The sequence below is a fragment of the Podarcis tiliguerta genome (genome assembly GCF_965153285.1).
Source record: "Podarcis tiliguerta genome assembly, chromosome: 5".
NCBI classification, from domain to species: Eukaryota; Metazoa; Chordata; class Lepidosauria; order Squamata; family Lacertidae; genus Podarcis; species Podarcis tiliguerta.
Genome location: NC_139538.1, coordinates 63,403,434 through 63,667,371, shown reverse-complemented (window position 1 = coordinate 63,667,371; position 263,938 = coordinate 63,403,434). Strand labels below are relative to the sequence as shown.

The 263,938-nt window shown below is 42.8% G+C and overlaps 9 protein-coding genes and 1 pseudogene across 19 annotated transcripts; 9 read left to right on the top strand and 1 right to left on the bottom strand.

Moving 5' to 3' along the window:
* Window positions 1-19,210: 19,210 nt before the first annotated feature.
* LOC310679024 (lipase member M-like) lies at window positions 19,211-30,336 on the top strand. Its single transcript, XM_083443734.1, has 10 exons — window positions 19,211-19,274; window positions 20,735-20,843; window positions 21,230-21,347; window positions 21,767-21,965; window positions 24,018-24,127; window positions 24,602-24,738; window positions 25,155-25,301; window positions 27,196-27,267; window positions 28,171-28,236; window positions 29,725-30,336. Exons 1-10 carry the CDS (start codon window positions 19,246-19,248, stop codon window positions 29,956-29,958), a joined length of 1,221 nt encoding a protein of 406 aa, XP_083299860.1. The 5' UTR covers window positions 19,211-19,245; the 3' UTR covers window positions 29,959-30,336.
* Window positions 30,337-33,927: 3,591 nt separating this feature from the next.
* LOC310679013 (lipase member M-like) lies at window positions 33,928-59,770 on the top strand. Of its 4 annotated transcripts, XM_083443700.1 has the most exons (11): window positions 47,430-47,539; window positions 48,005-48,178; window positions 49,847-49,955; window positions 50,348-50,465; window positions 51,109-51,307; window positions 53,206-53,315; window positions 53,767-53,903; window positions 54,680-54,826; window positions 57,056-57,127; window positions 58,221-58,286; window positions 59,521-59,770. In XM_083443700.1, exons 3-11 carry the CDS (start codon window positions 49,854-49,856, stop codon window positions 59,752-59,754), a joined length of 1,185 nt encoding a protein of 394 aa, XP_083299826.1. In that variant the 5' UTR covers window positions 47,430-47,539; window positions 48,005-48,178; window positions 49,847-49,853; the 3' UTR covers window positions 59,755-59,770. The 4 variants fall into 4 exon arrangements, with proteins under 4 accessions (XP_083299825.1, XP_083299823.1, XP_083299824.1 ...); XM_083443699.1 differs by lacking the exons at window positions 47,430-47,539; window positions 48,005-48,178 and adding an exon at window positions 33,928-34,000; XM_083443697.1 differs by lacking the exons at window positions 47,430-47,539; window positions 48,005-48,178 and adding an exon at window positions 46,866-47,008.
* Window positions 34,563-41,748, top strand: LOC310679030 (lipase member M-like; annotated as a pseudogene). The gene is made up of 9 exons (XR_014515484.1): window positions 34,563-34,813; window positions 35,208-35,325; window positions 36,519-36,717; window positions 37,343-37,452; window positions 37,930-38,066; window positions 38,472-38,618; window positions 39,542-39,613; window positions 40,847-40,912; window positions 41,206-41,748. The product of XR_014515484.1 is annotated as a lipase member M-like (transcript).
* Window positions 59,771-61,245: 1,475 nt separating the features above from the next.
* On the top strand, window positions 61,246-74,055 carry LOC310679017 (lipase member N-like). Of its 3 annotated transcripts, none has more exons than XM_083443717.1 (10): window positions 61,246-61,516; window positions 62,820-62,928; window positions 63,961-64,078; window positions 64,908-65,106; window positions 68,534-68,643; window positions 69,147-69,283; window positions 70,225-70,371; window positions 71,420-71,491; window positions 72,697-72,762; window positions 73,529-74,055. In XM_083443717.1, exons 1-10 carry the CDS (start codon window positions 61,503-61,505, stop codon window positions 73,760-73,762), a joined length of 1,206 nt encoding a protein of 401 aa, XP_083299843.1. In that variant the 5' UTR covers window positions 61,246-61,502; the 3' UTR covers window positions 73,763-74,055. The 3 variants fall into 3 exon arrangements, with proteins under 3 accessions (XP_083299843.1, XP_083299842.1, XP_083299844.1); XM_083443716.1 differs by lacking the exon at window positions 61,246-61,516 and adding an exon at window positions 62,177-62,246; XM_083443718.1 differs by lacking the exons at window positions 61,246-61,516; window positions 70,225-70,371 and adding an exon at window positions 62,177-62,246.
* Window positions 74,056-85,103: 11,048 nt separating this feature from the next.
* Window positions 85,104-95,856, top strand: LOC310677840 (lipase member N-like). Its single transcript, XM_083441027.1, has 8 exons — window positions 85,104-86,107; window positions 88,316-88,424; window positions 88,812-88,929; window positions 89,770-89,777; window positions 92,660-92,788; window positions 93,020-93,091; window positions 94,147-94,212; window positions 95,465-95,856. The coding sequence occupies exons 1-8, from the start codon at window positions 85,893-85,895 to the stop codon at window positions 95,696-95,698; spliced, it is 951 nt and encodes a 316-aa protein (XP_083297153.1). The 5' UTR covers window positions 85,104-85,892; the 3' UTR covers window positions 95,699-95,856.
* A 1,645-nt stretch (window positions 95,857-97,501) lies between these two features.
* Window positions 97,502-107,870, top strand: LOC310679028 (lysosomal acid lipase/cholesteryl ester hydrolase-like). Of its 2 annotated transcripts, XM_083443740.1 has the most exons (11): window positions 97,510-97,758; window positions 97,893-97,989; window positions 98,758-98,866; window positions 99,914-100,031; window positions 100,883-101,081; window positions 102,727-102,836; window positions 103,333-103,469; window positions 104,414-104,560; window positions 105,240-105,311; window positions 106,515-106,580; window positions 107,351-107,870. In XM_083443740.1, the coding sequence occupies exons 2-11, from the start codon at window positions 97,976-97,978 to the stop codon at window positions 107,582-107,584; spliced, it is 1,206 nt and encodes a 401-aa protein (XP_083299866.1). In that variant the 5' UTR covers window positions 97,510-97,758; window positions 97,893-97,975; the 3' UTR covers window positions 107,585-107,870. The 2 variants fall into 2 exon arrangements, with proteins under 2 accessions (XP_083299867.1, XP_083299866.1); XM_083443741.1 differs by lacking the exon at window positions 104,414-104,560 and having other exon boundaries at window positions 97,502-97,758.
* A 20,258-nt stretch (window positions 107,871-128,128) lies between these two features.
* On the top strand, window positions 128,129-173,571 carry LOC310677872 (uncharacterized protein). The gene is made up of 20 exons (XM_083441053.1): window positions 128,129-128,274; window positions 136,266-136,396; window positions 137,540-137,657; window positions 138,527-138,725; window positions 140,943-141,052; window positions 142,422-142,561; window positions 143,539-143,685; window positions 146,853-146,924; window positions 148,230-148,295; window positions 149,838-150,068; window positions 155,454-155,489; window positions 156,585-156,692; window positions 162,210-162,327; window positions 162,843-163,041; window positions 164,561-164,670; window positions 165,899-166,038; window positions 168,977-169,123; window positions 171,264-171,335; window positions 171,770-171,835; window positions 173,314-173,571. Exons 1-20 carry the CDS (start codon window positions 128,154-128,156, stop codon window positions 173,545-173,547), a joined length of 2,565 nt encoding a protein of 854 aa, XP_083297179.1. The 5' UTR covers window positions 128,129-128,153; the 3' UTR covers window positions 173,548-173,571.
* Window positions 173,572-182,093: 8,522 nt separating this feature from the next.
* Window positions 182,094-201,940, top strand: LOC310679018 (lipase member M-like). Of its 2 annotated transcripts, none has more exons than XM_083443719.1 (10): window positions 182,094-182,342; window positions 183,632-183,740; window positions 186,191-186,308; window positions 187,350-187,548; window positions 189,673-189,782; window positions 190,414-190,553; window positions 196,523-196,669; window positions 197,944-198,015; window positions 198,809-198,874; window positions 200,762-201,940. In XM_083443719.1, the coding sequence occupies exons 1-10, from the start codon at window positions 182,308-182,310 to the stop codon at window positions 200,993-200,995; spliced, it is 1,230 nt and encodes a 409-aa protein (XP_083299845.1). In that variant the 5' UTR covers window positions 182,094-182,307; the 3' UTR covers window positions 200,996-201,940. The 2 variants fall into 2 exon arrangements, with proteins under 2 accessions (XP_083299845.1, XP_083299846.1); XM_083443720.1 differs by lacking the exon at window positions 182,094-182,342 and adding an exon at window positions 182,849-183,068.
* Window positions 201,941-217,386: 15,446 nt separating this feature from the next.
* LOC310679014 (lysosomal acid lipase/cholesteryl ester hydrolase-like) lies at window positions 217,387-239,594 on the top strand. Of its 3 annotated transcripts, none has more exons than XM_083443701.1 (10): window positions 217,387-217,622; window positions 218,544-218,756; window positions 227,526-227,643; window positions 229,376-229,574; window positions 229,730-229,839; window positions 231,044-231,180; window positions 232,773-232,913; window positions 234,381-234,452; window positions 236,989-237,060; window positions 238,038-239,594. In XM_083443701.1, exons 2-10 carry the CDS (start codon window positions 218,553-218,555, stop codon window positions 238,269-238,271), a joined length of 1,287 nt encoding a protein of 428 aa, XP_083299827.1. In that variant the 5' UTR covers window positions 217,387-217,622; window positions 218,544-218,552; the 3' UTR covers window positions 238,272-239,594. The 3 variants fall into 3 exon arrangements, with proteins under 3 accessions (XP_083299827.1, XP_083299829.1, XP_083299828.1); XM_083443703.1 differs by having other exon boundaries at window positions 217,388-217,622; window positions 218,630-218,756; XM_083443702.1 differs by having other exon boundaries at window positions 217,388-217,622; window positions 218,615-218,756.
* ANKRD22 (ankyrin repeat domain 22) lies at window positions 239,568-253,906 on the bottom strand. The gene is made up of 6 exons (XM_083443766.1): window positions 253,686-253,906; window positions 244,975-245,170; window positions 243,635-243,738; window positions 242,401-242,478; window positions 241,587-241,685; window positions 239,568-240,000 (listed from the first exon to the last, which is right to left on the bottom strand). The coding sequence occupies exons 1-6, from the start codon at window positions 253,704-253,706 to the stop codon at window positions 239,923-239,925; spliced, it is 576 nt and encodes a 191-aa protein (XP_083299892.1). The 5' UTR covers window positions 253,707-253,906; the 3' UTR covers window positions 239,568-239,922.
* Window positions 253,907-263,938: the final 10,032 nt, after the last annotated feature.

Genomic DNA, 263,938 nt, shown 5'->3' with positions numbered 1-263,938 from the left:
ACATTCTAATCTTACTTCCCTGTTCCCAAAACGTGTCAAGGAGCTTCAAGGAGAGATGCTAGATTAAGATGCTGGTGCTAACTCAGTACAGCAGCCAAGTGACATGGTGTCTCTGGAGAGTATGCTAGAGCGCCCTCCTTCCCCCAGGTCTCAGAGCAGAAAGCTAAACAGGCACAAAGGGATTTCCTTAGAAGCCACCGTAGGTGGCAGGAGGAGTCTGAGAACTACGAAGTAACAGCCAGGGGGAAGGCAGGAGCATCATTCTGAGCAATTTCAGTTCAAGTGTTGAGGTTTACATTCCATGTCTCCATGTGTGTTCATTGGTTGAAATAAAGCACTGAAAGAAGATCTCTGAGTCTCAGATTTCGCTAGGTCACTAGCCAGTGAGCTGTTGAAGGCAAGCTCCTGTCAGCCACTGGCATCTAGCAGGTTTTTATTATGTTCTTATTAAATACAGGAATCTCTGTCCCATTTAGAGGTAACACTAGGAGGCAGGATTTTGGCTATGTGCCTATGGCTCCACGGGGCACCATCATGAGCATAAACAAGTACTGTGGGTTCTCTCCTCAAGACTGGAGTTCTGCAGCTGACTCTTGGCTTTCTACCAAGGCTTTCAACATGACCACAGTCCATTTCAAACAGGGTTTTGGCCTGGTTTTGGCACAGAAACTGCTTTGGTTGCCCTGTATGATGACCTCTGTTGAGAGAGAGACAAGGGAAACATGTCCCTGTTAATTCTTCTCGACCTCTCAGCAGCTTTCGATCAACCATCAAACAACATCAACCACCAAACTAAGGGTGCATGGCACCCCTTTGTGGTGGTTCCAGTCCTACTTGGTCGTTCCCAGAGGGTGTTGCTTGGGGAATGCTTTTCAGCCCCGTGGAACCTTCAATGTGGGGTTCTACAAGACTCAGTCCTATCCCCTACGTTGTTTAACAACTACATGAAACTGCTGGGTGGGGTTATCTGGAGGTTTGAAGTATGTTGTCAGCAGTATGCTGATGACAGTCAGCTCTATTTCCCCTTTACATCTGCAGGTGAGGCAGTGGAAGTGCTGGACCAGTGTCTTGCCTCGGTAATGGACTGAATGAGAGCCAACAAACTGAAACTAAATCCAGGTAAGACTGAGACACTGTTAGTGGGTGTGAGAAGATGGGTGGGAGATTGCCTGCTCTTGATGGGGTTACACTTCCTTTGAAGGAGCAGGTTTGTAGCTTGGGGGTACTCCTAGATCCTTTGTTGTCACTCGAGGCTCAGGTACAACTTAAGTGGATACAAAATAATGACGACAACACACACAGGACAAAAAAAAACGTAGACATAAAATTTATATACCACTTAATATAAGCATAAATCTCCAGGTGAGTTATATTTTTAAAAATATGCAAGGAAGCGTAATGTACATTTCAATGCTTTGAACTGATTTTATAATGAAATGATTTTAGAATGTTGTATCATTTTACTGTTGTTAGCCGCTCTGAGCCCGGCTTCGGCTGGGGAGGGCGGGATATAAATATTTTTTTTAAAATTTCTTCTTCTTCTTCTTCTTCTTCTTCTTCTTCTTCTTCTTCTTCTTCTTCTTCTTCTTCGTACTGCCTTGCCTTGCCACATGGCACGTGATAGTATGTGATAATTCTTTTCTCATAACTGTTTTGCTTACTCTGCATCTGTTTCATAATTAATAAACAAAGACATGTTTTGCATAATTATATAGTAGCTGATGGAAGTGATATTATTCTCTTCAGTTTATTACAAACTAAGTCTTCTTCAGTGTGCATTAGAGATGTGGTTGCTATTGCTGAACAGGAACAGGTAAGCAAAAATCTTTTCTTCCCTGTATCTTTTTCATTTGTTTTCTGGCAACATACCTTGGTCTTACATTTTAATAGCTTGCATTTAACAAAGTTAGACATTGCTATCATAAAGTACAACCCAATCATCCAGTAGAAATGAAGGCTACTTGGCTACAAAATGTACAAAGTCTGCTGGCACAGAACTGATTCAGCTGTGGGGGAACCACAAATTGCATAAATGAGTACAGAATTATTTATACCTTACTTTCTGAATTGCATTTGTAGTCTGCCCTTCCTCCATAAGGAAAATACAATATTTAAAAATGCTTAAAACATTAAAAAACAGTAAAAAACATCTAAAAAGCAAAAAACCAAAAAATATCTTTTAAAGCAAATTTAAAAACAGGTATAACAAACACAAATGTCATATGTTTTGGAATACCGTACTTGCTTATTCTTTCCCACCAGTGTATGGTTTCATTGTGGGTTAGAATTGAGCCTGCTTAGCCTTATTTCCAAGATAGTCACGACTTTTCCTCATGGGACAGATCTTTTTTCAGTATTTCCCCATAAACTATCCATCTCAGTGACTAATATTTTCAGAAGAGATACATTATTTCTTCCCTGCACAGCATCACCCGAACTAAAATTGCGCTCCCTGCCCAGGGCAGTTCCCATCTTTGCTAAGGCGTTTGAAACAACAGATATTGTTTTACAGAGGTCAGCGATGTGGCTGTTTTGGGCAGTGGTCTTCTTATTCCAACAGACAACAGAGTCAGAAGAATTCCTAAGGATACAGCACTTGAATCCCCAAGAATTTATGACTATTGTGAGTTGCTTGTTCGGATGCATTTGGAAACAACAGGCTATTGCTAGGACAAAATAATTTGTACAAATTTCTTTTAACTGATATTCCAAAGCATTTGCTTTTCACAGAAGTATTTCCAGGCCTGCCTTAGTTACCCCAAAGAGGCTTGATGTATTATAATGGACGGTGCGATCGCCATGTCCTTTGGCAGCTTTCCCATGACACCAGACTCCACTTGTGCAATTTATCAAGGATAATATGGGGACAATTATCCCTGGTGACCCCCCCAGGGCAGGGGGGATTTCTCACCTGCGGGTTGTCCGATATCTGCTGCTTGCTACAATGGAATGTGGGGGCAGGGACGCTGGGCGCTTAACATTGCTTGAATTGGAAGCTCTCAGTTGCCAGAGCCATGAGCTGGAGTATTCCTGTTCCTTAAAAAATATTTCGATTCAGACTTTGAAACAGGTGTGTTCTGGAAAGAAGGAGACAAAAAGGACCTGCTAAATAAAACAGTCACTGAGTGCTAAGGTTTGATCTGGAAAGGGCTTTTGTTGTTTTGCCGCGGTATACATGAGGTGAGCATCTGTTTCTTTTCTATACTTGCTACTTCATGACTTGATAAGCCTCACAAAGAAAGATTTAATTAACTAAATGGAATGCAAGAGGAACTGTACAAAAACTTGAGAATTTGAAGATTTATGGCGCGGATCTCTACAGAGATGTCTAACTGGAACTGGCAAGATATGAAGGGACTTTGTACAAAAACATGATTAGATATACTCTCGGCTTGGGATGATAAAATGGCACAAATTATGGTGCAATAGAAAAAGAAATGGCCTCTCTAGGGGGGTTAAAAACAACCGATGGATTACAACCAGGGAATATTTCACACAAGAAATTACCGTACATTTGCTTGCATGGATTTCTGTTGTATATGAATTAATATTAAAGTGAAGGTGAATCTTTGATCTTTGCAAGCTTCCCCTAGGGCCTGGGGGGAGCAAAGCTTGGATTTAGAGGAACCAAACAACTACTAACAGTGAAATATCCCTTGTGGCAATGCCTCCTACTGAAGATCCTTATCTGGATTTGCAAAACATCAGTTCATTAAAAGACTGGAAGGATTGCTATGTTTTAAATGTTATCAAACAAAGGAAAGCTGGAAGACAGCCCAGAGTCCTGGAAGATAAGATCGTGGAATGAAAAGGGGACCTCTGAGGGGGACTGCATTGAAAAACAATTGATGAGCAAACAACAGGAAGAACAAAATTCCTTTTGCATGCTAACACACGTATGGATTTGTTAAATATGACTGAAAGTTGCATACCAGTGACTGTTATGATAAGATAAAGGATTAAGATTGGAATTATCTCAGGGTCTTGTGAAAGAACAATGTTAAACAACAATTGATGTCCTCCTACTACTGGACATCAGACTCCTTAGAAATCTCTCCTCAGCTATCCAGAGCCAGGCTTACATCAGGACCTGGAAGCAAAATTGCCTAGAAAGCCCCGGCATATCATCTTGAGTGTGCTTGAAGAAAAGTGGTATATAAGTGTAACATAAAGGAGATCTATTCCTAACAGGAACCTTAATGTTTACTTCCAAGAAAGGATGGTTATTTAGTAATGCTTCAGATTTTTTATTTTATTTTTTACAGCTTATATGGGGCCTTTTCAATAACAAACTAAAAGCCATCAATGCCAAGATCTGCAGTTATCCAGGGATTGATAGACTTTGTCTTGAAGGCATTTTCTTACTTTATGGACGCTGTGAGAAAAACCTAAATGTGGTAGGTAGTTTTATTCTCTATCATTTATTTCTTTTTGAAATAACTTGCTGTGTACATATGCAAAAGAACAAAAGAAAACCAATCAAACAAAATATAGTATTTGGCGTAATTTTGAGTTCCTTTACACTTCTCTTCCATGGTGAAATTCTAGCAGCCTATTCCAATAAATGCTAATCTTTCTTTTAAATTTTATTTTCAAAATTAACTTCACGCCTAGTAGGTAGTTGGTCACTTACTCGTCGCCATAGAGGAGGAAATGCACCACACTCCAAATATCAAAGAAGTCTCAGAGTGGCTTATTTTAATTGCTTATGCTAAACTCCAGATGCAAAGACAGGAAGAATTCCTATAGTGGTGCAGACTGTGATGAGGTGAACTTTCTGCCTGCTCCATGTGCTGTTCAGGTGCTCACTGTTGAGAGGCAACTTCAAGGCCCCTGTTCTTCCTTCTTATGGCTCTTTATCAGCTGGATTCACTATGGGTGGGGGATACACATCTAGGTACCCAGACACCTCTTCATCAGAAACCTGCTTCCTTGTGCTAGATGAAAGTGTCTGTATGCTGCACTACCTTGATTGCCATGACCTATTGCTTTGTAAATAAATGTGTTCCGTGAAACCTCTTCAAGAATGGGAATATAAAAAAGCATTTTCTTTCCTATCAGTCTTCCAGAGTCAAGCAGATGTGTATCTTGGAATTTACCCTGATTTTACTTCTGTAAAAACTATCATACACTGGAGTCAGGTATGTTCTAACAAATATCTTCTGAGCATTTGAAAACATGGGAGTCAAAAGTCTGACGTTTCGACTTGCCTGTTTAGTTTCTTATGTTTGTGTTTTGGTTCTAAGGTTTCCATTTCATTTTATAAAAGTGTAGTTTTCAAGATTACTGGACCACTCAAAAGTTATATTCTAGCTTTGTGCCTAGTGCCCCCATCCCCACAAATTCAGGGGTGGTATAGGGCACAGCAGGCAAGGGCAGTCCCCCCCGCCATCCTGGGGGTGGGTAGGGAGGCTAATTACTCCCATCATAGCCTCCAAATTACCTTGTGTGGGTCGGAGAGATGTTATTGTCAGCCATCTGCTGATGCGCCCCCTAGTGGCCCCCCTGATTGGCAACATTTTGATTTTACCTGGGGTCTTGATGCACCAGACCAGTTGTTTAAGGATGTACTTTGCCTGATGCAAAAGTTCAAATAAAGTCTTAATATAAGGGGCAGAACATATATATGATATTAATGCCTTTTAATAAAGTCTTAGATTGATTGTTTTCTGTACTTATGTTCTTCCTTTCTGTCACAAATAATATTAAAGGTGTTGATGTGGCACCGGGGTGCAAATATCCGCCCAGAACTCCCAAATTACCATGGATAGTGTTGGCTGGTGCACTGCCAGCCATGGGAAGGGGGGGGCGCAACTCTCCCCCATGCTGCTGCAGGAGAGCGGTCCCTGTAGAGGTATGGGAGGGAAGTTGCGCCCCTTTCAAGCCTCTGTGGGAGGAGAGCAATCCCCACAGAGGCTTGGGAGGGAAGCTGCACGCCCGCCATCCTTATGGTTGGCAGGGTGCAGCTGGTGGGTGTGCAGGGAAAGGGAATGCCACTGGCAAAGCCGCGCAGCTCCCCCACTTGCTGGGGGTGCCCCTAAGAGGCCGGAGCCCTGGCGCAACATACCCTTAAGCCCTATGGGAAAGACGGCTCTGGGTTAACCCTTTCTTGGTGGTCAAACACCTTCATTTACCTCAAGGACCGCCTCTTCCCATATGAACTGACCTGAATCACATCACTTGACACCTTTCTTTGTGTGCTTCCGCGGTGAGAGATCCAGAGGGCGGCAGCACGAAAACAGGCCTTTCCTGTGGTGGCTCCTCCTTGTGGAATGCTCTCTCCAGGGAGGCTTGCCTGGTGCCTTCATTAAATCTCTTTAGGTACCAGGCAAAAACAATGGTCTTCTCTCAGGCCTTTGGCTAATTAAATAATCTATGGACTTCTAAATTCTTTGTGTGTGGTGGGGTATTCCTTTTGTATGTTACCACAATATGTATGTTTGTGTTTTCGTATTATAAACCACCCTGTGATTCTTGGATCAAGGGTGGTATAAACATTGAATTAATTATCATCATCACCATCCTGTTAGCTTCAGTAACAAAATGGATAACATTCAAAACCCTTGCCTTCGAATCAGCTATTCTGTAACTAGGCATGTTGTTATATGTTTGTTTATATCCCACCTTTTTCCCTGACAGGGACTCTCCTGGTTTTCTTTTAATGTCATGAAAGGCTTTTTGGCTTTGCTCTGCAGTCAGACCAAAGCACACTTTCACTCTTTCTTTAAATATGAGATAATCAGAGGTTTCATCTTCTCTTAAATCTGAGTATATCTCACTCAAAATTCCACATATTTGTGGGCATAAGTACAGCATCCCGTTTTCCTCAGGGATATTTAAGTCTTTACAGGTCCATTTAAAACTAAACAGGAATGCCTGTACATCATCACCTTTGACATACTTTGAAAATCTCTTTATATTAGCTGAGGTAAAATTTCCACACACACACAGACACACCCAACAATGGTTGCGGCAGTTCTGCTCTCAGTTTAATTTCCTCCATTTTTAAAATAAACATGTCTTTTTCATGGGCCATCTTGGCCTCCCTTTCTCTCCCCCCCCCCATGAGCTACTTTGCTCTCTCTCTCTCTCTGCCATAGCTCTCTCAGCCTGTATCTGTGCTAACTGAATGTCAACTTGATTCTGACTTGTCTTGTTCAGCTGCTAATCTTGCCTTTTCTCTTTCTGCTTCAACTTTATGTTTTTCTTTCCCTGCTTCAGCTTTGGCCAATTCAAATCTTAGCCTCATCATTTCTAATTCAGTATTAGGATTCTCCTCAGATTCAGCAGCTCCCTGCACTGGGTCCTCCCAAGTCTCTTTTGCTTGGCTCTTGCTGGCCATTTTCTGGCAGAAAGTTTTCCCTCTTTTAATAAAATAACCTCAATACTGTATTAAACTGGATGTTCTGTATCTGTGGGCATGTTTCTGTGTGGGTTTTAACTTCGTATCATGGCGCTGCCACCAATTAATATGTGACGGTGCGACGGCCCTTTTCCCCCTGGCGCCATTGGGCCCACCCTCACTTAAATATAGTGCACCCAACTCACAGAACCCCAATTCCATGAATTCCCACAAACTACCCCAGATTATCTTGTGGGGGACTTGTGTTAGGGAAAACTTAATAATTTGGAGTCTCAGGTATGATTTGATCAAATAAACAATAGAGATTTTATTTAACAAATGAAGTTTATGACAGAAGTGGGTAAAACATAGTGGTGTTAAGCCAAGGTTTATCGGCGAACAGGTGCCACCACCTGTCGCAATATTAAATTGTAAATCCATCTCCTCTAATTTGTGAGTTATAGTTCTCTTGGCAGAAATTAAATCCAATTTTAATAGTTCAGATGGAGATAGTCCTAGGGACACAAGTTTCCCATGTATTGTTTTTGCCCAGGGGCTGGGGAAGTCATCTCTCCAGAGACACTGTATCAAGTGGAGATTTGGAAGTTTATGCCATAATGCCAACCAGTAACAGAGGATGCATTTCCATAATGTAGTTTCTAGAGATGTAACATTTAGTTCCAGTCGTATAGCAGTATTGCTTACACACCTGGGTAATTTTAGCAACCTTCTTAGAAGCTGGTTTTGGATTACCTCCAAATGGGTTAGATTAACAAAAGACCCCCATAATGGGATTGCATATGCTATTGTTGCAATCACCTTTGCCTTGAAAACTTTTAATACTAATGGAATGTGGAAAACCCCATCTGAAAAGAAAAAACGCAGTAGTGCAAAGGAAAGGGCTCTAGCTCTGTTTAATACATATGCAAGATGGACCTTCCAGCCCATGTTGTGTTGGAGAAGGACTCCCAAGTACTGAAATTTAAAGACTTGGTCAATAGCTTTTCCATCTATTCTCCAATTATAGGTTTTTCGACTCTTGGTGAAAATTAGGACTTTCGACTTAACATGGTTAATTTTAAGAAAATTTGATTTGCAGTAAAAAATTTTAATGCCCTCCTAAGGCCGACTCTCGAGAAGGATAGGATCACTGCGTCGTCTGCATAGAGTAGAAGGGGGCAACGATATTGGGCAAGACGGGGGGCGTGGATCGTTTCTTGATAATCTATCAGAGGCGCCCTCATATCACTTATAAATAGATTAAAAAGGGTCGGAGCAAGGATACATCCTTGACGAACACCTCTATTGATAGTTACTGAATTTGAGAGGTCGCCGGCCGGAGTGATTCTCACCCTCGCGGCCGATCCGTCATGCAATTTAGTTATTAGCCACAGAAGTCTTTTGTCTATTCCCCATCGGGCCAACTTTCCCCAAAGTAATCCTCTGGGGATGCTGTCAAAAGCGGCCTTTAAATAAATAAAGGCTGCACAAAGTTGGCCTCTATTTGGGGAGGAATATTTCCAGGCAAGGTGGTATAAAACTAAGACATGATCAACCACTGACTGATTCAGTCTAAAACCAGCCTGTTCAAGCCCAATCAGGTTGTTCTCTTCGGCCCACTTAATAAGTTTAGTTAACAAGAACCGTGCATATATTTTCCCAATTACTGACAATAAACTGATATTCCTGTAATTTCCCGGATCTTCTGTCGAGCCCTTTTTATGAATTGGAACAATAATCGCATCCTTCCATATTCTTGGTACCTTCCCACTGTTGTTTACAGCATCAAAAGTAGCGGCCAGGATTTTCGCCCACCAGTCTGCATGAAGTTTTATAGCTTCCGCCGGGACTAGGTCAGGACCGGGGGCTTTTCCGATTTTAAGATTAGAAATGAGTCCGTGGATTTCTTCCGGGTCAGTGGGTGGCCAAAGAGGGAGCTGCTCATAGAATCCATCGCTTGTATTAATATTAAGGTCTGGTAAGGCAAAATAGTTCCTTAGAAAGGATTCCCAAACTGGGGCAGCAATAACTGTTAAGGGGTATTGTCAGGGGTTCAGGAGCAGAGGCACAGGAAAGGGAGGAAATGGAGAGTGAGGGGGAGGAGTCCGAAGGAAATGTCAGCGATGACAGCGGTCCGAGGTCTCTGAGTCTTTCCAGCGAATCGGAAGATTCACAGAAAGGGGCTCCCATGGTCAGGGCAAGGGGGGTGCCTAGGGGGACACCCCAGGAAGAAGGGGCCAGAGGGGACTCAGAGAGCAGCAGTTGGAAATCAGGACCAGCGTCCACACCAGAGTGCAGTAGGGGGGAGGAGTCCCAGGCATCGGGATCAGGCGGCGCACTGCCAGCGGGAGGACATGAGGCAGGATTGGCCACGCCTCCATCGGGGAGCGAGGAAACGGTCGAGAGGAAGGTTGAAGGCTGGGCGCGCGCGCCAAGTTCAAATGTACAGGAGGGCGGCACAGTTGACAGCCCGGATAGGGAGCCAGGTGCCAAAGCCCGCCGAAAAGAGTGGGAGGAGTCAGGGGGGTCAACGTCTGCGTCGGAAGAATCCAGGAAGGAAGGGACCCCGGGGGGTAGCAGGACCCAGAGGAGAAAGGAGAGACGGAAGAGGTGGAGTAAGGCTAGAATCTTGAACTGGTGTACAGGGGGCGGAGATTCAGATGGAGCTTCACCGATCTAAACCCTAGACGTAGAGCTGGGGCGCTCCGGCTTGAAAATGGAAACTGTACTTCAATAAAGACTTTTGTACATTACTACCGGCTAGCGTTGGTCCTCTGTGAGCTGGGACCTGGAGCCAGCTCTGACAGGTATCTTTTAGATTTTCTGTTAACCAACAGCCAGAATTTTCGGGAATTATGGGTACTTGAGGCAGCTATAAGTGCTTGCCAGCGGTTCAGTTGCCATTCCTGTTTGGCCTTTTTTTGCACATATTTGTAAGCTGATTTTGCCTGATAGTACTCCTTGGGAAGCGTAATCGCCCCTGAGGATTTGTAATCATTATAAATAGCACAAAGATGTTGTTTGGCTTGTTTGCAATTATGGTTAAACCACGGTGCACCTATCTTGGAGTGGGCCCAATTTGCCTGATGGGTTGGGACAGTAAAGAATGACGTGAGGTCATTCAACAGATTGGCAAATAGATTAATAGTTTGATCGTGTTCATATGAGGTTATGCCAAGGGCTGAATAAGTTTGTATGATCTCCTGCTGAAAGAATTAAGAATATTTTTGAGCCTGCGTTACAGACCACTTTATACCCTTCACTCGTAATGCCGTATTAATACCCTCTACCGGGTTTTCTGTGTTAGTATCTAATTGAGTTGGATGACTGTGCTCATCCCCATGCCAGTCCAGGTCAAACATAGCAGCAAGTGGAAGGTGGTCACTGAACTGAATATTGTCAATCTTAAAAGAGAGAGCTTTCAAAATCAGGTCACTCGAGGCTAAAAGGTAGTCTACTGTTTGATTTTATGCCTAGGTGGGTATACTCCCCCAGTATATCAGGAGGGCAGCAACCATTCAGGGGTACTAGGTTTAAGCGAATAGCCATTTGGTAAAGAAGTACTCCAGCCTCGTTTACTTTAGAGTCTTTTGAGGCTCTCCCTAAGGCATGTCTCAAATCATAGTTGTCGAGGCATGGGGCAGTCCACCATTTAGCTTTAATTAAATCGGCCCAATTTGCTGCTATACGTGCGTTGAAATCACCACCAATTAAGGATTGGCTATTGGAATATTTGACTCGGCATGATACTAAATGATCTTCTAATATTTCCCATCTAGCATGCAGTTCAAGGGACGAACCCCCTGGCGGGAGGTAGACATTGGAGATTAGCAGTGATACTTTCCCCCCCGACATCAACCCGGATAAAGCATAAGGGGGAGCAGTCAAAACTAATGAAAATTTGAAATGCAGCTTCAGTGAGATACCAATTACTAGGCCACCTTTCGGCCGTCCTCCTTTCTGGGAGGAGCAAGCTGGAAGGGATAGTAGGTCGAAACCGTTTATGGCAATTTCACCCTCCTCCCAAGTTTCTTGCAATAGAATGATATGAAACGAGTTGATATACGACTGGAATTCTGGGTCACATTTTTTCTTACGCCAGCCAGCGATGTTCCAACAGAGGATCGATATTGGTGGTTTTCTGGATTGTCCGGCTAACCGTCATTTAAATTCTTGTGGTGGGTTCTCATGCGGCGAGGACGCTCCCTTGAAGAAGTCTGTTATTTTCCTTTGCTGAAAGTTGTCGTCCTGGTGTGGTGAGTCTTTTGCTCTGGTGAGAGCCAGTTGTGACACGATCAAATCACGAGGGCCAAAATTTTTTTTTTGGGGGGGGCAGAAGAGAGTTAGCATCCTGGTGAGTAGAGATAATATTTGGCGTTTTTAGCTGTCGGGCCCAGCTAGGCTCTGAAGAGGATCCTGCCAAGTCCGCTGGAGCCATCCTCTTTGGGGATCTAACCGATACACTTGTGATCATTTGATTTATATGTCCTTCTGGGTCTTCAGACCACTCTGTGGTGACTCTCGACACTGTAGTGTCTTCCTCACATAATTGTTGGCTTTTTGATGGACAGGAATGCGCTGGAGAAGCCTGACTTGGAGTGGCCACTACAGTCTCAGGTCGTGGATGATCTTCGATGTATGTTGATTCCAAGTCAGGCATGGAGGGGTGAAGGGGCGACGATTTATCTAGGGGGGTGTTATCTTGAGTTCCATTCTTTGATTGGTTAATCACGGAGGGAACAGATAAGTCTATTAGAAGCAGGGATGAGTTACCAGCGTGAAGGGGAGGAGAAGAGTCTGCCTCCAGCAGTGAGACCTTCCCATCCGATGCAGGAGGCACCTTATATGCTGGGTATTGGGGAGTTGTTGTTTCCAGCTCCCTAGGGCATGGCACCGCTAAATTAGAGTGGGTATTATTCGTAGGAACTCCGTTGCAGGTGATACTTAGGAGCTGAAGTTTAAGTAAGTCCAGCCTATTTATAATTTCTTGTTGTTCCATCGCTGGTAACTCTCCAAAGGAGGCGATAAGCTCTCTTTCCTCCTGGGGTGTCAAAGAGTTACTGGCACAATCGTAATGTTTAGTTGTAGGAGTGGAGGTACTATGGGACTGGCCCAGGCATGGGGTGTACAGCTCAGCCCTCTTTTGTGGTTCAGGACGGGGAGGTTGTACCGTCTCCTTGGTTAATCCCTCCGATAGGAGGGGTCTAATTATGGAATCCATGAAAACTCTCGTTGGAAAAATGCCAAGACTATTCAAAAACACTTTTTGCTTAATAATAAGAGAGGGGATTTTTGCAGAGTGGAAAGCCAGCATCATTCTCTGATATCTGTTCTGGCGGGTTAAGGGAAGCACAGCACAAAGATCTATTTGTGATGTCTCAAGTTTTAGAAGCCATCTGAGGTGCTCTTTAGTCCCATGTAGCGTTTCCCAACTTGGGTCCCTTTCCCGGAAGGTTAGGGAAATCTTCCTTGGATGTAGGGTCAGGGATTGGCGATTCAGTGAAGGGTTGAGATTGTATTTGCATTTCTTCATACGATCAGTGTTTGGTGGCGCTTTCTGCCGGCACAATGGAACATCTACTGCCCCATCTTGGGCTGTCTGTACCAGCTGGTCATCCAGTTTTTGCTGAAGGCTATAGAGCTGAGGATAGGCCGTCAATTTTCTTGAATATACAGTTTAGAGTTCTAATTATTAGATGGAGTTGCTCGCATCCTGTGCAGTCCACAGATTCGGCTACCAACACCTCCTTCGGATAGGAACCATCCCCATTTGTGTTACCATTAGCGTTTCCAATTTGTAGCGTCTCAGGGGCATCATCTTTTGATGTTGTTTCAAGGGCAGTTAGAGGATCGAAACGATTTTGAATTGCTATTGAGTAAGTACATTCCTCGGGGCCTCTCCCTCCTTTAAGTGAACCTGAACCCTTCCTTGATTGCTTAGGCTTCGGAGATGATAATGCCTCGTCAGAGTCTCTTGGGCGTTTTCCATGGCCCATAAATCAATTTTGCAGGGGAACCGTCGTGGGCACAGTGCTAAAAACTAAAAGGAAAGAGCTGGTCGACAGGGCAGAGGATTTATGCCCAGGAGAACCTTTCACTTATCTCTCCCACTTAGGGAGGAGTCCAGGGCGTCGGAGCAACCCAGATAAAACAAAAATAACACAAGTGGAGAGATATTAAAAGACAGCCAGCACAGCCAGCAGATCATTAAAACTCTCGGATAAAAACAAGGGAGGATAAAAACAGCTTAAAACCACTTAAAACTTTGATAAGGATAAGCGAAATTACTTAGTAACTACCTTCGTCGCCATATTGGACTCCGCCCGTCGCTGATATCTCTAGCTTGTGGTATATTCTTCAAAGTGATGTTTCTACCCAGAACCAACTCTCTCTCATCTCACTGCCTATCTCCCTACCTATCTCCAAACCTGTTCTCCCAACCTCAATCCCAAAACCTAACTCACTGTCTTTCCAAATCCTATCCTTTTCAACTCCCTCTCCTGGAACCCGGGCAATCAGAAGCTGCCATTCATTAACAGTTTGCTGGCAGGGAAAAAGGAAAAATAAGACACTTGGGGACCCAACCTGCCTAACAAAAAGAAACTTTTCTGTCACAGATGGCACCTTCTCTTTTGTGTCTTCACAGCTACTGAAAACATGTTTATTTGCTCAGACATTGGTAGGTTGCTAGCTGTAAGCAGGTAGTAGGAAGTAATGGTTCTGCAGTTTTAGCAGTCTGCTTTACCTATGTGTTTATCTGCTTTCATTTTATGTTATTGTACTCCTACTTGTGTGATTTTTAAATTCAGTTACTACATGTAGCCCATAGATCACTAAAATAATTTGGAACAAATAAAAACAATAACTTCCCGCAAATGGAATCAAACAGTTCTACTGAAATGGTGACATTATTTGTTATGCATTACTCATTTGTTGTTGTTTAGTTGTTTAGTTGTTTAGTCGTGTCTGACTCTTCGTGACCCCATGGACCAGAGCACACCAGGCACTCCTGTCTTCCACTGCCTCCTGCAGTTTGGTCAAACTCATGCTGGTAGCTTCAAGAACACTGTCCAAGCATCTCGTCCTCTGTCGTCCCCTTCTCCCAACATCAGGGTCTTTTCCAGGGAGTCTTCTCTTCTCATGAGGTGGCCAAAGTATTGGAGCCTCAGCTTCATGATCTGTCGTTCCAGTGAGCACTCAGTACTGATTTCCTTCAGAATTGATAGGTTTGATCTTCTTGCAGTCAATGGGACTGTCAAGAGTCTCCTCCGGCACCATAATTCAAAAGCATCAATTCTTCAGCGATCAGCCTTCTTTTTTTTTTCCATATAAATTTTTATTAATTTTCCAGCACAATTGTACAATTTTATCCAAATTTTAACAAATTACTCTTTTTGGACTTCCTTCAGTTTCTCTGGTAATCATCCGTAATTACTCTTCAATACGCATTCCCTTCATTGTATTGCCATTTAACTTCCCTCCCTTTTAGCGATCAGCCTTCTTTGTGGTCCAGCTCTCACTTCCATACATCACTACTGGGAAAACCATAGCTTTAACTATATGGACCTTTGCTGGCAAGGTGATGTCTCTGCTTTTTAATATATTTTAATATATTTTGCAATCTTACGCTGTAATTACAAAGGAACACCCTTGCTCTGAATGACATGAACTAACTTGATCTGATTAGCTATGCAGCATTGTGACATTGTTCCACTCACTGTGGCATAGGTGCCAACTTGAATAAAATATTGTGGGGGCCCAAGGAAGCCCCGCCGCACACAACTGATCACATGATGCAGTGCACACACATCATTTTAATGGGAATGCCCATCAACTTTGTGGGGGCCCAGCACCCTCAAACATTTTATTGCAGGAATCAAAGCCCCCGTGGCCCCTAGGAGTTGGCTCCTATGCACTGTGGGAATCTCTGATGAGAGGACTTATAAGTGTGTTTCATCTAGTGCTTTTCTTCTCCTCACCATGAAGTTGTTACAGTAAGTGCCACACTTTTAACCAGTGCTTCTCTTCTAGTAAAAGGGTTCCAGTGCTGCGTACGCCCATGGCTACCCCCAGAAAATCAGTGGTTTCATCTGATGGCTCATTCACAGTTACTTTTGTCCTGAGCGTTCTAGCCACAAGCCTGCACTTCCAGGTCTGTGCCCTGCTTTCCTCTTGAAAAAAACACTCTTTAATGCTGAACTGGAACAAATGGCAAGTCAGGTTTTCTGTGGATTGCCGTGTGCTCCAATTCACAGGAAAAGAACAAAAGCAAAGCTGGTGGTGACTCCTTGCCCCCCTGCAGCCACCAAGAGGTTCATAATATACAAAGAAAAACACATTTGCAAACTCCACAAAACAGGGAGGTTCTCTAATAAAATGTGGAAAATGCATCTAAGCTAAGAACAGTAATACACAACTGTCAGATAATTGGATGACTGATTCTGGGTATGGGTTTACGAATTACTGTTTCATTAGTCTTTCACAAAGACTGCAATTGTGTAATGCCTTGCAGCTCTTTCAAATTACATGACAAGTGGATAAGTTTATTAAATATTTTAAGAGATGTGTGTTCTAGCAGCAATAACTTTGTTAGATGTTCATAATTTACATGGTTGTCACTACCAGTTGCTTTTCCTCTGACACCCAGCCAGGAATGGTGGACTTTGTTGTGGCTCCTTTCATTGTGCATACAGTAATAACCACTAACATGAAGTCTGGCCTGGGAAAGAAAATGTGAGGAGGAATGTACTCTTCTGATCTTTCCAACAGCACAAGCTTTTCTGATTGCCAGACAGAGCAATTCTTCCTGCCTCCCTCTCCATGTGCTGTTCCCTCGCATGCTGTTCTTGAGGTTCTCCACAGCTGATTTTCAGGAGGCACAGAGTGTTTGTGTGGGGAAAACCCCATTTGCTAATTGGATGCCTTGAGCTGGCTTACACAAGCACGCTGGGTTAGTTGAATCCAGCCCGAATGCTCTATCTGCGATTGTGAGCAGGAAGAGAGCCAGATGGCTAGAATGTGTAGCATGCCTCCTTCCGTGAACACTCAATATTTTGCAGTTCAGTGACTGGAATTTGACATTTAATGTTATTTTGTTGTTCAAAGCATGCTCACCCTTGCCTACCTTATTATGCATTGAATAGACTTGATGAATGATTCTATATGTGTGCCAAATGGTTTTTAGTAGTTATCCAGACCATAGAATTCTTTACTACAAACTGTTTAGTCCATTTGTGGAAAAGATGGGAAGATTTCATGTTCCTCACTTCTGAAAGATAATGATAGATATGAAAATGTAGTGTAAATATAAAAGATTTCCTACTGATGGTCAACTTATATTTAGCATTTATATGTGTGCAAAGCACTCTACATTATTTTATTTTATTTTACACAATCGCAAACAGATATCATAAAACATGCATCATGCATTTTAATTTTTACAACACCCTTGTAAGGTAAGTCAGGATTATTTTTGGCATATTGCAATTACAGGGACTGAGGCTTTGAGAGAGTAGTTTGCCTAAGGCCCCAGCGGCAGAGGCAATATTTTAACCAGGAACCAGATCAGTCTCTTTGTCATTGTGCTATATCATCTCTCTATCACAAGAACTTCAGTTAACCCCCACTAAAAATTCACTTAAAATAAAAGGCTGCCAAGCAAGCTTGATTAATCACTGCATTTGAGACTGATTTGACTGCCCTACCCTGCTGCCAATCCACGCTGCCTTAGATTTCCTTGAAGAAAGGTGGGATATATAGAATTGTACAGTTGGAAGGAAGGGACCCTGAGGATCGTCTAGTCCAACTTTCTACAGTGCTGGAATATGCAGCTGTGTCATCGAACCTGCAACTTTGGTGTTATCATTCAGAGCCCAGGATACTTCCAAGTGGGGCAAAGGCTATATTCCAGGGGTGAGCAGCCTGTGGCCCAACTCTGACTGTTGGACATCAGCCCCAATCAGCATGGCCAATGGTCAGGGATCACAGGAAATGTAGTCCAGCAACAATTAGCACAAGTTGCAGACCTTCTCTGACCGAGATTCAGAAACCAAGGAATAAGACTGTCTATATGATAACATTAAAAAGTGTAAAGAATATAGTCCTTAGGATGTTTCAGGAGCAGGAGCAGCTGCAGAACTCTTACTTCCTTCATGCTGCATTTATCTAAAAAAATCAAACCCAAACCTCTTGAACAACTGGAAATGATTGTTATCACCCAGTCTTGTTCTTTAAAATCGCCCACGATGTTTTCATATACCATAATCAAAATGATGCAAGGAATTAACAAACTAAATAAGAAGGTGACTTCATGTAACTAGTTGGTTCATTGCTGGGCAATATCATTTAATTGTTGAAAAAGTTATAAAAGTATTCATAAAAGTACGTCAAGGTGGCATACAATATACAAAACATAATTAAATCAGTATAATCATGCCTAAAGGAGAATTAGCAATATCAATAAAACACCAGTAAATACTGCTTGGTTAAAAGGGCAAAATCATATTGTGAATGACTGTGTAAACAAGGTCATTATTCATCCTGTGGTAAGAATTGACTTCTACACCATTTGTTTGTTACCCAGGTTTGTTATGTTTTTAAATAAAAACGTGGAACAAAAGAATAACAGCAAACCCAACAGATCCAGCAGGAACCCAGTTTATTAAAGCTATTGCAATAGGACACCTTTGCTAAATAGTTGTTCAGCAGAAGTGCTGGTTAGGAAAGACGGGCACAAGGCACATTAGAACAAAACTTATATAGCAGCTTCAAACACAGCACACAAAAGTCATAAAACTTGAAAACATCCTTCTACATACAAGAAAGGTTACAGGTCATAGTATGTAAAGATACACAACTCCCCACTGGTATCAATTTCCCTGGGGTGCTGCAAAACATTCGAACTATCACACTGTAACTCTGGTTACCTTGGCAACCAACATTCAGTAGGGGCTATTGACAATCTAATCTTACTCCCCCCCCCCCCCGGGACCAGCACATTGGGACAGTTAGAACAAAATCAAAATCTATGTCTAATATTCAATCAAATATCACAATTTTTACATCCATCTGAACTAGATGAGCCACTCCAAGTGGTTTACAGAGAGGGAGAATAGGAAGAGAGTAAGGAACCAGGACCATGGTGATTTGAAACTGAACACACACCAGAAGAAGAAAGGAGCTGGGAAATAATGGGTGATGAAGATTAGGAGTGAGATAGCAGGTGCTCCAGCTTGCCGCTGTCCTCCTCTCTGCTCTGACCATCCTCCCCGACCCCCACCCCCACTTCCCAAATAAATGCAGTCAATAAAATAATAATTGAACTGCAGCTGCACACACACACACATTGGAGGTCTGAGCTGGAATGAAAAGTAGCTCATTTGGTGCCGGCATGTCACTCAGTCACTCTTGGAGCACAAAAAATAGCAGCAGCAACAACAACAACAAGAAGTTATTATTTATAGACTGAATCCATGTTAGTTGTACTCAGAGTAGGCATGAATAATTTAGCCCTGTTCATTTCCATGGGTTAATCTGTGTACAACTTACATGGATACAAAATAATGATGATGACGATGCACACAGGACGAAAAAATAAAATAAAAATGTAGAAATATAATTTATATACCAGGCGAATTTAAATCTCCAGGAAGGTTATATATATATATTTTTAAATGCATGGAAGTGTAATCTACATTTAAATGTTTTTTATAAACTTGCCTTGGCACTAGGCGTATGATGGGTACGTCATGATAATTTTATCTTAACCATTTTGCTTGCTTCTGTTCCATAATTAACAATGCACCCAGAAAGACACGTTTTGCATCATTATACAGTAGCTGATGAAAGTGATCTTATTCTCTTCAGTTTATTACAACCTAAGTCTTCTTCAGTGTGTATTAGAGATGTGGTTGCTATTGATGAACAGGAACAGGTAAGCAAAAATCTTTTCTTCCCCATATCTTTTTCATTTATTTTCTGGTGACATACCTTGGTCTTACATTTTAATAGCTTGCATTTAACAAAGTTAGACATTGCTATCATAAAGTACAGCCTACAGCCCAGTAGAAATTAAGGCTGCTGGCACAGAACTGATTCAGCTGTGGGGGAATCACAAACTGCTTAAATGTGTACAGAATTATTTATACATTACTTTCTGAATGGCATTTGTAGCCTGCCCTTCCTCCATAAGGAGAATATGATTTTAAAAAATGTTTAAAACATTTAAAACTGTTTAAAACATCTAAAGAATTTTTTTTAAACTAATTTAAAAACAGGTATAACCAACAAGAATGTCTTATGTTTTAAAATTCTAGCTTGGTTTCATTCTGGGGCAGCGGGTGTGGGAAAGGAGCTCGGTGTTGAGAGGTATGTGTGTATGTTTCAATGTTGGACTGTTTGTTCATGATGGGGGCTCTGAGTGAGCTCAGGTTTGTGCAGGGGGGTTCGCTGTGAGGTGGGTTGCATAAGTGCTGTTCCTCGTATTAGTGAAGAAAGCTGGAAACAGTTGCAGGCTAATAACAAATGTTTAATTTTGCTTTTAAAAATACCGTCAACATGATCCAGCTTCTACAGTTTCTCATTCTGCTCTGGCCACAACTTTTCAGTCCTTGTTCCTTGCAGCCCAGCTCTAAATAAACAAATAAATAAATAAATAAATAAATAAATAAAATTAAATATTATTATTTTACAAGTTCATACACAAAAACAATATTCTTGCAATTATTAAAATTTTACACAGGATTCTTTCAAATTTTATTTATACTTCATGGAGTCTTTCTGGAAGTGTAGTTGTTCCTTCCGCGTCCAGTAAGTTGGGCAACCTTGTTCAAGTAATCCTTGCACCAGACAATAGCTCAGCAAGAGATTTTTCATGTTCAATGGGAGATGCCCTATAATTTACCACAGCCACTACCTTAATCTTGCACTTTTTTTGTGCTCCATCTTACATGAAGCCACTTAATTGAAGCTATTTGGGCCTTGAAGTGATGTGAAGAAACTCACATACTATGGGAAAGTTCTTACGCATGAGGTGCAGACTGAGGCCGTTATCTCTCCAAATCACCTCAAGAATGCCATGTCTAGCAAAAATGGATATTATTTTTTCAGTGACCAGGAGGCTTCTTCCCTCAGAATACAGCATGCTTACCCTTATTTCAGAGATAGCCCTAACTTTTCCTCGTGAGGCAGATCTTTTTTCAGTGGTTCCCCACAAAGCATCCATCTCAGTGACTAATATTTTCAGAAGAGAGATAATAATCCATTATTTCTTCCCTGCACACCACCATCAGAACTAAAATTGCACTCACTGCCCTCAGCACATCTAGAATCATTCTAAAACAGACTTCCCATCTTTGCTAAGGAGTTTGAAACAACAGATATTGTTTTACACAGGTCAGCGATGTGGCTGTTTTGGGCAGTGGTGTGCTTAAACCAACAGACAACAGAGTCAGAAGAATTCCTAAGGAAACGACACTTGAATCCCCAAGAATTTATGACTATTGTGAGTTGCTTGTTCAGATGCATTTGAAAACAACAGGTTATTATGATTTGTACATATTTCTTTTAAGTGATACTCCAAAGCATTTGCTTTTCACAGAAGGATTTCCAGGCCTGCCTGAGATACCCCAAAGAGGGCTTGATGGATTATAATGGATGGATTTAGCTAGCCCCAAGGCCAAACGACATGTTCTGTTTAATGCTTAATACATTGTCTGCCGATAGCTCCTCCTGGTTGCTTTTGTTCATTACAGCAGTGGGGGGGAGGGGGAGGCAGGATTCAGGACTTTTTTCTCCTCTCCTCAGCACCATAGTAACTAAAATCTCCTGTAGCAACTCTAGATTTAGAATAAAGGTCTCAATTTGCTGAGAATTTCTTTGTGCTTGCAGAATGAAATAATTCAATATTGGGGATACCCAAGTGAAGAGCATGAAATCCTGACAGAGGATGGCTACTACTTGCAAGCAAACAGAATTCCTTATGGAATGCAGAGTTCTGGGAAGACAGGTAATTTTGGAATGTAACTGGGCTTTATAGGGGTTTTTTTTTCTTAAAGAAAAGTACTGGCAGGATTCCACACAGCCCAGAGAAAACAAATGCGTGCATATAAATGCTCAGAATTACCATAGTTTCTGGGTTTGGAATTGTTGAAGACAATAAGTCACATCACACTGTGTGTGTTTTGATGTGATCTTAGTCTTCTTAACTATATTTTTTATATCAGCACACCAGCTTCTAACCTTCTGAAAGCTAAGAAAAAATGCCAAGGATAATGTGAATTGAACTCTTAACCAAACATGAACCGAACTATTGTGTGTGCATAAATGGTGATTTAATTGTACTATGTTGATGAAGTGAACAGAAACTTCCTCAAAAATAGATTGACTACAATATTTTCTAATGCCCTTTTTCTTGTTTCCCCCCAGATCCTAGGCCAGTTGTTTTACTGGTACATGGTATTTTGAGTGAAGGTAGGACCTGGATTGCAAATCCTCCCAACAATAGCCTGGGATTTGCTCTAGCAGATGCTGGCTATGATGTTTGGATAATAAATACTAGAGGGACCAGCTGGTCTAGAAGACACAAGACCCTGTCAATTGACCAAGAAGCATTTTGGAATTTCAGGTATAAAGGGACAACTTGTAGCTTGGATAGTTGAGACAATTGCAATGATTACTGTCTCTGAAGTACAACTGCTGCCAATATATCTCCCCCCCCCCCCTAGTTTTGTGTCAGAAGTGCTTCACTCCTAGAAAGACTTCCCAAAGATGGGACATGGTGGATTGTGGTTCCCTTTCTTATTATTTTTAGAGCCAACATCAACATGTCAAAATGCATGACTTTCTCTATATTCATGAAGACTGAATTTGTGGGGCTTTGAGATCATAACTAGGTCTGTGCATTCTCTCTGGATAAATCTTAGGTCCTGAACTGAATCAAGCCAATCTGGAATTTTCTGGGAATGTGTAGATAAAGCCCTAGATTGCCTGGGGCTGGGCCCACCTGAAACAATACAAAGATGTCAAAGGGGAGCTGGGTGGGTGGACAACAATGTGTTTAATTAAACCAAGGAGGCACTGGGAGTCGGTGGTTTCCTAGACTGCTCTTGATGGGGTTATACCCATTCTGAAGAAGTGGGCACATAGCATGGCGGTACTTTTGAATCCTTTGCAGTTGCTTGAGGTTCAGGTAGCCATGGTGATACAGAGTGCCTTTCACCAGGTGGCCCAGCTGTGCCTCTATCTGGTCAGTCAAAGCCTAGTTTCTGTTGTCTATTCCCTGGGAACATCTAGTTTGGCTTTTTTGTTGTTTAGTCATTTAGTCATGTCCGATTCTTCATGACCCCATGGACCAGAGCACACCAGGCACTCTTGTCTTCCGCTGCCTCCCGCAGTTTGGTCAAACTCATGTTGGTAGCTTTGAGAACACTGTCCAGCCATTTCGTCCTCTGTTGTCCCCTTCTCCTTGTGCCCTCAATCTTTCCCAACATCAGGGTCTTTTCCAGGGAGTCTTCTCTTCTCATGAGGTGGCCAAATTATTGGAGTCTCAGCTTCAGGTGAGGTCCTTCCAGTGAGTTTCTGGGTGGGAGTTGATCACAGTGAGGGTTTCCCGAATGTGCCTTCCTCTTAGCTGGTTTCTCCTTTTTGCCATGAGTTTGTGCTTCTTTGAAGTCCATGATACCTTTCGTAAAGGCTTTTCTGCAATTGGAGCACTCACAGGCCAGAGTTTCCCAGTTATCGGTGGTTATACTACATTTTTTTAGATTTGCCTTGAGATCATTTTTAAACCTCTTTTGTTGTCCACCAGTATTTCGCTTTCCATTCTTAAGTTTGGAAGAGAGTAGTTGCTTTGGAAGATGATAATCAGGCATCTGAACAAGATGACCAGTCCAACAAAGCTGATGTTGAGGAATCATTGCTTTAACACGTGATCTTTGCTTCTTCCAGTACACTGACATTAATTTGCCTGTTTTCCCACCTGATGTGGAATGACCGCTCCCCACTTAAAACGGGGGGCGCCCTTTGCATGGACGCGTGCAGCCCTAGATCTGGAGCGGCCCCATCAGCATAGGCTTGGCTTTGCCTTCCCTCAGGTGGGATACCTGGAGGTCTCCGCCTACCTCAGTCAGTTGTCCAATCCCACCTAGGAGAAGCGTTGCCAAGGAGACCTGGCCAGGTAGGGGAGGGATTACCTGCCCACACAATAGAGGGAGGATCTTACCTGGGAATCCTCACTTGGCTCCAGAGTTTCTCTCACCCTACCCACCCTCAGTTAATGTCTTCTTTTGCAGGTTAACTTTTCTTCATAGGTTTTGCAGGTTAACTTTTCTTCATAGGTATGCGGGCGCTGCTACATTTGTGGACACCAGTGGACTTGCGGCACTATTTTTCAATCTTCCTGATGGATTTATCAGAGTCGGTATTTCTCATAGGTTTTTATTGTGTGTATAATTTGATTACAATAATCACTAAGTGGTGCAGGTCGGGGACTCTGTTAACATGTTTTCAAAGGCACAATCCCTCTTAGGAATGGGAGATCACAGCTCAAATCACCCTAGTTCACCTCATTATTTGGGGCATGAGTCCATGCACATTTCTAATACTGTGATCTCTTAATGCAACATGAGAGTAAGTGGAAAAAATATCACCTGCATTTTGTTTGTGTAATGTCTTACAGCTTCCATGAAATTGCGATATATGATATTCCAGCAACAATAACTTTTATCCTGCAGAAAACAAAGCAAGAAGGGTTGTATTTTATCGGTCAGTCTCAGGGTGGGACGCTTGGTAAGTAATGTGAAATGAATGGAATTTATTTACTGCCCATGTCCCTTTTTAAAAGCCTTCTTACTATCAAAAATTCAAAATACAGATATAGTTGAAATCTAATAATTCAGATTGAAGCAACAACAAGCAAGGGATTTAAGAGCACTTTTTTTTTTAATCGGCTTTGAGACTTTTTGCCAGCTGGTTCCAGATAAGTATGTAGGACTACAGAGATCTGTAGTACCAAGTCAGACCATTGGTTCATGTAGTTCAGCATTGTCAACACTGACTGGCAGCAGCTTTCCTGAGTATCCGACAGTAGTCTTTCTCAGCCTTAACTTCAGTCACCTGTACTGAGGCTCTGATCATATGAATGTACTCTTTTATTATGATAAGGCAATTCCCCAGAACGAGGGACCAAAAGACTCAGTGTGCATATCGGCTCTGGTGTGTCTGGAACAGCTGCTGAATTCTCGAATTCTTTCTCTTTGGCAGGTTTAATTGGCTTTTCACTCAGGCCACAGGTTGCTCAGAAAGTCAAGCTCTTCATGGCTTTGGCTCCTACCTACACATTTGTGGACACCAGTGGACCTGCGGCGCTATTTTTCAATCTTCCAGATGGATTTATCAGAGTCGGTATTTCTCATAGGTTTTTATTGTGTGTATAATCAGTTCAGTGATATGGGCACTTCATTCCTCAAGCTTTGGGAGGGGGGTGGTCATGGAAAATTTTATGTATGTTCCTTGGTGTCTCCTTCTCAGAGCTTGAGTCCGCATCACCATGCAGGCCAGACATTTGAGGTCTGCATTGTGATTCGCTGCCTGGCACAAAGCAGCCAATCACGCACTAGGCGGCTATTGCGGGGTGTGTGTGTGAAGTATATATAAATCAGACCCATTTCCATGTTTTCCCCAGTCTGTTGCCGAAGCCTCAATAAAACCTTTAAGTTGAGTCAATGCCTTGGGTCTTGCTTGAATACCTGGTACTTCCTTGGGAAATTAATCCTAAATAGACTCACCAAGATCTCTCTGTGTGTTTATTTTACAGCTCATATGGGGGAAGAAAGAATTTGTCGTTCTTAATAATAAACAGAAAAGACTGATTGCCAAGCTGTGCAGTTATCCTGTAATAGATGAGATTTGTATCCAAGGTATTTTCCTAATCGCTGGACGCAATCCAAATAACTTAAACGTGGTATGATGACTCTTTATTTTGCTAAATATATTGACAAAACAGCATACTCCAGTCCACCCAACAGCAATATATTTTATTCTAATAGGTAAAGATAAATTAACCATGCAATCCAAAGCATGACTATTGAGTTCAATAGTACATGATTCAAATTATGCATGTATAGCATTGGAGACCTAAATGTGCAATTGAGTGACCAAGTCCGTACATGTTGCAGCTAGAATTGAGAGGAAATTAGAAGAATCTTTGTGGAAGAGACCCTGGTATATTACAGAATGTATAAACTATATGGTTTTTGTTGTTTTCTCTGGGTTTTGTTGTTTTGAGTTCAGTAAAATAGCAAGACTATACAATGATGATGGGATAAAATCAAGCCAAAGTTTTATTGACAGCAGCAGAAAGGGTAAGGGTTGGAAAGGCCTTGGGTCCCAGTATCAGTTCATCATTGCACAAGCCCCATATTGATGGAATGGGTCTGCTGGGTTTGAACCACCCCAAACCTGTTCCATGTGTTTAACTTTTCTGGGGTGAAAGCCAAACAAACAAGGCCGCACTGGGCAACTATGGTACAGATTCCTACGGGACTGATACCTAACACTGAGCTTGCAGGTGGCTGTGGCTAATTCTTCCCTCAGGCCACTTATGGGGCACCCCCTATACTATGTTGACCTTGCCCAATGCCATTTCTGCCCTCAGACAAACAACCATGCTCCAAATGAACAGAAATTGATCATATATCTATCTATCTATCTATCATCTATCTATCTATCATCTATCTATCTATCATCTATCTATCTATCTATCTATATCTATCTATCATCTATCTATCTATCTATCTATCTATCTATCATCTATCTATCTATCTATCTATCTATCTATCTATCTATCTATCATCTATCTATCTATCTATATCTATCTATCTATCATCTATCTATCATCTATCTATCATCTATCTATCTATCTATCATCTATCTATCTATCTATCTATCATCTATCTATCTATCTATCTATCTATCTATCTATCATCTATCTATCATCTATCTATATCATCTATCTATCATCTATCTATCTATCTATCATCTATCTATCATCTATCTATCTATCTATCTATCTATCTATCTAGAGGAAAGTCTGTTTGAATTATATGAATCTTATTGACACAAAAGTGGAGAATGAGTATGGTACTCACCAAGGAAGAGTGGCAGTTTAAAATGCTTGAATACGCTGAATTGGCAGCAGTGATGAACAGGATAAGAGAAAAAGATGATACAGAATATAAGGAGGATTGGAAAGTGTTTACTGAATATTTTAAGAACCAGTATAAAAAGTAAATAATCAAGCAGGTCTTGAGTAAATCCAGCAGAATAGAAGTTAATACAATTTAACAGAGGTAGACATCCTAAGATTAAAAATGGGGAATACGGGATTTAATAGAAAATTAGGAAATCAGGAAAAAGGTGGAAGGGAAGTCACCAGATATTTAGTTGTATATTGAGATTGAGATGAAAGTTGTACAACTGGGATGTGGAGGAGAGGAGATGTGGGTTTTTCTTTTCTGCCTTTGTATTAAAAATGCAAATAAAAATGATGGGGGGGGGTCCTTTTAGGCACTGTCAAGCAGATACTGGGCAAAGGTGTCCCATATTTATTTGTCACAGATGCTTAAAATTGTATAAAAATAAAAAATGCAAATTGGCACGAAACTCACAACCACATCTTACCTGAGAAGGATGTTTTCCTATGTAATAACCCTTTACCTTTCTCAAGATATATGCATGTTGTATTGCTCTGATGCTGGTGATGTTTTTGCTAGTGCAATTCATCCATTTCCTTCCTCAGAATATTCAGAGATGCTTTTAAAAGATATTTACATTCTTATTGTTTCTCTCCAATCCAGAGTCGAGCAGATGTATATACTGGAATTCTTCCAGATTTTGCTTCTGTAAAAAACATGATCCATTTGGGCCAGGTGGGGTTCAATGCATATTTTTCCTTATTTCAAAATTCAGAGTTCATTTGATGTACAAATGAATGCTTAATGTGTGTGAATATTTAGGGGTTTTCTTTTTTTAATTTTCAGAAGGTGACAGGAAAGTTACATAAAATCAAAAACAATATAGCAGTAAATAGTAACTACAAGCTGCCACTCACAGGAGCTTTGTTGCTCTGAGTTATTGCTGGTGTAGTTGTCCAGTTACTTGTGATATATGATATATATACTTAGTAATTTGCAAAGTGTGCAAAATATTGGAAAAACAGATAGTATTATTAAAAACAGATAAATATAAAAAGGTTGTTTCAAGATAAAACAATAATATATTCTTACGAAACCACACCTAAATTAATCAGACTGCCTTGACTGGTTGTGCTCATTATTTGTACAAAGAAATTCACGACAAAATAGTTAAAATATTTTGATTGCTTGAAATTTATAGCAAGATCTTTGTTTACTATAATCATATTATACCATATTTGCCAGTGCAAGTAGATAAATAGCAGCAGGAAGGTAAACAGCATTTTTGTGCGCTCTGGCACTCGTCACGGTCCTCTGTGCTCCAGTAGCGGTTTAGTCATGATGACCACATGACCCGGCCTGAAAGCAAGATGAGCACTACAACCCCATAGTCACCTTTGACTGGACTTAACCGTCCAGGGGTCCTTTAACTTTTTTACCTTTACCATACCATATTACATATTATTATTATTACATTATACATTAATAATAATAATAATAATAATAATAATAATAATAATAATAATAATATTGTGTAGGGATTGGGGATAGGGTTCTGACAATTCATATTGCCAATTTTTAATCTATGTGTAATTTATAAATATGTCAACATTCAGTACTTTCCCCCTTCTTTTATAGGTTTTTAAATCAAAAGAACTGAAATATTTTGACTATGGCAGTAAGAACAAAGCTATATACAATACGGTAATTATAAGGCTTGTGATTGGGATTTGTCATGGATTTCAATGTGCTAAAGTTGCATATTTATTTGGGACTAACTCTCATTGAACTTAGTGGGTCACCCCAAAAAGAAAAGAAAAGGTTTAGGAGTAAACTCTGCACAAATCCGGTGATGGTTGGGTGGGGCCTTGTATGCCTCCTTCCAGCAACTTCTGCAGTCAAGCTGGTGTCAAATGCATTGCTCTGCTTCCTTTGGACCACATCAGTGAGGACGAGAGGATGATTTTGTTGTCTGGGCAGCCCAGGATCCCCATACCCACCGCCCAGGCCTGTACCCCAGGGAGGTCACTTTGGCACTGCTAATGCAGTGGTTGGACTCCATTGTCTCTCAAGACAGATGGATACCAACATTGTAAACCTAGATCCCACCCCTCTCCTGGCAAATCCTTTATGCTTCCCACCAGTCCTTGTGCAGCCATGCCTGGACACATGGCTGAGGTCCCGGATTCCATAGCCCAAATGATCACCTAAAGAGCACCAGATAGCACTGGCAGTGACAAACCAGCCTGACTCCTCAGCCAGCATGGGAAGTAAATAGGTTTAGCCCTAGATCAGCAGAAGCAAACTCAATTTTTTCTTTTAGTCTAGATGGTTCTATTTTTCAAGTGCTTTTTTTGAATGGAAAGCTGCTCATGCTCAGAATGTATGTGTTTGTGTGTGTCCATATGTGTATATAGATGTGTAGGACGTGGGTGGCGCTGTGGTCTAAACCACTGAGCCTCTTGGCCTTGCTGATCAGAAGGTTGGCGGTTCGAATCCGTGTAATGGGGTGAGCTCCCGTTGCTCTGTTCCAGCTCTTGTCAACCTAACAGTTCGAAAGCACTCCAGTGCAAGCAGATAAATAGGTACCACTGCGGCGGGAAGGTAAATGGGTGTTTCTGTGCACTCTGGTTCCTGTTGTGATGTTCTGTTGCACCAGAAGCTATTTAGTCATGCTGACCACATGACCCAGAAAGCTGTCTGTGGCAAACGCCAGCTCCCTCGACCTGAAAGCAAGATGAGTGCCGCAACCCATACTTGCCTTTGACTGAATTTGACCGTCTGTGTGTGTGTGTGTATGGCATTTGGGAGGCCATGCAATTGCAGTGGGAAAGAAATATTCTGCGAGCTTTTAAGCTGAAGTCATATGTTCAGCTTTCAAAACCCTGCTCACACCTTGCATGCAAGACAATTAAATCCAGGGCCAAAAAGTACCAGGCTAAACCATTGCCCACTTTAGCAGACATGCACATCAATCCTGATATAGATCCTCAATGATACATTCCACAATTTTGGTATAGCCTATACTCAAGCCAGTCAACCTTCACACATAAGTCAAACTAATGCTCAGGGAACCATTTCCCCATAATTTTGATTCTACTGCATTTGAACCATCGGGAGGTCAAGAAAATGTAAAAATCTAAGATTGGTAGGTGAAACTCATTTTAATCATTCTGATATTTTCATCCACAGACCACTCCTCCATTCTATCAAATTGAAGACATGGTTGTGCCAAGTGCTGTGTGGTATGCCGGACATGATATTATGTCAAATAGAAAGGACATTCAGCGGTTGCTTCCTCGAATCACTAATTTGGTTTTCCACAAGTATATTCCTGAATGGCAACATGCTGATTTTTTATGGGGTCTGGATGCTTCAAAGAAACTATACCCTGATATATTTCATCTGATGCTGAAGTACAAATAAAATGTTACAAAAGTCATATATACTGCATATATTCCATTGGGGTTGCCATATGTCTGGAATTTGCTGGACCTATCCGGAATACTGCTGTCAGAAGTAGTGTCCAGGCAGAAATTGCTAAAATGTCCAGGAAAATCCAGATGTATGGCAACCCATGTCGGACTTGTCATTTTTGGTGATTCTCCTTAAAAATTCTTTCGTGAATTTGCCAAAAAAATCACAACAACCTTTCTGTCTGGATTTTAACTGTTACAAATATGCCAACCCAATTCCATGTGACTGTAGATGCTGCAATAGGTCTGTACAATGTGTATATTTGATCAATTTGTTAATTACTTGTTTCTCACCATCAAATTAAATCTACCTGTTTGAAGTGACACAACTGATAGTAGAATTTCTTGATTATGCATTGCAAAAGCATAATTCTTTCTGCAAACGCCTCATCTTTTAGGCACAATTTAGATATTACCTGTTGTTCTCATCTGACGGAGATCTTTGTACATTAGAGGTTCTTAACCTTTGAGCAGAGGCGGTCAACACTAAAAGAAGCTCTCTGGGTCTCTGATTTCGCTAGATCGCTAGCCAGTGAGCTGTTGAAGGCAAGCTCCTGACAGCCATTGGCCTAATCCAGCAGGCTTTTATTATGTTCTTATTAAATACAGGCATCCCTGTCCCATTTCGAGGTTATACTAGGAGGCAGGATTTTGGCTATGTGGCCATGGCTCAATGGGGAATTGTGAGCATAAACAAGTACTGTGGGTTCTTTCCTCAAGACTGGAGTGGGTGCAGTTGACTCTTACATTTCTACCAAGGCTTCCAACATAACCACAGTCCATTTCAATCAGGGGTTAGGCCCAATTTTGGCACAGAAATTCATTTGGTTGCCCTGTATGATGACCTCTGTTGAGAGAGAGACAAGGCAAACATGTCCCTGTTAATTTTTTTCGACCTCTCAGCAGCTTTTGATACCATCAGCCATGATATCCTTCTGAAGCGCTTTGCAGTGGTTCCAGTCCTAATTGGATGGCCATTCCCAGAGGGTGTTGCCTGGGGAATGTTTTTCAGCCCCATGAAACCTTCAATGTTTGGTCCCACAGGGCTCAATCCTATCTCCCACATTGTGTAACATCTACATGAAACTGCTGGGTGGGGTTATCTGGAGGTTTGAAGTATGTTGTCAGCAGTATGCTGATGACACTCAGCTCTATTTCCCCTTTACATCTGCAGGTGAGGCAGTGGAAGTGCTCGACCAGTGTCTTGCCTCAGTAATGGACTGAATGAGAGCCAACAAACTGAAACTCAAACCAGATAAGACTGAGGCACTGTTAGTGGGTGGTTCCCTAGACAAGATGGGTCTGAAGATGGTTCGGAAACTTCAGCTAGTGCCGAATTCAGTGGCCTTGTTGCTCATCAGAGCAAGACGGTTTGAACATATTACACCAATCCTGGTCTGACTGCACTGGCTACCAATTAGTTTCTGGGCCCAATTCAAAGTGCTTGTTTTGACCTATAAAACCTTAAACAGTTCAGGACTGCAATACCTCAAGGACCATCTCTTTCTATATGAACCTACCAGGTCCCTGATGTCATCTTCTGAGGCCCTCCTTCGTGTGCCTCCTCCCTGAGAGGTCCGGAGGGTGGCAACACGAGAATGGACCGTCTTTGCAGTGGACTCAGACAGTGGCATAGCTAGGGCTTTTGTTGCCCAGGGGCAGTCACAGAGTTTGCCACTCTTCTCGCTGTTCCTCATCTGGGAGCCCTGATGGCTTGCCACTGTCCTCCTCTCTGCTCCGACCATCCTCCCCCCTCGCTTCCCAAGGGGCAGGAAAGAAGGTTCAAATGCCCACTGGGCCATGAAGCTCACTGGGTGACCATGACCACTTCCTCTCTCAGCCTAACCTTCCTCACAGGGTTGTTGTGGGGATTTAATGGGGAAAGGGAGAACATGTGTGCCATCTGGAGTTCCCTAGAAGAAAGCATGGGCATATAAATGCAGTAAATAAAATAATAATTAACTGCAATTGCACATACATATACACAGTGTAGATGTGAGCTGGAATGAAAAGTAACTCATTTGGTGCCGGCATGTTGCCCAATTGCTCTGTGAGACTTGCTTCCGTTTGTCAGTCGATCCCTGCTCCAAGGAGTCAGAGTCATTTTTCTCTGACTCCTTTCTTCTTGGAGCAGGGATCGACTGACAAACGAAAGCAAGTCTCACAGCACAAAACAACAAAGAGCTGTGATGCAACATCCTGGCTGACTTCCCGTGGAAGCACTTCCCTCAGACGTGAGACACAGAAAGGTTAACCCTTTAACCACCACACTCTACACTCTTGCACCGAGAAGATTAGCAAGAAGAAGAAGAAGTTATTTATAGATTGAATCCATGTTAGTTATGTTAGATTTCTGTGTGTTCCCACTGTGCAGTGCTTTGAGTCACAAAACTCTGTTTACATTCCAGAGACCTTCCAGACTGTTGGAAGTCTCACAGGAGACGGGAGGCAGATGTGATGTTACTGGTTTCCTGTTCCTTTGTTTGTTTCAGTTGCTTTCTGCCTTTCACAGAGAGAGCATGTATATTGCTTTTCTGTCTGTGTAGTTAGTAATAAATCTCTTTAGCCATGTAGCTCATACTATCTCATCCTTCCACATGCTGCTGTATACTCTGCGTAATGGGGAATGTGCCTGGAGCCTTATCAAAGGCTCAGGTCGTTAATCATCAGAGGAGGAGATTTGGAAGGCTCATACAGAGGAGTTGTTCGGTTGAACGCAAATCCGACAAGTTATACTCAGAGTAGACCCACTAAGGGGTACGAATAACGTAGCCCTGTTCATTTCAATGGGTTTAGTGTGTGTACAACTTACGTGGATACAAAATAATGATGCCGATGCACAAAGGACACAAAAAAATGTAGACATAAAATTATATACCACTTAATATAAAGATCACCAGGTGGGTTACATTTTTTAAAAAAATGCAAGGAAGTATTTGTTGGCTATTTGCATATTAGTTGCACTGCAGAGAGCTTGCTGGGGAGGCCACACATTACAAGGAACGCAAAATAACTTTAGCTAGGTTTTACAGTGGTACCTCGGGTTAAGTACTTAATTCGTTCCGGAGGTCTGTTCTTAACCTGAAGCACCACTTTAGCTAATGGGGCCTCCTGCTGCCGCCGCGCCGCCAGAGCACGATTTCAGGTGTGTAACCTGAAGCGTATATAACCCGAGGTACCACTGTAATAACAAAAGCAAACTCCTTTTACAATAAACATATCAATAAGCATGATCCATCCACCAACCCAACCCTCAGGGTACTGAGAGAGCAAGGTGCTGCTCTTTATATACTATACTCAATTGCTGAAACAGCTTAATTAACACAACTTAACAGCACCTGCTATACTGCTTCACAGCTGTAAAACTAGGTCATGTTATGTGCTCTGTCCCTTAAAGACATACACATCTTGTGGAACAATAATGAACCTTCAAATTTAAAGAGACCATTCAACAGTATTGTGTACATTTCAATGCTTTGTAGAGACTTGCCATGATGGGTATGTGATAATCCTTCTGTCTTAACCATTTTGTTTGCTCTGCATCTCAGAGTAGACCCACTAAGGGGTACGGATAACTTTCATTTCATTTCAATGGGTTTAGTTTGAGTACAACTTACAGGTGTACATGGATACAAAATAATGATGGCGACGCACACAGGACAAAAATAAATAAATGTAGATATACAAATTATATATCACTAATTTAAAAATAAATCTTCAGGTGCGTTACATTTTTTTAAAAAAAATGCAAGGAAGTACAATGTACATTTCAATGTTTTGTACAGACTTGCCATGATGGTTGTGTGATAATCCTTTTGCCATAACCCTTTTGTTTGCTCTGTGTCTGTTTCATAATTAACAATGCAGAAAGACACGTGTTGCATAATTATATAGTAGCTGATGAAAGTGATCATATTCTCTGCAGTTTATTACAAACTAGGTCTTCTTCAGTGTGTATTAGAGATGTGGTTGCTATTGATGAACAGGAGCAGGTAAGCAAAAATCTTTTCTTCCATTTATCTTTTTCATTTCTTTTTTGGTGACATACTTTGGTCTTACATTTTAATAGCTTGCATTTAACAGAGTTACACATCCAGAAATTAAGGCTACTTGCACAAAATCTGTGGGCAAAGAACTGATGCAACCATGGGGGAATCACAAACTGAATACATGTATACTTATATACAAGCCTTATACTGGTTCATTGTAACTACACTTCTCCCAGCAATGGCTGAATCTGTTTAGGGCTTTAAAGATCAGCATGAACACTTTGAATTGTACTCAGAAATGTACTGGGAGTCAGGGTAGATTCTGTAGGACTGGTTTTATATGGTCGTGGTGGCTTTTCCTAATTACCAATCTGGCTGCTGGATTCTGGATTAGTTATCATTTCTGAGTCATCTTCAAAAGTACCACACGTAGAGCCATACAGGTAGTCCAATTGGGAGACAAGCCGAGCATTTACCACTCTGGAGAGACAGTGCACAGCCAGGTTGTGTTTCTGCTGGTGTAGCAAACAGAGCTGGTATACAGCAGCCCGGGACGCAGAGTTCTTACTGTTACCTGAGAGGTGCCAAAACCACCTCCATTGTGTTCCTGGCTGGAAGAAAATCACAGATCTTTTAAAAGAAATATTTTAAAAAAGCTTCCCATCTTTGCTAAGGAGTTTGAAGCAACAGATATTGTTTTACACAGGTCAGCGATGTGGCTGTTTTTCGGTAGTGCTGTGCTTAAACCAACAGACAACAGAGTCAGAAGAATTCCTAAGGAAACAACACTTGAATCCCCAAGAATTTATGACTATTGTGAGTTGCTTGTTCAGATGCATTTGAAAACAACAGGCTAATGATAGGACAAAATAATTTGTACATATTTCTTTTAAGTGATATTCCAAAGCATTTGCTTTTCACAGAAGGATTTCCAGGCCTGCCTTAGTTACCCCAAAGAGGGCTTGATGGATTATAATGGATGAATTTAGCAGACCCCAAGGCCAAATGACTGTTTCTGTTTAATGCTTAAAACATTGTTTGCCGATAGCTCCTCCTGGTTGCTTCTGTTCATTACAGCCAGCAGGGGAGGAAGGCAGGATCCAGAACTTTTTTCTCTTCTCCTCATCACCATTGTACCTAAAATCCCATGTAGCACATCTAGATTTAGAATAAAGGTCTCAATTTGCTGAGAATTTCTTTGTTCTTGCAGAATGAAATAATCCAATATTGGGGATACCCCAGTGAAGAGCATGAAATCCTGACAGAGGATGGCTACTACTTGCAAGCAAACAGAATTCCTTATGGAATGCACAGTTCTGGGAAGACAGGTAATTTTTATAGGAATGCACATAGCTCGGAGAAAACAAATGTTTGCTTAGAAATGCTCAGAATTAACTAGCTCAGTTAAGTGAAGTTCACTAAATTAGTTCAAAAATATTTTAACTACACCTGACAGTAGCTGCCATAATTGCTGGATGAACTGAATGTGAATTAACTTCATTTGGGGGGTAATATTTTTCAAAAAATTCTAATTCATATTCAAGTCCATTCTCTTTTATGCTTTAGACTCTTTGGACTTTAAGGTTCGGAATGATTGAAGACAATAAGACATATCCTACTGTGTGTGTTTTGATGTGATCTTAAGTCTTCTTACCTATATTTTATATGGCAGCACAGCAGCTTATAACATCTGAAAGCTAAGTGAAATTGCCAAGGATAATTTGAATTGAACTGTGAACCAAATATTAACTAAACTACTTCATTTTGCAATTGGACAAACGTTTCTTTCTGGTAATGTTGAACTTTAACTAGAATTAGTTCATTTTCCAGAAAGACATTTGAAGCTCTTTTGTCTATGTCTCTGTGTGATGTTGAGTAAGAATGAAGTGCTTGGATTAAGCTTTTGTGGGTGCATAAATGGTGATTTAATTCAGAAAAGGGGTACCATCTTCTGCCCATTTTCTCCTATCTGAGCTCACAGCTAAACACCTTTGTCTTTCCCTACCTTATTTCTGAGCCATTCACAATAAGGTGGCATGGACTAAATGATTTATTTACGCCATTGAGTCAGGCCCTGCTCAAGACATTTCGCTGCTTGATGAGAAGGCCAACAGCCCTCTCCAATCCATTCCATGTACAGAAGCCATTCAGATAAGCCAAGGGACAACATCATTCATTTATCTTAGGATATAAGGGTTGGAAACAGCAGGGCATGTAACATGGTAATTACGAAGCTCCATCTTCCGACTTCCCACTCCAAATCCTCTGCTACCTGAAGCAACTGCCTCATTCTGCATATCAATAGGGCCAGCCAAACTATTGTTAAATAGTGCCGAAAGGTGGGACAGCCATGGCACATCACCTAGTTAGAAGCAATAATCTCTGTCATATACATAATTGTATCTATTCTGGACTAGAGAAGATCATCACAACGCACAATGTTAATGAAGTGAACAGAAATTATTTAAAACGTAGATTGTCTACAATATTATCTAATGCCCTTTTTCTTGTTTCCCCCCAGGTCCTAGGCCAGTTGTTTTACTGGTACATGGTGTTTTGAGTGAAGGTAGGATCTGGATTGCAAATCTTCCCAACAATAGCCTGGGATTTGCTCTAGCAGATGCTGGCTATGATGTTTGGATAATAAATACTAGAGGGACCAGCTGGTCTAGAAGACACAAGACCCTGTCAATTGACCAAGAAGAATTTTGGAATTTCAGGTATAAAGCACAACTTGTATCTTGGATAGTTGAGATAATTGTAATAATTACTGTCTCTGAATTATAACTGATACCAACATATCTTTTTTCCTTCTGTTGAGTCAGAAGTGTTTCAGTCCTGGAAAGACTTCCAAAAGATGGGACATGGTGGATTATGGTTCCTTTTCTTATTATTTTTAGAGCCTACATCAACATGACAAAATGCATGACTTTATATTCATGCAGGCTGAATTTGTGGAGCTCTGAGATGTAGCTAAGGATAATAGCTAGGACTGTGCATTCACTCTGGATGAATCCTAGATCCTGAACTGAATCAGGCCAATCTGGGATTTGCTGGGAATGTGTAGATGAAGCTCTAGATTGCCTGGGTCTGGGTTCACCTGGAGCAATACAAAGATGTCAATGGGGCAGCGGTGGGAGGACAGCCACACATTTAAATCACTTAACATTCTCTTTAAAGGCACAAACTCTTTTAGGAATGGGAGATCACAGCCCAAATCACCCCAATTCACCTCATTATTTGGGGCAGAGTCCATACACACCTCTAATAGTGTGCGCTACTAATGCAACATGAGGCTAAGGGGAGAAAACTTCACCTGCATTTTGTTTCTGAAATGTTCTATAGCTTCCATTAAATTGCGATATATGATATTCCAGCAACAATAAATTTCATCCTGCAGGAAACCAAGCAAGAAGGGTTGTATTTTCTCAGCGTGTCTCAGGGTGGGACACTTGGTAAGTAATATGAAATGAATGGAATCCATTTACTGCCTGAGCCCTTAAGTTTAAAACCTTCTTACAATCCAAAATTCACATCACAGATATAGTTCCGATCTAATAATTCAGACTGAAAGAACAAGCAGCGACTGAAGTGCTGTTTTTTGGTGTTGGTTTTGGGGTCTCTGGTTTTGAGGCCTCTTCAAACTAATGGCAGACAAGTATATAGGAAGATAGAGAGCTGTAGTACCAAGTCAGACGGTTGGTCCCTCCAGCTCAGCATTGTCAACACTTACTGGCAACAGCTTTCCTGGGTATCCGATGGGAGTCTTTCTCAGCCCTACCTTGAGACACCTGGACTGAGCACACATGAATGTGCTCTTCCACTAGGATAAGACCATTCCACAGTATGAGAGACCCAAAGATTCAGTGTGCATATTGGCTCTGGTATGTCTGGAATAGCTGCTGAATTCTGGAATTCTTTCTCTTTGGCAGGTTTAATTGGCTTTTCACTCAGGCCACAGGTTGCTCAGAAAGTCAAGCTCTTCATGGCTTTGGCTCCTTCCTACACATTTGTGGACACCAGTGGACCTGTTGTGCTATTTTTCATTCTTCCTGATGGATTTATCAGAGTAGGTATTTCTCATAGGTTTTCCTTGTGTGTATAATCAGCTCAGTGATATGGGCAGTTCATTCCTCAAGCTTGGGGGGGGGGGTCGTGCAAGATGTTATGTATGTTCCTTGGTGTCTCCTTCTCAGAGCTTGAGTCCGCATCACCATGCAGGCCAGACTTTTGAGGTCTGCATTGTGATTCACTGCCTGGCACGAAACAGCCAATCATGCACTAGGGGGCGGGGGGAGCAGAAGTGTATATAAATCAGACCCATTTCCATGTTTTCCCCATTCTCAATAATAAAGCCTCAATAAAATCTTTAAGTTGAATCACTGTCTTGGGTCTTGCATGAATAACTTGTACTTCCTTAGGAAATTAATCCTAAAGAGACTCACCAAGATCTCTTTGTGTGTTTATTTTACAGCTCATATGGGGGAAGAAAGAATTTGTCATTCTTAATAATAAACTGAAAAAACTGAGTGCCAAGCTGTGCAGTTATCCTGTAATAGATCAATTTTGTATCCAAGGTATTTTCCTAATCGCTGGATGCAATCTAAATAACTTAAACATGGTATGTTGCTAAATATATTGACAAAACAGCAATATATTTTATTCTAATAGATAAAGATAAATTAACCATGCAATCCAAAGCATGACTATTGAGTAACTAATATGATGGAGTTCAATAGTACATGCTTCAAGGTTATGCATGTATAGGATTGGAGCCTTAAATGTGCAATTGAGTGACCTGGTCTGTACATGTTGCAGCTAGAATTGAGAGGAATTGAGAAGAATCTTTGTAAAAGAGACCCTAGTACATTACCTAATTGATAAACTATATGGTTTTTGTTGTTCTTTCTGGTTTTTCTTGTTTTGAGTGCAGTAAAATAACAAGACTGTACAATGGTGATGGTATAAAATCAAGCCAAATTTTTATTGACAGCAGCAGACAGGGTAAGAGTTGGAATGGCCTTGGGTCCCAGTATCAGTTCATCATTGCACAAGCCCCATATTGATGGAATGGGCCTGCTGGCTTTGGACCACCCCAAACCTGTTTGGTTGGAGTCAGCCCATGTTTAACTTTGCTGGGGTGAAAGCCCAACAAACAAGGCCTCACTGGGCAACCATGGTGCAGATTCCTACCAGGCTAATACCTAACACTGAGCTTGCAGGTGGCTGTGGATAATTATTTCCTCAGGACACCCCCTATATTGTGCTGACCCTGCCGAGTTCCATTTCTACCCTCATACAAACAGAAGTAGAACAGAACTGTGAAGAGTAGGAGGATTAGGAGGAGGAAACTCACAACCACATTTTTCCTGAGATGGATGTTTTCCTTTGTAATATCCCTTTCCCTTTCTCAAGGTATATGTATGTTGTATTGCTCTGATGCTGGTGATGTTTTTATAGTGCAATTCATCTCTCTCCTTCCTCAGCATAATCAGAGATGATTCTAAAAGATATTTACATTCTTATTATTTTCCTCTAATCCAGAGTCGAGCAGATGTGTATACTGGAATTCTTCCAGATTTTACTTCTGTAAAAAACATGATCCATTTGGCCCAGGTGGGGTTCAATGCATATTTTTCCTTATTTCAAAATTCAGAGCTCATTTGATGTACAAATGAATGCTTGTTGTGTGTGAATATATAAGGGTTTTCTTTTTTTAATTTACAGAAGGTGACAGGAAAGTTACAGTAAATGAAAAACAATATAGCAATAAATGGTATATGACAAGCTACCACTCACAGGAGCTTTTTTGCCCTGAGTTATTGCTGGTGTAGTTGCCCGGTTACATGTGATATATGATATATAAGTGTCTACAGACGTAGAAATTGGCAATAATAACATGCAAATGAAAGCAAAAATAAATATCCTTAAATAGGGTCATGCAAAAGAAGAAGAAAAGTGAAACTTTTCTATTTCGTTGTCTAAAGAGTAGTTCTTAAACTTGAAACCTAAAGTGATTTTTTATTCATTATATTTGAAGTGATCATTAATTTGAATTTTCACACTGCAATTTCTCATTACCTTACACAGTTTGGCTATTACTAGGATAGTGAACATTAAGGATTGATTTTTGAAATGATTTTATACAAGTTGCAATATCATTTTCTTATTCATTTGTGATGTATGCAAAATATTGGTAAAAACAGATTGTATTTTTTTAAAAACCAGATAAATATGAAAATGTTTCCAGATAAAACAATAATACATTCTTATGAAACCACACACAAATTTGTGAAAACAATCTAGTAATCCATCATAGACTGCCTTGATTGGGTGTGCTCTTTATGTGTACAAAGAAATTCACGACAAAATAGTTAACTTATATTTTGATTGCTTGAAATTTATGGCAGGATCTTTGTTGACTATATAAACATATTATACCATATTTGCCAATGCAAGTAGATAAATAGGTACCTCAGTGGCAGGAAGGTAAATGGCGTTTTCATGCACTCTGGCACTCGTCACGGTCCTCAGTGCATCAGTAGCAGTTTAGTCATCCTGGCCACATGACCTGGAAAACTGTCTGTGGACAAACACCGGCTCCCTCGACCTGAAAGCGAGATGAGTGCCGCAACCCCATAGTCACCTTTGACTGGACTTAACCATCCAGGGGTCCTTTACCTTTTCTACCTTTACCATACCACATTATTATTACTATGATGATGATGATGTAGGCATCGGGGACAGGGTTCTGACAATTCATATTGCCAATTTTTAATCTATGTGTACTTTATAAATATATCAGCATAAAAAATTTGAAAATTCAGTACTTTCTCCCTTCTTTTATAGGTTTTTAAATCAAAAGAACTGAAATATTTTGACTATGGCAGTAAGAACAAAGCTATATACAACATGGTAATTATAAGGGTTGTTGTGATTGGGATTTGTCATAGATTTCAATGTGTTAAAGCTGCATATTTATTTAGGATTAATTCTCATTGAACTTAATGGGTCACAAAAAAAGATGAATAAAAGGTTTAGGAATAAACCCTGCACAAATTTATGACAGATTCGTTAATACGTTAGGAAAGAAAATTTGAAACAAATGCTCAAGGAACCATTTCCCCATAATTTTGATGACACTGCATATGAACCATCGTATTGGTTGATGAAACCCATTTTAATCATTCTGATATTTTCATCCACAGACCACTCCTCCAATCTATCAAATCGAAGACATGGTTGTGCCAACTGCTGTGTGGTATGGTGGACATGATATTATTGAAAACAGAAAGGACATTCAGCTGTTGCTTCCTCAAATCTCTAATTTGGTTTTCCATAAGTATATTCCTGAATGGCAGCATGCCGATTTTCCATGGGGTTTGGATGCTCCAAAGAAACTATTCCCTGATATATTTAAGCTGATGCTGAAGTACAAATAAAATGTTACAAAAGTCATATATACTGCATATATTCCATTAGGACTTATGACAACCCATGTTGGAGGTGTCATTTTTGGCGATTTTCCTTAAAAATACCTTAGCTATCTATGTGAATTTGCAAAAAAAATCTCAACAACTTTTCTGTCTGGATTTTCACTGTTGGAAATATGCCAGTCCTAATTCCATGTGACTGTAGATGCTGCAATACGTCTGTATAACATGTATATATGATCAATTTGTTAACTGAGTTTTGTTTCTATTACTTATTGCTTGCCATCAAATTAAATCTACCTGTTTGCACTGACACAATTGATGGTAGAATTGCTTGATCATGCATTGCAAAAGCACATTTCTCTCTGCAAAGGCCTCATCTTTTAGGCACAAAATAGATATTACCTGTTCTCATTTGACAGAGATCCCTGTAGATTAGAGGTCTTAACCTTTGAGCGAAGGGGATCATAGGCCCTTTTGAGAATCTGATGGAAGAAATGACCCCCCCTTGCAGAATTCTTCTCACAAAGACAATTTTCTACGGCACAGGAAGGAAATAAGATAAGATTTTTACATGCATCCCACAGGCATCTGTTTGGCCACTGTCAGAACAGGATGATGAACTAGATGGGCCACTGCCAGGGACTTGGCAGATGAGGAGGAGTGGTGGGAACTGCCAGTGTAAGTGGCTTACAGAGAGGGAGAAGAGGAAAGGAGTATGAAACCAAGACTATGGTGATCTGAAACTGAACACACCCCAGAAGAAGAAAGGAGCTTGGAAATAATGGGTGATGAAGAACAGGAGTGAGATAGCAGGTGCTCCAGCCCTGAACAGAGACAGGGGTCAGATGTATTAGAAACCGTACAGCAGGCAAGTGGCATGGTGTCTCTGGAGAGTATACTAGAGTCCCCTCCTTCCCCCAGGCGGGGCCTTTGGGTCTCAAAGCAGAAAGCTAAACAGACAAAAAGGGATTTCCTTAGAACCCATTGTAGACGGCAGGAGGAGTCTGAGGACTATGAGGTAGAAGGAAGGAGCATCATTCTGAGCAACGTTGGTTTCATTGGTTGAAATAATTTTTGGTGCCTGGTTTATGGGCCCCCTGAAGTTCACACATGGAAGCCTAGGGGTCAATGGACCCCAGATCAAGAACCCTGCTGTGGATCATTGTCCTGACAAAGAGATCATGATGCGAGAGGTAGTAGAATGTACACCATTTCTTCCAGCAACTCCTGAGCTTTGCACCCATGGAAGCGCCAGAAGTAGGGTGCTTTTTTCCAACTTTGTGCTCATACTAATCTCACCAATCCACCAGGCCATTGTCGGGCAGCTCAAAGGTAGCCAGGGAAGTGTTCTCTTCCAAGTCGCACTCACAGCTGGAAAGTGGTTCACGTTTGGGTTCTGGTTTCAGGCACAGCCCAGGACACGTCCAGGGATGAGCAACCTGGTCCCCACCACTTGTTGGACATCAGCCCCAGCCAGCATAGCCAACTGTCAGGGATCACAGGAAATGTAGTCTAGCAACAATTAGCACAGGTTGCAGACCTTCTCTGATTAAGATTCAGAAACCAAGGCATAGGACTGTCCATGTTATAACATAGAAAGTATTAAGTATCTGTTTCTTATGATGTTTCAGAAGAAGAATCAGCTGCAGCACTCTTATTACCTGTATACGGCATTTACCTTAAAACCCCCCAAAAGCTCTTGAACAATTGGAACAATTGGAAATAATTGTTACCACCAACAGCAAGCTCAACAGATCCAGCAGGAACCCAGTTTATTAAAGCTAATGCAACAGGACAACCTCACTAACCAGCAGAAGTGCTGGTTAGAAAAGACTGCCACAAGTCACATTAGAACAAAGCTTATACAGCAAACACAGCACACAAAGAGACATAAAACTTAAAAACATCCTTCTACATACAGCAAGAAAGGTTATAGGTCATAGTATATAAAGATGCATGACTCCCCACTGGTATCAATTTCCTTGGGGTGCCCCAAGACATTTGGTCTCAACTATCCCACTTTAACCCCAGCTACCTGGGCAACCAAGCCTTCAGTAGGGGCCATCTTACTTCCCTGTTCCCAAAGCATGTCAAGAAGCTTCATAGCTCAAAACACCAAAAGAAGCTTCATAGCTCAAAACTTCTCCTTACGCTATGATTCAGAAAATACCTTGTCATACCATAGGTAAGCACGCCACCCAAAACTATTCCCTTATCCTTCTAAATCAAACACTCTTGTATTCTTTAGTAATAGCCATTTCTTTAATCAACTAATACACACTGTTTCATAGTATATTTTAGATCTGGCAGTGAGAATCCGCCTCTTTCTTTTACATCTATTAAAATTTTATATTTAATCCTTGGCTTTTCCCTTGCCGGATAAATGTAACTATCTCTCTTTGCCATTGTTTAAAGCAGCTCACCGGAATTGTCTGAAATATTCATCTATACCACTGCCCAGAAAGGAGAGTCTCATCCTATTCCATCTTTCTTTGTCTCGCTTAATCTTACTCTACACAAGCCCATAATTGTTCTGGATCAGATTCATTTATAATCCTTCTAAAGTCCGTTTCTCATATAACTGTGTGGTTCCTTTGTGTCTCACTGTTATTCCTCCAACTCGTCTTGTTGTTATACTTCTGTTACCTCCACTTTTTTTCCCCTCCCAGAAATCTTGTGCTCTTTGCAGATCTGTACATCTATGACTTTCAACTTTGTAAGTGGAACTCAGTCCCTCTGGGTATTCCCATCTAAATGGCATCTTCTGTTTCTTTAATGCCTCAACCAAAAATCTGTATTCTTTTATTTTATTTGGGATTTCCTTAGGAATTATAATCCTTTGATCTTCTATGCTTAGATTGTTTTGAAAATGAGTTTGCAATTTTTTATCTCTCATTGCTCTTGAAGAAAATTGCACCAAAAAGTCCCCTGGGAGTTTCTTAGCTTTCACATATGATGATTTAATTATATAATCTCTGTCTATTGAATTCTCCATTATCTCTGGTTGCAGTTGTGAAAAAGATGCCAATTCCTTTGCCAATCTTTTTAAAAAATCTTCCTCCCAAAGCTCCAGTATACCTCTAAATCTCATATATATATGAGATATATATATATATCCAAGACTGCAATCCTCTAAGGTTTATTTCTCAGCTTGCAGAGCTGACACCTGACCTTGAACTTCTACTATACACTTCTTCCTTTTTTGGTATCTTGGCTCCCTTCAGAAAGTTTTTAAACTGACCCTTCCAATGGTGTTGTCCTTTTAGCCAAATCTTTAATGTCACTGGTACAATCCTTAATGTTCTTCAATAACTCAGCCAATCTAAAGAATTTTGTTCTACAGATAAATGAATTCACATCAAAATCTCACTGAAATCACCTTCATCTGGCAGCGACGCTTTTCTGCCACGAGCCGTCACCATCTGTCATATCCCTTTTCCTCCAACAGTTGGTAGTATACCTTCAAAAATATCTTTATTGCTTTCCACACCTATCTTCTCTTGTCATGACCTTATTTTGCCACAAGATGGTATTTTCTTAAAGTGTATACCTCTTTACATTCCAAGGTGCTCTTTTCCCATAGTCCCAATCCTCAAACCTTTGGAACTCAGCAAAGGATCCCTGGGGGTTCATTGCACCAAATTCAAGTATTTACCGTATATTGTACCCAACAGAGTCCATTGGCTACAACTATAAATGGAAAATAATTGTGGTAGAAACAGTCCTTTATTGAATTACTGTATTAATTTATGTCCTCCTATTTCGCATTTCTCTATCCACTCCTTTCTTCAGCAAACCAAAGTCCCCCCCCCCTGCAAAAAAAAATCCTCTTAAATCAGCATACAATCCATTTTAATAGTCAAGTACCTTTCGGTATAATTTTAATCCACAAAGGAAATTAGGGTTGAGATTGTCTTACCAGTTATTCTTGGAGTAAACCTTCCTGCGTCATTCGCCATCCCCTTTTTACTCAACGCAGCAAGACGTTACTTGGCAAAGTAAATTAAAGCCAGCACACAGATTTATTTTGCTGCTTGTTGTTTACCATTTTAAATGGGTTGCCCTCCTCACGGTGTTTCTGTGGTTTTATCATCCAAATTTAATGGGATAGAAGAGGAAAGACAGCCGCTTTTCAAGCAGCCTGGCACGGCTACTCCTGAGGAATCAGAAATGGAGTCCCTACATGGCTCCTTCTACCCATCTTGAATGTCGCCCTACGCTGGTACCACTCACAATAGGGAGAGGCTCTCTTTCTGGCTTGGGCTCTCTACACAGCCCTGGTACCCACTGAGGAGATTGGGGACACGGTGCTGTCACAGCCCCCTTTAAATTCCTCATGGAGTTGCCCTTTAAAAAATGTGCTTTAAAAAGGACAACAAATTCTAAATCACATAGTCTACAGCAGGCATCCCCAAACTTGGCCATCCAGATGTTTGGGGACTACAACTCCCATCATCCGTAGCTAACAGGACCAGTGGTCAGGGATGATGGGAATTGTAGTCCCAAAACATCTGGAGGGTGCCTGGTCTATAGGAAAACACAAACAGTATCTATAACTGCATTTTGTTTTCTCTAAAGGTCAACTTGAGTCAAGTAGGATTAAAAGCGTGTGTAATGGTTCTAGGGGTTGCTCGTGCGTAAGCTTGTCCCAACGTCTGGCTGGGTTGCCTGACTGAACCTTTTCTATCCGGGCAGCCACTCGCCCGTGACCGTCTCAATCGCTGGCAGAATCCGTCAGTGGGAGTTTCTTAAACTTCTTCCAGCAAAGAAGTTCTTTGACACCAAGTCTTCGCCTACTTTCCCTGCGCGGAAGCCTTCTGCGCAAGGAGGGCGTGGGCAGCGGAGGACCCCTTCTCTCCCCGCTGGTCCCCGGCAAGGAGTCATGGGACCGCCTCACCGCTTCCCCCATCTGCCCCCCTTCTCCACTGGAGCTACGTTGATTCTCTTCCCCAGAAGATGGGCTGCCTCTCCCACTCCCGGGACGCTCTCTGGGATCCCTTCGGAGCTTGCTCTCTCCCTCGGACACTGATGGCAGTTCCCTGACAGCGTGTTTCATGGGGGCCAGGAGATTGAGTCACTGGGGAAGAATTCATGAAAGCTGGAAGGGAGAATTTCCTCTCACACTTTGAATTATTGGGGGAAATGCTCTGCTTGGTCTAGCCAAGTGGATACTCATGTTGTGTAGAATCTACAATTCATCAAAACTTTCTAATTTACAAGGCCTTTGTACCTCTAGGTCTCATTTAATTTGAATCTAGAAAGGAACAAGAGTGAATTAAAGCACACACACACAGAGAAATCATATGAATGCCAACCCCAAAGTAAGATCAAGTGGATTAGGGTGGCTTATTACCAGGTAAATGTGTGTAGGATTACACCCGCAATCAATCGCTTACAAAATCCACATAGGCCTCATAGTTCAGGTGCTTAACCTACATATTTCAGAGGTTGAATGTGTAATGGTGTCCAGGGTACTGCATGCCACCATAATTATTCACAAAACATATGCAGCTAAATTCCCTTCAATACTTCTGCAGCATCCAGCTGAAATTCAGACTCTGTTGAAGAGGAGCAGGTAAGCCAAAACCTTCAGTCTGCTTTCGGTGGTGTATGTTTTCCTGTTGCAGCAACTTTTAAAAAACTGTATTTAAGCATAGCTTGTATTTTGAGCAGAGCTCTCTATTAATGCCCCATACAAGTGAATCATAGTTAAACTTGCACTATTTCCTAAACTGAACAATAAGAATATGAGATCAAGTTTATATCCTTCTAACCACTCCTTTCTTCGGCAACCCAAATTTATTGCAATTCCTCTACAATATAAATATAAATATAAATATGACTTAATCTAAAAATAAGTAAGTGGACTACATTTTTTTTAATAAAACAAGGAATTGCAATATGCATTTCAGTGCTTTGTACAGTCCTGCCTTATCACTAGGCCAATGCTCAGTGTGCGATGATATTTTTTTGAAACCCTTTCTGTTGCTCTGGATCTGCTCCAATAGTGTATGATGAAACAGATATTGTTCTCTGTTGCTGATTACAACCTAGGTCTTCTGCAGTGTCTGATTGAGACCTGGTTGCTACTGATGAACAGGAACAGGTAAGCAAAAATACTTTCTTCCATGTCTCTTTTAAATTTATATTTTGCTGACATAACTTTTGTCTTGCATTTTATTGGCTTGCAGTCTTAAGTTGTACATTTAACAGTGTTTTGCATTACTGTATTGAAGTAAAATCAAGTAAAAAATGAACAGACTTGCATCCCATTGTATATAATAGTAGGTTTTACACACTACCAATGCAAGTTTAAAGTGTATTGTACCATTTTAAAATAAGTTGCAAACATGTTAGCCAGGCCCACACAGTTTAATTGATTGAGTCATGGAGTGCTGCAGACCCCATTTCCCAGTATCCCAGCAGCAACAGACTCGTCTGTGATAATGGTCCAGGGAACAGGAATTCCCAGCATCTTCAGACTCCAATGAGAACTCTATTTTTTGTTAAGTTGTGGGTGAACGTATAAGACGACACAGCGATTCTTCAAACAGCTCTTGTTTATTCACAGGCCAGAACAGAACTGAACTGAAGGGTTCAGCCAGCCTGCTTATATAGAGCTCCACTACAACGCAACTGTAACACTTTCTGCAACTATCCAATCACTGAATGTCACTTTCAATCCCTTATTTGCATATGTGGACCTGAGTGAAAACTATCTGCAGTATCCCCCTGCTGGCCCAGGGTCAGAACTTCAGTACATAACAATTTCCCAGCATGCTATTTGGTGTCATTAATTCCTCATCTGATTGATTGTCTGCTTCCATGCCTGCTTATTCAAAGAAAGTCCCAACAAGTTCTGTGGGGCATATTTCCAATAAATCCCCATTATCTTTGGTTCAGGTGTCCAGTTGATCTCATACAGTCCAAATTTTCATTTTCTTCATAACCATCTCATTTTCCATCTGAGCTGGTTTGCTGTGACATTGCTTCATTTGCACAATTGCTGCTCTCCTTCCTTTCTGGAAGTGTTGTTCAGACTGTGTTGCTCCTTCAGCCTCCAGTAAGTTGGGCAACTTTGTTTAAGTAATCCTTCCACCAAACAAAAGCTCAGCAAGAGATTCTCCATGTTCAGTGGGAGATTCTCTATAATTTACAGCCAGGTATGAGCCAATACCTTAATCATGCTCTGAAGCAACTTAGAGCTTGAAGTGATATGAAGAAACTCACATACGGTGGGAAAATTCTTACTCATGAGGCGCAAACTGGGGCCATTACCTCTCCGAACCACCTCAAGAATGCTATGTTCAGCAAAAATGGATACTATTTTCCCAGTGACTAGGAAGCTGCTTCCCTCAGAATCCAGCATGCTTACCCTTATTTCAGAGATAGTCATGACTTTTCCTCATGGGACAGATCTTTTTTCAGTGTTTCCCCATAATGACCGCTCCCCGCATAAAACAGGGGGCGACCTTTGCGTGGACGCACGCAGCCCCTGCATCTGGAGCGGCTCCATCAGCATAGGCTTGGCTTCGCCTTCCCTCAGGTGGGATACCTGGAGGTCTCTGCCTACCCCAGTCAGCTGTCCAATCCCACCTGGGGGAAGCGTTGCCAAGGAGTTCAGGCCAGGTAGGGGAGGGATTACCTGCCAACTCAATAGAGGGAGAATCTTACCTGGGAAGCCTCACTTGGCTCCAGAGCTTCTCCCACCCTACCCACCCTCAGTTAATGTATTATTTTGCAGGTTAACTTTTCTTCACAGGTATACGGGCACTGCTACATTAAGGTCGTTGTCAAAGGGCCGGAAAGGAATTTCCCTGCATTGGCAGGTTGCGGCTTTCCCATAGCAAAACATCACAACTTTGGGGGTATCAGGCCTTGGGTGGAATCCTTTTGTCCATCTTCCTCTTTGCAGCGGTGATACCAGGGTTCCCCATTAAAGGGGTTTCTGAAGGGAGGCTTTGACCGTACGCCGAAAGGTCGTCATTGTTCTCCCCTGCGGCGGCAGCGTAACGGGGGCGGCTATCTCTGCTTGAACATATGTTCTCCAGAGCCGGCCCATCCCCCACACAAACACTGGATAACCCTGATGCTGCCTAGGTCCCCGGCTGGGGACTGGGGAGGGGGAACGCCCAATGCCTGAGCCAAGGTCTACCCACATTTGAAATTTAATAAAGTTGTGGCCAATTTAATCCCATAGCACGCCGCTCGGAATCTGTGGACTCTGCCTGTCCACGCAAAGCATCCATCTCAGTGACTAATATTTTCGGATGAGAGATACATTATTTCTTCCCTGCACAGAACCGCTGGAACTGTAATCACGCTCCCTGCCCTCAACATGTCTAGAACCATTCTAAAAAACGCTTCCCATCTTTGCTAAGGAATTTGAAACAACAGATATTGTTTTTCACAGGCCAGCGATGTGGCTGTTTTTGGCAGTGGCGTGTTTAATCCAACAGACAATCGAGTCAGAAGAATTCCTAAGGAAACGGCACTTGAATCCCCAAGAATTCATGACTATTGTGAGTTGCTTGTTCAGATGCATTTGAAAACAACAGGCTATTGCTAGGACAAAATAATTTGTACATATTTCTTTTAAGTGATATTCCAAAGCATTTGCTTTTCACAGAAGCATTTCAGAGCCTGCCTGAGTTACTACAGAGAGGGCTTGATAGATTGCAATGGATGGATTTAGCTGACTCCAAGGCCAAATGACGTATTTTGTTTAATGATTAATACATAGTGTATTGATTGCTCCTCCTCTGCTTTTGTTCATTACAGCCAGCAGGGGACAAAGGCAGAATCCAGAACTTTTTTCTCTTCTCCTCAGCACCATTGCAACTAAAATCCCCTGCAGCACATCTAGATTTAGAATAGAAGTCTTATTCTGCCGAGCCTTTCTTTATTCTTGCAGAATGAAATCATTCAATATTGGGGATACCCCAGTGAAGAGCATGAGATTTTGACAGAGGATGGCTACTACTTGCAAGCAAACAGAATTCCTTATGGAATGCACTGTTCTGGGAAGAGAGGTAATTTTGGAATGTAACAGGTTGGTGTTTTTTTTTTAAGGAAGTGTACTTAAAGGATTCAGCATAGCCTAGAACTTCTTAAGCTTAAAGTTCCTAATTGTTGCAGAAAATAAGTCACATGCAACTGCGTGTGTTTTAATGTTTATTTGCCTATATTTTATACATCAGCACAGCAGCTTGTAACATTCTGAATGCTGATAAAAAATTGTTGGGGATAATTTGAACTAAAATCTGAACTGAACATGAAACAGTTCATTTTGTAAGTGGACAAATGTGAACTGGAATTAGTTCCTTTTTGGTCATGTTCAACTTGATCTAGAATTAGTTCCTTTTCTAACAGCCCTTTGCAAGCTATGGAATCTTTCTTGAAAAGCAAAGGAATGACTTGTCTACACAGGCATTACTGTGAGTTCTTGATCTGAGTTTCCTATTTTACTTGCTGCATTATTTTAATGAATTGTTTTGCTGGATATTTTAATGATGGATGCTTATATGTGTATTGGGTTTTTGTATTTTGTAAACTACTTAGAGACCTATCTAGCATTAAGCAGTACATGTATTATTGTATTAAGTGGCTAACAACAACTCCTACTGAGAACAATATTATCTAATGCCCATTTTGTTTCTGTTCCCCTCCCACCAGGTCCTAGGCCAGTTGTTTTACTGGTACATGGTGTTTTGGGTGAAGGTAGGACCTGGATTATAAATCTTCCCAACAATAGCCCGGGATTTGCTCTAGCAGATGCTGGCTATGATGTTTGGATAATAAATACTAGAGGGAACAGCTGGTCTAGAAGACACAAGACTCTGTCAATTGATCAAGAAGCATTTTGGAATTTCAGGTATAAAGCACAACTTGTAGCTTGGATAGTTGAGATAATTGTAATAATTACTGTCTCTGAAGTATAACTGATACCAACACATCTTTTTTCCTTCTGTTGTGTCAGAAGTGCTTCAGTCCTGGAAAGACTTCCAAAAAATGGGAAATGGTGGACTATGGTTCCCTTTCTTGTTATTTTTAGAGCCTACATCAACATGACAAAATGCATGACTTTCTCTATATTCATGCAGGCTGAATTTGTGGAGTTCTGAGATATAGATGTGCATTCACTCTGGATGAATCCTAGATCCTGAACTGAATCAGGCCAATCTGGGATTTGCTGGGAATGTGAAGCTCTGGATTGCCTGGGTCTGGGTTCACCTAGAGCAGGGGTCGGCAATCTGCGGCTCCGGAGCCACATTTTACACCTTTGCCGCGGCTCCGCAGATCCTCGGGGACCCTGAGCAGAAAAGCAGAAGCGCCAGAAAGAGGAGGGGGATGGAGCTGGGCAGCCGAGCCGGGCAAAGCAAGGCGGCGGCGGCAGCGGAGCTCGAGAGGCGGCGGCTGCTGGGATGGAGGAGGAGGCGGTGGCGGCCGGAGAAGGGCTGCTGCTTCTGCCGCCGGAGGGAAGTTCTGCCAGGCGGCTTCATGGCTCATAGCTTCCCCCAGGGTAGGACGGGCGGCGGTGGTGGTGGTGAGGGGGAACGCTCTCCCAGGCCACGCTCTCCTCAGCCCCGCGCGCGAGGCACCTGAGGCGAGGGAGAGAGAGCGCGCGCTCGCAAGAAATAGTGGGGCGGGTGTTTTGTGTGTGTGAGGGGTGGCGGTGGTGCTTCGGGATCCTTTTCCGTGCCTTGCTTCTGAGTGGCCGCTGAGTTGAGGGAGAGCACCTGAGGTGAACCACAAAATGGGCCCATCCTCCCTGTCAGGGAGGAAGGGATGAATTACATCAGCGACGAGGAGGGGGTCCAGAGGTAGCCAGCAGGAGAGGCGGGGGAGCACGAGAGAAATTGCAGAGGGGGGGGGGGCTGTTAGGCACCAAAATCCTGCGTGTGGGATTTCCCCCGTTCTCTCGTGCCTATGCAATTCCTGCCCTTCTCCCTTCCCCCTCAAGATTTGCTGCGGAGACAAGCAAATGAAGAAGAAAGGGAAGAGTATTAGCTGACATGTCCCCGGATTCCATGGAAAGCACTACAGATTCCTTTGCTTACCAGCTCTTTTTATTTTAAGTTGGCTTCAAACCTGTAATTGTGTAGGTGTATGTATGTATACATATACACACATAAATATTCATATCTCTTCCCTCTCACTTTCCTTTCACCCAGTTTCTCTGGCACTGGTTTATGAATGCTGCTATGTAGAAATGATGAGAAAGTTGCACCAGCATAAGGAATGGATATGTGCTGTTAGTAAACTGCAGGGAGGGACAGACACTTTTCTATGTATTAATTTGTATAATGCCCTCTATGCACATGGTGCTTTGCAAAAAATGGATATGAGAGGTACCATACCCCTCTTTGCTATCTGAAATAGACTCAGGGAAAAGAGAGAGAATGGGGGAAGGGGAAGAATGTGTGGTTATTTATATTTGGCTTGTTTTGCGGCTCCCAGTTTTGTTTTTTTCTTCGGAAACGGGTCCAAGTGGCTCTTTTTGTCTTAAAGGTTGCAGACCCCTGGCCTAGAGCAATACAAAGATGTCAATAGGGCAGCGGCGGGTGGACAGCCACACGTTTAACTCTCTTAACATTCTTTTTAAAGGCACAATCCCATTTAGGAATGGGAGATCACAGCCCAAATAATCCCAATTCACCTCATTATTTGGGGCAGAGTCCATACGCACCTCTAATAGTGTGCCCTACTAATGCAACATGAGGCTAAGGGGAGAAAACTTCACCTGCATTTTGTTTCTGTAATGTTCTATAGCTTCCATGAAATTGCGATATATGATATTCCAGCAACAATAAATTTTATCCTGCGGAAAACTAAGCAAGAAGGATTGTATTTTATCGGCTACTCTCAGGGTGGGACACTTGGTAAGTAATATGAAATGAATGGAATCCATTTACTGCCTGAGCCCTTAATTTTAAAACCTTCTTACAATCCAAAATTCGCATCACAGGTATAGTTCCAATCTAATAATTCAGATTGAAGGAACAACAAGCAGGGACAGAAATGCTGTTTTTGGTATTGGTTTTGAGGACTCTGCAAACTGGTTGCAGATAAGCATATAGGAACATAGAGAGCTGTGGTACCAAGTCAGACCGTTGGTTCCTGTATCTCAACATTGTCAACACTGACTGGCATCAGCTTTCCTGGGTCTTTCCCAGCTCCACCTTGAGACACCTGGGTTGAACACATATGAATGCGCTCTTCCACTTGGATAAGACCATTCCCCAGTATGAGAGACCCAAAGACTGAGTGTGCATATTGACTCTGGTTTATCTGGAATAGCTGCTGAATTCTGGAATTCTTTCTCTTTGGCAGGTTTAATTGCCTTTTCACTCAGGCCACAGCTTGCTCAGAAAGTCAAGCTCTTCATGACTTTGGCTCCTACCTACACATTTGTGGACACCAGTGGACCTGCGGCGCTATTTTTCAATCTTCCTGATGGATTTATCAGAGTAGGTATTTCTCACAGGTTTTTCTTGTGTGTATAATCAGCTCAGTGATATGGCACTTCATTCCTTCATTCCACACCAGTGGACCTGCAGTGCTATTTTGCAATCTTCCTGATGGATTAATGAAAGTAGGTATTTCTCATAGGTTTTTGTAGTGTCTTCATAGGCGCCAAACCCATGGGACCCTGGGGTCCTCACTGCCACCCACTCCCTCTGAGACCACCTCTGCCCGCTGTGGTGGTTAGCCACCTCTGCGTGCTGCCTGCTTGGCCTGCAGCAGTGGAATGGCATGAAGCAGTCCGACACAGTTGTAGCAGGCACCACAGGGCTCCTGGGAGACCCATGCACTCTCTCAAAGGCCCCACAGGGCCTGCTGCAGTTGTGACTGGCTCCATTGTCCCACCCACTGCCTTTCCTCTGGAGTTCAGGCCTGGTACAGTCGTGGGTGAAGTGCGGAGCCAACAAGATGTGGCTCATGGAGACTGTGGAAGCGGCCGTATTGGGTGGTGCCCAGAGGGGGCTGGGGTGATGCATGGTGACAGGGGGCAGAGGCATCATTAGTGTAGTGTGTGCCGAAGTTGGGCACTCCTGAGTGTGTTAATGCAGTCTTCTAGCATAATCAATTTAGTGATATGGGCAGTTCAACCCTCAAGCTTATACATTGGTGGGGGTGCGTGTCATGCAATACCTGGTTTAATTAAGAGGATTTAATTTCTAAATGCTTGGAAATTAATTCTAAAGAGAATCACCAAGATCTCTCTGTGTGTTTAATTTTACAGCTGATATGGGGGAAGAAAGAATTTGTCTTTATAAGTAACAAATTGAAAAGACTGATTGCCAAGTTTTGTAGCTATCCAGTAATGGACGAGATTTGCATCCAATTTATGTTCCTTGGCTCCGGACGCAATCCAAATAACTTAAACGTGGTATGTTGACTCTTTATTTTGCTAAACATATTGGCAAAATACCATACTCCAGTCCCCACAACAGCAATATATTTTATTCTAATATTTAAAGATAAATTAACCATGCTTTGGATTGCATATTGAGTAACTAACATGATGGAGTTCAATAGTACATGCTTCAAGTTATGTCTGTATAGCATTGGAGACCTAAATGTGTAATTGAATGACCATGTCTGTACATGTTTGAGCCAGAATGGAGAAGAATCTTTGTGGAAGAGACCCTGGTATATTACAGAAGGGATAAACTATATGGCTTTTGTTGTTTTCTTTATCTGTTGATATCTCACGGGGTAGAAAACTGGTGGCTCTTCAGATGGTTTCAGATTCCAACTCCCATTCATCTCAGTTTGCCTGTCGAAGGGTCAGGGATGAGGGCAGTTAAGAGCATAAGAAGAACCTGCTGGATCAGGTCAATGGCCCAGCTAGTCCAGTGTCCTGTTCTCACAGTAGCCAGTCAGATGGCCAAACCCCCAAGCAGGACCTGAGCTCAAGAGCAACTTGTGTTCAGAAGCTTTATTGCCTCTGTCCATGGAGGCAGAACATGGCGGCAAGTTGCTCTTGTAGTCTAGAGTCAGGGAATGGTCTGAAGATGAGGACTGTGGGATGCATTCTATGGCAGACCAGCTTTTCTCTGATGGAGAGCTGGAGGGGGAAGAGTCACTCCCCTTGTCCACATGTTCAGAAGCAGAGATAGAGAGACAGAAGCTGAACAGCTTAGGGAGGAGTTACCCAGTTGTGAAATAATGACAAGGGAACCAGAAGGAAGGGGACAGCTAGTCAAGATGTCAATTGAGAGTGTGGGGGACCCCTCCCCCCCATGGACTCGGGAGGTCTGAATGTATCAGAGAGCAAAGGAGGCAGAGAGGGGGAGGAACTTCCCGTTGGTGCCTTGAATGCTGTGGAAGTTGGAAGGAGGATTCAGAGTAGTCAACTGCCCTCCTTGCGGAGAGGTGTATATTTGTGCTTGTAAAATGATGTTGTAATCAAAGGACTATAAACCTATCAACTGCTCATTAATTCTTATCTGTGAAGTTCCCGAGGGGAGGGGAGGACATTCTGTGCCTGACATCTAGCAGTGTTTGGAGCTGTACAAAGCAGCCACTCCCTATACATCAGAACACAGTGATCTTGTAGCTTTAATTGAAACAGATGAAAAATAGGACATTACAACTTAACTTGTTATTTATTTGTAATCTTTATAGCCCATCTTTTAATTTCAAGAAATTCACAAGATGGGTCTCAAGCAACAAAAAAATAATGATGTCGGAACTATGTGACCCATAGATAGCAGCAAAATAACAAGATTGTACAATGGTGATGGGATAAAATCAGACAGCAGCAGACAGGGTAAGGGTTGGCATGGCATTGGATCCCAGGATATTCCACAAGCCCCATGTTGATAGAATGGATCTGCTGCGTTTGGACCGCCCCAAACCTGTTACATGAGAGTCAGCCAGTGTGGTTCAGATTCTTCCTGACGTGCATGCTAGGCAAGTAAGGTCTCACTGGGTGACCAGGGGGCAGATTCCTACTGGGCAGATACCCCAACACTAAGCTTGTGGGTGCCATGATCAATCATCACCTCAGGTCCCCCCCCTATACTGTGTTGATTCTGCCCAGTGACATTCATGCCCTCATACAAACAACATTCTTCACCTAACAAAGGAAGGTCATAATTTCACAGAGGTAAAGCAAGTGCCAATCAGGTTGAGTTATTTAAGATGATTTGCTTGCCCTCTCAACCAATGACCCAAATTGCTCAGTGAGTGCTCTTACCCTAGTGTGGGTGGGTAGGAAGCTTTCATGGCAAATTGGCCTTGAGTATCATAGGCAGCAGCCTTATATAGCCTTTCCACTCTTCTTTGCAAGGGCTCATGGGACAGTTTTTCCCCACTACACAAACAAGATACTGGGCAAAGTTTTTCCGCATTCTGTGGGCCACAGAGCTGCCGGGCAAAGGTGTCCTGTGCTTATTGATCACGGAATGATGCTTAAAATAGTATATATATATTTTTTAAAAATGCAAATCGGCATGAAACTCACGACCACATCAATCCTGAGATGTATGTTTTCCTATGCAATATCCCTTTAAATTTCTCAAGGTATTTGGATATTGTATTGCTCTAATGCTTGTGATCTTTTTGCTAGTTCAATTCTTAAAAACATTTCCATACTTATTTCTCCCCACAGACCCGAATAGATGCGTATTTTGGAATTGTTCCTGATTATGGTTCTGTAAAAAACATAATCCACTTGGCCCAGGTGAGCTTTAATGCATATTTTTCCTTATTTCAAAATTTAGAGGCCATTTGATGTTCAAATGAATGTTTAATGTGTGTGGATATTTTTTAAATTTTCAGAAGGTGGCAGGAAAGTTACAGTAAATGAAAAACAATATAGCAATAAATGGTATATGACAAGCTGCCACTCACAGGATCTTTGTTGCTTTGAGTTACTGCTGGTGTAGTTGCCCGGTTACATGCAATATGCGTCTACAGGTGTAGAAACTGAGAATCATAATATGCCAATGAAACCAAAAGAAAATATTCTTAAATAAAGGTAAAGGTACCCCTGCCCGTACGGACCAGTCTTGACAGACTCTAGGGTTGTGCGCCCATCTCACTCAAGAGGCCGGGGGCCAGCGCTGTCCGAAGACACTTCCGGGTCACGTGGCCAGCGTGACATCGCTGCTCTGGCGAGCCAGAGCCGCACACGGAAACGCCGTTTACCTTCCCACTAGTAAGCGGTCCCTATTTATCTACTTGCACCCGGGAGTGCTTTCGAGCTGCTAGGTTGGCAGGCGCTGGGACCGAACAGCGGGAGCGCACCCCGCCGCGGGGATTCAAACCGCCAACCTTTCAATCGGCAAGCCCTAGGCGCTGAGGCTTTTACCCACAGCGCCACCCGCGTCCCCTTATTCTTAAATAGGGTCATGCAAAAGAAGAAATAAAGAGAAACTTTTCAATTTCGTTGCCTAAAGAGTAGTTCTTAAACTTCAAACATCAAGTGATTTTTTATTGATTATATCTGAAGTGATAGTTAAGTTTTAATTTGCAGATTGCAGTTTCTCATTAGCTTACACAGTTTGGCCATTGCTAGGATAGCGAACATTAAGGATTGATTTTTGACATGATTGTATAAGGGTTCCAATATCATTTACTTATTAATTTGCAAAGTATGCAAAATATTGCTAAAAACAGATTGTATTTGAAAAAAACAGATCTATTAAAACTATCTATTTAAAGAAAAGTTTTCACAATTTTTGCAGGGATTACGGACAGGTTTCTTTCTGTATGTTATAAAGATGCCTGCATTAAAAATTTGAAAATTCTGTACTTTCCCCTTTATTTTATAGGTTTTTAAATCAAGAGAACTGAAATATTTTGACTATGGCAGTAAGAACAAAGCTATATACAATACGGTAAAGAGTTAAAGAAAAGAAATGTTTCACGAGTAAACCAGGCACAAATTCGGAGACAGTTGGGTGGGGCCTTGTATGCCTCCTTCCAGCACCTTCTGCAGCTAAGCTGGTGCCAAATGCATTGCTCTACTTCCTTTGGACCACATCAGTGCAGCCGAGATGGTGGTCTTATTGTCTGGGTAGCCCAGGTCACTTTGGTGCTGCTAGTGCAGTGGTTGGACTTCACCCCTGGAAACGCACTCCATTCTCTCCCAAGACAGATGGATACCAACATTGTAAACCTAGATCCCATCCCTCTCCTGGTAAACCCTTGATGCTTCCCACTATTCCTTGTGCAGCCATGCCTGGACCACATGGCTGAGGTCCCAGATTCCACAGCCCAAATGAACACCTAAAGAGCACCAGATAGCACTGGCAGTGACAAACCATCCTGACTCCAGCATCATGGCCAGCATGCAGTATTCCAACGAAGATTTTATAGTCAGGGGTGACCACCCTGGCATTTATGTGGTTAGAAATCTTCTTTTCTTTTCTTTTACTTTGAAATCATATTATCCTTTTCTTACATCAGAATGTTGCTTATTCCCAAGGAGATGTGTTTAACCTCAGAGCAGCAGAAGCAAACTCAGTTTTATTCCTATAGTCATGGTGGTGCTGTTTTTGAAATGCTTTAAATATATAAAGCTGCACATGTTCAGCATGTGTGTGTTTGTGTATGTATATATATAGCTTCAAAACAGTTATCTTGTTTGTAGAAGCAGCTGTGAAGCCATGCAATGGCAGTAGAAAAGAAATATTCTGAGAACTTCAAAACTGAAGTCATATGGGCAGCTTTCTAAAGCCTGCTCACTGCTACCTGAAAAACGATTAAGCCCAGAGCCTAAATGTGCCAAGCTGAACTTTAGCAGGCATGCACATTAATCCTGATACACATCCTCAATGTCATTGTACATCCCACAATGTTGGTATATCCTATGCTCAATCCAGTCAAGTAGTTGTCCTGCACATAAATCAAGAATGCACAGTAAACAATTAATACGTGACAGATTCATTAATACAATGGAGAAGGAAATCTGATACTAATGCTCAAGGAAGCATTTTCCAGAAACATAGGTCACACATCCCAGAGTTTTGATGGTTCTGCATATGAACCATCAGACAGCTAAGAAAACAGTTAAAATCTAAGATTGGCAGATGAAGACCATTTTAATCATTCTGATATTTTCATCCACAGACCACTCCTCCATTCTATGAAATCGAAGACATGGTTGTGCCAACTGCTGTGTGGTATGGTGGACATGATATTGTAGTAAACAGAAAGGACATGCAGCTGTTGCTTCCTCGAATCTCTAATTTAGTTTTCCATAAGTATATTCCTGAATGGCAGCATGCCGATTTTTTATGGGGTCTGGATCCTCCAAAGAAACTATACACTGATATATTCTATCTTATGCAGAAGTACAAGTAAAATGTTATGAAAGTCACTATCTGCTTATATTCCCTGCGATTGTAGACACTGCATTGGTCTGTATGACTTGTATTTATGGTCAATTTGTTAACTGATTCTTGTTTCTATTACCTATTGCTCGTCTTCTAATAAAATCTACCTTTTGGCATTGACACAATTGGTAGTGAAATTCATTGACCTTGCACTGCAAAAGTATACTTCTCTCTGCAAAGGCCTCATCTTTTAGCCACAGCGTAGATGTTTCTTGTTGCTCCTTGTAGATCAGCGGTTCTTAACCTTTGAGCACAGGTGCTCAAAGGCCCTTTTTAGAATCTGATGAAAGCAGTGGAGCCCGTTTGCACAATTTTTTTCACAAAGACAATTTTCTAAGGCACGAGAAGGAAAGGGAGGGAGAATAATTTTTGGTGCCTGGTTCATGAGGCCCCTAAAGTCCACGCATGGAAGCCTAGGAGGCCATAGCCTAGGGGTCCATGGTCAAGAACCCCTGCTGTGAATCCTTGTCCTGACAAGGAGATAATGCGGCTAGGGGTGGGAGGTGGCACACAATTTCCTCCAGCAACTCTGAGATTACATCCAAAAACTTATTGTGTGCCCTTGGATGCAGTTCATCAGGCCCTGGAGATTTGAGAAAATGAAAACAATCCTTCCCCTTGGCAAGGATTCTCTCAACCTGTGGTCTGTGAGCTTTATTTAGGTGGTCTGCAGCAGACTAGAACACTTTATCAATTGATTTCTACAAAATTCTATGGCATGCATCTGTAATACATGAAAATGTAATATAAGGAGTAAACGAAGCCATCAAAATATAACAAACAACTATCACAGCACAGTACAATTGCAGTCAAAAGCGGGGAAAATATAATTAAATGGTCCACCAGAAACCTCAGCAATTTACAAGCAGCCCATGGTTGGTAATTTTGAGGAACCACTGTGCTGGGGTTTATGCAGATTTTGAGGGGTTTTACATTTCTGGTACCAAAGCTGGGGAGGATAAACTATCTATGGTCTTTGTACGAATACCTCCCTCTCTCCCTGCATTTCATAGAAAATAAGTTTTAAGTTTGAGAGGTCCATTTGACCTCCTAGGCAGGCGGTTTTGCAGATGGACTCTGAGCCGCTCTTGGTAACCAGTGAATGGCAGGCCAGATCATCTGCCATACATTATAATGCTTTGTACAGACTTATCATTAGGCAAATGTTGGGTGTGTGATGATGCTTTCTTTCTCAACTGTTTTCATAGTTTCCAGAAGCTCCTGGCTGGTTGCCCGGGAAAGTATAAAGACAAGGAAAAGTTTCTTACAGTCCTTTTTCATTTCGAACACAGAGAGGCTCTAGACCCCAGCCTCTTGGATAATGGTGTTGTCCTCTGTTAATCTGCATCCCCCTTCTCTCCCACTTCCTCATTCGTCGTCATCATCACCTGCTGTACAGCGGCAGCTAAGTGCACTATGTCTTTGAGTTCTTTCTCTCCTACTTTTAAGGCTCAGTGGGTTCTGGGAAATGGAAGGTCTGGAATGTTTTCTAAGAACAGGTTAGCAAGGTGTTGCTCCTCCTCTCCCATTATTTCCCAACTTTCCCCCTCACCTGCCTCTGAGCTGCTACCTCCCTCAAACCCCTGTTGTAAATCGATACTATCTTCCACTTCCTCCGCCCTGGAAAGGTCAGAAGGTGCAGTCTCCACCACTCCTCTGCTCACTCCCTGACACAAAGGTCTTCTGCTGTGTCTATTTGAGATCAGGTCGCTACTGATGCACAACAACAAGTAAGCAAAATTACTTTCTTCCATGTCTCTTTTTAAATTTATTTTTCAGTGACATAGCTTTGGTCTTGCATTTTAATAGCTTGCATTCTTAAGTTGTTCCTTTAACAGTGTTATACACTGCTGAAGTACAATCAATAATTTTTTAGCAGACTTGCATCCCATTGTAAATAATGGTCTGTTCTACAGATTACCAAAGCAAACGTGTTAGCTAAGTTTAATGGATTGAGTTTAATGGATTGAGGTGTTGCAGACCCCCATTTCCCAGTATCCCAGTCAGCAACAGAACCTTCTGAGCCAGTGGTCCTGGGAAGAGGAATTCCCAGCACCTCCAGACTCAATATTTTAAACTGGGAGACAACTCTATTTCCAGCTAGAATTGGTGTCTGAAGGATGCAGTAAGACTTTTAAAAAGTACTGGGGTTAGGAGGGCATGCTGTTTGGTGTCATGACTCACTTGGCATTGTTGGGTCTAGCCAAGTGAGTCATGGAGTGGAAGTGGTAGGCTGGCCCCACCTCAACCCCACCTGGCTCTGTGTGGAGAGAGGACTTCCAGCTCCGTTCCTTCCAGAGGGAGAGAGAGTATTGTCAGAACCTGGAGAGGCAAAGCAGGCTGAGTAGGGAGGAGGTGGGTGCAGCACTCTCTCCTAGAACACCAGGAGAAGGGACAATATATGCCTGCTTAGACACAGCATATGCCTGCAGGTTCATCCAGGAACAGAGACTCTCATGAGTAAGGGCTGCACTCATGATGGCTTTTAGCTGGATGAGTGGGCATGGAGAAGTGGTTGAAACAACAACTCAGAAGTCTTGAGCTTAATGTAACTGACTCTGAACCCAGGCGCCTTGGCCACTCTTCATAGATCAGACCCATCCCAGTCAACCCTTTGTCCTGTGGGAACTCTGAGACTGAAATAGCTCTTTTCCTTGTGCCGAGTCTGTACCATTTCCTTACAAGAAAGAGAATCTGAGGACATGTTTTGGGATGGGAGCCAGGGCATTGAAGCCAGTGGCTTCAAGGATCAAAATCCCCCGGGAAGCGATTGGAGCATATTGAGCAACAACAGCCAGTGTTGTTCTAGGGTAATGCCACAGGTTCTCTACAGCAGTCCTCCCTGCTGCTAGTATAAGAAGAACACTGCTGGATCAGGCCAAAGGTTCATCTAGCCCCTTAATCTCACATTTCAACACCGATCATGTCTCCTCAAGATATTTCTTCAATATATTGAGTTTCCCCCCTGAAATCTTTTTCATTAAGGACTCGTGTTTTCACACTAGAGATACTGTAGTTCTGTTTTATACACAGGTCCAAGATGTGGCTGTTTTGGGGAGTGGCCTGCTTAGTCCAACAGGCTCTGACATCTGAAGAATTCAGCAGTAGAAGACATCTGAATCCACAACAATTTATGACTATTGTAAGTTAATAATTCAGATGGCCTTGAAAACAGTGGACCATGTTCCTTATAATTTCATTTTTAAAACAGTTTTCAAGAGCACATGCATTTCCAAAAAGAAATTCCATGCTTGGCAGGAATTTTTTCAAACTGCAAATTAATCTGATCGTGTTTGAAACAATACGCTCTTGGCTAGATTAACTGATCTATAAGACACAGTTAGGTTTGATAACTCCTTCTCGGAGCAGAGTTTTAGGAGCCTGGCTCCTCAGTGTAAATGTTGACATTTGCTGTACATGCATTAGCTGAAGCCTTAGGCAGCAGATTCATTATATTTCTCATGGTGAGACATTTCTTTGTAGTTGCTTACCATACAGACTTGTTGTTTTGCATTAGATCAGTATAGATTTCCTTTTTGTCTTTTTGTTGTGGAATGGAGAAAACCACAATCAATCTGTGGTTATGTACACACAAATATACCTAGATGGGGGAAAGGGGGAATAAATTTGATTCAGTTTGCATTTCATGCTGCATCTACATGATTTGCATTTTCTGGAACAATACACAAACTGGAACAAAGCCATCCTTCAAAATTGGCACGTCTCCAATTTTTGTGTACTGTTCTCCAGCCAAGTAATGGAAATAGAAATGCATATACCAGAGTAAAGTGTTTTTTAAAAATGCATACACAAATGAAAATAGAATACAAAAAATCATTTTATTAGGCAAAAAAAGGGTGTGTTTTGGGCAAACTTGCATACAATCATGTGTACATTATGAGAGTTTAGGGGAGGGATGAGGTGTTGTTGGACTACAACTCCCATAATCCTTGACCCTTGGCCATGCTGGCTGGGACTGATAGGAGCTGGAGCCCAGCTATAGCCACAGATTTCCCCTTCCTCGTGTAGGGCTAGTAAAGTCACTTCACAATAATCTTGGCCCTGGGAAGTTTTTGTTCTTTGGCATATTAAAGCAATTGTCCCAGAAATCAAATGATCAGATTTATTTATTTTTTAATCTAGCATTTCTATTTCCATCCTTCTCCATTCACAGCCTGAAGTTATCCAGTATTGGGGATACCCCAGTGAAGAGTATACAATCCTGACAGGGGATGGCTATTACCTGCAGGCAAACAGAATTCCACATGGAAGACATAGTTCTGGGAAGACAGGTAATTTTGAAATTTAGCAGTAAATGCATTAAAATGCCACATGCCATGTCTGATATCCCTATGTTCAACTTTAAAAATGTTCCCCAGCCTTCACTATTTTTTTCTTTCATTCAACTTTATTTCGAAGAAATTGTTGCAAGTTGACTGAAATCACTTCAGTTGTGCTCAGTTGTAAACATACTTGATGATTCCTTCTTCATTATATCTGAGCAACAAGGTTTCCCAGATTAATCAAGAATTCCAAATTATCAACAGTTAGAATAATTATCCAGTCTTCTATTCATAGCAGAATACTATGAAATATCTTAAGTGGCGTGGAGTTTGGTTGAGTGGCTTTTTTATGCCTTTTCAAAAATCAGTGCAAATATTAACTATCTCCTGATTCTTAGGAGAGTTGTTTAGAAACAGCCGCAGCAGTTGTGGCCCCTCTTCAGCGGCAGGCAGCAATCACCTCAGAGACACAGCGTTTCACCCACAGGAGAGGCAAGGCCCACCTACCTTCTCACCTCACCTACTTCTGCTACCTTTTGCCAATACTGCAGCACTGCATCTCTGGATTGCTTGGGAAAAGTAGGCGGGGACATGTTGGCAGAAGAGAAAGTGGGCAGGGAAAGAAGTGTCATGGCGTTTTATGTAGGCTTACACAAAACATCATTGCTAGTCTTCACACAATCTATGGAAACATTTTCTGAGGTCCTAGGAAACGTCTGGCTCACCTCCTTTGTACCCCCTGCACCCTACTCTGTTTGGCCTTGGCCTAGATACCAGTGGGAAATGTTGGTGCTCTGTGAGTGCCCATTCTCTATCTAATGTTGTCTTTGTTTTCCAGGGCCTAAGTCAGTTGTGTTATTGGTACCTGGTAACGTTTGTGACGGCAGGGGCTGGATTTCAAATCTTCCCAGCAATAGTCTGGGATTTGTTCTAGCAGATGCTGATTATGATGTTTGGATAATAAATAACAGGGGGACCACCTGGTCTAGAAGACATCAAAACTTCTCAGTAGACCAAGAAGAATTTTGGAATTTCAGGTAAGTACAAGGGGCTATTGTTGCTTGGATGGAAGGGATGCTTTTCCTGAGAACTTTCCCAGGACTCAACTCGATTAGTAAAGAAAAAGCATTTTAGATGCATTGTATAGGCAATATAACACTATGAAACCAGATGGCACTGTGGAGTTCTGTCTTTCCCAACTGGATTTCTCTATATGATTTTACAATGCGTTTAACTGAAATGCTTCATAGATGTATTTATTTTTATCATCATCATCATCAATCTTTATTATTGCCCAGAGACCCAACAAATCATTACAAAGCAATACACAATTCAGACAGCCTATTTCCAGGTTAAACAGGAGCATCTCCACCCCTATCGTTCTACCCGATACTGAGGTCCAGGGCCCAAGGCCTTCTGACAGTTCCCTCACTGCAAGAAGCCAAGTTACAGGGAACCAGGCAGAAGACCTTCTCGGTAGTGGCGCCCCTCCTGTGGAACACCCTTTCACCAGATGTCAAAGAGAACAACAACTACCAAACTTTTAGATGACGTCTGAAGGCAGCCCTGTTTAGGGAAGCATTTAATGTTTGATGTATTATTGTATTTTAATATTTGGCTGGAAGCCGCCCAGAGTGGCTGGGGAAGCCCAGCCAGATGGTCGGGGTATAAATAATTAATTATCATTATTATTATTACTATTATTCTTTTGTTCAGACTTAAGGATAGGGATCATTGGTTCTTGCAACCACCAATAAAAACTTTGCCACTGCTAATGTTCTAGCGTTTGTCCGGTCTTCCAGTAGGAACCTGACATAGGGAGCCTTTGATTTTCCTGGGAAAGGTATCAGCAAGGGTAATATCAGTTCAGCCACCCAGAGCAGAATTTTAATTTAATTTTGGGGAATTTTAAGCATGGCAGCACACTCCACATAATATCAGAGGGTAGTGACCCCCCAAAAGGCATTTCCTGCTCTTGCCCCTGCACTGTGGAATGCCCTTCCGTCTTCCATATGTAAAGCATCATCAGTGTGATTCCGCACATCGTTCCTGATGTAGATCTTCATTCTCCACTTGGTTGTAATGAAGACATTTCTTGCCACTTTGTCCTGGGTGTAGATATTCACTCACTGCTTCCTCCCTGGAGGGAAGTGGCCCAATTTTGTGGTTCACCTTCAGTGCCAGAATATCTTAGGCCAGTCCTAATACATCTAGCATATAAGACCATGAACAATTTGGCATTTAGATTACCTGATAAAGGGTCCGCTCTTGTACAGATCTGTTAGTTCCTCCAGGCATATTGTGAAGACAAACCATTTTGCCCAGACATTCCAGGATGTACACCTTTTAGACTGTGTAAAAGGACTTCTGAACTACCATTTAAATTTAACGCAGTTGAGCGATTTCATATAATTTAATATAATTCTTTAAAATTATCCTTTAACATGTGGACAATGTACATATCTGAGAACCTATTGGGCTAGTTTAAGGGTGATGTAAATCCCCAGCCGAAGTGGACAGACTCCTCCGAGCTGGAAAGCCCACCACTTGTCCTCTCAACCCGTGCCTGTCCTGGCTGATTAGAGCGTGTCCAGACGAGGTGCGGGCCTCCCTGGGGGATATCATCAATTTGTCCCTTGGCACCGGGACATTCCCAGGGGAACTGAAGGAGGCAGTGGTGCGCCCACTGTTAAAGAAAACATCATTAGATCCTTAGATCTATCCAATTACCGCCCAGTTTCGAATCTTACATTCCTGGGTAAGGTGATTGAGAGAGCGGTTGCTGAACAGCTTGGTAGGTTTCTGGATGAAACATCGGCTCTGGATCCATTCCAGTCTGGCTTCCGCGCTGGTCATGGGACCGAGACGGCTCTGGTCGCCCTAACAGATTATCTCCGCAGGCAGCTGGATCGAGGCGGGTCGGGGCTGCTGATTCTTCTAGACCTGTCAGCAGCCTTCGACATGGTCGATCACGAACTCCTGGACCACCGCCTTGCCGATGTGGGATTCCAGGGCACAGTCCTTCAATGGCTGCGCTCGTTTCTCTCTGGTCGGGGACAGAGGGCTTGGGGGGGAATTGTCATCCCGCCACTCCTTGGTATGTGGAGTGCCTCAGGGTGCGATACTCTCCCCGATGCTTTTTAACATCTTTATGCGCCCCCTCGCCCAGCTTGTCCGGAGTTTTGGGCTGGGCTGCCATCAGTATGCTGATGACACCCAACTCTATCTGTTGATGGATGGCCATCCTGACTCGGCCCCAGACACACTGATCAGATGCTTGGAAGCTGTGGCTGGATGGTTACGTGGGAGCCGGTTGAAGTTAAATCCTTCGAAGACAGAGGTCCTCTGGCTGGGACGGGACGATATGGGATTGAGGGGGCAACTCCCATCTCTTGCGAGGGTGCAATTAGTGCCAGCACCGTCCGTTAAGAGTTTGGGTGTAATCTTCGATACCTCCCTCTCCATGGAGGCGCAGATTGCAGCTATAACAAAGGCGGCATTTTTTCATCTCCGCCAAGCTAAGCAGTTGGCTCCTTACCTCTCTCTCCCTGACCTAGCCACTGTGATCCACGTGACGGTCACCTCCAGACTGGATTATTGTAACTCGCTCTATGTGGGGCTGCCCTTGAGACTGACCCAGAAACTCCAGCGGGTGCAGAATGCCGCAGCGAGACTCCTTACGGGGTCTTCACTGCGAGATCACATTCATCCGGTGCTATACCAACTGCACTGGCTCCCGGTGGAGTACAGGATCAGGTTTAAGGTGCTGGTTTTAACCTTCAAGGCCCTATACGGCCTAGGACCCTCGTACTTACGGGACTGCCTCTCCTGGTATGCCCCACAGAGGAACTTACGGTCTTCAAATAAAAACATCTTGAAGGTCCCAGGCCACAGAGAGGTTAGGCTGGCCTCAACTAGAGCCAGGGCTTTTTCGGCTGCGGCTCCAACCTGGTGGAACACTCTGTCACAAGAGACAAGGGCCCTACAGGACTTGAGATCTTTCCGCAGGGCCTGCAAGACAGAGCTGTTCCACTAGGCCTTTGGTCAGGGTGCAGCCTGACTCCCTCCTTTGGCGATCTTTACAAACTTTAGTTTATGGTTGCCATCAATTTTGAATTTGATTTTAATTAATTTTTTATAATGTTTTTATAATGTTGCACTATTTTAGTGTTGTTAGCAGCCCTGAGCCCGGCTTCGGCTGGGGAGGGCGGGATATAAATAAATTTTATTTTTATTTTTATTTTTATTTTTATTATTATTAAATCTTTAAATAAATCATAAATATATATTTACTCTTTCTCTCCTTACTCTTTCCATAGGACAATAAACTTACAACGTTATCCTCCAAATGTAAGGGTATCATATGTAATGTATGGTACTGTTTGTATTTATACATTAATGTCCACAACTGTGTGCAAGTGCAGACAGGCAAAATTTCACCTATATTCTGTGTTTGTCTTTCAGCTTTCATGAAATGGCAATTTATGATATTCCAGCAGCCATAGACTTTATTCTGCAGAAAACTAAGCAAAAAAGCTTGTATTATATTGGCCATTCCCAGGGAGGTACAACGGGTAAGTTAATAAGAAAAGAAGGAAATACCTTCTATTTTCTTGCCTTTTTGCATTATCAGGGACTTATTGGGGGTGTGGTCCAGTCTCAGGACTATTGGGAAGACTAGTTCAGAAAAGAAAAAGACAGATTAAAGCATAGCTTTTAAAAAAGAAAAGAAAAAGCAGAGTTCACATTCGTTCCATGAGAAAGTCTTTTCAGGATCAGAACTTCAGTATACAGGATCAGGCAGCGTATACAGCTGTTATCAGTTCCACAGCCATGAAGAATGTCCATTTGTGGTGCAAATAAATTCGTTGAATGACAGGCATTTCAAAAGAAGAGAAATGGGAAACTTTTGCCCTTGCAGATATTTGAGACTCCAGCTCCCATCAGCCCAGCAAGCATGGCTGATGGGCTCCAGCTCCTGCAACACCTGGAGAGCCACAGGTTTTTAAAATCTCTTATTTGTTTGTTTGTTTGTTTGTTTGCAAGTGCTATGTTTGGAATTGTTTCTTTTTTCCAGGTTTTATTGCCTTTTCAACCATGCCACAGCTTGCTCAAAAGGTTAAACTCTTCATGGGCCTGGCTCCTGCCGACACATGCGAAGGCATCAAAGGAGTCTTTTCCTTAATTCTACGCCTTTCTCAAGAATTGATAAGAGTAGGTATTATTCAAGGCCCATAATTCTAATATATCTTTTTCGTCTGCATCTTTATGGAGAGTTAGTCTTCCTGCCATCCGCTTCATTTCTTTATGTTGAGTGTGAGCTTGAAGAATTAGAAGGTTTGGATCACATGAACATTTGTAGTATGATAAGGTCAGAGTCACCGTGGACTTTAGAAACAATTTCATCAGACATATTATATTGAGAATCTGGAATATATATAAACATAAGTTATACGTGAATATACCCTTATGGATCTGAACACTGGAAGCCTTTCAAAGAAAAGAGAAATGGTTAATGGAAATTCTTCTTCTTCTTTGGTGATTACTCGTAGCCAAGTCAGATTGTCTTCCAAGAACACGGTCTTAACAGTGAGTCCCTAAGTGACTGTGGAGACCAATTCTGGACCCACACGTCCTTCCACAGTGCTTTTTGGTGGCTGCTCCCAGGCAGGATGAAAACTCTATCACAGTCAGGGATGCTAGAAAGGAATGATTGACATTCCAACCTGCATGCGACACAACCAGTATCATTTGCATTCTGCTGCTGTTCAGCTTCTGCCAAATATTCTGCTATTCATCTTACTGTCCACTATTGAGAATGCCCTTTTCCAGGACCCTACTCCCAAACTTTTAAGGAACTATCAAGAAGGCCCCATCTGCCAATCTTAATACCTGAGAGGTTGTGTGGGAAGAAGGTGGTTGTTGGAGAGCACCCCCTTAGAAATCTCTCCTCAGCTATCCAGAGCCAGGCCACATCAAAAGCTGGAAGCAAAATTGACTAGAAAGCCCAGGCATATCTTCTTGAGTGTGCTTGAAGAAAAGTGGTATATAACTGTAACATAAAGGAGATCTGTTCCGAACAGGAACCTCAATGTTTCCTTCCAAGAAAGGGCAATTATTTAGTAATGCTTCAGATTTATTTATTTATTTTACAGCTTATATGTGGCAATAAAGAATTCTGCTTTTTCTTTAATGAACTAAAAGCCAACAATGCCAAGTGGTGCAGCTATCCAGGGATTGACAAACTTTGTCTCCAAATCATGTCCTTATTCCAAGGACACAATGAGAAAAACCTAAATGTGGTAGGTAGTTTTATTCTCTATCATTTATTCATTTATTTCTTTTTGAACGATCTTGCTGTGTACATATACAAAACAACAAAAGAAAATCAATCAAACAAAATATAGTATTTGCCATAATTTTGAGTTCCTTTACACAGTTCTTCCATGGTGAAATTCTAGAGGCCTCTTTTAATAAATGTTGATCTATCTTTTAAAATTTATTTTCAAAATTATCTTCACGTCTAGTTGGTAGTTGGCCATTGACGCATGGCCATAGAAGAGGAAATGCACAGCACTACAAAAACCAAAGAAGTTTCAGAGTGACTAATTTTAACTGCTTATGCTAATTTCCAGATGCAAAGTTAGAAGGAATTGCAGTGGTGCCTCGCAAGACGAAAAGAATCCGTTCCGCGAGTCTTTTTGTCTTGCGGTTTTTTCGTCTTGCGAAGCAAGCCCATTGGCGGATTAGCGCTATTAGCGCTATTGACATTTTAAGGGCTAAAAACGGCTTTTTAAGGCTTAAGGGATTAGCGGTTTTGCTGCTAAAATGCTTTTAGCAGCTTAGCGCTTCAGAAAAAGGGGTTTTGGAGCGGGAAAAAAATTCAAAATTTTTCGTCAATTTTCATCTTGCGAAGCAAGCCCATAGGGAAATTCGTCTTGCGAAGCGCCTCTGCAAACGGAAAACCCTTTCGTCTTGCGGGTTTTCCGTCTTGCGAGGCATTTGTCTTGCGGGGCACCACTGTACTACTGTAGGGAAGGCTGTGACCAGGTGACCTCTCTGCCTGCTCCAGGTGCTGTCCAGGTGCTCACTGTTGAGAGGCAACTTCAAGGCCCCTGTTCTTCCTTCTTATGGCTCTTTATCAGCTGGATTCACTATGGGTGGGGGATACACATCTAGGTACCCAGACACCTCTTCATCAGAAAGCTGCTTCCTTGTGCTGCATGAAAGTGTCTGTATGCTTCACTACCTTGATTGCCATGACCTATCGCTTTGCAAATAAATATCTTCCTTGAAATTTTTTCAATAATGTGAATATAAAAAGCATTTTCTTTTCTATTATTCTTCCAGAGTCGAGCAGATGTGTATCTTGGAATTTATCCTGATTTTACTTCTGTAAAAAATATGGCACACTGGAGTCAGGTACATTCTAACAAATACCTTCTCAGCTTCTCAAAAAACGGGAATCAAAAGTCTGAAGTTTCGACTTGCCTGTTTAGTTTCTCATGTTTCTGTTTTGGTACTAAGGTTTCCATTTCATTTTATAAAAGTGTAGTTTTCCAGATTACCAGACCACTCAAAAGTTATATTCTAGATACTTCAATATTCAAACATGAGCTGTAACAACTCTTTGGATCTCATGGGAAGAACATAGGAAGCTGCCCTTTACTGAATCTGCCCATTGCTTCTTTCAGTTCAGTATTGTCTACTCACACTGGGAGCAGCTGTCCAGGGTTGCAAACTGTAGTATGTCCCAGCCCTACCTGGAGTTGCCAGGAATTAAATACGGAACCCTCTGAGTGCAAGGTAGAGACTCTATCACTGATCTATGGCTCTTCCTGAATATTTAATTTTGACATTATAATTCTTCCTTATGTTCTTTCGCCATTGGTGCTGTGTTCTACAAGGGCAACACTGAGACTAAGTAGGAAGCTGACAGGCAGGCAGAGGGTGGGTGTAGGAGGGAAGATGGAGGTTGGTGGGGTACTGCCCCATTCACTCGAGTGCACTAGCATCCACTGGTGCTGGGAATCCTCACATTACGCAGAAGGTGAAACATATTGCAGTGGTCTTGGCAGCTGAAGATTAGTGAAGGCTAGGCAAAAGAAGAGGTCAATATTGTGGGCACAGGCACCAATTCTATGGAGTGAGGATAACTCCTCCCTCCCAACATATGCAAGAATGGGGCTGAACCCCCTCAATCTTGAGGGGCCAGGCTGAGTTTTTTTAACATTTTCTCAGAAATGAGGATGGTAGATATGTTAATAACCTTCTACCTGACTTTCTAGAGACACCACTGTTTTAAGCAGAGCTTATGGTCCTATCATTGGCCAGGGTGGATGGGTGGGAATTCTGATACTGTCAAACCTCGGTTCCCAAACAGCTCCATTTTGGAACGCCTTGGCTCCCGAATGCCAAAAACCTGGAAGTAATAGTTCCCATTTTTGAATGCTTTTATGAAGTCAAACATCTGACTTGGCTTCTCTTTGAATTTGACAACCGAAGTTTGACTGTAACCAAGATCCCTAGAGTTTGAATTTTCTTGTGGCCCACCATCTTACAAGAGGATTTTGTTTTTTGAACATACACCAAATTTCAAATTGTGTATGTCTTTTCCATCTTTTTAGGTTTTTAAAACCAACCAACTTAAGTATTTTGATTATGGATCAAAGAACAAAGCTGTCTACAACATGGTAAGTGTTTTGGATTCTAATGAGAGATTTTGGCAGTAGGTTAAACGTTAATGTGAACCATGTTGTGATTTCTGAGTTCTTATATAATTCCTTTGGGTGAGATAACACCAAAGACACCAAAGAACTGGTTGTAATTATGTGTTTATCTATGAAAGTGCATGCATTTAATGAGTAAGGGCATAGAAAACTTCCTTATCCCAAGTCAGACTATTGTTCCACCTATCTGTCTATACTGATTGGCAGCAGCTCTGATTCTAAGCCCTACTAGAAAACCTGAGGGACCTATGACCTTCTACACACAAACCAGATGCTCTACCAGTGAACTACCACTCCCCTCTAGATTTTGCCTTTTGGGATCCACTGAGAGCCTCCTTCCAGGCCAGATGGGCAGCGGGGCTTAGCTGAGACTAGTCTGCTGATATGTGCGGAAGTGGATGCCTCTGTTATGTTACTCCACCTTTCAGCTGTTGGGGGGGGGGAGGCTGAGCAACATCATCAAAGCCCTACTGCCCCTCAGGCTCACAAGGAGACCCTCCCTCTGTCCTGAAGAGCACGTCCTCCTCATGAGTCATGGGGACTCATTCCTTTTGCTATTCTTACTGCTCCAGAGTAAGGAGTTGGATACTTAATAGATAGTTAAAGAATGATTTTCAAGGGACAGATGTTAGGCATTCAATGTATCTGAAGATCCAAAAGATGTCTTTAAAAAGAGGAAAATAAATAAAAGTGAACCTAATTTTCATCTTTCTGTTCTTTTTCTCAACAGAGTACACCCCCATTTTATAAGATAGAAGACATTACTGTGCCAACAGCTGTGTGGAGTGGTGGGAATGACATTGTTGTAACCAAAAAGGCTGTTGAACGGCTGCTCCCTCGAATCCCTCATTTAGTTTTCTATAAGAATATTCCTGATTGGCAACATTCGGATTTTATCTGGGGTCTTGATGCACCAAAGCGATTGTATAAGGATGTGCTTTCTCTGATGCAAAAGTTCAAATAATGTCTTAATATGAGGGGCAAACTATATATCTGATATTAATGCAGACAATTTTTGTAGAAATTTTACATTGATTGTTTTCTGTACTTATGTTCTTCTTTTCTGTCGCAAATAATATTAAAGGTTGGCTAGCAATAACAAAAGGATCTACGGAAGAAAAACACTCAACTAAATTGATGGTAAAAATCTAACAACATGCAGGGGCACAGCCTCTAGTACTACTTATTATTATAATATATATTCATATTATATTGTGTTACCATGCATTATAGAATAAATTTGCTTCTGTTCTGCAATGAATCATGGAATTCTTTGCCAATATGAAGGGACCCCCAAAAGGCTAAATAATATGCAGCTTGGAATAACTTTTTGTATTCCAGCGGAAGGTACTCCAATTCCGACTAACCCACCCAACTAGAGGTCAGTGAGGGAAATGTCACACATTGCTCAGGTTTGGCTATCAAGACCATGAGCCTCCATAGGGCGGCTGTCTCTTATTTTAGCAAATGTTTTCAACTGCTTGACCCCTGTAATACCTTCCACGTAAAAGAAGCTAATCGCTGGCTGGCATTGTGTACACCTGGCTTTGCCAGACACAAGGGAGCCTATTACTGTTGAGACTTTGCGGATGATCTGGGGCAGGTTAGGCAGTGTTTGTTGGTTCAGTTTTGAGGTCCAGTTATTTGCAGTTTTTTGCAGGTTTTGGGACGCTGGTGGCGCTGTGAGTTAAAGCCTCAGTGCCTAGGGCTTGCCGATCGAAAGGTCGGCGGTTTGAATCCCCGCTGTGGGGTGCGCTCCCGCTGTTCGGTCCCAGCGCCTGCCAACCTAACAGTTCGAAAGCACCTCCGGGGGCAAGTAGATTAATAGGGACCGCTTACCAGCGGGAAGGTAAACGGCGTTTCCGTGTGCGGCTCTGGCTCGCCAGAGCAGCGATGTCACGCTGGCCACGTGACCCGGAAGTGTCTTTGGACAGCGCTGACCCCCGGCCTCTTGAGTGAGATGGGCACACAACCCTAGAGTCTGTGAAGACTGGCCCGTACGGGCAGGGGTACCTTTACCTTTACCTTTATTTGCAGTTTGTCTCAGTATGTGGCTCTTACTCCAGCATGGAATGGCGGGGGGGGGGAGGAAGGGAAGCCTGCCGATAACCCTCCAACACCACCATTAAGAAGCAGAGGTTCTCCATATACAGTGGTACCTCTGGTTGCGAACAGGATCCATTCCAGAGCTCTGGCCGCATCCCAAGGAATTTGCAACTGGAATTTGCAGCTGGGGAGGTGCAGGCTCCACCACACTTTCCGTTGAGGGGTTCGCGGCTGCACTCCCCTCAAGGGGGAAGTTTAAAGGAGCCCCCACCTCCGCATCAGAGCCCCTGCGCCACCTGAAGGCAGCCAGGCTGAATAGTTGCTGGGGTTGGGGAAGGTCGAGGCAGCCCGGAAGCTGCATCTAAGAGCCCCTGCACCACCTGAAGGCAGCCAGGCACTCCTCAATTGAGCTGCCTGATCCCGCTCCTACTTGCGTGCAATCAGGAGTGGAGATGGGGATCTCTTGGCATGAAGCCTCCACTCAACTTCTGCAAGATCCCCACCTCCACTCCTGCTTGCATGTGAGCCCTCCTCTCCTCCTCCTCCCCCATCCCCAGCATGGAAGCTATGGTCCTGTATTACTTTCCGGTAGCGGGGAGGAGCACATAGCACGGAACAGTCATTTTCCTCGGCGGAGGGTTGCTTTAGCGGCGGTAGTCTGCTCGCCGTGAGGTCTCAAAAAGCATTTTAATCAGAATCCGGAGGCTTGAATCAGAAGCCGGAGGGGGTGCCTTGCTTTTTGTCGAGCCTACCGCTTCACGGCGCGGCTCTGCCATAATAATTCATTACCGCCTGAGCCTCAGCGTCTCTTTTACTGAGTTGCCTCATTTAACTGGGCGAAGTGTAGCTTTATAGCTGGTTCCCCTGCCTTAATTTTCTGCCGCTAGCTTGCCGATCACCGTTGCGGCTCTTTCACGAACTTATCGCTGGAATTAAGTGCCCCCCTTCTTCTATTCCACGGTTTGGGGCTAGCATTAAGTGTTTTTTTCTTTTCTTTATTGTCCTAGCTGCTGCTTTACTTCCTGGGTCTAATAGCGGGCGTTCAAAAAGCATAGTGGTTGCCTGGGTTACGGCTCTTGAAGCCGAGTTATGCCCATACTGAGAGGCTGCACGCGCCATTTTAAGTAAGGGCTTTATATGGGTAAATGCTAGCTCACGGTCACCACGTGGCTAAGCCAAATCCGCCATTTTGAGTGAGGGCATTGTGCAGACACGTGAAATTACATCCCTTAAAAACTCTACTAGATAGTTACCCTAAAAAAAAAGCAGCCAGATACCTTTGGGAGGGGTTCTCATTAGGCTTTAGAATCCTGGTTTATTTCCCTCCAAACCCTTGTGATCCTCCTAATCAGAAATCAGTAAGGGAAATGCCAGAGATTGCGAGAAAGAAAATTCAGAAAGAAATTGCAGCTGGGAGGGTGGCTGGTCCCTTTAAGCAACCCCCCATCAATGGTTTGCACATTTCCCAACTGGGCATTGTCCCTAAAACAGCACCCGGGGAATTCCGGATGATCCATAATCTTTCTTACCCAAGGGGTGGCTCGGTCAACGATGCCATACCACAAGAGCTGGTAAAAGTACGCTTCTTTTGACCATGCTGTGAAACTGATACACAGATTCGGAAAAGGGGCGCTTCTGGCAAAATGTGATATAGAATCGGCCTTTTGCCTCCTGCCAGCGCACCCCGAAGATTTTCACTGGTTAGGTTTCAGGTTCGAAGGATCTTACTTTATCGACAAAGCAATGCCAATGGGTTGCTCAGTGGCATGTGCGGCCTTTGAATCCTTTGGTACATTCCTGGACTGGGCACTGCAATTCAAAACAGTTTCCATCAGGGTCTCACACTACCTCGATGACTTTATCCTCATTGCAGCCACAGAACAGCAGTGCACCGACTTGTTGAGGGCATTCATCTCCCTAGCAGAGGAACTCGGTGTTCCATTGGCGGCAGATAAAACTGAGGGCCCAGCCACAACCATGGTTTATCTAGGCATTGAATTAGACACAATTGCCCAGGCCTCCAGGTTACCAAGCGAAAAACTAGTTGCGCTCAAGGATTTAATTTAACAGCTTCTTTCATTAAAAAAGGTTACCCTTAGGCAGGTCCAGTCTTTATTAGGTCATCTAAATTTTGGGTGCCGAGTACTATCCCCAGGACGCCCCTTCTGTTCCCAGTTGGCTAGATTGTCAGCGGGCCTTCGGGCACCCCAGCACAGAGTTCATCTTTCCAGGGCGGTTAACTCCAACATGGAAGTATGGCTGCAATTCCTAGACAAATATAATGGCATTTCTCTGTGGCAGGATACCATGCTGGTCCATGCTGATTTTCAGGTCCAATCAGATGCAGCGGGTTCCTTGGGGTTTGGGGTCTATTTCAGAGGGCAGTGGTGTGCCCAGCACTGGCCCCCAGTGTGGCAGGGAAAGCCCATAACACGGGATCTTACCTTCTTAGAATTCTTCCCCATCGTGGTGGCGGTTCATTTATGGGGTGAGGTATTTAGTAACCACAGGATGTGCTTTTGGACTGACAACCAGGCAGTGGTATCTGTTCTCTCAACTCAATCATCACACTCCCCAAGAGTCGGTAACCTCCTCCGTTCCTTTGTCCTTTTGTGCCTTGAACACAACATCTATTTTTCAGCCAAGTTTGTGCCGGGCGTTAATAACGACATCGCCGATGGGGGGCCACCAGGGGGCGCACTGGAAGATGGCCGACAATAACATCTCTCCGACCCGCACGAGGTAATTAAGAGGCTGCTATGGGAAGTATGCAGTCTTCCTGCCCCCCCCAAGGGGATGGGGGGGACTGCCTTGCCAGCAGTGTCCATAATTCACCCCCGGATTCGAAAGAAGGGGGTGCGGACACTTGGCACAAGCCCTTGTGTGAAGTTGCCTCTTCCCGGACACTGTCTCCAATCAGCACACTGGTTGCTTTAGCTCAAAACATATAATTGGAAATATATAATTGGAAAGAAGCTAAAGCACATACATCAAGCGAAGATTGGGAGTTAAGACTGCTGATTAATGGATCTCTGGGAGCAGAGCGATGGGCGGGACAAATAAATCAAGTGATGAATCACCATTAAAAGACTAGTATGTTTGGTGCGAAATGGAATGGGGGGTGGAGGAAAAAACTTTTCTTTTTCTTTGCCTTATGTGAGTATTAATAACCCTCCACCCCAGAAAGAAGAATCGTTGCAATTTATTAATCACAAGCAGGAATTCAGGAACTGTGTGGAGTGAATTATCGATCAAAGAGAGGATTGGTAAACATCGGAGAACAGAGGAGAACGGAGGAAAGTTTTATGATGCAGTTTCAAATGGCGTCTCACCGAGACAGGCTTGCCTAAGAAGGATGGGGTAGGAGGACCAGGGTCATTGGGATGTGAATGCTTATAGGAATGCGATTTAGACCTTGGCAGAGCCCTCTGAGATATGTCTGGCAAGCCTGGGAAAATTAATGGACAGACCGAGGGAAAGTCTCTTTACGGAGCTGTGGAAATGGCGGCTGTCCTTATGTGATATGATTTTTAGAGAGTGTAAAACCCACACAGAGGATGTTTGTTTTCAACCCACTTGTGAAGATTATCAGAGATCGCAAAGAAAGGAATATATGATAAATCATAGAATAGAATCATAGAATCATAGAGTTGGAAGAGACCACAAGGGCCATCGAGTCCAACCCCCTGCCAAGCAGGAAACACCATCAGAGCACTCCTGACATATGGTTGTCAAGCCTCTGCTTAAAGACCTCCAAAGAAGGAGACTCCACCACACTCCTTGGCAGCAAATTCCACTGTCGAACAGCTCTTACTGTCAGGAAGTTCTTCCTAATGTTTAGGTGGAATCTTCTTTCTTGTAGTTTGGATCCATTGCTCCGTGTCCGCTTCTCTGGAGCAGCAGAAAACAACCTTTCTCCCTCCTCTATGTGACATCCTTTTATATATTTGAACATGGCTATCATATCACCCCTTAACCTCCTCTTCTCCAGGCTAAACATGCCCAGCTCCCTTAGCTGTTCCTCATAAGGCATCGTTTCCAGGCCTTTGACCATTTTGGTTGCCCTCCTCTGGACACGTTCCAGTTTGTCAGTGTCCTTCTTGAACTGTGGTGCCCAGAACTGGACACAGTACTCCAGGTGAGGTCTGACCAGAGCAGAATACAGTGGCACTATTACTTCCCTTGATCTAGATGCTATACTCCTATTGATGCAGCCCAGAATTGCATTGGCTTTTTTAGCTGCTGCGTCACACTGTTGGCTCATGTCAAGTTTGTGGTCAACCAAGACTCCTAGATCCTTTTCACATGTCAGGTGTCACCCATCTTGTATTTGTGTGCCAGATCACAGACACACAGAGATCCAGAAGATATGTCTCTGAGGATAAAGACATTGCAGAGATTAAGACTCTGCCCCCTCCTCCCCTCACTTCAGATTCCTTCCCAGCAGCCATCACCTAATGATGATGATGATGATGATGACGATAATGATAATGATAATAATAATAATAATAATAATAATAATAATAATAATAATATATTATTTATACCCCGCCCATCTGGCTGGGTTTCCCCAGCCACTCTGGGCGGCTTCCAACAGAATATTAAAATACAATAGTCTATTAAACATTAAAAGCTTTCCTAAACAGGGCTGCCTTCAGATGTCTTCTAAAAGTCTGGTAGTTGTTTTTCTCTTTGACATCTGATGGGAGGGCATTCCACAGGGCAGGGGCCTGCCTCATTCTCTGTTCTGCTTTGTTCATGGCACTCCTTTCTCGGACTGTGAGAGGAGGTGGGGAAAGGACTGTCTCTCTGCAGAACAGGAGATGCAACTTCTGCTTCTTCTCGGCCAGCATCTGAGCTCACACTGAGCCTCTTCACCTCCATCCTGAAATGACTTCCCCCTTCTCCCTCCCCACCATCATCTCAACTCTCTGTATCTAATAACTCCGAGGTGGTTCCTTCTGTCCTGTCTCACCAGTCTGAATCAGGATCAAAATCTTCTTCCCCAGTATCATTCCTAGGGGCTTCCTGGGCAACTAGCCTAGAAAATCTGACTGTGCTGAACCCTGTAGGCCACTATTAAAGATAAATTAACAGAGAATGCCTTTTCCCGGGACCACACTCCCAAACTTTTTAGGAACTTAGCATCTGAAAGGTTGTGTGAGAAGGAGGTGGTTGTTCAAGAAATGTCTCTTCACCTATCCAGAGCAAGGCCACATCAGAACCTGGAGGCAAAATTGCCTAGAAAGCCTAGGCGTATCATATTGAGCTTGCTTGAAGAAAAGTGGTATATAACTGTAACATAAAGGAGATCCGTTCCTAACAGGAACCTCAATTTTTCCTTCCAAGAAAGGATGATTATTTAGTAATGCTTCAGATTTTATTTTATTTTTACAGCTTATATGCGGCCATAAAGAATACTGCTTTTTCTTTAATGAACTAACAGCCATTGATGCCAAGTTGTGCAGCTATCCAGGGATTGACAAAATTTGTCTCCAAATCATGTCCTTATTTCAAGGACACAATGAGAAAAACCTAAATGTGGTAGGTAGTTTTATTCTCTATCATTTATTTCTTTTTGGAAGAACTTGCTGTGTACATATGCAAAAGAACAAAAGAAAATCAATCAAACAAAATATAGTATTTGGCGTAATTTTGAGTTCCTTTAGACTTCTCTTCCATGGTGAAATTCTAGTGGCCTATTCCAATAAATGCTAATCTTTCTTTTAAATTTTATTTTCAAAATTAACTTCACATCTAGTAGGTAGTTGGTCACTTACACATCTCCATAGAGGAGGAAATGCACCACACTCCAAATATCAAAGAGGTCTCAGCGTGGCTTATTTTAATTGCTTATTCTAAACTCCAAATGCAAAGACAGAAAGAATTCCTATAGTGGGGCGGACTGTGACGAGGTGAACTTTCTGCTTGTTCCATGTGCTGTCCAGGTGCTCACTGTTGAGAGGCAACTTCAAGTCACCTGTTCTTCCTTCTTATGGCTCTTTATCAGCTAGATTCACTATAGGTGGGGGATACACATCTAGGTACCCAGACACCTCTTCATCAGAAACCTGCTTCCTTGTGCAGCATGAAAGTGTCTGTATGCTGCACTACCTTGATTGCCATGACCTTGTGAATGTGGGTGTTCCTTGAAAACTCTTCAAGAATGTGATTATAAAAAGCATTTTCTTTCCTATCATTCTTCCAGAGTCGAGTAGATGTGTATCTTGTAATGTTCCCTGATTTTACTTTTGTAAAAAATATTGCACACTAGAGACAGGTACGTTCTAACAAATATCTTCTCAGCATTTCAAAACATGGGAGTCAAAAGCCTGACGTTTCGACTTGCCTGTTTAGTTTCTCATGTTTGTGTTTTGGTACTAAGGTTTCCATTTCATTTTATAAAAGTATAGTTTTCAAGATTACCAGACCACTCAAAAGTTATATTCTAGATCAGTGATGGCCAAACTTGGCCCTTCAGCTGTTTTGGGACTACAGTTCCCATCATCCCTGACCACTGGTTCTGTTAGCTAGGAATGATGGGAGTTGTAGTCCCAAAACAGCTGGAGGGCCATGTTTGCCCATCACTGTTTTAAATACTTCAATATTCAAACATGAGCTGTAACAGTTCTTTGGATCTTGTGGAAATAACTCAGGAAGCTGCCCTTTACTGAATCTGACCTTTTGCTGCTTTTATTGGCCAGGGTAGATGGGTGGGAATTCTGATAACCAATATCCCTAGCGTTTGAATTTTCTTGTGACTCTCCATTTTTTAGAGGATTTTGTGTTTTGAACATGCACCAAATTTCATATTGTCTTTTCCATATTTTTAGTTTGCTAAAACCAAACAATTTAAGTATTTTGATTATGGATCAAAGAACAAAGCTGTCTACAACATGGTAAGTGGTTTGGATTCAAATGAGACATTTTGGTTGCAGGTTAGACATTCAATGTGAACCGTGTTATGATTTCTGAGTTCTCCTTTGGGAAAGAGTGGGATAATACCAAAGACACAGTACTGGTTGAATTTATGATTTTGTCTATGAAAGTACAGGTATTTAATGAGTAGGAACATAGAAAACTGCCTTATGCCAAGGCAGACTATTGATCCATCTATTTCAACTCTGTCTATACTGATTGGCAGCAGCTCTGATTCCAAGCCCTATCTGGAGAACCTGGGGGACCTAGGACCTTCACACAAACCAGATGCTCTACCAGTGAGCTACCACTCCCCTCTAAATTTTGCTTTTGGGGCTCAGTTGAAGGTCTCTATCTGAGACAGCTGTGCAGCTGGACTTCGTTGAGCTTGTTCAGCTGATGCATGAGGGAACTCTTCTGCATATTGGCTGAGCAGCCTCAACAAGTCTCCTGCTTGTGAGGAGACTTTCCCCAGAGCTGGATGTGCAGCAGCGCTTTGCTGAGGGCAAAGCAGCGCTTTGCTGATAAATGAGGAAGCGGTTGCCTCTCCAGTGCTACCCATCCCAGAGCCTGAAGATCATGTCATCCTCATGAGCTCGAAGAACTTTTGAAGGTGCTCCCCACTTATGGGCATTTCCCTTATGCATGCGGAAGCCTGGAATATATCTGCTGTGTAAGTGGGGAGCTGCCTGTATTGTATTACAAAAAAAATATGTTTGCAGAAATATGTATATTACTTGAAACTGAAGAACAGAAATATGTATTGGGCAAATTTGCATGCAGCAATACACGTAATAGATGACATATGCAAGCAAATGTATACAAAAAACCCAATGCAAATTGCTGCAGAAATGGTGCAAACTGGAAAAATGAAAAACTAGGAGAAACCATAAATGACGGAGAGCGCTGACTTTTTCCTGTGGACAATTGGACTTTAAACAACTACTCGTGAGTAGAACGGAAAATTGGATCTTTAAACATCTTAATTTGGCACCGAAACGGGAAAGTTCTAAACAGGAAGTCCGCCTTCCTCTTTGTAAATATATCAAAGCAAAGACGCTGCGAACTAAAGTCTGGGAAAAGCCTTTTGTAAAGGATTAAATTTTCATCATTTAAAATTACTAAACCCCCCTTGGAAGCAGGAGAAGAGGGGGGAAATATTGGATCGTTTAAGCCTGCAGGAGAGCGAATGAAGAGAGATAAATTACCACCATTTTGAACCTGGGAACGGGCTGTCAGTAAGATTGACGTTTTGGGAAAGTTCATTGACTGTGAATAAAACGTATGTTGATAGATAGTTAAATAAGAGAAATACATTGTTTCCATTGTTTTCCTCTGCACTTAAAAAGGAGCAAAAGGAGCTGAAAATTGAAAATTAACATTGTTGCTGGATCTGCGTTTAAAAGGACGGATACAAATAGAAATTGTTTCCTCTAGAGGGAGCTTTTGAAACTGTTGCAGGAGTGGAGCTGGGGAATTTTCCAGCTGCAGAGATTAAAGACCGTGAGAATTAGAGATTGACCTTGGACAAGAATGTCAACAGAAGAAGCCTTAGTGAATGCATTTTGCAAGATAAGTGCTTTATTGGAACAGCTTCATGAGAAGACGGATGTGATGATTATTAAAATTGATAATTTGGGACGAAAACACCATATAAATTTCTCCTTACGTAATGATTCAGAAAATCCCTTTTGCATTCTTTAGTAATATCCATTTCTTTAAACAACTAATACACACTGTTTCATAGTATAATTTTAGATCTGGCAGTGAGAATCCACCTCTATCTTTTACATCTATTAAATTTTTATATTTAATCCTTGGGCTTTCCCCTGCCAGATAAATGTCACTATCTCTCTTTGCCATTGTTTAAAGCAGCTCACCGGAATTGTCTGAAATATTCATCTATACCACTGCTCAGAAAGGAGAGTCTCATCCTATTCCATCTTTCTTTGTCTTGCTTAATCTTACTCTACACAACCCCATAATTGTTCTGGATCAGATTTATTTATAATCCTTATAAAGTCTGTTTCTCATATAACTGTGTGGTTCCTTTGTGTCTCACTGTTATTCCTCCAGCTCGTCTTGTTGTTATACTTCTGTTACCTCCACCTTTTTCCCCTCCCAGAAATCTTGTGCTCTTTGCAGATCTGTACATCTATGACTTTCAACTTTGTAAGTGGAACTCAGTCCCTCTGGGTATTCCCATCTAAATGACATCTTCTGTTTCTATAATGCCTCAACCAAAAATCTGTATTCTTTTATTTTATTAGGGATTTCCTTAGGAATTATAATCCTTTGATCTTCTATGCTTAGATTGTTTTGAAAATGAGTTTGCAATTTTTTATCTCTCATTGCTCTTGAAGAAAATTGCACCAAAAAGTCCCCTGGGATTTTCTTAGCTTTCACATATGATGATTTATGGTAATTACATAATCTCTGTCTATTGAATTCTCCATTATCTCTGGTTGTAGTTGTAAAAAAGATGCCAATTCCTTTGCCAATCTTTTTTAAAAATCTTCCTCCCAAAGCTCCAGTATACCTCTAAATCTCAATATATATATATATATATATATATATATACATCTCCGAGACTGCAATCTTGTCCTCTAAGGTTTATTTCTCAGCTTGCAGAGCTGACACCTGACCTTGAACTTTTACTATACACTTCTTCTTTTTTTGGTATCTTGGCTCCCTTCAGAAAGTTTTTAAACTGACCCTTCCAATGGTGTTGTCCTTTTAGCCAAATCTTTAATGTCACTGGTACAATCCTTAATGTTCTTCAATAACTCAGCCAATGCTAAAGAATTTTGTTCTACAGATAAATGAATTCACATCAAAATCTCACTGAAATCACCTTCATCTGGCAGCGACGCTCTTCTGCCACGAGCCGTCACCATCTGTCATATCCCTTTTCCTCCAACAGTTGGTAGTATACCTTCAAAAATATCTTTATTGCTTTCCACACCTATCTTCTCTTGTCATGACCTTATTTTGCCACAAGATGGTATTTTCTTAAAGTGTATACCTCTTTACATTCCAGGATGCTCTTTTCCCATAGTCCCAATCCTCAAACCTTTAGAACTCAGCAAAGGATCCCTGGGGGCTCGTTGCACCAAATTCAAGTATTTACCGTATATTGTATCCAACAGAGTCCATTGGCTACAACTATAAATGGAAAATAATTGTGGTAGAAACAGATCTTTATTGAATTATTAATTTATGTCCTCCTATTTCACATTTCTCTATCCACTCCTTTCTTCAGCAAACCAAAGTCCCCCCCCCCTCCAAAAAAATCCTCTTAAATCAGCATACAATCCATTTTAATAGTCAAGCAGCCTGGCATGGCTACTCCTAAGGAAAAAGAAATGGAGTTCCTACATGGCTCCTTCTACCCATCTTGAATGTCACTCCATGCTGGTACCACTCACAATAGGGAGAGGCTCTCTTTCTGGCTTGGGCTCTCTACACAGCCCCGGTACCCGCTGGGGAGATTGGCGACACAGTGCTGTCACAGCCCCCTTTAAATTCCTCATGGAATTGCCCTTTAAAAAATGTGCTTAAAAAAGGGCAGCAAATTCTAAATCACATAGTCTACAGCAGGCATCCCCAAACTTGGCCATCCAGATGTTTGGGGACTACATCTCCCATCATCCCTAGCTAACAGGACCAGTGGTCAGGGATGATGGGAATTGTAGTCCCAAAACCTCTGGAGGGCCGAGTTTGGGGATGCCTGGTGTACAGGAAGACACAAACAGTATCTATAAACACATTTTGTTTTCCCTAAATTTAAATTTGATTCAAGTACGATTAAAAGTGTGCTTCATGGGGGCCAGGAGATTGAGTCACTGGGGAAGAATTCATGAAAGCTGGAAGGGAGAATTTCCTCTCACACTTTGAATTATTGGGGGAAATGCTCTGCTTGGTCTAGCCAAGTGGATACTCATGTTGTCTACAATCTACAATTCTTCAAAACCATATAATTTACAAGGCCTTTGTACCTCTAGGTCTCATTTAATTTGAATCTAGAAAGGAACAAGAGTGAATTAAAGCACACACACACACAGAGAAATCATATGAATGCCAACCCCAAAGTAAGATCAAGTGGATTAGGGTGGCTTATTACCAGGTAAATGTGTGTAGGATTACACCCACAATCAATCGCTTACAAAATCCACGTAGGCCTCATAGTTCAGGTGCTTAACCTACATATTTCAGAGGTTGAATGTGTAATGGTGTCCAGGGCACTGCATGCCACCATAATTATTCACAAAACATATGCAGCTAAATTCCCTTCAACACTTCTGCAGCATCCAGCTGAAATTCAGACTCTGTTGGAGAGGAGCAGGTAAGCCAAAACCTTCAGTCTGCTTTCGGTGGTGTATGTTTTCCTGTTGCAGCAACTTTTTAAAAACTGTATTTAAGCATAGCTTGTATTTTGAGCAGAGCTCTCTATTAATGCCCCATACAAGTGAATCATAGTTAAACTTGCACTATTTCCTAAACTGAACAATAAGAATATGAGATCAAGTTTATATCCTTCTAACCACTCCTTTCTTTGGCAACCCAAATTATGACTTAATCTAAAAATAAGTATCTAAGTGGGCTACATTTTTTTAAATAAAACAAGGAATTGCAATATGCATTTCAGTGCTTTGTACAGTCCTGCCTTATCCCTAGGCCAATGCTCAGTGTGCGATGATATTTTTTTGAAACCTTTTCTGTTGCTCTGGATCTGCTCCAATAGTGTATGATGAAACAGATATTGTTCTCTGTAGCTGATTACAACCTAGGTCTTCTGCAGTGTCTGATTGAGACCTGGTTGCTACTGATGAACAGGAACAGGTAAGCAAAAATACTTTCTTCCATGTCTCTTTTAAATTTATATTTTGCTGACATAACTTTTGTCTTGCATTTTATTGGCTTGCAGTCTTAAGTTGTACATTTAACAGTGTTTTGCATTACTGTATTGAAGTAAAATCAAGTAAAAAATGAACAGACTTGCATCCCATTGTATATAATAGTAGGTTTTACACACTACCAATGCAAGTTTAAAGTGTATTGTACCATTTTAAAATAAGTTGCAAACATGTTAGCCAGGCCCACACAGTTTAATTGATTGAGTCATGGAGTGCTGCAGACCCCATTTCCCAGTATCCCAGCAGCAACAGACTCGTCTGTGACAATGGTCCAGGGAACAGGAATTCCCAGCATCTTCAGACTCCAATGAAAACTCTATTTTTTGTTAAGTTGTGGGTGAACGTATCAGACGACACAGCGATTCTTCAAACAGCTCTTGTTTATTCACAGGCCAGAACTGAACTGAACTGAAGGGTTCCGCCAGCCTGCTTATATAGAGCTCCACTACAACGCAACTGTAACACTTTCTGCAACTATCCAATCACTGAACGTCACTTTCAATCCCTTATTTGCATATGTGGACCTGAGTCTACAGTATCCCCCTGCTGGCCCAGGGTCAGAACTTCAGTACATAACAATTTCCCAGCATGCTATTTGGTGTCATTAATTCCTCATCTGATTGATTGTCTGCTGCCATGCCTGCTTATTCAAAGAAAGTCCCAACAAGTTCTGTGGGGCATATTTCCAATAAATCCCCATTATCTTTGGTTCAGGTGTCCAGTTGATCTCATACAGCCCAAATTTTCATTTTCTTCATAGCCATCTCATTTTCCATCTTAGCTGGTTTGCTGTGACATTGCTTCATTTGCACAATTGCTGCTCTCCTTCAGTTTGGGACTCAGCCTTTCAGGTGAGGGGCTTGCCATTTGACTTTAATAGGTTTAAGGTCTGTGAGCCGTTGCCATAGTGCTCCCTCCCCCCCACCCAAAAAAAAGGTGTCAGAACTCACCATGAAGTTGTGACAGTAAGTTCTTATCTGAGACGTGCTAGTGTGCTGCGACCAGAAAAAAGCACTGGTTGTAGTAAGCATTTCATGGAGTCTTTCTGGAAGTGTTGTTCAGACTGTGTTGCTCCTTCAGCCTCCAGTAAGTTGGGCAACTTTGTTTAAGTAATCCTTCCACCAAACAAAAGCTCAGCAAGAGATTCTCCATGTTCAGTGGGAGATGCTCTATAATTTACAGCCAGGTATGAGCCAGTACCTTAAGCATGCTCTGAAGCAACTTGGAGCTTGAAGTGATATGAAGCAACTCACATACGGTGGGAAAATTCTTACTCATGATGCGCAAACTGGGGCCATTACCTGTCCGAACCACCTCAAGAATGCCATGTCCAGCAAAAATGGATACTATTTTCCCAGTGACCAGGAAGCTGCTTCTGTCAGAATCCAGCATGCTTACCCTTATTTCAGAGATAGTCATGACTTTTCCTCATGGGGCAGATCTTTTTTCAGTGTTTCCCCACAAAGCATCCATCTCAGTGACTAATATTTCCAGAAGAGAGATATGTTATTTCTTCCCTGCACAGCACTGCTGGAACTGTAATCACGCTCCCTGCCCTCAACATGCCTCGAACCATTCTAAAAAGCACTTCCCATCTTTGCTAAGGAATTTGAAACAACAGACATTGTTTTACACAGGCCAGCGATGTGGCTGTTTTTGGCAGTGGCGTGTTTAATCCAACAGACAATTGAGTCAGAAGAATTCCTAAGGAAACGGCACTTGAATCCCCAAGAATTCATGACTATTGTGAGTTGCTTGTTCAGATGCATTTGAAAACAACAGGCTATTGCTAGGACAAAATAATTTGTACATATTTCTTTTAAGTGATATTCCAAAGCATTTGCTTTTCACAGAAGCATTTCCAAGCCTTCCTGAGTTACTCCAAAGAGGGCTTGATAGATTGCAATGGATGGATTTAGCTGACTCCAAGGCCAAATGACGTATTTTGTTTAATGATTAATACATAGTGTATTGATTGCGCCTCCTCTGCTTTTGTTCATTACAGCCAGCATGAGACAAAAGCAGAATCTGGAACTTTTTTCTCTTCTCCTCAGCACCATTGTAACTAAAATCCCCTGTAGCACATCTAGCTTTAGAAGTCTCAATCTGCCGAGCCTTTCTTTATTCTTGCAGAATGAAATCATTCAATATTGGGGATACCCCAGTGAAGAGCATGATATTTTGACAGAGGATGGCTACTACTTGCAAGCAAACAGAATTCCTTATGGAATGCACAGTTCTGGGAAGAGAGGTAATTTGGCATCTTTAGTGTAGTGCGTGCTGAAGTTGGGCACTCCTGAGTGTGTTAATGCAGTCTTCTAGCATAATCAATTTAGTGATATGGGGAGTTCAACCCTCAAGCTTATACATTGGTGGGGGTGTGTGTCATGCAATACCTGGTTTACCTGGTTTAATTAAGAGGATTTAATTTCTAAATGCTTGGAAATTAATTCTAAAGAAAATCACCAAGATCTCTCTGTGTGTTTAATTTTACAGCTGATATGGGGGAAGAAAGAATTTGTCTTTTTAAGTAACAAATTGAAAAGATTTGTAGCTATCCAGTAATGGACGAGATTTGCATCCAATTTATGTTCCTTGGCTCCGGACGCAATCCAAATAACTTAAACATGGTATGTTGACTCTTTATTTTGCTAAACATATTGGCAAAATACCATACTTCAGTCCCCACAACAGCAATATATTTTATTCTAATATTTAAAGATAAATTAACCATGCTTTGAATTGCATATTGAGTAACTAACATGATGGAGTTCAATAGTACATGCTTCAAGTTATGCCTGTATAGCATTGGAGACCTAAATGTGTAATTGAATGACCATGTCTGTACATGTTTGAGCCAGAATAGAGAAGAATCTTTGCGGAAGAGACCCTGGTATATTACAGAAGGGATAAACTATAGGCTTTTGTTGTTTTCTTTTTCTAATGATATTTATTAAAATTTCAACATATTACAAAAAGAAAAAGAAAATACAAAATAAAAACAGTTAAAAACAAATTGGGCTTTCCATTTCTTATCTTTCATTTGCTTGTTTCCCTGACCTCCTCACACCTCCCTTTTTTTGTATTCCAGATCAATTAGTTAGTTCAGCAAATCCTTTCCCTCTTTGATTTTATCTTAATCTTTTATCTTAATATATTATAGCTTTAGATTATCACCTGTTAACAATCCATTTTTACATATTACTTTATAACATTGCTGCTAAAAACCACTTAACTTCAATCCAACATCATTCTAACATTCATTAATTTTGCAGTATTTCTGTAGATAGTCTTTAAATTTCTTCCAATCTTCTTCCACCGACTCTTCTCCCTGGTCTCGGATTCTGGCAGTCATTTCCGCCAATTCCATATAGTCCATCACCTTCATCTGCCATTCTTCCAGAGTGGGTAAATCTTGAGTCTTCCAATACTTTGCAGTAAGTATTCTTGCTGCTGTTGTAGCATACATAAAGACCTTAAACTTTATTATTAATCAGCAGCTTTTTGCTGGCTGAAAGAATGGCTGCTTCTTGAAAACACAGACATTTTGGATTTAGAAGGTTTTAATAATGTATTTGGCTGGCATGCATATTTGTGGTATGATAAGGTCAAAGCACATAAAGCATTTAAAAATCATATTGTCAGGAAAGCATTGTTTAATGTCTGGATAAGATATAAGGACCTAATTGAAAATAAAACCCCAAGGTGGCTGTCACCAATGGAAGCGAAGGCTCTGAAAAAGCTCAATATGGAGGCCAAATGGCCAAAATATTGGGAAATTTTGGAACAAGAGGGAGACAAATTGAAATTGCATAGTTTTGAAAAACTAAAAAATAAAGTGCGAGATTGGCTTCATTATTATCAGATAATGGAGGCATATAATTTGGACAAGAAAATTGGCTTCCAGGTGGAAAAATCAAAATTGGAAACAGAACTGTTAGATCCCAAAACCAAGATTTTGTCAAAGATGTATAACTTGCTGTTGAAATGGAATACTCAGGATGAAACGGTGAAATCTGCTATGATTAAATGGGCACAAGATGTTGGACATAACATAATGATGGCTGACTGGGAACAGTTATGGACCACAGGTATGAAGTTCACGGCATGTAATGCCTTAAGAGAGAATATTATGAAAATGATATACAGGTGGTACATGACACCAGTCAAGCTTGCAAAAATCTATCATTTGCCCAATAATAAATGTTGGAAATGTAAAGAAACTGAAGGCACATTCTTTCACCTTTGGTGGACGTGCCCAAGGATTAAGGCTTTCTGGGAGATGATTTATAATGAAATGAAAAAGGTATTTAAATATACCTTTCTGAAGAAACCAGAGGCATTTCTCCTGGGCATGGTTGGCCAATTGGTGTTAAAGAAGGATAGGGCTTTGGTTGTTTTCTTTATCTGTTGATATCTCACGAGGTAGAGAACTGGTGGCCCTTCAGATGGTGTCAGATTCCAACTCCCATTCATCTCAGTTTGCCTGTCGATGGGTCAGGGATCAGGGCAGTTAAGAGCCTAAGAAGAACCTGCTGGATCAGGTCACAATGGCCCAGCTAGTCCAGTGCCCTCTTCTCACAGTAGCCAGTCAGATGGCCAAACCTTTAAGCAGGACCTGAGCTCAAGAGGAACTTGTGTTCAGAAGCTTTATTGCCTCTGTCCATGGAGGCAGAACATGGCGGCAAGTTGCTCTTGTAGTCTAGAGTCAGGGAATGGTCTGAAGATGAGGACTGTGGGATGCATTCTATGGCAGACCAGCTTTTCTCTGATGGAGAGCTGGAGGGGGAAGAGTCACTCCCCTTGTCCACATGTTCAGAAGCAGAGATAGAGAGACAGAAGCTGAACAGCTTAGGGAGGAGTTACCCAGTTGTGAAATAATGACAAGGGAACCAGAAGGAAGGGGACAGCTAGTCGATACGTCAATTGAGAGTGTGGGGGACCCCTCCCCCCCATGGACTCGGGAGGTCTGAATGTATCAGAGAGCAAAGGAGGCAGAGAGGGGGAGGAACTTCCCGTTGGTGTCTTGAATGCTTTGGAAGTTGGAAGGAGGATTCAGAGTAGTCAACTGCCCTCCTTGCGGAGAGGTGTATATTTGTGCTTGTAAAATGATGTTGTAATCAAAGGACTATAAACCTATCAACTGCTCATCAATTCTTATCTGTGAAGTTCCCGAGGGGAGGGGAGGACATTCTGTGCCTGTCATCTAGCAGTGTTTGGAGCAGTACAAAGCAGCCACTCCCTATACATCAGAACACAGTGATCTTGTAGCTTTAATTGAAACAGATGAAAAATAGGACATTACAACTTAACTTGTTATTTATTTGTAATCTTTATAGCCCATCTTTTAATTTCAAGAAATTCACAAGATGGGTCTCAAGCAACAAAAAAATAATAATGTCGGAACTATGTGACCCATAGATAGCAGCAAAATAACAAGATTGTACAATGGTGATGGGATAAAATCAGACAGCAGCAGACAGGGTAAGGGTTGACATGGCATTGGATCCCAGGATATTCCACAAGCCCCATGTTGACAGAATGGATCTGCTGCGTTTGGACCGCCCCAAACCTGTTACATGAGAGTCAGCCAGTGTGGTTCAGATTCTTCCTGAGGTGCACGCTAGGCAAGTAAGGTCTCACTGGGTGACCAGGGTGCAGATTCCTTCTGGGCAGATACCCCAACACTAAGCTTGTGGGTGCCATGATCAATCATCACCTCAGGTCCATTATAGCCCCCCCCCCCCTTATACTGTGTTGATTCTGCCCAGTGACATTCATGCCCTCATACAAACAACATTCTTCACCTAACAAAGGAAGGTCATAATTTCACAGAGGTAAAGCAAGTGCCAATCAGGTTGAGTTATTTAAGATGATTTGCTTGCCCTCTCAACCAGTGACCCAAATTGCTCAGTGAGTGCTCTTACCCTAGTGTGGGTGGGTAGGAAGCTTTCATGGCAAATTGGCCTTGAGTATCATAGGCAGCAGCCTTATATAGCCTTTCCACTCTTCTTTGCAAGGGCTCATGGGACAGTTTTTCCCCACTACACAAACAAGATACTGGGCAAGGTTTTTCCGCATTCTGTGGGCCACAGCGCTGCTGGGCAAAGGTGTCCTGTGCTTATTGATCACGGAATGATGCTTAAAATAGTATATATATATATTTTAAAAATGCAAATCGGCATGAAACTCACGACCACATCTTTCCCGAGATGTATGTTTTCCTATGCAATATCCATTTCAATTTCTCAAGTTATTTGGATATTGTATTGCTCTAATGCTTGTGATATTTTTGCTAGTTCAATTCTTAAAAACATTTCCATACTTATTTCTCCCCACAGACCCGAATAGATGCGTATTTTGGAATTATTCCTGATTATGGTTCTGTAAAAAACATAAGCCACTTGGCCCAGGTGAGCTTTAATGCATATTTTTCCTTATTTCAAAATTTAGAGGCCATTTGATGTTTAAATGAATGTTTAACGTGTGTGGATATTTTTTAAATTTTCAGAAGGTGGCAAGAAAGTTACAGTAAATGAAAAACAATATAGCAATAAATGGTATATGACAAGCTGCCACTCACAGGATCTTTGTTTCTTTGAGTTACTGCTGGTGTAGTTGCCCGGTTACATGCGATATGCGTCTACAGGCGTAGAAACTGAGAATCATAATATGCCAATGAAACCAAAAGAAAATATTCTTAAATAGGGTCATGCAAAAGAAGAAATAAAGAGAAATTTTTCAAATTTGTTGCCTAAAGAGTAGTTTTTAAACTTCAAACATTAAGTGATTTTTATTCATTATATCTGAAGTGATCGTTAAGTTTTAATGTGCACATTGCAGTTTCTCATTAGCTTACACAGTTTGGCCATTACTAGGATAGCGAACATTAAGGATTGATTTTTGAAATGGTTGTATAAGGGTTCCAATATCATTTACTTATTAATTTGCAAAGTATGCAAAATATTGGTGAAAACAGATTGTATTTGAAAAAAACAGAAAAATATGAAAATGTTTCAAGATAAAATAGTCATATATTTTTACGAAACCACACACAAATTTATGAAAACAGTCTAGGAATCCATTGTAGACTACCTTGATTGGTTGCACTCTTTAAGTGTACAAAGAAATACACAACAATATAGTTTATTTATATATCAGTTGCTCGAAACTTATAGCAAGATCTTTGTTGACTATATACTGTAATCATATTATACCATATAATACAATATTATTATTATTATCCTTCCTCTTGGATAGCCTAGGATGACTATCTATAGCTATGAAATACAACCAATATAATCACAGCCAAAATACAGTAATCACAAGAATAAAACTTCACATCTATCTATTAAAAGAAAAGTTTTCACAATTTTTGCAGGGACTAGGGACAGGGTTCTTTGTGTATGTTATAAAGATGCCTGCATTAAAAATTTGAAAATTCTGTACTTTCCCCTTTATTTTATAGGTTTTTAAATCAAGAAAACTGAAATATTTTGACTATGGCAGTAAGAACAAAGCTATATACAATACGGTAAAGAGTTAAAGAAAAGTAAAGTTTCAGGAGTAAACCAGGCACAAATTCGGAGACGATTGGGTGGGGCCTTGTATGTCTCCTTCCAGCACCTTCTGCAGCCAAGCTGGTGCCAAATGCATTGCTCTACTTCCTTTGGACCACATCAGTGCAGCTGAGATGGTGGTCTTATTGTCTGGGCAGCCCAGGACCCCCATACCCACCGCCCAGGCCTGCGCCTCAGGGAGGTCACTTTGGTCTGCTAATTCAGTGGTTGGACTTCACCCCTGGAAACGCACTCCATTGTCTCCCAAGACGGATGGATACCAACACTGTAAACCTAGATCCCATCCCTTTCCTGGAAAACCCTTGATGCTTCCCACTATTCCTTGTGCAGCCATGCCTGGACACATGGCTGAGGTCCCAGATTCCACAGCCCAAATGATCACCTAAAGAGCACCAGATAGCGCTGGCAGTGGCAGACCAATCGGACTCCAGCACCTCGGCCAGCATGCAGTATTCCAAGAAAGCTGGTGCTGGTTCCCACGGCATTTTCCCTTGCTTATTAAATTTATAAGATTTTATAGTCAGGGGTGACCACCCTGGCATTTGTGTGGTTAGAGATCTTCTTTTCTTTTCTTTTACTTTGAAATCATATTATCCTTTTCTTACATCAGAATGTTGCTTATTCCCAAGGAGATGTGTTTAACCTCAGAGCAGCAGAAGCAAACTCAGTTTTATTCCTATAGACATGGTGGTGCTATGTTTGAAATACTTTAAAAATATAAAGCTGCACATGTTCAGCATGTGTGTTGTTTGTAGAAGCATGAAGGTAGAAGCAGCTGTGAAGCCATGCAATGGCAGTAGGAAAGAAATATTCTGAGAACTTCAAAACTGAAGTCATATGGGCAGCTTTCTAAAGCCTGCTCACTGCTACCTGAAAGACGATTAAGTCCAGAGCCTAAATGTGCCAAGCTGAACTTTAGCAGGCATGCACATTAATCCTGATACACATCCTCAATGTCATTGTACATCCCACAATGTTGGTATATCCGATGCTCAATCCAGTCAAGCAGTTGTCCTACACATAAATCAAGAATGCACAGTAAACAATTAACACGTGACAGATTCATTAATACAATGGTGAAGAAAATCTGATACTAATGCTCAATGAAGCATTTTCCAGATACATAGGTCACAGCTAAGAAAACAGGTAAAATCTAAGATTGGCAGATGAAGACCGTTTTAATCATTCTGATATTTTCATCCACAGACCACTCCTCCATTCTATCAAATCAAAGACATGGTTGTGCCAACTACTGTGTGGTATGGTGGACATGATATGGTAATAAACAGAAAGGACATACAGCTGTTTCTTCCTCAAATCTCTAATTTAGTTTTCCATAAGTATATTCCTGAATGGCAGCATGGCGATTTTTTATGGGGTCTGGATCCTCCAAAGAAACTATACCCTGATATATTCTATCTTATGCAGAAGTACAAATAAAATGTTATGAAAGTCACTAACTGCTTATATTCCCTGCGATTGTAAACACTGCATTGGGTCTGTATGACTTGTATTTATGGTCAATTTGTTAACTGATTCTTGTTTCTATTACCTATTGCTCATCATCTAATAAAATCTACCTTTTGGCATTGACACAATTGGTAGTGGAATTCATTGACCTTGCACTGCAAAAGTATACTTCTCTCTGCAAAGGCCTCATCTTTTAGCCACAGCGTAGATGTTTCTTGCAGTTCCTTGTAGATCAGTGGTTCTTAACCTTTGAGCACAGGTGCTCATAGGCCCTTTTTAGAATCTGATGAAAGCAGTGGAGCCCCTTTGCAGAATTCTTTTCACAAATACAATTTTCTAAGGCACGAGAAGGAAATAAAGGGAGGGAGAATAATTTTTGGTGCCTGGTTCATGGGGCCCCTAAAGTTCACGCATGGAAGCCTAGGGGGACATGGCCTAGGGGTCCATGGTCAAGAACCCCTGCTGTGAATCATTGTCCTGACAAGGAGATAATGTAGAGTTCCTCCAGCAACTCTGAGATTACATCCAAATCTTATTGTGTACCCTTGGATGCAGTTCATCAGGCCCTGGATATTTGAATTTATTTAAAGTAGCTATGTTATTGTCCATGGAGAATCACGAAGAGTTGGGCACAGCTAAACAACTAAACTGTTCCCTTACTACCTCTTTACCTATCTTGGGCTGTAGCTCCCTCTTTACATCATGTATTCTGCTATCACCAGGTGGCCATGCAGGAGTTCTGTGTGTAAGGGGATTGTACAAAAGGCGGGGATGTAGGACCGGTGTGTGTAGGTGAAAATGGGTGCAGAATAGAAGACATCAGTGGCTTAAAAAAAACCCCCACACACATTGGGAAGACCAGGTGTAAGCTTAGAAGTTGCACAGGGTGCTAAAAAGAAGTACTAGGAGGTTAATGTGAGGGGAGGTGGCTGGTGATTAGAGTGAGTAGGGCGAGCAGGGGGGCAGAGCCCCCTAGTTAGGCAAAACATGTCGGGTCAAATTGACACTAAATCACTGAAGAATGTTCAGGAACATTTTTTTTTAATGCAAACAAATGTGAAGAACTGAAACTGAGACTTTTAAAAATGAGAAAATGAAAACAATCTATCCCCTTGGCAAGGATTCTCTCAACCTGTGGTCTGTGAGCTTTATTTAGGTGGTCTATGGTCTTTGTATGAATACCTCCCTCTTCCCCTGCATTTCATAGAAAATAAGTTTTAAGTTTTAGTGGTCCATTTGCCCTCCTAGGCAGGCGGTTTTGCAGATGGGCTCTGAGCCACCCTAGGTAACCAGCAAATGGCAGGCCAGATCATCTGCCTGCCACATATTGGCGTATGGCAGCAGGAGGTCTCAGGCATTCCCTTGAGCAGGGGACCAACTGACCAAAAGGGGTACGTGGCCCTGTGTCCAGGGACAGGATGAATTGCCTATTCCTTTTGACTTTTGGTTCAAAATGAAAAAAATCCCCCCAGATGGCCAGGATTTCCTGGGTTTATGGCAGCCCTATTGATCACTGAAAACCACATTCTCAGTTAAAACCACATTTTAAAATGTTGATATACAATTTATATACCACTTAATACAAAAAATAACCTCTAAGTGGGTTACATTAAAACAACAACAAGGAAAAAGGAGAAACAACAATATACATTATAATGTTTTGTACAGACTTATCATTAGGCAAATGTTGGGTGTGTGATGATGCTTTCTTTCTCAACTGTTTTCATAAGTTTCCAGAAGCTTCTGGCTGGTTGCCCAGGAAAGTATAAAGACAAGGAAAAGTTTCTTACAGTTCTTTTTCATTTCAAACACAGAGAGGCTCTAGAACCCAGCCTCTTGGATAATGGTGTTGTCCTCTGTTAATCTGCACCCCCCTTCTCTCCCACTTCCTCATTCGTCATCATCATCACCTGCTGTACGGGGGCTGCTAAGTGCCCTTTGTCTTTGAGTTCTTTCTCTCCTACTTTTAAGGCTCGCTGGGTTCTGGGAAATGGAAGGTCTGGAATGTTTTCTAAGAACAGGTTAGCAAGGTGTTGCTCCTCCTCTCCCATTATTTCCCAACTTTCCCCCTCACCTGCCTCTGAGCTGCTACCTCCCTCATATCCCTCAAACCCCTGTTGTAAATCGATACTATCTTCCACTTCCTCCGCCCTGGAAAGGTCAGAAGGTGCAGTCTCCACCACTCCTCTGCTCACTCCCTGACACAAAGGTCTTCTGCTGTGTCTATTTGAGATCTGGTCGCTACTGATGCACAACAACAGGTAAGCAAAATTACTTTCTTCCATGTCTCTTTTTAATTTATTTTTCAGTGACATAGCTTTGGTCTTGCATTTTAATAGCTAGCATTCTTAAGTTGTTCATTTAACAATGTTATACAATGCTGAAGTACAATCAATAATTTTTTAGCAGACTTGCATCCCATTGTAAATAATGGTCTGTTCTACAAATTACCAAAGCAAACATGTTAGCTAAATTTAATGGATTGAGTTTAATGGATTGAGGTGTTGCAGACCCCATTTCCCAGTATCCCAGTCAGCAACTGCACGTTCTGAGCCAGTGGTCCTGGGAAGAGGAAGTCTCAGCACCTCCAGACTCAATATTTTAAACTGGGAGACAACTCTATTTCCAGCTAGAATTGGTGTCTGAAGGATGCAGTAAGACTTTTAAAAAGTACTGGGGTTAGGAGGGCATGCTGTTTGGTGTCATGACTCACTTGGCACTGTTGGGTCTAGCTCTAGCATGGCAGATACTGGAGGAAGATGAGAAGGAGTGGAAGTGGTAGGCTGGCCCCACCTCAACCCCACCCGGCTCTGTGTGGAGATAGGACTTCCAGCTCCGTTCCTTCCAGAGGGAGAGAGAACACTGCTGGATCAGGCCAAAGGTTCATCTAGCCCTTTTATCCCACCTTTCAACACCCATCATGTCTCCTCAAGATCATTCTTCAATATATTGAATTTCCCCCTGAAATCTTTTTCATTAAGGATTCATGTTTTCAGACTAGAGATACTGTAGTTCTGTTTTATACACAGGTCCAAGATGTGGCTGTTTTGGGGAGTGGCCTGCTTAGTCCAACAGGCTCTGACATCTGAAGAATTCAGCAGTAGAAGACATCTGAATCCTGAAGAATTTATGACTATTGTAAGTTAATAATTCAGATGGCCTTGAAAACAGTGGACCATGATCCTTATAATTTCATTTTTAAAACAGTTTTCAAGAGTACATGCATTTCCAGGAAGAAACTCCATGCTTGGCAGGAGATATTTCAAACTGCAAGTTATTCTGATCGTGTTTGAAACAATACTCTCTTGGCTAGATAAACTGTTCTAGAAGACACAGTTAGCTTTGATAACTCCTTCTCGAAGCAGAGTTTTACACTGGCTCCTCAGTGTAAATGCTGACATTTGCTGCACATGCATTAGCTGAAGCCTTAGGCAGCAGATTCATTATATTTCTCATGGTGAGATTTCTTTGCAGTTGCTTACCATACAGATTTGGTGTTTTGCATCATATCAGTACAGATTTCCTTTTTGTCTTTTCGTTGTGGAATTCAGAAAGCCACAATCAATCTGTGGTTATGTACACTTCACACATATATACCCAGATGGGGGGAAGGGGGAATAAATTTGAATCAGTTTGCATTTCAAGCTGATTCTACATGATTTGCATTTTCTGGAACAATACACAAACCGGAACAAAGCCATCCTTCAAAATTGGCACGTCTCCAATTTTTGCGTACTGTTCTCCAGCCAAGTAATGGAAATAGAAATATATATACCAGAGTAAAGTGTTTTTTAAAAATGCATATACAAATGAAAATAGAATACCAAAAAAAATAAAATCATTTTATTAGGCAAAAAAAAAAAAAGGGTGTGTTTTGGGCAAACTTGCATACAATCATGTGTACATTATGAGAGTTTAGGGGAGGGATGAGGTGTTGTTGGACTGCAACTCCCATATTCCTTGACCCTTGGCCATGCTGGCTGGGACTGATAGGAGCTGGAGCCCAGCTATAGCCTATAGATTTCCCCTTCCTCGTGTAGGACTAGCAAAGTCACTTCACAATAATCTTGGCCCTGGGAAGTTTTTGTTCTTTGGGATATTAAAGCAATTGTCCCAGAAATCAAATGATCAGATTTATTTATTTTTTAATCTAGCATTTCTATTTCCATCCTTCTCCACTCACAGCCTGAAATCATCCAGTACTGGGGATACCCCAGTGAAGAGTATACAATCCTGACAGGGGATGGCTATTACCTGCAGGCAAACAGAATTCCACATGGAAGACATAGTTCTGGGAAGACAGGTAATTTTGAAATTTAGTAGTAAATGTTGTTAAATGCCACACGCCATAACTGATATTCCTGTGTTCAACTTTAAAAATGTTACCTAGACTTCACTATTTTTTCCCTTTCATTCAATTTTATTTGGAAGCAATATTATAAATAAAGGGAGAAATTGTTGCAAGTTGGCTGAAATCACTTGAGTTGTGCTCAGTTGTAAACACACTTGATGATTCCTTCTTCATTATATCTGAGCAACAAGGTTTCCCAGATTAATCAATAATTCCAAATTATCAACAGTTAGAATAATTGTTCAGTCTTCTATTCATAGCAGAACACTATGAAATATCTTAAGTGGCGTGGGGTTTGATTGAGTGGCTTTTTTATGCCTTTTCAAAAATCAGTACAAATATTAACTATCTCCTGATTCTTAGGAGAGTTGTTTAGAAACAGCCGCAGCAGTTGTGGCCCCTCTTCAGCGGCAGGCAGCAATCACCTCAGAGACACAGCGTTTCACCCACAGGAGAGGCAAGGCCCACCTACCTTCTCACCTCACCTACTTCTGCTACCTTTTGCCAATAATTCAGTACCGCCTCTCTGGATTGCTTGGGAAAAGTAGGCGGGAACATGTTGGCAGAAGAGAAAGTGGGCAGGGAAAGAAGTTTCATGGCGTTTTATGTAGGCTTACACAAAACATCATTGCTAGTCTTCACACAATCTATGGAAACATTTTCTGAGGTCCTAGGAAACGTCTGGCTCATCTCCTTTGTACCCCCTGCACCCTACTCTGCTTGGCCTTGGACTAGATACCAGTGGGAAATGTTGGTGCTCTGTGAGTGCCCATTCTCTATCTAATGTTGTCTTTGTTTTCCAGGGCCTAAGTCAGTTGTGTTATTGGTACCTGGTAACCTTTGTGAAGGCAGGAGCTGGATTTCAAATCTTCCTAGCAATAGTCTGGGATTTGTTCTAGCAGATGCTGATTATGATGTCTGGATAATAAATAACAGGGGGACCACCTGGTCTAGAAGACATCAAAACTTCACAGTAGACCAAGAAGAATTTTGGAATTTCAGGTAAGTACAAGGGGCTATTGTTGCTTGGATGGAAGGGATGCTTTTCCTGAGAGCTTTCCCAGGACTCAGCTAAATTAGTAAAGAAAAAGCATTTTAGATGCACTGTATAGGCAATATAACACTATGAAACCAGATGGCACTGTGGAGTTCTGTCTTTCCCAACTGGATTTCTCTATTTGATTTTACAATGCGTTTAACTGAAATGCTTCATAGATGTATTTATTTTTATCACCACCACCACCACCATCATCATCAATCTTTATTATGGTCGAGACCCAACAAATCATTACAAAGCAATACACAATTCAGACAGCCTACCTCCAGGTTAAACAGGAGCATCTCCACCCCTATCGTTCTACCCGGATACTGAGGTCCAGCGCCCAGGGCCTTCTGACAGTTCCCTCACTGCAAGAAGCCAAGTTACAGAGAACCAGGTGGAAGGCCTTCTCGGTAGTGGTGCCCGCCCTGTGGAACGCCCTTTCACCAGATGTCAAAGAGAACAACAACCACCAAACTTTTAGACGACATCTGAAGGCAGCCCTGTTTAGGGAAGCATTTAATGTTTGATGTATTACTGTATTTTAATATTTGGTTGGAAGCCGCCCAGAGTGGCTGGGGAAGCCCAGCCAGATGGTCGGGGTATAAATAATAAATTATCATTATTATTATTACTATTATTCTTTTGTTCAGACTTAAGGATAGGGATCATTGGTTCTTGCAACCACCAATAAAAACTTTGCCACTGCTAATGTTCTAGTGTTTTTCCGGTCATCCAGTAGGAACCTGACATAGTGAGCCTTTGATTTTCCCGGGAAAGGTACCAGCAGAATTTTAATTTATTTTTGGGGAATTTTAAGCATGGCACCACACTCCACATAATATCAGAGGGTAGTGACCCCCCAAAAGGCATTTCCTGCTCTTGCCCCTGCACTGTGAAATGCCCTTCCGTCTTCCATATGTAAAGCATCATCAGTGTGATTCCGCATATCGTTCCTGATGTAGATCTTCATTCTCCACTTGGTTGTAATGAATACATTTCTTGCCACATTGTCCCTGGTGTAGATCTTCACTCACTGCTTCCTCCCTGGAGGGAAGTGGTCCAATTTTGTGGTTCACCTCCAGTGCCAGAATATCTTAGGCCAGTCCTAATACAACTAGCATATAAGACCATGAACAATTTGGCATTTAGATTACCTGATAAAGGGTCCGCTCTTGTACAGATCTGTTAGTTCCTCCAGGCATATTGTGAAGACACACCATTTTGCCCAGACATTCCAGGATGTACACCTTTTAGACTGTGTAAAGGGACTTCTGAACTACCATTTAAATTTAACGCAGTTGAGTGATTTCATATAATTTAATATAATTCTTTAAAATTATCCTTTAACATGTGGACAATGTACATATCTGAGAACCTATTGGGCAAGTTTAAGGGTGATGTAAATCTTTAAATAAATCATAAAAATATATTTGCTCTTTCTCTCCTTACTCTTTCCATAGGACAATAAACTTACAACGTTATCCTCCAAATGTAAGGGTATCATATGTAATGTATGGTACTGTTTGTATTTATACATTAATGTCCACAACCGTATGCAAGTGCAAACAGGCAAAATTTCACCTATATTCTATGTTTTTCTTTCAGCTTTCATGAAATGGCAATTTATGATATTACAGCAACCATAGACTTTATTCTGCAGAAAACTAAGGAAAAAAGCTTGTATTATATTGGCCATTCCCAGGGAGGTACAACGGGTAAGTTAATAAGAAAAGAAGGAAATACCTTTTATTTTCTTGCCTTTTTGCATTATCAGGGACTTACTGGGGGTGTAGTCCAGTCTCAGGACTATTGGGAAGACTAGTTCAGAAAAGAAAAAGACAGATTAAAGCATAGCTTTTAAAAAAGAAAAGAAAAAGCAGAGTTCACATACGTTCCATGAGAAAGTCTTTTCAGGATCAGAACTTCAGTATACAGGATCAGGCAGCGTATACAGCTGTTATCAGTTCCACAGCCATGAAGAATGTCCATTTGTGGTGCAAATAAATTCGTTGAATGACAGGCATTTCAAAAGAAGAGAGATGGGAAACTTTTGCCCTTGCAGATATTTGAGACTCCAGCTCCCATCAGCCCCAGCAAGCATGGCTGATGGGCTCCAGCTCCTGCAACACCTGGAGAGCCACAGGTTTTTAAAATCTCTTATTTGTTTGTTTGTTTGCAAGTGCTATGTTTAGACTTGTTTCTTTTTTCCAGGTTTTATTGCCTTTTCAACCATGCCACAGCTTGCTCAAAAGGTTAAACTCTTCATGGGCCTGGCTCCTGCCTCCACATTGGACGACATCAAAGGAGTCTTTTCCTTAATTCTACGCCTTCCTCAAGAATTATTAAAAGTAGGTATTGTACAAGGCCCATAATTCTTATTTTTCTTCTTCTTCTGCATCTTTATGGAGAGTTAGTCTTCCTGCCATCCGCTTCATTTCTTTATGTTGAGTGTGAGCTTGAAGAATTAGAAGGTTTGGATCACATGAACATTTGTAGTATGATAAGGTCAGAGTCACCGTGGACTTTAGAAACAAATTCATCATACATATTATATTGAGAACCTGGAATATATATAAACATAAGTTATACGTGAATATACCCTTATGGATCTGAACACTGGAAGCCTTTCAAAGAAAAGAGAAATGGTTAATGGAAATTCTTCTTCTTCTTTGGCGATTACTCGTGACCAAGTAAGATTGTCTTCCAAGAACATGGTCTTAACAGTGAGTCCCTAAGTGACTGTGGAGGCCAATTCTGGATCCACACGTCCTTCCACAGTGCTTTTCGGTGGCTGCTCCCAGACAGGATGAAGGCTCTGTCACAGTCAGGGATGCAAGAAAGGAATGATTGACATTCCAACCTGCATGCGACACAACCAGTATCATTTGCATTCTGCTGCTGTTCAGCTTCTGCCAAATATTCTGTTATTCATCTTACTGTCCACTATTGAGAATGCCCTTTTCCAGGACCCCACTCCCAAACTTTTAAGGAACTATCAAGAAGGCCCCATCTGCCAATCTTAATACCTGAGAGGTTGTGTGGGAAGAAGGTGGTTGTTGGAGAGCACCCCCTTAGAAATCTCTCCTCAGCTATCCAGAGTCAGGCCACATCAGAACCTGGCAGCAAAATTGACTAGAAAGCCGAGGCATATCTTCTGGAGCGTGCTTGAAGAAAAGTGGTATATAACTGTAACATAAAGGAGATCTGTTCCTAACAGGAACCTCAATGTTTCCTTCCAAGAAAGGACAATTATTTAGTAATGCTTCAGATTTTTTAAATTTTATTTTTACAGCTTATGTGCGGCAGTAGTGAACTCTGCTTTTTCTATAACAAACTAAAAGCCAACAATGTCAAGTGGTGCAGCTATCCAGGGATTGACAAACTTTGTCTCCAAATCATGTCCTTATTCCAAGGACGCAATGAGAAAAACCTAAATGTGGTAGGTAGTTTTTTCCTCTATCATTTATTCATTTATTTCTTTTTGAAAGAACTTGCTGTGTACATATACAAAACATCAAAAGAAAATCAATCAAACAAAATATAGTATTTGCCATAATTTTGAGTTCCTTTACACAGTTCTTCCATGGTGAAATTCTAGAGCCCTCTTTTAATAAATGTTGATCTATCTTTTAAAATTTATTTTCAAAATTAAGTTCACGTCTAGTTGGTAGTTGGTCATTGACGCATGGCCATAGAAGAGGAAATGCACAGCACTACAAAAACCAAATAAGTTTCAGAGTGACTAATTTTAACTGCTTATGCTAATTTCCAGATGCAAAGTTAGAAGGAATTACTACTGTAGGGCAGGCTGTGACCAGGTGACCTCTCTGCCTGCTCCATGTGCTGTCCAGGTGCTCACTGCTGAGAGGCAACCTCAAGGCCCCTGTTCTTCCTTCTTATGGCTCTTTATCAGCTGGATTCACTATTGGTGGGGGATACACATCTAGGTACCCAGACACCTCTTCATCAGAAAGCTGCTTCCTTGTGCTGCATGAAAGTGTCTGTATGCTTCATTACCTTGATTGCCACGACCTATTGCTTTGTAAATAAATATGTTCCTTGAAAAATTTTCAAGAATGTGAATATAAAAAGCATTTTCTTTTCTATTATTCTTCCAGAGTCGAACAGATGTGTATCTTGGAATTTACCCTGATTTTACTTCTGCAAAAACTATTGCACACTGGAGTCAGGTACATTCTAACAAATACCTTCTCAGCATCTCAAAAAAATGGGAGTCAAAAGTCTGACGTTTCGACTTGCCTGTTTAGTTTCTCATGTTTCTGTTTTGGTACTAAGGTTTCTATTTCATTTTATAAAAGTGTAGTTTTCCAGATTACCAGACCATTCAAAAGTTATATTCTAGATACTTCAATAATCAAACATGAGCTGTAACAACTCTTTGGATCTCATGGGAAGAACATAGGAAGCTGCCCTTTACTGAATCTGCCCATTGCTCCTTTCAGTTCAGTATTGTCTACTCACACTGGGTTGCAAACTGTAGTATGTCCCAGCCCTACCTGGAGTTGCCAGGAATTAAATCCGGAACCCTCTGAGTGCAAGGCAGAGACTCTATCACTGATCTATGGCTCTTCCTGAATATTTAATTTTGACATTATAATTCTTCCTTATTTTCTTTTGCCATTGCTTATTCTCCTTGCTGCTGACTTCTACAAGGGAAACAATGAGACTAAGGAGTAGGAAGCTGACAGGCAAGCAGTGGGTGGAGGAGGGAAGATGGAGGTTGGTGGTGTACTGCCCCATGCACCCGAGTGCACTTACATCCACTGGTGCTGGGAATCCTCACATTACGCAGAAGGTGAAACATATTGCAGTGGTCTTGGCAGCTGAAGATTAGTGAAGGCTGGGCAAAAGAAGAGGTCAATATTGTGCGCACAGGCACCAATTCTATGGGGTGAGGATAGCTCCTCCCTCCCAACATATGCAGGAATGGGGCTGAACCCCCTCAATCTTGAGGAGCCGGGCTCAATTCTTTAATATTTTCTCACAAATGAGGATGATAGATATGTTAATAACCTTCTACCTGACTTTCTAGAGACACCACTGTTTTAAGCAGAGCTTATGGTCCTATCATTGGCCAGGGTGGATGGGTGGGAATTCTGATACTGTCAAACCTCGGTTCCCAAACAGCTCCATTTTGGAATGCCTTGGCTCCCAAATGCCAAAAACCTGGAAGTAAAAGTTCCCATTTTCGAAAGCTTTTATGAAGTCGAACATCCGACGTGGCTTTTTCTTTGAGTTTGACAACCGAAGTTTGACTGTAACCAAGATCCCTAGAGTTTGAATTTTCTTGTGGCCCACCATCTTACAAGAGGATTTTGTTTTTTGAACGTGCACCAATTTTCAAATTGTGTATGTCTTTTCCATCTTTTTAGGTTGATAAAACCAACCAATTTAAGTATTTCGATTATGGATCAAAGAACAAAGCTGTCTATAACATGGTAAGTGTTTGGGATTCTAATGAGAGATTTTGCCGGTAGGTTAAATGTTTAATGTGAACCGTGTTGTGATTTCTGAGTTCTTATATAATTCCTTTTGGTGAGATAACACCAAAGACACCAAAGAACTGGTTGTAATTATGTGTTTATCTATGAAAGTGCATGCATTTAATGAGTAAGGGCATAGAAAACTTCCTTATCCCAAGTCAGACTATTGTTCCACCTATCTGTCTATACTGATTGGCAGCAGCTCTGATTCTAAGCCCTACTAGAAAACCTGAGGGACATATGACCTTCTACACACAAACCAGATGCTCTGCCAATGAGCTACCACTCCTCTCTAGATTTTGCCTTTTGGGATCCACTGAGAGCCTCCTTCCAGGCCAGATGGGCAGCGGGGCTTAGCTGAGACTAGTCTGCTGATATGTGCAGAAGTGGCTGCCTCTGCTATGTTACTCCACCTTTCAGCTGTTGGGGGTGGGGGAGGCTGAGCAACATCATCAAAGCCCTACTGCCCCTCAGGCTCACAAGGAGACCCTCCCTCTGTCCTGAAGAGCACGTCCTCCTCATGAGCCATGAGGACTCTTATTCCTTTTGCTTTTCTTACTGCTCCAGAGTAAGGAGCTGGATACTTAATAGATAGTTAAAGAATGATTTTCAAGGGACAGATGTTAGACCTTCAATGTATCTGAAGATCCAAAATATGTCTTTAAAAAGAGGAAAATAAATAAAAGTGAACCTAATTTTCATCTTTCTGTTTTTTCTCTCAACAGAGTACACCCCCATTTTATAAGATAGAAGACATTACTGTGCCAACAGCTGTGTGGAGTGGTGGGAATGACATTGTTGTAACCAAAAAGGCTGTTGAACGGCTGCTCCCTCGAATCCCTCATTTAGTTTTCTATAAGAATATTCCTGAATGGCAACATACGGATTTTATCTGGGGTCTTGATGCACCAAAGCGATTGTATAAGGATGTGCTTTCTCTGATGCAAAAGTTCAAATAATGTCTTAATATGAGGGGCAAACTATATATCTGATATTAATGCAGACAATTTTTGTAGAAATTTTACATTGATTGTTTTCTGTACTTATGTTCTTCTTTTCTGTCGCAAATAATATTAAAGGTTGGCTAGCAATAACAAAAGGATCTACGGAAGAAAAACACACAACAAAATTGATGGTAAAAATCAGGGGCACAGCCTCTAGTACTACTTATTATTATAATATATATTCATATTATATTGTGTAACCATGCATTATAGAATAAACTTGCTTCTGTTCTTCAATGAATCATGGAATTCTTTGCCAATATGAAGGGACCCCCAAAAGGCTAAATAATATGCAGCTTGGAATAACTTTTTGTATTCCAGTGGAAGGTACTCCAATTCCGACTAACCCACCCAACTAGAGGTCAGTGAGGGAAATGTCACACATTGCTCAGGTTTGGCTATCAAGACCATGAGCCTCCATAGGGCGGCTGTCTCTTATTTTAGCAAATGTTTTCAACTGCTTGACCCCTGTAATACCTTCCACGTAAAAGAAGCTAATCGCTGGCTGGCATTGTGTACACCTGGCTTTGCCAGACACAAGGGAGCCTATTACTGTTGAGACTTTGCGGCTGATCTGGGGCAGGTTAGGCAGTGTTTGTTGGTTCAGTTTTCAGGTCCAGTTATTTGCAGTTTGTCTCAGTATGCGGCTCTTGCTCCAGCATGGAATGGCGGGGGGGGGGGGAGCAGGGAGGCCTGCTGGTAACCCTCCAACGCCACCATTAAGAAGCAGAGGTTCTCCATATACAGTGGTACCTCCAGTTGTGAACGGGATCCATTCCGGAGCTCTGGCTGCATCCCGAGGAATTAGCAACTGGAATTCTGCGCATGTGCATGGCACAGTTTAATGCTTCTATGCACGAGCGTGGTGTATAGAGGGCTTCTGCGCATGCGCGCATGGTGAAACTCGGAAAAATACTTCTGGGTTTGCTGTGTTCACATCCTGAAATATGCACAACTAGAGGTGTGCGTATCTAGAGGTACCACTGTAATTGGATCTTACTTGGACTAAAGTACAGGCGTGTGCTGGGACGCGGGTGGCGCTGTGGGTAAAAGCCTCAGCGCCTAGGGCTTGCCGATCGAAAGGTCGGCGGTTCGAATCCCCGCGGCGGGGTGCACTCCTGCTCTTCGGTCCCAGCGTCTGCCAACCTAGCAGTTCGAAAGCACCCCCGGGTGCAAGTAGATAAATAGGGACCGCTTACTAGCGGGAAGGTAAACAGCGTTTCCGTGTGCGGCTCTGGCTCGCCAGAGCAGCGATGTCACGCTGGCCACGTGACCCGGAAGTGTCTCCGGACAGCCTTGGCCCCCGGCCTCTTGAGTGAGATGGGCGCACAACCCTAGAGTCTGTCAAGACTGGCCCGTATGGGCAGGGGTACCTTTACCTTTACCTTTTACAGGCGTGTGCTAGAAGAGATGAGATCACAAACTGTGGAACAAAACCAACTAGGGCAGTGATGGTGAACCTTCTGCAGTGCCCAAACTGCAACCCCAAACCCACTTATTTATCGCAAAGTGCCAACATGGCAATTTAACCTGTATATCTCATTTTTTTCTGTGTGTTTCACGTTTCTTCTTTATGACTGCTGTTGTAATAAATAATCCTTCATAAACGTTATTGCATTACATTCTTCATTTAATTATCTTTCCACTGATACATAATTTTATGGTATAACTCAGTGCTTTTTTTCTTAAAAAATGTTTAGGGGTACTCTCATTTTGACTCAAGAAAATCACCACCAGGGGTGTGTGTTAGGATTCTTTTCCCGTGTTGCAGTCATGGGAATGTTTTTAATCACATGATGGTGTATGTTTTCATTCCACATTGTGGGAAGTGAAGGAGACAGGATGTTTGTATTACTGTGTTTCCGTGAGGTAGGACATTTGTCCTTTGTTCTTTCTCTTTGCTGTCTGATGTTGAAGAGGAAGGAGCTGAGTTACGATGCTCCAAGTGTGTAAATAAACATAGTTTAGCCAAATGCTGCACTACTGAGTCTGTACACTGACTGCCTATACTCTGCTGATCTTGAAGTGTGCTGATGCCTCTGAGGTATCAGTCGCTGTGATGTTTGGGATGGAGAAAGATTTTGAATCTCCTGTACAACTCACCAGAAGGGAGAGAACATTGCCAGTCAGGTGTGTGTCTCTGCCAGACTCCTACTCGTGTGTAGGACATCCTGACCCGGCGGGGGGGGGAATACAGTTCAAATTGGGAAAAATAAATACAGTGGTACCTCCGTTTTCAAATAGCTTAGTTTTCAAACTACTTGGAACCTGAACACTTCAAACCCAGAAAGGAGTTTTCCGGTTTTGGAACTGTTTTTGGAAGCCGAATGTGCTCTGTTCTGAGTATAACTTCCGTTTTGAGTGCCACACTTCCGTTTTCCTAGTGAGCACTGCCGCCCTCCAGTGCTGGATCCTTCTGCCACAGCAACCACCCCCTCCTCCAGCTCTGGCAGCCCCAGAACTGAGTGAGGGGAGGCTGCGAGGGGGCAAGCAAACAGGCAAGGGATGTTGCCCCCCCCAGCCTGCTCCTGCTTGCAGGCAAGTAAGAGCAGGATCGAGCTGCTCCACTAGGCAGCGTTGCTGCTTGCCCGGGAACAGGAGCTGGATTGGGGCTGCTCAGCTGGGGAGGTGCAGGCTCTATCACACTTTCCACTGAGGGGTTCGCGGCTGCACTCCCCTCAAGGAAGAAGTTTAAAGGAGCCCCCACCTCCACATCAGAGCCCCTGCACCACCTGAAGGCAGCCAGGCTGAATAGTTGCTGGGGTTGGGGAAGGTGGAGGCAGCCCAGAAGCTGTATCTGAGAGCCCCTGCACCACCTGAAGGCAGCCAGGCACTCCTCAACTGAGCTGCCCAATTCCGCTCCTACTTGCGTGCAAGCATGAGTGGAGGCAGGGATCTCTTGGCATGAAGCCTCCACTCCACTTCTGAGAGATCGCCGCCTCCCTGTCTGCTTGCACGTGAGCCCTGCTCTCCTCCTCCTCCCCCACCCCCAGCATGGAAGTTATGGCCCTGATGGGGCAATGGCGCACGTACTGGCATGCTTGCCATAGGTTCACCACCACTGAACTAGGACATAGTATACAAAGGCAATGCCAACAGGCCACACTTCGTCCACAATTGACTGTGCAGCACCTGAAAATTAAGCAGCTCATTAGTTGAGGAGGAAAACATATTAACTATATTATTCATATTATTCAAAAATTTCATGCATGTGCTTACACAACAGTATTGCTATTCCAAAATCGTGTGTGTATATGAATACGTATAACATATATGAGAATATGTATACACATACATCCACATATATGATACAAGTGTACCATAATTCCCATGCCTTCAGCATAAGTAACTAAACAATACATATGTGTACCCGCATGTGTGTGCATGGCTATATCCCTATGTATAGAAACAGCTTAAGAAATCAGTATCCTCTTGTAATATTACCACGTTGAGGTTGGAAGGGGCCCTGGGTCATCTAGCCCAACCTCAAAAGGCACAGAAACCTGCATAATAAATTCTCAGCAAACTCGCATAACCAACACTATACATACACACCTGCACACATGTAAGAATAGAGGAGGGAGAAAGGTTGTTTTCTGCTGCTCCAGAGAAGCGGACACGGAGCAATGGATCCAAATTACAAGAAAGAAGTTTCCACCTAAACATTAGGAAGAACTTCCTGACAGTAAGAGCTGTTCGACAGTGGAATTTGCTGCCAAGGAGTGTGGTGGAGTCTCCTTCTTTGGAGGTCTTTAAGCAGAGGCTTGACAACCATATGTCAGGAGTGCTCTGATGGTGTTTCCTGCTTGGCAGGGGGCCTTGTGGTCTCTTCCAACTCTATGATTCTTGTAGGAAAATGGTTGCTTATATATATTGGCATGGAAAGAAGTTTCTTACTGGACAAAGCAAGAGGCTGCTTGGGGCATGAACAACGCGTGGACAGTTCATGCCAATGTAGCGATTGGTCCATGTAACATGATCTTAGGGGGCGTGATGTATTGTACATTCTTTATCTGCTAGCTGAGAGATTGTTGCAGCGAGACTTCTGCAGAGACTTTCAATAAAGGCGGGCAGCAGCTTTTGAGCTGTGTGAGAGAGCCCTTAAAAATCCAGCTTGGTGTGTGAGATTCTTTTCAAGCTAACTTGGTGAAAAACTGCCTCATCCCAGAGAAGACGAGCTGGTTCTCGTCATTTGGCGCCCCGTGTGACTGACTTCGGACTTCACGTTGCTTCTCAGCGCTCACCTACGCCCGGCAAGGGTTCCAGACGCGTCCTTCATCCGTTCTTCTTCGGATCCCAGGTGAGAGCGCTCCCTTACGTTCTACTGTCATGGGGCAGTCCCTTTCACCACCACAAAAGAAATTTTTTGATGAACTTAAGTTTCTTCTTGCCAGCAACAATCTTGTTGTGAATGATGCTGATCTCAAAGCCTTAATTGAAGCACTTGACACCCATTTTCCATGGTACCCCCAAGATGGGACATGGAATTTGAAGGATTGGGAGAAAATAGGACATTTTTTTCAAAATCACCCGGAGATTGATGCAAGAATTTTACATGCTTGGTGCCAAGTTCACAAGGCTATCTCCTTTCTAAATCCTGCAAATATTCTTCTTGCGGTAAAACCTCCTGCACCTTCTGTGTTTTTGTGTCCCTGCCTGCCAATGGCACAAATTCTGGACCTGCCAGCTTCTGTCTCTTCGAAAGCTCCAGATCCTCCCGTATCTACAGCTCCCCCACCCTCCCTCTCTCTGCATTCCTGGCCTCTCGGCGCCATCTCCACCCCCTCGCCCACCCCTCTTCAAGCAGCTCTTCCGCCGTTAATTGCCTTTGATTCTGCTACACCTAATCTTTTCCCTGTGCTTGCTCCCGGTGGAGGGCCTCACAGACTTGAACAATTTGACTTGCAATTTATAAAAGAGTTCTCTTCCTCTGTTGCCGCTGCTGCTGGCATTGTGCCATCTCCTCCAGCCCCAGCCATGCTTACACAGGCTGAGGTACTCGATGGACTGCCGGGAGGGAGAAATTTCCTTACCACTGCTCAGCAATTGCCCCTGGATCCTCAGTATTGGGAAGCTACCACCGTTGCCGTCACTCAGGATGCTTTGGCTTCAGTCCCAGATGACAAAAACAAGGGAGGGGGTCATTGGGGCACTCTTAAAAGGCAAGTTCAGGATGTGGCAGCCCAAGAAGTGATTGTACGTCAGCTTGCATTTGACAATGCAAATGAGGACTATAAACAAGTGCTACGCCCTTTGATGACAACTCCTAATATAGTCATTGCAGATATGCTCAAGGCCTGCCGATCTGTAACCTCTATTGGATTTCAAACTTTTGCTAAGGACAAAACTTGAGAAAAGCTTGCAGTGGTTTTTCTTCTGCCATGGGGGGGGCAGAGGCACCTGTGTGATTCAGTTCACAAAAGACAGGCCGCACCGAAAACATTTTACAATCTTTTTTCCTCTCCCCCTGCACAGACTCTTACATAGAAATGTTGCTTTTCACTTTTTGGCTCTGTTCCCAGAAATATGTTGCAAATCAATGTACCCAGATAAGGTTGCCTTGACTCCGAGAAACGAAAGCTTCTTTGTTCTCGGCTCTGGATTTCTACAGCGATTTTTTTTGTTGCAAAAAAGGATTGCTTGGCTCATGTGTTTTTTTTGTCTTAGAGGAAAATGCATTTTTTAAAAATGTTTTGCTGTTATGGGAAAACCCCATGCCATGAAGACTGACAACGGCTCTGCATATATTTTTCAGGCTTTTTCTGACTTTTGCTCTTTGTGGAATATTAAGTTGCTTTACAGGACAAGCAATCATTGAGCGTGCCCATTTGACTTTTAAGACTCTCCTCAACAAGCAATTGGGAGGTCGTTCAGCTACTGTCTCTGAAATACCTAATATTGTGCATCAAGTGTTATTCACCTTAAATCATCTGTTGTATCCTCACAACGGGAATTTTACACCTGCTGAGCTTCACTTCAGGAGGGAAGAAGTGTTGCAGCACCCTTTAGTGTCTTACAGGTTGCTTCCAGACCCAAAGTGGAAAGGTCCAACTTTCCTGATTTCCTGGGACACCAGCATCTTGAAACCATTCTTCACGCTGTCTGCCGATGGAGATCTGCCATCTGACCTCAATCCACATTGCAGCTGGAGACATCGCCATGTTCCTTCCAAAGTGCCTTCTACAGTTGTTCCTGTGTTTCCTGGCATGCTGAAGGGCCATCTCCGTCCTTATCGCATTGGCCCTCCTACCTCCTGGGAAGCCACTTTCATTACCAAGTACCAGTACAGTTTTGTCGCATCATGCCTGGGGAATGAGCCTGGCTTTGAAGGATGTCCTCGCCACACTGGCCTTGCCTGGGTTTTATTCCCCAATTACGACTACCCCATTTGTGTTGCTACCTACAACTGGGGTTGGAATTTTGATTCAGTACAAGGAACCGTGAATGTAGCCTATTTACAGCAAATGGGCTCTTGTGTTTGCAAAAATGGTTGTGTTGCCTCTTCTGGATTGTGGTTTTTACATGCCAATAATCGAGCCACGAAATATCACGCAGGTTGCTCTGAAGCAGCTATTGGAGTGATCTACCATTCTCATCCTTATTGCCCCCATGAACAATCAGTTTGGCATGGGCCCCACAACTCTAAATACCTGCAGAACTTTGTAAGACGCCGCCGTGATGCTCCCTTACAAAAAGCAAGAAAACCTGAGATATATCATCAGATTTGGAGTAATAATACCTATGTTAAAGATATAAATCAGTTTGCATCTATGCTTAATCTTTCTGATTGTTGGGTGTGTATGCATATGCCTCCTCAATCAAAGCGGTTTGGCATTTATTATTGCATGGTATTTTAGTAAATGCTTCATATAAGATTAATAATAATATGAAGGATGTTTGTATAAGTTTACCACCTGTGTTTTTGTCGCTTGTAGAAACAGCGTCTCATTGTTTTTTTTTTTTTAAATTACAATAACAGTAAATTTTTAGGTCATTATTCATATGTTTTAGGAGTTTGTGCTTTAATTCATTCTCATTTTTGTATGTATATATCTGATTAATCAAATCAATATTTCTGCAACAATTAATTGTTGCAAGAAATGATAGCTCATAATCCTTTGAATCCACCTGAGGGTTTTGACCCATGGGAATGGCTTTTCTCTTGGTTACCTAATGGTGAATGGTTAAGAAAAATTTTGTTGATTATAATTGCATTAATTGTTGGATTTATAATTCTCTGTTGTTGCATTCAATGCTTACCTTCCTTGCTTGCTCAATGCAGTGCCTGGTGGAATAAACCACGTCCAGCCTCTGGGCTGACTAGAAGGATTTATGTGGCACAATATAAACGCTTAGCAAATTCCATGTATGATGCTGATTAAAGTTGTTTTCATTTGCGCTTAAATATATAAAGAAAAGAGGGCATGTAGGAAAATGGTTGCTTATATATATTGGCATGGAAAGAAGTTTCTTACTGGACAAAGCAAGAGGCTGCTTGGGGCATGAACAACGCGTGGACAGTTCATGCCAATGTAGCGATTGGTCCATGTAACATGATCTTAGGGGGCGTGATGTATTGTACATTCTTTATCTGCTAGCTGAGAGATTGTTGCAGCGAGACTTCTGCAGAGACTTTCAATAAAGGCGGGCAGCAGCTTTTGAGCTGTGTGAGAGAGCCCTTAAAAATCCAGCTTGGTGTGTGAGATTCTTTTCAAGCTAACTTGGTGAAAAACTGCCTCATCCCAGAGAAGACGAGCTGGTTCTCGTCAGATTCTATGATTCTAAGAACACACATGCACATACACCCATGTCCACCCATGTAAACACACCGCAAACATAGTGATTGACTCTCTGTACTTTCCTAAAGAATATAGTTAAAGTCGAGAGAAGCCCCTGGTCATCTAGCCCAATCTCCCAGCATATTTTATAGTTGAAGGGGATCCCAAAGACCATTCTAGTCCAGCCCCCTGCAATGCAGGAATATACAGGGAAGTTAGTACTCTGCTCTAACTACTAAGCTGTGCTGCCTGTAAGGTGTGCAGTTATCCCATATGAGGTCAATTTCTATACCACTTAATATAACAATAAACCTTGGGTTACAATTTTTTTTAATGGAATGAAGTGCAGTATACAATGTAATTCTTTGTACAGACCTGCCTTGTCATTAGGCATATGCTGGGTGTGTAATTCTTATTATTGCTTAACCATTTTAGTTACTCTATATGTGTTCCAATATTTAAAATGTGTCTGTAAAGATACATGATGCATAATTATACAATGTATGATGAAATTGATCTTATTATCTGAAGTTTATTATAACCTATATAGGTATATATAGGCAGTGTGTATTTGAGATCTGGTCACCACTGATGAACAGGAACAGGTAAGTTAAAAATATTTTCTTCCATGTATCTTTTAAATTATTTTTTTTGGGGGGGGGTGACCTGTCTTCAGTTATGTATTTTAATAGCTTGCATTCTTAAGTTTTACATTTAACAACGTTATACGTTACTGTAATGAAGCACAATCCTGTAAAACTTAAGCAGACTGCCATCCCATTGTAAATAATAGGACACCTTTCCAATGCAAGTTTAAATTACATTGTGCCATTTTAAAATATATTGGAAACAGTTTAGCTAAGCCCACACAGTGTAATGGATTGAATCATGAGCTGTTGCAAAACCTATTTCCCAACATCAGAAACAGGAATTCCCACATCTCCAGACTCAGTCACCTTCCTTAATGTTTTTTTTTTTTAATGGTGGTTACAGATGCTTAGTTTTTTATTTTTTACCTTAAAAGGTTTTAACTCAACACCCTCAGCAGAATGTTGTTTATTCCCATGTAAATGTAGTTTTATTCCTGTAGAGAGCCAGTGTGGTGTAGTTAAGAGCGGTAGCTCTTGTAATCTGGGGAACCGGGTTCACGTCTCCGCTCCTCCACATGCAGCTGCTGGGTGATCTTGGGCCAGTCACACTTCTCTGAAGTCTCTCAGCCCCACTCACCTCACAGAGTGTTTGTTGTGGTGGAGGAAGGGAAAGGAGAATGTTAGCCACTTTGAGACTCCTTTGTTGTTGTTGTTTAGTCGTTTAGTCGTGTCTGACTCTTCGTGACCCCATGGACCAGAGCACACCAGGCACTCCTGTCTTCCACTGCCTCCTGCAGTTTGGTCAAACTCATGCTGGTAGCTTTGAGAACACTATCTAACCATCTCGTCCTCTGTCGTCCCCTTCTCCTTGTGCTCTCCATATTTCCCAACATCAGGGTCTTTTCCAGGGAGTCTTCTCTTCTCATGAGGTGGCCAAAGTATTGGAGCCTCAGCTTCACGATCTGTCCTTCCAGTGAACACTCAGGGCTGATTTCCTTAAGAATGGATAGGTTTGATCTTCTTGCAGTCCATGGGACTCTCAAGAGTCTCCTCCAGCACCATAATTGAAAAGCATCAATTCTTCGTCGATCAGCCTTCTTTATGGTCCAGCTTTCACTTCCATACATGACTACTGGGAGGGCTTTCCACAGGTTAGTGTGATTCTTTATCTCTAGCTTAATTTTATGTTGCTGTTGTTTTCGTATAGAAAGCCAATAATCTGGGGAACTCATTCCAAGCCCTATCTGGAGAACCTGGGGGACTTAGGACCTTCACACAAACCAGATGCTCTACCAGTGAGCTACCACTCCCCTCTAAATTTTGCTTTTGGGGCTCAGTTGAAGGTCTCTATCTGAGACAGCTGTGCAGCTGGACTTCGTTGAGCTTGTTCAGCTGATGCATGAGGGAACTCTTCTGCATATTGGCTGAGCAGCCTCAAGTCTCCTGCTTGTAGAGGAGACTTTCCCCAGAGCTGGATGTGCAGCAGTGCTTTGCTGAGGGCAAAGCAGCGCTTTGCTGATAAATGAGGAAGTGGTTGCCTCTCCAGTGCTACCCATCCCAGAGCCTGAAGATCATGTCATCCTCATGAGCTCGAAGAACTTTTGAAGGTGCTCCCCACTTATGGGCATTTCCCTTATGCATGCGGAAGCCTGGAATATATCTGCTGTGTAAGTGGGGAGCTGCCTGTATTATATTACAAAAAATATATGTTTGCAGAAATATGTATATTACTTGAAACTGAAGAACAGAAATATGTATTGGGCAAATTTGCATGCAGCAATACACGTAATAGATGACATATGCAAGCAAATGTATACAAAAAACCCAATGCAAATTGCTGCAGAAATGGTGCAAACTGGAAAAATGAAAAACTAGGAGAAACCATAAATGACAGATTAATCCAGCTCTACTAAAAAGTAAGCCTACCAGGATTTAGTGCTATATAAATGACTATATGATTCCAACTTAATTTTTTTAAAAAATTAATTTTGCTGGTCCAGAGAACAGAATTAGATACTGAACAGACAGTTAAAGAATGATTTACAAGGGACAGATGTTAGACATCCAATACATTTGAAGACCCAAATGATGTCTTAAAAATGAGAAAAAGATGTGAAAGGTGAACCTCATTTTCATTTTCATGTTTCTGATCTTTTCCTCAACAAGAGTACACCTCCATTTTATAAGATAGAAGACATTACTGTGCCAACTGCTGTATGGAGTGGTGGACATGACATTATTGTAACCACAGAGGCTATTGAAAGGCTGCTCCCTCGAATCCCTCATTTAGTTTTCTATAAGAATATTCCTGAATGGCAACATACGGATTTTATCTGGGGTCTTGATGCACCAAAGCGGTTGTATAAGGATGTGCTATCTTGTAACCATGCTTTATAGAATAAACTTGCTTCTCTTCTTTATAGAATTATGGAACTCCCTATCTGAAATCCCCCCACCCCCTTTAAAATACAATCGAAAAATTAACTGGAAATTGAAATATACTCTGAATTTAGTGGTTGATGTTTAGCTGCTGTATTCTCATATTGAACAGGATCCTAATTCTCTAAAGTGATTGGGCAGCAGACCTCTAACTTGGATTTGAATCCAGAAATTAAAAATCAAACACCAACTAAACTAAAAAAAGCACGTGGAGTACAATTTGTCAATTACTGCAGGTAAAAACCAATGAGGTAGTTCTATTTGAAACCACAGAACAGTTGCATTTCTAGAAATTACTTTTGCTGATTGTTTGAGCTGAAATGCTTCTTAATATCTTTACCCAGTTACCTGGGAGCCCCAGCTTCCAAAGGAGTGAAGTTTGTGGGCTGGAATTCATGGTCTCTGAGCCTTGATTTAGGAAGTCCCAGTTGAGTTCCAGGGCCTATACTCATGTGAAAGTGTACATAGGGGTAAAGTCTCTGCGCTGATTAGGAAATGTGTAAGATCTAGATAAATAGAAATGCTGTGATATATTTTGCCTTGCCTATGAAATGTAATTTAATTGAAAACGGTTGCTGTAATTAGAAAGGGAAGAAAGAAAGGAAGAATCAGGAAAGGAGAGAAAGAACGAAGGAAGGACAGAGAGAAGAAAGAAAAAACAGGAAAGGGAAAGTGGGAGAGAGAAAGAGAGAAAGAGAGGAAGGAAGGAAGGAAGGAAGGAAGGAAGGAAGGGGGAAATGAAGAAGAGAGGAAGAAAGGGGAATTGGAAGAAAGAAAGAGTAAAGAGATGGGGAGAGAAGGAAAGTGAAGCGGGAGAAGAAGAAAAGGAAAGGAGGACTGGGGAAAGCAGAAAAGGAAGGGAGGGAAAGTAGGGAGAAAGTGAAGCAGGAGAGGAAGAAATGAGAGGGAAAGCAAGAGAAAAGGAAGGGAAATTGAACAGAAGGACATTTTTGGAAAAGGAGGAAAGAAGAGAATATGTAGTGAAAACCTCTGCCAAATGGGAAGGATGAGAGACAGAGTGAGAGAGTGCATAGGAAAGGAAGGCGAGAGGGCAAAGGCACTTCCAACCTCACAGCAGAGGAGACACGTATTTTGGAAGCATTCTCTCCCCCCTCCTCTCCTCCTCTGCCAGGTTCTGCAGGCTCCAAAAACATCTTCACTCACATATGACCTCCACTGCTGATGTTTGCGCCCCCTCCCCCCATTCTTGTCCTCTGCATAGGGCATCCATGGATGGGGCTGAAGACAGGGAGCCAAGCTATTCTTAAAGGGGGCCATGGGCAAAATTGCTGTTACACTAAAACCACAAGCTCGCTGCAAACCCAGTGCCCCTTTAACATTACCTTAAATCAGAACTCTCTGACAAAGTAAAAACCAATGATTCCCCAACGGTTTTCATGATGGTCCTGGCATTTTCGGCACAGTAGAAGGATATGCTACATTGTTCTAGTCCTTTCTGGAGAATACCCATGCCAGAGCCTCACACTCCGTGCCAGCGGGTAACATCAAACTTTTTCTTTTGAAGAACAATTTCTGTAGAACTTATAGAAGCTTTGCCAGCAATGTGAAATAATTATAACTGGCCTTATTTTGCTCTGTTCAGATGGGCCTCAGGCTGCCATCCATCTTGGAACACAGCTTGATCTCTGGCATGTTCTCAGTCCTCAATTTTTCTAAGCGAACACATTTGCCTTGGGCCACCTTCACAACAACCCCAACATACCTGGCAAGTTTCAGATCTGAGAGACAAGTGTTCAAATTGCATTGCAAATTACATGGCACGCTTTTGTGATCACAGTGTGTGTATAATGATATATAATGAGCAGTTGTCACCAAGAAAGAGCAATTATTTTCAGGCAAGTTGGATTTCTTCATACAGATGCTACTTTGGGTCACAGAGTTTAACTTTTTGAAGTCTTTTACTTTCATGCTCCAGATCAGCACTTATGTGAGTTGCTGAGTGCATCAGGAAAGAAAAAATCTCATTAACTGCCCTTAATTACAGCAGCATAAATAGGAAAACCCACTTGGTATTTATTTCATCCCACATTAATTTTTCATGATATCTCAAAAGAGATTAACTACTAATGCTGCTTGAGAAGTGAATGTTCTCATGCATAGGCCATGTGTATCTACTAAGGTGAGGGAGCACTCAACAATTGTGAAGGGGTTTGCATAAATAAACTGAAAATTGTTGTTTTTTTGACCCATTAAAAACATTCTGAGAAATGAACACACATTTATCGACACATCATTTGATATTCATTTGTTCTTCTCAACCTCAGTCTCTACTAATATCAAGGACCATCAAGGCCCATCAAACAGACAGATAAAGAATGATTTTCAAGGGACAGATGTTAGACATCCAATACATCTGAAGATACAAAAGTTATCTTAACAATGAGAAGAAATGTAAATGTGAACCTCATTTTCATATTTCTGATCTCTTCATCAACAGAGTTCACCCCCATTTTATAAAGTAGAGGATTCTATTGTGCCAACAGCTGTGTGGAGTGCTGGATGTGACACTGTTGCAAGCAAAAGAAATGTTGAAATGTTGCTCCCTCGAATCACTAATTTAGTTTTCTACATGCATATTCCTGATTGGCAGCATGTGGATTTCATCTGGGGTCTTGTTGCACCAGAGAGGTTGTATAAGGATGTGCTTTGCCTGATACAAAAGTACAAATAAAGTTTTAATATGAGGGGCAAACTATATATCTGATATTAATGTGCACATTTATTTTAAAGGAATCTTACATCGATTGATTTCTGTATTTATATTCTTCCTTTCTGTCACAAAGAATATTGAAGCTGGCTTACAATAACAAAAAGATATGAAGAAGAAAACTGCATAACAAAATTGACGGTAAAAATGTAACATCAAGTAGGGATACAGCCTCTAGTACTACTTATTATAATATGCATTTTATTTTATATTGTGTGATGATGCTTTATAGAATAAACTTGCTTCTGCTCTACAATGAATCATGGAACTTCCTATCTGAGATTTCCCTGCCCCCTGTAAAATGCAATTAAAAAATTAACTGCAAACTGAAATGTACTCTGGATTTAGGGCTTGTTATTTAGCTACTGTATTCTCATATTGAATAGAATCCTGATTCTCTAAATTGTTTGGGCGAGGCTGGGATCGAGGGGTGCATGGCTGCCGGGTTCCCACACCACCTTTCCCCAAGCAGCCTTGCAAGGTTGAGATGGGGGGGGGGGTTGGGGGGTGCAACAGCCTTGCCGCTCGGGGCTGGTGTCGTTCCAGTGGCAGAGACTAGGTAGACCCAGCACACACACACAAATGCCCTGGGCAGATTCACCTTTATTTAAGAATGTATGAGTCTACAATACAAGAGAACGCGATTCTCCTACTCATGATTGTTGCACCAGTTGGCAATACAGTACAAAATATGCACCCAGTGGTGATAAGTAGTCAATTTAATGGAGCCCCTTTTTTGGTTGTCAGTATATCACACCTCAGTGTTGTTTTACCATTTAATTAATTTCTTTTCTGTGTGGATGGTGTAATTTGTCACCAGGTGGCAGTAGACCTACTGATGGAAACAGGATGGAATTGGTATCTATTCTGTTTTTGTCTGATAGGGTTATTTACATATTGTTTTTCCCACAGTCAAGCAGATGTATTTTTCATAATCTCCCCTTATTTTTCTTCTGTAAAATCAGTAGCCCACTGTGGCCAGGTAGAGTTTAATTAATGTTTTCTCAGCATTTCAAAACTTAAACATCAATGGTTGATTCCTTTTGTTGTCGATGATGGTGATGGATGATGGCTTTGGATCTGATTTCATCACTCCATATTTATTTCTTGATATCAGAATCATAGAATTGTAGAATTGGAAGAGAATCTGGTCCAAACCTCCTGAAATGTTGGGAATATCAACTAAAGCACTATCTTGTGCCATTACCTACTTTGTGCTAGGCTGAAATTCAACAGTTTGCCCCCACTATAACAGTGCTGTAATAACAAATGAAATTATGTCTGCTGTGTTTTAGCACTGGATCTTCTGTAAAATGGCAGCAGCTACTGTCTTTCTTACATTTGCTTATAATGATACTTGTGAAAATACAGTTAATCAAATATGAGCAGTCAAAACAATTTGGTTATTGCTTGTTACTTGCTCATTGCCTTTATGATAGGGGAGAAGAACTGGGTCAATGAAGAACTACCACAAAACAAAGTTATCACTTTAAGGCTGCGGTTCTCAACCTGTGGGTCCCCAGATGTTGTTGGACTACAACTCCCATCATCCCTGAGCTCTGGCCTTGCTAGCTAGGGGTGATGGGAGTTGTAGTTCAACAACATCTGGGGACCCACAGGTTGAGAAAGGCTGCCTAAGGTGATTGTTTATCTCCTTTGAGCTGAGGATGTGTCACAAATCAGTACCGCCCTACTCACATCTGATTGGCGTTGACAGTCTCTGCTGATATGTGTCTCTGCTCATGTATGCCCGGTGGTACCACACATACACTCATGAAAGCTCAATGGATCCATGCACAGGGGTCAATTTCTGTGTGCAAAAACTACCCTGGTGGACAGCTGCCCCCCCGAAAACACTATACAAATATTTATCATCATTGTTTCTACAGATGAGCATACTAAGCCCACGGGCATAGCCAGGATTTATGTTGGGGGTCCGGCTTTATGTTGCGAGGGCAGAACCTCAGTTAGTTAAGTATTTTGTATTGATTTACTTGATTTGGGGGGCAGCTGCCCCCCTGCCCCCCTGGCTATGCCCATGACTAAGCCCATGGGCTTAGTATGCTCATCTGTAGAAATGATGATGATAAATATTTGTATAGTGTTTTCAAGGGGGAGGGACAGCTGTCCACCAGGAAAAATAATTAATTCACTCAAATCCCCCAGAGGAATAAATATTACACCAAATCAAGGCATATATTACCAGTGATTGTTTCCCAGATGATTACCACCATCTGAAACAAGGAACTTCTGCATAATGAATAAATAAATTTGATAAGCCTGGAGCATAACTGAGTCAGGCGACAAGATGGAAACTGTTTTTTTAAAAATAGATAAAGAGAAATAATTGTATTGCATAGGTTTACATAGCCAAAAAGAGAGAGACGTTTTTCAACATAGAATGAAAATCTGGCAGATGATCGTGTTTGCCAGCGTGACTCATAGGCTGTATATTCTGAAGAAGAAGGGAAAAAACGGGACCAAGAAGCAGGAGATGCAGCTCATTGTTATTTTATTTAGTCCATTTATATTCTGCATTTCGTCCAATGAGTTCAAGATGGTGTGGATAGTAGGAGTGTGTACAGGCCCCAAGATTTGCCTTGTATCTACATTTCTGCATTTTAAAAATAAAATAAAACTTCCATCTCTTTCTTTGTCACTTTCTCCTTCTGAACTAGATGTGCCCTTGGCTGAGTCCAGCAAGGCTCTTCTTATTTTCTTAAAAATAACAGTGGTTAGATGTATGGTAGGCCGCTTCCCCTCCATTCCATGCTTACAGAAAAAGGTGCCTTGGGGTTTCCAGAAACATAAGAAAACAACAAGAAGAAATAAGAATAAAAAATAAGAAGAAGTGGGCACTATTGCCATTACGAGAGAACAAGGGAGGTGTCATTTTAAAAGCTAAATTCCAATTTGCACATTAATCCAGTCAAGTAATGTGTAAAAAAAATAATGCATCTGTTAGTGAAAATAGTGCACAAGCACATTCTATGAGGGGAAATTACTTTGCAAAAATGTTATATTACACAGTATATTTTAAAAGCATACATTAGGAGAAACGAGCACTAAGATGCTGGTGAATTTTCACGAGGGCCTTTTAAAAAAAATCAAAACCAGATGTGGAAATGTGGAGAACTGAACTGAAGTTTGTGAAAATGAGAAACTGAGAGAAACCAAATTAACTCACCCCTAACTCAGTATTGTCTGCACCCCTGGTCTTCAACTGGCGGTCTGGTCCAAGGTAGGTTGCAAGGGGAACACTACCACCATGCCAATGTATGGTTAAAGAAATGAGTCCTCAAATTCATGTTTGGGTTACAAATGGGTCCTGGGTCTGAAAAGGTTGAAGACTGCTGGTCTACACGGACTAGCAGTAATAGGGGACTTTTTTGGGCCCAATCTTACCGATCAGGGATCAGGGCTGAACCTGAGACTCTCTGCCCTCAAAATAAGTGCTCTACCAATGAACTACAGTCCTACCTTGGTTTTCGAACAGAATGTGTTCCGGAAGTCTGTTCAACTTCCAAAACGTTAGGAAACCGAGACACGGCTTCCGATTGGCTGCAGGAAGCAGCGGAAGCCACGCCAGATGTTCGGCTTCCGAGGCAAAGTTCGCAAACTGGAACATCTACTTCCAGGTTTGGGGTGTTCGAGTTCCAAGTTGTTCATGAGCTAAGCTGTTCAAAAGCCAAGGTACGACTGTATAGTCAAGGTACGAATGAAATCAAAGTTCCTGTGCCTGCAGCAAACCAAGGACATGGCGTAAAGAAATGCACAGCACATGTGAGGCCACCCACCCTGCAAATATTTCCACTGCTTCAGATATTTTTTACTAATAATGTGGGGCATCTTCCCTCTTCATGTGCCCAAAGTGTTCTGGCCATGCTACTTCTCCATGGGGTTGTATTCAAGTAAATTTTGCTCGCAGTAGACCATTGAATGCCCCTAACTTAGCCATAGTCACTCATTTTAGTGGGTCTGTTTTGGAAATACTCCATTTCCTTTCCCCTTTTTAAGATTTAGCCTCCCTCGTATGACATAGAAAAAATGTGCATACCAACAACTATATGGCATGGTGAAAAGGACTTGTTTGTTCACCCTGATAATGTCTGTTTCTTCTTGTTTACTATTCAGTTTCGTAAGGTACGTTTGAAGTAAAGAATACACAACCTTCTTTTGGGGAAGACCACATCTTTATCTTAGTACTACAAGGATAATAAATGCAGCTTGATAGAGATTTTATTGTTATGTGTGTTCCTGCTTACTGGACAGTGACACTTAAGTTTTGCTGGTCAACACAGTTATTATTGGGACGTGGGTGGCGCTCTGGGTTAAACCACAGAGCCTAGGACTCGCTGATCAGAAGGTTGGTGGTTTGAATCCCCGCAACGGGGTGAGCTCCCGTTGCTCGGTCCCTGCTCCTGCCAACCTAGCAGTTTGAAAGCACGTCAAAGTGCAAGTAGATAAATAGGTACCGCTCTGGCTCCCGCCAAGTAAACGGCGTTTCCGTGCGCTGCTCTGGTTCACCAGAAGCGGCTTAGTCATGCTGGCCACATGACCCGGAAGCTGTACGCCGCCTCCTTCAGCCAATAAAGAGTGCCGCAACCCCAGCGTCGGACACAACTGGATGGACCTAATGGTCAGGGGTCCCTGACGGTTATTATTATGGTCTGGTGATGATGTTGGGGGCAGGGCCAAAACATGCACTTTTGACTCACACGTGCAGGAGGAATGACTGAAAAGGGCTAAGGCATATGAGCAAACAGGAAGCTCAGATAAGAATCTAAGGATGGCTCTCACATGCTCTGACACTGGTGATTTTAGTGGTAGCATTCAAGATAGAACCCTGAGGCATGACAGCAGAAGGGAGGAACAGGTTTCTGTAGTTTAAGTAGTAAATGACCAGGCTCACCTGTGCAACCCCATGAAACATCCAAGCAGTAATGTTGCCGCAAGCAGCAGGAGCCACAGGACAGAATGGAGAAGGGATGTTTTGGTAAAGCTGGGTGTTACCAATATATGAGTGGTGTTGAAATGAAAACCATCAGATGTGTTCAATATAGAAATAGAAAGGACTTGGAAATGGATCCTGGAGGAACTCCATCCCAAAGTGATTGCGCTGCTCACTAATAATAATAATAATAATAATAATAATTTATACCCCGCCCATCTGGCTAGGTTTTCCCAGCCACTCTGGGCGGCTTCCAACAGGATATTAAAAACACAATAAAACATAAAACAACAAAAAAATTCCTAAACAGGGCTGTCTTCAGATGTCTTCTAAAAGTCAGATAGTTGATTATTTCCTTGACATCTGATGGGAGGGCGTTCCACAGGGCGGGCACCAATCTGGGATGAGATTCTTTTGCATGACATTCATCTACAAACACACAGAGATCTTCATTTTACTAAAACACACTGTTTCAGAAACCAGTTAGGACAGGTTTTACAAGAGTTCATGAATGGGGAAAGGCCTTAAGTGATATGTAATGACAGTTAAGAGGTCAGAAAGGGGGCACAGAGAGTAATCTTTGCAGTTTTGTGCATGCACAATAGTGTTGTTGCTTATAATTGTAGAATGTTACATGGTGTGAAATTAGCAATGGGGAAAAAATGGCCTTGCTGCCTCTGCACTGTTGGAGTAGCCGAAGTATTTGAGCTAACTCCTTACCTGGCCAGCTGTCCCGGATTGGTGAGATACAGAAGAATGGTGGGAGGAACCAGCTGGGGAACCACCAAGGAAAGAAAGCTCAGGGCTTGAGGAGGGATGATGGGACAACAATGAGTGGTCAGAGGGAGAAGACTGGGATGAGGTGGTGTCATAAGGGGTAACAGGGCTTAGTGAGCTGGGATAGTCTGGGGAGAGAAAAGTCCAGAATCAGAGGCAGAAGCAGAAGCTAATGCAAGAGAGGAGGGAGGCCAAGAGGCAGAGACTGGTGAAGAGTCATGGGTGTCCCCTGCTCCTGTTGCATAAGCCCCCTTCCCCCCTGGTCTCCCAGAATCAGAAGAGGCATGAAAAGGGTGGAGGAGAGATAGGTTCCATGCAGATACAGTCTCTGATTGCTTGGGTAAAGCCTTGGAGAGGAGGAGACCTTCAGCCTCAGCAACTGCTTCATGGAGGCAAGACCTACAAGGAACGAGTTAGGCCTGACAGTGCAGTAAGTCTGCGAGGACAGTGTTTTGCTAACAAACTTCCACAGTGTGATTTATGACCTGTTCACTCCTGACACCAGCGCTATGCCTGCAGACATGGGCGCAAGCACATGTGACAATGGTGATGCCGGAAAGTGTGAAGATGTAGGTATGATGCATTCAACTTAACTTGCAGGGATTTGATTTGCAAAGAACATTGGCTGTCAAATAAATGATGCTGCTGTCATGAATGTACCATAAATATGGCACATTAAACATGAGCTTAGGCTGAAGCAGAGGCAGATTTAGGGAAGCATGACCAATTCCCCCCAAACTGGGTGCTGAACCAAGAGGGGTGCCGCAGGGTGCCACAACTATGATGCTGCACACACACAGAACGGAAGGTGAGGGGGTACCAAATTTTGGTCTCACACAGGGTGCCAGTGAAATTTAAAAGACCAAAGTTTGCCCCTGGCTGAAGCATATGTATCCGACATGTGGTACGTGTAGTAATGACATGTGTACATGTGGTAATGACAAAGGAACTGTGGCATAAAACTTAAGGGTTGCTAAAAGGCAGAGGCATGACAAGAAATCGTTTATTAAGCAGATCACTTTAACGGCATGGGAATTCATTTCCAAAACATGGGCTCTACAGCTTATGAACATTTGTGCAGAATATTAGTAATTCGGGGAAGCATAGATTTGCATCATGTCGTTTTCAAGGCACAAAATCCCATTGCTCGCTATCCTCCATGTAATGGAGTGACCCCAGATTCCAAAGCTGCCTTGACTGCGAGTTGCCAAGTGCATTACTACACATCACCTGTCATGTGAATTTATTTCCTTAATATCTGATGCAAGTATTAGTTGGGTGTTACCAGCAAACTATAGAAGGCTCTGCCAGTCGAGTCTTATTGCTAAAGAAGGCACCAACAATATTATATGCTGTGGAACTCATTCAAAAAACCTGCTCCTGTTGAAACACACTAAGAGGACTCTGGTTGGTAATATGTTCCTTGACTCTATTTTTGCTTTTTGTTTGGCTCCATTTCAAGGGTTTCAGTAAGGAATAGCAAGGTATGGTGTAGTTGTTAATATTTTTTGAGAGAAAGTTTAAGCAGGTGTGGGGAATTCATGGCCACCCAAGGCCAATGGTCAGTAAGGATGGGAACTGTCTAGAGAGGCGGAACTTAAGCATCCCCGACTTAAAACAAAGGCAGCTCCAAAGATTACAAACAAGTGCACATAGAGAATGTGAGCTGCACTGACTCTGTTCTCACTTCTTGTGTCTTGCAGAGAATCCCATATGTTTTCATGTTTTGTAAGCAAAACTGGAAACTAGAAATGAAAACGAAAACTGGATGCAGTAGGGCTGGCAGTTGTTAACTATATTCTATAATTTGCAACACAATTCTTACTATGCATACACAAACAATAGCTAATTGGTTTAATATGCAACGTTTAGGAAAATGAATATTAATTTGCTTATATGAATTTGTAGCCTATCACTGTGTGGCTTCATGTGGTAAAATGTTGCTTTGCTATTTCCCTTCCACCAGAGAATTTTCACCTTGTGCCACGTTCTTTATAAATATGACCCAATCATTCAGAACCAGCCACACAAAATTAGTAATTGTGCATGTATGAATGATGCACTTTTCTCCAGTGTCTAGGGGTCCCTTTTGCCACCTGTGACCAGCATGCCAGTTGTGGCTGCTCCTCGAGAGAGATAAGTTGGCAACAGTGAGCCACAGATTGGTAACTTCCAGATTTAATTTCTTCAGTGTGCTTTACCTGGGGCTGCCCTTCACTTTGGAGCAGAAGCTGCAAAACAGTATAAGTGCATGGTTGATCTTTGAGGCAGCCTATTGGCAACAAGTGATTCCTTTGCTGAAAGCATTGCTCTGGCTGCCAGTTTACTGCCAGGCTAGATTCACGATTATACACTATTATAAAGCCCTAAATAGTTCTGGACTAGGGTATCTGAGAAACAGCCTCTCCTCCTGCAGCCTCCTCCAGTCTGTTAAATTTGTTCATGGTACCACCTACCTGACAAGCTGCTACCAGTAACTCCCTACTTTCAAGGCTTGCCGGGTTCTGGGAGATGGTGGGTCTGGAATGCTTTCTAGTGATCATGTGTCAGCCAGCTGCTCCGGCTCAGCCTCTTCCTCTTCCATTATTTCCCAACTTTCCCCCTCATCTGCTTCTGACCTGTGACCTCCCTCAAACCCATGTTGTAAATCTAAACTGTCTTCCTCTGGAAGGGTCAGGCTGGGGAGGTGGTCTCCACTATTCCTCCTCTACCCAGTGGCGTAAGAAGGGGGTGCGGTGGGTGTGGTCCGCCCTGGGTGTCATCACTGAGGGAGGTGACAAAATGGCTGTGATGGCCTGGGAATCCGATTCAGAAGCCGAATTGGAGGAACTCCAGCCTGCACAGGAGTCCCCGCCTCCAGGGCCAGCAGAGCTGGGGCAGCACCTTGACTCTGAGGCACCTGCATCTGTGCCAGATCCTCAGGAGCAGGCACCAGGTGAATCTATTCTGGCTCTGGAGGGGATTGAGGAGAAATTGCCTATAGGTGTGCTTCTCCCAGCCCTGTCAGGGGAAGGCGAGTCTTGCCCTGGATCCAGTAACCCTCCAGCAGAGGTTCAGGACAGAGAGGCGGAGGGAACTGGTTTCTCCCAGGAGGAGTGCTCGCCTTAAGGCCAGAAGAGGCGGGTCACCTGGGGGCTGGGACCGCCCCTGGCCTCAGAGAAGATAAAGGCCAGTCAGCCTGGTCTGAGGTTGCGGGAGCAATGTCGTTGAAGAGCTGTTTCGGCCAGCACCCAGTCCTGTTCCTCCAGAGTTCCTGTCCTTGCCCGGCTCCTCGCTTCGGACCCCGCTTCGCCCGTGGAGGACTGTCTGCCAACCCTCGACTCAGGTCCTGGACCTCGCCCCACGGTAACCTCCCCCCGGGACTAGCACAATGGCAAAAATATGTGTTTTTGAAAAAATGACTCCCGCACAAACTGCACCCTGTTGGCTATTTGCAGACTAGTTGCACTGCAGAGAGCTTGCTGGGGGGACCAAAGAATATCTGGTCTCGAGATTCTTTGAATGAAATTTAGCTTGCCTATAGCAGAACAATACAAAGTTTTGTTAGGAAATAGCTTATCTTCACCTGTAAAGGTGAAACCACACACCACAGGCATTTCCTTCCCATTCACATTTTCTAGACATAATATTTCAACAAGATCATCAATTTTTACAGTTTGATGAACCAGAAAAGATCCATTTTTGCCTTTCTCAATTTGCATGGATAATTTTTAGTTATGCCTAATTCCACCACATCAAATTTGTTCTGTAACTGTGATACTACCTGTTCATATTCCTGTTTAGTTTTTGTAGAAATTAACACATCATCTACATACACACATATTTTTGTTACAGAGTTTGCCCTTTCCTTTATAAAAACACAATTGTCTGCCTTTCCTTGCGAAAAACCAATATCCAGCAATTCTTTTGCTGAAGTTTGGTGCCAATTCTTCCCACTTTGGTGCAGACCATAAAGGGATTTATTTAATTTGCATACCAAACCTTCAGCGACGTCTATGCCTTCAGGAACACACATAAAAATTTGGTCTTTTAAATCTGCAAACAAATCTGCAGTTTTTATATCTAAATGATAAATAGAATGTCCACGTTGTGATGCATCTTTTAACAAAAGCTTAACTGTTTCATATTTTACACTTGGTGAATAACACAAATCATAATCTTTGCCTGGAATTTGTTGAAAACCCCTAGCAACTAATCTAGCCTTGTACCTTACAACTTCATTTTTGTCATTCATTTTAACTCTATAAACCCATTTTGAATCAATAAGTCTCATATCTGGTGTTTGTGGTACAAGAGACCAAGTGTTATGCTCTTTTAAAGAAGCTATCTCAGAGTTCATAGCTTTATATAAATTTACAGCTTGGTGCTTAGGTAAATTCTGAACATCATTGTAGCTTTTTGGCTCAAAAATTGCCTTATTGGCATACACAGTATTAAAATGTTCATCTGCAAAACGTTGTGGCTTCTGTCTCTTTCTATCTGAATGTCTCAGTCCGGAAGGAGAGTCAGACTCCTCAGACTTAATAGGACTAAGTAAACTACTAGCTTCAGGTTGTAAATCATTATTGTCAGACTGAAGAGATGTCTGTAGGCTAAGCTCATGGTCAGAAAACTCAAGAGAAATTAACCTCCCTTCGGGTGCATGTAACTTTAAATCATCAAACAAATTGCCAGATTCAACAGGCTTTTCATCTTCTTCCATTAATTCAGAATCACTATTATTTCCTCCTCCTCCCTCAGTATTATCTATACTGTTAGTATCTTGGAAAACAGCAACTCCATTCCAATTTACAGTCTGTATCATGCTTCTGGTAATATGAAATTTGCCAGTTGCTGGTATGTAAATTCTGTACGCCCCCTGCTGGTAGCCCATTAATTTCCCCTGAACACTACGCTCACCCAATTTCTGCTTAGCGGGATAATGCATAATTACATCTGAATCCCAAATGCGTAGGTATTTCAGATTAGGGCGATTTTTAAACAACATCTCATAGGGGGTAACATCTAAACCAGAATGATAACTACGATTTTTAACATAGCAAAAAGCATTGCTTCAGCCCAAAAAACTTTGGGCAGAATAGCATCGTGCAGATAAGTTTTAACCCCTGCCTGCAAGTCACGCTGCAAAACCTCAACAAGCCCATTTTGCCAGGGACTTCGGGGGCAAGATAACTCATGAGTAGTCCCCTGCTCTTCCAGGAAATTCTCAAAAACCTCAGAAACAAATTTCTTGCCCCAGTCAGAAAACAGGTTCTTAATAGGTTTGTTAAAGTGTGTTTTTACCCAGCTGCAAAAAACTTTGTACTTCTCAAATGTTTGTGACTTTTCAGCTATTTCATAAGTCCAGCAATATCTACTATACTGGTCTATGAGAGTAAGCCAGTACTTAGACCCTCCTAATGATGATGGGAATGGCCAAACTAAATCACAATGTAGACGCTCAAATGTCTCAGTTACTTTTCTGTCTGAGAATCTACCCTTGTGTGCAACCTTAATCTTATTCTTGCAACAGGATAGGCATTGCATAAAGAATTTACATGGCTTTAAGTTGAGGCCATTAACAATATTCTTTGTCTTAATTACATCAGCAAAATTCAGATGTCCTAATAGTCTGTGTGCTTCATAGACACACCCGGAATGTGGCCTTACAGTCCTCAACCCCTGGCTTGACTGTGCTGCTCTGCAATTTATAGGCGATTGTGAGTAGGTGTGAAAATGCAGTCCATATAAACCATCAGAGTCCCAGATATACAATAGACGTTTGTTCCCATCGAAAAACTCACACATTAATTTTAAGAATCGCACAGTTATGCCTTGACGAGCAAAACACCTTACTGACCATACGTTATCTACTGATGGGCAGTAAATACAGTTCACTATCGTAATGTTTAAAGTGTCAAGTTTAACAGTACCCCTGCCAAGCGACTGCAAGACTTGTAAATTGGCTAAATGTACATTACCAATTTCCTCTTTGAAAGAAATGAACAAGTTTTGATCATTGCAAATATGCTGGGATGCTCCAGAGTCCACAATAAAATAATTCCACTTGGCACCTTTAATTCTTTTACGATCTGTTGTCCGAGCGTGAAAAGCTCATGGCTCGTTTCTGTCTTTATGATACGGTGTCGGCTGCTGAGCTGACAACCGTGATTGACGAACAGAAACAGACTTAGGAGTACTTTGCTTCCTTTTGGATCTGCAATCCTTTACAAAATGTCCTTGTTTATTGCAGAACCAACAATGCTTGGCAACTTTAAATGCAGTCGTATCACCACAAGTTTGCATATGGTGTTCCTTATTATTTCTGGAAATAGGAGTGCTTATTGCGCAAGCCTCCCTTCTGTCCAACTCGCCCATTAATCTTGCCATTACCCCTTCCACAGTTAATCGTGCTGGTGGAACAGCAGATATCTGGCTAGCTACACCATCAAAGTCCTCATCAAGGGACTCTTTTCTAATATGTACTACTGCAAGACTGTCCCACATTTCTTTGGCAGTTTTATTATTCCTTATATGGACTACTTGCTGGTCGCTGACTGCCAAATTAATTATTGCCCTGGCTTTCACATCTCCTTTCGACCAAGCATTAGTTACAGGGTCAGGAGGGTCATCAGTTACATAGGTCCACACTTCCCGAGAGATCAAAAGTGCCTCCACCCGAAACGACCATAAACTGTAGTTCTCATCTGTCAGCTGTGGGAAGGTCAGAGCTTTCTCAGCTTCTGGAACCCGGTCGACCATTCTGGAACTTTTCCAGACCCACAGTACCACACCAACAGGAGAAGGAATTTTCAAACCTTTCTCAAAGTCCAAAAATATGCAGTCATCCACTCAGCAGCTGGGCGCATAACCAAAGATGTTGGCTATTTGCAGACTAGTTGCGCTGCAGAGAGCTTGCTGAGGGGACCACACATTACAAGGAACGCAAAATAACTTTAGCTAGGTTTTAGTAACAAAAACAAAAACTCCTTTACACTAAATATATCAATAAGCATGACCAACCCAACCACCAGGGTACTGAGAGAGCTAGGTGCTGCTCTTTATATACTATACCCAATTGCTTACACAGCTTAATTAACACAACTTAACAGCACCTGCTATACTGCTTCACAGCTGTAAAACTAGGTCATGTTATTTTCTCTGGCCCTTAAAGACATATACATCTTGTGGAACAATAATGAACCTTCAAATTTAAAGAGACCATTCAACACACACCCCTTCCTATGCCACTGCAGGAGCACTCTCCCCTTGAGTGATTTCCAGAAATCAGAAGCATTGCTGCCTCCAACTCTGCAGGGAGAGCAGTAGTAGCCTTCGACAGCTCTCTCCTCCATGAATCTGCCTAATCCAGAGGCATAGCTAGGTAAGGCAGGGGGCACTGGGCACCACACTGCAGGGCCTGAGCCACGCGTCTCTCCTGAGGGGGAAGCGGCAGGCTGACTGCCTTCAAGCTCTGCACATCTTTTTCGAGCAGCAGGGGGCTTGAGGCTCCACGCAGTAGTAGTAGTAGTAATAATAATAATAATAATAATAATAATAATAATAATAATAATTTATACCCCGCCCATGTGGCTGAGTTTCCCCAACCACTCTGGGCGACTCCCAATCAAGAGTTAAAAACAACAGATACATATCTGTGGAGGGATAAAAAGAAAGTGCATAAAGGTTTTGAGAACCACATCTTCCGAGGCCCTTTAATTGAAGTTTGGGATAGGTATAAAAACCTATTAGAACCCAAAGTACCACACTGGTTATCACCTCTAGAGGTTATGAGTGTAAAGAAAACTAATATGAGAGGCGATTGGGCCACATATGGCCAACGGCTATTTAAAGAGGGAGGAAAATGGAAAATGAAACCATACGAACAGGTTAAAAAACATGTATATGATTGGTTGCATTATTATCAAACAAATGAAATGTTTAGGAAAGATGTAAAAGAATGTGGCTATGCAGATAAAGATTCAATATTCCAGTCAGAAATAGTAAATAAGGAAGTTAAAACCCTGTCAAAATGTATAAGTTGCTATTAGAGTGGAATTTGAAAGATGAGGAAGTCAAGTTGGTAATGATACATTGGGCCAGAGACTTTGGTTATAACATTCAGTTTGAAGACTGGGAAAAACTATGGAAGGAAAACTTAAAATTTACAGCATGTATGACATTGAAAGAAAATGTGATGAAAATGTTTTATAGGTGGTATATTACACCGGTAAAATTAGCGAAAATGTATAAGACATGTAATAAGTGTTGGAAATGTAAAGAAAAAGAAGGTTCGTTTTACCACATGTGGTGGGAATGCAAGGAAGTGAAAGGCTTCTGGGAAATGATATATAATGAGTTGAAAAAGATTCTAAAATATACTTTTATAAAGAAGCCAGAGTCCTTTCTGTTAGGTATTTTAGGAAAGGAGATTAAGAGAAAGGATAGCAAGTTTTTCCAATATGCAGTGATGGCTGCAAGGGTGTTGCTGGCTCAGAAATGGAAACAACAGGATATACCGACAATGGGTGGCTTGCTCTGCCCCCGGCTGCAGGCTGCGCGTGCCACCCCGGGCACCTGAGCGGCTAACTACACTGCTGCCTCCGCCCAGTCCCTGTAGGTAGAACATGCTGCAACTCAGGCATGTGTTTTATTTAGTTAGTTCATAAAATCTAAGTACTGCTTGTTTATATAGAAAAACTTCAAAACGGTTTGCTAATAAATATTTTTAAAAATAAAATTATACCCCCAAAATTACCCCATAATTTAAAACATATAGAAAGTAAAAACTACAGTGAAATAAACTGAAACTCGTACAAATTTTCTAAAAATCTGGGTAGGCTTGTCTAAATAAGAATGTATTCAGCAGGCGCTGAAAGGAACACGTTGAAGGCACCTGCCTAATATCAAGAGGCAGGGAATTCCAAAGTGTTGGCGCTGCCACATGGAAAGATCGAGTTCTTACAGATGTGTGGGTATTATGTGGATATTATGTGAAGTGGTCAAGTAGGCACATGTGGCGTAAGGTGATATCGTAAGTAAACTGGTGCCTTTAGGCACTGTGGCTTCAGATCCCTGGAATCATCTTCTTGAATGGAAGCATGCGTCAACATTTCTATATATTTAGACATTGGCTGAAAACTTTTATCCTCCAATTAGTCTGCTCAGGTTCTGCAATGTTGGATTCGTGTTTTTAATACTGTTTTATCATTTGCACAAGGTTTAAAAGTTTTGGGGTTTTTTTTTGTATGGTACTAAGGTATTCTTTGAATGTAGAGCAGTTCATATATATTGGAATACATTATTAAAGTGTATATATTTTGTCAGCATTACTTGTGAAGTGATAGCTGTGAGTTTTCCTCACCCTTTCTTGTTTTCTCCTCTTCCACACCAGCTTTACAAACAATACATAGACAGAAGATGTGGTGGCTTCTTGCCATCGCTTGCCTAATACAAGCAACTGGAGGCTCAGAAGAATTGAGTAGGAGGAGAAGGGATGCAAATCCTGAGGTTCACATGAATGTCGTAAGCTACATAATCTTTTTATAAATGTTATCACAGATGCAGGTCTGAGATAGGCCTGGAATGCAGATCTAAGGGAGCCGAAAAGCAGCACTTGTTCCTTCTCTTTTCCTTCCCCCAGTCTAGAACAGGGATAGCCAACAAGGTGCCTCAAGCTGCTGTTGTGGCACTCTAGTTCCCATGAGCCTCAGCCTGCATGGCCAAAGGTCAGGGCCTAATGGGAGTTCTAGCCCAACAACATCCACAGGGCACAGGGTTGGAAATCCCAGATCTAGAACATCAAAAGCATAACTATTGATTAATGGGGTGGGGATATGCAATTAGGAGCAATGACAAATAACCCATTGGGGAATGCGGAACTTTTCCTTGAAGTGATACTGAGGAGCCTGGGAAACACGAAGCAATGCTGCTTCCAGTTTCCCTCCTACTGTCATGAACTCTGTGCAGACTTCTTGGCAGAGTGGCTCGAAGGGGGGAGGAAGAACTGGACAAGAGAGTGGGGAGGGGGTTGATCTTTGGGAGTAACCCAGTGGCCTGAGAGGTGCAGACCCTTCAAGTGTCCCTATTTTTCAGAAACAGTCCTGGATTTACAGAACCTGTCCCAATTTCTGATTTGATCCCAGAATGCCCCGCTTTTACTTAGGACATCCCTGTTTCCATTGGAGAAATGTTGGAGGGTATGGAATAAGATGTCCCTATTTCCATCAGAGAAACATTGGAGGGTATAGAGGTGCTGAAATGGATGCTGGAGAAGGGCTGAGTGTCTAGTCATGAGAACGCCCTGCTTCAGCGCTGTCAGTGCCCAAGAAGAGCTGCCTGACTTGGCTTCCTGCTACTGAAGCACTTCTCGCTTCTGGGGACGTGCCTGAGTCTTAATCAGACAGGATGTGATGTGGCTGAAGCAGTGTGAGCGGACACAGCCCACTTACTTATCCAGTTCCATAGCTCAGGGTGGCGGCTGCAGATATGCCTATGTTGATTCCTAGGGCGGCTTCTGTCAATCCAGGATGTCCCAGCTAAATCGGGACACTTGAGGGGTATGGAGTAGGTCTACCAGGATTCACCCAAGGTGGTCTCCTCTCTGGCAGACAGATTAAAACATTTTGAATTAAAACATCTCAGCAATTTATTTTATTTCTTTTTCAGAGTGAGCTGATCTGTTACAAAGGATACCCCAGTGAAGAGTATGAAGTCTTAACAGATGATGGCTATTATTTGACAATAAACAGGATACCTTTTGGAAGAAAAAATCTTACAGTCAGAGGTATCTGGTATATATTAATATTTTAACAAGTCTATGAAAGTGGTATAAGAAAAGCCTTAATCGCTAAACCAGTGCTGTGTTTACGTAAAGCTTTACTTAAGCTATCAAAGCCTCAGTCAAGCCCAGAAGCGACTGGTCCCAGAAGTCCATTGCATGACCCCTAGAGCCCCACAAAAGCATTCAGAATCACAGGTGGCAGAAGGGCAGGAACACCAGCTCCACTCCTCGTGTCAAAAGCCGATTTAGGGGGGCGCCACAGGTTCGCCCACAATGGGTGCCAAGCCAAAAGGGTGCTTCGGGGGCGCTGCAGCTATGATGAACAACAGAAGGTGAGAGGTGGGAGGCACCACTGAAATTTAAAAGTCCAAAATCTGCCACTGCAACTGTCCTATGTTGAGCAGGAAGGCCTGAAGGGGACTTATAAGTGCTTTCAGCTGACTGCAGTTCCAAGCCTCTCTGTAAGTGCGAAGCAGCCCGCTTGGTCAGAATCACATGGAAGCATCCCCATAGAAGCACATGGAAAGGTATTGAGCAGAGCATGCTTTCAAGGTCGCTTCAAACCTTCCAGGAAAGTCAGTGGTGGGGTGCGCATCCCTAGTGCATGTGGGGCTTTAGGAGCAGGGCTGTTGGCTGCACACATGCCTGTTTCAGTGTTCACATGTTCTTTTGAATGCTTGAATAGGACTTTGCTAAGAAGCCTCTTCTACTGTCAAGGCTCCGATTCATGTGCCTAACAAAGTTATTGACATAATGGACTGAAATATAAATGATGGTTTCCGAACATGAGAGATATTTCTTAAAATCATCTTTGTTATCATGGCACGGAAATTCTCATCTGCTTTGTTTTAAAATTTTCTTTTTTAAACTAGGTCCCAAGCCTGTTGTGTTACTGCAACATGGAATACTTGCAGAAGCTAGCTTCTGGGTCGAAAACATGGCCAACAACAGCTTCGGATTCATATTAGCAGACGCCGGCTATGATGTTTGGATGGGGAACAGCAGAGGAACGAGCTGGTCTCAGAGACACCAGAATCTGTCAACTGACCAAGATGAATTTTGGGATTTCAGGTAGTTTGGATAGAAAAAAGTAATATATATCATAGCAATTGACGGTATTATCTTGCACATTAACTATTAAATTATGAAGATAATAAATATTCATGAAATTTGCAAACACCTATTATTCACTCAGATTATTCACATTACAAAAGCAAGCATGGCTCAACTACCTGAGTAATGTCAACAGTGATTGGCAGTGCCTCTCCAGGGCTGATGTCAGAGATCAAACTAGGGATCTTATCCATGTAAATAATGGACTCCTACTATTGCACTACAGGCCCCATGCCATCAGTTATTCAGATATACACAAACTGATGATAAACATTCCATGAACTTTCAGATTACGCACCTATCATCTTCTCTAAAGAGATGCTGGTAAGTAGGCTACATACCAGAGGTAATGCTCAATGTGTGAGAAGAATTTTGTGTGTGTTGGGGTAGTGGTGGCTATTAACCAGTGCAATGATATAATTTTGCTGAAACAATTAAGATATTCCCTTCCTTTTTGAAAGACTTTTTGACCACAAAGTCATGGAACTCTTCTCTCTTCTCATCCCTACCAGCAGCATCTACATGTTAGGCATCTGCTTTAGCGGGAGAGATCTGCACAGCATAAACTTATATCCAGCAAAATCAGAGTGCTGTTGTTGATCATAATAGTTAGTCCTCGTTAGGGATGGAAGGATCTGTCTGTAGAAGTCTACAAGCTGGAGGTTTTTCACATCCTACAGATCTATGTGTGATTTTCTATGTCTGATGCCTGTTAGAAGTAAAACGTGGATCCCAAGACCCTCAAAATAAATTCTGAACAAAATTGGTGAAGCAGCAAAGAGTCTATTGAGTACAATGCGTTCATGCAAGAGCAGGTGTCCAAAGTAGGAACAGCCCAAATTGGCGAGGCACAATCTTATATTCTTTATACCCAAAGCACAGGTTCCCTCCCTTGTTTCCCCACTGGCTGGGTACATGCAGGGTTTACAGCCTATCATGACCACCTAATTAAAATACTAAAATCCCCGCCTTTGTTGACATCTCCCATTACTCTAGTTCCAATGACTGCTACTCCTGTTTACCTTTCTCCTTATTTGGTCCATGTTTCTTATGCTTTTACACATTGACTCAAGCAATAAATCCACATCCCAACCACTAGTGGGTGTAACCAAGTCCCATATTAGTTGAAACGTACAGATAAATTGCATAATGGCTGCGAACAGACCTATCTATAATCCTCCTAACCACAAGCTGTTCTAAAAATACATGTAAGCAAGTTTCTGCTGTCTGCGGTTATCTAACCGTTGCAGCCTTGTGGCCTTTTGAAAAGACAACATTTTTATTCCTCACAATGCCCCTTTCCCCTGATTCATATGTGAGGGCACCATTGTGGCTGGGTGAACCTGCTACTCCTAGTTAGGGATGGAAGGATCTGTCGGTTTTGGTTCTCTCAGTTTGTCATTTATTCCCAAACTTAAAATTGGTTCTCCACATATCTGCAGCAATTTGAAAAAAAATTGTTTGACAAGTCTTCATGAAAATTCCTCAGTGCTTTAGTGCAGATTTCTCTTGATATATTTTGGTGTGCACATTTTATCATGTCATTTTCACTAATTTTTATTCACAGTTTTGCATAATATGTGTATTTTTGCAAACTTTTGATTGGTTGGAGGATGGCATCACAACATATGGATAAATATGAATTTTGAAAGACGGCCATGTTTCAGTTGCCATATTGTCTTAGAAAGTGCGAATTTGAAAAATTCAGGTTTCAATGCAATCTGAATCAAATCCCTTACCCCTCCCTCATCATACCCTTAATTTCAATAGGGTTACACTGAGCAAGACAGTAACTAAAAGCTATAGATCTCTACGCTTGTTGGATTTCCACATACGTACTGTGACCTGCACGATTCCAGAATGTGTGGAAAGAAGTAGAAGTCTACACACTGAACATCTTCACATCCTACAGCCTGCTTTTATGTGTGATGGGTCTTCATGAGATTCATGTGTGAAGTGAAAAAACGGGGTGTGGGTGTGATGTTTAGTGCTGTTCTGTTGCTGGAAGCAACCGCTGCAAAATTAAAGTGGAGACTAGGGATGGTGGCGCCATCACCTGGTTCTGCACCCACATTTCAAGCAAAACCTTCCAGAAGGCAACTCTGGGTGAACATCTAGGAGTTCAGATGAAGAGGTGTCACTAATTTTGCCATAACATTTAAACCTTTTCTTCAGTTTCCATGAAATGGCCATCTATGATCTTCCAGCAATGATCAACTTCATTCTGAAGAAAACTGGGCAAGAGCAACTGTATTACGTAGGCTACTCTCAAGGCGCTACCATTGGTATGCTAAAGTGGACTGGTCCATTTTTGTCTCTTTCTCTTGTTCTCTCTCTTTCCAAAAAAATGTCCTATGTTCTGCTCTTCTGGATCCTGGAGCCAGCTGTAAGGATTCAAGTCTTGCCCCCAGCACTGGCAATGATTTTGTGAATCTGTCAGCATTGTTTTGCCTGCATTCCCTTCATGCTCTTGCTTGACTCACCTATAGGTTACATTGGACTCTCGAGGGAATATCGGGTGGATATGGTTTCTAGTAGACCAGGGATCAGAAATAACCACCCCCCCAGGCTAGATGCATCCCAGATACAGTTTTCAATTGGCCTTCTGGGTCCCCCCGCCCTGCAACCATCAGCTATTCAGTGGGAATGAAAATAACCTGTTATGTTACAGAATAAAACCTTACAATAAGTCCCACAGTTATCGTGACAACTCTGACCCTGCTGCTCACACAGCTATGGTCCAGACCTTCCCAGTGTGAGGTCCATTTTAGGGCTTTACAGTAACAAGGCAAACAGAGCTCAGTGCTTGTCCCATATAACTTAGATTATATTACAGTTGCTGTGTAGTGATACCTTTTAAAAAATGCCTATATGACCTGAAGTCTAGAATAGGTATCAGCAGGGCTCTTTTCTCAGCCAGAACTTACCGGAACTCAGTTCCAGCACCTCTCAGGTGGGCGCCATTGCCATTGTAAGAGAACTCATGGTGAGTTCTGACACCTTCTGACACCTTCCCCCCCAGAAAAATAACACTGGATATAAGGATGTTGTTATGTAGTTTTGGGTAGTTCCAGGGGCAGAGTTCATTGTAAATCTGTGCATTCACCTAATGAGTATATCTGTAAAAGAGAAACTTTTAAAGAATCACCTACATTACTTTACAGGCAACTGGCTTCAACCTAAAGTGAAGAGGGGTGAGGGTTGGGTTTTTCCACTCTTCACTGCCCCTCAGTTTCCTAACAGCAGCTCCAGTGTCCATATAAGGCAGATATAGGGAACCTGTGGTCCTCTAGATGCTGTTGGACTCCAACTCCCATCAGCTCCAGCCAGGAATGATGGGAGTTGTGTTGCAGCAACATCAGGGGGACCACAGGTTCTCCTCTCCTATAGGAGAGGAGGTGGAGGTGCTCCTATAGGGAGCAGAGGTGGATCTCATTTCAGTGGTGCCCTGTGAAATGCCAAAATTCAATGCCTTTAATTATAGTAGCAGAGCCCCCAAGGATCTGCACCTACTTTGACCAAGCCGGTTGTGCTACCCTAAGTCTGCCTCTGCAAGGAGTACCCTTTAAACTGGTGAATGAATTTCTTAACATGGTTATCAGCAGCTCCAAACGCCCACTGTGTTTTTCTCGTTCGCCCTCCTCTCCCTTTCAGGTTTCATCGCATTTTCAGTCATACCAGAACTGTCTCAGAAAGTCAACATGTTTTTTGCCCTGGCTCCTGTGATTTCTCTTCAGCATGCAACAAGCCCTATGTTGAAAATAAGCCCCATGTTTCCTGAATACTCATCCAAGGTACCCGTCAATCACTATTTTATGACCGCGGAAATGAAGAATTTGCAAATGGAAACCCAGCCCCCCTTTCAAAATTTGCTCATCTCCAAATTATGGTTCTCTGGCCAAGTAATATGTACAAAAAATGCATAAAGCAGTGTAAAATATTCATATACCGTAAATAGTGAAAATAACATACAAAATGCGTTATAATAGGGAAAATAGCATACAAAAATGTGCATTGCTCAGGAATTTTCATGCACACTTGGTTTTTTTGGTTTTTAAAGAACTTGATGTGGTAATTATGCAGAACTGAGCTTAAGCATGGCAGAATGAGAAACGGAGAAAAATGAAATAGATGAGCCTATCCACACCCACTGGCAGAGAAAGGGGGGGCGTGGGGAGAGCGCACCAGCCCAGGCACCATCGAGGAGGGGGCTACAATCGTGGCCACCCCCGGACACATGCCACACACCCTCCACCATGCCAGGGCCAAGGCCCCGTGAGCAATGTGTCAAGCCCACTGGACGCGCACCATGCCCCTGCGGGCGGTGCATCACACCCCCCGGGCTCATGCCATGCCCCCACAAGTGACATGCCACGCCCCTGGGATGCGCGCCAGCTACTCCCCCACCTACTCTCTATCCCTGGTGCCGGAGCATGCAGCTTTGTCACTGTCCACACCCCCAACCTTCCTGCATTGAACCGGAAGGTCTGAAGGGGACTTTTAAGTAGATTTGGTTGGACAGGTGTACAAACCTCCCTGTAACTGGATCTGGGTGTTATCAGCAAATGTGGGAAGGTTGGAGATGGAGCAGGTGCTGCTGGCACATGCAGGCACACTGAGGGCAGGATCGCCACATGGTTTCCTCGTCCTGGTCTCCGATTTAAACCTTTTAGGAGGTGCAGCCAGGGACAAGGAAATTCTTAGAGGCATGTAGCTTATTTTGCCACTTTATGAAAGCTTCATTATATGTAAGGTCTTTATATCTTTACAGAGCATGCTTGTCAGAGGAGAATTTGTTTTGACTCGCAAGCCTGCGAGAGACTTTATGCAGAAATTATGCCGCGCTTCTTTTATGCAGAAATTATGTGCGCGCCTCATGTTCACTATGGGTGGATTCAATGCAACAAATCTAAATATGGTATGTAGATGTGTGAAGAAGGCATAGTAGTTGATTACTGGTTTAGCTATATGTTCTACTTTTCACAAGCTTTTGTTTTTGCGGCAAAAAGCTTCCAAAGGGAGCAAAAATTCCATGGCTAATTGAAATCTTGGTTAGAGTCAGATGAAAATGCTTTACACACTGGAAAAGTCCTGTTGAACCGAAATAATAATAATAATAATAATAATAATAATAATAATAATAATAATTTATTACATACCCCACCCAACTGGCTGGGCCTCCCCAGCCACTCTGGGCGGCTTCCAACAGGATATTAAAAACACAATAAAACATCAAACATTAAAAACTTCCCTAAACAAGGCTGACCAGGTGTCTTCTAAAAGTCAGATAGTTGTTTATTTCCTTGACATCTGATGGGAGGGCGTTCCACAGGGCGGGCACCACTACTGAGAAGGCCCTCCGCCTGGTTCCCTGCAATTACTATTCTTGCAGTGAGGGAACTGCCAGAATGCCCTCGGTGGTAGATCTCAATGTCCAGGCAGAATGATTGTGGTGGAGACGTTCTTTCAGGTATACTGGCCGAGGCCATTTAGAGATTTAAAGATCAGCACCAATACTTTGAATTGTGCTTGGAAACATAAGAGGACTTACTCCTGAGTACATACGCCTAGAATTGCACCATTACACCACAATCCTACGCAGGCCTACTCAGAAGCAAGTCTCACTGAAACTTACTTTCTGGAAAACGTGTACAGCATTGCAGCCTTCGTGGGTTGGCATGTTTGCATATGTCCAGATTGCACATGATATGATTTCAGATCAGAATGTGTTTTCAATGAAACAAATCTGTGCACATTTTTTGTTCTTCCCCTTCTTCTTCTTCTTCTTCTTCCCCTTCTTCTTGGAAATAATATTTATTAAATTTTCCATTTTAAACCAATTAAAACCACATTAAAACATTCCAAATTACAATTAATCATAAAAAGCCAAATACAAATGCTGAATTATCTATCTTTTTGAGTGTTTTCCCATGCTCTGAAGTTTGCGGAGTGCTGATCAACCAATGTCGCATTGCATTTCATAATTCTTCAGTGAACCACTCCAATGTTAATCCTTCTGTCTTTTATTTATTTTTATTCCTTCAGCCACTGGTCTGTTCAACTTTCGCTTTTATAAATCTGTGTGGAATCTTCCTTGTTGAAATCCATATTATATTTCTGCTCTCAAGGGCCGTAATATTCCAAGTCTCAAACAAAGAGACGCCAGCAGCCCTTGGCAACTCTTCTGGGTTCCCCTCTGCGCGTTCGCAGCATCTCTTTGCAAGCTGATATTTCTGCCAGATCTTAACAACTCAGTCCAGGATTTTTCCCACTGAAGGTAGCTGCCAAGTCCACACTCAGACCACATATAAACCAATCAAAGCAGCTACCAAATGCTTTTCCAAACCAGCTGTTTTTTAAGTAGTAGCCTTTCTGGGGGAGGTTTTACCAAATATAACTGGGAATACAGAAATCAAGAAATAGAACACTAAAGGCTTACCTCCCCCTGGGACTATATAATTACCGGTAATCCATATGTTGATTCAACAAGCTGGTCAGACTTAGCAAAGTTACTTTCAGTTCTCTGTGGCTGCTTGCAGATTTTAAACTGCGCCACTCCACTCTGCCATAAATCTCAGGCAAACATCCAAAGTTCTTTGGCGTCTCTCCAGCTGTTAATGAAATGTTGCTTCTACGCTGATACAATAAATCAAACCGGGGTGTCCTTTCATCCTCCTCTTAATTAACTCATTGTCCAGATTCCACACCATCCTTTTCATTTGTTAGGTTTAAAGTCTACTCACATATCCCAAGCAGCGTCTTAAGTTGTAGCAAAAGTCTTTCTCCAGATCTAATCCTTCTTAGTGGCTGGTTAAATTTGCAAGTTATTTTCTCTCTGCTAGTTCAAAGTAAGCCTGCTAAATAAGTCCAGCTCGGGTGACCATTGCTAAACATGAAAGGTGAGCAAATGGGATCCTAGAGAGATTAGAGTTCCTGGGTTTACAACTCAGGGTTTGTCTAGACTGGAAACAAACCATGAATTTGTGTTTGTGTGACAAGCTAAGCCAAACCATGGCTTAGCTCCCAGCAGTGCAAGAGCAGGAGGACCCCGAGAGGAATGAAGCAAACTCCTTTCCAGGAATCTTCACACTTGGAACTAAGCCAAGGTTTTTAGCTTAGCATTTCATGTAAACCAATCCCCTAAGTACTATGCAAACACAAAATACCATACAACAAGAAATTCAGATATAATCAAAGGAGTAGCAGTATGACTGGGCTTTTAAAATACTTTAAGTCAGGGCCTTTTTTCAGCTGGAACTCACCGGCACCTCTTAGGTGGGCACTTTTGCCAGTCTAAGAGAAAGAGGGAGGCGACCTCTTTTTCTAGAAAAAATGGCACTGCTTTTAATACTTTCAAAAGCACAGCATTGGGGTTGGACATTACCTTGACAAGCAGCCACTGACTGATCTGTCTTCTGTGATTTTTTTCTTGACGCCTTTCAAAGCCAGCATTGCATCTTGCAGAAGCCAATTCCCAGCTGAGCTATGCACTGGGTGGCAAAGATCGTTTGTTTTGTCTGTCCTGAATCTGCCAACCAAAAGCTTCACTGGGTGGCTTCAGGTTATTGAAATACAAGAGGGTGAAACCCCAAACCCTCTCCCTCTGCACCATGCATAATTGTATGCCAAGGGTCAGCAAATGTTTTCAGCAGGGGGCTGGTCCACTGTCCCTCAGACCTTGTGGGGGGCCGGACTATTTTTTTTTTTGGGGGGGGGGGTTGGAAATGAACAAATTCCTATGCCCACAAATAACCCAGAGATGCATTTTAAGCACACATTCTGCTCATGTAATAACACCAGGCAGGCCCCACATATAACCCAGCCGTGCATTTTAAATAAAAGGGCACATTCTACTCATGTAAAAACATGCTGATTCCTGGACCGTCTGCAGGCCGGATTTAGAAGGCGATTAGGCCGGATCCGGCCCCTGGGCTTTAGTTTGCCTACCCATGTTGTATGCTGTTCTACTCACCTTATTTCTAGACTAGTTACAGATGTAGTTTCCTTTGCCTGTTCCTCAGATTATTATTTTTAAAAATAAATGTTAAAAATGTGTTTGCTTTTCAAATCAAATGTTTCTCACAGAGCCGTGCAGATGTGTATACAGCTCATTTTCCAGATGCAGCATCATCTAAAAACTTTCTACACTGGAAACAGGTAGAGTTGTGCACTTTTAAACAGATGTGGTGGTCAAGAGGGTTCTATCGTTCTATGGTCTGTCAAAAATTGCAAACTCATATTGACTGCATTTGTGTGTTCAGACCCAGAAACCTCCCCCCTAAATAAATTCACACTGGCCTCAAATTTTGGTTTTGGTTTTTGGCAGAATTTAGGCCACAACTTTATTGATTACAGAAAGTGAATGATTGCATAGGTTCTGGTTCAACTAGCTCCCTGCCGTGCAGGTATAATATTAATAATGATGATGATGATAATGATGATGATGATGATGATGATAATAATTTATTATTTATACCCATCTGGCTGGGTTTCCCCAGCCACTCTGTGAAGCATCCAACTGAATATTAAAAATGGTACAGCATCAGACATTTAAAACTTCCCTAAAGAGGGCTGCCTTCAGTTGTCTTTTAAAAGTAAAATAGTTGTTTAGCACTATTAGCACTGACCCAGGGTTCCAGCATAGGTCAGCCAAGGGTGAACACCTGGGTAAGCGGAAAGCTGGGAACAAGCTATCTCCTCCACCCAAATGTCCCCCTGGAATAAGGCACAGGCACAACCCCCTCTCAGGGGCTGACCAAACCATTGAGTCCCTGGATTCCTTTAACGGAATACCCTTACATAGGGATGGCGAGAGCGTTCTCCCATCCCTATCACTTGAACCAGAGCCTATCCGCAACCTTACAAATTGTGACGATTTGCTAAGTGGCAGGTGAAACCCAAATGGCAACAGCCACTCAGCCAAGTGGGAAAAACTCCTGCCATGCCCCTATCCCAACGACAGCCGACACACGACAGCATAGCAAGGTCAAGCACAAAGCCCTAAAAGTAGGGAGAGGTGGACTGGTGTTCCGAATGAACGCGCTGAAAGGGGAAGCTTGCATGGGTATAAATAGGTCCCTTGAACCGTTTGGACTGCGTCCCATTGGCCAGATTGCACCCAGCTATGAGGGACCTACCAATAGGGTGTTGTGGCTGACCAATCATACCTACCCACAACACAGGGAGTCGGTTGTCCAGGTCTCACTGCAATACGTGCCCTCTTTAAGGGAGGACCCAATATAACACTTAACTGTTTGAGCTTCCACCAAAGAATACTGGAATTGTTAGTGTGCTTAACATTCCCTGGGAAGCCTCTAACCACAATTAAACCATTTTAAGTTGGTACTATTGTTCTGCTTCAAGCTGTCTGCTGATAATACCAGCAGTGGCAGAGTTTTCATAATGTTCAGTAATATGTATAATGCATTATCTAATTCTATGGCTCTCCTATTATTTTGATAGATAAGAGATTCGGGGTTATTCAGGTATTTTGACTATGGGAACAAGAATGAGGCAAGATATAACCAGGTAAGAGAGAACAATTTTTAGGTGAAAAAATAAGTTTCTTCACTAATTTATATGTATTCCATTTCCCCTCCATGGAGCTCATACGTGGTTCTCCTCCTCCCTGTCATATTCTCATAACAACCCTCAAATGGGTTGTATCCAACTTAGATCTATTCAGCGTAGACCCATTGAAATGGATGAACTTGAGTTAGCCATGTATAGCTTCAATAGCTTTACTCAGATTAGGACTAGTTTGTCTACACCTCTCCATGTAAGCAGAAGCAGAATATCTCTGATTACATAGTTACTATGGAGAGACCACAGCAGCCGGTGATCATTACAGTTTGTGGGGATAACCAGTTGGCCATTGTGGGGTCAAGAATCCTAGACTAAATGAATGTGATGTGGAAGACAAGTTCTTAAGCCCTTAAAGAAGAGTGCAAACTCAGTATCACTTACCATAGACTAGAAATTAATTACGCCACGTTCCACAATATGTTCTTTTTAAAAAACAAACAAACAATTTTTAATTAATTTTCATTTATAACAATCCAATACAAGCCACATTAATACAATACCAAATTATAATACAATTAAAAAAGCCAATTATCCAATACCAAATTAAACAATCCGTGCTCTAGATTTCAGGGAATGATATTCTTATTTCGTTCAGCTCCAATACTCTTAGTTAGTCCAAATACGACAGTTCCGATCCTGAGTTTTATTTTTAATATAAGCAGGGGTGATGCAGAAGCCTGGCTTGGAAACAAACTCTGCAGTAAGAGAGGCCCCCAGAGGAAGTGGCCTTACAGTGATTCAGGCCACTGGTCCATCTAGCTCAGAGTTGTGTCACACCAAGGCAGCAGCTCTCCATGATTTCAGACAGGGGTTTCTGCATGCAAAGCAGGCACTCTACCACCTCCTCAAAATGTGGGGTGAATCTCCCATCTCCCAAACTCCTTTTCCTCACTCAGATCAAGCTCCGTGTGCTTGGAGGGGGTCCCAAAGCCATTTCCATCACCTCAAACACTCTGCCATTCCCATGAAGGGGACATGGTGCTGGCAGCAAAGAAATGAGAACTCTCCTCTTTCTCCTCTCATCATCATTCTAGCTGCATGATGGGCCACAGACCACAGGGGTAGCTCTTCAGGGGAGCTTGTACTGCCACTCAGATTGCCTCAGGGTTTTCCCCCACCATTTGTTTAGGGTTTTTTTAAATTCACTTTTTTGCAATTTTATAAACCACAAATTCTAAAAGCGGTTTAAATCATTTCTACAGAGGACAGAGGTACAATTACTGTATTTTTATATGGGCTTTGGTTGCAAAATGGGGGGGGGGGGAGAGAGAGCAGCTAATCCGAGGAGAGCCTCAGTGGATTCACTCATCCCAATTTAAACCATGCTAGCAGTCCATGAGTGTTCTAGTTAGGAAGAAGGAAAATCTATCCTCCATATAAACCTGTGAACAGCCCATAGGTAGTCTGAATTGTGTCAGGGTGCTGTCACGAAGAACACTTGTGTGTTTATGGGTGTTTATTGATCCTCTGTCTTTTACTCTCCAGAGCGTTCCGCCTTTGTATAAAGTAGAAGACATGAGTGTCCCAACTGCAGTGTGGTCTGGTGGGAATGACATCATTGCAAGCCCAGGAGATACAGCCATCTTAATTCCTCGCATCTCTAACCTAGTTTACTACAAAAATATATCATACTGGAACCACTGGGATTTCGTCTGGGGCCTCAATGCCCCCAAACTGGTGTACTGCAAAATCATAGAGTGGATGGGGAAGTCTCTGTAAATCGATATTTTGCTATAATAGATTTAATTCACTATCTTTTATTAACCATTCTTTCTTTTACACCTGTCACAACAAACCCTGTGCCCTGCTAACACGGAGAGCCCTTCTAGGCCACTGAAACACACAGTTTGCTTGAGTTGCAAAACAATGAAGCTTGGAACTGTGCAATGGAGAACTTAAGAAACAGCAATGGAATACTAGCTCCACCCAAGGTATGATGGATAACAGCAACAAATGACAAAAGATAGACATAATAAAGTATAAGGACAGAATAATAGCCACACACAAGAATAGCAAAAAGAGAGTTTGAAGGCTTCACCTGAAGGACTGTAAATTATTTGATGTGTTAATGCAAATGCAAGTCATTAAGATTGCAGCTGCGGTATAAGGGTTTGTTATTATGACTGGTGTGTCATTGGAATTTATAGGCTTTTGGAATGCAGAGTTTAAGTAAATTATCAAATCATCAATTCTGGCATGCAGGGAGCCAACAAAATAATATAATTTGGCATCTGAACATTTGGCATTAATAATTGTATTATAATTTGGTATTATAATTTGGTATTGACAATGAGGCTTTTATTGGGTTATTGTAATTGAAAACTAATAAAATTATTACACAGAGAATCAATCCCTCTGCCGACATAACTGAGGTGAATAGGAGCTGTGGCCTGTCTTGTGACATTTCGCTAAACAGAGACAACTACCATTGAATTATCACTGTAAGGACATCGCATGAGAGGCAGAGGATATCCAGTGAGTGAACTAGCCCAGAGAAATCCCACTGATTTAGTAATATATTTTGACTTTGCTCAGCAGACACCTCCCTTTCATTGTCAGGACTTTCAGACCAATCAAAGGCCTGGAATGATTCTGAAACAGACCACCTAGAAACACTCTTTGGCAACTGATACAAGGAGGGTTGGAGAAGGGAGGACGAGGAACCTGCACACCCCAAAGAAAGAGCTGAGGCCTATCCTGCAATATTTTTTTCTAAACAGAGAAAAAGCAAATTGTGAATTTTCACCAGAAGAATTTAGGGGCATCAGGGCTGAGCAACGAGACACTTAAGGACCCCTTCATCAACATCATCATTTTTAATTTGTATACCATCTTTCTAGCTTACAATACCCAAGGCGGTTTACAAGCTGAAGCAATGTACATCTTATAACAATCTAATGCAGTACAAAAATGTGAAAACAAAACAAAACTTTAAAACAAGCAATCTACATCATAAAAGTAACATTCAACAATCATTAGAATAGCATAAAATAAGAATAATATCAACGTATAAAAGTTAAACAGAAATCCACTCAACAGTTACAATAAATAATTTCTAAACTATAATCACTATTACAACGGCAAGCCACAGTACATAAAATAATACAATACAAATTGAGAAGTAGAGACTAGAGGGTGGAGCAAGGCAGGTAGAAGGAGGCCTTGCCTGATGAAGTCTCTCCCCTCACAGTTCTTCCTCCTGGACCATCTCCCTTATGAGGACTCCCACAGAGCACTGCAACTGCTAGGGACAGTTTTTGTTGCTCTGTTCTAAGAGGGGTTATGAAACAAGACCATTTAGATGTTGTATGGTCTCCATTTATATGCTTTATACACTGCATATGTCCTCTATGCGGCGAAGTTAACTTATTGTTATGTGACTCTTATTTATAAAGTGTCCCTTTGCAGGATCTATTTCATCGTGATATCTGCAACAGTGTACTGTTGTCTATTTCATCCTAATTGCAATAACGTGCTCTACGCAATTCTTATTCTATGTTTCTTCATTGTTTATCTTATATGCACATTGTTTTGAAAACTCAGGAGATACTTCTTAAGAAAGATGCATTGATGTTGGGTAAGGAGATGTGATGCTGGAGTGGGACTAGAAGCGTGGTTCCTCCATTGCTTCAACATGGAACTGCCCTCAACTCAAATATGGTAACTTATGATTGGGTAATGATGAATGAAATCCAGTTGCTTGCCATATTTCCATAACGAGACATTCTCTTTGGTGCAATTTATAAGAAGATGCAGAAAGAGGTGTATAGGAGAGTATTAATGGTTCAGCACCATCCTGCCTCCCCAAAACTCAGCTGGGTATTGCAAACATTCCTTGCAAGTGCTTAGCAAGATCGCAAGAGTTTGTTTTTAATTAAAAATATAGTTTTTGCAAGGATTGCTCATGAAGCATACTTTCCCTCCCCTACTGCATTATCAAAAATAGGTCACAAATTTTGATTCCCCTCCTGTCCCTATGAATCTCTCCTCCTCCTTCCTGAGAAAATAAAATAAATTCCTCTTACAAAGGGGGTAATGCACAGAAGTGATCAGTAGTGGTGTTGCATGTGGTGGAGCTGAACTGTGGAACCACCCAGGTAATACTGATATCATTGCTGCTTACTTATACTAGGCTGGGCCTTGGGCCCAAACCTCACTGCTACCTCACCCCAGCCTGGTCCAAGAAAACAGCTGGTTGGGAGGGTGGCTCTGCCCCACCATGTGTGATAAGGGATAGTGAAGCCTCCTTTAGATTGGAATAAGTTGCATCTGACGTAGTTATGCAATCATAAAGTATGTCTTGTCAAGATTCTGAGTAAGCCATCATCCAATGCATTGCAACCGTAGAAATCACTCCAGCATTTGCACAACTTGACCAACTTCCAGTAACATAGAGAAATAGGGTTGGGTTTCATCTGTGTATTGATGACACATTACCCTGTAACCCCAGATTTCAACTTAGCAATAGCTTCGTAGAGATATTATAAAGCATGGGAAACCTAAGATGGACTTCTGGCAAGCGATGGGCTGCACCTCACAACGGTTGGGAGGAATGTTTTTGCCAAAAATCTCAGAAACCTCATCAGGAGGGCTTTAAACTGACTAACTATACAGCGGAAAGGAGCAGCCAAGCATACTAGGACTCAATTTCTTGACTTTAAGAAAGCCGATTTCATAAAACTTAGGGAAGTGCTGGGTGAGATCCCATGGAAAGTAATACTAAAAGGAAAGGGAGTTCATGATGGCTGGGAGTTTGTTAAGAGGGAGATAGTAAAAGCACAACTTCAGGCAATACCAATGAGACGGAAACATGGAAGGTGCCTAAAGAAGCCAGGGTGGCTGTCTGAAGAACTTTTAACTGAGTTAAGATTAAAAAAGGATGTGTACAAAAAACTACAAAAAAACTACAAGAAAGAAGGTTCCACCTAAACATTAGGAAGAACCTCCTGACAGAAAGAGCTGTTTGACAGTGGAATTTGCTGCCAAGGAGTGTGGTGGAGTCTCCTTCTTTTGAGGTCTTTAAGCAGAGGCTTGACAACCATATGTCAGGAGTGCTCTGATGGTGTTTCCTGCTTGGCAGGGGGTTGGACTCGATGGCCCTTGTGGTCTCTTCCAACTCTTCTATGATTCTATGATCACAGCATAACCGCCATGCAGCCAAACACAAGACTCCCGCTGCTTTTTTCTGGAACCAGTCCTTCAGGTAGGTGTGGAAGGACTGCAGCACTTGAGTGTGTCCCACTCCCACCTTGCAGAACTGGTCCAGGAGCATACTATAACCAATAGTACAGTGGTACCTCGGGTTACAGGCACTTCAGGTTACAGACGCTTCAGGTTACAGATTCCGCTAACTCAGAAATAGTACCTCGGGTTAAGAACTTTGCTTCAGGATGAGAACAGCAGCAGGAGGCCCCATTAGCTAAACTGGTGCTTCAGGTTAAGAACAGTTTCAGGTTAAGTACGGACCTCCGGTATGAATTAAGTTCTTAACCCGAGGTACCACTGTATCAAAAGCCTTTAAGGGATTAAGGATTACACTTCCCTGTCCTCCCAATACAGGTCTTTGATCCGGGTGACCAAAGCTGCTTTGGCACCAAAATCCATTCTGAAGTCAAATGGAAATGCATCCAGATCAGTGGGTCCCAAGCTTTTTTTGGCCATGCCCCACCTAAGCATCTCTAAAATCCTGATCCCTCCCCCCCCCCCATGACATACAATTCTTATTATTCAAAAAGTGAACTATTCATATGGAGGAAGCCTAAAGGGCCATTAACTATTAATAACTCATTCTCCAACTCCCCCCTTAAAAATCAAATTGCCCCTCTGTGGGGCGTGTGCCCCATGTTGGGAACCATGAGTCTAGCTAGTCTGTTTCATGAAAGTGCAGCTGATGCTACGCAACCATCACTGCCACAAGAACCTTGCACCCAAATGGGATATTTGTGACTGGGCAGTAAAGTCTTCTTCTGGCTCAGGTTTATTCTCTCTGATCCAAATCAGAACCCTGGCATGTGCACATAGAATAGCAAATCCATTAGGGCATTAAATAATCCATTAAGCTACAACAGAAAATAATTAGAAGCATAATAAAACAGTTTTTTAAAAATTAATCAGAGTGCAAGAGGTAAAGCTGTATTTGGGTGCTGTTGAAATTAAAGCCGTGGTGAAGCAATATGTGGAAGAGGTTTAGAACTGGGTATAGCATAAGCCAGATACAGAAAGGCCTCTAGCTAGGACAAATAAAAGGTTCAGCACAGGCCAAAAAAAAAAAAAAAAAAAAAGGAGGGAAGAAGGGTAGAACCCATGTCCACAGCCCTCACTCCAGTGCCTGGTCTCTGCTTGCCACCATGACCTGCCGCTGCTGCTCTTCAGTAGCTCTCTTTGGCCATTTCAGAGGCCCTTTAAATCTCCGTTTCATCTGCTTCCAGCTTTTTCAAGAGCCTCCAGCAACGCCTGTCTTCATCAGAGTCCAGGTTGGGGCCTGCGTGCAGCTGGCTTTTATGCCCAGGAGTCGACCAGAGGAACAACCTCCACCCTCAGTCTTCTTTCCAGTCCACCCCCCCAAGCCATGTCTACAAGGTCACCCGCTATGGCTGCAAAATGGCCAGCCTTCCACGATCATGCACAAGCCGGATCTGTGCCCACCACGGGAATCTGTGTTGGACCTCAACCGTGGCCTTGCCCCACCAGTTGAGAAGAGGCCATGACCTTTACATGGCAGTGACTACTGACGAGCAAATAACAACATTTTAAAATGTCACAACGTTACAAATAAGTATCAAAAGAAACCATGGGGATCCACACAAAGCATCCTCCCTTGCCGCCCACTTGACCTCATTAGTGGAATTTTGAGGTGTGTATGAATCTGGAGTTAAGAGGTATGTAATTCTCTACTAAGAACATTGAGCCATTGTTTTGCATGAAGATGTCTAATAGCTGAAATAGTTGCCACAGCATTACTGCCATGTTGCGGAGGCTGAGAATGGATGCTGAAAAACTGGCTAGCAGATAAACACACCCCTTCTTGTGCAACATGAAGAAGGCGTATTTCTAGTGGTTACTAACGTTGGTGCTGTAGAAGGAAGCATTATTTGAAAACCCTGCTCCTGTCAAAGCACAGCAAGAGGACTCAGAATGGTAATATGGTCACTTATTCTATGTATGGCAAATCTTTATTTATGTTTGGCTCTCATCAAAGATGTTCATAGCTTTGACAGTCAGCATCTCCTATAAATGGCTAAGAAGTCTGATGTTGGTCCTTCCTTAGTGCTCTCAAAGGAGACAAACTTAAATGGAAAGTGAGACAGCAAGTGGGCTTATTGGGGTCAGAGTTTAAAAGGCAACAGTGGTCAAACAACGTATGGTGTAGCTAGCAACTTTTTAAAAGAAGATGCTTTAAAGCAGGAGTGTGGAAGCTGTGACCACCCAGATGTTGTTGGACTCCAGTTTCCATCACTCCCAACCAATGGTCAGGTACTATTGGTGCATGTGCGAATGACCCACTGGTCTGTCCAGGAGTCCCTTTCCCATCTTTGACTGAAATGCCAGCTGCTGCTGTTGCTTGATAGAGAGAGCTTGCCAACAGTGAGCCACAGAATAGCTTCTAACCTTGATTTCTGTAACATGCTTTATATGCGGCTGCGACTAGTACAAAAAAAAAGTTATTTAGGAAAACCTTTGCTTGAAAGCATTGCACTGGCTGCCAGTTTGCTACTTAGCTAGATTCAAGGTTTGACTACTTTTGTATAAACTCGTAGACATTTATGGACTAAGAGGTCCGGGAAGCCGTCTCTCCCAGTGCAGCCTACCTCAGTTGCTGAGATCTGTGGATAAAGATTTGTTCATGGTGCACCTGTTCATAGAGCATGTTGTAACTTGAGCATGTGTTCTTAAGCACTGCTGCTCCAGTTCCCTGGAATTTCCTGCCCTAGAAAAGAAGCAAGTTCTATATTTTGATGTTGGTTGAAAACTTTTCTTCCCAAATTAGCCTCCTTGGTTTTTGCAGCTTTGGCATCATGTTTTTAAGGTTGTTTCATGATTTGTACTAGGTTTAAAATGACCATCTATATAGTGTATTTTTGTATGCTACTCAGGTATTCTTTGAATGTAGAGCAGTTTATACATTTTGGAATATATGAATAAAGTGTATATATTTTGCTAGCAATAATTGATTGATGTAAGATCCTCCCCCCTTACTTTGTTGTCTCCTCTTCCACCCCATTTATAAAATAGATTTATGGAAAGAAGTTGTGGTTTCTTGCACTTGCTTGCCTATTTGGTATCCTAGAAGACTTGAGTAGGAGAGGAAGAGTTGCAAATCCTGAAGTTCACATGAATGTCGTAAGCTACGTAATCTTTTATTAATCTTATTAGAGGCAGGCCTGAGATGGGCCTGAAATGCAGAAGAGCAGCGTTTGTTCCTTCTGTCTTTCCTCCCCCAGTCTAGAACAGGGGTAGCCAACAAGGTCCCCTCAAGCAACTGTTATGGGGCTCCAATTCCCATGAACCTCAGCCTGCAGGACCAATGGTCAGGGCTTAATGGGAGTTCTAGTCCAACAACATCCACAGGGCAGCGTGTTAGCAATCCCAGGTCAAGAACATCATGGGGTGGGGAGATGCAATTGGGAGTGATGACATACAAGCTAAAGGGTAATGCAAAACTATTCCTTGAAGTGATACCGATGAGCCTGGAAAACAGGAAGCAAAGAGTACCAACAGTGCTTCCATTTTCCTTCCTAGTATCATGAGCCTTGTGGAGACTTCTTGACAGGGCTGGCCAGGAGGGAGGGATAACGGGGGGGGGGGGGGAGTTTGATCCTGGACCAGTGGCCTGTGAACAGTGGCGGAGGAAGGGGTGGGGTGGGGCGGATTGCACCAGGTGCCATCATGATGGGGTGACAAAATGCCAGCTGAACTCGATGCTGCCTGTATAGTGGAACCGAGTGGGGTTGAGTTTCATCGTTATGCTGATGCGTCCCCTTCCCACCTCTGTGGCCGGGTGCATGCGCAAGTTGACAAGGCCCTGCTCTCCCTGCCTGTCCATGCACCACCCTCACTCGGGAAGCGCCCCTCTCACAAGCAACCGCCTGCCCGCCTGTCTCCCTTTCTCTCCCAGCTCCCTTTCCTCTCCAAGCCCTCGCTCCCTCGTCAGCCTCTGTCCCCGCCCAGCATTGCCTTTCCCTCTCCAGCCACGGCAAGCGTGCCCCGCCCAGCTACCGTTCCACTGTCAAGCAGCTCTTCCTGTTCTTACTCAATTCATGAAGCGATGTGACATAAAATTTATTCCAATCAAGGCAGGGGTGGGAGACCAGCAAAATGCCAGCATAGTGAGTGATCTGTGAGAAAGATTTTTAAAAAGAAAAGAAGGAGAAAGGGAAGAAAAGAGAATGAAAGCAGATGCAGAGAGAACAACTGTGAGGTCAGCTCAAACTGAACAGAAGGGTTTATGGAAATCATCTTCTGTGAAGGACCTCTCTTCTCCAAAGCAGGCACTGAAAAGTAGAATAGCTTCCAGTCTCAGAAGCAGGCAGCTTTCCAATCACTCAGTCCCCTCTTCTTCAGAACTCCTCCTCCTCGCCACCAACTTCCTGGCCATCTTCGCAGAGCTCCCTGGTTATCTCTGGCACGTGGAGACCCACGGAGATCGGATGACCCCTCCCCAAAAACCATACCTCCCTGGAGATCAGGGAGCAGAAAAGCAAGGGAAGGCAGGATCGGGCCCCCAGGATTTTTTTATTTTTATTTTTGCAAAGGTGCTTCTCTAAACGCTGCCCCCACCCCCCTTCCTCCTCCACTGGTTACAACATCCAGGTATCACTAACCTGCCAGTCATTTGACTGTATGGGCTTCAGGCAGAGCAGCTCTCACTGCAGCCTCCTTGTGAGTGAGAAGGTAGGATGGGGTGGGGGGAAGACTTTTCCTGCTTTCCCTTCAATCTGTCACCCCCCCCAATCCTTTCCATCCTCCCTTCTTTCCCTGTTCTATGATGGATGAAGATTGCACAGCTTTTCACCCATCCCCTCCTTATCTTTGCACTCAGAGACACTCCCCCCCTTCCATGGGCATAGCCAGGCTTTATTTGGGAGGGGGGCTAGCCTTTATGTTAGGGAGCGTGCCCCCTCCCACCCCAAATTCCGACTCTCTGCTGTGGGGAGGAAACCTTCCTCCTGCCTTGCACCAGTATCCTGCAAGGATACAAAGGATTTTCTCCCCACTCACCATGGGCGTAGCCAGGGGGTGTAGCTGCCCCCCACAATCAAGTAAAGAAATAAAAATACTTAACAAACCGACCAATTGCATTGCAGACAACTCAGTTCTGACCCCCCAACATAAATCCTGGCTATGCCCATGCCACTCAATGCAGAGCATCTGGGCAAACAATGACAATTAATACAAAGGAGGTTCATAGATATAGGAGAGGAATCCCTTCAATAACTTCCCCTGATTGCTCTCTGCCTACCTGTTCTCAGGCAAGGGGGATTAAGGAGGCAGAGGAAATCTTTAGAAGAGCCAAAATGGTTTTTGGGTTGCGGGTGGCGCTGTGCTCTAAACCACTGAGCCTTGGACTTGCTGATCAAAAGGTTGGCGGTTCAAATCCCCGTGACGTGGTGAGCTCCCATTGCTCGGTCCAGCTCCTGCCAACCTAGCAGTTCGAAAGCACGTCAAAGTGCAAGTACAGTGGCACCGCGGGATGTGAATGGGATCCATTCCGGTGCCCCGTTCGCATCCTGAACAGAACGTAAGACATGACAGCGCATCTGCGTGTGCATGGGTCGTGTTTCGCCTCTTCTGCACATGCACGTGACATCATTTTGACCGTCTGCGCATGTGTGAGCAGCGAAACCTGGATGTAACGCGCTCCGTTACTTCCAGGTGACTGCAGAGCACAACCCAAAAATACTTATCCTGAAACGTATTTATACCGAGGTATGACTGTAGATAAACTCCAGCAGGAAGGTAAATGGCATTTTCGTACACTGCCCTGGTTTTGCCAGAAGCAGCTTAGTCATGCTGGCCACATGACCTGGAAAAACAGTCTGAGGAAGCGGACAAACGCCGGCTCCCTCGGCCTGAAAGCGAGATGAGCGCCGCAACCCCAGAGTCATTCACGACTGGACTTAACTGTCAGGGGTCCTTTACATTTACCTTTACCTTTACCTTTACAAATTAGAAGTTCTGCCTTAATAGCCAGGCAAGATAGAAGATGTGGAAAAGGAAAGGAAAAGGAACCTAAGTGTTTACTAATCAATGTGCTGCCTGTAAGTAAGCAGAGCAATCTAATTTGCAAGTAGGTGACCTATATGTCTGGACATAGCTGGTTATTTATTTAACTAATCAAATTACATTGGGTCACCTACTTGATGAGAGGATATTTGCACTGCTGACACAATGTTGTACCTTTTTTTTAAGCAAATAAGGTGAATTGATTCTTATCTATAATACCCTTATTAGTCTTCAACTCCTACACCTTACCTCTGCCCAAAGGAAGCATGGATGTATTTTGGAAAATTCAATAGCACACAGCATTAGATCATAGTAGAGAGAAAACACGCTGTTGAACAAAAATGGCACCACTTGATCAGCGTTGTCTACATACCACCATGAAGATGCAAGGTAGAGAAAAGTGTCATTTGCTGAATTTCAGCTAGTCATAAAGTTCTCTAAAAATGCAGGAGCTTCATCAGAGACAGAAAGCTGCATACTGTTACTTGGACTGCATCATCAGTGTTTTTCCAAAGCCAGAATAAAGGGATGCATACACATAATACAATGTGAGAAGAATGTCCCCAAGTTGGAGCCTTCCCATATGGTATTTCCAGCTTCTGCTTTTAGTTGTGGTGTGTTTGCTTTGACACTTCACCTTGCCCCTCATGAGATATTTTGTGTGTTTCATATTGTTACAGGAATTCTAGGGTCTCAAATACATAATAAATGTTGATAATTACACAAGGTAAACACGCATGCATAAGTACATAAACTGCATGTTTAAAGTAGTTCAGGTAAAGGTAAAGGTAAAGGGACCCCTGACAGTTAAGTCCAGTTGTGAATGACTCTGGGGTTTTGGCGCTCATCTTGCTTTACAGGCCAAGGGAGCCGGCGTTTGTCCGCTCCGCAAACAGTTTTTCCAGGTCATGTGGCCAGCATGACAAAGATGCTTCTGGCACAATGGAACACCAACACCAGAGCAGCACACGGAAGCACCATTTACCTTCCCGCTGGAGCGGTACCTGTTGATCTACTTGCACTTTTTGGCACTTTTTGGGAGCTCACCCCGTTGCAGGGATTCGAACCGCTGACCTTCCGATCGGCAAGCCCTGGGCTCAGTGGTTTAGACCACAGCGCCACCCACATTCCGTACCACCCACATTTGTACCAAGACTTATATAGTTCATATGCCCTGGCTTATGTATTTATACAGTGTATTTATATTCTGTCAAACCTGAATAAAAATAGCAGAAAATGTAAGACAAATAAGCATGGTCCACTGATTTTATGGCTACTTCCTCTGAAGCACCTTTAAAGGTGCTGTCCTTTAAAGCCCTAAATGGTCTTGGTCCAGTATACCTGAAGGAATGCCTCCACCCCCATCGTTCTGCCTGGACACTGAGGTCCAGCGCCGAGGGCCTTTTGACGGTTCCCTCGCTGCGAGAAGCAAAGTAACAGGGAACCAGGCAGAGGGCCTTCTCGGTGGTGGCACCCACCCTGTGGAACGCCCTCCCACCAGATGTCAAAGAGAAAAACAACTACCAGACTTTTAGAAGACATCTGAAGGCAGCCCTGTTTAGGGAAGCTTTTAATGTTTAACAGACTATTGTATTTTAATATTTTGCTGGAAGCTGCCCACAATGGCTGGGGTATAAATGATAACTATGAGTAGATCACAGTGTCTTGAGAGTTGGCCACCCCTGTTCTATACTTATTAGCCGAGTGATGATTCTTATTGTAGCTAAAACAGTACCATCCATGCATAAAGGAGATGTCAGTAGGCTTGAAGGAACCCAAAATTTGGGAGGAAGTCCTTTGTGGGGGGGTGACAAATAAATTTCCGCACCAGGTACTACCTGTCCTTGCTACACCACTGCCTGTGAGGACTGGAATGAGGGAAGGCCCAAGCCTCTGTCCTGCCTCTGTCCTGACAAGACATCCCAAATGCCAAAGAAGAGCTGTCTGACTTGGCCTCAGCGGTGCCTCCTGCCAGCGAAGCACTACCTGCCTCTGAGGTCATGCCTGAGGGCTCATCCACACCTCTGCTTGTCCTGTGCCTTGAAAACATGGGTCTGAGTGGTTTTCTGCTTGGCCCCAACCTTGCCTCGCTCCTTTCCCATGGAAAAACAACTCTTTAGCCCTAAATTGGAGCAAACGTCAATCTGGATAAAATCCAAATTGCCGTCCACTCTTATTGAGTGCTAAAGAGCTGTTTTCCACAGGGAGAAGTGGTTGGACAAGAAGAAGTGTGGCTAAGACCTGAGTCTAAATCTGACAGTAAAGAAAAATTAGCAGCATCAACCCACATCTGTCTCCGAGGATTCAACATCAGTTGCACAGCTCAACTGCTGTAAACAAAGGCACACCTTTGATGAAATTTACATGTGAATATCACTATGTACAACTCAACAATTTGTGTACAAAAGTGCACAGATGGTACACTTGTTGAATGTAGTGCATGAAGATATCTGTATCTCTTAAACAAGAAGAGAACAAACAGAAGAAACACAACCATCTCCTGTGCCATCTGGTGACTAAACCGTATAATGACACTGTTCACATACTGCTTAAATGTCTCCTTCCTGGCAGATAGACTAAACCATTCCGAATGTAAAGCTCTCAGCATTTTTTATTTTTTATTTTTCTTTTCAGAGTGAGATGATTTCCTACAATGGATACCCCAGCGAAAAGTACGAAGTGTTAACGGATGATGGCTATTATTTGACAATTAACAGAATACCCTTTGGGCAAAAAAATCTTCCAGTGGGAGGTATCTTGTTATGTGTGTTTAACAACAACAGCAACAACAACAACAACAAAATCCGTAGTCTATCAGCTGAACATACTTACCGTATAGTCCTCCCCATAAGTGAGAACCCTGACTTTCCAGGACCACATGGAGGCATCCCCATGGAAGCACCTTGAGCAGGGCATGCTTCCAAGCTCCCATGAGACTTTCCAGCAAAGACAGTGAGAGGGCAGACACCATCCAGTGTTGACTGGGGCCTTGGGAGCACAGCTGGTGGGTGCCTGCCTATCTCCCATTCCCATTTTAATCCCTCACAAATATTTTGAATGCTTGAATAGCGCTTTGCTAACAAGCCTCCTCTACAATCAAGGCTCAAATTCATGCCATTGGATGAGACCACAGCCTAACCAACTGTAATGTACTGTAATATAAAGAATGTTTTAGGAATATGGGAGATTCGTCAAAAACATCTTTGTTACCAGGGCACAGAAATTCTTGTCTGCTTTGTTAAAACAAAGACTTTGTTTTCAAAACAGGTCCCAAGGCTGTTGTGTTGTTGCAACATGGATTGATTACAGAAGCTAGCTACTGGGTCGAAAATTTGGCCAACAACAGCTTTGGATTCATATTAGCGGATGCTGGCTATGATGTTTGGCTGGGGAACAGCAGAGGGTCAAGCTGGTCGCAGAGACACCAACATTTGTCAACTGACCAGGATGAATTTTGGGATTTCAGGTAGTTTGAACAAAAAAGGAACAGCTTTACAGCCATTGACAATGTTATCTCCCACTTCAACTATGCTGACCTATTCGTCACTGTTGGGACATAGGTTATTAGCCAATCAGCTGTGATACAATACCAAATTATGAAGGTAAAAAGGTAAAGGTACCCCCTGACCGTTAGGTCCAGTCACGAACGACTCTGGGGTTGTGCACTCATCTGGTTCTATAGGCCGAGGGAGCTGGCGTTTGTCCGCAGACAGGTTCTGGGTCATGCGGCCAGCATGACTAAGCCGCTTCTGGCAAACCAGAGCAGCGCACGGAAACACAATTTACCTTCCCGCCGGGGCGGTACCTATTTATCTACTTGCACTTTGACGTGCTTTTGAACTGCTAGGTTGGCAGGAGCTGGGACTGAACACGGGAGCTCACCCTGTCGCAGGGATTTGAACTGCCGCCTTCTGATCGGCAAGCCCTAGGCTCTGTGGTTTAGACCACAGCGCCACCCACATCCCAATTATGAAGGTAGGTAATATTAATGAAATTTCCAAGCATAGTCAAATCTCGATTTCCAAACACCTCCGTTTTGGAACATTTTGGCTCCTGAACACTGAAAACCTGAAAGTAAGTGTTCTGGTTTTTGAACTTTTTCGTACGCCAAACATCCGACGCGGCTTCTGCTTGAGTGCAAGAAGCTCCTGCAGTCAATCAGAAGCCGCGCCTTGGTTGTAAAACATTTAGGAAGCCGAACGGGCTTCTGGAATGGATTACGTTGTTGGAATGTATTTATTCTGATGGCATGGTTCATGGTTCAAGCAAACATGGTTCATTTACCTGTGTATTGTCTACACTGACTGGCAGTCACTGGGGATCTTCACACTCTACAGCCTTTTTCTATGTGTGATTCCCCTTCATGAGATTTTCTTGTGTGTGTGTGTGATTTTTAGTGATGTTCTGTTGCTGGAACCCATAGCTAAAAAAATTAAAGCGTAGAGTAGAGATGGTGGCTCCATCATCTCATTCCACACACACATTTCAAACAAAACTTCCCAGAAGGCAACTCTAGGGAAAACAGGGGTGGTGCATCCCATTTCACCACTTGAAATGGGAAGTGGTGCCCCACTATGTACCCACTTCCATTGGCACCACCACCATGCGCCCACTTCCACTGGCACCACCTCTGCTCACCCTCCACACGCTCTTCGCCACTAGAGGAGAAGCGGCATTGGCACTGGTTTATGGTGCAATCTTGCCAGATCTCACTGAAATCTCACCTGATCTCTCATGCTCCATGAGATCTCACCATAAATGGGTGCCAGTGCTGACACCACTTCTCCACCAGTGGTGGAGGTGGCAAGGTGTGAGGGGTACTTGCAAGGCTGCTGCCTCAGGGGCTTCCACCCCCTGAGGCAGCTGCTTCACCTCACTTCATGAGTGGACCGGCCCAAATGTGAAATATTTGTGAGCTCATAGGAGTCACTAATTTTGCAATAAAATTTAAAAAGCCCAATCTTATTTCCCAATTACTATTTCAGTTTCCATGAAATGGGCATGTATGACCTTCCAGCAGTGATCAACTTTATTTTGAAGAAAACTGGGCAGAAGCAACTGTATTATATAGGCTACTCTGAAGGTGCTACCATTGGTATGTTAAAATTGAACAATCCCATCTCTTTCTCTTTTTCTCCCTTCTCTCCCCCCTCTCTCTGTTGCTCACTTTGTCCTGTGTTTTGCTGTTTTGGATTCTAGAGGCAGCTGTTCCACTACAAGCTGCTCATCCCCTTTTTCTGTGTTGGGAGTCAATCTTGCGCCAACCCTGGCACTGTTGTGTCTGCATTCCCTTTGTGACCTTGCTTGACTCCACTATGGAGTACATAGGGCTTTTCAGGAAAAGTGAGAAGACAGCTTTTTAAATATAGATAGATAGATAGATGATAGATAGATAGATAGATAGGTAGGTAGGTAGGTAGGTAGATAGATAGATGATAGATAGATAGATAGATAGATGATAGATAGATAGATAGACAGACAGACAGACAGATAGATAGATGATAGATAGATATAGATGGTAGATATAGATAGGGGACAGAAATCACCAGCCTGAATGTAAGATACATCCAATGACCTGTCTTCAACTAGTCCTCTTGTCTCCACCACCCATCAGCTTCAAAAGAGGGGAGGAAAGAGGTTCTGAAGTTAGGTGACGGAACCTTAAAACGTGCCCCATCATCTACCATAAGAGCTCCGGCCCTGCTGCTTATGTACACCTAGAGTTCACAATTTCTCAGAGTGAGATTGATTTAAAGGCTTTTCGGTAACAAGAAAATGTGCTTGCACCATTTACCTTAGACTATCTTTCCATTGTGGTACAGTGGTGCCAGTTCTTAAATCAAGAAAGACCTACAGGATCTGAGTGCAGAGTCTAGAACGACTACGACTATGTAGTTTTTGGTAGCTCGAGGGGCAGAGTTCATCTGCTCATTCACCTGATGAGCATATAATTAAGAGGGAAACTTATTTCGAGAACAGAATAATCACATCCACTGCCTTTCTTTCTTTCCTGGCAAGTGGCTTCAAAGTTGCAGTGGTAGAGGTGGCACTCGGGTTTCTCCATCCTTGGTAGATCTATTGCTATCCTTCAATTTCCTCCCAGCTGCTCCAGTGATCATTTAGAATACATATGGGGAATCTGTAGCCCTCCAGATTGCTGTCAGACTCTAACTTCCATCAGCCCCAGTCAATAATATTAGGCCAGCCACAGGCTCTGCATCTCTGCTTTCAGGTCAGGGAATACCCTTCTGGGTTACTGGAGAATCACTTAACAGGATTCTAAATGCTCACTGTGTTTTTTCTCCCTCCCTCTTTCTCCTTAGGCCTCATAGCATTTTCAGCCATACCAGAGCTGTCTCAAAAAATCAAAACATTCTTTGCCCTGGCTCCTGTGATTTCTCTTAGGTATGCAACAAGTCTTCCTTTCAAACTTGGTGTCTTCCTTCCTGAATATTCATCCAAGGTACTGGTCAATCACTATTTCATGACTGATGAAATCAAGAAATGCAAAGCTAATGGGTCCCTAGAAGTCACTTCTACCATAAATCCATGACAAATATTTCTAGTTACTCATCTAGGTTACTGTGTGCAAGAAAAGAAAGATTCTATAAACTGCACGTATCTATAGAAGAATATAACAGACTACAATTTTTGCAGAAATGTTGTGTCCCCCTGAGATTATTCTGAATGCAGGGCAAGTTAGAAATATGCTAGATAAAAGGTAAATTTAGTTCACATGCAATTCATGCACTGCAAAATTTCATCTACAAAAAATGTGTTTGAGAACCAATCACATCAATTGGCTTTACTATTAATTTCAGTGAGCTGTCGATTGCACTGTCAATGAAACGAAGAAACTAAAGTTTAAATAGATCGATTCTTGGGGGGGGGGGATATGCATCTGTCAGGTGTGTCTGCTGCACACCCAGAAAGGGATGGAGGAGAAATTTAATACAATTTGCATTTATTAGCAAATGTACCAAATATGCACTTTCAAAAACAATATACAATCAAATTCAGCATCCCGGGTCACAACAGTCGCTTAGGGGGTGGAAGGTTGCCACCTCTTACCTACATCATGCCGGCTGCATTGTTGTTGCTGGGGTTCTGCCCTCATGGGACAGCACCAGCCAATCAGCTCTCAGTATGAGTGTGGCCGTGGGCGAGTTAACCACGGCGCAGCCAGCGTTACCCTGTCTCTCGCCCCATCGCTGGATCACCTGACCCACTCACCCTCTTTTCATGCTATGCTCAGATATGACCTTGCGATGGACAATTGTCGGTTGCTATATTGTTGGGGCTGGGTAGGAATTTTTTCACTTGGCAAGTTGGCACCAGCCAATTGCTTTTCACCCACCTAGTAGCAATCGTCACAGGTTTTCTGAGGTTAGGCATTGGGTGAGCATTTGTTTGGATGGAAGGGAGGTTGTAGCCTTCGCCTGTCCACCTCAGTAAGGTTATCATGTTAAAGGGATCCAGGGTGTGAATCCTGTTCAAAGCCTGGGTGTGGGCTAGGGCCATGTCACAGCCCTTACAGGGACCCCTCAGGCAGCAGTGGAGCAAGCTGATTGGGTGCCTGGGGTGGCTCGCGTGGGGGCGGAGCCAGCAGGGGCAGGACACTCTGTGGGGCCTCCAAGGAGTCTGCCTACATCCTCCCCCCTCAGCCACCCTACAGCTGAGAGGGGAGGTGGCGGGCGGGCGGTTTGGGGCAGTGCAGAGCCTGCAGGTGCCCAAGCCACAGGGTCTCTCCCAGTCTTTTTCCACTGAGGGGGGTGACAAACTGGTGGGTGGCACTCACTGCGGGGCCTGCAGCGTGCTGAGCCACGCATCTCAGAGACCCTGCACGCCAGTTTGTAACCTCCCTCAGTGGTGACACCCACTGCACCCACCTTGCTATGCCCCTGCCATCGCGATGCCCCTAATGGTGGTTTACCCTTAAGTGGACTCCCCGCAGGTGGGCAGGAGTCAAGATATAGCCTGGTTTCACCCCAGGCCCTAAGCCAAACCACTCACATCTGTAACCAATTACGTTGTGACCTATTTGAACCCATAAACCAATATATTTCGTGTCAGTGTCCTTTATTGTTCTCCTGGGCACTTTGTGGCTCAGGTGCCTTGGCACACAATTGCTCATTTCTCAAAAATTCCTAATCTGAAGTAAAATGTGCAAAGAAATGCATACATTAATTAAAATAGCTTCTGGAATGCATTATAAAGGGAGAAATGCTATATAAAAATTGTGTGTACTAGGCAAAATTACGTACAAAAAAGTATGTATCTGGGAAATGGACAATGACAATTTTCATGTGGACTTTTTAAAAATAAAAATTGCAAACTAATGTGGAAATGTGAAAAACTGAACTTAAGTGTGGGAAAATGAGAAACCGAGAGAAATGTAATTGTCAGATTCATCCATCCACACGTATCCGAGTACAATTCAAAGTTTTGGTGCTGACCTTTAAAGCCCTAAATGGCCTCGGTCCAGTATATCTGAAGGAGCGTCTCCACCCCCATTGTTCTGCCCATACACTGAGGTCCAGCGCCGAGGGCCTTCTGGTGGTTCCCTCTCTGTGAGAAGCCAAGTTACAGGGAACCAGGCAGAGGGCCTTCTTGGTAGTGGCACCTGCCCTGTGCAATGCCCTCCCACCAAATATCAAAGAGAAAAACAACTACCAGACTTTTGGAAGACATCTGAAGACATTTAGGGAAGCTTTGAATGTTTAACAGACTATTGTATTTTAATATTTTGTTGGAAGCTGCCCAGAGTGGCTGGGGAAACCTAGCCAGATGAGCGGGGTATAAATTAATTAATTTATTATTATTATTATTATTATTATTATTATTATTATTATTATTATCCCAACCTTCCTTTGCTAAGTAGATCAGTCAGATTATCCTTGCAAGCTTCCCTGCAATTAGAACCAGGCATGTTCAGCTGAATGGTCTTACAATCCCCTTTCAGCTTTCTCACTGAATGTAGCAGGGTTGGAGATGGAATAGGTCCCCTGGTGCATGCAGGGACATTGGGGTCACACTATAGGTGCCCCCTCCCACTCTCCAATTTTAACCTTTTAAGAGGTGCAAACAGCAACAAGGAAATCTCTAGAGACACAGCTAATTCTACAAACAAAAACAATTGAAGTTCAATATAAGTAACACATTTTGCGAGCTCACGTGCTAAACCCTGAACCTGGAGCCTACCCCCCCCCCCCAATGAGACATGACAACAGTGTATGGGTTTAAAATTAGGCCGCAACTTTATTGAATTTCAGATGTAGGAACCTTGGCTTAGGCCTTGGAAGGGATCCCTCTCATACCCTACAGGGGCTGAGGATGCGCAGGGCAGTCGGACAAAAACAATTAAAGTTCAATATAAGTAACACCTTTTATATCTTTGGCAGGGGCTGCTTGTCAGAGGAGAATTTTACCTGCCTTACAAGGCTTTGAAATACTTCATCAACACAATATGCAGTGTTTCACTACTGCATACAGGCTGTGCATATACCATTTTCCTTTCGGGTGGAATCAATTTTACAAATATAAATATGGTATGTAGACGTGTGAAGAGGTCACAGTAGCTAATTACTGGTTTGCTGAATTTTCATGAGGTTCCATTTTTCAGGGGTGAAAAGCCCCATGGAAAATTGAAAGCTCACTTAGAGGAAGACTGAAGTCAGGTATGCATGGAAAGCAAGTCTCACTGAGCTTAAGAGAACTTACTTCTGAGTAGATGTGCCTAGCGTTGCCCTATTACAGCACACTCCTACACATGTCTATTCAGATGCAAGTCTCATTCAGTTCAATGGGATTTATTGTCATGGAAATGGGTGTAGCATTGCAGCCACTGACTTTTACTGGTTTGGGGGTTGGGGATGCACATGTCTGGAGCCCTGATATGATCTGATTTCAGATCAGAAAGTGTATTTTTAAAAAAACCAACCAAAACAAATATGCCTTCATTTCTACTATACTTCCAATGTTTTCTGGAATCGCTTGCCCAAATTTCACTTTGTAAAATGGCTCAAGTTCTTATTCTGGTCCCTTTTTCAATCAGATGTATCTTCTTAGTTCCCTATTACCACCACAAGGTGGTGCTATCCCACCAGAGGGGTGTGTGGGGTGTATAGGGAAGGGTAGTACCTTTGATGGGGGACATGTCATGTTCCTTCTGGTGTAGTTTGTCCACCTTTGTCCCCCCACCCTGCACTCAGCTCTCACTTGTGGCTCCTAGAAGCTGTCAGCTTTGCTAGTGGCCACACTCCAGGAACAGCTTCGACTGGCTGGTTAAACCAGGTGAGGGTAGTTGATGGGTCTCAAACTCTCAGTGAGTTAGGGGCTTCCCCTGCATGTGAGCGGACCAATAGCGGGTCCAACAGTCAAGAAGGTGTTTTTTTGCACATGCTCTAGAGAGAAGTGAGGGGCAGAATGGGGCTCATCAACTTGGGAAAGTAGCCCAAAGGAAGACTCTGATCCTAAACCTCTGTTGCCATGTGGGATATCTTCAGAAGAAGAAAAGGCTGAGTAAGCCCTACACAAATCCAAAGACTGTTTGGATGGTGCCTTGTACACCTCCTTCCAGCAACTCCTGCAGCCAAACTGTTGCCAAATGTCTTGCTCTGCTTTCCTTTGGACCACATCAGCCAGGCCGAGAGAGGGGTCTTGTTATTTGGGCAGCCTCTATGCACATTGCCCAGACTTGCACTCCAGGGAGGTGACTTTAGCAGTAGCTAACGCACTGCGGAGGTGCACTCTACCCGCTTCTCAAGACAAACGGATGCCAACAACTGCAAAGAAAACAAACATGGAGTGATCACATACATTTGAAGCTATGCACGTCTGGTGTGTTTCACCCCAATTTTGTTCTACTTACTTTGGGATTCCTCATGGAGTTGGCATGCCTGCATCCTGTTTTCATAGTGGCCAACCTGATTCCTATAGGAAATCCGCAAGCAGGGCCTCAATCTCCCTAGTCCTTTTCCCCAGCAACTGCTACTCAGAGGTAGACAGTGGTGCCTCGCAAGACGAAATTAATTCGTTCTGCGAGTCTCTTTGTCTAGCGGTTTCTTCGTCTTGCGAAGCAACCCTATTAGCGGCTTAGCAGATTAGCGCTATTAGCGGTTTAGCGGCTATTAGCGGCTATTAGCGGCTTAAGGGATTAGCGGATTAGCTGCTAAAAGGCTATTAGCGGTTTAGCGGCTTAGAAAAAGGGGGTGGGGAGCGAAAAAAAATCTCAAGACTCGCAAGACATTTTCGTCTTGCGAAGCAAGCCCATAGGGAAATTCGTCCTGCAATGCGCATCGAAAAACGGAAAACCCTTTCGTCTAGCGGGTTTTCCGTCTTGCAAGGCATTCGTCTTGCGGGGCACCACTGTATTGCCTCTGTCACTAGAGACATTACATAGCCATGTAGTTATATCACCCATGAATTTGTATTAACCCCTTTTAAAGCCAATCTTGTTCTTGTAATGCAAGGGGGAGCATAATGTCCCTCTTCTCTCCATTCTTTGCAAACTATGCATAATTGTATACTTTCTAGCTCACCCTTTTTCTCAACTAAGCTGCCCCAGCAATTGTTGTAGCACTAATTTGTAGGGTAACTGATGTTTTTCTTCTTCTTTCCACTAGCTTTTCTGTTTTTTTTTTCTTTCGTTTTTTTAAAAAAGTGTTGTTTTTCAAACTTTACTTTCAGAGTCGACTGGATGTATATGCAGCTCACTTTCCAGATCGAACATCATCTAAAAACATTGTACACTGGAAACAGGTAGAGAGTTTTACACTTTGAAGAATAGAGTTCTATGCTTGCATGTACACTCAAAATCACAAATTCAAGTTTATAACACTAAACTTTCAAAGCTAAGAATTATGGAAGAGTTAGTACACTTAACATTCCCTGGGAAGTCGCTACAAAAATTAAGCCATTTTATGTTTGTACTGTTGTTCTAATAGGAGTTTAAATCCTGGTTTTCTTTATGTAGACAGAGCTGACAGGTCTTTGCTAATGAGGATATATATATATATATATATATATATATATATATATCCCTGTAAACCTCTTTGTAAGCTGCCTTTACATTTCCACAATATTGTTTTCTCAATATTGAGAAAACAATATTTAGTTTTCTCAACGGCAGGGTTTTCACAATCCTCAGTAATACGTATCATATAATATCTATGGCTTTCCTATTATTTTGATAGGTAAGAGAATCGGGAATATTCAGGAGTTTTGACTACGGGGATAAGAATCAGGCAATATATAACCAGGTAAGAGAGAGCAATTATTTTTTTTTACAGTGAAAATAGAACTCTGCATCAAGGACACTTATTTAGATTGGGTCTGAAATGAGACTTGTTGCGTACCAGCACAACCCAGATAATATTAACCATTTAGATTTCTTCCCAGGTGAAAGCTCAATTATTTTATTCATTTATTTATATACATCCCACCTTTTCTCGGCAGAGTTCAAGGCAGCACACATGGCTCTCCTCCTCCCCATTATTCCCCTATGGGGAAGCCAAGAGTCATTGTGACTGATCCAGGGTCACTCCATGAACTTCATGAATGAGTGGGGAAGTAAACTTTGGTCTCCAAGTCCTAGTTCAACAATCTAACCACAAATATGCAATAGCTCTGAGTTAATGTGAATATGATCCACACATTTGGCCAAAGTCTAAAGGGAGGGCCTGGATGTGTGTAGTTGCGTGTCGAGGTCCCCAATTCACCCCCCAAATAACTCACAACAGACATGTAATTTTTGTTTAAGATTTTTGGCATGATTTTGGCCACAACTTTATTCAAATACAAACTGTGAGTGGTTGTTTAGGCATTGGTTAAGACTATCTGTCCCCCCGCCTGGGGACAGAACTGACTTCCGGGCACCACCGAAAGACAGTGTGGGGGAAAGCAAGTCGGGGAGGAATTGGAGCTGAGACACAGACCCTCAACTCTCACCCGCCTGCTCCCCGAAGGCTTGCCGGCCCTAGTCCCATTCCAGGGATTGGACGAAAAGATGGCAAGCCCCAGGATTCCTTTAACGGAATTCCCTTTCCGCAGCAACCACGGAGGGGCAGGCACAGCCTATCCTAACCCCTCCTCCACCAGATTTATAACCAATGCCTAACCACAACCTTACAAGTTGTGACGATTTGCTACGCAGTAGGCAAAAACCACCCAGCCAGCCAATTTGCCAGGTGGAAAAATTCCTACCAGGCCCCTGCTCAAAGACAGACGACCCCATGACAGGCATAGCAAGGTCAATGCAACAACCCCTTACTCTAGGGAGGGTGGGCGGGTGATCCGTTGCACGCAGCAAAAGAGAAAGTACAAGGCTGCGTGCAGAGTATTTAAACCTTTTACCCCTCCCACCAAAATTGTAACATAACTTTTACCCCAGCAACCCAGTGAACCAATCACTGCCCCAGGCCATCTTTAGAGACCCTGCCTTGTAACAGAGGGGTGGCTCAGCAGACCCCACTGCAACACGTGCTCTCCCTGAAGGAGAACACGCTTTGTGTGATTGTGGTTTCTGTCACATGACTAGAAGCTTAGTAATATGTGAGCTCCAACCCCATTCAAAGCATGTTAGAAGACCATGAGTGTTCCAGTCAGAATCAAGAAAAACCCATCCTTCATATAATCCTGTGAACAGCCCACAGGCAGTCTGAATTGTGTCAAGATGCTGTCACTAAGAGCACTTGTGTGTTTATGGGTGTTTAATGATCCTCTGTCTTTTACTTTCCAGAGCTTTCCTCCTGAATATAAAATAGAGGACATGACTGTGCCAACTGCAGTGTGGTTTGGGGGGAATGACATAATTGCAACCCCAGGAGATATAGACTTCTTACTTCCTCGCATCACTAACCTGATTTACTATGAAAATATATCACACTGGAACCACTGGGATTTTCTCTGGGGCCTCAGTGCCCCCAGGCTCCTGTACAGCAAAATCATAGAGTTGATGGGAAAGTCTCTGTAAATAAATACTTTGCTAAGATGGATTCCACTTCATTTCCTTTATTGATACATCTTTCTTTAACACCTGTCACAACAAACCCTGTGCAGTAAGTTATGCTGGTGTGGCAAGCCTTTCTAGTATTTAAAGGTGCTTCATTTTTTCCCCTGGATCATGTCCATTGTTTTGGTCACATTTGCCCCATACATTTGAAGCACTATGATACCATTTTAACAGTTATCGTTTCCCCAAAGAATGCTGGGAAGTGTAGTTTGTTAAGGGTGCTGAGAGTTGCTAAGAAAGCCCTGTTCCTCTCACAGAGCTACAGTTGTCAGAGTAGCTTAACAATCAATCTTTCTTCCCAGGGAAAGTTTAATGTGTTATTATGCTTTTATATATGTTGGAACATGCCCAGAGTGCCTGGGGCAACACAATCAGATGGGTGGGGTATAAATAATAAAAATTTTATTATAATTATCATGTAATAGCATTTCATTAAAGAAATGTTGGCGGATATGTTAAAGCTTTCTTGCATTCATGCACACTTGCAAAACCTGTCCTAACTGGTTTCTTAAGCAAGGTGTTTTAGTGAATTGAGAAGTTCTGTAGGTCCGTATAGTTAAAGCCATGGTTTTCCCAGTAGTGATGTATGGATGTGAGAGCTGGACCATAAAGAAGGCTGATCGCCGAAGAATTTTGAATTATGGTGCTGGAGGACACTCTTGAGAGTCCCATGGACTGCGAGAAGATCAAACCTATCCATTCTTAAGGAAATCAGCCCTGAGTGCTCACTGGAAGGACAGATCCTGAAGCTGAGACTCTGATACTTTGGCCACCTCATGAGAAGAGAAGACTCGCTGGAAAAGATCCTGATGTTGGGAAAGATGGAGGGCACAAGGAGAAGGGGATGACAGAGGACGAGATGGTTGGATAGTGTTCTCGAAGCTACCAACATGAGTTTGACCAAACTGGGGGAGGAGTGCCTGGCGTGCTCTGGTCCATGGGGTCACGAAGAGTCGGACACAACTAAACGACTAAACAACAACAGGTATGTGACAGTGTCTGTGTATGAACGACACTCAAATGAATCTCATCCTAGGTTTGGTTTAATCTCACTTATAAGCAACACCATCACTTTGGGATGGAGTTCCTCAGGGATCCATTTCCAAGCCTCTCTCACTAGTTTCCATTTCAGTAGGATCCATATCCTGGTGGCACCCAGCTCTCTCTTCAGAAATCTTCATCTCCATCCGGTCTTGCAGCTCCTGCTGCCTGCAGCAACATACGGCTTGGATGTTTCATCACCATTTAAAACTCAGCACAACACAGAGCAAACTTCTCATCTATCCTTCCAAGTCTTTGCCTCCTCACAGAAGACATGGTAACACAGAAATGGGCTTTTTCACTGCTGGTGCCAGTGTTGTGGAATTCCCTCCTGGCTAAAATACAAGAGGCCCAATCTGCATTGGTATTCCATTGGGTCATGTAAACACACCTGTTAAGGCAGGCATTCTCCTAAAATGAACTCCTGATTTTATTGCATTAGTTTTATGATGTTAATTGTGTGTGTGTGTGTGTGTGTGTGTGTGTGTGTATATATATATATATATATATATAATTAAGGGTGACTTAATGCCCCAATGGATTGCCCATTGTTTCATTTAATTATGCATTGATTTTGCAATTGCAAACCACTTAGAAACTATTTGCTAAATAAACAAGTAAAATATTGCTCATTTTCATTCATGGACAGTGTCTCCATCCACCTTATTGAATTAGGAGCATTGTGATGCATCCTTCCTTCTCTTTTTCTTGCCATATTTGATCCTGAAACAAATTGTTTGACAACTCTGGTTCACATGTTTCTGCACAGGTGAGCCTAGTAGTCATCTTACAACTTTGACTACAGCAACCTCTCTTTCCTATCCTTCTGTTATGGCTCAGGCCTCTATCCTGACTATGCCCACTAAAACCATCAATGCCACGTTCATCAGAGAATGTGACAGACACATCGTTCTGCCCGGACACTGAGGTCCAGCTCCGAGGGCCTTCTGGCGGTCTCTCACTGCGAGAGGCCAAGTTACAGGGAACCAGGCAGAGGGCCTTTTTGGTAGTGGCACCTGCCCTGTGGAACGCCCTCCCATCAGATGTCAAAGCGATAAACAACTACCTGACATTCAGAAGACATCTGAAGGCAGCCCTGTTCAGGGAAGTTTTTAATATGTGGCATTTTAGTGTATTTTTCATTGTTGGAAGCCGCCCAGAGTGGCTGGGGAAACCCAGCCAGATGGGCGGGGTACAAATAATAAATTATTATTATATTATTATCCTAATGTGAACTTCCTGTTTGCTCATACTCCAAAGCCCTTTTCAGGCATTCCTATGAAGGATGAATCAGATGTGCCCCTGTCATTGTCCACAAGAGCTGATGCCACAAGGTGAGAGGGCAAATAGGTAGGAATGGAGGGTGATGAAGGCAGTTTGAGGCCAGCTAGTCACTGTTGAATATTACTGAGCAGGACCCAGGAAATATCATCTTTCCTACCCTACAAATCTGCTGCAGAAGGTTGAGTGGAGATTTTGAGGGTTCACAGGAAGAAGAGGGGAATAGCAAATCACTCCCTCAGGCTGCACAGTGATGGGTGCAACCAAGTTCCGTTAAAAACACATCTTAATTTTAAAACTTTGGCAATTGGAAGTGGTGGCGTTGTTTACGGAGGCATCATTTGAAGATCCTGCTGTCTAAACAGAGCAAGATGACTCTGGAAGGTAATATATTTACTTATTCTATGTTTTAGGGGTGCAGGATATCAGTAAGCAAAACTCTTGTCTTCAATATATTAGGCTCTCATCAAAGATGTTCATAGCCTGGAAAGCAAAGGAATTATTCATCAGTTCCAAGAAACAGTTAATATGTTTGATGTTGGTCTTTCCTTGCTATTCCCAAAGGAGACAGAATTAAATGGAATGCAGGAAGGCTACTGTCAGAGCTGGCTCCGGGTCCCAGCTCACCAAGGACCAACGCTACCCGATAGTACAGTATCAAAGTCTTTATTGAAGAATAGTCTCCATTTACAAGTCTCAGCGTCCCAGCTCTACGTCTGGACTTTAGACCGGCGAAGCTCTGTCTGGGTCTCCGCCCCCTGTGCACCAGTTTAAGACTCTAATCTTACTCCACCTCTTCCTTCTCTCTCTCTTCCTCTGGGTCTTACTACCCCCCGGGGTCTCATTCCTCCTGGACTCTTCTGACGCAGAGCTTGACCCCTCTGACTCCTCCCCCTCTCTTCGGCGGGCTTTAGGACCTGGCTCCCTACCCGGGCTGCCCACCTTGCCGCCCTCCTGTACATTTGAACTTGGCGCGCGCGCGCGTTTAACTTTCCGGATGACCGTTTCCTCGCTCCCTGACGAGGGTGTGGTCACTCCTGCCTCACGTTCTCCCTCTGCCTGCGCGCTCCCTGATCCCGATGCCTTGGACTCCTCCCCCCTACTGCACTCTGGGGGGGACGCTGGTCCGGATTTCCAGCTGCTACTCTCTGAGTCCCCTCTGGCCCCTTCTTCCCGAGGTGTCCCCCTTGGCACTCCCCTTGCCCTGACCATGGGGGCCCCTTTCTGTGAATCCTCCGAGTCACTGGAGAGACTCAGAGACCTCGGACTACTGTCGTCGCTGACATTTCCTTCAGACTCCTCCCCCTCGCTCTCCGTTTCCTCCCTCTCCTGTGACTCTGCTCCTGAACCCCTGACAGCTACGTTGACTTGGCTTCTCTGTACTGTGCTCAGAGCTCAGAAAGTAATAGAAGACAAGTAAAATATGCTGTGGCTAGCATTTAAATACATACATATATATATATTTTAAAGCAGTGGGCAACCTGTGGTCATCTGGATGTGGTTGTATTCTGGCCCCCATCAGCCCCAGCCAGCATGGCCAATAGTGGGAACCAGCAATGGTGGGAACCAGTGGGAACCAGCAGTGGAGAGCTAACACTTAACCATCTCTGACTTAAGGTGAAGATAGCTCTAGAAACTAGAAACAATGCAAATAGTGTGAGTTGTGCTTCGTCTATTCACACTTCTTGTCTGCTTCCACAGTCTTCCATATATCTTTATGTTTTGTAAGGAACTATGAAGATGAGAGGGGACGCGGGTGGCACTGTAGGTAAAACCTCAGCACCTAGGACTTGCCGATTGCATGGTCGGCGGTTCGATTCCCCGCGGCAGGGTGAGCTCCCGTCGTTCAGTCCCAGCTCCTGCCCACCTAGCAGTTCGAAAGCACCCTTAAGTGCAAGTAGATAAATAGGTACCGCTTTATAGCAGGAAGGTAAACGGCGTTTCCGTGTGCTGCTCTGGTGCCGGTTCGCCAGAGCAGCTTCGTCACGCTGGCCACGTGACCCGGAAGTGTCTGCGGACAGCGCTGGCTCCCGGCCTCTAGAGTGAGATGAGCGCAGAACCCTAGAGTCTGTCAAGACTGGCCCATACGGGCAGGGGTACCTTTACCTTTATGAAGATGAGAATCCTGTGGAGGACTGGAATTTTCAGAGTTGTTTTTTAACAACGTAAAAAATAGATGCAGGCATTGTCTATATCGTATAGTTTGCAACATAATTAGTACTATGCATATGCTAACAAGGTCTAACTGGTTTGACATGTGATCATGAGGGGAATGACTATTAGTACATTTGTATGTATTTATAGCCTAGTTATCACCATATGGTTCCCAGGCAGGTTACAAACGCGTAAAATATGGCCTGCTGTTTTCTTCCATGGGGGAATTTTCACTTTGTGTCATGGTCTTTATAAATGCATGACCTACTCATTCAGAACCTTCTACAGAAAGCCAGTTCCTATTTGTACTAGTGTAAATAATCCACTGTTCAGCTGTCTCTGGCGGTTTGAATCCCCACGGTGGGGTGAGCTCCCGTTGCTCGGTCCCTGCTCCTGCCAACCTAGCAGTTTGAAAGCACATCAAAGTGCAAGTAGAGAAATAGGTACCGCTCCGGCGGGAAGGTAAACAACGTTTCCGTGCACTGCTCCTGTTGCTTGGTCCCAGCTCCTGCCCACCTAGCAGTTTGAAAGCACATCACAGTGCAAGTAGATAAATAGGTACCGCTCCGGCGGGAAGGTAAATGGCGTTTCCGTGCGCTGCTCTGGTTTGCCAGAAGCGGCTTAGTCATGCTGACCACATGACCCGGAAGCTGTACGCCGGCTCCCTCAGCCAATAAAGCAAGATGAGCACCGCAACCCCAGAATCGGTCATGACTGGACCTAATAGTCAGGGGTCCCTTTACCTTTACCTTTACAAACCAATTATTAAAGGAAAGAAATAACAAGATAAGAGCCATTTTTCATAAATGGCTTAGATGGTACACTAGTGATAAAACTATACAAGATCATTCATAGGCTTCTTCACACAATGAACACAGGTAGAAGGTGTCTCTTTCACATTTGTAAGTGTTTGTGTGAAGAAGTCCTTAGCTTCTATATACAGTTCAACTACTGTGTACACAGACTGTACGCTCATTGAACATTGCCTGTGAATAACACTTTGACAATACAGCTAGATTATTTGTGAATGTAATGTGTGAACTGTTAGGATATTTCCGTTCCACCTTAAAAGGCAGCAGGCTTTTTGTGTCAGAGTCTGCGTATTTCCTGTTTCACAGGATGTTTCTGTTGTGTCTTTGTTTTCGTTTTTCTCTCTCTGCCGGAACTCTCAAGCAGGCAGTCATGTTTTTCTTTGTTCTGATCAACGCTGAATAAACTTGTAAATCATGCTCTCCTGACTGCATCTTTCGCTGTGCATTATCTGCTGATAGAGCGTGCATCAGTTCTGGAATGTGGCAAGCTATTTCTGGAGCTCCTGTTGCTAATTGCTGATACTGCGTGTCTACGGGAGATCGATGGACGTCCGGAGATGACGTGGAGTCATGATGGACTTTGTCTCCCTGGCAGTATCCCAACATGAACACCCTTATTGTGACTTTTAAACAAGAACATAGGAGGCACAAGAAATTCCTGACTAGTGACTAAACCATATAATGACCTTACCAACATACTGTTAAAAGTGGCTGCTTAAAGGTCTACTCTCCAGCAGATAGATTAAAATGTTATGAATTTAAAAATCTGTTTTTTGTTCTTTCAGAGTGAGGTGATTTGCTACAAAGGACACCCCAGTGAAGAGTATGAAGTGTTAACAGATGATGGTTATTATTTGACAATAAACAAAATACCCTCTGGAAGAAAAAATATTGCAGTTGATGGTTTCTCATAATTTCTTTTTAAAAATAAGTCCAAAACAAATCCCTAGCCTGTCAAGCTGGTATAATAACAGCCTTGACAGCTATGCCAGCACAGAGTTATATACATGCTTGAAGCGACTGGGCCCAGAAGGTTATTAAAGCATTAAGAATAACAAATATGGGTTTAAACTGGATGGGTGAAGGGGCAGCACATCTGCTCCACTCCTCAACTGTCTTGTGTTGAGCCAAATCTGTTTTCACACCAAAATCAGATCTGAAGTCAAATAGAAATGGGTCAAGATACAGTGGTACCTCGGTTTACAAACAGCCCTGTTAACAAACTATTCAGTTTATGAAATCTGCAAAACTGGAAGTAGTGTTCCAGTTTGCGAACTTTACCTCAGTCTACAAATGGAAGCCTAACGGTGGAAGGGCACTGGTGGGAGGCATCATTAGGGAAAGTGTTCATCGGTTTAAGAACAGATTTGTTTTAAGAATGGACTTCAGGAATAGATTAAGTTCATAAACCAGGGAACCACTGTGGTCTGTCTCATGCAAGTACAGTGGAACCTTGGTTTAGAACAGCTTAGTTGACGAACAAATCAGCTCCCGAACAACGAAAACCCGGAAGTAAGTGTTCTGGTTTTTGAATGCTTTTTGGAAGCCAAACATCCGATGTGGCTTCTCCTTGAGTGCAAGAAGCTCCTGAGGTCAACTGGAAGCCATGCCTTGGTTTTCAAATTGTTTCGGAGTTGAATGGACTTCCAGAATGGATTACGTTCAAGAACCAAGGTTCCACTGTACAGCTGAAGCTACACAGCCATCCCTGCCTCAAGCACTTTGCCCCCAAAGGGGATATTTGTAGATGGGCAGTAAGGTCCACTTTTGGGGCTCAGGTTTGTTCTATCTTATTCAATTTGGCCCCTGGCATGTGCTCAAACAATAACAAATCTATAGCAGTATAAAAGAATCCTTTATGGCTCAGGATTTTTTTTCTGAGGCAATATGGATCCTGATATGTGCCCAGCCAGGATTGGGATGAGCTATGTTCCCTCTCACTTGTGAGCTTCCATCTGCTTCACACTTGCTCCTATATTACCTGCCCTCTTGCCCTGTAGCATCTGCTCTTGTGGCAATGTTGGGGGCACCTCTGGCTCATGTGTCATAGGAATGCCTGGAAAGGGCTCAGGAATATGAGCAAACAGGAAGTTCATGTAAGGAACAAAGAATGGCTGTCACAGTCTCTGAGTCATGTGACACAGATGGTTTTAGTCGTAACATTCAAGGAAGAGGCCTAGGGAATGAGAATGGGGGCAGAGGAGGAAGGGGTTACTGTAGTCAAAAGTAAATGATTGTGCTCACGTGCACACAAAAGCAGAGATGTCACACAATTTGGTAACGGATGAAATATGGAAACCAAAAAAAGAAGAAGAAGGCAAGATCCATCAAAATATTCAGACTTTGAGCCTTATCAACAAGTTACATTGGGACTCTTGTCTATGAATGAAAATGGGCAGCGGTTTATTTATTTATTTAGCAAGAGGCTCCTAGGTGGTTTGCAATTGTAAAATCAATGCATAATTAAAACAAACAATCCACTGGGACATTGAGGCACCCTTAATTAAAATGCCCAGTAATAAATATATAATTAAAAACACACAAACAAGAACAATAACACACCAGGAGTTCAGTGCAGGAGAATGCTTGCCTAAACAGGTGTGTTTACAGAAGCCAGCAGAAACCCAACACAGATTGGACGTCTTGTATTTTAGCAGGGAGGGCATTCCACAACACTGGCACCAGCAGTGAAAAAGTCCATCTCTGTGTTAGCACATCATCTATGAGGAGGTGAGGATTTGGAAGGATAGATGAGAAGTTTGCTCTCTGTTGTGCTGAGTTTTAAATGGTGACCATCCAAGCAGGAATGTTGCTGCAGGCAGCAGGGAGTCGCAAGACTGGATGGAGATAAAGATCTCCAGGGTAGAAAAGTAAAGCTGGGTGTCACCAGGATACGGCTGGTGATGAAATGAAAACCAATGGATTTGATGAATGAACTATGTAGAAATAGAAGAGGCTTGGGTCCCTGAGGGGCTCCATCCAAAAGTGATTGCATTGCTCACAAATAAGGGAGATTAAACTGAATCTAGGATGAGATTCTTTCGAATGGCACTCATACACAGACACCCTTGCACACATAGATCTTGTCAATCTACTGAAACATCTTGTTCAGAAACCAGTTAGGACAGTTTTTGCAAGAGTGTGTAAATGAAGAAAAGCCTCCCGTGATATGTAATGACAGTTAAGAGGTGAGAAGGGGAACACAGAGAGTGGTATATGTTTTACTGTGTGTACGTAGGAGGAGTCAGAAGGAGAACACATTATGGAAAGTACGGCACTGGATATACCGGTAATTGTAGAATGTCGCAGGGTATGTATTTACAATGGAGAAAAAATGGCCTTGTTGCCTCTGCAGTGGTGGAGTAACCAAAATATTTGAGTATAACATCTTTCCTGGTCAGCGCTACACCTACAGACCTGGGCACTTGCGCATATGACAGCGGTGCTGCCAGAAAGTCATTCGTACAGGTAGGATGAAATTGATTTAATTGATGCTGTCTCTATGAATGTACCATAAACCTATTATATTAAATAGGAGCTTAGGAGGAAGCACATGTCATATCTTATGTCACATGCCTGCATGCGGGAATGCAAAAGGAACTGTGCACTAAAATGTAGGGTGGCTTTAAAATGAATGGCATAGGCATGAAAATAAAAGGTTTATTAAGTACATCACTTTAGTCATGGGTCGCCTATTCAGGATTCATTTCCATAACCTTGATTCCACTCTTTCTGCATATTTGTGCATCATATCCCTTGTTAGTAATTTAGGGGAGAATAGATTCTCAGGGCAAAAAATGCCCCAATTTCCAAAACAAAGCTGTGCATGTGTTCTGCTGTGATTGTGAGCAGTCAGGTCAAGTGCACTGCTACAGATCATCAGTCACGTGCATTTATTTCCTTTACACTGGTCACCAGTTTTAATTAGGTGTTCCCGATGGAACTAACCAAGAATGTTGTGCCGTTCAAGTCCTATAACTAAAGAAGCCGCCCACAGTATTACTGCTATGCTGCAGATACTTTGATACCAAGAAGAAAGAGAATGGATTGGAAGGAACTGGCAATTGTAGAAACAAATGTCTTGTGAAACATGGAAAAGGAATTTCTCTGGTAATAGATAATGCTGGCAATGTTGGAGGAGGCATCATTTGGAAATTCTGTTCCTGCCTAAACACAGCAAGAGGACTCTGAGTGGTAATATTTTCATTTACTCTGGGCTTTTTTATATATATTTGTCTGCATTTTGAGGGGAATGGGGTATTAATAAGCAAAAAATAAGGGGGAAGGCAAGGTACAGTGTAGCCTGGAATTTTTAAAACAGAATTTTAAAAACAGAACAGAATGAAGATTTGTAGAGAAAGATTTTTTTTCATCTGCCCCTGTGAGTATAACATGCTGTGACTCAAGCAGGTGGTTTTGGCATGCAGCCCCAGTTCCCTGATATTCTCTTCTCCTAGAAGGAAAGCAAGCCCTGGCATGGTTGAAAACTCTTCTTTTCTTCCCCAATTAGTTTACTTGGTTTATGCAGCTTGGACTTCATGCATTTAACACAATTTTATGTTTTCTATTAGGTTTGATAGTTTATTTTTGTATGCTACTCATGTATTGAATTTGGATTTCAGACATTCTGGAATATTTGATTAAAATGTATATATTATGTCTGCATTGTTTATGAAGTAATTGATGTAGGATACCCCACTTTTCCCCTCCTCCTCTTCCACCCCACTTTTTTCTTTTTTAAAAAAATTCATATATAGAAAGAAGATGTGGTGGTTTCTTGCCATCGCTTGTCTAATACAAGCAACTGGGAGCACAGAAGAACTGAGTGGGAGCAGAGGTTCAAATCCTGAAGTTCACATGAATGTTGTAAGCTATGTACTATTTTATATATCTTATGGCAGTGGCAGGCCTGAGATGGGCCTAGAATTCAAATCTGAGGGAGCTGAAGAGCAGCTCTTGTTCCTTCTGTCTTCCTTCCTCCAGTCTAGAACAGGGGTAGCCAACAAGGTGCCCTCAAGCAGCTGTTGTGCTGCTCCAGTTCCCATGAGCCCCAGACTGCATGACCATTTCTCAGGGCCTAATGGGAGTTCTAGCCCAAGGGACGCGGGTGGCGCTGTGGGTTAAACCACAGAGCCTAGGGCTTGCCGATCAGAAGGTCGGCAGTTCAAATCTCCGCGACGGGGTGAGCTCCTGTTGCTCGGTCCCAGCTCCTGCCCACCTAGCAGTTCGAAAGCACATCAAAGTGCAAGTAGATAAATAGGTACCGCTCTGGCGGGAAGGTAAATGGTGTTTCCGTGCGCTGCTCTGGTTTGCCAGAAGCGGCTTAGTCATGCTGCCCACATGACCCGGAAGCTGTATGCCGGCTCCCTCAGCCAATAAAGCGAGATGAGCGCCGCAACCCCTGAGTCTACCATGACTGGACCTAATGGTCAGGGGTCCCTTTGCCTTTACCTAATGGGAGTTCTAGCCCAACAACATCTGCAGGGGCGTCGTGTTGGCAATCCCAGGTCTGGAACATCAAAAGCATAACTATTGGTTAATGGGGTGGGGATATGCAATTGGGAGTGATGACAAACAAGCCATGGGGAAATGCAAAACTTATTTCTGGTGATGCAAAGGAGTATGTAGAACAGCAAGGAAAGACGAACAACAGCACTTTTTGTTTCCCTCTTAGCAGTGCTTTTTTTCTTTACAAATGTTTAGTGGTACTCTCATTTTCCTACTCATATTGAAATACTGCCCCTCAATGAGGCAAAACTTAGATTCACAGAAAGTTTAGGTGTATGTGTCCCCCCGCATCCTCCCCAGAAAAAAAAGCACTGTCTCTTGGTGTAGTGAACCCAATACAGTGGTACCTCGGGTTACATCCGCTTCAGGTTACATCCGCTTCAGATTACAGACTCCACTAACCCAGAAATAGTACCTCGGGTTAAGAACTTTGCTTCAGGATGAGAACAGAAATTGTGCTCCGGCGGTGCAGCAGCAGCAGGAGGCCCCATTAGCTAAAGTGGTGCTTCCGGATAAGAACAGTTTCAGGTTAAGAATGGACCTCTAGAATGAATTAAGTACGTAACCCGAGGTACTCAGATTCTCAGCCAAATTGTTACCAAACATTTAATCCCCCAATTCACCACATAGATTATGTAAAGACTTCTTGGCAGAGCTGGCCAGAGCAGGGAGAGTGGGGAGTTTGATCCTGGGGAGGGACCCAGTGGCCTGTGAGGTGCTGTGCTGGATGCTGGTTGGCGGGAGGAAGCCCCACCTCAGTGCTATTGGATGCCCCAAGCACCAAGGGAGGGCTGCTGATTTGACCCAGGTGTCTCCTTCTGCCAGCAAAACACTCCCCATCTCTGGGGATGTGCCTGAGTCTGAATCAGACAGTGAGCCTCCTTCTCTAAGGATGGGACACCAGCACAAACACCTCCCTCATTCCCTTAGAATGGCAATGGAGCCCACCTGAGAGGTGCCGGAACTGAGTTGGTGAGTTCCGGCAGAAAGAAAGTCTTGCTTACACCTACCCCATGCTCCTTGGAGCTCAGCATTAATGGACTCATTGTACAATGGACTCATTGTAGCATAATCTATGTGGTGAATTGTGGGATTAAATGTTTGGTAACAATCTGGCTGAGAATCTGAGTATGGTGTCCAAGAGTGAGAGCCAGGACTTCTGTTCCATGATACTGAAAGCAGTTCAGAAACATTTCTCAATTCTGAGTGTAGGTTGAGTGAGTATGAAGGAGGCAGGCACAGTCAACATCACAACCTTCTCCAGTCAGACTTCCTCCCTGCTTTTAGATGTTTTATCATTTGTCTTAGTACTTTAAAACAGTAAACTGTTTTGGGTGCCTTTGCAGAAAGACAGTATACAAAGGCAATGAAATTAGATGGTGGTGGTGATGTGTTGGTACAGCTTCATTTCATACTGAACAGGAGCTTATTGCAAACTAATTTTAAAGCAAAGAGTGAAAGGGTCTTGTGTGACAGAGTCTACACTTGTTGAAAGTGTCTACACAGCTCAGCTGCTTTGTACTCAGGTTGTAAACTTGTTGAACATTACATGTGAATAACACTATGATTGTGCTGCTCAACTATTGGTGTATGCAAATATATGGAATGTACACTTGTGGTGACATCTGTTTATGGTGTCTTTTAAACAAACACAGAGCAGACACAGGAAGGGCCTCACTTCACATAGAAACAATTGCTTCCATTGCCACATATACTGACACTATCAATGTACAGTTGTTAGCTAAAGGTCTCCTCTGTGACAGATTAAAACATTCTGAATTCAAACAGTTTATTTCTTCTTCTTTTAGAGCGAGGTGATTCGCTACAAAGGATACCCCAGTGAAGAGTATGAAGTCTTAACAGATGATGGCTATTATTTGACACTAAACCGAATTCCCTTTGGAAGAGAAAATCTTACCGCTGGAGGTATCTGAAAATATTTTTTTCCTTATTTATAGTTCAAAACAAATTGTTGGCCTATCACAGTTGTATATTAAAAGCCTTAATACAGTGCAGAATTATGTAATTACTAGAGCTTTACATAAAGATATCAGACCGTGAGTCAAGACCCAAAGCGACTCGGCCCAGAAGGTTGTTGCGTGGCCCTCTGGAGCCCCATTGAAGTGTTCAGAAGAGCATATACAGCCTTAAACTGGGTGGGTGAAGGGGCAGGTACAACAGCTTCATTCCTCAACTGTCTTGTATTGAGCAGGAAGGTCAGAAAGGGACTGAACACCCTAAAAAGTCTCTCCTCAAATGAGAGCCCAGCCTTATCAGGATCACATGGAGATGTCCTCATGGAAGCACATGGAAATGTCTTGAGAAAGCATCCTTATAAATTCCCTTCAGACCTCCCAGGAAGGTCAATGATGGGATGGACAAGTCCACTTCATATCAGCGCCTTGAGAACATGGTTTGGCATTTGCCTGCCTATTCCCCTTCCCCAGTTTCAGTGCCCACAGATTTTTTCTGAAGTCTTGAATAGGGCTTTGTTGACAAGCCTCCTCTACAGTCAAAATTCAGATCCATGCCACTGAATGAGACTAGAGCAGGGGTCACCAACCTAAGGCCCATGGGCTGGAAGGGGCCCGCGGAGATCGTTTGACCGGCCCACGAGCCACCTGCTCGCATGCTGCGCTAAACCAGTGCAGCGCAGCACGGGTACTCGCCTCCGTGGTGCTGGAAATCGCATCTGCGCATGCACAGATACCGGAAATCACAGACACATGCGCTCCCGTGAGAGAGGGATCCAGCCCACGAAGGGATCTCTATGGGACCAATCCAACCCAGGCAAGATAAACCTTGCCAACCCCGGGACTAGAGCCTAACAAACATACTGAGATAATGTACTGTAATATAAACTATAATCTAATAATATAAACAAGGGATATTTGTCAAAAACATATTTGTTATCATGGCACAGAGATTCTCACCTGCTTTGTTATAATGGTTTGTTTTTTAAACCAGGTCCCAGGCCTGTTGTGTTGCTGCAGCATGGGATATTTGCGGAAGCTAGCTTCTGGGTCGAAAACCTGGCAAACAACAGTTTTGGATTTATATTAGCGGATGCTGGCTATGATGTTTGGCTGGGGAACAACAGAGGATCAAGTTGGTCTCGGAGACACCAGAATTTGTCAACTGACCAAGATGAATTTTGGGATTTCAGGTATTTTGAACTGTAAAATAAACAGCAATAAACAATATTATTTCACACATTAACTCTGCTGATCTTCAGCATTTTAGTGCAATTTTCTCCAGATCAGCATATTTTTGTATGCAGTTTTGACTAATTTACACATTTTTGCAAGTAGTATCTCCCAATATGGTACATTTTAAATGTTATTTTCACTAAGAATATACATTTTATGCACAATTTTACTGAATATACACATTTTTGTAAACACTGAGTGGTTGCCGAACTTAATCACTCAAAAATTTTAAGGATGGCTGAGTTTTGGTTCTCATATCAACAAATTTGATAAATTCAGCTTTAAATGTAGACTGAATTGAATTTCTCCCTATCCCTATTCATATCCCTTTATGTCAATAGATTTGCATGAGCAAGACTATGGCTACAATCTATAGGCTTCTATGCATGTAGCTATCCTAAGAAATGAACTGTAGAAACATAACCCTTTGAAATAGGGACTACAAAATTTTGGATCCCTGCACAATTCCAGAATGTGTGAGAAAAAGCAGAAGTCTACAAGCAGGGGTTTTTCGCATCCTACAGCCCTATGTGTGATTTTCTATGTCTGATGCCTGTTAGAAGTAAAACGTGGGTCCCAAGACCCTCAAAATAAATTCTGAACAAAATTGGTGAAGCAGCAAAGAGTTTATTGAGTACAATACATTCTTGCAAGAGCGGGTATCCAAAGTAGGCACACCCCAAATTGGCAAGGCACAAGTTTATATTCTTTATACCTGAAGCACAGGTTTCCCTTGTTTCCTCATTGGCTGGATACATGCAAGGTGACCGCCTATCATGACCACCTAGTTAACATACTAAAATCCCCACCTTTGCTGACATCTCCCATTACTCTAGTTCCAACGACCACTACTCCTGTTTACCTTTCTTCTTATTTGGTCCATGTTTCTTATGTTTTACACATTGACTCAAGCAATAAAGCCATATCCCAACCACTAGTGGGTGTAACTGAGTACAGATAAATCGCATAATGGCTGCAAACAGCCCTATCTATAAGAAGAGTTTGGATTTGATATCCCGCCTTTCACTCCCTTTAAGGAGTCTCAAAGCGGCCAACATTCTCCTTTCCCTTCCTCCCCCACAACAAACACCCTGTGAGGTGAGTGGGGCTGAGAGACTGTGACTGGCCCAAGGTCACCCAGCAGCTGCATGTGGAGGAGCGGGGAAGCGAACCCGGTTCCCCAGACTACGAGTCCACCGCTCTTAACCACTACACCACATAAGCATCCTAACTGCAAGATATGTGTAAGCAAGTTTCTGCTGTCTGCTGTCATCTAGCTGTTGCAGCCTTGTGGCCTTTTGAAAAGGCAACATTTTTATTCCTCACAATGCCCCTTTCCCCTGATTCATACGTGAGGGCACCATTGTGGCTGGGTGAACCTATTACTCCTAGTTAGGGATGGAAGGATCTGTCAGTTTGGGTTCTCTCAGTTTGTCATTTTTTCCCAAACTTAAATTTGGTTCTCCACATATCTGCAGCAATTTGAAAATTTTATTTTTAACAAGTCTTCAGGAAAATTCTTCAGTGCTTTAGTGCAGATTTCTCTTGATATATTTTGGTATGCACATTTTATCATGTCATTTTCACTCATTTTTTTCACAGTTTGCATAATATATGTATTTTTGTAAACTCTTGATTGGTTGGAGGATGGCATCACAACATATGGATAAATATGCATTTCGAAGGACTATAGATCTCTACGCATGTTGGATTTCCACATACGTATTGTGACCTGCACGATTCCAGAATGTGTGGAAAGAAGTAGAAATCTACACACTGAACATCTTCACATCCTACAGCCTGCTTTTATGTGTGATGGTTCTTCATGAGATTCATGTATGAAGTTCAAAAACGTGTGTGTGTGTGTGTGTGTGTGATGTTTAGTGATGTTTAGTGATGTTCTGTTGCTGGAAGCCACCGCTGCAAAATTAAAGTGGAGAAAAGGGATGGTGGCGCCATCACCTGGTTCTGCACCCACATTTCAAGCAAAACCTTGCAAAAGGCAACTCTGGGTGAACATCTAGGAGTTCAGATGAAGAGGCGTCACTAATTTTGCCATAACATTTAAATCTTTTCTTCAGTTTCCATGAAATGGCTCTGTATGACCTTCCAGCAATGATCAACTTCATTCTGAAGAAAACTGGGCAGAAGCAACTGTATTATGTAGGATACTCTCAAGGCACAACCATTGGTATGCTATAGTGGACTAACCCATGCTTTTTGACTCTCTTGTTCTTTCTCTCTTTCTAAGGGGAAAAAAAATGGTTTATGTTCTGCTATTCTGGATCCTAGAGCCAGCTGTAAAGATTCCAGTTTGACTTTATACTGCTCATCCCTTTGTGTTGGGAGTCAGCCTTGCCCCAACACTGGTGCTGAATTATGAACCAGTCAGTATCTATAGGCTTGCATTCCCTTTGTGACTATGCTATGTCCCTGTGAGGGTACACAGGTTTTCAGGGGGAAAAATGAGAAGATAGGTGTAAGGGTGGAGAAAGTGGTAAGGTGTCCTATTGACCAGCCCATGGGCCAGAAATTGCCAGCCCTTGGGCCAGATGCACCCCATGACAAGTTTCAACTGGTCCTCTGCCCACCTCCAATCAGCAGCTGCTCATTGGGGAGAAAAAGAGGCTTTGACGTTGCAGAATAAAACCTTACCATGTGCCCCATGATCTATCATAAGAGTTCAGCCTTGCTTTACACACAGCTGTGATCCAGTGTTTCCCCTGTTTAGATTCATTTTAGACTTCTGGTAAATTGGCAAATGAATTTCGTACTATGGGCAGTCCTAAATGCTCCCTGTGTTTTTCTCCCCTACCCCTTAGGCTTCATAGCATTTTCAGCCTTTCCAGAGCTGTCTCAAAAAATCAAACTATTTACCGCCTTGGCTCCTGTGATTTCTCTTAAGCATGTGACAAGCCCTGCTTCCAAAGCTTCCGTCCTACTTCCTGACTACTCATCCAAGGTACACATTAATCTCTATTTTATTACCGGGAAATCAAAGAATACTAGGCCAGCAGGAATTTAAGAGTAACTTTTCCCTTAACTTCATAACTAAGATAGACAATTTGTTATGTACTGAGTTGAATAGGATCGAAACTGCAGCAGTCTGATTGGTCCTAGAACAATAGGATCCAAATCACAGCAGTCTGATTGGTCCTAGAACAATAGGATTCAGAATGCATCAGTCTGATTGGTCCTAGAACAATGCAGCAGTCTGATTGGTTGGCAGGAACCACCCAATCATGCTCCAGATATAAGTGAATCCACAACCTGATTGGCTTACAGTAGAATTCCAGAATTAGCCAATCATGTGCAGCCCATTGTGTAAATAATGTATATAAGCAGATACTTTGAGGGGACTTTCATTCATTCCTCCTCACCACTATGAGCTGAATAAAGAGCATGAAATCACTTTGCGACTCTGAGTATATTTCACTGGCGACGAAGGTGGGATCCCGCTGAGCTGACTGCCACACATCGCACCGCAGCACCGCCACCTGCCGCACCGCTGCCTCGCACCGTGTATCTAGGCTTCAGCTCCGGGACACAAGGAACTCAGAATGGCAACCAACAGCAGCTTCTCGCCGTTCAACCCAGCATCTGGAGACTGGGAAGCGTACGCCTCTCGTTTCACCTTCCTCCTAGAAGCCAAAGGGGTCACCGATGAAGAAGACGCCAAGAAGAGGGCAATATTCTTCAGCGTCTGCGGAGAGGAGACGTTTGAAATCGCCCGGGCTCTCCTTGCGCCTGAAGACGTCGCTACAGTTTCATACAAAACAATAATGGAACAGCTGAAGGGGCACTTTTCGCCACAGCCCTCAGTGGTGGCTCGTCGAAATGCCTTCTACGCAAAGCGGCAAGCCCCTGGGGAAACCATAACTGGGTTTGTGACCTCTCTCCGCCAAGCCGCCCGGTTCTGCAACTTCTCAGAGCTGGAGAACATGCTTCGTGACCGCCTCGTCGGTGGCCTGAGGGATGAGAAGCTGCAACGACGCCTCTACGCTAAGAAGAACCTAACGTTCCAGGTCGCTCTGGAGGAGGCCCTGGCAACGGAAGCTGCTGAGAAGTCGACGCAAGAGGCACGGCCGAGCCAGCCGTCCCAACCGAGGGTCCACCACGAAGACCTCACCGACTCAGGATCCAACAGTGAGGAGGTGCACCGAGTACAGCAGCGCACTCAAGCAGCCCACATACCACAGCTGCCTCGACGAGAAGGAGGGAACTGCGCAAGCTGTGGAGAAAGTCACGAGAGGAGGACCTGCCGTTTCCGCAACGCAGAGTGCAGGCAGTGCAGAAAATCGGGACACATCGCCCGGGTGTGTCGGGCTCGGCCCACCCGACGCCAGGCATCAGATGACCAATCCCAGAGCCCCAGGTCCCGGGGCCCAACGCACCAAGGCAACTCAACGGAGCTCACGGACTTCCAGGTATACCAGTTGCCCCACCCCAACGTAGAGAAAATTTATGTAGAGGTACAGATAGAGGGGGCCCCATGCCGCATGGAGCTTGACACGGGTTCAAATCTATCCATAATCTCGGCAAGGACCTTAAGGAAACTGTGTCCTACTGGGGGTCCCAAACTCAGGCCGGCCCCATTCACCCTCCGGGACTTCCAGAAACGTAAGGTCCCCACAATGGGGGTGGGGACCTTCAGGGTGCAATACCGAGGGCGGACGCGGCAACTGGATTTGCTTGTGGTCAAGGGCCCCTACATTAGCTTACTGGGATTGGCATGGTTTGGACCACTGGGGCTAGCCGTCACCGGGGTGAACAACACGAGCTTACAAGTGGACGTGGACACCATATGCAAGGAATTTCCGGGGGTTTTTGATGGGAAATTGGGACAGTATACGGGCCCCCCCATTGCTCTACAGCTTGACCCCGCAGTACGACCAGTCAGGCTCAAGGCCCGCCGGGTCCCGTTCGCCCTGAAACCCCGTATAGACGAGGAATTGGACCGGCTCGTGGAGCAAGGAGTGCTGGAGCCGGTGCCTAATGCCCCCTGGGAAACCCCAATCGTCACACCCGTCAAGCCTAATGGTTCGGTCCGCATCTGTGCAGACTACAAATGTACCATAAACAAGGCCCTCACGGCCCATGCATACCCAGTGCCAGTGGTCAGCCATGTCCTTGCCACCCTGGCTGGGTCGAAAATTTTTGGCAAGCTGGACTTGGCCCAAGCATATCAACAGCTGCCAGTAGATGAGGCCACAGCAGAGGCACAGACGATTGTGACGCACAGAGGAGCGTTCAGGGTAAAGCGGCTGCAATTCGGTGTCAGTGTGGCACCAGGCATATTCCAGAACCTAATGGACTCTCTCCTTAAAGGAATTCCTGGCGTCACCCCCTTCTTCGATGATGTGTTGATTGCCGGGCCCACACCAGAGGAGTTTGAGGACCGCCTCCGCACCGTTCTGCACCATTTCCAGACGGCGGGTCTCAAGGTGAAGCGGGAAAAATGTCTACTAGGAGTGCCTCAGGTGGACTTTCTGGGATTTATGGTGGACGCAGAAGGGGTCCACCCAACTGGGGACAAGGTACGGGCCATTTGTGATGCCCCAGCGCCCAAGAACAAGACTGAACTTCAGGCCTTCTTGGGACTATTGAACTTTTACCATTCCTTCCTTCCCCACAAAGCGGCGGTAGCAGAGCCCCTACACAGACTTCTGGACAAGCGGGCCTCTTGGGTGTGGGGCCAGCGCCAGGAGGCTGCATTCCAGGCAGTCAAGGACTTGCTTGTCTCAAACTCGGTCTTGGCACACTTCGACGAGAGGCTGCCGGTGGTGCTAGCATGCGACGCCTCACCCTATGGCATTGGCGCTGTCCTGGGACACCAACTCCCGGATGGAAGAGAGGTACCAGTAGCATACTTTTCCCAGACACTCAGCGCAACCGAACGGAACTACTCACAAATAGACAAGGAGGGGCTGGCAATTGTGAAGGGAGTAAAAAAATTCCATGATTTCTTGTACGGGCGGCCCTTCACCGTGGTGACTGACCACAAGCCGTTGCTTGGCTTGTTTGCCCCCGAAAAGCAGACCCCCCAAGTGCTGTCTCCTCGCGTCCTCAGGTGGTCAATTTTCCTTGCCAGCTACCAGTATGCACTGATTCACCGACCTGGGAAGGCGATGGGCCATGCGGACGCCCTCAGCAGGCTACCACTACCGGAAACAGGCCCCGACCCAGCACCTGCACAAGAGGTTATGAGCCTGGAGCTGCTTCCCGACCGCCCCATTCAGGCACAAGAAGTTGCACACCATTCCAAGAAAGACAGGGTCATCTCCCGGGTCCTGGACTGGGTGTGGAGGGGATGGCCCAGCAACAGCCCTGGGCCAGAATTCGCTGGCTACACAACCCGCAAACATGAACTGTCGGCCCACAAGGGGTGCCTGTTATGGGGAAGCAGGGTCGTTGTTCCCCAGCCCCTCCGCAAAAGGGTCCTCACAGCCCTACACGAAACACACCCAGGGGTAGTAAGAATGAAGGCCCTGGCCAGGAGTTATGTGTGGTGGCCGGGGATCGACAGAGAGATAGAGGCCTGGGTCAAACACTGCCAGGCCTGCCAAGAATCCCGCCCAGATCCCCCAAGGGCCCCAGTCCAGTCCTGGGAGTCCGCCCGAGCACCATGGTCACGCCTGCATGTGGACTTCGCTGGCCCCTTTCAGGGGAAAACATTCTTCATAGTGGTGGACTCCTACACCAAATGGCTGGAAGTCGCACTGGTACCGTCCACTTCTACATCCGCAGCCATCCGGATACTACGCAGGCTGTTTGCAACCCACGGGCTCCCTGACACTCTCGTCTCAGACAACGGGACTGCATTCACGTCAGGAGAATTCCAAACCTTCACAGCGCAGAACGCCATCCGCCACATCCGTTCGGCGCCATTCCACCCTGCCACCAATGGCCAAGCAGAACGCATGGTGCGGACCACCAAGGACACCCTTCGCCGCATGACGCAAGGGGATTGGGAGTACCGCCTTGCCACATTCCTCCTAGCACAGCACAGCACCCCCAGCTCAACGACTGGCCGGAGCCCCGCTGAACTACTAATGGGTCGGCGCCTTGCAATCAGATTGGACCGCCTTCACCCCGATAGAGCTCAGGATGAGGTAGTGGTGGGGGAAGGCAGGAACCCCCGGACCTTCGAGGCCCAGGACCCAGTGTACGCAAAGAATTTTGGGGCAGGCCCAGCATGGGTACCCGCCACAGTCACCAGGGTCACTGGCCCCGTGTCATACGAGGTGCTAACGGATGGGGGGCAATGCTGGCGCCGCCACTGCGACCAGATACGGCGACGATTCCCAGGAGAAAACCAGGAGGAGGAAAGGTCAGAGGAGTCCCAAGGGAACAGAGCGGCAGTGAGGCCCATAGAGCAGGAGGGGCCAGCAGGAGAGGCAGAATCAGTAAATACAGAGAGGACCCGCGAGGCCGAAAGGACACCGGAACCAGAACCACGACTGAGCGAGCCGGTTGCGCCAGACCAAACAGGCCCATCACAGCCAGCATCCTTGGAACACGAGCCAGAACCTGAACCCCGGACCAGGGAACACCACAGGCCGCAACGCACACGTAGGCCGCCGGCGTACCTCGAGGACTATGAATGTGACCTCCCGGGCAGGACTGGAACTTAGAGGGGAGGGGTGTTATGTACTGAGTTGAATAGGATCGAAACTGCAGCAGTCTGATTGGTCCTAGAACAATAGGATCCAAATCACAGCAGTCTGATTGGTCCTAGAACAATAGGATTCAGAATGCATCAGTCTGATTGGTCCTAGAACAATGCAGCAGTCTGATTGGTTGGCAGGAACCACCCAATCATGCTCCAGATATAAGTGAATCCACAACCTGATTGGCTTACAGTAGAATTCCAGAATTAGCCAATCATGTGCAGCCCATTGTGTAAATAATGTATATAAGCAGATACTTTGAGGGGACTTTCATTCATTCCTCCTCACCACTATGAGCTGAATAAAGAGCATGAAATCACTTTGCGACTCTGAGTATATTTCACAATTGTACCTGTCACCCTCATAGAGATTATGCTATAAAAGAAAAAGTCTATAAAATGTATGATTCTATATAACAGGTTCACATTTTACATAACTGTAGTGTTTCTCTGAGTGCATACTGGATGAAGGGCTGTTTAGAAATATAAGAAATACAACCTAAATTTGTTTGAGTTGCTGTGCATAGCAAAATTTCGGGGTTTTTTTTTAAAAAAAAAGTTTTGAAGAACCAACACAGGCTTTACTATACATTTCAGTGAGCTGTGGATTGCTCTTACAGTGCTGATCAACATAAAGAGAATAAACGAAGAAAAAAGCCCTAAGGATTAAATATTTCAATCTAGGGGAGAAATGCATGTGTATTTTGTGTTTCTGGTCCACATCCAACTAGGAATATGTTGTTGTTGTTGTTGTTTTTAAAAAAATCAGTTTGCATTGTAGGAGAACCTACCTCATTTGCACAATACACACAAAAAGAAGCTCAGCTGCCGTTCAAAATTTACTAGGGGTCTTATGAATAGATTTGGTGGAACGTGGTTACAAGCCTCCCTCTAATTGGAACTGGGTGTTATCATTGTTCCTGATTGAGAAGAGGCTTGTAAGTATGACCAGCTGGATGCCCTTCTAAATCCCTTTCAGACCTTTCCATGGGAAGGTGAACCAGCTACACCTGGCACCTGCATTGAGGGTACAATCAGCATATGGGTCTCTGTTCCCACTCTCCAATTACCATCATCCCTGACCACTGGTCGTGCTAGCTAGGGATCATGGGAGTTGTAAGCCAAAAACATCTGGAGGGCCAAGACTGAGGAAGCCTGCTTTAAGAAGCTGCAACCAGCCACTAAAGAATTCTAGAGGAACATAGCTATTCCTGCAAATATTTTTTAAAGGTTAAATTGTAACACCTTTTGTATCTTCCCAGAGCATCTTTGTCAGAGGAGAATTTGTACTGTTTCGCAAACCCGTGACAGACTTTTTCAGGAAAATGTGCAGCGTTACATGGATGGAGCAATTCTGTGCTCAACTCATATTCTCAACAGGCGGATTTAATGCAACAAATCTAAATATGGTGTGTAGATGTGTAAAGAAAACATAGTAGTTTGCTACTATGATTGGTTTGCTACATGCTCTGAATCTTCACAAAACTCATTGAACAGAATGTGGCTTACTTGTGAGTAGATAGGCCTATGGTTGCACTATAACAGCACAATCCTATATATGTCTAGTCAGAAACAATTCTCATAGAGTTGAATGGGACTTACTCCCAGGAAAATGGGTTTAGGTGCCAGAAAGTGAGTCTCCATCTGCACTATACAGCAACTTACCACTTTAAACAGTCATGACTTCCCTCAGAGTGGTTAACAATCAGTGTGTGGGAAATAATAAGAGTCTGTTTTAAGTGATGTGATACTGCTTTAAAGTTAAGGTGCAGCTGGCATCGGAGACATGTCTCCTGAAGAAAAATGACCATTAGAATTTTGGTTCTGTCCAGCCTATGACCTTAAAGACAGAATGCATGCACTGCCTGCCGAGCGATAAGCAGGATGTGGCCAATTCATCTCAAAGGGTGAATCAACTTTAATGCACCTTGTTGCCTTAACAATAGTTGCTACTAAAAACCTGGAAATTAGCAACATAAGAAAAGCCCTGGGTTTCTCATATTTGGGTCCCCTACTGTTGCTGGACTACAACTCCCATCATCCCTAGATAGCAGGACCAGTGATCAGGGATGATTGGAGTTGTAGTCCAACAACAGCTGGGGACCCACGTTTGAGAAACGTTGGAAACCAAAGGCCCATGGCGCCCAGCATCCTGTTTTCATAGTGGCCAATCAGATTCCTATAGGGAATACACAAGCAGAGCCTGAGCACAAACTCAGTTAACCCATTCCTGTCTCCCAGCAACTCCTATTCAGAAATATATTGTCTCTGATACTGGAGGTACTGCAGAGCCTTCATGACTAATAGCCACTGATAGAGCTATCATCTATGAATTTGTCTCAACCCACTTCAAAGCCATTATCACATCTTGCAAAAGTGAATTCCACAGTGAGCTATATACCCTGTGTGACAAAATTATTTGCTTGAACTTTCCCAAATCTGCCAGCTTTGGTGGCCTCAGGTTCATTTCATGCAAAAGGGAGAAATCTCTCTATATCTCTCTCTCCCCCCCCCCATACAAATGCACTCTTTTCATCCCATTTACAATTGTATAGCATTTTCCTCATCCCTTTTCTAAACAAAATAGCCTTTACTTGTAAGGCAGTTTCTGGGTTTTTTTGTTTTTTGTTTTAATTTCACTGATTTTTCAGATTGTTGTATATTTTCCAAACTTTTCCTGCAGAGTCGAATTGATGTGTATGCAGCTCGCTTTATGGATGGAACATCAGCTAAATCTATTGTACACTGGAAACAGGTAGAGTGTTGTATACTTTTTAGCAGCTGTGGTGGTCAAGAGAGTTCCATGCTTATATGCTCACTCAGAAATTACAAAATTTCTGAGCCTCCACCAAAGAATCCTGCAACTATTAGTGTACTTAACTTTCCCTGGGAAGCCACTACAATAATTAGGACAATTTAAGATTCAGGTAGGTAGGTGTGTTGGTCTGACACAGTCAAAATAAATAAAAAACCTGTCCAGTAGCACCTTAGAGACCAACTAAGTTTGTTCTGGGTATGAGCTTTCATGTGTATGCACACTTCTTCAGATACACTGAAACAGTGGTCAAGTGACTTCTATTTCAGTGTATCTGAAGAAGTGTGCATGCACACAAAAGCTTATACCCAGAACAAACTTAGTTGGTCTCTAAGGTGCTCCTGGACAATTTTTAAAGCCAATTTAAGTTGGTGCTATTCTTCTAATATGAGCTTTCTGAACTGACACAGTTAAAACCTAGTTTTGTTTATTAAGGCAGAGTAGGGAGCTCTTTTTGTGTTACGAAAAGATGGGCACATGAACACCAAGCGTTCTGCAAATCCCTTCATTTCAGAAAGAGATTCCTCACATACAATATATTTTACCCCAAGGGATATTTACTGCCATAGAGATAAATTCCAAAAGGAACAGGCAATGTTCATAATTAGTCAAACAAGGATTTTACAGAAAAGAATAGGTTGGATCAAAACCAGTACTTTTATTATTTGTAATATGTATCACATAATATCTAACGCTAATATCCAATCCTATGGCTTTCCTATTATTTTGATAGATAAGAGATTCAGGATTATTCAGATACTTTGACTACGGGAATGAGAATCAGGCAAGATATAACCAGGTAAGAGAGAACAATTTTTGTTCAGTAAATATGATGAAAGTAGAAATCTGCATCAAGGACATGCATTTACAATGGTTCTGACTATCAGCACAACCCAGATGATATTAAGTGCTTGGAGTTCTCATCAGTGTCAATATAAGAGTTAAGAATTCGCCTAATTTTCTGATGTTCTTAACATGGATTTGCAAAAGTGATTTGGTGACACAAGCTTATATATATATATATATATATATGCTTTCGTAGATTTTCACGGGTACAGGAATGCAGGTTTTGGTGTCCTCGGGTGTCTTCCCGTGTAAAAGTTGGGGTGTCTAGGCGACGTTTCGACGAGGTCTCACTCGTCATCTTCAGGCTGGTGCTTTCGGCTTCTTGTTACTGGAACAGAGCAGGATCTCAGTGTTTGAGTTCCTATAAATACTGTTGAGGAGGTGTGGTGTATAGCCTCCAATGTTCTGGGCAGAGAGGAGGTTCCCAGGCTAGTGTGCCTTTTCTTCTTTTGTTCCTTAATTACTTGAGGGATATCTTGAGTGATTTCTTGAGTGATTTCCTGAATCCCACATATATCGATATATATCGACATATTTCCAAATCAGGACAAAGTTGGGTTTTGTTTTGTTTTTTGTCAAAGTTGTTGAGGTTTTTTTTGGGGGGGGGATTGGATTTTTAAAACATTTTTTTCTTTTAAAAAAATGCCCTAGTTGCCATACATCTAGGTTTTCCCAGACATTTTGCCAATTCAGTGAAAATTTGCCCAGACCCCATTTTGACAGTCCAATTCCGGGATGTATGGTAGCCCTATATACCTCCCACCATTCATCCATGCAGTTCAAGCTGGAATGTGTCATTGTCCCCTCATTTTATCCACATAACAACCCTGTGAGGTAGTCTAGAATGATTGTGATTGATCCAGGGTCAGTCAGTGAACTTCATGGTTAAGGGGGAATGTAAACATGGATCTCCAAGTACTAATTAACAATCTAACCAGTATACCACACTAGTTCACAGTTAATGTGAATGTGATCTCATCAAGTGTTTGCCTCCACATGCTCAGAGAATGTGTGGTGGGTGGGTGGAGCATGGCTATGTACATTAGATCCAACCTCAGACCACACATTTGACAAAGTCTGGAGGAGGAGCCTAGATGTGTCCAGTTTGTCTCCAGGGATTTCTCGTACCCCTGCCAGGGATTTAATATGGGACCTTTTGCATTCAAAGCAGGTTCTTTTCCACCTCCTTAAATGTGGTGTGAATCTCCTGACTCCCAATCTCCTTTTCCTCAGACCAAGCAGCAAATAGTTGGAGGGTCCTCAAAGCCATTCCCACCACCCAAACCATTCCCCACTTTCCTTGCAGGAACAATGGCACTGGCAGCAAAGAAATGTGGGGGAAACTCCCCTCTTCTTCCCACATCATCATGTTAGCTGTGTGATGAATTACAGAGAGTGTAGCTCTTTCAGGGAAGCTTTCAATTGTCAGTCAGGTTGCCTTGGGTTCTCCCTGCCCCCTGATCCATTGTTTGTTTGTTTTGTAAATGTGTAGGCCACTTCATGGGCTGAAGCCATCAAAGTAGTGTACAACAAGCTAAAAAGAAATAAGATAGAATACAAAAAATACAAACTCCAGAAAGCAATAAATCAGTGCCTACAGTTCCTGGGCTTGTAGCGCAAAACTTTGAAAAACCAGGAGCAAATCTGTGAAGAACCGCAGAGGATCCACCCAACCATATTTAAAACATGTTAGCAGACTATAAGTGTTCTAGGTAGAAAGAAGGAAAAATCACCCATCTATACAGGCCTGTGGACTGTCCACAGTTGGTCCGAATTGTGTAAAGATGCTGTCACTAACATTTTTTTAAAAAATAATGATTCCTTGTCATTTACTTTCCAGAGCTTTCCCCCTTCGTATAAAATAGAGGACATGACTGTGCCAACTGCAGTGTGGACTGGCGGGAATGACCCGATTGCAAACCCCAGAGATGCAGCCGTCTTACTTCCTCGTATCACTAACCTAGTTTACCACAAAAATATGACATACTGGAACCACTGGGATTTCATCTGGGGCCTCAGTGCCCCCGAGCTCATGTACTACAAAATCATTAAGTTGATGAGATGCTTTAGCTGAGATGGGATGCCTTAGCTGAGTCATGGTTGCTTTAGCTGAGATTCCTGCATTCCAGCTCTACAATTCTATGATTCCATGAGGATGCCTCTGTAAAGCAATACATTCCTATGATAAATTTCATTTCTTTCCTTTTACACCAGTCACAACAAACACTATACTTGCACTGACAGCCATGTAGGCCACTGAAATCCACAGTATTTAAAAGTCCATTGACATATGTTTAAAGCACTCTTATACCACTTTAACAGTCATGGCTTCCTGGGAACTCACAGAGCTACAATTTCAGAGTGGTTTAACAATCATCCCTCTACCTATAGCTCTCTGAAGGGAATAGTGGTCTTCTAACAGCTCTCTGCATCCTTAATAAACTACAGTTCCCAGAATTATTTGGAGTAATTCATGACTTAGTGTTTTAAGAGTGCTTTTTTTTTTATTTTAAGTGTATCAGTTTCCTCACCACTGGTTTGTGCATCCTTAACCACATGATTAAGAATATTAAAATTGCCTTGCTGCATCAGACCCCAGGAAAAAGTCCAGCATACAAATGTGATAAAAGAATTACCACCTCACCACACAACTGATTCCCTGCATACTACACTTCCAGAGTGCTTAAAATGTATGGTGCTGAATGAATGTGGCTGCCAGGCTGGGCAGTTAAGGCCTGGACTATCTGAGTGGGATGCACTAGGCGGGGCAATTCAGTTTTGATTCCCTGAGAGTAAAACTAAATAGAAGATATTGAGTGGGTGTTTCTGGTAAGGAACAGTGACAGCCATTCTAGGTGAGTAAAGTCTCCCTGAGACTCGGTTTAGAAAAGAGCATAAAATTATCTGCAAAAAGGTTACCGTATGTCTTAAACTTTAGTTTTGTGTCTCACGGTTGAAATCATCATGCTTTAAACCTTCAGAGAATGTAATTAAATAAACATTGAATTTTGTTCCAGAAGTGACTCCTTATACTTTGAACTTCAGGGTAGGGAATGAGTAGGCACTGGGCAGCCTTCACAGAAATACAAACCTTGTTGCTGTCTTGACCATCACTACTACAAATAGTTGATTCTAGAGCTCTCTTAGGGATAACAAGGGGAGTTTTATCTATTAGCACATCTACAAAATTGGTCACATTACCCACAACATCCAGGAACAGAGGGACAGTGAAGAAAAAATTGTGACTTTCTATCTTTTTATAACAAAATAAAATTGCATACTACAATAGCTCCTGGACTTATTTGTCTGAACGTTGGCAGGCATATTACCCATGGGCACCTCACTCCAGTGTCCCCAGTCTTCAAGATCACCCCCCAAAAAACCCCACCCTAGGGTGATTTCTATTTCCCATTAAATATATATTTCTGACATTTGGCAGCCAGTGTGGTGTAGTGGTTAAGAGCAGTAGTCTCGTAATCTGGGGAACCGGGTTCGCGTCTCCGCTCCTCCACATGCAGCTGCTGGGTGACCTTGGGCCAGTCACACTTCCTTGAAGTCTCTCAGCCCCACTCACCTCACAGAGTGTTTGTTGTGGGGGAGGAAGGGAAAGGAGAATGTTAGCCGCTTTGAGACTCCTTAAAGGGAGTGAAAGGCGGGATATCAAATCCAAACTCTTCTTCTTCTCTTCTTCATGTCCTCAAAGGGATAAGCATACCTGCATCAAATTCTGGGAGAAATATTATAGCTGGAGGTTTTTACTTACTTTTCTTTTCTTTAAAATATACATTTTAAAGGCTCCGTGCACCCACCCACACTGTCTGATGGACTCGTTTGAAATCTAGTTTAGTGCAAATGGTCAACAGTTGTTTCCTTTGAGTGCTTCAACAATACAACATAGTATTCTGGACATATCAGTGTGCTTTGGTGAGCACATTTTGAGGACCATCTGCAACAACGAACCTTCAACTCACTATGATTGAAAAGAAAATGAGGGAGAGGGATACTGGCAGCTTCAAGATGGCAAACCAACCTGTTGCAGTAAAAGATATGAGGCTGCTGGATATAAAAGTGGGACAGTTGCCAACCTGGTTAGCAATGCGAGATGACCCCCCAGTTGGGCTTGTTATATGTGTCTGGGGAGGCTATAACAGATTTGTCAAGAAGAAAAGATGATAACTGCCAACGTGGTCTTCAGCTGTGTCTGAAGCTACGACCATATAAAGCATGAGTGCTGGAGGAAGTCTCACTGAAGCCTGATGGGCCGGAAGAATACAAGCTGCCATACTGTGACTCGTAGTGGGAGTTTGCTTCAACTAAATACAGATTGGTTCTAACCTCTAGGTACACCAGCAATTTCTGTGACCAATAATAAAATATTTACTTTCATAGGGTTGCCATATGTCCGAATTTCCTGGACATAGCTGGGATTTGGCCATCTGAAATAGTGTCTGGGCGGAAATCACTGAGATGTATGGGAAACTCTGGAGGTATGGCAACCCATCTCGGGGGGAAAAAGCTCAACAACTTTCATGTCTGGATTTTCACTTTCTAAAATATGGCAACCCTACTTTCAAAAGTAGGGGGGCAGGAGAAAATGGAGGATGGCTGAAAAAGACAAATACTGTATAACAAGCAAGCAAGGGCCAGCCAGTAATTGATCTGTGTCATAGGCCATCACAACAGGTCTACTTTTAACTGTTACTCTAAGTGGGGTAACAATTTAAACCCATACAGTTCTAATTCTCCCCCAAAATACAACACAGTCTCAATCCTGACAGGCATTTTTCAGGACTAAAGATTACAAAAACCAGCTTCCTTAAGTCATTCTCCTGTCTTTCATTTTTCTAAATGAACAAAAATAGCACTGAAGTTTGACTCTTATTTTGATCCAAAGTGCTTTTAAAAATCTCACTAGAAGTTTATTCTCTTGCCCTTCGACTGATGACTCAGGTATTTGTTCAGGAATACACCTTAGGAGCCAACAAATTGTGATGACTACTTTTTCATTAAGAAGCTTCAGTATTCTATTTTTTCATATATTTCTTTTTAAATTTTCATTTCATTTTTATAACACTTTATATTTTTCAGGAAAAAAATCTCAAAGCCATTTGAAACACATTAAAACATCAAGCAAAACAATCCATAATAAAACATTACTGAAGAAAGTCAAACATAAAGTATACATTCAAAGCAATGTAGTTAACAGGAAAACTGAAGCATTATCGTAAAGATTTCAAAACAAAACATCATATGAGGTATGAAAGATAATGGCAAAACAGATTGGAAGTCGAACGCCTTGCAACTCAAACATTTTGGCTCCTGAACGCCGCAAAAGTGAGTGTTCCGGTTTGCAAACATTCTTTGTAACCGAATGTCCAACACGGACATTCCAATTGGAAGTCGCACCTTAGTTTCCAAACATTTTGGAAGTCGAAAGGACTTCTGGAACAGATCCTGTTCAACTTCCGAGGTACAACTGTCGTTTCTTTGGCAAAGGTCAGGTGATATCAGCGGACATTCCAATTTTCCATGTCTTATTCAAAAGTTTCACTGCTAAAAACAGCAATCAAGATTTCACTGCGACGCAATCCTATTAGCGCATTAGCGGATTAGCGCTATTAGCGGTTTAGTGGCTATTAGCGGCTATTAAAGGCTTAAGGGATTAGCGGATTAGCTGCTAAAAGGCTATTAGCAACTTAGTGCCTTAGAAAAAGGGGGTGGGGAGCGGAAAAAAATCACAAGAATCGCAAGACATTTTCGTCTTGCGAAGCAAGCCCATAGAGAAATCCGTCCTGCGAAGTGCATTGAAAAATGGAAAACCCTTTTGTCTAGCGGGTTTTCCATCTTGCGAGGCATTCATCTTGCGGGGCACCACTGTATTTCCCTGAAACTCATCAGGGCATCTTAGCCAAATTATCAAAACTGAAATACAGCCTTTCTTTGACTCCAAACATAAATGGGAATGTGTTTCAGATGCCTTCCAACAACAGAATCCTTTGGGCCTTTCAGATCTTTTAGCAATATCTCTGGATTACATGCTACGAGTCTTATGACACAGACTAGTTCCCTTGTAATGTACAATAGCAAAGATAACTGCCAAGCAAAAGACATTCCTCAGGTTACAGGTAAGTGGTAGCTAAGGGGATGCTCACTGCCTATGCAGCTAATGATTACAAGGAAAAGGTCGTATGTGACTGGCGTCACTTACCGTATTTTTCGTCCTATAGGGCGCACTGGCCCATAGGACGCACCTCATTTTTTTTTTGGGGGGGGGGGAAATGAATAAAAAAAATTATTTCCTTCCCCCAGCTGCGGCTGCCGCCCCAAGCCTTGCGGACACTCGCCCGAAGCAAGGGGAGTCCTCCGGAGGGCTCCCCGTGCATTGGGCGGCAGGCTGCCACCCCAAGCCTCGCGCGCTCGGCGGGGCCTCCCGTCGGGCGCGCAAGGCTTGCGGACACTCGCCCGAAGCACGGAGTCCTCCGGAGGGCTCCCCGTGCTTCGGGCTGCAGGCTGCTGCCTGCAAGCCTTGTGAGCCCGTGGGAACTCCCCAGGGCTTGCAAGGCTTGCGGATAGCTTCCGGAAGCCTGGAGAGCAAGAGGGGTCGGTGCGCACCGATGCCTCTTGCTCTCCAGGCTTCAGCGAAAGCCTGCATTCGCCCCATAGGACACACACACATTCCCCTCCATTTTTGGTGGGGGAAAAGTGCGTCCTATGGGGCGAAAAATACGGTATCTATCATCTTTACCTTATGTTTCTGGTATAAAAGAGGAGCCAAGAATGTCCATCATCAAAGTATTTGAACTTTTCAGCAGAGCAAGTGACTTCTGCGAAAGGTTAGTGTGACAACTTTATTTTATTTGTTTTAGAGCTGCATGGAGCCACATGTGGAGATGAATGCTTGTGTGAAGTTTCAAGATGAACAAACTGAGATGAACAAATTGAGAAATGTTATAACTTGTTTCCTTCCCCCCCCCCTTATTCATCTTTAAAGTAATGTGCGAAAAGAATGAGAAGGGCTTCAGAATGGCATGTGCTTTGGATTCAGAATAACCTTAATTACAGCTTAGAACAGAATGTGATGTGTGTTTATGTATAGCTTGAGCATAGAAATCTATTCTAAGGTGTGTATTTATAAGTTGGATCTACAGGAAATAAGTCACTTTTTAGGTCCACTGAAATCAAAGCATGACTGAATAGCTTGGATTTCTGTACTGTGGCAAGAAGTTTACTATTTTATGGGTTCATTGCCACAGGTATGTACATCAGTATTAACTTGCAATTCTGTTTTGAGAACAAGTCATCCTGTGGGATCCTTTGGAGGAACACCAATTTATACAGATTTTAAATAAATAAATGCAAAAGCCCATACTCAGATCTGAGTATATTACAGGGACAAAAGCATAGTGACTATACCAGTAGGTGCTATTTGCATTTCCTCCAATGTGTCTTTCATTTGCAGGGCCTTTAAAGGGATTTCTGTACCCACTAGAATCATTCTTCTCAGTACTAACTAATACAGAGCACCACTATTCATGAATCTATGCTCTTATTGTTACCTAGGAGCAGGATGTGGCCATTTATCATTTTTATATGCCTGTCCCAAGGACTTGCACATTCAAAAGAACAAGTGAGAAAAAAGAAAGCTGTGGATCCTGAAGCATTCATGAATACTGTAAGTTGCCTAGTGATAATTGTTCACAATTAATAGGATACATCATCATTGTCACTAGCATACTTCTTCAAGTAAAAAAACACAAAAACCATCCTTTTAAAGTCCCCTTCTACATTCATTCTCTCTCCTAGAACGGGGATCAGCAAACTTTTTCAGCAGGGGGCCGGTGTCGAGATCTCCACTCGGCCAAGCTGATAAAGCTCATTTTCCTCCACAATCGCCCCTGACGATAATTAACGACCTGAGCCTTTGATGAGGCCTCAGGCACATTCCCATCCAGCAGAGAATCAAAGCAGCATGCGGAAATGATGAGATTTATGGCTACATGGCTAAAGAGTTTTATTTCTCGCTATGCAGACAGCAAAGAAAAATACATCCTTTCTCTATGAAAGCAGAGAGCAACTGAACAACAAAGGAACAGGAAACCACTAACGTCACATCCGTCTCCCGTCTCCTGTGAGACTTCCAGCAACCTGGACTGTCTCTGGAATGTAACAGAGCCTTGTGACTCTAAGCAGCTGCTCAGTGGTAAAACAGAAACTACATCCGGTTCACTGTCCCCCCTTGTGGGGGGCCAGACTATATTTTGAAGGTGGGGGAATGAACAATTTTTGCCTGCCTGCAAAGAGGCCTGAAGATGCTTCGCTTTACCTGTCCCTGTTGTCTTCCCAATAGCCACAGTTGGGCTTCTCCAGCCAGCCAGGCACTGTGGTGGGGTAGGAGGCTGCGTTGGCCAGCGAAGACAGAAGCAGCAGCCCTGGCAGAGGAGCCGTGGACGGAGGTAGGGGAACTGGGGCATTGCTGGAGTTTTTACCCACCACCTGCTGGTGGTGCTGCTTCCCGAGAGGCACTGCGGAGAAGACAGAGCCACCCGCCAACCCGCAACCAGTGGCCGTGGCCACTGCAACAACCTGCCTGAATGCTATGGGAGGAATGAAGGAGGGAGGCAGGCAGGCAGGCAGGCAGATGGCAGTGAAGAAAGCACACAAGAAAGCGGCTCTGAAAAGGGGTGCTGAGAAGGAAGGAAGGGCAGACTAAGGCAGAGGGGGGAGGAGCAGGAGAAAAATGCAGCAGCAGCCAGTGTCACACGCCCCCTTCACAGCACCACCTTGCTGAAGTGGGCAGGCAGGCAAGCCGACTCCCGCCATTGATGGGAGAGGGAAAGAACACATGCTCTGGCAATCCATGCGGAGATTCCTGGACCATCTGCGGGCCAGATCTAGAAGGTAATTAGGCCTGATTCAGCCCACGGGCCTTAGTTTGACGACCCATGTCCTAGGACATCCAAACTAACTACCAACTATCCATCTCATGAGCAAGTTGAAAACCTGGCCAGAGTGTACAAGGATCTGCCTTTAAAAATCAAAGGATATTAAATAAATTCCTGACAGATGTACCCTGCTTTCCCCTGTCTTCTTTAACTCATGCTTCTCCCCATCCCTGACTCTAGTCTAGCCCAACCCAGTTGAGATGGGGTTCACCTCGAGTGAACCCAGACTGGCAAAAGTGAGGCAGTCTGACCAGGTTTGGCCAAGCCATGAGGTAAGATGAGGTGCTGCCTCAGGTGGTAAGATGAGGTAAGATGACCTGCTGCCTCAGGTGGCAGAACCCACAAAGGCAGCAGATTCAGCTTCCAATGATTTTTTTCCTGCTGTTGGTCTTTTGAGTTCAGCATGACCTGCTCTTAGGTAAGAATGTATAAGATTGCAGCCTAAATATTGGCCACATTCCTTATAACTAGTTCAGCTTGCTGGTAGGCACATTTGCAACACAACACACTTCCTCTGAAATGCCATCTTCCTCCTTGATACTCACTATCAGCTTTCTTTTCTCATTCTGCATCCTGTCGACACCAGATTTGGCTCTCCAATAGTTTCATGAATAAGTGAGCACTGCATAGAATCTTATCATTCTGGAAACTTTTTATTTCTAAAAAAACAACACAAAAAAGCATATCTTATAAAAGTCCCCTTTGCTCCCACTATTAGCTTAAGGTTTTTCAAATTAATAGCCTTTTTTATTACCCCCACCCAAATATCTAAAGCGCCTTTGTTGACTGTCCAACATAATCCTCAAAACTTACTCTCTTTTTTTGGGGGGGGAGGGTTGTCCAGCACACTAATCTGTGTTTATTAGTTCAACACACAGGTCATTTATTTTTTTTACATGTAAAACTTATTGAAAGCCCTGCAAAGTGCATATTGATATGGGTCACAAAAATGGCTTTGTTATATATGAGTCCTTAACCCAAGTAACATACCAGCTGCAGCACCCTGCGAATAGCCAGCATAATACAACTGCTGTTGTCCAGTTTTATTCAGAATGAAGTTGATCACAGCTAGAGGATCATATTTAGCCATCTCATCAAAACTAGAATGGGGAAAAAGTCAAGTGCACAGAATGATCACAACATACAAAGTGGCAACATACAAAACTGTATATCGGGCGTAGAGCTGTTCATTGCCACCAAGGGCATGTGTGTGTGCATGTGCACATGCCAGGCATAGATGGAGCATGCTTGCTCAACCATTGCTGCCACAGGGCAGGATGCGGAGGGTGCTGTTCACTGTCTGCTGTCACCAAGCCCACGCTGCCAGAGCCAGGCAGGGTGTGGGGATCTCTACTGGTTCCTGGTTCATGCCCCCCAAGAGTTTGCACCCAGGGCCATGCCTCCCCAGCCCCCTATGCTATGCCACTGCTTTATATCCCACATAAAACTGAGTAGTGTCTTTTTTATTATTGAATTTATAGTTGTTTAGTGTCTTAAAAAAAAATAGCAAAAACTAAGAGTCGGGGTCCAGGAAAGCTTGGGTAAACATATACTTTTAGAGATGTATTTAAAGATCATTCTTGTGTTTGCCTCATAAATGACCCGAGAGAGGGTTTTCTTGATGGTGGGTGCAAAAGTAGATTTAGAAATTTATGGGGTTTATGTAAGCAAGTGAAATTTTTGAGGCACAGTGGCAGCATCTGTTTTTGATCTATCTATCTATCATCTTTCTATCAATCACTCACAAATTAAGCAGCTGAGAGCTTGAGTCAGTGGCCAGATGGGGTGCAATGTTCTCCCAGAAAGCCATCTTTAGAGAGACAGGTGTATTGTCACAGATGGGAATATGGTGGTCCCCTCACAGAGAGATTCCTCCTGTTTGCCCCTCCCTCCTCCACATACACAGGCATATACCAGGTGCAACAGCAGTTGTCGTATATGGAGGTGAGTGGCAGAAAGGAGTTCTCCTCTGGCTCAGATTACAATCCAAGCCAGGTGAGAACTATCAGGTCTCACATTCAGAAGTACCAAATTCACATTCTGAATTACGTAATTACCAAGATTTGGTAGCCTTACCGCTTTCCATCAGATGCGAAATCTTTTAACTATCAACTTGGAAGAAGTTCAACGGGTCTTTCTTCCTGGGAAAACATAGCGAACCTCCGTAAGATTATGATGAAGGGTGGTATATAAAACTAATAAATAAAAATAATAAATAATAGTCACCTTCAGCCTAAACAGATAAAGGGTGTACCTCTGCCCCCCACAAATTTTTTTTAATAAATATTTTTTATTAGATTTTCCATAAAAAAACATTTTTACAAAATTATACATCCATTTTTAACTTAAACCCATTTTTCCAGAACTTCCCTCAGCTTGTCTGATAATTTTCCGTTTATTTTTTATCCTCGTCTCACATTTCCCAATATTATATTGCACTCAAATACTCTTAATCACATCATATTTTTTAAACAATATTTCTAACAGTAATTTCACAGAGCTTCTTGAAAGCCAACGAACGTTATTTGCTCATCACAGAAATTTTTGATATAGTCTGTAAATTTCTTCCAGCCCTCGGAGAATCTCTGGTCACGTTGGTTCCTAATTCTCTCCGTCAATCTGTCCATTTCTGCGTATTCCATCAGTTTCATCCTCCATTCTTCTTTCATGGGCATCTCTTCCTGTTTCCATTTCTGTGCCAGCAAAATTCTGGCTGCTGTTACTGCATACAAAACTAATTTCACATCTTTTTTACTAATTTCATTATCCAGTATTCCCAACAAGAGAGCTTCTGGTTTTTTAACAAAAGTATATTTCAGCATTTCTTTATAGATTATCATTATAGATTATCTCCCAGAAGCTTTTTACCTTCTTACATTCCCACCACATATGGTAAAATGTTCCTTCTGTCTCCTTACACTTCCAATATTTATTACACACTTTATACATTTTACCCAGTTTTACTGGTGTTATATACCATCTATATACCATCTTCATAACATTTTCCTTAATCGTTGTACAAGCTGTAAACTTTAACCCATCCTTCCATAATTTAATCCATTTCTGAAATTCAATATTATATCTGAAATCTCTAGCCCAACTAATCATAACAGATTTAACCTCTTCGTCCACAGTATTCCATTCCAACAATATTTTATACATTTTAGATAAAATTTTCACTTCATTGTTTAAGATTTTTTGTTGAAATCTAGATTCTTTTTCAGAATATTCCCTCTCTAAAACCTGTTTTTTAAACATTTCATTTAACTGAAAATAATGCAGCCAATCCTTAACATATTCTTTTACTTCTTCATATGGTTTCAATTTCCACTTATTTCCTTCCCTTTTTAATAGTTTCTCATATGTTATCCATCTCCCGCTCATATTTATCTTTTTAATACTCATAACCTCTAATGGTGATAACCAATGTGGAATCTTTGGTTCTAATACATTTTTATACCTATTCCAAACTCCAATCAAAGATCCTCTAAAGATGTGGTTCTCAAACCCTTTATGTATTCTTTTTTTATCATACCATAAATACGCGTGCCAACCGAATCTACCCCCCACAAATTGTGGCGCTGGTGATATTTTGACAGATGTCATAGACTGGCTGGATTATTTTTTTAATTGACCTATAAGCTACTCTGAGAACCTTTCTATCTGAAAAGTTGGGTAAATAGGCTTTAAACACACACACGCACACCTGAAATCCCCAAATTCTTTTTGTCTGACAGTCAGATTTTGGTGCCTTGTGGACCGTGTGCTTCCTCTGCTGTTTCCAATCCGAGCATCAGAGCTAGCATCCACAACGATGAAGCCCAGACTTTTGTGGGCAAAATGAGTGACCCAGTTGCTTCCATCTCCCAACAAAACATGCTGGTGAAACACCACAGGTTTCAAAACTAGAGAAGGATCAGAATGCTTTTCTTAGTCATTAAGCATTAAGCATTAAGCATAGCATGTTGTAATAATATGCTACAGCTTGTTGTAATAATATGCTACAGCTAGAATTATTTGTAGTCTAGGAGAAGCATAATGAAGGGGTGAAGTAGCACCCGTCCCTTTGAAGCAGTAGCACTGCAGTGGAAATGGAGCGAGCTAAGGAGGCAGCAAGCTTGGGGAAATGTGGGTGAGTGGCAGCCTGTAGGTGCACATGCAGTTGCTGGGATACTGCCATCACCAAGCCAAGTGGATTTCACCACTGCTTTGTCCTGGTTTAACTCAGCAATTACAGCAACACCATTCCTGGGAGGGTGGTTTTAATCTACCCCGTTTCTACACCACTGCTGGTGTACTCTACAGACAGGGGGATCTCAACCAAAATCCTTCAGATTTTGAGAATTTTATTTCAAAATATATGTAATAACTCCACTCCCTCCTACCACAACATGGTTGTGTAACATTATTCAAATTAATGTAATAAAATGTGGGTTTCATCACTAACACATCCTTAAAACAAGCATCAAATGTCATTATGAAATCTGCCTCATATTTCGAGTCTTCCTCCTTGATGAGGCATTGAAATACATTCTTCATTTTGAAGCAGGCAGCAAATCAGTATTTCATTTGGAACTGAAGTAAAACTAAAAATTCTGGGCTATCCAGACTCTTGCACTTAAAGAAATGAAGCTTTATGGTGTGATTCGAACCATGTCTCCTCAGAAGAAAGTCCCACTCAGTTCAGCATGATTTACTCCCAGATAAGTGGGATTAGGATGCAGCCTGAAACACTTCAATTTGACAGGAGTGTGCCTTTTGATTTTGCATATGGAAAGAGTACTTATTGATATAAAATGTTTTGCAGTTTGAAAGTGCAGTGCATTTTGGATTTATGTGACAAGTCCTCCTACCCAGGATCATGTATTGAACTGGCCAGCTGACCTCCCTTCAGAGAAAAGTGATTATTCCAGCACTCTCAAGAACACGGTGAAGTTAGAATTGCATTTAGGGTTTCATTTCATCTCTGTTATGCAACCCACCATGGTGAACTTCATCTGGGTATTTAAATATGACCCAATTTGGCAGTTCATGGCATGTTCACAACACCTGGAGCTCATCTTCACAATTCAGTTGACAGATAAGGATGCCAACCAATAAAATCCTGGTTGAAGGCCATCAAGTCTTGCACTTTCCCATCAACTCCCTTCTCTGTTTTCTCCTTGGGAAAGCTTAACAATGCACCACGCAGCTGGATGTCTCAAGCAAATGTCACACTAGCTTTTCTTAGTGATTGAGAGAGGAGGTGAGAAGGCGAAAATAAGAGTAGGAGAGAGAAGGGAGTGGGTGGAAAGAAAACAGAGTGGGTGGAAAGAAAATGGAGTGTCCTTTGTTACACACCCTGCTAGATTGGTGGGGTGAGCAGCAGTGGGTGGCTATTTACATTTCCTGGAATGCCTTGCAGCAGAATAGATGAAGAATCAATTTTAAATAGGCTGGTGTTTCCAACCTGATCAAACCTTGCTTGCATCAAGCACCCACTTATATCAAAGTTGCTAGTATAACTCTTGCTTCTCATCAAGATTAAGGAGGGAGTCAGGAATTTAGTAGGAAGCTTGCCAAAGAGATTTGCATCCTTGGCGGTAACAATATATTTAGATTACTGTGGGAAATTTTAAGGGTGGATCAAATCAATATTGATCAGGTCAGGTGTAAGTATTGGAAGGCCTTCCCTAGTAATTGCCCAAGAGTGTCAAGTGTTGGCATTGCCCTAGAAAGTGCCAAAGGTGCCATTAGATTTGCTGGCATGCTTGTTTATCAATTCAGTTGTGACTGCAGACTTGCAATGTGGCTGAAGAAGGTGCATTGAATTCACTTTTTACATTACAACTGACGTTTCCCATATTCCACAGCATACAAATTAATCATACCTGAATTCCACTGACTCTCAATGCCAGATGGTATTCTGTTTATGCTCAGAATATAGCCATCTTCTGTCACCTTCTGTAGCCTTTGTGGATAAGTTCATTCTTCAAGGGAGAAGATGTGAGTGGGATTTTAGCCCCTCCTTGAAGGATTTATATTGTAACGCATCTTATCTGGATTTCTGAAGTGATATCTTCCTTTTCAAGTTGGACTGGGTATCTGCAGCTGACTCCACCCAATCCAGCCAAATCCCAGGTCAATCTGAATCGGTTCAGGCATAGGCAAACTCGGCCCTCCAGATGTTTTGGGACTACAACTCCCATCATCCCTGACCACTGGCCCTGTTAGCTAAGGATGATGGGAGTTGTAGTCCCAAAACATCTGGAGGGCCGAGTTTGCCTATGCCTGGTTCAGGATTTAGGATTCACCCTAGTTTATAGGCAGATGAGACTTCTGTTCTGTACCACTGACTTTCTTTAACCTCTATTTGTCATTGACTTTGTTTCTTTGATTTCTCTCAGCCTTTGTAGCATTTTTGACAATGCCAGAGTTGGCTCAAAAGATCAAAAGGTTTTTGCCTTAGCGCCTGTGACTAGAATTAAGTATTCCAAAAGCCCTACAATAAAATTGCTTCGCCTTCCAGAAAGACTCCTCACAGTATGTCTTGTCTCTTCTTTCCAGTACCTGCTCATCCCCTGGATCATAAATAAAGCTTGCTAATCTCTGTGAGCTGGACAGAGTACAGATGTAGACATCTGACTGGCTGTGACACAGGGCACTTAAAGGTTACTGAGGTAATGTAGGGGAAAGTACTCTATGTAAAGGACTGTGATCTGCTTCATCAGTATGGCTACAGAACTTGGAGAATACATTAATAAGCCAAAAGTCAAATATTTCAACAGACCATTCTTGGTGTATTTTACAGGGTATACTTGACAAAAGGCAATTTCTTGCCTGGAATGGGTAGTTAGTACCTTCTGTAGCTGGAGACTCTTTAATAGCGTTTGTGGAAATGTCTTCTTCTTTTTCAGTGGATATAGTACAGAAAATATAAATATGGCAAGTGCCATCCAAAAAAGTTGATAATAAGATTTAAGACTGTAGTTCTGGCATGTCTTTTTATTATTCTTTCTCATATGAAAAGGAAAAAAATAGCCATTTTTTTCATATACATTTTTCATGTATATGAAGAAGTTTAAGAAATTAAGAAAGATCATGTGCATGGGCAAAACTCAGTCATTCCACTTGCTTCCTTGTTCACCTGCAAAACTGTTTTTTGTGAATTCTAATAGATTATAACCAAATCTGTGCCTTCAAGACTCATCTACAGCCCAGAACTAATGTTTTTCACTATTCCAGGATGTTTCAACACAGTTTGTGGCTGAAAGGTATATGCAATTAAATTGCATTCTGAGACAAAATGCAATTCGAAATATGTATTTTTGAGAGGAAAGTTCAGATTTAAATGCAAATTATGGTGAGGGTTTTGGAAAAAGTGACAGATTAATGCAGAAACAGGAAGGAGGGGATCTACAGTATGCCTGAAAATGCAGGAAAGTCTCTGAAAGTACAACTACTGTTTCATTCAGTTCTTCATCAGCCAATTAGTTCAACAAACACTCGTAAGTAGAGAGATGTGTAATTTCTTCATTAACCAATCTTTTTTTGAATTGATATAATATACATGAGAATGAAAAATGCTCTGGCATAGTGCTCATGAGATTATGCAGTCACTGCTAATTGACTGATGAAGAACTGAATAAAACAGTAGTTGCTCTCCGGAAACACTGTTCAGCAGAGTTCAGAGTTGGACATCAGAATCGAACATTTGCCAATTATACAAATTTTTATAAGCTTGATCTCCGCCGGGTAAAGTCTGGCACCGTGACTTATTAAAGGACTTTCAGAGACTTCAGTTTGATAGTTTTGATGCTTTGCATTATTCCATAAAGTTTTCTGTACTGTAATTGTTTCTGGCCATCGCGTTGCTTTCGATATTGCTGAGTCATATTTTGCAACACTGGGGTTTGTTTGTTTGTCCATTAAAAGTATGCAGGAAAGAACTACTAAATGTGTTTTCTGAACTACTTCACCAATTTTGGCAACAACAAAATTTTGACACACAACAGAACTATGAAAGGCATAGTTCTTTTAGGGTCTCTTGTTAGACAAGACACCACTTTCTGTCACTGAAATGGGATGACAGAGGGGAGCCAGTTCATTCACCTTCCTCCACCTTCTAGTTTACCCCTCCTTTATATAAAGTGGAAGATATGTCTGTGCCAACTGCAGTTTGGTCTGGAGGAAAAAACCTGCTCTCAGACCTAACAGCCAAACCAAGAACCTTGTTTCTCCTCAATTCATTCCCGGGTGGTCTCATCTGGATTTCGTCTGGGGCTTGGATCCACGTCAATGGATGTATAATGAAATCTTTAATCTGATGAAGCAACATGCTTAACCCAGTGCCCAAATGTGTCAGCATTGACTCAATTTATTTTTGAGTCATCGCAAACAAATCTGCTACCAGGTGTCCTCAATTCCTCCGCAGAATTAATTATTATTGAATGATGAGCATGAATCTAAAGCCGCATCCTTTACAGAATAGCTCCCTCAGCATTCTGAAAAGGCTGCACTGATTTGCGTCACTTCTGTGAAGGTTCTTGTCGAGCCTGAGAGATCTCAAGCCTGCTAGTGAGGGGTGGGGGGTGGGGGTGGGGCAGGGAGAACAGGTCAATTCTAGGAAGTACAGAAAGGGATCTCCGTAGCCCCTCGACTGCTGTATGTGCTGTAGAGGGAAAAGAGGGGCAGATGGGGCTCACCAGCCTGAGCCCCATCTGCCACCCATCTAGGAGAAGGAAAACTCGGGTCCTAAAGCTCTGCTGCCTTGCAAGATTTCTTTGGGAGAAGAAAAGGCTAAGGAGCAAACCCTACACAAGAGTGGAGTCCCTAAGGCGCTTGGATGGCACCTTCTACGCTTCCATCTGGCACACCTGCAGCCAAGTTGGTGTCTAATGGGTTGGGTTGCTCTGCTTTCCTTTGGACCACGTCCGTGAGAGACTGAGAGTTGGGTCTTGTGGTCTGGGCAGCCCAGGGCTTCCACACACATTCTCCAGGCCTGCGCCTTACTTCGGTGCTGCTAACGCAGTGGCTTGACTTAACCCCCGGAGGCAGATGGATGCCAACACAAAGCGGAAGAGATAGTTTACGTCATTCAACAGTTTCAAGTGATATTAGCATCGTGAGGTGCAAAGGGGAGAGGCAGCCTTTCCATTTGCTTCGCTTTGTCCTGCTTGCCGGCTGGGATCAAACGCATGTTGTATTTTTAGACGGACATCATGAAATCCACTTAAGGCTCTCTCAGCCATGTATCGACATTCGCACGCAGTCTCTGTGGGCTGTACCGAACTTTTTACAAGCAGTAATGAAGGAGGTAATAATGAGTCGCTAGCTGGGATTTGAAGAACTGCTTTTGGTCTCTTCAAAAGGCTGCGATGATAGCGGGGGTGGCGTGGCCCCAGCCGCAATTTTGTGGTGGCGTCACAGCAGGCTTCTTCAACTGAGCCGGGCTCCGCGCCAGAAGGAGCATGCCTGGTTGCAGCTCCGCTCCCGAGTCACGCCCAACCCGGGAAACAGGAGAGTGGGCGGCGACGCTGCCCGGCGTAAGAGAGCACCCCTCTGGAGGACTGCTATTCATCCAGAACTTTTAGCACACTCCCGTTTTATAAACGCTTCTGCGAAGCTCAGTCGGGTCTCTGCACTTCTTTTGAGAGAGGACGACAAACTCGCCTAATAACTTAAGCTGTCCAAATAACGTTAGCAATTGCACTTTAGGAACTCTAGCCCAAAATAAAAAAATCGCAACTGTAACAAAGAAGGGTGAGAATCCTGCTTTAGGTGAGTAGTCTGTTTGTATATATAGACTTCCTTCCATTTGGGGGGGGGGGGGATGTTAACTCCGGGAAATATAGTGCTAGGCTTGGAGAAAGGAAGCTACTCTGATCAACAAAAATAATAGTTCAGGCTTTTGAAATATTTTAGATGATGAGGAATGGTGAACAGAAGACTTCTCCCCCAATGGGGAGTGTATTTTACAGAACCACTGTATGCATACAATGCATGAAGATGATTGGGAAGTTTTGTTAGTGGAACCACACAGGTCTTGAAAACAGAGACTTGTAGTGCTACATCCCTGAAATTCCAGGGGACTTAGGAATCACTGGATCTCCCTCCCCAAGAGCAGAGAGAAATAGAGATAGTTGATCTAGAAGAGCGAGATCAGATGCTGTAGCTCCCCTACACACCACCACAGAAACTTCCATGGCCCTTGGACTACAAATTTTGGAGCTGTAGTATCAGAAGGACCTTAAAAGAAGAGGGAGCAGGTGCCTGGTGAGAGATTTGCAACATGCTGAGGGCAAACCAGAGGAAGACTTGGATCTGAAGGATCCAAAACTTTACCAGTTCCTCAACACATCCCCCTAACCACAGATAAAGCTACCAGGAACTGGTGTGGTTTTCCCCATTCTTCCCAAATTTGAGCAATGAAAGAAATTGCTGGGAAACAACATAAGAGTCCAAGTGATATTTATTTTTTAATTATTTCAGCATGAATCTCAGAGAGAGAGAAATGCTTTAAATGATGCTCTGATCACATGTTATCCAAGGTCATAGTTTTCCCCGCCCCCATTCCCAACACATTCTTACATCTCCTCCTTTATGTCAAAAAGGATCCACCAGGGAATTACATTGGTTTCAGAATTTTCTTTCATGTTAACCAAAAGTTTTGGGCACATCATTCCTGCTTTAAATTTGCAGGAACCACATATGATACTACTACTACTACAACTACTACTACTACTACTGTTGTTGTTATTGTTATGCAACAGCATTGTTCCATACAGGTTGAAGATGTGGGGCTTTATTATAGTAGCATGTTTGTGCCAAGGAATTTACAGTTCACAAGAATTCAAAGCTTCAGAAAAACCTGTGACTGCAGATACCGTGGATCCTGAGTGTTTTATGAATGTTGTAAGTAAGACATACTTTTGACTGCTATTTCTTTGTCATTAAACTAAGAGAGATAAAAAGGAATCACCAGTGCTTGTGCCAAACTACTAGGGGCTATTTCAGATACTACTAGTAAGTATCTATGGGTTGCAATAAACAGGGAAGGGTGATGCCATCAGGCACATTTGTACAGGCTTGTTTACAGACTGACCTACAAAGGTAGTGCATAGAAATTAGGGGATTAACCTCGGTAGGTTCTGATGAAAGGCTTAGTAACAGAGGAGACACCACCCAGGGCTTTGGGGACACAGGTCCATGGGTATTGGGCATCAAATAAGGGATGGCTCAGTCAGTAGATCATGAGTCTCCAAGAGTGGTGTGAGAAATACAGCTGCATATGTAAAGGAACTTGAATCATCAGGAGCATAGGTACCTGGTTGAAACACCATCTTTCTGTCTAAAACTCAGCTCTTAAATACACTTTGTTCTCACCAAATCCATGTCAAAGGAGAGGTTTTTGAATAGGAGATGATTCTGTGCTGGGAGAATGCACATACTGAGATTTTGGGGGAAATGACTAGTTCTGTCTTAAGCAGTGGGATTTTCTGCCAAGCAACAAGGAAATTTGTCAAGGATTTAAGATAATGCCTCTGTTGGGTACATAATGCCCCTTAGGGAGCTGCCAAAATTATGCAATCAGTGCCTGGATTGCTGCAGTATAGACTTATGTCCAAGTTTTTAAAATGGGGGTGGGGAGAGTAGCCCAGGTTGCCTTTTTGGTTGCCAAATCCTCAGCTGGTCTGCCACACATGCACACAATCTACTACAGTAATCTCAAAATCCTTTTTCCTCCTGCTTCTGTACAGTAACTCCCCACAGTCCCATCACAGCTTCCAGAATCTCTAGCAGCACAGCAATGGATCATTAGAAGTTACAGTTGAACTTCTGGCACAAAACTGCTATTCTCATATTTTTCCAATGAAAAGGAAACCTTGGTTTTATTTTTGTAAATTTGTCAACCACCCTTTGGTAAATTACTCAGCTCTCAGCCACTTAGTTATATTTGCTTGGTTGCTTATTTGCTTTTCAGTTAAACCCATAAAAAAAAAATGTTTAACATGCATACTCAGAAATCCTCACCTCAGATGACCTGCTGTCGGAGAGTGAGTGGAACCTGAAATGTTCCTGGATGCTGTGGGATACTTTCCAGGGAAAAAGCTGGGGATCCAGCTTTGAAGCCCTGATCTTCCTATGGAACCAGGAGATAAAACAGGCAGTTGACAGGTTAGGCCTGCTCCGAGGTGCTCCAAGCTATGAAACTAGCCAGACAGAGACTAAAGTAGCACAATTCTTGCTCTGCTGCCAAAAAGAACACATAATCCTGCCTACTATGTGGCAATACAGGCAGCGAAAATGCTAATTTTGCACCCTCATATTGAAGTTATTTTGTATGATCTGGGGCTTACTGAGACCCAGTGTGAGGGAGGGACCTCTGGAGCCCTCAAAGACCCACTGTGATCAACTGGCTTATGCACTTTGAGCATCAGGTTTCTCAACTCCAGAGTAATGTTGACTCTGCACTTGTTGCAACTCCTGTTTTGTGGGATCAGTTTCACCTGATGCAGGTGAAATTATTCTTAGATCTCAGGGAGGTTGCATCCAACCACATGCCCCCTTGCCCCCTGTCCCTCCTAAATCTATCAGAGGGGGACTGATTGGTTGGTTGGGTCGAGAGTGTGGTTAATGCTTCACAGCATGAGAGGGAGGTCCTTGCTGCATTGAAAGACTTCTCCTAAGGAGAAATGGTCTAGATGCTTTGGATTAGAACAGCTACCAGTCAGTGGTCAATATCCCCTTTTGGGGAAAAGTGGTGGAGCAACTAAAGACATTCTTGGAGGAGACAGGTGAGTTCAGGACTGGCCTTGGTCACCCTGATGGATGACCTTTGCAGAGAGTGGGATGGAGGAAAGTGACCTTGCTCCTTTTTGATCTCTTGTTGGCACTTGATACCATTGATTATGGTATCCTCGTGGACCAGCTCCAAGGAATAATAATAATAATAATAATAATAATAATAATAATAATAAAATAATAATAATAATAAAAATAATAATAATAATAATAATAAAAATAAAAAATTATTTATATATTTATATCCCGCCCTCCCCAGTCGAAGCCGGGCTCAGGGCAGCTAACAACAATCAAACAATCAAATAATCCAACATTCTAAAAACATTTCATTATAAAAATTAATGAAAATCAAATTGATGGCAACCACTAAGCAAAATTCTGTGCAGGTTGCCAGAGGAGGGAGTCAGGCTGTGCCCTGACCAAAGACCTGGTGGAACAACTCTGTCTTGCAGGCCCTGCGGAAAGATGTCAGGTCCCGCAGGGCCCTAGTCTCTTATGACAGAGCGTTCCACCAGATTGGAGCCGCAGCCAAGAAAGCCCTGGCTCTAGTTGAGGCCAGCCTAACCTCTCTGTGGCCTGGGACCTTCAGGATGTTTTTATTTGCAGACCGTAGGTTCCTCTGTGGGGCATACCAGGAGAGGCAGTCCCGTAGGTATGAGGGTCCTAGGCCGTATAGGGCTTTAAAGGTTAAAACCAGGACCTTAAACCTGATCCTGTACTCCACCGGGAGCCAGTGCAGCTGGTATAGTACCGGATGAATATGATCTTGCAGCGAAGACCCCATAAGGAGTCTCGCCGCGGCATTCTGCACCCGCTGGAGTTTCTGGGTCAGTCTCAAGGGCACTCAAATTTGGAGCACTGCATACAGTGGTTCCAATCCTAGCTTCATGACCAAGTCCAGACAGTAGCATTGGGAGAGGGCCTTTCAGCCCGCTGGTGGCTATCTACATGAAGCCATTGGTAGAGGTGAAATGGATGAGAAAAAAACAAGCTGAACTTGAATCCTGAATCAACTTTTACCCCCCCCCCAAATCTTCTCTTTTCCTTTCCTTCCTTTCTTCCCTCCTCCTCCTTTCCTTCTTGCTCCTCTCCATCTCTAACTATCTACATCTTCACCTTCCTCTCTTTCTTCTACTTTGAAGAGGGTCTGGGACACAAGTCAGGCAGTCCTAAGCAGCTACCTAATGAAGCAAAATGCATATTTGAAAAATTTAAATGAAATTAAAGAACTGGAAAAAGTAAATGAGTTAGTAAGGAAAGAAAAATATTTATTACAAAAACCTAGAAATCAAGAAATATTGTGTTGTTGTTGTTGTTGTTTAGTCGTTTAGTCGTGTCCGACTCTTCGTGACCCCATGGACCAGAGCACGCCAGGCACTTCTGCCTTCCACTGCCTCCTGCAGTTTAGTCAAACTCATGCTGGTAGCTTCGAGAATACTGTCCAACCATCTCATCCTCTGTCGTCCCCTTCTCCTTGTGCCCTCAACCTTTCCCATCATCAGGGTCTTTTCCAGGGAGTCTTTTCTTCTCATGAGGTGGCTAAAGTATTGGAGCCTCATCTTCACAATCTGCCCTTCCAGTGAGCACTCAGGGCTGATTTCCTTCAGAATTGATAGGTTTGATATTCTAACAGTCCATGGGAGTCTCCTCTAGCACCATAATTCAAAAAAAGAAATATTACAAGAAATTAAATTACTACAAACACAATATTCTATTGTGTTTGTCGTAATTTAATCACTTGTAACATTATATTACAAGAAATTAAATAGAGGGGAAAATAAAAGGATTGAGGCAAAAGAATTTTGAATTTTTAAAGCAAGCAAGTTTATTAGATTTGTGAGGTCCATGCCTTTACACAAAATACCATAAAACATTATTAAAAGATAAACAATAAAATTATAGAAATAAGCTAAAATTCATGCCATGCTGTCCCAGCGAAGAAACTACCCAAAAACCCCCGCCTTTCAGGGAAGAAGATACAGCAACAGGTTAAGGGAGCAATGGGAGGGACCTCACCATTTCATCCAGGAACCATACCCTAGTTTTCATAGCCTTCACCACAAAGACCGCTACCACGTGAGAAATCCGTGGATCAGCGTCCACCAATAAAAACTTTACTTGGTCCTCAGAGTTGGCTATTGATTTGGGAATAGTTTGTAACATCACATCCCTGAAGGCCGAATAGATGGGACAATACAACATGTAATGTGTGAGATCCTCTTTGGTTCTCATATGACAAGGACATATACGCTGCTCTACTGGGATTTTTGCATATCTGCCTGACAGATAGGCCGTAGGAATGGTTTGAAAACGGGCCATGGTGAAAGCTCTCCGAAGGGTGGGATTGGTGATATTCGCCAAGTAATTGGCGCAGGTTTTGACTGTTTTCAGACGGGGAAACCAGTGGGAGGACGCTGGGTTCTGTATTTTTGTGATATCTAACAGAGCGTCTCTCTCCAGGATCCATTCCCGAACTTTGTCCGGGCTCCACAGTTTGAGAATATTAAACTCCGGTAGGGTGTATCTAACCAGGATCTCAGATAGGTTTTGACGCCAAGTGGTGTTCTTTTGAAGAGATACAAAGGCTTGTTTGGCCAATAAGATGTTTGAAGTATTTGCAAGGTTGATGTAAAATCGTAGGAATCTTAAGTGGGCCCTGGCAGACACAGAGGGTAATCCAACCTCCACCCTCAAGAAAGCTGCTGGGGTTCCTTGGGGAAGGCCTAGAATCCTCTTGAGATAATAATTTTGCAAAATTTCAAGCCGTTCCAACAGCCTCTGGTTCCACCCCCAGAGTTCTATCCCATATAACATCTGGGGAATAGCTTTCCCAACAAAAGCTCTTAATGCCGGGATCACCAATTGTCCTCCCCGGGTATGGAAGAAACTAAGCAGGACACCAATTGTTCTTCGTGTTAGGATGGTTACAGCCTTAAAGTGAGCTAGCCAACTAGATGTAGCCTGAAATGTAACACCCAGATATTTAAAAAAGGGGCACTGTTCAATCACATGTTCGTTTAAAAACCATCTAAAGGTGTGGCGAGCTCTAGTGAACACCACAATTTTTGTTTTGTCATAGTTTATCTTTAGTGAGTTATGGGAACAGTAGGCTGCGATCCCCTCCAGCATGCTGCGTAAGCCTCTTCGGGTGAGTGCCATTAAAGCCATGTCATCGGCGTATAGCAATATATTCAGACGTTTACCTTCAAGGGCTGGAGCCGATGACTTGTACTTTGCCATGTACTGAACAATGTCGTTTATATAAAAGTTAAAAAGAAATGGGGCTAGCAGGCATCCCTGTTTGACCCCTTTCCCCAATGGCAGTGGGTCCGTAAGAGTTCCCGATGGCCCAGTTCTGATTTTGACTGTAGTATCTGTGTGTAACTCTCTGAGAATTTTTAAAAGTCGTCTATCAATGTCCGTTTCATATAATTTTTTCCATAGTCTATCTCTACAGATTGAGTCAAAGGCAGATGTCAAGTCAACGAAGGCCACAAAGAGTCTGCTCTTATACGCTTTTGCATATTTAGCTACCAGGGTCTGTAGTACCATACAGTGACCTATCGTATTGTGGCCCTTTCTAAATCCTGCCTGTTCCTGGTTGAGCAGGTTAGAATGGTCCGCCCAATCTACCAACTTGTTTAATAAGTACCGGGTATAAAGTTTGTATGCGATGTCCAGAAGGCTTACAGGGCGGTAGTTTGCTGGATCTTGAATATCTCCCTTCTTGTAGATAGGGGCTACCACACTTAGTTTCCAATTTGCTGGGATTTTACATGTGTTGTTTATTGCCGTAAAAAGTTTGGCCAAAAAGATGGCCCACCATTGGGTATTTGACTTAAATACCTCAGGGGGGATCATATCCTCACCAGGAGCTTTGCCATTTTTTAATGTTTTAATTAACTGTAGGCACTCTGATTCCGTAACAGGATCCCAACTAGCTAGATGAACATTCTTCAATGGGAGGGGCGGACTCGAATTAGCAATATTTGAGGGTGTGTATAGCTGGAAAAAGTGTTGAAACCACACCTCGGATGGAATACTGTTGTTTACAATTTTTCCTTTGGATGAGACTCCCTGTGCTACTATTGCCCAAAATTTTCTATCATCTCGCGATTTAATCGCCTTATCAAGTGCCTCCCATTGTTCCTTCCTATAAAGGGATTTCTTGAGTTTTAAGGTGTTTTTATAGTAAGAGCGCCATCTGTGGAGATTTACTATAGATGACAGAGTCCTCTCCTGTTTTACCTTGTTTTGTTGCTTCCTAAGCAGGGATCTTAGCTTCCGGCAATCTTTGTCAAACCAGCCCCCCGATTTGTTATGTTGTTTGGGAGGCCTGGAGTTTGTAAGTAGTGGGAAAAGAGACTCTGAGACCCGCTGATATAGTGAAAAAGGATCAGAGTTGGGTAAAAGACACTGGTCTCTCAGAACCAATAAATCTGGAGAGTGCAGGTGTTGTTTAATTTTAAGCTCCAGCTCGCTGTTCCATTTACGCCTGCGTGGGGCCGGTGCTTGAGGAGGGACTGCACGATGTAGTTGTTGTAATCCCCCTGATTCGAGGGGAGTTAGTGAGATTGCTCTAGGAAGATGGTCGCTCTCAGTTCTGTTAAAAGTGCTGAGACCCTGTGCCCTCTCCAAAATTGTTGGAGAGACCAGGATATGGTCAATCACACTTGCACCGCGAGGGCCGATAAAAGAAAAAAAACCTCCTGACCTATCCATGTAAGTACCATGCAGGTTGTACAAATTATGCTTAAAGGCGATCTCCAGTAATGTATTACCTGCCTTATTCAGGACCTTTTCATCAGATCTCCAAGGGATAAACCAGTCCGCTTCTGGTAAAAACTGGGATTTGGAGCCATACGAATTGATGTCACTGCCTATCCTAGCATTAAAGTCACCTGCCAGCAGGATGTTCCAGTCAGGAAATTCTATTTTGGCCTTCTCCAAGCATGACTCCAAATCTTCCCAGATTTGTATTGTCTGAGAGGAAGTACACACGGGGGGAATATAAACGTTAAAACATAGAAAATCTCCTCCTGTGTTATTGGAGATAAGTAAAATCTGAAAATTGTTGCTCTTCATCCACTGCAGTTGTCGCACCCTGTACCCTTGCTCTATAGGGATAAAAGTGACCAAACCGCCGCTAGGTCGGCCACGGTTATTTAGTTTTTTTCGCAGGGGTAGCAAAAGCCACATAGCCCTGTAAGTAAGGGAGATGAGAGTCTAGGCACCAGGTCTCTTGTAAACAAATAATCTGGAATTTTGAGAGGAAATCCAGAAAATCAGCATCGCCCTGCTTAGACCGCCAGCCCGCCACATTCCACGATAAAATGTGGAAATATGGTGGTGAGGGGAACAAAGGTAGACTCCTCCGTTTGTTCTTTAGTATGATGGAATGGATGTTTTTATAGAGGTGGAGTGAGCTGTTAAGATCATTCGTGGTAGGTACTAACCTAGTGAGTTTTGTTTCCCTGGCATGGTGTCCCCTCGCTGTGTCTGTCTTTCAATCCTCCACCTGAATGTCATCTAAGGATCCTAAGACATCCACAAAGATTGAGCCGTTCCTACTCATCGGCATGGCAAGATCTACCTGGTGTGTTGTTGTTTGAGGTATTAAGGGTTGTGTGGATTTTGAATTTTAAAATAAATCACTTCCAGCTCTAAGATTCTATGAGGATGAGCAACAGGATCTTTAGTTCTTCATTGGCAAAGCACATGGTTATCTCAGGTACTAACATTCAAATAAATACAAAAACACTCCCTGCTACACAGCTGTCATGATACCTACTACTGCATGCTTCCTTCCCGCCTTTCCTGCTATAGCTTGCTCAATCACCTCCTCAATAGCAGCTCTTGCTGTTTCCAGTCCTTCAGCACCTTCCTTGAGGATGGAGACAGCAGAGAAGAGAACCTAGAGCAGGCTTCCTCAACCTTGGCCCTCCAGATGTTTTTGGCCTACAACTCCCATGATCCCTAGCTAGCAGGACCAGTGGTCAGGGATGCTGGGAACTGTAGTCTCAAAACATCTGGAGGGCCGAGGTTGAGGAAGCCTGACCTAGAGGTTTCCAAAGGCATGAATCTCAGTATCTATAGGATCTGAGGCCTCCTGCAGCGCTTTCTCCTCCTTCTCCTTGTCTCCCCTGTCTCTGGCTGCCAGGTCTCTTCCTTCTGACTCCCCTCTTCCTCCACCACGAGGGGCACAGCACCTCACAAGTCACTGGCCCCTTCTTTTGGATCCTCCTTCTCTTCCCCACTTGCTTCCTCTGCCCACATGTCCCCCTACACCTTGGGCTCCTGCCTGTTCCTGTTCCTGCTGGTGAGTTAAGTGGTGATGGCAGTGGATCCCTGGAGGATGAATTTGACTATTAATTTGATGAACTATTAATGTTTTATTACGTTTTTATATAGGTTGGAAGCTGCCCAGAGTGACTGGGGCAACCCAGTCAGATGGGTGCGATATAAATAGAAATAGAAATAGAAATAGAAATAATAGAAATAGAAATAGAAATAATAGAAATAGAAATAGAAATAATAGAAATAGAAATAGAAATAATAGAAATAGAAATAGAAATATTATTAGTAATAATAAATAGGATATCTATTTGAATTGGAGAAATGTGGGAGCGTATGTCATGGTTGAGGCTAAAACTTCCCTTGATGCTTTGCCGGCCAGGGCTCCCTCTAGCTCATGGCAGAGGGCTGCTTTCTATCTGCTTGGGTGAAGCTGGAAACTCAGCTGTGGTGAATTTCCCTACTGATGGTGCACCTACTTGCTAACAGAGACAGGTGGGCAGAAGGAAGGATGGACGGATGGATGGACAGCACTTAATTACAAAGGAGATGCCTTCAAGCAAACCCATTCTGTTTTCTCCCCAGAGTGAGATTATCCATTATCATGGATACCCAAGTGAGGAACACCATGTTGAGACAGAAGACGGATATATACTTACAATCAACAGAATACCTTGTGGAAGATACTGTGATGCAGACAAAGGTAATGCCGTGGGAAAGGGTAACACCATAACACTGACAAGCCCTACCCCACCCCACCCTCAGTTTTGCAAATTTTGGCCATAATCCTAATCCCAACTGTGTGTAATTAAGCACTGTTTAATTAAATAGGAATTAAATGTTGAGTCCATCAATTAGTCCCTTCATTGATTATCTGGTAAGTGAAGGTTTGCAGCTCAATGCTAGAGTAATGTTGACATTTGCAAACAAGTTAATAACGGACATTGGTATGCAAGGGCAACACAGGAAAAATGCATATGTGAAGCAAAGCCTCTTGAACATTGTGATCTACACATTTCAAATGAAGTGTCTTGGGCAGAACAAGTAAAGATGGTAATTGGACTAACTTCTATTGACAGTTAATTGGATGATCCAGATCCATTTCAATCTGGTTTCAGGCCTGGTTATGGGACAAAAACAGCTTTGGTCATCTTAGTGGATGACTTACACCAGGAACTGGACAAAAGTAGTGTGTCCCTGTTGGTTCTGCTGGACCTCTCAGTGCCTTTCAGTCCCATTGACCATGATATCCTTCTGGGTTGCTTTGCAAGGATGAGATTGGGAGGCAATGTTTTACAATGGCTCTGTTCCTTCCTGAAGGGGCAAACCAAGAGGTGGTCTGGGGACACCTGTTTGACACGATGGCCATTGGCCTTCAGTGTCCCTCAGGGTTTTCTTCTGTCCCCCATGCTATTGAAACATTTACATGAAACTGCCAGGAGAGGGTGTCCGGCATTTGGGCACTCAGTGTTACCAGTATGCTGATGACACCCAGCTCTATTTTGACTTTCCACCTAAATCCAAGGAAGCAATCTTCGTTCTAAACCAGTGTCTGTCATCAGTAATAGATGAGGGTGAACAAACTGAAACTTAATCCAGACAAAACAGGGGTACTTTTAGTCAGTCAGAAGGCAGAACAGGGAATAGGGATTCAACCTGTGAAGACACAGATTCGCAATTCGGGAATGCTCCTGGAAGCATGGATGCTCAGGTCTCTGTGGTGGCCAGGAGTGCATTTGCACAGTTAAAGCTAGTGTGCCAAGTGTGCCCATTCCTTGAGACGTCTGATTTGGCCTCAGTGACACACGCTAGCAGAAGGACAGCAATGCAATGTACTGTATATGACCTATAAAGCCCTACACAGCTTAGGTCCAAGCTATCTGAAAAAAAATGGTATTCCCTCATATTAACGTGCCCAGGTTTTGAAATTTTTTGGAGAGGACTTTCTCTCCATCCCACCACCCTGACAGGCATGTTTGGTGGTGACCTGTGAGAGGGCGTTCTTGGTGACTGCTCCCAGACTCGGAACTCCCTAGGGAAGCTAGACTGGCTCCATCCTTGCTGTCCTTCTGCCAGCCGGTGAAGTTAATCTTGTTCCAACAGGCAATTGGGAATTGGCTGCTTTTAATGAAAGAGCTGGTGCCATGCCATTTTTTTGTAATTGCTGGTATGTTTTAAGCAGATTTTATATATGTATATAGTTTATAATTCTATCAACATTTAATTGTATAGTAATGGTTGATTTTTCTATGTTTTAAGCAGTTCTTGGTTTTATCTGTAAGTTGCCTTGAGACCCATCATGGGAAAAGGTGGGGTATAAATAAATAAGTTAATAAGAAGAATACATCAAATTGTTTCCTTCCCACACTGAAAATTGGAGTCCCTTATATAGAATATAACGGGCCATTAACAAAGCATCTCTTACTATTTTACAGGTCCACGGCCCAGTGTGTTTTTGCAACATGCTTTGCTTGGAGATGCTACCCACTGGATTTCGAACTTGCCCAGCAACAGTTTGGGTTTCATATTGGCAGACACTGGGTATGATGTTTGGCTTGGAAACAGCAGAGGAAATCATTGGTCTTCAAATCATAAAAAAATGAGTAGAAATGAAAAGAAATTCTGGGAGTTTAGGTAAGAAAACAAAGATGGTGGATTATGTCATCACATTATCCATGTAGATATTTTTCTTTGGTTTGTGCTAATCCTTGCCTCTTGTTTATCCATTACTAATGCTAATACATCACCAATGCTTGCTCATGCATTATTGTGTGCATTTCTCTCTCTAGTTTTCATGAGATGGGATACTATGACCTTCCAGCTGTTGTACACTTCATTCTGAATAAAACCGGGCAGGAACAACTATATTACATAGGCCATTCTCAAGGCTCCACAAGTGGTATGTTACAGAATGCAGGCTGTTTTCACATGAGCATCACAATGGGATGTGGAGATATTGTTCCAATGACACACTGAGAAAAACCAGGTCTAGAAAGAAACAAGGCTGTCAGGGGAAGCACAGCATACAGCCATCTTCTGCTATGATTTGGGTGTTTGTTTGTTTTTTGAATTGGGTGCCTTTTTCTGAGGCCAAAAAGGTGCCAGATTCAAAAAGCGCAGTCCTGGGATGGAACAACCACTGCGCTTGGAAGGAACTCCCAGTTTGTTCTTTGAAGCCAGAGCCACAACTTGATTTCAAATTGTGGCTGCAAAGAGAGAATCTTCCCCTACAGCCATGGCTTGGTTTAAATGCAGGGCTGTAGAGGAAGAAAGGGAAAATCTGTGCTCCTGATTCTTCCTTTGCAGCTGCAGGTTTCAACTCGGTATCACTGGCATTCAAATGTGCCGTATCGGGGAGTGAGAATGCTGAGTCTCTAACTTGTCAGCAGAATCCACTTTCCCACCCCTGGTTCAGGAGGAAATTGCCTGATACAAACCGTGGATGCACATAGCTCAGTACTGTTCACACCAGGGATGGAGAACTTGTGGCTCTCATAATGTTTGTTGTTACACTGTCACTCCCATTATACTTGACCGTTAGTCATCCAGGCTGGGGGTCCAACATGTTCTGGAAGGCAACAGGTTCCCTATCCCCAACCTACACTGGATAGGAGCTTCTCTCCACATTCTTGGACTGGTATCTCAGACAGCCCTCACATGGACCAATGTACATCATCCTAGTTAAAAAGGGCAGAGCAGCAAGTGGAACTGAGCTATCCACCCCCTTGCATTCAGCAAGGCTCCCCTTCTTTATTTAAAAGATTTATATTTTGCTTTTCAATCAAAATGCTTCCCAAAGTGACTTACAAAAATGAACACAAATAAATCATAATACATTTTAAAAACCAGATTAAAAACTGGCATTGAATTCCATTTTAGACAGTACAAAATATTATGAAAACCAGCATAAACTAACATGACCATTCCAACCCCCCAAGACACAACTAGCCATTAAAAGGCCCAACAGGAATGGAATATAAAGCTAAAGGCACTCAACACGAAGGAAGACAATTACATTTTTATCAACTGCAAGGGCTGTGAGTATTCTAGAAAGGTGAAGAAATTGACAGCTTGCTGATTTAGGATAAATTTTATTTTCTCAGGTTTCGTAGGATTCTCTACTCGGCCAAAACTGGCTGAAAGAATCAAAGTATTTTTTGCCTTGGCACCTATAGCCACAGTGACATTTTGTTCAACCCCACTCACAAAACTAGCGCGTATTCCTGAGATGTTCGTGCACGTAAGTCTTTCTGGGCACTATTTATATGAGCACAGATTAGGCACAGAGTTGAGTAAAGATCTATATTCATAGTCCGTGTGTGTGTGTGTGTGTGTGTGTGTACGCGCGCGCACACACACACGTATATGCTAGTGCCATCACCCTGCTCTCATTTGTTTGCCAAACTCAGCGTGCCCCGCTATTCTTCCCTAAGGCCCTAAGAGTGCTGTAACAGTTTCTTATAATTTACTAAGGAGTGTCCCATTAGATCTATGGTGGGGGGAGACAAAGCAGGAAGTGGCACTGTCAGGTACTCTCTTGGGCCCCTTCAGCACTCTGGCCACTATCCCCAGTCACAGCAGTTATTCTCCTGTCCAACCCAACCTGCCATATTTGCTGGTCCTACTGCAGTCTCATTGACATTTGCAATGAAGGAAAAGGCATGCAGCCTGGTTTGTGTTGCATGTTGGGAGCTCTCCTGGAGTACTGTGTCCAGTTCTGGGCACCACAGTTCAAGAAGGACACTGACAAACTGGAACGTGTCCAGAGGAGGGCAACCAAAATGGTCAAAGGCCTGGAAACGATGCCTTATGAGGAACGGCTAAGGGAGCTTATGATTAGCCTGGAGAAGAGGAGGTTAAGGGGTGATATGATAGCCATGTTCAAATATATAAAAGGATGTCACATAGAGGAGGGAGAAAGGTTGTTTTCTGCTGCTCCAGATAAGCGGACACGGAGCAATGGATCCAAACTACAAGAAAGAAGATTCCACCTAAACATTAGGAACTTCCTGACAGTAAGAGCTGTTCGACAGTGGAATTTGCTGCCAAGGAGTGTGGTGGAGTCTCCTTCTTTGGAGGTCTTTAAGCAGAGGCTTGACAACCATATGTCAGGAGTGCTCTGATGGTGTTTCCTGCTTGTCAGGGGGTTGGACTCGATGGCCCTTGTGGTCTCTTCCAACTCTATGATTCTATGATTCTCCCCTATCCAGTGTGGGCAGGAGAGTTTGCATAGCAAATGCTCTTCCTCCCAAGCACAGTACCACTGAGGGAATTGTGAAGCAGCTCCAGCTGAGGTGTCATCTGGAAGCAGCAGAAATGCCCTGAGAGGAACCTGAGCTGGAGAGCAGGAGGTGCTTGAAGCACATCTGGGCTCTCCTTCGAGGGCTTTGGAGCTGCCTCCCTCCCTCCCTCCCTCTGCTCATTGGCAGCAGGACTGGACTTGTGGCACCAGGACTTTAAGCAGCCTTCTGTCTATTTGAAAATGATGCTAATAGAAAATAGGAAATGAGCTATGCTACATAATGACATAGGAAGCAGGAAAGGCACTTAAGTGCTATGGAATGATGCAGCTTGGCTGGCTCCTCTTCCACATCCTGGCAGTGCCAGTTGCAAAATGGGCATCTACTGGCCACCCAGATTGCTGCTGCTGCTAGTTTAGAGGCAAAGGTATATCTGCTGAGATTTTGGCGGGCGCAGCAGCCTGAGAAACCACTATAGACTTCTTTCCCTCCTGCCTCCATACACATTCCACAACAGTGGGACTCTGTGGGAATAGGGTGTTGATCTTTATTTGGTTTAGCGGTAGCTAATTTCAAATATAATATTTTTCAGGCAACAATTGGCCAGAAAAATATTTTTGATTACGCTACACATTGGAAAAAGCCAGTCTCTTGGTTTTGTACTTATCAGCCTAAATATTGTGCCAAAGTTCTTTCCTTTGTGGCTGGATATAACACCCCCAATTTCAACCTGGTAAGTTATATTCTTGTCTTTGTAACACTTAATGGAAATTTTAGGGTAGCTTGTGTTTAAGTAGGTTAGGTATAAGGGAAAGAGACTGATGACCCTGGAAGTCAAGCTGGAACCATGACACATACCAAAAACAACAACAAAAGAGTTGCGGGCAGGGACAGCACCAGATTTCAGGGTGCTCTTGGCTCAGTGTTATTGATGGTCCCCAGAACACACACAAAGCAATTTAATAGATTTATGGGAATTAAATGTTAGGTAAATCAAAATGGCAGGTGGCCACTGGGGGTGGGGGCAAAGCTTGGCTCCCATTCAAACGTGGCGCTACCACCCACTAACCACTAAAATGGGTTCGCAGTGAGCTGGGTAGATACCAGACAGACAACATGGACGTGGTTCTGGAGCTTTATGCACAGTCACTATACTGTTGTCATTGCTTATATGTTACACACCCAATCCCCTGAAGTGAGTTGTAGTCCAAATGGCAAGGGCAGGGCAAGACCTTCTGCCCCTGAAGGGTGATTCTTTCTCTTGAAAACTAGCCCTGCAATCCTAGGTGAGTTTATGATGAGCAAACATGCTTAGGCTTAAGCTTGGGCACATGTGACTTTGAGGTACTTCCTGTTGTTGGATTAGAAACAACAACAACAACAACGAATAAATAAATAAAAATTTCTACCTCATCCTTCCTCCCTAGAGGGAGCACATCAATGGTAGAACAATAGAATTTAAAATAAATTAAAAGCATATTGTAAATAATTAAAAACATCTATAACATATAGATTGTTTGGGGTTGCTGGAGTTGAGGATATATTATATCTAATGAGTGCTTAAGCTTTGTTATGTAAAAGCTTCCAGGTTAAAATTATTGAAATGTGGAAATGGATTATCAGTTCTCTCCTCTGTCTAGGGGTAGCAAAGAATTCCCATTCCACCTTTATGATGAACATTTGTTTCATCACACAAGTTCTCAGGAAGGAACACAGATCTGCATCACTTTCCCTCTAATTCTGTGCACAAAGTATTGTTATGTATTGCCGTGCATTCATGGAGAAGTCATGCAAATGCATCTAATCCAGGATAGCAATTTTGTTGACCCCTGTCAATCCAAGAGGCTTCCTGTAGGTACACATGGACTCTAGCGCTATGGATGAGAAGCTGAAATGGATAGGCAGGAAGTCCTAATGGACTGTGAGCTTCCTGCAGCATGTCTGAACCACTAGATTCCAACAAGTCCCCTTTGAATTCTAGTCCTACAGTCAGACTGGGCTGGCAAACCTGTGGTCCTCTAGTTGTTGTTGGACTCTATCTGTACCTCATCTTCAGACATCATGACTGTTGTATATTCATTTCTCTGGGAAAAAGAAAGGTCTTTGCATGCTGTTGAAAAGGGAAAAGTGTAAATATCAGGTGAGGCTTCCAGAACAGAGCATCATAGCAGCGTAAGCCATGTAGACTGTTCTGTTTCAGAGCCGAATGGACGTGTATGCAAGCCATTCTCCTGCTGGAACATCTGTGCAAAATGTGTTTCATTGGAAACAGGTATATTGAATTTTCAAATATTATGTTTATTCGATATTTATTAAAATGCCATTGAAGAAATTCATCATAGTGCTATGTCAGTTGATCTGTCAAGACAAGCATTTTGGTTTACCAGACAAAATGATCCCCACTCTCCTCCTCCCCCCAAGCTGTTCCATGGGTCCTCTTGACACACACACACACCCTGAGCCAACTTGAGAGGAAGGGGGAGGCATGCAGGGGGGAAATACTCCTTTTGGGGGTTTCCTCCCCATGTGTAATTGAAATTTCATGAAGGTAGCTCCATGCAAGGACTTTCGTGCTAGCCAGCTTTACAATTCCCTTCCCCCCCCCCAAAAAAAAATTATATTTTTTTAAATGACTGAAGCGCGCGCACACACACACAAAACTATGGGGTTGCAGCACTCATCTTGCTTTCAGGCCAAGGGAGCCGGCATTTATCCACAGACAGTTTTCCGAGTCATGTGTTCAGCATGACTAAACTGCTTCTGGCACAACGGGACACCGTGATGGAAGCCAGAGGGCACGGAAAGGCCGTTTAGCTTCCCGCTGCAGCAGTACCCATTTATCTACTTGTACTTTGATGTGCTTTCGAACTGCTAGGTTGGCAGGAGCTGGGACAGAGCAACAGGAGCTCACTCCGTTGTGGAGATTTGAACCACCAACCTTCTGATTGGCAAGCTCAAGGAGGCACAGTGGTTTAGATCACAGTGCCACCTGCACCCCTGTTCTGTTCTGTATATGTATTGGACTGTGTGCAGTTTGCTCACAAGACTTACTCACACATGCACAGTGGTGGAGGAAGGGGGTGCGGGGTGTGTGCACACCACCCCGGGTGTCATTACTGAGGGGGGGTGTGTGTGACAAAATGAGGGCTTTTTTGTTTTTAAAAATGGCCTCACAAAACTTTTTAGGAGTGACATGGTGGCTTAGGTGCCTGCAGGTTCCACGCTGCCTGAAATGGCAGTGTGGGACTTGCTTCTGCCTACCGCCTCTCCCTCAGCTGCCCTACAGCTGAGGGGGAGGCGGCGGAGAGGCTCCATGTGGTGGAGAGGCTCGCCCCACCCTTATGGGTGGATCTCCCCACCCCCGGCTGCAGGACACACACCCCTCACAGGCACCCGAGCGGCTAGCTACACCGCTGCACATGCATGCATACAAGATAGAAGTACTAATAAGGAGAAGTACATGAAGCAGAATGCAGTTATAAAGAAACCTTACCTTAAAAAGTAGGACCAAAATGAGGGATAGTCGTAAGGGAAGTGTGACACCACCTATGTAACCATAAGGCTAAGACACACACATCAAATTTCACATACACACAGACACAGGAATCTGGGATTAATTGGGAATGGGGGAGGAGAGAGAGAGAAATCAAAGGTTGGACAAAACAGAGGCTGGACCAACTTTTTCTAAGAAACAGTGTGAGCCCTGCAACTGGAGAGTGTTGCTGAGATTCTAGCCCTGCAGCTCTGAATCAGGCAAGTCCAGATCCCCTCCTCCCACCATGGCATTTTCTTTATCTGATTGTCTTTTGCAACATTTTGGAGAAGGCTGTGTAGGGTCTTATGCACCAAACCAGCACCTTGAACTTAGCCTGGTAGCTAATTTGGCAGGTCAGTTCTTTGAAGTCTGGTTTTCTTATCTAACTTTTCTATTCTATGTTTCGAAACAGTTAACCCAACTCTTCCCCATTCACTTTCTGTATTTCTCCCATCTCACTTTCCCTTGGGCTCTGACTTTCCCACACACAACTAGAGTCTCTTATCTCTGTCATTTTTCAACCCATGCTTTCTACTTGCTTTAAACTGTGCCGAACATCCTATTCCACTTCCCTGCTGCCAATCATTCTAGCTCTTCTGTCACAGCAGGATATTTATTATTTGTGTCTGCAGATTTTGTAGCTATCTACAGAATGGCTGGAAGCAGCTTCCTCCGATGTTTGGAATCAGGGAAAGGATCATGTGGCACATGAAATCTGACTCTATCTAGTACTTCCCAGAAAAGAATGCAATGGGATTCCATACATGTACTCATGTGGAAATAAAGCAACATTTAAAAGAAGCAGTGTATTAATCCATACAGTGGTACCTCGGGTTAAGAACTTAATTCATTCTGGAGGTTTGTTCTTAACCTGAAACTGTTCTTAAACTGAAGCACCACTTTAGCTAATGGGGCCTCCTGCTGCCACTGCTCCGCTGCTGCACGATTTCTGTACTCATCCTGAAGCAAAGTTCTTAACCCAAGGTAATATTTCTGGGTTAGCGGAGTCTGTAACCTGAAGCGTATGTAACCTGAAGCGTACGTAACCCGAGGTACCACTGTAGTTGATTTAAAAAATGTTTTCTGTAACTATTAAATGATTATAGATGGATATTCATAATGAGAACATTATAGCAATCTATCCAAAGAACAGGGATAAATAACAGCAGCCTATCTTACAGGGCTGTTGTCAAGATTGCTGAAATCCTACATATGACACTTTTTGCATCTTTGGAAATTATACATTTTACAAAAATGCACAATTTATTTCTAGATGCTTCTGAGAAAACAATTTGAAGGATATGACCATGGTTCGGAGGAAAAGAATATGGAGAAGTACAATCAGGTAGGGCAGTGTTTGAAATCAGAATAACATCTCTGATAGGTATATTGCACATGGAAACTTTTTTGATACTATTTCCCACTTAATACAGATTAGAGGGGGACCACATTAGATTTATGTTCAAAGGCATGCCTATGTCAGGGAGCTAAGTTCAGCCCCCATCCTCACATATTTTTTGCTGTTATCTAAAGTCCATTTTATTATCTTGGGTGTGTTCAAATTTACACACTATTTTAGTAAACATTCTGTTGTGTGCAATTTGGAGGTATTTTACAGGGGTTTTTGTAGTTTGCTTGCTAGTTGACTGAATGTTTTTAAATGTAGTTTAAAATCGGTTTCATTTTCCTAGTTTTTACATTACTATACATAATGTGGGATAATGTCTGGCTGGAATTGTAATTTACAAGTGTAATAATTGAGAGGTAGATTATGAAAAACTAAATATGTTTTCAGAAATACAGTTTGCTGAGACACAGTTTATATGCCACTGACAAATGGATTTTGGTTGTGAAAATGGCTCAGTTACATATATAATACCCCAATAATCTTGCCTCTGGATATATTTTACTATATTGCATGGGTAGGCAAACTAAGGCCCGGGGGCCAGATCAGGCCCAATCACCTTATCAATCTGGCCCGCGGACAGTCCGGGAATCAGCGTGTTTTTACATGAATAGAATATGTCCTTTTATTTAAAATGCATCTCTTGGTTATTTGTGGGGCATAGGAATTCGCTCATTATTCCCCCCCCCCAAAAAAATATGGTCCACCCCCCAAAAAAGGTCTGAGGGACAGTAGACCGGCCTCCTGCTGCAAAAGTTTGCTGACCTCTGCTATATTGCTTCAAGATTCCTGGCCAGAGGGAAGTTACGAGCAACCTGTGTATAGTCCTATTTTGTTTTATAGGTTGCCTTGTTTTTTACATCATCTGCTTGGAAGGAAGTTTTTAGTGGTCATTACTGTTGTTGTTTTATCCCCAGACAACGCCTCCTATATACAGGATAGAAGATATCCAAATACCGATCGCAATATGGACTGGAGGGCGAGACTTGTTTGCACCCCCAAATGATGTAAAACTATTACGCCCACGGATTACTAACCTCATTTATGAAAAGCATCTTCCCGAATGGAACCACCTAGATTTTATCTGGGGAATTGATGCAACTGAGCACATGTATATGGAGATCATAGAGATAATGAAGAAGTATCCATAGTGCTGGTCACTGATGTTCGGAAGTCTTAGGGAAGGAGGACATGTACACAGAAATCATGGATAAAGCAATTAGAACTGCTGTAATTGAGTTGACCACTGAGAATATTCATATTCTTGTTCAGGGGATATCCATAATCTTTGATGCAACTTTACATAGAAATAACTGAGATGATGGTGATGAAGAAAAATCTATATACTACACTCAATGCTGCTTTGGAGATGAAGAAATTAATCCCTCTTTCGCAACCTCTTTTCTTTGCAATACCTTTGTAATTTGGCAAGCGTTTAATAAGGCGTGAGCTGAGAGATATTTAGTTAGTTTTCCCTTGATGCAACTATGTTGTTGTAACAAGTTACATATATGGCAAAACAGCACAGTGCTTCCTCAACTTGGGTGGCCTGCTGTTTTTTGGACTACAGTTCCCCTCATCCTTGACCACTGGGTTCTGCTAGCTAGGGATGATGGGAGTTGTAGTCCAAAACAGCTAGAGACCCAAGTTTGGGAAACACTGACATAAATAATCTTGGGATTTCTTTTTATTAGTGCTTTTCTTCTAGAAAAAAGGTTCTGGTACTACATACACTTGAGTACCCCCAAGAGGGGAACCCACTGCTTTCTACTTTACTATTGTGTTGTTGGTCAGAGAAGAAAATAAACTTAATTAGCTGTTTCCTGGGTTTCTTCCCAAACTTGGGTTGCCTGCTGTTTTTTGGACTACAGTTCCCCTCATCCCTGACTACTGGTTCTGCTAGCTAGGGATAATGGGAGTTGTAGTACAGCTCTAGATGGGAAGATGTATCTGTTTGACATTTGAAATGCACAGGGAGAGAGAAAAAAATCCAAACAGCACAATCTAAATAATCTCTGGGCATCTAAAATTGCTCGCTTATTGGCTCCTTCAGTCTTCCGAAGAAAAGAATGGCCTGTCAACACAGCTAGCAGCAAATACTTCCCAGATTATCTTTTAATAAATATTGAAAAGAAAATGGTAGCTCCTATTATCATTTTGTAGATCTCTGCTGTTCAGTCTTCTGTCTACTTTCAACCTGTCAACCACCCCGTCTGAATTCCCTCTTCCTTTATCACCCTACTTCCCAGGTCCTTAGTGCGGTTTTGCTTCTACTGGGAGTGGGAACAGCACAGTGTAGAAGAGACAGAGCTATTCAACTTCCCAAGCTTTCTGCTCCTGCCGAGGCATGCCCACACAGCCCTTTGTTCTGCCATTTATGATGCCCATGTCATAAATTGGCAGCTCTTTCTAATTCTATGTAGTTGAGAATGTACACCTTGTGTAAAAAAATAAAAATACAAAATAGATCTTTACTGATTAATCTGTTTCCAGTTGCAACTGTTACAGATAGTATACATCAAATAAATAGTATTGTTCATACTCTTTACAAACATACTTTGGTACAGGGGGAATGAAAATAATGAATAGCTCTTAATGTTCATAATGTTAACCGTGTGCTTCTGATCACGTCACATCAGCTATTCATATGGAGCGGCAGATTTTAACACAGTCCATCTATGCTGTATAAACTTGGTAGCTGCTGTAAACATGAGGTTACTATAACATGTCAGTGCTGTGGGACTTATTATTGCCCTCATAGATTCCTCCCCTGACTCGGGCTTGACAACATCACATTATGGCCTAAGTATCCTTCCTTAACATGTTTTCTATGTTGGTGAACTTTAATCTTCTTGCTATGTCAAGTGGAGTCTCTCCTTCCTGAAAAAAAAAGAAGAGATAAAATAAGCAATGATAAAAATAATTCAAGACCCTAGTACCTCTCTCTCTCTGTGTGTGTATTAATAGATATTGCTGGGCAACAGGGCTAATCTTTGAATATGGCTTCTTGTGTGAAATGCAATTCCTTCAGATTAGGGATGGAAAGATTTCCCCATTTCGGTTCCCTCAAGTTTTTGAGTCTTGTATTCAGTTTTCCACATTGCTTGGCAATTTGTACATTTATTTGGAAAATCTTCATGGAAATCCACCAGCATTTCAGTACGAATCTCTCCTCATAAGCACTTGTTTGTATGCAGCTTTGAGTTAATATGCATATTTTTGCCAGCAATTTCTCCTAATATAATTCATTTTTGTATGTTATTTTCACTTGTATTAACTTTTAGGTACACTTTTAGATACACTTTCCCCTAATATATGCATCTCTGTAAATAATGGAGAATGAAATAATGAAAGATGGATTAGTGAGAATTTTGAATGGTGGCTGTATTTCAGCTCTCACATTTTTTCAGAAAGTGCAGATTGGATAGATTAACCCTTAATAATGAACAGAATCAATCTTCTCTATTCCTACTTCAGATTGTGCCAGCTGTCACCAGCTGTGGGTTCTAGAGTGAGGGAGAATTTCTCCACTGAAATTAGTGGGATTTCTCTTAATAATTCCCAGTTGTTTATCCATTTTGAGATCAGTACAAAAGAATTGCCACTGGAGGAAGCAATTTTGACCAAAATATTCCCAGTCTTGCTAATATGAACACTTAATTTTTTGTGCAAAGAAATAAAATACTTCTGCTTTTACAAAAGCTAATGAAAGAAACAACACACACAAAAAGGAAACAAGTTGAATGCTTTTCTTCAACAAAGGCACAGCTTAGTATTGTGGGTCTCTGAACATGGAAAAAGCATATTTGGTGTCTTCATTCTGCAATGCAATATTGCTCACCTTGCAGAGGATTTGAGATTATTCATGGCCAAGAGAGAATGGTCATTTTTATGTGAATTTACAAAGGGATTTCTGAGGGCTCCAGTTCAGCTGGTGCAGGTACTCTTGAGAGCGGATACAGTGTGTGAAAAGAAATCCATTCAAAATGAATAGTATAATCCTGCATGGTCCAGCTCTTACATCTCTCCCATAATCAGCTGCACATTTCAGTTTACAGTGGAATGCTTTTAGATGGTAAAAATTAATCTAGAATGCCCAAGGGTTGAGATTGTTTGCAAGATGTAAATCAGGGATGAGAAACATAAAGCTCTCCAGATATTGTTGGACTTCAAGCTGCATAGCCAATAGATAGGACTCAGGGGTGATGGGAGTGACATACCTGATATATGGGGAACTATACAAACATCAAGGCTTTCCTCAATCAATTACATGAGAAACAAATGATGAACAGCCTTGGTCTTCCAGAGGGACAAAGCAGTGCTGGCCTTCATTCTAGAAATGGACAACTACTTGGCACAGCAGGTTCTCCCTCAACGATAGTTGGTACCATCCAGAAGAGAGGATGAACCAGAAGCCAATCAAAGTCAGTCAAAACTATAGCTGTATTAAGCTCTGACTTTCTTACCTTGTCCTTTATAGAGAGATCAGAACCTGCTCCTACAAGCAGAGGAACGATGGATGGGTTCTTCATTTCACAGGCATAGTGGAGAGCGGTCCTTCCTGACTGTAAAGAACCAAACAATTACCCTTGGAAAGATATGCATTATTATAGAAGCAGACATTTCAGTCATGTCCTAATGCTTCTCTGTTAATGCATCCTTTATTTCTAAAGGAAAGGGGAGCTGTGAGCCTTGTAACTTTGTAGCTGTGTTATGCTTCTAATGATTTGGTCTCTCCCCCCCCCCCAAACAATAAACCCATAATGGTTTACTCCAACCTCTGCAGTTTTCCCTGTGTCAAAGTTTAACCTTCAGCTTTCTTAGGACGTGGACCTGTCCTCTTACACTTTGTAAAACAACTTGCACCCTGATGGAATGGTGGTGATGATTAGGAATGCATGTTACTGTCCTACAACTGGTAAGTGAGGGCTGCTGAAACAGAGTAGGGTGCCACAAGTGCTATAGAAAACAAATGATTTAAATTAACGGCCTCTGTGAGTCCAAACTACACATTTGCAGAGGATGCCCCACATGTGTTTTTTCCTGCTCTGGATATTTCCACACACACACCCTTCTCTTCTTTGGGTATGGTTATACTTTTGGCCTCCACAGTTGCTTACAGACACACCGTTAAGACCATATCCATGGAAGACAATCTTACTCAGCTACAAGTGATTGCCAAAAAAGTAGATGACTTTTTGATCACTCCCAATGCAAAGAGCTGGGGATCCCACTATATCATTGTCCTAGAGCCCTCCAAGGATATATATGTCCACTTACATCATCTGTAACGTTAACATCGACACCAGCTCTAAGTAGCATCTTGATAAGATTTTCATTCTGCTTACTTCTGGATACCTGTTCCACAGAGGGGCAATGGGGCATTGTTAGAATGACATTTTATATTCACAATAAGAAAACTCTCATACTGGGTTGTGCAACAAAGAAAACGTACCGGTACTTCTGTTCATGATGTGGAACTTTTTAAACATTTTATCAGCAAGATTGTATCAAAATGTTTGTTTCCCCCTAGCCTTCACCACTGAAATAAGCAGTTACTTAGTGAATGCAGTCTGTAGCGATCAAAGTTTAATATGCAATGTAAATTAGTCTAAATTCACTAAATTCACATGTCATCATCAGGTGACTACAATTCAGCATCAATGCAGGTATACTGTGAAGTGGGCTCCATTCATTTCTGTGCATTGTACTTGCAGTTACAAGAATGCACTACATCATGTTACATAAATTCTGTGTGAGAAGCATGTACATTTCTTTTTTTAAAAAAAAATAAAGTCATGTGCATGCCTATTTGCTAGGAAGCTGTAATTGGCTTTGTGGCTTTCTAGTATGCATAGTCAACCATAGAAAACAAGTTCTATTGCCAACATGTAACAATCACTCAAGGCCTATGGGTGCACACTGGCTTTTGGAAATATTTGAAGGGGCCCTGGTATGCCAAGGATGCGGGTCACTTAGGTCAAGGTTGATACCTTTGGCACACAAGCCAAGGTTGATATCTAATGGCTACAAACCAATATATGTATACTTTCTTTCTGTTCCAAGAGTGAGACAATGGGATTACCCAGTTGAGTTGATTTACCTTTTAGAGCAAGGGAGCACAAGTAATAGATGGGCCCATAAAGTATGTTGTAAGAGAAAATATGTCCAGAAAATGTGGTATGGGCCCAGTGAGGAACCTTGGCACCTCAAGTTTCAGTGGCACCATGTGCAATGCCAAAATCCAGCATCCTGCTTCGCGCCTTCTATTGGATGTCATAATTGTGGCAGCCCAGAAGTTCTGTGCCTGGTGCGACCAAACCCGTCATGCTCCCCGAGATCTGCTGATATCTTACAGATTTCACCAACCTGGTGTCCTCTAGATATTTTGGACTACAACTCCTCTCATCAATCCCAGATAAGGTGGCCATGCTGTTTGAATGTCACCAGGTTGGTGAAGCTTTGTGAAGGCTGATATATAAATATGCTATTTTCATTCTTTTGCTGAACTTACCATGAGCAGATACCCAAGAAGCATAACAGGCATTAAGATGATAATGAGCAGGTAGTCAAGGAAGCTGAACCGTTTTTTGACAGCGTAATGTAAACATGTTCGTTCTTTCTAGAGAGAAGCAGAAGAACTCGCATTATATTAGGCAAATAGCTCCAATTCCTTTCCATTTTGTACACAGAGTATGTTAGACATATTTGGGGCACATTTTCCTTCTTTTTCTCTACTATAAATTGCCTATGAGAAATATGCCTCGGTAATGGACTGAATGAGAGCCAACAAACTGAAACTCAATCCAGAGTTAGTGGGTGGGAGAAGATAGGTGGGAGATCACCTGCTCTTGATGGGGTTACACTTCCTCTGAAGGAGCAGGTTCATAGCTTGGGGGTACTCCTGGATCTTTTGTTGTCGCTCGAGGCTCAGGTGGCCTCAGTGGCCTGGAGTGCCTTCCATCAGCTTCAGCTGGTGGTCCAGCTACGCCCCTATCTGGCCAGGGATAGCCTAACTACTGTTGTCTATGCTCTGGTAACCTCAAGGTTAGATTACTGCAATGCATTGTACATGGGACTGCCTCTGAAGACAGTTCAGAAACTTCAGCTAGTGCTGAATTCAGAGGCCAGGTTGCTCACCAGAGCAAGATGGTTTGAACATATTACACGGATCCTGGTCTGACTGCACTGGCTACCAATTAGTTTCCGGGCCCAATTCAATGTGCTGGTTTCGACCCATAAAGCCTTAAAGGATTCAGGACTGCAATACTTCAAGGACTGCCTCTTTCCATATGAACTTACCTGGACTCTGAGATCGTCTTCTGAGACGCTTCTTCATGTGCCTCCTACTTGAGAGGTCCAGAGGGTGGCAACACAAGAATGGGCCTTCTCTGCAGTGGCTCCCCATCCGTGGAATGCTCTCCCCAGGGAAGTTCGCCTGGTGCCTTCATTATACACCTTTAGGCGCCAGGCCTATGGTTGATTTGATTGACATCCTATGCCCTTTTAAAATGTAGCTCTTTGGGGGGAGGTTGTTATTGGGTTGTTGTTATTTTGATTATATATTTTGTGGTTTTATAGTTTGATTTTATTCTGTGAATAAGAACTGCGCATGTGAGAAAGATTTTGCTGAGATATACCTTCTTTAAACCAAATGTCTAAGCTGTGTCTGAGCATAAAAAAATTATTTATGGGGAAAGTGAATAACAGCATCTATCTTTTTCTGGATATTTGAGAATTTTAAGCTAATCAAATAATGAGTGAGAAACTTACCCCCTCCACTTCAAGGTATAGATCACATTATGACTTTAGTAACATAAAGGAAGACCTCACTGGGTATACGTTTGCTGAGACTTGCCTTATTTTTTATGTTTACATCAGCATTCATTTTCAGAAGATAACTGACAATTCTGTTGTGGCCCTTTTTGCAGGCACAAATCAATGGTGTGTCTCCTCCAAAGCTGTCCTGGACGTTCAAATAACTGCTGTCTTCTTCCAGAAGGAGCTGCAGTTCATTGAAGTCATTATTATAAGCTGCCTGACAAATGGGCTGCAGAAGAAGAAGAAGTGGGAAATGAAGACAGTTCAACAAAGTGTCTTAGGTTAACAAACGTAGACTTAGACTTGTGGTGTTTTGCTGACTAGACATGAGCATGCAGAGAGCTTTCCATCTACCCTAACCAGTTTACTACAAAACCGCACATCTAGATCCTTCATAGAATTGTAGTGTTGGAAGGAACCCTGAGGTCAACTAGTCCAACTCCCTGCAATGCAGGAATCTCAGCTAGATCACACATGACAAATGATCATCTAGCCTCTTCTTAAAAACATCCAAGGAAGGAAAGTCCATCACCATGAATGTAGCTGTGTAAGATTTCCAACATGGCCAAGCTTAAGAGGAGTCTCGGTGTGCAGCAGAGTAGACAAATGAACACTTCACTGGCAGCTGAAACTCACCTTCACTACAGTGTGGTAAAAAAGGTAAAGGACCCCTGGGTCAAAGGCGACTGTGGGGTGCAGCGCTCATCTCGCTTTCAGGCCAAGGGAGCCAGCGTTTGTCCAGAGACAGTTTTCTGGGTCATGTGGCCAGCATGGCTTAACCACTTCTGGTGCAATGGAACACCTTGACGGAAGCCAGAGCGCACGGAAATGCCGTTTACGTTCCCGCTGCAGCGATACCTATTTATCTACTTGCACGGGCGTACTTTAGAACGGCTAGGTTAGCAGGAGCTGGGACCGAGCAATGGGAGCGCACCTTGTCACGGGAATTCCAACTGCCAACCTTTTGATCGGCAAGCTCTAGGCTCAGTGGTTTAGACCACAGTGCCACAGTGTGAACTGCCTCACATGAAAGAAAATTGCTACAGAATATACCACTAAACACCCTTACCACCACACAAGTTTTCGGAATGCATGCAAACTTAAATATAGCAGAATAGAGAGCAAAACCAGATGAGAAACTGCTACCTTGGATTGCATAATCAACGCAAGTAAAGCAAAAACACAAATGCAACCCCACTACCACCACTTCTTGATAGAAATGTTTGGACTAGATCTGCCCACACAGTTTAACTTGCAGTTGCAATTGAAATCCACAGAGTGGAGCTAGCAGATTACTCTTTATAGCCTCCGTTCAAAGGGAAACTGCCATAGTCCTGGCTCATTTGGGGATTTGGGGGATATGTGTCAGACCTGCTTCCTTCTGAATTCCTGTTTCAACACCAATGCCTAACCCAAAAACAAATCGAGTTTTGTTTTTTGTGTCTGCCAAGGCTGTACATTGTACATTTAAAGCACATGTGCTAGTGAATGTGCATATATCAGCAGATTTTGTACATTCTCTGGTCTTTAGACATAATCCTCAACAGTTAATAGTAATAAACAACAACAACAACTATTTTGTTATTTATATCCCATCCATCTGGCTGGGTTTTCTCCAGCCACTCTGGGCAGCTTCGCTCATATATAAAAACATAATAAAACGCCAAGTGTCAAAAACTTCCCAATAAAGAAGTGCCTTCAGATGTCTTCTAAAAGTCATGTAGTTCTTTATCTCCTTGACATCTGGTGGGAGGGCGTTCCACATGAGGTAAAAAGGTAAAGGTAAAGGTATCCCTGCCCGTACGGGCCAGTCTTGACAGACTCTAGGGTTGTGCGCCCATCTCACTCTATAGGCCGGGGGCCAGCGCTGTCCGAAGACACTTCCGGGTCACGTGGCCAGCGTGACGAAGCTACTCTCGTGAGCCAGAGCCGCACACGGAAATGCCATTTACCTTCCCGCTAGTAAGCGGTCCCTATTTATCTACTTGCACCCGGGGGTGCTTTTGAACTGCTAGGTTGGCAGGCGCTGGGACTGAGCAACGGGAGCGCACCCCGCCGCGGGGATTCGAACCGCCGACCATGCGATCGGCAAGTCCTAGGTGCCCACAGCGCCACCCGCATCCCATCACCCATGATGGGGTGTCCCATGAGGTACACAGTAATATTTATCTGGAGCCCCAATCCTTTCTTCTTGTTGCTTAGCATGGAGGAGTCTGTGGTGTCTTTGTGAAATATGGCTTACTTCATAAAGACTTCGTAAAGACACATTTACATGTATTTACACCTGAGTTTTGATGGAGGGAGTGCAGAATAATCTGAGTGCCATAAAATCAGATGATACTGTATACTCAACTCATATAAAGCAAAAGCCTCCCACCCCGCCTAATGTTTCTAAGTGAGGAGAAGCTAAAGAGAGAGTCAGGTGGCATTCAAAACTGCAGTCACAGTTTAAATCCACAGAGTGGTGCTAGCAGATTAGTCACCATTGGCTCAATCAAAAGGAAACCTGCAAGAGTCACAGCTTAAACACCTGACACATCCCGCGTGCTTCCTTGTTCATCTCACACACAAGAATTCTGGCACCCATGTGGCACCTGAAACAGACCTTTGTATGTAGCAGCAGGAAGAGGAGGAGTGCTGTGGCATCTTACAGACAAACTAGTTTATCATTAACTTTCACAAGCAGTAAGAAGACTGAGAAAGTAGTGAGAGAATGCATACTACGTATTCAGATGGACTGGATTCAAAAGCCACCTGAGCTCACCGTGCAAGCACAAAAACCATACATATGGAAGTCTGGAGAAAGAAGAATTGAGAGTAGCTCAGGGAGCGGCGGTTGAAGTAACATCAGTCTATTTTTTGTCTCTCTCACCTTCACATCTATCCTCTGCCCTGCCCTGTATTAAGCTGTGACATATTTTTTTAAAATACATTAAAGTGTTTATTTAAATCATTGTCCATTTGCAAATGTATTTTATAATAAATAATGATAATGATAATGATAATAATTTATTTATACCCCGCCCATCTGGCTGAGTTTCCCCAGCCACTCTGGGCAGCTCCCAATCAAATGTTAAAAACAGTACAGCATTAAATATTAAAAACATCCCTAAACAAGGCTGCCTGCAGATGCCTTTCAAAGATAGGTTAGCTTTAGGATAGTTTTGAAACATGCATTTCAAAAAAAAATTTGAGATGAAAACTCTTTGGGGGACATTTGGGAATTGCAGAACCTCATGGGAGCGGGGAGCCATTCCTGGCACATTAGTCTGGGACAAGGGAAGCCAATGTAGTGCCCCTCCAAATGTAGTGAACTACAACTCCCATCATGCCTTATCATTGGGGCTTCCGGCTGGGGTTGATGGGAGCCGAAGTTCCAAGACAAAAGCAGGGCACTACACTGTTCCACACTGGAATCAACTGGAAGTCATTTATTCACTCAGGCTTCCTTTCAGAATTTGCAAAGATCAGATTCCCAGATCATCCTTAATCTCCCAAGGTAATGTTCAGTAACAGCAGCAGCAGCAGCAGCAGCAGGACACCCTCTTTCCTCACATGTGTAATACATATTACACTCAGGTCCAAATCTGGAAGGGTAGCAGGGTTGCATCAGAGAAGCAGTAAGGCCCGTGAACCAAAAGGTAGTACAATACCTTCGGCAACTCAACAGGCTTCACTGCTGGTCACTGACAAACTATGGAGTCACCTGTCTTCAATCTTAGTTGAAGGGAATTTACTAAAAGAGCATTTTTAAAGGATATTTATTACACTAGTCAGAGCTCAGACCCTATTTTCCATGGACAGTCCCAGATTTACAGAAACTGTCCCAGTTTCTTACTGATCCTGGAATGTCCCACTTTTTCTTGGGACATCCCTATTTTCATCGGAGAATTGCTGGAGGGTATATGGCTATGCGAACCCCGAGCCAAGGAGATAAGTAACTGTACAACCTTTAGAAGACATCTGAAGGCAGTCCTGTTTGGGGGAAGTGTATATATATAATTTTATTATGTTGTTATATATGTTGGAAGCCACCCAGAATGGCTGGGACTACCTAGTCAGATAGGTGGGGTATAAATAATAAAATTATTATTATTACAATTATTATTACTATGGGATGTGCCTATTTTCATTGGAAAAAAAATGTTGGAGGATATGAGAGCTGATTTGTAGCTCACTTGGAATCATTTAGCTGCCAGCAAGCTTCAATATTCAGCTCTTGCATAGGTTTAAGATTAAAATACAAAAAAAGGCATTCTTATGAACATTTGTCATGGTCACTACTTTATATGCTATAGTAATAGCATGTGATTTAAACACTTTATGTGGGGATTCCCCTACAGAGGCTTCCCTAAATGGCAGTGAGGCGCTGGCAGTCCATTCGAATGTGACATTGTGGGGCACTGGGGATGTGCCACTACTCAGCCTGATAAAGGATAAAGGTGGGATGGATTATCCAGAAATGGCAAGAATGACTGGGAAACTCAGAAACCAGGACCACCAAAACTTCAGCAAAGAATGGGAGAAATTTATATTATATTTGACAGACCACTGTAAACACTTGAACTCTTTGGCAGGTCTTAAATAACTCTTGTAATGTTACATAGACTTTGGACATAATGGGAGGACTGGAAAATTAGGAGGGCTTATAGTATGCAGTTGAAAAAGTTAACTAAAGAACCCACAAAGGTGCAGAGGGAAGTCTAGAGTTTTGAAAGAATCTTGTGTATTTTTTATTATTTATTATTTTGAGTGTGAATGAATTTGTAAAATCAAATAAAAAAATTATTTAAAAAAAATATTTATTAAAAAAGTGGGGTGAAAAACACAACGGGTGTAGGTCCCAACTACCAAGGAAGAAAAGGGGAAAGTGGTGAACCAAAATACAGGCAAGGATGAGTCAGCAAAAGAGTCAGCAGCAGAAAGAATGAGGATGAATGGAAGCTCATGAGAGAGAAGGAGAGCAAAAGGCAGCATGTGAATGAAGTAGGGAAGTCAGACCGTTCTGGTGAAAATGGAAAGAGAGCTGAAATTGCTGCAGTTCACATGTTCATCTGTGGTCATGAATGGAAATCAGCCAAGCAAATTATTTTTAGGAGATGTAATTCTTTTACACACTGTTTTGACATTTCCTTTACATTGAAATCAATGTAAGTTACGTAAGAGGTTATGTAACTTACATTGAATAGCGGATGGCGAGACGTTGTTGCTGGCATCCATCTGTCTCGAGAGACAATGGAGTGCACCTCCAGGGGTGAAGTCAAACAGCTGTGTTATGTAGCAGCACCAAAGTGGCCTCCCTGTGACACAAGCCTGGGCAGTGTGTATGGAGATCCTGGGCTTCCCAAACGACAAGACCCTCCCCCCTCTCTCAGGCTTGCTGATGTGGTCCAAAGGAAAGCAGAGCAATACATTAGGCACCAGTTTGGCCGCAGGAGTTGCCAGATGGAAGTGTAGAAGGTGCCATCCAACTCTGTTAGGACTCCACTCCAGATTTGTTGAAATATACTCGGAGTTGAAATATACTTGGATTTCATGCTCTTTATTCAGCTCATAGCAGTGAGGAATGGAATTTCCCCTGAACGGTCTGCTTTATATACATTATTTACACAATGGGCCCCACATGATTGGTTAATTCCGGGATTCACATGTAGGCCAATCAGGTTGTGGATTCACTTCCACCTGGAGTTGGATTGGGTGGCTCCTGCGGACAAATCAGACTACTGCAATTTGGATCCTATTCAACTCAGTACATAACATTTGTATAGGCTTTACTCCTCAGCTTTTTCTTCTCCCGAAGATATCCGCCAAGGCAGCAGAGATTTAGAATCAGAACTTTCCTTCTCCTAGATGGGCTACCTTCCCAGGTTCAAGAGCCCCATCTGCCCCTCACTTCCCTCTCCAGCACATGCAGAAACTGCCTTCTTGGTTGTTAGTCTTGGCCACTCAATCTGCCAGAGCCTGTCTCCGCATGCAGGGGAAGTCCCTAACTCACTGAGTGTTTGAGACCCATTGGCTACCCTCACCTGGTTTAGCTGGCCAGTCAAAGCAGTTTCCTAGGGAGAAGATGCTGTCACATGCTGACAGCTTCTATAATAATAATCATTAATAATAATTTTATTATTTATACCCTGCCCATCTGACAGGGTTTGCCCAGAATATATAAAACATACTAATGCATCAGACATTAAAAACTTCCTGATACAGGGTTGCCTTCAGATGTCTAGGAGTCACAGGTGAGAGCTGAGTTCAGAGTAGGAACCAAAGGTGGACAAACTACCCAAGAAGGAGCAGGACATGTCCCCCACCAGAGTTACTACCCTCCCCTAACACTCCAGAGTTACTACCCCTCCCCTAACACTCCATGCACACTGTGAGATGAATAATGTAGTATATTGTGGAAGCTGAACTGCAGTAGAAAAGAGACAGTGCTGATTGTGACAAATAGAGGTCAGAATGGAAACTGCAGCCTTCTCACATCCCTAGTGTGAAGGTAGGGTCAGAGGCATACATAGGGTCCCTTGCACCCTTGGCAAGCAACTGTACTGGCACAGTCCCCCGGGGAGGGATCACTTCACCACAATAGCCACATTAGAAATTCCTACATTTTACATGGCCCAAGTATTCAAGGCATCCAGAGTAAGAGACAGGCAAGGAGGAAGAGTGAAAACATTCACATGCCTTTGGGCCATGGTGCAAGAAGGATGGGAAGCTTCTCTCATGTTTGATCTCATCGCAATAGTGGCAGCACATCACCAAACTCCGATATGTCAAACACTCCATAGCCTCCAGTGGTCTACCTTGCCATTTCACTTACTACTTAAGTTTCCAGCTCTTGTCTAAACTCACAACCTTGCACAGACAACTGGAGACAGATTTCTGGGGTGATTTTTGCACCCTTGCTGGGCCTGTGTCCCCAGCAGGGACCAATTTCACCAATCCCTAGGTATGTCTCTGGGTAGAGTGGGAGTCTGACATACGAGAGTGCAAAAGGGGGGGAATGGAGGACAGAAAGGGAATGTGTATGTGTGAATGAGTGTGAAATGGAGAAGGTGGGGTGACAAGCAGAGGCAAAACAGCAGCAGCAGCAGCAGCAACAACAACAACCCTAGAAAATTAACAAGAGACAGGCCCAAGGCATTGACTAAAAGCATGAATAAGGAGAAATACCATCAGCTGCAATGTTAAGAGGGGCAAGATTGTAGCTGAATAAAAGTGAAGAATAAGCATTATCAAAGATGTAGGAAACAGATATGGGAAGAAGGAGGTTTGTAAAGTTGGGAACAGGAGTCTAAACAAACAATAAAAGTGGATCTACTGATCAGAAGAGCTCTAACCTCACAAGGTGGTTCTGAACATAAGAGACACACGCTGGAGTTCTGAAGGCAGTTGTGACCCACAAGGAAGTAAGTCAGTAATGCCTTATACAGGAATGCATGCATTATGCACCTCCAGTAAAAGCAAACAAACCTGGCCCTCTGCCTTTTGCATTGCAATAAAATGTGTGAGTAAAACAAAGAACACAGAGGCTAGATTTAAAAGATCCAGATCATTCCCTGAAATGGAATGCTATCCAACCAGACATGACAACTGGCTCATCTGTGTGTAAGTCAGAAATGTCTTCTTCCCATTCACATTTAACAAGCATTCACATTTTCTCCACATGCTGTACATTTAGATAATGATCCTTTAAAACATAGAAACAGGTTTTTCTTGAGCAGTGCAGTAGTGCTACACCCCAAAATCACAAACACCAATAAGTTTTTCTCTAAATCTGGGATTAAATGTATATGGTATTCTCACGCCCTCTAAAAGGAATGGGTCCCAGGCAGACAGGCATGCTCTCCTCCAGGATATTACAAACTGAAAGAGGTTCAAGCAAGCCCATTCAATGCTGCTGCTCCACAGTTTTCTGGTTTTCTTTTCCAAATGATACTCAACATTCCAGAGCTCCTGGACGTCACTGAGCTTACTCAATCCCTGTTACTGAGTTTACTGTTTGGGAGGGTTTCCCTCCTCTGATTTTTGTTTTAAACATTTAATGTCTCTGCATATTTTGGGGTTCTCCAAAGAATGCTGATACACCATCTGTTGTTTCTTAATGACTCCCTGCTATCAGCACTCAACTGTCTAAGTTCATTAATAGGGGGAAAGATTTTTACAAATGTATACAGATAGTTGGCGCAAAATTACACAATTGTTTAAATATATAGTTTGTTTTTTTAAAAAAAACTACCCTGGATTTTTTTTTTCTCCCAATCAAGCATTATATACATTTTATAAAATAAAATAACTATAATTTATTACAGTTTTTTCTTCTTTTTTTAAATGAGGGCAAATATTTTGTGTCTGTGTGGCTTATTTCATTAAGGTTCACAGGCCAGGACTTGAACTAAGCTACAGGATGGGTCTAATGTGAGGTCTGCATGAGGATAAAGAATTGCTTTTCACCATTTTTTGCCCCTCTCATTAACAAACATCTACAGAAATATCCATGCTGAGGACTCTAGGAAAGAATGCCCAGTTCATGCTGTTTAGCTGCCATAAACCACAATATTCCTTCAAATATCTGCCCTTGATATCTGTAATCTGGTTATTACATTTACTATGATTATGCCTTAGACCCTCAGGTCACTTTTAAAGTTACACTTGAGGAAGTACTTAAATGAGATTTTATAAATCCTTTGAAACAGACCTGCTAGACTTCTGTTGTATTCTAGCAGACTAGGAAACGCCTTACATACCTGTGAGTATAATATCCCCATAGCTTTTTTGTATATTGGGATTCTGGCTGGAATCCTCTGCTCCTTCGTGGATTAGCAGGCTCTTGACTTTGTACTGTCCTTCGATTTGATGAAAATGTAACCTGCGAAGTCCTTCAACCGAGCACTCTGAGCAGCAAACAGGCTCAAGTATTGTACTCAACTCCCAAGCACTTCCTACTGTTGGCTGCAAGTTGGCTTTCTTAATCAGTCACACCGAGAGCCAATGGTGTGCTTAGAGGCCCTGCCCAGTGAGGCAGAGGTGAGTATTGCTTTGCAGAAAGACTCCCACATCTCCGTAGTACAAGTTACAACAGAAAGAGAGTTGGCTCACGCTGTCAGTTTGGCAACATAAATTAGAGGTTTCCTTAAAGGAAGCTGTTGAAATAAAAGCAAGAGAAACATTGAAAGCTCTTTAAGTTCATACAATGTGTCTTTAAAGAGGACCAAACTGGCAAAAGAGAATGAAACTGTAAAACCAGAAATGGCAGAATGATTACATTGTTATTTGAGGAGATACAAGCAGCTGCAGACAAAAAGTAATGCACATGAATTCCAAACACAAATACACACACACACACACACACCTGCCCAGGCACTCATTCAAAAATTGTGACTTCTGCACGAGAATTACCATATTTTCCCATGTATAAGACTAGGTTTTTTCCCCTAAAAAATGATGTCAAAAATTAGGGGGCATCTTATACACGGATACATCTCTCCCCATTTTCTTAAATCTGAGTACCTCAAAATAGGGGGCATCTTATCCATGGGGGCATCTTTGTACTGTGCTAACAGGCATTTTACTTTTAGCCACCTGCACCCTCTAAATATTGTAGGAATAACAATATAGTTCCCTCCAGGTGTTGCTGGAATACAAATCCATCAGCCCCACCCAACATTGATGATGGTTGGGAATTATGGGAGTTGTAGTCTACATCTAGAGGGTACTATCCTGACTATACTTTCTGAAAGTAACTTCAGCTTGACATTTCTGCATTGCAGGGAGTTGGGCTAGATGACAGTTGGGGTCGCTTCCAACTCTACAATTCAATGATGTGATGATTTCTTGTTGAGTTTGGCAAAGGTTCTGGTTGCTCATTTTCACTGTGGAGTGAGCACGGATTTATTAATGCTACAACAAAACAGTCTTAGGTCTTGCAAAACAAGTTCAGCAGTCCCGCCCTGGTACTCTTGCATATTTATATTTACAAGATCATCTCTTGAGTGTGAGCCCAGTGAGGAGGAGCCTTGATCTGCCCCAAGGCTGCACTGATCAAAGGCCTTTCCACCTTCTCCTAGGGAACTACTATATGGAACTAAAAAGGTTTCAGTCATCACTCAGATGGGATGGGGGAAACTTGGTGGGTTTTTTCGGCTTAGCAAAAAGGAATTGGTTGCTACTGCTTATATGAAAGGTGAGAACTGACACCTCCAGTCTAACCAAGCCAGTCTATAATTATGTCCTTTGTTTAGTACACAAGATTGGCAGATAGCTAGTAGTTCTGGCTTCAATTCCATTTACTGCTTTGGAACTTTGAAAGCACGTTTCAAACTTAAGCTGTATGGCCTTATGTAAGTTTTCTTAGTAGTTCATCCTATTGATTTCAGACACATTAACATGCATTAAATATTCTTAGGCTTGCAACATATTCCTAACCAGGTTTATTCTGTAATAAATTTCACTGCTGCTAAGGTGACTTGCTATCCCAAAAATGATGGACTTTCTTTCCATCGGCCATCTGCCATGAATGTGTGAGTCGATATTCCTGCATTGCAGGGGGTTGGACTAGATGACCCCTGGGGTCCCTTCCAACTGTACAATTCTGTGATTCTAAATAACACCCCAATCTAATACAGACTTATGTGCATGTAAGCTCAATTCTTTCAGCTCCACCTACCAGCAAAATGTAGATCTATTCATGCAGCTTTAATGTTTAAAAGGTGACTAGGATCAGCTCTTCAGCTGCAGAACATGTGGCTGAAATCACTGGCCTCAGTCCAGATGTGTGCAAATATAAAAATAACAACTGCTCACACGTTGTCCTTTAATGGAAGCTGCCTGCAGTCTAGGGAAACCAGAGCCAGCCTCCCTCTCTAATATTACTGACTCCAAGAATTCCAGCTTTCTTTTTTGGCTATTCATTTTGGTTGGCGATTTACATGTGCCGCACTCTTTTAATGCCATCCAGAAAGCTACATACCTAAGCAAAGATCCTTCTTTACATGCTTGGAACTTAGTGACTGGCAAAGTAACTATAAGTGGTGCATTTTACTTCTAACTCACTTTATTCCACATCTAAAGCAGTCTGTTGACATCTGTTTCTCTTTAGATTTAAAGAGTGTTGCTAAGGATCTTTAATGTTCGCAACTGACAAACACCTGCCTCACCATTTATTTAGAAGCCTGCCCACAATACAGTACTTGATGCCACAGGAAGTTTGAGGAAAGCTAGTTAAATCAGGTTTATTCGCCTTTTTCTCCAGTGTGGAGAACAAAAGGCTCTACAGACAAGTGACAGTGGCATGTGGAGTTTTGAAAGTCAGCAATCATATTTTCCTCGAAAGACGGGCAACACCCAAGGTATGTGTAGGTATGTGTAGTATGTGTAGACTCATAGCAATTTCTGCTTATCAGTAGAAGGGGCATAAACATGCAATAAATAATTTTATATTCACTGATTTGGATAATTGAATTCTATAAAAGTAGGGTATGCTAGCATGCAGGGCTGTAAAATGTCAGCTATCTAATTTTCCTATGCATATGTTCTAGGCGTTTGATCTAGGTTCTGCTAACCCATAAGCATTCATTGCATTGTATTTTTTCCTAATGTGGAAAAATACAATGCAATAGTTAATAGTTTCATAGAATCATAGAATTGTAGAGTTGGAAGGGACCACAAGGGTCATGTGAGGTTTCGAGTGACTGAGCTCATAGTATATGATTTTATTTTCACCAACACTGCAAATAAGATGATGAATGGCTCAAAAATGCTGTCCTGCAATGCTGTAAAAAAAATGTATTTTTGTTCACCAGACCTAGAGAGTCTGGTTGTGCTGCAAATGGGCAATCTGTCTTACATACTTGTTGTTACCATAATTGTGTCACAAGGTCAATATGCATTATTTCATTTTGTCTGACATGGAGAACAAGATGGAACATGATGGGGCTGCTGTTGGCAGAAAGGGCTTTTGGAAATAGGTTGTTATTGTCCTGCAGGATTCCAGAATGGAATTTCCTCTTGGCTTCCAGGAAGGTGAGACTCAAGGCATGTGAGTAAAATACAGCAATTGCTAGCTCCCTGTAACATTACCAAAAGCATACAGCAAATCATCTCTAGAGTTGTCACTGAATCAGAAGCAAAATCAAAGCTTCCTTTGATGCTCTTCCAGGAGTAGATAAGCATCCTCCCTCCTCATCTGGCTGGATGTCATGTCATCTTATGGGTGGGAAAACATTAAGGAGCTAGGTTTTGTTTTGTTTTGTTTTGTTTTGTTTTACGTTAGTCTGGTTTGAAGCTGGGAGCTGAAAAGGGACAGAGGTTTGACTTGTTCTCTGTGCTGAATCCAAAGCTATGAGTTTGGGACCCTCCTAGAAACCTAATGGGGAAGCAAGATCTGTTGGATTGTTAATACTGTGAGCCTTTCTATTTTTTGCTCAGGTTGCATAGATGTCTAAGTAAAGCCATATATCCTAAAGACACTGCAGTCCCCTTTGACCTTCATTCCAAAGAAAGTGAACCCTGGGCAAGTGCTGGCACTCCTGGAGTCTCTCACTGCTCAGAGATTAGTGTGCACACAATGATATTAGAGGCAGGTCCCAAAACATATAGTAAAGCTACTGAAATTCACATCATATAATACTGTTGGGAAGACCTTTCGAAAGCACTCCCGGGTGCAAGTAGATAAATAGGGACCGCTTACTAGCGGGAAGGTAAACGGCGTTTCCGTGTGCAGCTCTGGCTCGCCAGAGCAGCGATGTCACGCTGGCCACGTGACCCGGAAGTGTCTCCGGACAGCGCTGGCCCCCGGCCTCTTTGAGTGAGATGGGCGCACAACCCTAGAGTCTGTCAAGACTGGCCCGTATGGGCAGGGGTACCTTTACCTTTACCTTTTTAGGCTTAGGCTGCAGCCCTGGGCATACTTTCATGGAAGAAGGAAGCTTAATGGGGCTTACTTCTGAATAGACATGTATAGGATGACACTGATAAAGGTTTCTTTGTATGAATCTGTTTATTTAAAAGTGTACAAGTAGATCAGGCATTATGGGGGTGCAGCAGCAGCAGAAGAACAACATGCCTCCCTGGGCACCTCAGTTTCCAAAGCAAGATCAGCTTGCTTCTCTCCTGACAATCTACTCTCAACCTCAGGAAAACCTAGAGTGGCTAAGCTCATAAATCCATGAGCAAGTTTTGTTTTCAGCACCACCTACATCTTCTGATACGTTTGGGCAATTTCAAGTAGCTTAGGAAAGGGGTTTAGCTATACTTTAATGGTCTGGGCTGCTGACATAATCAGAGTATGAACTACAACCAAAGTGTGAGGGCCCAGCAGGGCCAGGTCCCAAGTGGTCCATTTTCAAGGTGTATCTAGGGGTGCTGGGTGTGAGTCCAAGCTGAAGAGAAGACTTAGGGCATAAAAGAGGCCCCATGACAAGCATGAAGTGAAGCTCCAAAGGAAGCAAGCAAAGGCCCAGAGGCAGGTGACATAAAATTTTACAGGCAGGCAATGAGGTTTGGAAAGGCAGCAATGCTGGGAAATAAAGCTGCTGCTACTGCTATTTAGTAATTGTCCTTTCGTTATCTGTTCTGTGTTTTAAAGGATGGTGGGGTTTTTCTTTTTTAATCTGTTGTAAACCACCCTGTGGGTTGTGCAAAGAATGGTATATACCGTATTTTTCGCTCTTCAGGATGCACTTTCCCCCTCCTAAAAAGTAAGGGGGAATGTGTGTGTGTCTTATGGAGCGAATGCAGGCTTCGCGGGCCATCCCAGAAGCCAGAACAGTGAGAGGGATCGCTACGCAGCACTCCCTCTCGCTGTTCTAGCTTCTGGCTTAGCCGCACAAAGTCTCCACAGGGCAGCGGGGAGCCTTCATCCCGCTGCCCTGCAGAGGCTTCGCGCAGCTATCCCTGGCTTTTGCGGAATGTGGGGGAAGGGACACAGTGCGCAGCTCTGTCCCTTCCCCCACCTCTCAGAAAAGTCCCCAAGAGCTGCTCTCCCTTTAAAGAGCATGCGGCTCTTGCGGGAGATCGAGGGAAAGCCAGGAGAGCAAGTGGGATCGGTGCGCACCAATCCCACTTGCTCTCCTGGCTTCAGGGATAGCCCTGCAAAGCTTCCTGAGTGAAGAGGGAGGAGCGCTCCCTCTTCGCTCAGGAGGCTTCTTATTTCTTGTTTTCCTCCATAAAAACTAGGTGCATCTTATGGTCGGGTGCTGGTCGAGTGCGTTTTATAGAGCGAAAAATACGGTGAATCATCTAAATGCAGAGAATAAGGGCAGAGCTTCAGGCGTCATTAGTCAGCTCTTCTGACTGCCAAGCCAACCTGGAGGACGGCTGTTATATTAACCTAGCTAGTCTTCTTAGCTAGGGTAGCACTGCAGAGTAGCAATGCTTGGGATCCTGTGAACAGGAACCTGTGGGCTGGACTGGAAGCACATAGACTGAGGTGTGTGGGTCCCACTATCAGATTTCTTGGTCCAAGCACACTAGCGTCTTACACAAAGAGGAGCTCCCAAAGGAACTGAGACCTATCACAGCGTTTTCTCAGGGAGAAGTCACCCTCTCCTCCTTTGCAAATGTAGCACAACTGCACAAAATGCATCTTTTTTCCAAAAACCAAAACCAAACCCAAAAAAAAACCTTATTTCCCTTTTCTTGTCTGTGGTGCCACAAGCAGGAAGGGAGACAGCAGGCAAAGCATTCTCCAATCCTTCTCTTGGTTTCAAGTGGAGAAAGGTTGAACACCACCACCTGGTGTGAAGCTGAGAAATGACAATTTGTCATTTGGGGATGTTTAGATTTGAAATAGGAATGGAAAGCATACCACCACATCTTTTCCTCCCAAGGGATGGATATGGGCATATGTGGTGTGTCCTTTTACCATGCAACAAACTCATGAATGATCTGGAGTTAGGAATGACCAGTGAGTTGGCCAGGTTTGTTGATGGCTCCCAATTATTCAGGGTGGTAAAGATGAAAGAGGATTGCAAAGAGCTCCATATTGGGAGAATGGGCATTAAAACGGCAGGTGCAGTTAAATGTAAGAGTAATGCACATGAGGGCAAAATGTAACTTCACACATACACTGATGGGGTCTGAATTGGTGGTGACAGACAACAAAAGGGAACACGAGGCTGCAGTGGATATAGCACATTGAAAATGCTGATCAACCGTGTGGCAGCTATAAAAAATAAATGTTGAGTTCTATGTTACAGATCTTAAAGAGAATAAAACTGCCATGATTTCCCTGCCTTCATTTGAATTTACTGTGTGACTACACCTACAATGCTATGTACCACTCTGGTTATTGCATCTGTAAAGAGATGGTGCAGAAAACAGCAACCAAAATGTTCAGTAGGCTGGAGCAACCCCTTGCAAACAAAAATTGTAATGTTTGAGGCTGTGGAGAAACATGTAAGTTACGAAGGAGCAGAGGTTTGACTCGGTTATTTGGAAGAGAAGTGGTTTCAGCTTCGGGGTGGATGTCCTTTTGATAGTTCAGCACCAACTTCTGCAGAGTGGAATCATTGAATTGGAAGAGACCCTGAGGATCATCTAGGAACATCAACTGTAGAAATATGCATTTGTCCCATAATGGGATCAAACCTGCAACCTTGGCATTATCAGCACCACACCCTAACCATCTGAGCTATTCAACAGAGTATACTGTTACTATTAGATTGATCTCTTATAATCATTAGTTGCTTTCCTTACAAAAGTGACCCAAAGCAACTTATATTAAAACATAATATGTCTCTGTTGACATAAAAACCCAGCTTTTTCTCCACAGAAATAGAGATTTCTTAAAAGAGGGAGAAAATGTTACATAGGTGTGGTCAGCAGTGTCATTATTTGTTGAGACAAATAGTTTTATGAAGATGGTGTGATAGAAGGTCATGTTGTTCTTTTCCGTAGAAAGATACATCATGGGGTTTAATGGCCAAATAAACATGACTACAAGGAACTAAGTAAAAAGCCAACATTTCAATTAACCCAGTATTTCCACAGTGAACTGAAAAAAGAGGGCAGTTAAATTTTAACTCATGGGAAAGAAAAAGAAATTGTAGGAAATGAATATGGGAAAGCAGAAGTTAAAAACCATCAAGGTGAACTGGAAATAGAACAGGGTTTTGATTTGGGTTGGTGTTTTTTAAGTACCAACAAAAGTATTTAAAAGATCTTGGTTCATGTTATCCCAGACAAGATACTGCTGATTCAGAAACATCAAGCTCTTTTTAAAAAAGCTATTTTTATTAAAGCTTGAAAAACAAAGAGAGAAAACAATATAGAAATATCAAGTTCTGAAGGAACCAAACAGTCATTTCTGGGAGGAAAGGTTACTTATTACCAAACAAAATAACCCACTCAGAAGTGTCATATACTTTAGAGGAAGGATAATCTGTTAAAGGGAATAATAACAAAAAAATGAATGCTCCTCTAAACTCGTTGATGTTTATAGGACACCAATCTATCGAATAGAGGCATATATCTAGATATATTTATATAGATGTTCTTCCACAAACTCACTAGGAAGCAGAAAGAGTTTATACCGGCCCTTGCAAGGTATGCAACTAGATATCCAGAAGCAGTTGCTTTAGTTTTCACAGATATATTGGCAAAAGTCTTGTTAAACAACATTTCTCATATTAGAAGCAATTGTATGAGTACTGAACCAATTAAGACTGTGCATATGGAGCCATAAGCTTCTCATTGTTCATAGTGCATTAAAGTGGTTTTATATGCAGCATGAAAAACCAATTGAGAACTGTCTTCAACATATGCCAGTGCTTTTCTTCTAGAAAAAAAAGGTGCTGGTACTGTGAACCCAGAAAAAAAGCACAGAACATTTCTATCAAGTACCTTCTGTCTACCTGAAACATCTGCATGGGATACATTTCAAGGAGCCATGTCTGATTCATCAGAATCTAAATGTGACCAAAAGACTGAGCCAGTCAATTATAAAATGAAGCCTGGAAACAGGCTAGTGAGTCACATACTCCTCCACCTGATCCCATTGTAATTTGACTGCAAACAGATACAGTATATTGTTGTGAGTGATGCTCTGCTTCAGCATAGGATTTATAGGTTACCTGGAGCTGTCCAGCCACATGTTCCTTTGCACATTCTGCTATGTAACCTAGCTGCCCAACTAACACAGGATCAGGAAAATCTATACTTGCCTTTGGTGGTTCCATTCTATGCTAGATCTGAAATGTACAGGGTTTAGGCCATTTCAATGTTTACTATTGAGTCATACAAAGAAATGTATACTTATTTGTATGTATCTAGGTTGCCTCTGGCTGTATTTTGCAAACCAGATTGTGCCCACGTTGGCTTTGCATGGTTCAGCTGCTGGTTGTTTAGTTGACCTTCTTCAGAGGAGCTGGAAGAACAGAGAAAGCTGAAAAGCAGAAGTAAATGCCCTCGGCTTAGGTTCTGTTCCTCAAAGCCTGGAATACTCACTTATATGAGTGGTTAGTTTTGACTTTTATTGGTCTAAAGTGTTTTTTAAAAAATAAAAATTCAATAGATTGCAATAGTATGAGTGTACACAAATTCCCTTCTAGTCTGATCTCCTTTGTTCAGCAAAGTATCCAGAAAGGGACTTTAAAAACTGAAACACCACACCTCCATGATAAGCACTCTAAAAGCTGATACACTTCAGAATTGTTGAGGTTTATGATAGAGACATCTGCACAGCCCTGGACATTGTTCTCAATTGTTTCAATTTGTTCAGCATAGCAAGCTAATGTATTCCCATTTACCTTGTATAGATCACTGTGGGAGCATTGGTGCACACAACAGCATGAACAATTGCAGGCCTGAGTCCTTAGTACTCCTACTTAATGTAAGTTAAACATGGAACAAGTGGTTCTGGAGTTGCAGATTTGGAGTGGTTTTCAGACTTAACTGCAAAGCATTGTATATAAGTGTGTATCTGAAGAAGTGTGAATGCACATGAAAGCTTATACCCAGAACAAACTTAGTTGGTCTCTAAGGTGCTATTGGAAAAACTTTTTAAAAAATTTATTTACATTGTATATAAGTACACCTAATAATTTTATAGATGGCAACCATTTTGAATTTTTTAAAAGTTATTAAGGTGATTTACACAAGCTTCTAAATAGAAAATAAACCTGTTAATCTGTTGGCTTCTTCCATCAGCACTGCAACAATGGTGGCACTTGTGGAATGACATGATGCTGCCAGGGAGCTATTGAAAGCTTGCAAGGACATTATCATGGAGGCTACTTTAAAAAAATAAATAAATGAATAGATGAATGGATACTGTAATCTGCTTTTTGCCAAACATACCTGACCTATACATAATCATGCATGTCATTTATTACTGAATTCACAAAGGGGCATTAATTTGTTCCTGCGAACTGTACATACTACAGAGATACTGTAATTTCCCCTTTTCCCCACGCTCTTTGACTTCCTGTCAGAGCAGCACCACTGGGGGACACAATATTCTACCCACCATTATATTACAGTCGGTGAGGAGAGGGTGAATGGCTTTTCCTCACAGCAATGGGAAATAGGACTTGGGTGAGGTGTGCCTTAACTGTGCAAACATCAAGGAAACTTAACCAGCAATAATATTCTACTGTTCAGAACACAGACCTGGTAAAGGGTTTCGCAGGAGCGAGCGGAAGAAGTGTGCTAGAGGCAAACAGCATGTGATCAAAAAAAGGTCGTTCAGTGCACCCATACATGTGAGTCAGACTCTTCACTGCTTCAGCTTTGGTTTACTGTGACTGTAGCCAACAATAATTTCCACGGTAGTTCTTGCACCTGCCATGACACATGAATTACGAGGTTCTGCCCTCCCCTACTTCCTCCTCTGACTTCTGAGCCACATTAGAAACAGAATCATAGAATTGCAGAGTTGGAAGGTACCATGAGGGTCATCTAGCCCAACCCTCCTGCACTTCAGGAATCTTTCATGGGTTTGGAACCCACGACCCTGAGATTAAGACTCTCCTGCTCTTAACCCTAAAATTTCTTTTTCATT

Excerpts from the sequence above, each read along its gene's own strand:
- LOC310679024 (XM_083443734.1), top strand. The coding sequence starts at position 19,246 with ATGTGGTTGCTATTGATGAACAGGAACAG. Across the intron at positions 19,275-20,734 it reads CTATTGATGAACAGGAACAG|GTCAGCGATGTGGCTGTTTT; the intron begins GTAAGCAAAAAT and ends TGTTTTACACAG. Across the intron at positions 25,302-27,195 it reads ATCCAAATAACTTAAACGTG|AGTCGAGCAGATGTATATAC; the intron begins GTATGATGACTC and ends TCTCCAATCCAG.
- LOC310679013 (XM_083443697.1), top strand. The coding sequence starts at position 46,893 with ATGGTGTCCAGGGTACTGCATGCCACCATAATTATTCACAAAACATAT. Across the intron at positions 47,009-49,846 it reads ACTCTGTTGAAGAGGAGCAG|GCCAGCGATGTGGCTGTTTT; the intron begins GTAAGCCAAAAC and ends TGTTTTTCACAG. Across the intron at positions 53,904-54,679 it reads TTCCTGATGGATTTATCAGA|CTGATATGGGGGAAGAAAGA; the intron begins GTAGGTATTTCT and ends TTAATTTTACAG.
- LOC310679017 (XM_083443716.1), top strand. The coding sequence starts at position 62,209 with ATGCCTGCAGGTTCATCCAGGAACAGAGACTCTCATGA. Across the intron at positions 68,644-69,146 it reads TTCCCAGGGAGGTACAACGG|GTTTTATTGCCTTTTCAACC; the intron begins GTAAGTTAATAA and ends TCTTTTTTCCAG. Across the intron at positions 70,372-71,419 it reads ATGAGAAAAACCTAAATGTG|AGTCGAGCAGATGTGTATCT; the intron begins GTAGGTAGTTTT and ends TTATTCTTCCAG.
- LOC310677840 (XM_083441027.1), top strand. The coding sequence starts at position 85,893 with ATGTGTGTAGGATTACACCCACAATCAATCGCTTACAAAATCCACGTA. Across the intron at positions 88,425-88,811 it reads CCCAAGAATTCATGACTATT|AATGAAATCATTCAATATTG; the intron begins GTGAGTTGCTTG and ends TTATTCTTGCAG. Across the intron at positions 93,092-94,146 it reads ACATAAGCCACTTGGCCCAG|GTTTTTAAATCAAGAAAACT; the intron begins GTGAGCTTTAAT and ends TTTATTTTATAG.
- LOC310679028 (XM_083443740.1), top strand. Across the intron at positions 100,032-100,882 it reads ACATAGTTCTGGGAAGACAG|GGCCTAAGTCAGTTGTGTTA; the intron begins GTAATTTTGAAA and ends TTTGTTTTCCAG. Across the intron at positions 106,581-107,350 it reads ACAAAGCTGTCTATAACATG|AGTACACCCCCATTTTATAA; the intron begins GTAAGTGTTTGG and ends TTCTCTCAACAG.
- LOC310677872 (XM_083441053.1), top strand. The coding sequence starts at position 128,154 with ATGCAAGTATTAGTTGGGTGTTACCAGCAAACTATAGAAGGCTCTGCC. Across the intron at positions 163,042-164,560 it reads GATGAATTTTGGGATTTCAG|TTTCCATGAAATGGGCATGT; the intron begins GTAGTTTGAACA and ends TTACTATTTCAG. Across the intron at positions 169,124-171,263 it reads ATTTTACAAATATAAATATG|AGTCGACTGGATGTATATGC; the intron begins GTATGTAGACGT and ends CTTTACTTTCAG.
- LOC310679018 (XM_083443719.1), top strand. The coding sequence starts at position 182,308 with ATGACAGCGGTGCTGCCAGAAAGTCATTCGTACAG. Across the intron at positions 190,554-196,522 it reads TTCCTGACTACTCATCCAAG|AGCATCTTTGTCAGAGGAGA; the intron begins GTACACATTAAT and ends GTATCTTCCCAG. Across the intron at positions 198,875-200,761 it reads ATCAGGCAAGATATAACCAG|AGCTTTCCCCCTTCGTATAA; the intron begins GTAAGAGAGAAC and ends TTTACTTTCCAG.
- LOC310679014 (XM_083443701.1), top strand. The coding sequence starts at position 218,553 with ATGATACTACTACTACTACAACTACTACTACTACTACTGTTGTTGTTA. Across the intron at positions 218,757-227,525 it reads CTGAGTGTTTTATGAATGTT|AGTGAGATTATCCATTATCA; the intron begins GTAAGTAAGACA and ends TTTTCTCCCCAG. Across the intron at positions 234,453-236,988 it reads ATGTGTTTCATTGGAAACAG|ATGCTTCTGAGAAAACAATT; the intron begins GTATATTGAATT and ends ATTTATTTCTAG.
- ANKRD22 (XM_083443766.1), bottom strand. The coding sequence starts at position 253,706 with ATGGGGATATTATACTCACAG. Across the intron at positions 245,171-253,685 it reads TGGGGATATTATACTCACAG|CCCATTTGTCAGGCAGCTTA; the intron begins GTATGTAAGGCG and ends CTTCTTCTGCAG. Across the intron at positions 243,739-244,974 it reads AAACATAAAAAATAAGGCAA|AACGAACATGTTTACATTAC; the intron begins GTCTCAGCAAAC and ends CTCTCTAGAAAG.